We start from the raw sequence: 288,358 nt of genomic DNA, 5'->3' as shown, positions 1-288,358 counted from the left end.
AGATGTTTTGCTGGTGTTCGCTGCTCAGGGCACTGTGCCACGGCCAATCCCTGCCGCAGTGCAAGTGCTCCGAATGTAAAGTGTATCCGTAATTGATTTCCATGATTGGCTTATTTGGTTTACGATCAGTCCCCAGTAAAGTGCACTAAGAGTGCCAGGGCTTGTAAATACAAATGCTGCTAGTGGGCCTGCAGCGCTGGTTGCACCACCCACAGAAGCGGCCTCGTTAGATGTGTCTAGGGTCTGCCATTGCAGAACCTGCGTGCAGTCGGGTACTGCCACGCTGACTGCGCAAGTGCACACACTTGCCAGTCCCTAAACCTTCCTTTAACTTCATATCAGTCACCCCTATGGTAGGCCCACGGGCAGGGTGCATTGTGAGCATAAGGTAGGACAAGCCCTGATGTGTGTGGCATGTCCTAATAGTGAATTACCGCCCTTTTCGTTCTTCACTATTGAAGGGCCGCCTGTTCGCATATGCCAGAATGGGCTGCTGGAATTATTACACGCTATAATCCCGGTAGGCTCAGGGAACAAGGTGGCACGTCAAGTTTAGTATGCCTGAACTCAGAATAATAAGATACTTCCTTTAGTAAGGTTTATTTTAATATCCTGTGTTTGCAAATGCTACTTTTAGAAAGTTCAGCTATACACAAAATTACCAACTACACATTTCTTTTTTACCTCAAAATTGAGCAAAACAAACTGATATCAATCTAGTTTGTAAGGTACCCTTTATTCATACCTTTTTATTTTGTTATTTTTGGTTATTTTCATTTTCATCAATATCTAAGTAAAACACTATACATTTGACACACAAATACAATACAAATCAACATGCATACAATACAATTACACAATACATATACATGCCATATACACTTTATGTCCAATTTTCATCAGCAAACATCAATTATGTGAGGTGTTATTTAATGACACCAGCGACAAGGCTACGTCAAATTGCACTGAATATTCCATCAACAAAAAACTAATGTGGTGAAAGAAATTCAAAGAATTCAAAAAATTCAAAAAGAGGATTTCAAAGGGCCACAAATAAATTCATTGGTCCATTGGACATTCAAAGTCAATCTATTTTAAATATGCCGACGCGTTTCAAACCCTATGACATCAGTTTTCGGGTTCTCTTCAGGGCTCTGTCTTTTGTGTTTGTCTGTGAAATATACATAAAAAACAGCTTTGTTTTAGTTCTCTATCCTTCCTAATAGTTCTCCCCTGAACTGTTTCTTGACGCTCAAATTTACCTGTTCTCCAGCTTTTGCCGGTCCACAGTGTCACTCACTATGTAGTCACTCTTCTAACATACTACCTACAAGACAAGTGGAAAATATCATCACTATTTGTAGGGGTAAATAGCTAGGTGGCCGTAATGTTCAAGCCTCTCATAGACGTAGCTGCACGTGTCATCGGTTTAACGTAGACACTTCTTTCTGTTTTATTCTTTCAGGCTCACACTTTGGTCGTTTATTAATTTTGTGGCCAAACAATCCTGCAAGCCACAAAGAACGTTTTCAGTAACATTTCGCCATTATGTTTCTCTCGCATTCACGCGAAGTAAGGCATACCTGTTTTGTCTGTTTGGCGCTGTGTACTTTGCGCTCCTCGTCTAGTATTTAAAGCCGGATTGAGCGGCTTCCTCCAAGTGGGGCCATTGTATTTTCCAGTTCCTATACGTGAACAAGGTTTTTTTTTTTAAAAACGCGAGTCTAATGTTTCAATATTTGAGTTTTGTACTCGGTTCATTCTTCTTATCTATTCATTCGGCAGACCGGGGACCACTGATTCCGTCTCTGGGTGGGGCAGCCATCTTTTAGTGTGTATTTATGTGGTTCAACAATGTACTAGACTTCATGTTGAAAATGGCGGCCATCTTGGAATGTATTCCACCGCATATACTTTAATGCAGAGGGATGCATTCGTACCACCAGAAGGGACAGTTTGCGCTCATCAGTTTTTATAGTCTTGATATTTCAGACAGGGCATTTAGCCCAGTTAATGCACTGTCGAACTTCAGGATTAAATACGCTTCCTTCTTTAATATTGTTTTTTCTACATCGGCAGGACTTTGTTGTTGGTTGATAGAAAACAATACTGACCTTCTAAAGTCAGTTTCTCCATGTTGTTTATCTATGAAATGATCGACCATCGGTGCGGATAAAACCTTATTCTTAATACGTGATCGATGCTGGGTTATTCGTGTGTTTACTTGCTGATTAGTTTCACCAATGTAGATTTTTGGACACGGGCAACTGATTATGTACACGACATTACGTGTTCGACGATTTGTAAAACCTACATGTTTCCATTTTACATTATTGTGATGGAACTCTTTGCCCTCAATCGTGCTTGCACAGGACACACAGTTTCCGCACTTGTGGTGCCCTTCGATGGGTTTCATGCCCCATTGTGACAATAAGTCACTCTTTGGTTTGGGAAAGGCTATATCGGCCTGCACAACTTGTTGGCCGATGTTCCTATTTTTCTTGTACGCAAATAGAGGACGAGGAAAAAGGCATTCCAAATTTTCTAGAAGATGCCAGTTTCTTAATACCATCTGTCTCAATTTATGGGTATCTGGGCCAAAAGTGGTCACACAGACCAGTCGGTCCAGTTGCTGCTTTTCTTTTTTCTCCAATAAACACTCTCGGGGCGTAAAGCGTGCTCTCTTATAAGAGTGTTTGAGCAGTTTTTGGGGGTATCCTCTGTGTTTCATTTCTCCACAGAACATCACCAGCTGCACCAAAATGACATTTTTGGACGTAGAAATCACATGCACAGACGGGTTTTTAAAATCTTCCCTATTTCAGAAAAAGACAGACAGGAATACAATTTTGCATCATGGGAGCGCACACCCAAGGAACCTAAAGGCTAATTTGCCATATGGCCAATTACTCCGAATAAGGAGAAACTGTACGGAACTAGCGGATTTTGAACAGCAGGCACAGATGTTATACCCATAAATTGAGGTGAACCTCTGCCTGACTAGAAGGACCAAGAGAAGCTGAAGGAAGGAAACCTGTCTCGGACCTGAGGGACTGGCCTGCAGTGGTACCTTGCTGAGAACGGAGAGGAAAAGACTAGAGAGGACTTTGAAGACTTGTGCCTGAAACGATCTCCAAGGGCTTGATCTCAAGCTTGCCCCCTGAACTGAGCCCCAGGACCATTGGGTTCAATTCTGCCTGTGCCCGTCTGCTGTTGGGCCTTAAGTGCTCTTCCCTCGCCGGAGTTGTGACTCGTGTGCCTTCGCCCCCCTAAGGTCGTGACAGCTCGGAGCCTGGTTGCCCCGCCGCCAAGAGCCCCGCTCAAGCTTGAGCCGCTCTCTGCTTCAGTGCCAGGCCGCCCACACTCCTGTCACCTCGCCTGCTACAGTGCGCGTTGTGCGCCTCTCATATTCTCCCGTCGGAATCTGCACGGAGCGCATCTGATAGCTTCGGACGGTCCGTACGTCGCTACGTACCCGACTGTCTCGCTTTGCCCTTCTGCATACCAAGGCTCGTGCCGCACCTCAAGAAGGCCTTCTGTACATTGGTACCGGAGGCCCGGTGCTGCACCTGTCTGCCCGAGAACGCGACCCCCCACACATCAACAGGTACGACCCTGCGTACTAAGAAGTAGTACGCCCCGCAGGCCGGAACGGCGCCTCGCCCCTTGACCTGCTCCATACCCCGGATCGTGCAACCCTCCACCGTCCCGCTCACCTGCCTCGCACCTCAAGGGGGCTTCGAGCCGGATAGATTCTTCGGAGAACCGTCGGCCCCGCCCCCGGGTCCACCCTCACCAGTGGCCGTGTCTGAAACACCTTGGACACTCAACCCAAGGTACACTTGAACTCGATCCCGAGTTCACATTGGATCCAGGGTCCGCAACATTTGTTTTCCCTGTCGTCCGTCATTTATCATCGGGTCGCTTCTCCAGCGCGAAGCGCGCATCGACCCCCAGCGTACCTTGCTGACTAAGAACACTTAAGAACTTTTGCCTAGTTAAATCTGGTGGCCTCAGTCGCTAAACGTTATATGGTCTTGTGATAATCCTGCAACTAAGTATTTTTTTATATAAAGTCTACGTATTTTTGATACAACCTTACGACTGGTGTCCGTCTGTGGTGGGTCATTGGGTTTACTGTATGTGATCATAAATGCTTAACTAACTATCGCCCTTAGGATTAGCCTTGCTTGCTCGCGCCACGCACCTAGAGGGTGAGCAGGGGTTATTCTTACGGAGTAGTTCCCTTGCCCTGTCTAGAGAAGAAGGTCCCTGCTTGTCACAAGTGCATACCTGACCTCCGATTCTAACACTCACAAAGACAATCCAACTAGTTACGCGCACATAAACTGAGTTGCAGAGCTCAGATTGCTGGCATTTTTTAGTAGGCACCAACACAAATTTTACTCTTGAGTCTGAGTTGTGACTTTTGGCAATAAAAGCTTAAGCACTAGGAATGCGAGGTAAAATATCAATGTGTATTTTAACCATCTCCAAACAAGCAAGCGTGCACTGGACAGGAAAGGCGGCCTATATTATCTTTTCAGGCCCCATTCCTGAGAATTTTCTAGTAGTTCAAAGTGGGAGCCAGGCTTAGCACACTTCCTTTGCACCATTTTAATCCATGCTCCCATTCCTGCCTGCAATTATTAGAGCAGTGGTGCCACATGGTTTGTGTCCCCTCCACAGTATAAAAGTGCCTTGCCAAGAAGTTTTCACTGACTCACCTCGACGTAGCCTGTAATCTAGTGCAGCACCAATGTTACTTTCATGCTGCTTGTATAAGTGAACAGTATGACAGCAGCACCCGGAATGGTTAGAGCAATCACATGGAGGCCTGGCGTCTGTGTCTAGGTTCCTTCGGGCTCATTGACACAGCGTTAGTTAGGAAAGCTGAAGTACGAATGTCGGGTTAGCCTTGGCTAAAGAAATGACCAGACTGACATGCACACTTCATCACACTGACAGGCAGGTTGGCTGCCAATTGTCATTCATGCCTGGAGAGGCCCACTTCTCCACCATTTATCTAGTGAGACATTATGAATAGCTATAGCATTTTATTTTAAAATGACATCAAAATGACAAACTTCCAATAAAGGGAAATGGAGACACTTTAAAAAAAAGAATAAACACTATAGCACTTAGAAACCTATAGCGCCATTCAGGGACGTAAGGTCATACTTGACTGGGAAAAAGTCAAAGTTTCATGCTGAACCACAATAAAGCCCTTCTCAGATACCCCTCACGGTAGGCCTTGGTCAAAATGTTACCTTCTGACATACACTTTCTGTCGCTTTTTCAGCCAGGGTCCCTCGATGCTCTTCACCAATCCAGATTCGGTGAGGGTTCACCGGCTTGCTTTTCAGGGAGCTCCCGGTCAAACTCTGGAAGTCAGATCTCCGGAGCTTTTAAGTGGGATGAACTAGCAGGTCAGGCCTGCTCGTGGTTAAAGGAGGCCTGTTTGGCTTTCGTGGTTGAGTGGGTCTCCTTATAAAGCTTTTTTCTAAGTTGCTCCATGCTTCTCCAAACTTCTGGAACTTCTTCCTGAAGTTCCTCTTGAGAGTTGAAAGTGTCCAAAACACAATCCAATGGTCTTGAATCTCCAAGATGATCCTTGAAAGGTTCAGACCACAATTCCCACAAGCACCTGGACAAAATCCTTACAAATCTGGTCTGGGTGAGCTCTGTTATCAATCAATCAATTTTGACTTTATTCGGTTAAAAGAATAATAACCATAAAAGTACATAAAAACAATTCATAATGATACAGTATCAGTGCATAGTGCAAAGCTTTCAATTAAAACATGGATTAAATTTAAGCAAACATGGGGACCCCTTCCCAACAGATGGATATAGTCCGCCTTTAACCTTGTTGACAGGATATGTGGGGTACTTTGGATAGAAATCATGTAGGTCCCATACAGATATGGGGCCGTCTCCTATTTTGGGCGGGTTGGATCGTAGATAGGGGACGATGTTCCTATTTCTAAATTTCACAAGGATCAGGTCCCCACTAATGTCTTTGGTTAAAGACCCTAGCCAGCCCACCCTTCTAACACACAGGATTCCGCCGTCGTGATGGGGTGCAAGTGGTCTATTTTTAGATAGCCAAAATATGCCCTTGTTTAAAAGCTCCTGGCGACTTCCCGAAAGGACAAGAACAAATGGGGCGGCTTCTGGGGGTAAGTGTATGGATGCTACTCTTTTAGGATCCACTCTAACAGCAGTATATTTGGTAAACCAAAGTTTAGGGGAAACTTTAGGGAGAGTTGTAGCATTTTTATTAGGAGGCTGTGAGGAAGTTTTAGGATGTTTCCTTATATTAGTAGGCAAAGGAGCATTGGGGGCAATAAGTGGATCAGGAACATACGAGATTACCTTCTTCGGAGTGGGTGGAGAATTGGCTTTAGTAATTAACTTGTTTGTTGTAGTAATGGCCGGCGGGGCTCTTCCCCCGTTAGAAGAATCTTTAGTGAGTGAAAAAGAGTTAGCTAGGATGGTTTTCTCAATGCCTGTTAATCTATCACCCAGGGCATTAACTTTTTTCACCAATGGTAGTACGATAGAATTTAACAGTAGTTCTAACTGAGACAGTAGGGGGAAATAGGGAGAAGGTACTTGATCTTCATATTTTCTGGCCTCCACCGTAGTTGAGGTGGGGTTAGAGATAGGCGAAGTAGGACCAACGCACAGTTTAGGAGTTTTAAGATGATTCCCACTCTCATTTGTCCCATCATGCTTCCTTTTAGTATTTAGTCCCTGAGATGAAGCGATACCTTGGGTGTTATTTATTAGGGATGGTGAAATTGAGTCACTGGGTTTACTAGTTGGAGTGATAGTACTGATGTTTTTTATGGGGAACGGGGAAGCCAGTGGGGCGTACTTAGTTCCGCATAAGGTGTTTAAATCCTCCCAAAAAGGCATAATCTGCGTACTATCAGGAATCACTAGGGGAGATAGTGTAGTCACTAACGATTGGTGAGACTCCTTCGCATCTTCGCAGAAAGTGGGCGGTGTTCTACTGGTCACGGTAAAATTTAGGACCCCCTGGCCTGAATCGCGTAAAGAGGGAGTTTTCTTGTTAGTCCCCTTACGTGACATAGTTCAGAAAAGTGATATATACACGTGGCAAATGGCTTTCAAAAGGAAGTGCACTGTCTAAAGAGTGTCAATGTTTGGCTCTAACAAAAGTACCTCCTCACTTCGCGGAGCCAAAGGGGCTGCCCCGTTACGTCCTTCTCGGTCCTCTGAGGGCCACAGAGGGCCCGCCCTTTGCCCGGGCTTAGCCCCGGGCGCCTACCCGCGCGCGCACCCGCGACGCGGGGGGTCACGCTGTACTTCTGAGCACCTCCGGGGGTGGGACAGGACGTGCGCGCCTTCCTCAGCGCAAGGGGTGCTGGGGGATGTGGTCCCCGGTCTCCGGCGTCGTCAGGGAAGCAGGAAGCCCGGTATGGGCAGCAGTGACGCAGCGCTGGAGCTGCGGCGATCCAGGACCCCAAGGGAAAGCTCCCAAGTCAGTTCCCCAGTGTAGAAAGGTCCCCCCAGTCCCCCGTGGCTCACGCTGTACTTCTGAGCACCTCCGGGGGCGGGACAGGACGTGCGCGCCTTCCTCGGCGCAAGGGTTGCTGGGGGATGTGGTCCCCGGTCTCCGGCGTCGTCAGGGAAGCAGGAAGCCCGGTATGGGCAGCAGTGATGCAGCGCTGGAGCTGTGGCGATCCAGGACCCCAAGGGAAAGCTCCCAGGTCAGTTCCCCAGTGTAGAAAGGTCCCCCCGCTCCCCGGGGGCTCACGCTGTACTTCTGAGCACCTCCGGGGGCGGGACAGGACGTGCGCGCCTTCCTCGGCGCAAGGGGTGCTGGGGGATGTGGTCCCTGGTCTCCGGCGTCGTCAGGGAAGCAGGAAGCCCGGTATGGGCAGCAGTGACGCAGCGCTGGAGCTGCGGCGATCCAGGACCCCAAGGGAAAGCTCCCAGGTCAGTTCCCCAGTGTAGAAAGGTCCCCCCGCTCCCCCGGGGCTCACGCTGTACTTCTGAGCACCTCCGGGGGAGGGACAGGACGTGTGCGCCTTCCTCGGTGCAAGGGGTGCTGGGGGATGTGGTCTCCGGTCTCCGGCGTCGTCAGGGAAGCAGGAAGCCTGGTATGGGCAGCAGTGACGCAGCGCTGGAGCTGCGGCGTTCCAGGACCCCAAGGGAAAGCTCCCAGGTCAGTTCCCCAGTGTAGAAAGGTCCCCCCGCTCCCCGGGGGCTCACGCTGTACTTCTGAGCACCTCCGGGGGCGGGACAGGACGTGCGCGCCTTCCTCGGCGCAAGGGGTGCTGGGGGATGTGGTCCCTGGTCTCCGGCGTCGTCAGGGAAGCAGGAAGCCCGGTATGGGCAGCAGTGACGCAGCGCTGGAGCTGCGGCGATCCAGGACCCCAAGGGAAAGCTCCCAGGTCAGTTCCCCAGTGTAGAAAGGTCCCCCCGCTCCCCCGGGGCTCACACTGTACTTCTGAGCACCTCCGGGGGAGGGACAGGACGTGTGCGCCTTCCTCGGTGCAAGGGGTGCTGGGGGATGTGGTCTCCGGTCTCCGGCGTCGTCAGGGAAGCAGGAAGCCTGGTATGGGCAGCAGTGACGCAGCGCTGGAGCTGCGGCGATCCAGGACCCCAAGGGAAAGCTCCCAGGTCAGTTCCCCAGTGTATAAAGGTCCCCCCGCTCCCCCGGGGCTCACGCTGTACTTCTGAGCACCTCCGGGGGTGGGACAGGACGTGCGCGCCTTCCTCGGCGCAAGGGGTGCTGGGGGATGTGGTCCCCGGTCTCCGGCGTCGTCAGGGAAGCAGGAAGCCTGGTATGGGCAGCAGTGACGCAGCCCTGGAGCTGCGGCGATCCAGGACCCCAAGGGAAAGCTCCCAGGTCAGTTCCCCGGTGTAGAAAGTTCCCCCCGCTCCCCCGGGGCTCACGCTGTACTTCTGAGCACCTCCAGGGGCGGGACAGGACGTGCCCCTTCCTCGGCGCAAGGGGTGCTGGGGGATGGGGTCCCCGGTCTCCGGCGTCGTCAGGGAAGCAGGAAGCCCGGTATGGGCAGCAGTGACACAGCGCTGGAGCTGCGGCGATCCAGGACCCCAAGGGAAAGCTCCCAGGTCAGTTCCCCAGTGTAGAAAGGTCCCCCTTAACCTGTAGCTTGCAGAGAGTACACTCTTTATTCCTCTTTAAGCAAGGTGCATCCAAAGGGCTGCAGTTCCAGATAATGCAGCAACTGCAGTCAGTCAGAGAGCAGGGCCTGATGGTGCAAATCAAGTTTCCAGCTTGGCAAGACTTCTTCTTTTCCTAGATTCAAGCAGCAGATCTGAGAGGCTCTGCACCAGACACATTTTTTTATTCAGTGTTCTCTGGTATCAAGCAGCTGACCACTCCTGTCCAATGAGGTACAGGGCAACACCCCAGAACATGACCACTTCCTACAAAGTGTAGCATAATTGTGTCCCAGGAAGCACTATTCCTCCAAAGTTCTTTATAGCTGAAATCACAGCAGAAGAGAAAGAACCAGTTAAACCAACATCCATAATAGATCATTTCCATAGCTCTCCTCCCCCTACCATTGTCAAATTCCTTCCTTAAGCCTGCCATCTGAGGGGCTGGTGGGTAAACGGGCCTGGCATCTCCTATTTCCCCTCTGATGCTCCATGCTTTACAAACCCTCCCCCTGCTCTGGCATTCCTTGTTAGAACCAACCAACATCTAAACACATAAGCTTGATAGATATCTGAAAAATAACGTTAATTTTTTTTTTGCTTGCTTAGGTAAGCGTACCAGACACCTTAGAAATCTTGCCGCATGCGTGGTATGATATGCCTACCCAACGCGTGCACACCACAGGTCGCGCTGATTGCCGCGCTGTGTACGCGCATTCTAATATTACTGTAAAAAAAAAACAATAATCTACCCTAAATTTAAATATTCAGGTGCAAATTTACAAGCCCCTTGCGCTACTTTTGCGTCCTTTTTAACATAGGAAAAAATGACACAAAAGTGGTGCAATGGGCTTGTAAATCTGCCCCTTAGTGCCCCGTGAGGCGGCGGACCCTGGGGCTTGGGGGGGCCTTTCAGCCCCCCACACATTTACATATGCTACGGGGGACCGTGAGTCCCCCGCACATATTCACCCCCAAATATATTTTAAAAAATGCCCCGAAGAGTGGCGGTCCCTTGGGTTCGGGGGGCCTTTCAGCCTCCCACACATTTACATATGCAGCGGGGGGCCGTGAACCCCCCTGGACATATACAACCAAAGCCTCAGGGGTGGCAGTCCCTGGGGCTGCGGGGGGGCCCCATGAGCCCCCATACATATATTTTTTTTAAAAGCCCCGGGAGGCGGCGATCCCCAGGGCTGGGGGGCCTTTCTGGGCCCCCCATTATAATAAACTACATTGCCCCCGGGACTTGGCCCCCCGGGGGCTAATTAGTACTAAAGCAACCTTCGTTCTTTTTTTTAAAATTCACTCGATACGTGTATCCTACGCGCATCCCGCGATTTTAAAAAAATAAATTGGGGGGCCTTAGGGGTCCCTGTGGGACCCTCTGAGCAGGCCTAGGGGGTCAGGAGCAAACTTTCCCTCTCAATCTACACACTCAATCTACACACATATACATGTAAATAATAAATCACATTTCTTCCAACATGAATTCAAAACCAAACACACATTTCTATTGCTTAAAATTTAGAACCCTTTCCAACTGACATAACTTTCACCCTACCCCCATTCTGCCTTCTGCCTGTTACCATAGAAAAACCTCATGAAACACTTAACTGAGCACACAGGTCAAAAGTTCATCACACAATGTTGCTAATCAAAACAGCAAGTGTGCTTGACTTTTCAACATATCAGCTTATCTTATGTAACATACCTTTCAATCAGTTTTTGTTAAACAATAAGAATCGTGCTTTTAAAAAACAGAAACATGCACCCTAGTTTTCAGTGTAGAATGTTGTCAAACAACCAATCATTTCTTTACTTTTTTCAAAACTGGATCTTATCCACCATTTTAGAAAAATCTTACTTTTCAAACTGCCATTTCATTTACAGAGACCATCTGAGTACATCCAGACCTCCTTTCAAGATGCTTAGAGTGTGAAATGTGGGACACAGCTCTATTTTCTGGAGCCAAAGGTATGCAGAACAGAATGGAATTCACAAAGACCTAGGTTTACCAAACATAGACATTAAATGAATTGGACAGAGAGGGTTAAAGTGGCACCAATTGATGCCATTGGTTAAATCCTGTTTGCATCTCCAACACCCTGACCTCATAATTGCGCCCTGAGGTGGCAATGACCTAGGCACTTTGACTGGGGTAGGTCTAAAAATGCTTATGAAGGAAACCTTTGGAGAACTGATGTCACTTTTCCCCCAAACTGCCTTTGTCTATTCTAACATATGCCAAAGGCAGAAATGGAACTGGTCCAATCAATTTTGTCCACAGATTGAAAAAGCTAGGAAACATGTGAATAAATCTGTTTCTGCTTTTCTCCGAGACTATAGAATGGGGTCCATATACCACAACAATCTGTGTTTCAATATGCATGGCATCTATAGGAGAGATGGTGTACATTTTACATATGAAGGGAACAGAGTCTTCTTCTTGAACTTTAGACTCTGCATCGGTACTTACTTGTAGGTACTAAAATCTCTCAATAAGCACAAGGGCTCTTTTTAGAGCCACCCAGCATCTAAACACATAAGCCTGATAGATATCTCAAAAATATATTTCTTTTAAAGGCTTGGATATGCGTACCAGACACCTTAGAAATCTGGCAGCATACGTGAGTCGATACGCTTACCCAACGCATGCAAACCAGAGGTCGCGCTGAGCACCGCGCTTGATACGCGTATCCTAATTTTACCCTTAAAAAACTGCCCTTAATTTAAATATTTAGTGCCCCAGGGCTTGCCCCCTATTTGTTTTATATAGAAAAATGGGGAGGGTCTGGTGGCCCCCTTCCTAAGGCTTCTTTTAGCCCCGGGGACCCCATCCCCCAGGATTCTGCCTCGTTTTTTAAAAACTTTTGTCGAGGAGAGGGGCCGCATGGCCCCCCTTCCGGGCATCTTCAAGCCCCAGGGACCCCATCCCACGGCGCTGGCCCTCTTCGTTGGGGACCGTGCTGGTTCCCCGCATCCAGCGGGAGCCAGCAATGCTTTTTTTTGCATGGGGAGCAGCTAACATGCTGCTACCCATGTAGAAAAGCAATAGTCTTTGGTTTTTGGAAGAGAGAGAAGGTTTCTTGCTCTCTTTTCCAAAAAACATAGCAAACTATAGTGTCCCGGGGGTAGGCACCCTGGAACACTGCAGGAGCGGGCCCTGGATGGTGGCAGTCCCCAGGGCCACCACAGGGCTCCAGGACGGGGGCCGCGCAGCCCCCTCCTCACATTTCCAAGTCCCGTGGGATGGTGGTCTCCGGGGCTAAGGGGGTCCATGACAGACCCCCAATTAAAAAATTTAGTACCCCGGGGAGGTGGCGGTCCCCGGGGTGTGTGGAGGGTCTTGAACCCCCACACACAGGTTTTTTAATTTAAAAAAAAAAAAGCCCTGGGGAGTGGCGGTCCCCGGGGCTGGGGGGCCCCTCTGGGTCCCCCGTTATAAATAAATACATTTCCCCTGGGATTTGGCCCCTCCGGGACTAATTAAAAAAAAAGAAGGCTTCGTTTTTTTCCCCCACGTAATACACGTATCCTGCGCGCATCCCGCGATTAAAAAAATGTTTTTAATTGGGGGGCCTTGGGGGTCCTTGTGGGAACCCCTGAGCAAGCCTAGGGGATCAGGGTGTTTCTACCCTGCCCCCTTTGCGTCTTTTGCGCACTTATTTTTCAGTTTTCTTGTGCCTCGGTTCTACCGAGACACAAGATGGCTGCCAACACTTCCTGATTTGGAGTGTTGACAGACAGTTGACAGCCAATTAGCATGAAGCTTGTGCTCTTAATGGTACGCGCATGATCCTCAGACGATACGCGTACCCTACGCACCCATAGATACATCTATTAATTTACTTTTGATATTCTTAGGAACTACTGCACGGATTTACACCATTTAACAAAAAGCGTGATCTATGAACCAAACTCGACCTTTTTGCCGAATTTGGTGTAATTCCGTTCAGCAGTTCGGGCTGTAGCCGCGCTTAAAGGTCCCTATGGAAAATTGCTTGGGGAAAACACGTTTTGGGATCCCCTATTTTCTCGGCCCCCGCTTGATAAATCACCCCGAAACTTCCAGGATAGGAGCGGAGCGGGCCATATTCTTGGAGAATTTCACAATGATTTGTCAACCGGCGCAAAAGTTATTCCAAATAGAATGTTGCAGATTTCCTATGGAAACTAGGTCCTAACTACACGGCCGCCAGTAGGTAATGTGTATATATATAACAAGTTCAGGATGATAACGACTTTTTCAGATGACGCTAATCATCTGAGGAAGATACTCACCAGAAACTGGCATATACTACGATTAGATCCAACAATAGGAAAAGATGTTCCCCCACACCCCCTAATGACTTTTCGCAAACTAAATTCCCTTAAAAACAAATTAGTACAGAGTCATCTCTTGCCTCCCAAACAACAAAAAAGCAGTGGAACTTTGAAAGACATGAAAGGATTCTTCCCCTGCGGCAAATGCAGAGCCTGTGAGAACAGCAAACGGGTATTGTCATATGGATTTCCTGGTATGCAATCTTCTAGATCTATCAACAAGTTCATCACATGTTTGACCCCATATGTTGTGTATTGCTTGACCTGTCCTTGTGGTCTTAAGTATATCGGCAGTACTAACAACAATGTGAAAATGCGAATTTTGGAACACCAACGGGTGATTACTAACAAGGACACAACTTACCCGGTGGCCCGGCATTTTGCCAAAGAGCATCAAAGTAATAGGGGTCTATTACAATACTTTGGCATAGACAATGTTCCTGCCAATCCTAGGGGTGGTGATAGACAGATGAGATTATGCAGACTAGAGTCACGATACATCATTGACATGCAAACAAAAAGCCCACAGGGGGATGAACAGTGGAGAAGAACTCATGGTACATCTAGGCAAATGATGAATATATTGAACCTCATGTACTATTTCTAGCCTGACTCTGATACTCCTTATTTTAATTCCTATTTCACCTTTTTCCTTGCTTTTCCCTATGTCTCCTTCGTCAAGAACTGTCACAAATTTTGATAAGTCATTAAGAACATTCTCAATGATCAATTTGTAAGACGGTTATTTGAAATTGTAATATGCGCGATGCCAATGTTAGCTGGTGCCATGCCAATACACGGCAAGATTATTTGAAACGCCAGCCTTTAGCGGCACATATGCCGATACACGGCGAGATCAGATATGTATTTACTAAATATATGTTTGGGAATACACACTTGAAAAACATGTTTAATGTTAAACATTTAATATGGCCGCCACATTTGCAAGTGCGACTAATGCGATTTTCATACCGTCATCACTGTGAATGAGCATGATACGATGACGTATTTAAAAGTAGCCGCCTTACAGCGTTAGGAGTAAACACTGACGAAGGACTGGCGTCCAAAACGCGTCTGCTCATACTGCTAACGGCCAAATAAAGAAATCTTGCCTTCACCCACGGAGTGCTGTACTTTGTTCTGCAAATTGGACGGAGTTTGGAGCCTTGATTTTAACACGAGTACAATCGTGTAGAAGCACCCGCCTGTGAGTGACCTAAGACTTTGTTGGTACAAAGGGAGGGATAATATATATATATATTGCATGATCATCCCCATTTTGTGTGGACTTATTCTGCTGGCTCTTTGCTTCCGTGCATTGTCGCTATGCTAACGAGACTCCTACAACATGATAAAATTATCATACTCCTAATTGGAATATTTCACTTACCAATAAGTCCCTCGTTTATGGTGAAAAGTGTAACCAGAGCCTCAAACCAAAATGTCACAAGAGGACTGCAGCACCCAATTGAGCCGCTGACTAAAGTGATAGTGCAAACATGACTGCAGCCGTACCATTGTACACTGACAGTGCATATGTATACTGCAAATCTGACCTGTCAAATATAACCCTCTTTGACAGGCCTACACATTGCTTTTAAATACTAGGAAGTCATCCCTAAGCAAGCCTCACTTCCTATAATGAAGGTTTCATGGTATTTAAAAGCAGCACACGTACAAATTTAGCGTTGACCATGTCCTTTCATTGAAAAAGCCCCAAAAGCTATTTTCAATATAGGGAGGCTGGCTGCTCTGGTAAGGTTGCGGCATTGTGTGCCGCCTGATAAAATGAGGGCAGTCTAGGTGGTAGGCCGTCGGTGCCTGGGTTTTGTTGCTCCGCATGCGCTTGATGGCAGCCCTCAACTCCTCGCAGCGCGATGTCTGCTCCTAGGCTCTCAGTCTCTATTGGGTCTAACCTTCTCATCTGCAATCCTTCTAGATATTCCCGATCTCCTCATTATCGTGGTGTGTTGATCTCTTGTACAATCTGGTGCTGTAGTGAGCCAAGACCTCATTGATCTTTGCCTGCGTGTAGTGCCTGACTCCTTCCTTCTCTTCTATTTTCATCAGTGGGGAACCCCTACACACTGGGTTTGCCAGCCATGCTAGGAGAAATCCTGACTTATCCCTTTCTGAATGGGTGTACTCTAAGTACTTCTTGTAGTCAAAACACCTGATCCTCTCTGTCTGCTTCGCCACCTCTTCTTTGGCCTAACGTACTGCCTGGTGGAGCTCTCTGTGGTCTGGTCGCCTACGCTTTAGTCCCCTGAGTGTTGCTTCTTCCCCTTCCATCTCCCTCAGGAGGCTTCGCCTGACCCGTGGTGTGTGATATGCACTGGCCCCTCAAGACCACCTTGAAGGCATCCCTTTCTGCATTTGGTGAGGAGGCTGTCCATACGTTATCTGCAAAATATTGCGTGATTTCTCCCCTGATTTCCTCCCGGAAGGCCTCGTCCTCCAGGATATCTGGGAGGAGCCTCTAGGTGGGAATCATCGATACAGGGTATGCCCATCCCAACAATGGGAACACGGGGTTATAATCTGATGTTGTGCGCGTAAGGTATTCTGCTGCGAGAACTTGACTTTGTTTATCTGCTGTACATAAGAAAGCATCAAGATGTGAGTGCACTCATGGGCCACAGAAAAGTAAGAGTAGTCCCTATATTGGGGGAATAAGGTTTTACCAGCCCCCAGCCCTGTCGCCACATGTTGAATGCTTGAGAGGAGCGCGCTGCCTGGGAGCTTGTGTATGTCGTCTACACTGATAAAGTCTCCCCTCATTAAAGCAGCCCCGGTCAAATGTGGTGTCAGGCAATGGTTCAGTCGGGTAAAGAAAGCTGGCTGTTCTGCATTGGGGTCCCCATATTGCTACATATCGGCCCTCCGGGTCGACTAATGAGTCCACCAATCGGAATAAAACCCCTGCCTGTATCCCTAGCAACACTCCCCTTGCCTATGCCGAATATGTGGTGTAGTATATTTGGCCTTTAATGCGTCCCCCTCCTTCTGTGTGAGTTACGTCTCCTGCAGTAAGGCTATCTGGGCCCGCCTCCTAATGTAAGAGAGGACATTATATCTTTTTGCCATTGTGTGCATACCTCTGATGTTCCTTGTCTTGCATTTGTATTTCTGTAGATCAGCACTGGGTAGTGTCAATATTCTCAACCCCACTCCCACCCGTAGCCCTGCCATTGTCATGCACTCCCCAGTTACTACCGATTGATTCTCTATAGATTGGAACTCAAGGTGTCCCCCCTTATCAACAATAAACAGTTCCCCCAACTACCGCTCCCAAGGACAAGTAGGAAAACACCCCCATCCAAACTACAACTCTGAGTCCACAAGTGACTGCTTGCAGTTCAATCAGTCAAATACGAGGGGGGAGAAAGCCAATCCGCCACTCCCCCAGTCTCCACGGCCACCACTCAGTTCTAAGATATCTGGAGAACCCTGCAGTGTCCTCCCCATGAGAACCCCAGTATACCTTATTGTTGGGTCAGGCGTTTCGCTTGTCCTTCCGGTCCTGTTTGAGGTTAGTGCCGCTTTCAGTCTAGGCGATGTCGTCTACGGTGTCACATCCAGAAGTACCACACTTTGTGCCTCTGATTCACTGGACCCCTTTTCAGAGCCAGAGACTGAAGTTGCATCACTGCCCTTTACCACTCATCAGTGCCACCACCTGCATCACATTTTGGTGCTCCAATTGCGTTTCCCTATTGCGTGGACGCCAGGGTCTCTCTCATGGCAAGTCAATTCGGAAAACATCTCTCCCTTTGTAGTCGCTGTCCGGGCTCTTGCAAGGGTTCTACTCCTTCATATCTCTCCAGCCACTCCAAGAAATCTTGCAGGGTTCTGAAGAATTCTGTTCCACTCTATGTAGTCACTCGCAGCCAGGATGGGTATTGCATTATGTACTTGTAATTCAGCTGGTGCAGCCTTTGTTTCATTTCCCGGAAGGAGCTCCTTTGCCTCTGCACGTCCTTGGATTAATCCAGAACAATGTGCACTGTGGAGTTGTCCACTGTTATGTCTCCTTTGTGGAGTGCTTCAACAAGGATGGCATTCCTATCTCTATAATGGAGGAGCTCCGCTATGACCACTTGGGTCAGGGCTCCTGGGTGGGTTCGCCGGTACTCGGTACGCCCTCTCCTAGGCGAAGAAGCCTGATACGCTACTTCCTCGCGTAGCCATTTTCCCATGTAATCCACCATACTGCAGCCTTCTACTCTTTCAGGCAGACCTACAATGCAGAGGTTATTCCTGTGTGATCATTTTTGGCATCCTCTGCTCGGAAGTCTAGCATATGCACTTTTGTTTCAAGGATTGTCAACTGTTTCTTCATTGCCGCTATGTCTCTGAGAGTTGACCTACATTCATCATCACTCACTCCGCTAACCCTGAGGATGCCCAGGTCTGAGCCCAGTGAGTCAATATTGGCTTCCAGCCGATCACTCGAGGAGGTGATGGCCTGCAGTATGTCCTGGAGTGTGGTATCTCTGGATGCTCTGCTTGTGTTTGAAATTTCCCCTTCTCAAACGCATTCTCTACTGAGGCCTCTTCTCTGTTCATTTTAGATATTTTCCCCATTGTTCCTTCCCAGTCTGTACTGCCCCTGGTGCGCCTTGCCATCATGGGGCGTTGCTGTCCGACATGTGCCCCACAGAGGTTGATCTCCACCTGTGGGTATCACTCGGATGGTTGTGTCAGTGCCTGCTTCTCTCAGGTTATGTAGGCCCAGTTAGTCCCATGCCCACGTCTGTGCTGGCCTCGTGTTCCTCGGGACAGGTCTCCATACCGGGGCCCTACAGTTGCAGTCCAGGCCTGGGTCCAGTTCTCCCAGTGTTTCACATGTATACCGCGCCTTTTCTGCCTCCAGTCTCGTAGTTCACTTGTATCCCCTCCGGCGGGAGCTTGCCAGGTGGGAGTCTCCTGGACAGGAGCAGTTTAATGGTGTCAGTCTTCGTGCCTTGTTGCTGTGTGCCACCTGTCTTTCTAGCTACAAGGGCTCCCGCAGTAGCTAGGCTCAGATTCCAGGACAGAACCTGTTGTGCTCTTTATTCTTCCTTGGCCGTTGTTAATCTTCTATCCTTTCAGGTCCTAATTTCAGTGCTTCTCACCTCTGCGCGAGCCTCATGGCTCTCAGTTGCTGGCAACTCTTGTTCCTGCACTCTCTGTTGGGGAGGTGTCCCACTATCCGCCTTTTGCCCCACAGATCCCCTGCTCAGGCTCCTGTCTTGCCCTTCTATAGGGCCGGAGCAGTCGTGGTAGGCCTCTCTCCCAGCAGTATTGCTCTGCATCCCCTCCCCCTGCTGTAAGTCTGTGGGGCACAGAGTGCAGCTTGCAGTATATGGAGGGGGCGCTCAACTTGTTCCGGGCACCTCGCTGCTGCCCCCCCGCCAGCCTCCCAGTGACCCTTGTGGACTTGGCCCCGGTTCCCCTCTTGGCTGCTGAGTTATGCCTCCCTAAATGCGGTCTGAGAACAGTTCCTCCAGTCCCTGACTGGGACTGCACATACCACTCCCTCATTGCTCCACACTTTACCGTAAGGCCTCAGGGGTAATTACATGGCTCACATTGGCAGGGGTCCCCACTCCTGCCCCAAGTGTCACGCCACCACCCTCTCTGTTGTTGGCTGGCTCACAGGGCTGTGCTCACCTTTTGCAGCAGGCGCTGCTATATTGGGGGATCGCAGGGTAGCAGCCCCAGTACTCCTATCAGCTGTAGGTTTTCCCTGAGCGTGGCCTGCCCTCAATCAGACAGGTCCTCCAGTGGGCTTGTGCACGCCACTTTTTCCTGTCTCCTCACTCCACTGTAAGGCCGATGGGCCCAGTATGCAGTTTGTAGTAGCAGAGGGAGGACTCCTCCCGATCCGGGTGCCCCGTCATTGCCCCCTCTGCCGTCAGCTGGGTCTCGATGTCGAACTCACTGCTTCTCCGTGGGTGCCTCCATCTTGGGGAGCCTCGCGGTCGCAGCTCCGACCCTCCACTCGGCTGCCGATTCACGCTAAGGAGGGCACTTTCACCTCTGTTAGCCCGTGACTCCGGCTCTATGTGCTTGCAAGGGTCCACTGTGGGGCTTTAATCCCATTCCAGCATTCAGGATGTCACCTAATCGAGGTCGGCCGACCGGAGCGCGCAAGCTGTGCTGCTCACTCCATCGGCACCAGGCCATGCCCCCACCATATTTACAAGGATATGGTGCAGCCTTGCATTTCCCCCTGTGCTGGCGCTACACTTATCAGTGTAGCGCTGACGCAGGCACCATTGCACCATAGTGCAAGGGTGTCTGCGTGCAGGGGAAAGATTGGTTATGTACAGGAAGGTCCACCTTCTTCTACATAAACAATCTTTAAATTCCATTTTGTCACTCATATGTGTGCAGCTTAATGTAGCACACATGGAAGTCACAAAATTTCATTTTTTTTTTAAAGATTGTTTATGTGCAGGAAGGCGGACCTTCCTGCACATAAACAATGCAAGGCATTTTTCTTTTTCTATCCACAAGGCAGCACACCTGGAAAAAGCAAAAACGAGGAGAAATAAAGCATTTCTCCTCGTTTCGCCACCTTACACAAGATTTTCCCTGGTCTTAATTTTGGTGCTGCCTCCTTTTTACGCTGCCCTTGTAAATAGGGGGCAGCATTAAAATCAATGGCGTTGCAGTGGAAGGCCCACCGCAATACCCACTGTCTATGCGTGAAAGGGTGCCTTAAATACAAGGCAGCATTAGGCCATATTAAGTGCTTAATGCCCTTATCGTTTTCTCCCCTGAACTCGAATTAACTACATGTACCCTGAAATGCTGGGTTCCTAAATGTGCCTTTTACCCTATTGTAGGAAGAACACATCTGACATTTCTGCCTGCTATGTGCAGATGGACTTGCCCATTCCGGGCACGCCCAAGGTTAAACTTAATATATTTTAAGAAACATTCACTAATAACTTTTAAAATTCACAGACCCAAAGTCCCCTATTATCAACTCTCCAGTTGTATTATTTATACAATTTTGAAAGGCTGTGGTATCACTCATTACTGAAAAATTGTTTTCTGGTACAATAACTTTCTGAAAGCCTCTTTCACTTCATTATTTCTCAGGCTGTAAATGAGAGGATTCAGGGCAGGAATTATGACAATAGGGATGAGAGATATTCCTTTATACTGCTGTTCAGAAGAGCTTGAGTTGGGTAGTATCTCCATGAAAAAAGAACTGCCACAGAAGAGGAAAACTGAGGTGAGGTGGGAAATGCAGGTGGAGGCAGCCCGGCGACGTCCTGCTGTGGTGCGGATCCTGAGGATTGTAGCAACAATGTGGGAGTAGGAAACAACAATAGCAAAAAGGGAGCTTGCAACTACTAAAGCAGATAATCCAAAGCGTACCAAGTCATTTATTAGGATGTCAGTGCAGGACAGCTTCAGGAGCACAGGGAAATCACAACCAAAGTGGTTTATAACATCAGCACCACAAAAAGATAAACGAAATAAACATCCTACATGAATCAGAGAGTGTAGAAAGCCGCCTATATACGATGAAGAAGTCAAGAGCACACAGAGACCTTTCCTCATGATGACTGTATATAGCAGTGGGCTGCATATGGCCACATACCGGTCATAGGCCATCACCGCCAAGAGAAAGAACTCAGTACCGGCACAGGAAGAAAAGAAGTACACTTGAGTAAAACAGGCATAGAAAGAGATTGTTTTTTTCTTTCGAAGGAGATCAGCCAAAATCTTGGGTGAGAAAACATTAGAGAAAGAAAGATCCAAGAAGGAGAGCTGAGCAAGAAAGAAGTACATGGGTGTTTGTAGATGAGAGTAGCACCAAACAATAATCAGGATGCAGCCATTGCCCAGAAATGTGAATATATAAGCTGATAGGAACACAATGAAGAGAATCACTTGCAGGTCTGGATCATCTGTGAGTCCTAACAGGATGAACTCTGTCACACTGCTTTCATTTACTGAATTCATGACTATGGACTATAACTTCAATCTAAGGGAAAGGAAAAATATTTTTTTTCTGTTAAAGTATTCAACATACAATGACCTTATAAAAACATTCACCACATTAAGTATATATGAATCAAGTATTTAATCCCAACAAATTGGACATTTTAAGAATTATTAGTTAACATTCAAATTGACAAAAAAATTTGGGAATATGAAATTAATTACGGAGTTTGCTATTGGGGCATTTAACGGTCTAGTACATGGACTACATGGACTAACATATGTCGTCCAACTCTATTCAGAGTTTAATCATTGTAGAAAACATTTCTAATCATTGGGTTTCAAATCATTGTCCTACAGGCCCTCCCTGTCAGCACATTCATCTCATTTCAGACTCTCAGGAGCCAATGTTGAGTGGAGCACCCATAATCTCAACCATTATTCTCTTTTTTGGCAAACCCAAGAGGGGTGATACTGTTGCCCTAATAATGGATGATTGTCTGTGGTGTAAATGGCACCATCATGAATGAAATGCCTTCAATGACTCTGGCACTTTGGTACAAGCGGCCAGACAGGGTCAATGTTCCAGATGGGGACTGTTTGAAAGGCTGTGTGCCTCACTAATATGGATCCTTGAGTGCCCTGACTGGTAGTTCTTGCTCTGTGCCTACACCTACGTTGAACCTGTCAAAGATTACCCATGCAGAGGAGCAGAATAGAACTTTTGCACACATTTTCAATTGAATTGCAATTGTGTTGAAAATGCCCTATTTTTAAAGGAATTGAGACACATTTAAGAAAGATCACACCAAAAACCAATATGGGGGACTAAATATATGAATTTGTAATATTGAAAGGCAGAAATCACCAAGAAAAAGTAAAACAACAGTCAGAAATCACTGTTCACCTTTGACTGGGGCATTGGTGCAATTCAGGCAGACCATTATGTTGTAGAGGGCGGATACAGCAAGTCGGTCAAAGATTCTTCCTTCTGACTTAGTCGTTTTAATGGAGCTCAAGATCCCCTAACAGGGCAAGGTTGAAGGATATATCCAACAAAGTCTCTTTGAACCCAGAAAACTGGTTAATGAGGTCCCACTAAAACCAGTGGCTTTGGCAGGAAAAGCTCAGCATATGAAAATGCAACTTTCACGGTTGCTAAAGTCCTCTTGTCTAGCAGATACTTCACACCTATTCCCAAGAAATATTCCTACCTTCACAATTAGTCAAATGTTGTAGCTGCACATTTTTCAGTGGTTCAGACCCGAAGTTATATCAAATGTCCTTCTGAAATCAGACACCCTCGACGCTGAATCTTATGAGGGCAGTTCCTCTCTGCCACTTCTAGAGTTTCCAGGAAGTCTGGAACAGCACTTAAGGGGCCAGGACAAACTCCTGGAGCATTCACCAGCAAGGTCCAGTCCAATTCCATTTGGAAGTGGTTCACTGGTCACTCCAGGAAACAATGCCCTTTACAGCTTGTTACGTCCCTGCAACAATCCAGAAGATCCGCCAACAAATCAAATCAGGTGTTTTGTTAACTACTCACCCGCAAGGGTCTCAAGGCGCTGGTGGTGTGGGGGGTGGGGTTTTCGCAGGTTCCAGTCCGTCTGTCGAAGAGCAGGGTTTTGAGGTATCTTGCGAAGATGGGGAGCGATGTTATCTGTCTGAGGAGTAGCGGAAGGTCATTCCAGGCTCTGGCCGCACAGAAGAAGAAGGAGCGGCCTCCCTATCTGGTCTTTTTGGTCCGGGAGACCACGGCGTAGGAGAGCTGGGCTGATCGTAGGGTCCTTTGGGGTGCGTGGAATTTGAGTTGGCTGTTCAGGTATGTCGGTCCGGTGTTGTGGAGGGCCTTGTGAGCATGGGTCAGCATCTTGAAGGTGACTCTAGCTTCGATGGGGAGCCAGTGGAGTGTGCGCAGGTGCTGGGAGATGTAGCAGTGTCTTGGCAGGTTGAGGACCCGTCTTGGGGCGGTGTTTTGGATTTTCTGTTGCTTGCTGGTGAGGTTATTTTTTATTCCGGCATAGAGTACTTTGCAGTAGTCGAGCCTGCTAGTGACCAGGGCGTGAGTGACGGTTTTTCTGTGTTCGAGGGGGATCCATTTGAAGGTCTTACGTAGGAAGCGGAGGGTGTGGACACAGGAGGACGAGACGGAGTTGATCTGGCGGTCCATTTTGAGCTCTGAGTCCAGGATGATTACCAGGTTGCGCGCATGGTCAGTGGGGGTGAGCGGGCTTCCAAGGGTAGGGGGCAACCAGGTGTCGTTCCAGGCATCTGGGTTTGGGTCCATGATAGGTACTTCCGTTTTGTTGGTGTTTAGTTGTAGGCAGCTGTTTTTCATCCATTTGGCGACGGCTTCCATGCCTTCTCAAAAGTTGTGTCTGGTTGCGTTGGGTTTGTTGGATAGGGAGAGGATGAGTTGGGTGTCGTCTGCGTATGACACAATGTTGAGTCTGTAGGTTCTGACGATGGGGGCAAGCGGAGCCATGTAGACGTAGAAGAGCGTAGGGCTGAGGAAGGACTCTTGGGGCACTCCGCAAGTGTTAGGTGTAGGCTCCAAGAGGAAAGGGGGGAGTATGACCCACTGTGTTCTTCCAAAGAAGAAGGAGCAGATCCAGTCGAGGCCCTTTTCTTGGATCCCTATGTCGTGGAGTCTGGCTATTAGGGTGCGGTGAGAGACTATGTCGAACACCACTGAGAGGTCGAGGAGGATGAGGGCTGCTGATTCTCCTTTGTCCAGTAAGGTATGGATGTGGTCTGTTGCGGCGAGGAGGGCAGTTCCCGTACTGGGGGGTTTTCTGAAGCCGGATTGGGAGGAGTCGAGGATGTTGTGCTCTTCGCTGAATGTGGCGAGTTGGCTGTTGATGGCTTTCTCAAAGACTTTCTCTGAGAACGAGAGCAGGGAGACGGGTCTGTAGGTTTTTAGGTCAGTGGGTTCCGCCGAGGGTTTCTTCAGGAGGGGGTTGATCTCAGAGTCTTTCCAGTCGTCAGGGAATGAGGCGGTTGCCAGGGAGCGGTTGATGGTGTCGCAGAGCATGGGTGCAATGGTGTTGGCGGCTCTGTTGAATATGTGGTGAGCGCAGGGGTCCATGGGGGCCCAGGAGTGCATTGACTTCATTGTCTTCAGTCTATCATCAGTGGTGAGGGCTGTTCAGTTGTCGATCACTAGCTTCCAGGTGTCGGGGGTGGTTGGTGAGGGTTCAGTGTGTTGGTTGTCTTCGTCGAAGTTGTTGTAGATGCTCTTGATTTTGTGGTGAAAGAAGGTGCTGAGTTTGTCATAGAGGTCTTGTGAGGGAGGGATGTTGGTGTACTCGCTGGTGGGTTGGGCGAACTCCTTGATGATGCTGAAGAGTTCTTTGCTATTTTGTGCATGAGTGGAGATTCTGTCTTTGAGTGCTTTTTTCCTCTTTTTTCTGATGAGTTGGTGGTGGGCGTTGGTGGCGGCTCTGAATTATTGTGGGCTTCTGTGGATTTGGTGATCCTCCCCTCCTTTTTGAGGTGGCGGCAAGTGCGTCTGGCTCTCGAAGTTTGGTGGAGAACCAACTAGCTTTCTTCGCGTGGGTGTTGTTGTTTTTCTTGAGAGGGGCAATGGTGTTGGTGCTGTCGGAGATCCATCTGTGTAGGGTTCGGGCTGCGTTGTTGGCGTCCTCGTTTGCCATGCTTGGTTGGGGGTAGAGTTGCTGAGTGATGAGGTTAGCTGGTCGTCGGTGATTTTGGTCCAGTTTCTTCATGGGAGCAGGAGCTGGTGTCTGTGGATGATGGGTGTTCTGAAGGTGAAGTGAAGGCTTCGATGGTCAGTCCATGGGAGTTTGGTGGTGTGTCTAAAGGTGATGGAATTTCCTGTTGTGAGAGGGGGCTGAGTGTCCTGCTGAGTGTGTGGGTTCGGTCATGATCCAATGTTGTGGAGGTTGTCCAGGAGGGCTGTAGTGCTGGGGTCCAGTTGGTTGTCGAGGTGGAAGTTGAGGTCTCCCAGTAGGGTGTAGTTGATGGAGGCAATGGCATGTGGGGATATGATGTCCGTGATGGAGTTGCCGAAAAGTCCGCGGGGTCCAGGGGGTCAGTAGATGAGGGTTCCTCTGAGGGTGGAGGTAGGGCTGGCCAGTATCTTGAAGTTAAGGTGTTCCTTCAGGTCTGTGGGCTCATCAGAGAGTGTGCTCAGGCGGAGCGTGGATTTGTGGACAATGGTGATTCTATTACAGGACCAGGGGCTTCGGATTATGCTTCTCCTTTATTTGCTACTCACAGCAGCCAATGAAAACGTTTTGTATGCAAATAAAACTACATTTCCCGTGATGCTTGTTCATACATCACATCCCGTATAGCCCTATAAGAGCCACTGTATCCTGTTTCTCCTCCTCTTTCTTTGTTGCTCACGCAGAAAGTTAAGTGCTCACAAACTATACCATGCTTATTGTCTCATATTGACTGTTTAATTGATTTATAACCCTTATTGTGGGTAGTGCTTGCGCATTTATCGTGTTGGGATATTGTTTAATGTTTTACTGTTTTTAAAGTTTAACTGTCTTGCATTATGAGCGCGATATCGCGCTGTGTTCCGTCAGTGCTTGGCGCTGGGTTACGGAGTGCTCTGACACCAGTGCTCGTATCTCGCTGTGTCTACAGAGCCTGTGTTGAAAGGCTCCTGCTAGGAGCGGTCTAAAAGGTTTGGTGCGCTCCCCACCGGGAAAAGATGGGCGCGAGATCGCGCGGTGTACTGCACGTGCTGGATGCTGGTTGCAGAGTGCTCTCACACCAGCACGGTGTTTCCCGAGCCTCCGGCAATGTTGGAACGCTCCCGCTGGGAGCGGTATGAAAATTGGTGCACTCCCCGCTGGGAGCACCGAATCTCTCTGACGCGGGCGGCCCGTTTGGGCTTTAATTAAATCCCGCTGGCCTCTCAGGGTGCAGCGCTAAATTCTGCAGCATTTTCTATACGCCATCACCGACCAGAGTTCGAATCTCGCCAAAACTGTAAAAGTATCCCCTGGTGGTAAATTTCAACTACGTGCTTTCTAGATAATGATGATTAATGTGGCATAGTGGTTAAGGTCTCTGCCCATGTTCCAAAGGTTCAGGGTTCGAATCTGGGTTTTTCCTGTTTGTATTTCAAAGTTAAATTGTCCTTACATTTACCTTACTATTTAAATTTAAAATTATGTCGAATTTTAGGTCTGATTTTTTTAGGATGAAGGTTGCCACTTTTCGAAACTACACTTTCTATGGTGGGCGCGTTAGCGCTAATTCGTTTGGCCCACTCTGGCCTAGAATAAGGCCACTCCTGCGGAAACGGAGATGACGCTCTGCCACTTGCTTACTGCTTAACTACTTGGGCATACCAGCGATAAGCATAAATGACTTTACCCGGCTGAGCACAGAATTAAAATGCTCCCTCAGAAGCAGAGAAACCGCACTGTCGTTTGCAGCATTAATAGAGTCACTGTGGGACAGTGGTTAAGGTCTAGATTATTTCTCAAAGGTTAGGTGTTCAAATAATGGTGTTTTAATGATTATGATTTTTTTCTGCATTACTCCAGTCACTTCTATGGGGTTGTTCTGTAACTGCACGGTGTCGCGCCTTCACCACCACAGGCTATCCCTAGTAGCTGAGTGCGGTTATGGAGTCATAATGTTCGGGTGTGCGTAGCCCAATTGGGCTACATTTGGGCAGCTTTGGCCTACGCACATCGCACGCGTTCCCTGTTTGCTACGAGATTCATGGTGCCTCGTCCTTTACATGGAGCAGTTTTTTCCTGGTACACCTTCCCAGCTGTAATAATAGGCTGGCCCTTGGAGTGCTCACACGCTCCTGGTATTTCACTATAACTCTGACGCCCTCGGGGCTGGAATATTTTGACTACAGCTTTGCTGAGGAGCCGATACATTATTAATTTTCAATTTTACTGTGCACAGGGTTGTCTCCCCCTCTACTCCTCCATTACGCTGTGCTTTGGACAACAATATTGAATACGGATATCCCTTGACAATGCATGGTTGGGATATATAAGGAGGATGTCACCTATTCGAAAGGAGCGCACAAGTCTCCTAAAATAACTCTCCTGACGCTCCAGTTCTCCACGTCCTTGAGTAGGTCAACCGGGCCCCAGATATGACAGTTCCTGGCTCAGGGTAGCCTTGATTGACGCCCATCATCATTCTTAAGTCACAAATCCTTGGGCATGATTTTTTCCCTATCTCACCAACACGACGGACATTGGGGCCTCCGCGCGCGTTCGACGGGGCTTAGACAAGGCAACACTAGTTTACAGTTAGAGGCGCTGAGGCCTGATGTTCTTGTTACTGTTGAAGTATTGCCAGACGTCAAAACCAGTCTCCTTCTTCTCTACTTGTCACAGAAAGGGTTCTCCCAGACCTGACAGGATGCCAAGACAAAATCCTAGTGATAGTCGGCCACAAAAAGTGATAGGCGTCTGTATGCCGCCATCTGTGCCAGCTCTCCCGAGAGATGTAACTCCTTTCATAAGGATAGACAACTTTGACATCCTGACTGCGCTGGCAATTTGCGACGGATCACCTCTGGGACAGCTTCGTTATTGGTTGCATCTATAATATGTAGACATACTTTGCTTGTGGTCACAACCTCTGGAATTAGGAGGGTCGTTCACGATGCCGGTCCTTTACGGACTGTTTAGGGATTCCTACTAGTTTTACCAATTACTTTCCCATCATATTCCACAATTTCTAACATATAGCATTCAGGAGCGCGTCTAGCTGTCGCTATTTTCCCTTCCCTTCATTCGCGGCTGTTCCAATGATGGACCTGATGATTGATGATATAGTTTTCTTCCAGGCCCCTTCAGCTCTCTAGTGCTCACCAAGTTACTAAATAGATGATTACTCCCCCAAGGGAACAAGGTATCTTCCCATTCATGTTTAGCAGGATATATATATAGGTTTATCTTAACACAGACATAGGCCTTGGCCTCACACCTTTCCCAACGGCAGATTTCCTCTTCAGCTTCCAATTGCCCTCGGGGTTACAATATGTACTGGCCTATTCCAGTTATAACTTCGATACGCTTGTGTCTCTTGGATTAGATTTTCCAGGGTTATCTTGTTCCTACACAGCTCAGCTATATATTTCACGTTCCAAATTAGGGAGCTACAATGAGCCTTTTTGGATGTTATCCATGCAGAGGGCCCCATTTCGGGTGGTTGCCAAAGTAGTGGTACGCTTAGCATTGTCAATCAAACAGTTTTTCCTGCCTTTCAGTCATTCACCATGCGCAATATCTCTGCTGTGAGAGCTATAAACAAGTATAAGAGTACAAGGTCATCTTCCTAGTGGAGTTGGTCAAGGACCCTTGGCATTCTGCCGGAATTCTCAGATTAGGTTATTGCAGAATACAACCCATAGCAAAAGAGGACAGTGATGGACTGGTACTTCTGGTATCCACAGATGGCAATGGGTGGCAGCTTCACCCGAAAGACTTTTAGTAGTTGTAAGCCTTTTCGCGTTCTTGTTTCACAGACCCTTTTAGTGGCAGGACTGATTTGTCAGTTACAGACATTCCAGTTGGAGGTCAGATCCATTGGGCAAAGGCTGTAGGCCTTGTCTCACCACAGTCGTGGGACAGAATTATGTTCCCCTCCATTCTATCCTATTTTCAGAGAATGGGGACGCAAATTTTGCACCAAATAAGCGGAAGCGATATTTGCAATTCTTGCGTGGAAGTCTCCATTTTGTATTTCCAGTACTCCTTGAGACGGTGGCATCCTGCTCAGAGTCCTTTGTGACCCTTTACAATATTCCAGGTTTCTCATGCAGAAGAGCTCATGTAAATTGGGGCAGCTGTCCTTTATAATATACCAAGGAGCTACAGCTCGCAGGCTAGTCATGTGCCTTTAGGTAGCACAGGGTCAGGGTTCGAAACATGTCAATGCAGTAAATACAGTTTCTCCAGGTGGTATATTTCAAACAATGTTTTTTGGTTACGGTTTAAGTTTTTTCTGGCATTAACGGCAAATTGCCGGGTTTTCGGACAAGCTGCTGACTTTCATTTAGCAACCCGGAGTCATTCCATTCATGCACAATACGTTTTGACATCAGAAGGTTGCAGTTGTTGGTACGTACACCGCGCGTCAGCTCTGTGAGTACTGATTTTTCCTACTTTGTGAAGGTTTTATCAGATAATGTACATGGATTTCAGTAGCATTGACTTCACAGCGGCCATTTCGGCCGTTTCTGCGACCCACTCTAAGATTGAGGCAAGTTGTTGAACTTGCGCCGTTTTTTTGTGGTACTTTTTAGTAGCGTAAAACCCTAGACCAGAATAATCCTCTCTGTGGAAGGTTCTCTCGCTTTCCTTATTTGAAAAGTGGCCAAATAATAATATGACGACAAGAACTCAACTATTGCCAGGCTGTGTTACAAGGCCTTTCCACCTCTTGGTGTTCCTACGGCGTGACAAGCTCTCGATATACAGGTATAGTATCTACTCCAGAAAATTTGCACTATAAATAATGTCATGACTACATATGGTCAGGGTCTGTACACATAAAGTTTTCGAAATAATGCAATTTATGTGTGTTTTCCATACCTTAAGGCTTACAAGGGTGATCCTCGGCTTTACTACCTGAGGTGATTACATTACAGACATTTTTTACATATGTGTCTGAGGCTTTTATAGCCGGTGGTTGATGGCAATTATGCCAGGATACGATATTCATAACCAAATGTTTGAGACAGAGTTTGTTTGAGGGACCATACTTCTCAATATTGTTTGATGATTTCCATTGTTCAGGACGTTTCAAATTCTACTGATTGATTTTCTCAGCCTATATTTAAACAGTTTATTATGAACTGGTGGGTGATATATCTGTAGTTGTGTTGGATAAGTGTTAAACTAGCATAATTTGAAGCCTCCGGTCCTGTAATAGAATAAAAAAATAGCTAGCATTCGTGCCAAGAATTTGCTATTCTATTAAGGAGACGGAGGCGAGGATTATCCCACTCGGTTTTATTACAATATTGGTAATAATTACCCACCCGCATGTACTTGATATTCTGTATAAGCAGAAGTTACGGGTTTTCCCTGTCTCATTCCTTTCAGATTTGTGAAAAGAAGACGGAGCAGGTGCACTTCTGGTTTAGAAGACGTAAACTTACCAGTTTGAATATGGTTTTTCCACGTTGGAGGATGATTATTGGGACTCACATTCCTTGTTTTTGGACTGAAATTATTAATGTTATTGACTGTTAAGTTTCGAGCAAAGAAAGAGGAGGAGAAACTGGATACAGTGGCTCTTATAGGGCTATACAGGATGTTATTAATGGACAAGCATCACGGGAAATGTTGTTTTCTTTGCATACAAAACGTTTTTTATTGGATGCGGTGAGTAGCAAATAAAAGAAAGAAAAGCATAATTCTTGCCTCCGTGTCCTTATTAGAATTGAAAATTCTTTGCGCGAATGCTAGCTAATTTTTTATTCCTCCACCCGGGCGGGTGTCCTTCCTGTAGATCTTGCATCTTTTGGGAATGGCGATGCCGATGTCCAGTCCCGAGGTGGTGTTGGCCCAGGTTTCGGTAAAGAATACCACGTCCGGGGTAGTACTGTCAAGGAGGTCCCAGATTTCAGTAGCGTGCTTGTGTAGGGATTGGACGTTGAGAAGGATGCATTGCAGGGTCTTCTGTTTGGTTGTGTTCTAGCGGATGGATTGCGCTGGGTCAGTGATATTGGCGGTGCTGCAGGTGAGCTGGCAGCGGTGACAGCTGAAGGGTCCGTGGGTGGTGATGCTAGCTTGCAGTTGCTGTTGTGGCCTGGGTTGAGAGCGTGTAGTTCCGCTCGGTCGTAGCGTTGGCGGTGCAGAGATCCAGGGTTCCTGGCACTGGTCGCAGTCGGGTCGCAAACGGGCGCTGAGCGGCTTTCCTTTGTCGCCCTGGCTGCCATTAAGTAGGGGTCGGGGAGCGCTGGACAGCTGGGCAGCGGGAGCGGGGAGGGGAGCTCGATTGGGCCGGTTGCACTGGTCATGCTAGGGGGAGGGACCGTGTGGGCGGCAGCAGTGGGGAAAAAATGGGCTGAAAAAGGCAAAAGGAAAAAGACTAAAAGAGAGATAAAAGTGCAAATAAGGCAGCACAAGTGCAAGAAAGAGTGGAGGAAAGACACAGGGGACACAGGAGGATGAAAGAGGGAGATTGAGATGAGGGCAAAAAATGAGTGAAAAAACGGAGGAAAGACACAGAGGGAGAGTGAAGGGGGGATCATGAAATGAGTGGAAAACAAAAGAAAAAGTGCAAGAAAGAGTGGAGGAAAGACACAAATGGATGATGTTGCCACTTTGCTTAATATCCCTACTGATTATAGTTGCTCGAGTGGGTTAAGACCTAAGTCTATCTTCATTCCTCAAGGTGCTCAGTTTGCTTCTATCGATCTATACACCAAAAAAAACACTTGAAGAATTTCATAAATTAGAAGATTTGGAATTGAAAAAACGGATCAGCAGGGATGACAATTTGACTAAAGAGGAGCGGGTAGCGTTACGTTGTTTAAGGTCAGATCAGAGCATTGTAATTCAAGCTACCGATAAAGGAGGCAATATTGTTGTTTTGAACAGGTCTGACTACTGCCAGGAGATAAATAGGCAGTTACAAGATACTTCTTGCTATTCAAGGTTGAGTGGAAATCCCATTAGTCAGGCGTCTAAGTTGATAAATGAAAAACTATATGCATGGAAAGAAGAGGGCTTATTAGATGAAATGATGGGAAAATTACAGAAAATGGAGGTAAGACCCAGAAGGAGAGTGAAGGGAGGAGATAGAAGTGAGGGGGAAAACGAGTGAAAAAGGAAAGAAAAAGCGGAGCAAGAGAATGGAGACAGAGGTCCACCAGGCTTGAGACGCAGGTGGAGTAGGGCCTCGAACACCAACACTTGAGAGTGCAGGGGCTCGGGAGAGGGCCTTACTTAATGGTGGAGCTGCGAGGGAGGTAGAGCAATTTCACTGACAATGAGTGGCCAACAGACCCTTGGAGTCCACTTCTTAGGCCAGGGTACAGGTGGAAGCAGGTTAAGCCCTTCAGGTCTCCTTACAGGTTACAGACAGCAGGTACAGTCCCATTTTAGTCTGTCACAGATCCAGAAAGTGTTCTCAGGAGCAGATGGTGAGGTGCTACTTTTGATCAATTCACTAGTCAGTTGGTGCGGATTACTTGTCGTCGCTCCTTGACCAATAAGAATAAGCTTCCCGTGGGCAAACTTTCCAAATTTTGCACCACATCCTGCTTTCCTAAATTCAACCCATCCCACAATGCACAATTTTCTGAAAAATCCAACATGGTAAAACTTTTTTATCCAAGAAGGTAACTTGCAGCATATCTAGTGATGTTTTGAAGGTAATGAGCAGTTTCCTCCCACTCAACCACTCTAACCTGATTCTGGGACCACCACACTGCTCCCTCGAAACTAAAGTGAGAAAGATACAGTGTGTTTTTGAGTAAAAGACGGCTCTTCTCCAGGCTTCCTTTATCATTTATTGAATAATTGAAGTCCTTTGAATAGTCCTAAACTGCCCTCCTTGGGTCAAGCTGGGTCACATTTCAGAACTCATCAAAGTAGGCTAGCTACAGGCAGGCTAAGGCTAATGAGCCTGCAGATGTGTCAGGCAAGAAAAGTATAACTTTTTACAAGTTATTTTCGAGTATATTTTACTCTGTAGATGTTTCCAAATCAAATACATAAAATTAAAATTTTTACTGTGCTCTTTCTTTCTCTTCATAGCTACAGCTGTAACAGTGAAAATAACATTTGCAGACTATTCACTAAAGGAACATGCAAGCATTAACATCTTGCAAGTTTTACTTTTATATACAAGGCACCCTTCCTTTTGCGTTACTAGTCCTACTAAGGGGCAACTGACTTAATATTTAAACATAGGGCTTCCCTCATGTTCAATCACGTTCAGTTATTTAATCATAGCTCTGAAATTGATGGTGCAGTGAAATGTATTGGACATCTTTCCCTAAAGGGATGTGTGCTACATCAAGGCTGTCACTCAAAGTAGGTAAAGTAGCCCAGTGAATTCTGTGACATCTCTGTATTCCTACATCTCATTTCCTGGAACCCCACCTGTCACAAGAAAAAAAAATCAAGTAGCATCACATTAGGAAATAACTGTACTTGTTGCTCGCAACTGTTAAGCAAAGTGAGTGAAGGTTTCTATCTACCACATAGAAAACACAAGATAATTGTTGTTTTCCATGTGAGCGACAGAGATCCAGACAGACTGTGTGCCTAGTCCAGTCAGTTAGGTAGAAATAAGTGGTTGGTCCTTATTACATATTTTGTCTTAGAAATTAAACACGTGTCTGTCTGATGGCGCAGGATGGAACTATTGCCAGATAAGCTTCCATGAGGAGCTCATGAACTGTATGAATGCATCACTGCACTCATGGATTTCTGCCAAAAAGAGGGTGGTATGATGCTAAGAGGAAGCCACTGAAGTGAGGCTTTTGCAGGTAATCTTAGTGGGGTTCTGCCTGTTCTCTTGGATTTCGGTGCTGTTTAAAAAATTCCTTCAGTCCGAAAACATTCCATACGCTATTTTGTATTCTGCGCGTCTGCATTTGGGATCGGAGGGGAATTTCAGAATCTTCACAACCCCAAATACGGCGTGTGATGGTGTGGACATGTACTCGGATATTTTTGTACTAGAGCATGTGATTCTATGTTTGCTCGTTTTGGTGCATGCAGATATTTCTGTATGTATGCTTATGTCTGTGCGTGTGATGGTGTGTGCATGTACTTGAGTGTTTTTGTACTAGAGCATGGGATTGTATGTGTGCTTGTGCGTGTGGATGCTTCTGTATGCATGCTTGTGTGCGCCCTCAGTTTGCGTATGAGTGTGCACGCACATTTGTGTTTTCTTGTGCATGTCTGTGCGTGTGATGGTGTACGTGTGCATGTACCTGTGTGTACGTTCTTGGGTATTTTTGTTCTGGAGCTTGTGATTGTATGTGTGCTTGTATTTTTAGTAGTTTCTATATGTGTGCATGTGTGTGTGTGCGTCTGTGTGTGTTTGAGAGTGTGAGAGCATTTGCGTGTGCTTTTGCATGTCTGTGCATGTGATGGTGTTTGCGTGTGCATGTACTTGGGTGTTTTTGTACTAGAGCATGGGATTTTATGTGTACTTGTGTTTTTGGATGTCTCTATGTGCTTGTGTGTGTGTGCTTATGTGTGCATATGAGAGTGTGTGCCCACATGTGTGTGTGCTTGTGCATGTCTGTGCATGTGATGGTGTGTGCACACTGGATTTGTTATTCTCTGGCAGCCACTGTTCTGGAAATTGACTCAAACTGCCAGATGCCTGACCTTAACATGGCCACCAGTGTACATTAAGGTCTCCTGCCTGACCTCAAGATGGCTTCCATAGTGGTCCCCTCCACATTGTTTTACTTCCCTGGGACAACAATTGGACATTGATCAGACCTTAAACCTATCCCCTAATCTGCTTAGACATCAGGGCATGGAAAATGTGGAACGTATCCCAGATTGTGGAGAACAAGTGATTTGGCTGATTCCCAGTGGAGCTACCATATGGCTATAGAGGGACTCCCCCCCCGCCATCACCTACCCAGCCGGACCTTGAGCAGATCTTCCCCTCATCTCTACGTCCTATCTTCCTCCTACCCCTTTACCCTATCCCCTTACCCTTCCTTGCACCTTGTCACCTTGTCCCCTATGTTCTTTAATGTGATGTGATGTGATGTGAAAAGCATTTGTAAAGCGCAGCGTACACTGTACGGTTCCTTGGCGCTGGGGAGAGTGACGGTAGCAACAGCCGGAAGGGTATGAGGGGAGCGAAGGAATGGCAAGAGTGAGGGCGAAGAAGGCACAGAGGGAGCAAAGAGGAGAGGGAGGTTAGATATGGTTGTACGCCGAGCGGAAAAGGTGGGTCTTGAGAAGGGATCTATAGTGAGAGTAAGGCGAGGCCGATCTTATGTCAAGGGGAAGGGAGTTCCAGAAATATGGAGCCAGGAATGAAAACCTTAGGCCGCCCCATTTCTTGCGTTTGACTTTGGGAACTTTAAGAAGAGCCAGATGGGCTGAGCGCAGATTGCGGGAGGGGACATATGGGTGAATGAGAGAGGAAATGAACAGAGGACCAAGGCCGGCAAGAGATTTAAAGACGAGGCAGCCTAACTTAAATTTGCAGCGTTCAGAGACAGGAAGCCAATGCAGGGATTTTAGCAGAGGACGGGTGTGGTGGTGCCTCGGTTGAAGGAAAATGAGGCGAGCCGCCTGGTTCTGGACGAGCTGCAAGCGCTTAAGCTGATAGTCAGGGATGCCTACGTACAAGGAATTGGCGTAGTCAATTCTGGAGATGACTAGCGCCAGAAGAGCCAGGGTAAGGGCTTCGGTGGTGACGAAACGCACGATTTTCCTGATTTTGCGGAGTTGGTAGAAGCACGAGGAGACAGTGGCATTTATCTGGGGCTTCACCGAAAGGTCTTTGCTGATGATAACCCCCAGACTTTTTGCCGAATCCGTGGGATGGGGAGGAAGACCCAAGCAGAAGTTGGAGTTCCAGGGGTTTGAGGGGCCGCCGACAAGAACCAATTCGGTCTTGTCGGGGTTTAGTTTCAGGTGGTTTGCTCCCATCCAGTTGCTGATGTGGCAGAGGGTGGCTTGAAAATCAGAAACTGACTGGTCCAAGGAGTCGATGTTAAAGACTAACTGGATGTCATCCGCATAATTAAATGCGGAGACATTTTTATATCGGAGGGACCTAATTAGAGGGGTAAGATATAGGTTGAAAAGGAATGGGGACAAAGAGGATCCCTGAGGCACGCGGCAAGTCAGCCTGACCCTGTCCGCAGAGAACTGGGATAGCCGGACCGCTTGTTGGCGGCTGGTGAGGAACGAGCGAACCCAATCAAGGGCGGTACCCTCAATCCCTGCCTGCCTGACACGGTCGACCAAGATGGCGTGGTCGACCGTGTCAAAGGCGGCCGACAGATCCAAAAGTACCAGGGCCTGGCTGGAGTTGGAATCAGCTCCCTTGCGCAGTTCTTCCATAACAGAAAGTATGACCATCTCTGTCGAGTGGGCAGGTCTAAATCTGGCCTGTTGGGAATCAAGAAAATGGGACTGCCCGATAAAGGAGCTCAGGATGTTAGTAACATGAGTCTCAAGCACCTTTCCAAGGTAAGGGAGGAGGGAGATGGGGCGGAAGTTGCTCATGATAGTGGGATCGGCTATAGGTTTTTTTAGAATAGGTACTACCTCGGCTGTCTTGAAGATGCTAGGGACTAGGCCGGAGGTGATAGAGTGGTTCAGCAGTGCCAGGGGGGGGGGGGGCGGGGCAAGCAGTAAAGGCCTTGCATAAGATCTTAGGGGGGCAGCAGTCAGTGGGAGATCCTGAGGTAACTTTGTTGAGGAGGGCGGGAAAATCCGCCTCCGTAATGGAGGGAATCTGGGTGAGAAGCTGGGGGTTGAGGGGATCAGAACGGGGGTTGGCTGGGGGCACTGAAGAGTCCGATGGGTGCGGTACCGAGATGCTATTTTTGATTTTTGCATTTTTCTCAATGAAGAAGTGGTTGAGGGAGTCACATAGCTTCTGAGAAGGGAGGGGTTTGATGGAGACCCTATCAGGATCGGATAACTCCTCCACAATCGAGAAGATGCGTTTGGTTTTGTTAGCTGACTCCACAATTTTGTTGGAGAAATGCGTGGTTTTCGCTAGCCCAATGGAGGATTTGTACCCTTTGAGAAGGGATAAGAACTCTGCCTTAGCTTCAGGGGCGCAGTTTTTGCACTATCGGTGCTCGGCTTCTCTAAGACCGAGTTTTTGAGCTTTAAGGTCCTCAGAAAACCATTTCTGAGCATCATGAGGGCGTCTGATTTTGATCCGTTTAAAGGGGGTGACCGCATCACTGGCGGATTCGAGCCAGTGGCTTAGATTTAAGGCGTGTGTGTCTAATGACTCGGATTCCGGGGGTAGGGAGGTGCTAAGTAAGTTGATGAATTGACTGGTATCAGCTTTGTTCCAGTTTCGGGCGAAGAAGTTAGTTTTGTGGGGCCTACTGGGACAGGTAAGCGTTTTAAGGGAGAAGGAAATGAGGAAATGGTCGGACCAAGCACACGGCAGTATACGGGGGACCGAGATCGTTAGATTGGAGGTCCAGATCTGGTCCAGTGTGTGGCCTTTGATATGCGTGGCGATGTTAATGTGTTGGCAGCAATTCAGGCTGCACAGCAGATCGGAGAAGGCCGCCGAGCTGGCGCTTTCCTTCTCATCCTGGGGCCAGTAATTAAAGTCTCCAAGGACTAGAATTTTAGAGTTATTGATGACTACCTGGGATAACAAGTTTCCGAACATAGATGGAAAATCGGGCATGGATTGAGGGGGGCGGTATACTAAAACACAGATAAGGGGTGATGCTGAGGAATCCAGTCTGAGTGCAAGGCAGTGAACTTGAGGAATACATGGTAAGGTGAGAGTGGAAAATCTAATAGAGAGCTTGATGATGGCTGCCACACTCCCTCCGGGTTTACCGGGAGTCCTATTGGCCTGAAGGATGTAATAGCCAGATGGAATGGCCGCCAGAATATCAGGGGAGGAGCCATCATGCAGCCAGGTTTCGGTTAGAAACAATATGTCGGGATTATCGGTGTCTAGGAGATGAAAGATTTCCGTCTGATGTTTGGTGAGTGAGCGAGTGTTAAGGTAGCACACTTTAAGCTCGGGGCTGGGGGGCAAGGTCAGAGGGGGGAGGGAGAGATAAGTTGAGGAGAAGTAGAGACTATGCGTGCATCAAGCTCAGGAAAAGAGTTTCGGGTGTGACCCAGGCCCAGATGGTTAAGCTGCAAGTGTACAGTTGGGGCTAAAGGCCATGGGGCGTGCAGGTCGAGTAGGTCCCCAGGGGAGTATTGGATGAGGTGGGCAGAGTGACATGCCCCGTGCCCCGGTCGGTCGCGGACGGGCGCAGACGGGCTTGCCTTAGGCGCGCCCGCTGCGCTCGTCCGCTGCGCGTCCGGGGGATGCACATGATTTATGGGCGAGTGGGGATGTTAGAGGGGGCGTGGCCAGCGAAAGTGGGCGTGTCCTGGGGAGTTCAGGAAATGGCGGCAGAACGTAATTTCAAGCCCGCGGCAGCGATAAGTCCTCTGCGCGGGGGATGCCAGGTGAGAAAAGAAAATAATAAGTGCCCAGGAAGGGGATTAACAAGTATAAAAACACACAATTTCTACACGTTTTTTAAAAATTACAAGCAGTCAATACTCCCGGCTTCCGCCTCAGGAGGTTGCTAGCGAAATTTCGGGCGCTTGTAGTCAGCGCGGGTTTAAGTAGCCTGGTGAGAGGGCGTAGCCAGCGAAAGTGGGCGTGTCCTGGGGAGTTCAGGAAATGGCGGCAGAACGTACTTTCAAGCCCGCGGCAGCGAAAAGTCCGCTGCGCGGGGGATGCCAGGTGAGAAAAGAAAATAATAAGTGCCCAGGGAGGGGATTAACAAGTTTAAAAACACACAATTTCTACTTTTGCTTTTCTTGATACTTATGTTGTTTTTAACTGATGTAAATTGCAACATTATTGTTCCTCATGTAAAGCGCTCTGTTTCCTTCGGGTCTAGCCAGCGCTATATAATAACTCATTAATTTTAATTTGTTCCCATTTAGTACTCTTTCTCTCTTTGTCTACTTCCCTAGCTCCTATCCCCTCTTCCCAGAATCTCTCACCTTGCCTGCTAGTCTGCCTAGCCCCCTGTCATTTGTGCCCTTTGACTAAGAACTCCTTCTCCCCTTGTTGGGGAAAGATCCAATATTTATACTCAGGAGTCCCAGCAAACCAGCTGAGAGAGTCCACTGTGCCAAGGGAGCCACTCACAGCTGAGGTATGTTATGACACCCCTTGCCAAAGCACTCCCTCTACCTTTTTTGGTAAAGGATCCAGTATGTAGGCCTTGGAGTCTCAGAGACCCCTCTGAGAGAGTCCACTGCATAAAGGGAACCTCCCACAACAGAGATAGAGAAGTGATATCACTTCCCCTGGGATCACAGCTTACTGGACTTTGTACGTTGCTTTGACTCGTCTACCGGTCTGTGTCCCCGTCGCCTTTCCCCTCCTCTTTTCCCCTTGCCTGCTTTTCCCCTTACGTATTTGTGCTATTGTTTTATCTAGACCTTACAGGTAACTATGTTGCCATGCTCTAATAACCGTGTAACCTTTGTAACGATGTAACCTTTAACTATGATCTGATGCTCATGTAAAGTGCTCTGATACCTACAGGTCTACCCAGGGCTATATAAAACCTTTAAAATAAAAACAATAAATAATTATTACTGAAAACCTTTTGAAAATGTTCTTGTAGCATTCTTACCTTGAAGCGCATATTCTGTGCAGCCCCCTCAGACTCCACACCACTTTCCCTAGATGCAGAATGGTTCCCACAAACCTGCTTTGATTCCATAAATGTCATGTTTGAGTTGTTCCAATGGAATTCTACCAATATGGCAACAACTTCTCCTACAATACCTTCTAAGAAGGCAGCCTTGGAATGGATATTATATAAGGACAAACAGAAGAATTATCGTGTTCGAACATTTCAATGAAAATTTTGCAGACCGACTTTCTGCACCCTTCAGTCATAGGGTTTAAGATCCACGGGATCAAGAACACTCAACTGGCAGTGTTGGGACCCCTTCTATCCAAGTGGATGAGCAGCTGACAGGTGCTAGCAGTAATAGTGGAACTTGCGGAAGATAAAAGCTTAAGGTCCAGCTACAGACAAATCTCTCCAATATTGTTAGTTGGCAATAATGGTTATGTTCAAGACAAATGAGCATTCACTCCTTTTCAGATACATACAGTTTGACTATAAATGTGGACCAGGAAGGGTACTTTAAAGTGAAACCAATCAATCATTGTTCATGAGCCCTTAACCAACAATGGTGCACTTACATTTTTCTTTGCAACCTTTACTTATTTACATTTCACTAAGGCTAGACAATAATAAACTAAATTGATCCACAATGTCAGAGAAGGAACTGAGATATCCTGAGTCAAGGGCTGGCCGACTCTCTAATTTGAAGGCAGCAGCGAGAGCTGACCTACAAGGGCATCTGAGCTGTGGAGACTCCTGTCCGCACATTGCAGTCCAGTATTGTTCTGTGGTATTGAGTCAAAGTAGACTTTCTGGTTGTACATAATATACAAGAATACTAGTCGAAGGGGGAGAAAAGGCAGGGTGGTAGGGGAGATGGGAAGTGAGGGCAGGCAAGAAGGGCTAGGAGGCCTGTTGGGCTAATGCACACACAGAGCTATACACAGGTATTAAGGCATACAAGACATGTAGCATTGAGCTGGGGATGCAGACGTAACTCCAATCCACTGGGCTAGGCAAGCACAACTATTTTAGTTAGAACAGAGCACTGCAGCCAATATTGTTACTTATACGAACAGTAAACAATATTTCTAAACACCATTACAGTGAGCACCAAGGGCATAGAGCCATCCCAGTCTACCTTGTCTGTCCTGCAGTAGTGTTAGTCTAGGACAGGCTGCTGGGCATCCATGATTAAAAGGGGGTTGTGGTAGATGATTATTAGTAGAAATATTGGGAGGGAACGACGTAGGCCAGAGCCCACCATTGTGTCTGGAAGCCTATACTGTAGTGTAGTTCCTATCATCCCAATAGGCTCTGCGCATTGGAATAATACCTTCAATAGTATAGGCCTAGACCAGACGTTAACTAGGTCTACTACTGTCGATATTAGACTTAAAGTTTTGGGTTTGCCAGCCTTGCTCAGAGTTCACTAGAAACTTTCTCGAATGTTCAGGAAGGAATTAACTTCCCTGATTAGACAAGAAGGGATTTAGTTTCTGACAACCATAGAACATGACAACTTTGCTCTCCCCTAATCAAGAGTATATCTTGAGAGTCGTGTGAACAAAAGGCAATTTATTTTACTCAGTCAGTACGTGCATTCTTAGTCTCATCAGATTGTAGAGAAAAGGAAGAGACGGGGTGTTCAATAAAAGGTGTTATTTATTGATCAGTCTCTTTTCTCATACAAGAGAAATGGATCGATATTATTGCAATACTTATGGTTAAGTAAAGTGCATACCTTAAAAGCAGAAGTATAAAATAATACTGTAAAAACATTGATATGGTTTCTAAGCCATATGAAGGTTTAAAATGATTAAAATAGATCTATACACATATACATTTGACTAAACGTACTCAACTGGTGTTTCTAAATACGCCTACCCCGTGTACCTGACCTAAGCCTAATACGTGGGCGGCAATAGAAAGTTACAGTTTAAGTTAAGTTGGTTTTGCCAAGTGACTGACTAAAGAATTCTCTGTGAGGGGTTATTCAGTTCTGTACCTGGAAGTTAGGATGAATGAGGGATGGTATCTTTCTCTCTGGTCTCGATATTCCAGGCTGCCTGCGAGGGCTACCCGGAAGCGCCGGTGCTGGATCTCTCGGCAGGAGAAAGCAGCGCGTCTCGTTCTCAGCGCGTCAGGAAGGCGGGGCTGCCCCAGCGGGGTCTGCTCTGCTCTGGGCTTCGGCAAGTATGGCTGCTCCGTCTCGTCACCACCGCGTGTGTTTGCATAGGGCAATATCGGTAATATTTATACCTTTAAGGTGCCGAGATTGACGTAAGGATGGACATAGATAAGTCAATAAGGATGTCATACGACTTGGTCGTTAGCGCATTCTTTTGCTGAAGTTCTCGGTGAAATCAAAACAATGGCCGCAGGGTTTTTCCCAGGTTGTCATAGGTTTGGTTTGTTTAGAGAACTCCGTATGCCTTATCAGGGGCTGGAGGAATATCGCTTGTCTAATTAGATCGCAAGCGTTATGACCTAATCAGATAACACGTTCCTGTGCCGTAGTGTGGCTTCGTCAGATAACGGTATCTGCATCATGGGGGTTTGCTGCCTCATGTGCGGACTGCTAGTTAACTTGTTGGTTTGTTAACCAGAATAGGGTCAGGAATAGGGGGATCGATTCAGAACCTATAGGAATACATCACAATACGTAAACCTTTCAGGTAGGGTCACTTTATGTAGTTATATAGTCCATTCCATATGTGTATGACACATGGGTTGGCATCATTGATGCAGTACGCAAACCTTCAGCACCGCAAACGGCATGGCCACCCAAGGGTGCGCATGTATATCCATCTCAGGAATGTCAGCACTGTTATGGAGTAGGACCACGGAGGCCAAGGTTTCAGTTTGTTGTTGGAGTTGTTGCTTGTGAGCCCATACTGCTGCTCCCTAAGGTTAGAGGTCCTGGCTGCTCCAAAGAACATGGTATATGTCACAGTCTTCTTCCAAGCATCTCCACTAGCATCTGTGGGGGAAGCATTTGAGCGCCGATGCGGTGTTCCTGGGATGATTTTACGTCCCGGTCCGACAAGTGTACGGTGAGGAGTCGGGGCGGGCATTGTGATCTGTGGCTTTCGCAAGGGTCTAACAGTATATAAGTTAGAATACCGTGCCGTCGAACTAGTATCGGGGGTCAGAAAACCTTTGCTATGCAATTATGACTTGTGTCTTTCGCGAGGGTCTAAGAGTATACATGTTAAATCGTCATGTCGCCAACCTGAGACCGGGAATCAGTACACCTGTGCTATGCAATGTCTGTGCATACTGATGTGTGCTGTTAAATAAACACGACTGGGAAATTTACCATCAGTGAGGTAACGGGAGATTATAAAAACAAAGCTGCCAATCGAGGGACATGTGCATAGACACAGCCATTGTATAATAGGTTTTTCCAGCATTATCTGATGGGTTTTTAAGTTGAGGCGTTCAACAGATATGCGTGTCTAATCATGGCTTGAATGTCTTGCTGATTGATACAACAATCTACATTAGGGCTGAGTTACCCCCCGCCAGCTGGTATGAGAGGATGTGGCTGGTCGAGGGTAATGGTGCATTTTTATTATGTTCCATCATTTAAAAAGGTTATGATTTATGCGAGGAGATGTTCTTTGTGAGTGTTTTTAATTTGGGCTTTGTTTCAACTCGACAGTTTCCAAAATCAAGATGTCCTACATTGGTGCGGTGACCGATTGTTTGAACCCTGATGAATCTGCCAGAAAAAAGATAAGGCAGTGAAACATGTCAGTGCAGGTAGTGGTATGCGATAGTAAGCTACCAGCCTTTTTATTTCTCCAGCATACACCAGATTTATTAATAAAGATGTTTAATTGGTGTGGCTGTTGATTTTAATCACTTTGTTGGGTTGGTCACAATTAAGGAGTAATTTCTTCCTGTTTAGCACCTTGTTTTCACTTTTTGCTTTTGGACATTATTTTCTTTCTGAAAAGGAATGGCAACCGATGATGAGAAAGTGGCATAGAATTGGTAACATCTGCCAAGTTCCCTGACGGTTGTTCGCCCGTGAGGTGCCTTCCTTTTCACCACACATTTTTTCTACTTTGTGTTCACGTGTGGATGGATGTATTGTCTAAGTGGATAGACATCATTGGTGGTGTCGAGTTGAACAACGTCGGAACCTCCTACTTGTGGGTCACAAAAAGAGTTGTGATGCAGATGGGAAGGCATTAGAGATACTACACCTCACCACAGATAGAGAGGGGGTTAGTTTGGATTTAAATAATATAATTCCAACTCAGTAGATTCTCATGCCTATTAGATTAACACTTACCATCGTTCAGGGTACTGGGATTTGTGTATTGAATTCAGTTGAGTGGAGGGCTTTCCCAGTGTTACCCACATTCCCTCTTGGCCTCTTGTTGTATTCTATATGAATGAACACAGAACTAATGATATATCAAATGGCTCTCCTAACTAGAGAATTTCTTTTGTTCAAAGCAGACCCTCAGTATGAATCCTTCCGGAATGAAGTGAACCCACCACTAGCTAAAACCCTATACCTTAAATTTAGGTATAGAATACTCTTGTTAAAAAGTTGTGTTGCAAGGTGGAACAAAAACAGCGATGATAAATGTACCATGTGTAGTAGAGGTGGGAGGGAGGACATTACGCATGTTCTGTTCTTCTGCCCTGCCTACAAGACCCAAAGGATAAAGTGGATTAAACCTCTTTGTATAAATCTAAGAGTGCGGAGGTTCAGAGAAGCAGAAAGAATCCTATTAACAGACACGCGCCAGGCTCTAGTATTTGGCATTAGCAGGTATCTGCTTGTAGTGTATTTCATAAGGAAAAAAGTGGGAGAAAAAATATGAACTGTTATAACCTTACTGAACATAGCTGGAATCGATTATGTCACTAGGAAATGTTTACATAGTGCTTTTAAAATTTTAACCAACAAAAAAGTATTTTTAACCTATCCTATATCGCGACTAATTTGATTAATCAAGATATATTGTAACACCCGTATTTAGTGTTTACTGATGTATATAATGGTTTTATAAACTCTTTTATGACTATATTTTACTGTACTGCCTATGTACTTTTATGATACTTGTATCGAAATAAAGTTAATTGAATTAAATTGAATGATGTAATATGTGACATCATCAGCAGTGGACTGCGGGCGCGCGAGTTATAGTGAGTCCAACTAACTATAACGTGGGAATTTCAATGGTTTTGTATGAGTAAAATGTTCGGCTAACTATAACTGGTGTGAAATTTCAAAGGTTTTTTAAATGCTAATTGCTAACTATAACGAGTGATAAACTAATGTTTTTTTCAGTGAATTTCAAAGGTTTTTTAAAAGCTAATTCCTAACTATAACGAGTTTGTAACCTATAGTTTTTAAAGTGAATTATTACGTTTTTTTAATAGCTAATTTGTATTGCTATTAATTATTATAATTTTTATAAAATTATTTAAATAATGTATATCTTCAAACATTAATTATTCAATGTATTTTTCCTGTGTTTTTTTTTTTTTTTAACCCCGGAGCGCTCAGGGTACGTGCACCCGTAAACGCACCTGTAAATGTAGCGTAAGTGCTATTCCCGCGAGCGGAAAAAAATATAAGTATGTATTTAAAGTATATATTAATGCAAGACATTCAGTAAGTATTTTTGATGTTAAATAACCGTATTTTAACTTTAAACGCATTTCCGAAAATCTAGCAAAACGTCATTCAGACGCGCCGCGTAAGTGCCCCCCAGAAGCGCCTACGTACGTGCCACGTAAGCGCCCCCGGAAGCGCTCCGGAGCGTGTAGCGTAAAAGCGTCAAGTCATGTGACCTTAAAATAACACTTTTCTTTGGTTCATAACAGGTTTTTTTCCACAAATATTGAAAGTCCCCACCCATATCCCTCACTACCTCTTTGCAATTGCTAAGAGAACACCTCTTGCCTGCTTCTGCATCTAATTTTGGAGAGATGGCTGATTTTCAGAACACTTCCTCTGATTCTGATGAATTCCTGGCTGAGGATCCTCCTACCAGGAAAGTGAAAGAACACTTCATTTGGAAGTTTTTTACCTTCCCCGAAGGAGAAAAAAAGGTGAATGCACCAATGGTATGCTGTAAAATTTGTGGCACCACCTTATCACGGGGTAATCCTAATAAAAAATATAGTTTTGGAAATACCACTTTAATTAGGCATGTGCAGAAAAGACACCCATACAACTTTTACAGAGAGAGTGTCAGGGACCTGGCACGTAATGCACAGAGAGATAGGGCCAGCACCTCGACTGGTGGAGCAACAGCTTCGGGAAGAAAAGGTGGAAGAATGATCCCAAACATTCAGCCGGTCTTTGCACGCATCAAAATTCTATGCATGGACTGCGATGAACTACTCTGTTATGGGGAGCAGAGTATTGAACTGATTGCTCGGAAGAGACAGGAACACCGCTGCCCTCCCCATCCCTAATTTTCCCCCTTTTTTTTGCTCCTGTTGAGCAGTTTTGGAATCCCTGGTTTTGTTTTTCCCCTGAAAAAAAAATTATATAAAATCGTTTTAAAAAAGTATAAAAAAAATATTTAAAAAAGAAGAAAAAAAGTTCTTTTCAGAACTAACTCCAATTCTCCAAAAAGAGCTATATTCTTTACATATTTTGCAATTCTTTTTTCCAGAGAATGTGTACTGAATAAATGAATGAATGAATGAAATGAGTGAATGAAGGGGAGAAAGTGACAGAGCGAACAAGTTACAGAAGAGGAGTGAGAGAAGGTGAGTTGTAAAGAAGAGTGAGTCGAAGTGGAGTGAACGAAGGAGAGTGACAGGGAGTGACGGAAAGAAATGAGTCAAGGTGAAAAAAGGAGATTGATATTGAGGGAAAGAGGGTGGGGGAGGATAAAGTAATGGGAGTGAGAGTAAGGCAAGGGGAGTGAGGGAGAAGGAAGGTGGAGTGAGTGAGAGTGAGTGAGTTGATGACAGTGAGGGTTTGAAAATGAGTGAGGGTGATTGAAGGGAAGTGAGAGTGAGGGGACAGAGGGAGTGAGGGTAAGACAGACGGAGTGAGAAGAGAGGAGTGAAGAAGTGAGAGGACAGAGGGAGTGTGAGAAGGAGTGAGTGAAGTGGAGTAAGGTGAGTAAGGGAAGGGGAATGAGTGAATGAGTGAAGGAAGGGAAGAGAGGGGAAGGGAAGTGAAGAAGGGGGACTGAAAGAAAGTGAGTGTGGGAGGGGAGTGAGGGGAAGGGGAGTAAACATGGGGAATGAGGATAAGTGAGGGAAGCAGAGTAAGAGAACGGGGCTGAGGGAGGGTGAGAGAAGAGCAATGAGGTTGAGGAAAGAGTGGTGGATAAACGCAAGTCAGCATGAGACAATGGGAATGAGGGAGTGAGGAGACATAGGGAATGAAGAAAAGAGTGTGAGAAGGGGACTGAGTGAGGGAGCAAAGAAAGGTAAGTGAGGGAGTGTGGGTGAGTTAAAGGATGTGAACGTGACGGAAGAGGAGTAAGAGAGAGAGGGCACGGAGAGAGTGAGGCTAAGAGAGAGGGAGTGAGGAAAGGGGAGTGAAGAAGTGAGAGGACAGAGGGAGTGAGAGAACGAGTGAATGAAGTGGAGTAAGGTGAGTGAGGGAAGGGGAATGAGTGAGGGAGCGAAGGAAGGGAAAAGAGTGGATGGGAAGTAAAGCAAGGGGGGCTGAAAAAAGTTGAGTGTGGGAGGGGAGTGAGGGAAAGGGGAGTAAACATGGGGAATGAGAATAAATGAGGGAAGTGGAGTAAGGGAACGGGGGTGAGTGAGGGTGAGAGAAGACTAGTGAGGTTAAGGAAAAGAGTGATGAGAAACTAAATGTTGTTTGTCAAACTTACCTTATAAGAAATGTACACTTAATTACATATTTTTACTAAATTTAATATCTGTGGAAGAGGAAAAAAAAAGTTATAATTTTTATAATATATTTCAAAATACAAGAGACAAGGCCGGAGATTAAAAGTCAAACAAGGGTACTAAGAGATAAAGTAGGAGTGAAGGACACAGAAAGGGAAACAAAGGAATGGTGAAGGACAGAGAGAGGGAAAAAGAAATAGAGGGTGAGCAAATTACTAAGAGGATAATGAGGTGGATAGATTCAGTGAGAGAGAGGAAGAGAGGGAGAGAGAAATGAACTGAAGGTGAGTAAGATACTAAGGGAATGTGAGTTAGCAAAACTAAATGAGGAAAGGGGAGTAAGGAAAGGGGAGTGAGTGAGAGAGAAGGTGGAGTGAGTGAGGGTGCATTCACGACAATGAGGGATGGAAGGGGAGTGAGAGTGAGTGAAGGGGTGTGAGAGAGTGAGGGGACAATGGGAGTGAGGGTAACAGAGAGGGAGTGAGGGAAGAGGAGTGAAGAAGTGAGAGGACAGAGGGAGTGAGAGAAGGAGTGAGTAAAGTGGAGTAAGGTGACTGAGAGAAGTGGAATTACTGAGGGAGCAAAGGAAGGAAAGAAGGGGAAGATGAATGAAGCAGAGAAACTGGGAAAAGGTGACTGTAGGAAGACAGTGAGGGTAAGGGGAGTTAAGGATGGGGAATGAGGGTAAGTGAGGGAAGTTGAGTAAGGGAACAGGGGTGAGGGAGGGTGAGAGAAGAGCAGTGAGGTTGAGGAAAGAGGAGTGATAGAGGGTGGATAAAGGCGAGTGAGCGTAAGACAAGGGGAGTGAGTTAGTGAGGACATAGAGGTAGTAAAGGAAGGAGTGAGAGAAGGAGACTAATTAAGGGAGCACAGAAAGATAAACAAGGGAGTGTTTGTGAATTGGAGGGAGTGACTGTGAGGGAAGGGGAAGTGACAAAGTGAGGGGATGGAGGGAGTGAGAGTAAGAGTGAGAGAGTGAGGGAAGGGGAGTGAGGATGTGAGAGGACAGAGGAAGTGAGAGAAGTAGTGAATGAAGTTGAGTAAGGTGACTGAGGGAAGGGGAATTACTGAGGGAGCAAAAGATAGAAAGAAGGGGAAGGGGAGTGAAGTAGAGTGACTGAGAGCTGGTAAGTGGTGGAGGGGAGAGAGGGCAAGGGGAGTGAAGTAAGGGAATGGGGGTGAAGGAGAGTGAGAGAAGGGCAGTGAGGGTGAGTAAAGAGGGGTGATAGAGGGTGGATAAAGGCAAGTGAGCGTGAGACAAGGGGAGTGAGGGAGTGAGGAGACAGAGGGAGTGAAGGAAAGAGTGAGAGAAGGGGACTGAGTTAGGGAGCATAGAAAGGTAAGTGAGGGAGTGTAGGTGACTTATAGGGAGTAAGCGTGACAGAAGAGGAGTGAGAGGGTGAGGGGACAGAGGTAGTGAAGCTAAGAGAAAGGGAATGAGGGAAGGAGAATGAGGATGTGACAGGACAGAGGGAGTGAGAGAAAGAGTGAGTAAAGAGTGAGTGAAGTGGAGTAAGGTGAGTGAGGGAAGGGGAATGAGTGAGTGAGCGAAGGATGGGAATAGAGGGGAAGAGGACTGAAGCATAGGTACTGAGAGAAGGGGAATGGGAGATGAAAGTAAAAGGAAGGGGAGAGAAGGATGGGGAATGAGAGGTAGTGAAGGAACCGGAGTAAGGGAACGGGGTGAGAGAACAGCAGAGAGCGTGAGTAAAGAGGGGTGAAAAAGGGTGGATAAAAGTGAGTGAGGGTAAGACAAGGGGAGTGAGGGAGTGAGTAGATAGAGGGAGTGAAGAAAAGAGTGACAAAAAGGGAGTTATAGGGAGTGAGCGTGACAGAAGAGGTGTCACAATGGTCTTCTCCTCGGGATCAGGGTGATGCTGAAAGAGGTACGGGAAGGGGCAGCAACGGAAGGGATAGCTGAAACGACAAAAGAAAACAAAGGTTAAAGCATCCAATCCTAACTACTCTCATACATTCTCGCTAATGAACCTCTACCTACCACAACAAACAGGAGGTAAACCCTTCCTCTCTAGTTAGCAGATGCTTCTCTACTTTGTGGAGGTTACCTACAAGACAAGCCCAGAATTCGAACCAGTTCACAGATACTCAGGGATAAAATATCATTAACTTCCAAACAAACATAGCCTTTTTTCTCGCTGCCCCAGAAACAATAAAAGATCTCTCTCCAGTAACCCAGTATCCGAAAATGTCACTATAAGGAATGAGGTACTGCAGTATACTGAAGGAAAAGGCTTCTGTTAATCTAAGTCACTGCTAACAGGCCATCCAAGATAAGAACAAAAAGAAAACAAATCAACTATTCCCAGCTGGGCCCAACTAAACGGAACACTATAAAAATAGGTAGAACAAAGCACAAGTTCCAACCTCCTCCGAGGCTTACCGGCGTGTTACTTCCAATGACAAGCTGTACTTAAGCTTTGCAGTCTGGATCCCAGGTCCAACGTTTATGACTGCACTGAGTCCCAAACTAATTCCTTCCCCGCTGCAGCCGCAAGCGGGAAGGGAGCGGTTGCAGAACAACCAATGATCTCCGTCCGCTGTAGCCTGGATCCGATATACTGTGTCTCCGCTGAGAACACAGACTGCCAAAAACCCTTCCACTCCGCAGCCGCAAGCGGGAAAAGAACCAGTACGGAAATAAAATGTAAACGAGCTCTTTCGCCTTCACCGAGCTCCGAACAACGCGTCTCCGCCGAGAACGCGTGAGTCTTTTCCCGCTGCAGCCGCAAACGGGAATGACAGGAACAAAGGACTATTCCTTCCGGAGGTTTGCACGTAGATTCCCTTAACTCAGGAACGCTTTACACCAGAAAAGCGGTCCTTCTCCCAATAATCCAAACAACAGTTCCTTCGTGAGGAACCCATCCAGGAAACTAACAAGGTTCGGATGAGTAATCACATACAGCGCGCCCTGGTGTTGCGCTGGGGTATATCTCCAGAACTCCTCCCACTACCTTTGCATTCTGGTAGTTGTAGTCAGGTAGGCACCATTTGACCAATCATGACAAGAGGAGTGAGAGAGTGAGAGGATGGAGAGAGTGAGGCTAAGAAAAAGAAGTGAGAGAACGGGAGTGAGGATGTGAGAGGACTGTGGGAGTGAGAGAAGGAGTCAGTGAAGTGGAGTAAGGTGAGTGAGGGAATGGGAATGACTGAGGGAGCAAAGGAAGGGAAGAGAGGGGAAGGGAAGTGAAGCACGGGGACCAAAAGAAGGTGAGTGTGGGAGGAGAGTGAGGGGAAGGGGAGTGAACATGGGGAATGTGGATAAGTAAGGAAAGTGGAGTAAGGCAACGGGGGTTAGGATGGGTGAGAGAAGAGTACTGAGGTTAAGGAAAAGAGTGATGAGAAAGTAAATTTTGTTTGTCAAACTTACCTTATAAGTAATGTAAACATAATGACATATGTTTAATACATTTAATATCTGTGGAAAAGGAAAAAAAAACGTATAATTTTTATTATTTATATTTCAAAATGCAAGAGACAAGGCAGGAGATTAAAAGTCATAAAAAAGATACTAAGAGATAAAGTAGGAGTGAAGGACACAGAAAGAGAAACAAAGGAATACTGAAGAACAGAGAGAGGGGGAATAAAATAGAGGTAGAGCCGTACTTACCAGTAACTTGAATTTCCTTCCATAGGATATCATTGCCTGCCTAAAATATACATAAATTAAAAAAATATTTACAAATATATATATATTACAATTTCAATATTTTTAAAAAAAAATGTTTCCAATTTATATTAAAAGTATGTAATGTAATTTAAAAAATTAAATATCTCAAAATAAATACTTTAAAACAATGTAGTAAATCAGTATACAAAAATATAACAATTAATACATTTAAAAATTATCATTTACAAAACCTTTGAAATTCACTGAAAAAAAACATAGGTTTCAGCCACATTATAGTTAGGAACTAGCATTTAAAAAACCTTAGAAATTCCCTGAAAAAAACCATAGGTTTCAGCCACATTATAGTTAGCTGGACATTTCACTCAAACAAAACCATTGAAAGTCCCCCGTTATAGTTAGTTCAGCTAACTATAACTCGTGCTCCCGCAGTGCATTGCTGATGACGTCACATATTACATCACTCATGACATAGTCAGTGACATCACTCATGACATCACTCATGACATCTCAAATGGGTATTTAACTGTATGTTCCACTGCCATCATTACTGCTGGATAGATGAGATCTGTAATTGTTTGTAATTTAATACGTAAGTACCTTTGTCACTGTCTCACTGGGTGTATTAACCTCATGGCTGCTGGAGCAATTCCCCTGCAGTGCTAGGCCATAAGAAAAATGGGTGGGGTCATGACGAGCTCAGCTCGTCATGAGCACCTGAGAGGTATATGCCATGACGAGCTGAGCTTGTCATGAGCACCGAAGGGGTTTATGACTATCCTATTACAGAAAGGTATGTGAGTTTCTCTATGGGTGGAAATCTGAATAAATGCCTGTACATATAGGTCTGTAAGTCCACATGTAACTCACTCAAATTACAAATAACATCTTAGCTTTTAGACTGATAACTCCCTGTCCAATAGCCTACCAACAGTCTATCTTAGGGGAGACTCATAAGTAGTAGAAGATGAGTTTAAAGATTAGGAACATCTTTTGAATGTTAACTCGGCCTTGTAGAAAAATATCATATACACAAAACAGCAGCAGGCCCAATACATGTTTTAAGGCCTGCTTGTCTGGATGCATGACTTGCTAATCCCAGTCCTTTAGTACATATCTGAATGGGTGTCTCAGTCCCTTTGTAGATGTGTCATTAACTATGTATGTCAGTAAGTTGGTATATGGCTGACTCTCTTAGTTTCTCGATGGGTCTATCAATGTGTATGCCAGGGTCTGCCTGGATTACTTACTGGCTGTGTTAGTGAGTTTTGGGGTATGTAACTGCCTCCATCACTGCTGGATACATATGAGCTGTATGCGTATGTGTGTGTGTGTGTGTGTGAATGTTTAACTTCATTTGTCACTGTGTGAATAGGTGTATTTGTGGTTCTTTCCTTTTATTCATATGTATTTGAGTTCCAGTATGATCTATAACTGGACATATGAGTCTGGAAGTGTGCATGTAACTCGATGAAACTTGAAACTGTTATAAACCCCAATGTACACCAATATAGGCCTAGGTAGTTTACTGTGGATGAAATACCAGAAGAGTACTGTCCATACGAGTACATAGAAGTTCTGCTCACATACCAAGAGCATATAAAATGGTTTAAAGGTGCCTTCCCACCCACCACAGAAAAAGTATGACTTGAACTGCTCAGCAGAGATGAAGCGACTTCTGGTTCTGACTGCTTACACACCTCATGGAGAAGTTGACACATTGTCAATAGCAGACTTACGCCCAATACACAAAGAAATATTTAAACTTTATAGAAATCTGACACAGTTCGTTATGAGAACACTTACACTTCAACCCGCACGGTTGACCCCAGCAGGTCAACTACAAGGAACCCCAACTAAATATACCCCACAAACACCGAACACAGTTATGGGAAGAAAGCCCATTTAACATGAGCAAATGCCATTTTGGATAGCATAGAAAATAGCACAATTAAAGGCAGTGTTTCCATACACAGGCCGACAAGAAAAACACAGAATATTGATAATCTGCTTGCCAAGAGGGACACAGGAACAATCAGAGATACTCCATCCCCTACATGATCAATCAATCAATCAGGGAATTGTAAGCATGGTTCTGGTCAGGGTAGCCTCTGTTAGGTTGCCAGGTAGAACACAGCACAGCCCCACTAGTCTCCTGTGGAGAGCTAGCTGCACCAATCTGTGGTTTGCTCTCATGCCGCTTTCATTTGAAAAAGCATAACAGCAAAGCTTGAATTATGCCGGCCCATGGGATCAAAGCAGTGCAGGGGCAAAAAGAAAGCACACTTATGACCAATCACTGTGTGGTCTTATTTTGAAGACTGGGCACACTTTTTCGCCTCATGCACAGCGCCTGTTGCAGCATTGTGCATAAGGAGAATGGAGAAAGCAGTTGCCTTCAGCCTTTCACTCTAGTTTCACATCAAGGACAGCAGGCGGAAAAGAGCACTTGGTGAGTTTGCAGATCCCTCCCCTGAAACCGCGCTTTGCCACACTGTACAGCACCAGTTACAGACATGCTTCATAAACATTTGTATAGGCAAGCATGCCAGTAAGTGTGAGCGCACACACATTTTTGAAGAAATGTAGTCCAGGGTACAGCGCCTCAACTCTTGTGCTTGAGATATGTCATCAGAATACACAAACTGCTGCAAAAAGTTTGGGGATTAAAGGCGAGACCCCCATTTTGCAACTGCTCTCAAATGAAGGCTCTTTCTATCAACTTCAGCAAACTAGACCACATAACCATCTACCTTACAGAGAAGAAGCCACGGAATAACAATACACAGTGAAGGAGGGGCCTGAAAGCGGAAGGGAACTTTACTGGAGAGGGCCGACATAGTGGTACTGTCTGCAGGTTCAGTAACGTCAGCTGCCTTTGGGTAATAAATATTTATCACACCAGGGCCCCATCCTGTCTGCTCTGCAGGGAAAAATGTGACATTCATTTGGGTGGTTTAAGTATCCGTATGGAGTGCTCTTACCACCATGCACAAAACAGATCACTGACAGAATATCGAGGAGCAAAATATCGATCTGCTAAAATATCGAGGAAAAAATATAGAATGCCAGAATATCGAATTCCTATCTACAAACAGGTAAGTACAAAAATATCGGATCCCAAATATCGTTGTAAATAATATAGGGGTATATTATCAAGGGGTTTATCTCCGCTTTTTTGGCTTTAAAAGCCAAGAAAGCGGAGATAAAATTATCTCCCTATTACCAAGCTGTCGCTAACACCAGTTAGTGACAGCTAATAGGAGATAGCGACCATCTTGGGCCCCGCTTTGCATGTCAGTGATATTTATCACTAATGACATGCAAAGTGGGCGTGCCAAGATGTTAGCGACTGGAAACAGTCGCTAACATCGCTATCTCCTATTACCAACTTTTGGAGATATTCGCCCTAAGCGCGAATATCTCCAAAAGCTAACACCTGCCCTGAGCAGTTCTTCACCATGTTATCCAATGGGAGGTGGATAACATGGCTAAGAGCATTTGCTCGATAATGCATGAATATCGCTGACTTTTCAGCGATATTCATGCATTGCGGCCGTTTTTTATCGCATTTGCGATAAACCTTGCTAATAACAAGGGGGCATATTACCAACAACTAGCGATAATTTTTGTCTCTAACTTGTTTAGAGACAAAAATTATCGCCGCACATCGGCGATTTTTATCGCAGATAAACCTTGTTATTAGCAAGGTTTATCGCAAATGCGATAAAAAACGGCCGCAATGCATGAATATCGCTGAAAAGTCAGCGATATTCATGCATTATCGAGCAAATGCTCTTAGCCATGTTATCCACCTCCCATTGGATAACATGGTGAAGAACTGCTCAGGGCAGGTGTTAGCTTTTGGAGATATTCGCGCTTAGGGCGAATATCTCCAAAAGTTGGTAATAGGAGATAGCGATGTTAGCGACTGTTTCCAGTCGCTAACATCTTGGCACGCCCACTTTGCATGTCATTAGTGATAAATATCACTGACATGCAAAGCGGGGCCCAAGATGGTCGCTATCTCCTATTAGCTGTCACTAACTGGTGTTAGCGACAGCTTGGTAATAGGGAGATAATTTTATCTCCGCTTTCTTGGCTTTTAAAGCCAAAAAAGCGGAGATAAACCCCTTGATAATATACCCCTATGTTTATCTGCGATAAAAATCGCCGATGTGCGGCGATAATTTTTGTCTCTAAACAAGTTAGAGACAAAAATTATCGCTAGTTGTTGGTAATATGCCCCATAGTTTGTTAAAATATAGAATTTTTAAACGTCTTAAAAGCAATGTAAAATTAATCAAATAATAAATATAATTAACTAAAACATACTTAAAAATAGTTAAATAACCTTAAAATTAATAAATAATGTAAGTAAAAAACACAAAAGACATGCATTTTTATTTTTTAATACATATATATATTAAGTTAATATTAATAAAAAATATTCAATATTTTTAGCGTAGGATAGCGGGAGGGTAATATTTACTATTCCTACTCCAGTCAGTGCAACAGTAGGGAAAGCGTTGGATAGCGGGAGGGTAAAAATTACTATTCCCACTCCAGTGAGTGCAACAGTAGGCAAAGTGTTGGATACCGTAGGGGTAAACATTACTATTCCCACTCCAGTAAGTGCACAGTAGGGAAAGCGTTGGATAAAAATTACTATTCCGACACCAGTGAGTGCAACAGTAAGAAAAGCGTTGGGTGGCGGGAGGGTAAAAATTACTATTCCCACTACAGTGAGTGCAACAGTAAGGAAAGTGTTGTGTAGCGGGAGGGTAAAAATTACTAGTCCCACTCCAGTGAGTGCAACAGTAGGGAAAGCATTGGCTAGCGGGAGGGTAAAAATTACTATTCCCACTCCAGTGAGTGCAACAGTAGGGAAAGCGTTGAATAACGTAGGGGTAAAAATTACTATTCCCACTCCAGAGAGTGCAACAGTAGGAAAAGTGTAAGATAGCGTAGGGGTAAAAATTACTATTTCCACTCCAGTGAATGCAACAGTAGGGAAAGTAATGATTTAGTATTTAAATAAAAATAAATAAATAAATAAAAATAATAATAAATTAATTAATTATCAATACCAATACAAAATTGATTACAATTAATTACCGATTACAAAATATTTAATAATTAATTAATTATAAATACCAATAAATAGTATTTGTTTTAATAATTACCTATTAATAATTAATTAACAACCAATTCATTTTCAATATCAAAAATTCATAGGTAAATAATAATTAATAATTAATTAACTGTAAATTAATTATCAATAAACAAACGTAATTTGAATAATTACTTAATTACAAATAAATTACTTCCCACTGTATTCCCCTATAAACCCACAACGTGGTCCGAATAATAAATTAGTACAATTAATATAATTATCAATTAATAAAAAGGAATTACCAATTCATAAAAAATCATTACAAATTAATAAAAATGAATTACCAATTAATAATTAACAATAAATTAATTATCAATTCCAATAAATAAAAATAAATAATTACTTAATAACAATTAAATTACTTCCCACCCTATTCCCCTATAAACTCACAACCCGCTACAGAACTAACATGCAAAATTAAATGAAAAATATCGAATAATCCCTCAAAATTTATATTTAATTTACTGTAATTAAATTACTTCCCACCCTATTCCCCTATAGCCCCACAACACGCTATGGAATTGAATTACTCAAAAATTAAATAGCATAAAATTCTTACTTACTTTAAAAAAATTAAATAATACGTTACAAATATAATACATACTTTTAACACATATACTAACACTTAAAACACTATAAAAAATTCAACTTCGATATTATGTAAATCAATATTTCTTAAGTGAATTTCGATATTCGTCACCCCTATATTTTTGCAATTCGATATTCTGTCCGTTCTATATGAAAAACTCGATATTATGTCAATTCAATAGGTTTTTTTTCTCGATATTGTGACTGTTCACCGCACAAAACATTCTTCTAGTTAGGGTAGATGGGGTGGGGTACAGGAGGTGCTCTGTCACCTTTTTTACATAGCTTTGCCACTGTAGGTTCTGATAGAAGCAGGTAGAACCGAAAAATATGAAATGTTTCTATTTAATAAATGGGGGCTATTGATGTTTCATTTCAGCATTGCTATTTAATTGTAAGTTGTTTGGTATCACAGCATCAAACCATATATGTGAACACTTGCTGTATATGGTACCTGCAGGTTCGGCGGCTCCTATACCTCATACTTTTCCACAAAACCCACATTTGGCTAAAATGCTATATAAAATCTATCCGCAGGAGGAAAATATTCTGGGGTCCAGTAAGGAGATGTGTGCATTTTTTATTATTGTTTATATTTAGGATTTAACTGCGGAACCATGTAACATCTATCTCTGAAGTGGCTGCCTGGTAAATATTAATTTCACCATGTACTGTATGTTTTTTTAATTTGTAATTCTGGCTCAGCAGTGTTCTAGACAGTTCATTAACTGGCAGTTGTTGTGGGGCATGGCCTTCTTAGGGGAATTTACCCCAAAACATTGAGCTTTTTCCCCATAATAATTTCAGACTATCTCTACATGACCATAAGAATCTGGGCGCCTTCCCACTGTGCTGCAGAGGAAAGGTGCTTGCACTTTCCTCTTCCGCACTAGTCCAGGGATGCGTGTGCGATGGGTTTAGGTGCTGTATATACCATTATATACAGCAGCAGTTGTAACACTGGCTTGTAGTGGGACTTAGTACTGAGTTTGTCACCGACTGGATAGCCTTTCAGGCATGTATCAGGCCTGCCATTGCAGGCCTTTGGGGTGCCAATTTACCCCTGCATCACTTATGTCTCAGCCAACCCAGAGTGGGTCATCCTATACCAATAGGGCACACCCACTAGGGAAGCCCTAAAGGGTGCAGGAGCGTAGGCTGTAGGCCCGGCGGGTACATATGGATGTTCACTACCCAGATGTTGTCTTAAGTCTGTCTTAAGTTTGTCTTAAGTCTGTCTTAAGTCTGTCTTAACCCCTTCGACGCTCATGACGAGCTGGGCTCGTCATGGCGTAGCCTCCTCGCACGCTCATGACGAGCCCAGCTCGTCATGTAAAGTGCGATATAAAAAATCTCAGCGTACGAGCGGAATTCCGCCCGCACGCATGCGGTTAAGACAAACTTAAGACAAAATCCTAACTTCTGTGAATGCCAAAAGTAGTAAGTGCATTCTGTGAATACCAAAATAGTAGTAAGTTAAGGATTGAGTCTTAAGTTCATTCTGTGAATCGGGCCCATTGTTAGGTTGGTATTATATGCGTCCAGGAGTAAAAAGGTTCCAGTTACTAAAAGCTCGCCATCTTATAGTAGCTACCATAAATCGACAATACTCCAAGTATGGAGTATTCAGTCAAGGTATTATTAGTTATACACGTATTGACCACATTGGTAAAGTCATAAATCGTATGGCAAAAGTTCCAACTAATGTCATCAAAGTAAAAGAACCACTAATAGCCACATCGTCATACACATGGCCCCCATCACATAATATTATCTAACTAAGTTCAGTTCTAGGTTAATAATCCGTTCTAATCGAATTCGTCACTAGTCAAAATAAGAGGACTTACTCAACCATGGATGGTGACATAACCACTATATCAATCTATATCAAATTACGTTGTGCCTCCAACCTCGTTAAATACAAATAAATGTGAGTTTTAAATAAAATAGAAATAAATATCAGAAAAGCCAGGATGGAAATGAGAAGAGCGAAGGAGAGAGGAGAGACTGTGAAGCGAGTATACATAAATATATCTCATCTTGTACTGTATACATAAGGTCTCGTCTATACTGAAAAGAGATGTGAAATGCAGGTCTACCTACATGGTCCATATATTTACATTGAAATTACATATACCATACATAATTGCTCATTCAATCAATATTACAGTAACATATCAATATACATCAAAGCCAAACAATCTTGACCCAAATAATATTCAAATTCATTATCAATATTCAAACCCCGCTCCACAGCCTTCAATTTCATTAACCACAGTACTTCTCGCCACCTCCTCAACATTAATTGCCTTTTTTCCCCTCTGGGGTCAGGTTTAATATGGTCAATACCGTGGAAACTGAATACATCTTGGTCTCTCTTTTCACAGTTTTTAACATTATGCGATGCTATGGGGTAGCGAGTATCTCCAGTTTTAAGAGCTCTAAAATGCTCCATCATTCTGTCCCTTAATCTCCTAATGGTGCTTCCTACATATATCATACTGCAGGAGCACACTATATAATACACTACATATGTTGTGTCACAGTTTATAAACATATCAATAGTGTTATCACCAGAGTCATTGTAGTTGAAAGTAGTCACCTTAGTTTTTGCCCATCTACATGAGCTGTATCTCCCACATTTATGAAATCCCCTGATTTTACTCGTTAGCCAATTGCTCCTCTCTGTTTTCTTCGGGTAGCTCGGACTAATCATATTGGACAGAGTGAGACCTTTGTTAAAAGTCAAACCCGGTTTCTTATTAAGAAAAGGTTGCAAATCATTGTCCATAAGAAGTAAATGCCAGTGTCTCATAACAATAGAGTACAGTTTAGTACTTTCGCGGCAACAGACGACATCCGCACCCTACTGGACAAAGGAGAAACAGTAGCCCTCATCCTCCTCGACCTATCAGCGGCGTTCGACACAGTCTCCCACCACACCCTAATACGCAGACTCTACGACGCAGGAATCCAGGAGAAGGCCTTTGACTGGATCTGCTCCTTCCTCTCCGGCAGGACGCAGTGGGTCAGACTCCCCCCTTTCCTCTCGGACCCCACACCTACCACCTGCGGAGTCCCCGAGGGCTCCTCCCTCAGCCCAACGCTCTTCAACATCTACATGGCTCCACTTGCCCCCATCGTCAGAACCTACGGACTCAACATCGTGTCATACGCAGACGACACCCAGCTCATCCTCTCCCTATCCAACGAGCTCACCCACGCACACAAGGCCCTCCACGGCACCGGACCAGCATACCTGAACAGCCGACTCAAATTCCACGCACCCCAAAGGACCCTACGATCAGCCCAGCTCTCCTACGCCATGGTCCCCCGCACCAGAAAGACCAGATCGGGAGGCCGCTCCTTCTCCTTTCTTGCGGCCAAAGCATGGAACGCCCTTCCGCTCCACCTCAGACAGACAACATCGCTCCCCATCTTCGCAAGAAACCTCAAAACCTGGCTCTTAGGCAGACCCGCTCCTTATTGGAATGGAACCTGCACCCCCCCTACCCCTAGCGCCTTGAGACCCTTACGGCTGAGTAGTTGCGCTTTAACAAACCCCTGATTGATTGATTGATACTTTCAGTGTTATAGTTTGTGATCAGCCGTACTGTCTCCTCCCCTCTTGCAACAGCTTCTTGTCGTTTCATCAATGTTTTACTACGTTTCAGCTTCCAAGCCCTTGTTACTGAGAGGAGCAATTTATCTTTTCTAGAATTCTGATGCCTGATTACATGATGATGTGATGATACTTGGTGAGTTGTTTTTTAGGTCTTATAATAGACTGATGTGAGTTGTTTTGTAGGTCTTATAATAGACTGATGTTAATTGAGGAGTTACTCGAGAAGGGCAAGATGGCGGACTGATGACGCCGCCGAATAGTAGTGGCTAGTGAGAGCTCCCCGTGCCTGCCCGAAAATGGCGTGATTTCTTGATATTCAAATGCCACAGCTAGTCCGGCTCTCCTGAGAGCGCATGAAGAGAAACAGAGAAACAAATTTTAATAACTTACGGAGGCAGCGGCTACATTATGTCTCCGGTGAAACCGGATCGAATTGATGCCCAGCGAAGCCGGTGGCTGAAGGTTAATTAACGGAGGTCTCTCTCAGAGAGCAACGGAGGAGGAGCGGTGATTACGGCTGCGAAGTTATCTGATACCTATTCTAGATTACGAGCAATACGGGCACTAAGAGCACTTCTGAGTCCAACTAAGTGCATAATCTACTTTGCTAAAACCTAAGACGGATGCAGAGGCTGCTACGCGCATACCTGCTGCTTGCCCGGCATCTATTCCCTCGGCTGATCAGCGGCTCGTCCCTCAGCTGGTCTGGTCTCGGGCTGCGTCCTGGATCGCTGGGGAGTGCAGACACTGTACAAGGTGGTGGCTCACAGATGGCTCCAAAAATCCCGCCCAGAACGACGAGGACAAACAAAGTTAACAGCGAGTTGGTACCAGCGGGCGATGGATTAATCGTAACAATCACAGCACAAGTGACCGCGTCCCACGGAAAATCAAAAGAGGGGGGTTTTACTACAGGAATCACTACTACTACAGATATGGCAGGAGGAACCACTTCACCACCAGGTGGGGGGCTGGTCCTCCCACAGCCCCCATAGTACACGGTAAGAAAATCCTGAAGCCTCTGATATTGCTGGTATCTCTGCCCTCATCCTCACCCTCACTTGCTCCAGCTCCTGCAAAAGATTACTAAAATTGACACAACTGGCATGAACAATGCTACCCACGTTAACAATACTAACTACGTTAAATCAACGAAAGGGGGGAAGAGTGTAGTGGAGTCGGAGGGGATCTCAGCCAACATGGCTGTTCACACTGAAGTTACCTCAGAGGGCTTACCGAGGGGGGCCCCACAGAAGAAATAGAAGCAGAAATCACTACAGGAGGTCATTCCATTGACTGTTCCAGGGAAGATCTCTCCCTGGATGGGGGACAGGTTGTCGACTCACCGGTTATTAATGCGGAGGCAACTAAATGTCCGAACGGAAGGCTATACACAGAGGAGGAGGAGGCGGCATCAGAAGGCATAGTAGAGGGTGACATTTCTAGTGATGAATTCGAGGATTTAACAGGGGTCAGTTCCCCTTCAGACACAGCTAAATATCTGTCGAAAAGGAGGGACAGGCTAAGTCCAAGCCTAAGCAAGGGGCAAGAAGGGAAAAACCTTGGGTCTAACAGTAAGTCTAAACCCACCGACAAGGAAAAACCTGCAGGTCAAAAAAAGCCCCCTCAGGAAGTGGATCCAGGCCAAGGGGTTGGTGAAGAGCATGACACTTAGACTCTCTGGTACAAGCCCTTCTGATTCTGATGGCAACGATCCCTCTGCATTATTTTCAGAGGATCAAGCGGGCATAGCAGGTATTGCTCGACCGCCCTCAGCTGGAACAACCGGATCAACGAGTGTACTTAATTTGGTTCGGCCCCAGGACTTAGCATCCGAAGATCCCACCCGGGTCTCCCCAACCATTGAAATTGACCCCAATGGTACTTCCATGGCTAATACCACTATAGCCAAAATTTTCCCTGATATGACAAAACCACCAGCGTCTCTTCCTCTACCAACTTCTATAATTCCTCAATGTACAAAAAGTTCTAACGGATCTCTGGAGCTAGAATCTCATGATTCTCCACTGGACATTATCTTACAGACTCTGACTGGACACAGGAAAGAAGCGCAAGAACACTTCTTACAGCTGCAAGATGATAACACCAAGCTCCAGAGTGCTCTGTTAGAGATTACATCTAAGATGGGGGGGATAACTCAGGAAATGGAGGATTTGCAGCAGCGAGTGGTTCAGGTGGAGGAGGGCTCAGATAGAACTGGTGCTATGGTTAGCCAACATGAATCCCAGCTTCTTGCTCTTCAACTGAAAGTTGAAGATTTGGAGAATCTAATCTAATCTAAGGCTTTTTGATATCCCAGAGGGGGCTGAAGGGGACGACCCGAGGGCATTCATGGTAGGCTTACTTCAGAAAGCCTTTACGGATCTCCCTGATTGGGATTGGGACACCCAACTTTAGAGAGTTCACCGACTACCACTCGTCCAGAGGAACAAGCATAGGAAATTTCCTCGTCCATTCCTTATCCACTTTGGTAACTACTTGCTAAGCCAGGCAGTATCATTAAAAGCTAGGCCAAATGTACAAGTCTCAGAAGGAAATCTATCCTTTTTTGTCAAATCGGATCTTAGTGAAGCTACCATGGACAGGAGGTGGCAACTACATAAACTCATAGATCCGTTTAAGTCTCATGGCGGACAAGCTTTCCTACAGGAGCCTGCCCGCCTCAAGGTTATCAAAGGTGGCCACATTTACTTCTTTACAGATGTAAAGGAAGCTGAGAGCCTTCTAGCTTCATTTTCCTAAACCTATAGAGAACTGAAAATGACTCTGTAACATAATACTTTAGACTCAAGTTTTCACTTATCAATCACTTTCTTTCTCTTTACTCTTCTTTTCTATCATCGAATCACGCATCTTTTCTTTTCTTAGACACACGTAGAGTTTCTTAGTTCGGGTGGGGATAGGGGAGGGACCACTGGCTGCTCCTCAGGTCGGCTGCCACTCTAGCGGCAGCTAGTGTTCAGGGGGGATGCTCCTTCCCGAGAGGGGGGAGGGGTTGGGAGGGGTGGGGGGTTTGGGGGGTGTAGGGGGGGAGGTATTTTATGGATAGAGCAACTCAGGTAGTGGAATTGTGGCATTATTTTAAGAATATTATGTTTTTCATTTCAGCCTTACAGAATGACATGATTTATCAGACTCTTTCTTTTAAATGGCGTGCATAAAATGTCTTGCATGGAATACTGCAGGGTTAAATAGCAAAATTAACAGAAGGTTGGTCCGGGAAGAACTAGCTCTCCATGACCCGAATTTTGTTTTTCTGTCTGAAACACACATAGCCTACAAAGACAGGAAGTTACTTGGTCAATTGGGCTACGATGTGATTGTTTGTTCTACTTTTAATGCCTCAATAAGAGGGGTCACTATTCTAAAAGACAAACGCTTTTAGATTGAGATATGTAGAACCGCTTGTGATAAGAATGGCAGATGGGCTTTAGTGCAAATACTAATTGAAAAATGAAAAATAAAAATGTGTGTGGTCTATGGGTCAAATTTCGACTATCTATTTATCTTTGATCAATTAAACATGGAATGACTACAGTGGGAAGGGGAATTAGTCATTATGGGTGACTTTAACTGTATAATGAATTATCAGATCTATACCACCAGGCACAATTCATTCCAACGTATGCGGAGAACCCGCGCCGCCATATTAGAGTTAGGCCGCATTCATAATATCAAGGATGTGTGGCGCAGTGCTTTCCCCAACGTGCCAGGTTGCACATATTATTCTGCTACCCACAAGCTTTGTTCACGGATTGATATGGTCTGGGCGTCAGATAACCTGTTGAAGGATAGTACTATAGAAATCTGCCCACGAATAAATTCTGACCACAACCCCATCTTATTTTGCTTTGATACCAAATAGAACGGCACAGCGTCCCGAGCCTTTTCTTTTTCCAGGCACTTGTGTAAAAACACTTTATTAATTTCCCAACTTAAATTGCACATTATAGACTTTATTGAGCTCAATCTTAACTCCACCACATGCCTTATCGTGTGGGACGCTTGCAAGGTAAGCATCCGAGGGTTCACGCAGCAGTTTCTGTATCAACAAAATGCTGAGCGTCGCAGGAGATTTAAAATATTGATTAACGATATTCTTACTGTAGAACTGCAACTGTCTGATGCTCTCCGCTTGTGCCCTGAAACTGTGACTGCACTAGGGTTACAACTATGCTGTTTGAGGGCCTGACGGAAAACTATTTTTTGGGAAAAGAGCTGTTTAAACCTACACAACACATGTTTCTTGCAATACGAGAGCGGGGACAAGGTCGGGAAACTGTTGGCTTATAAAATAGCTGACGAAAAAGCTAGCACTTTGATAAAATACATAGGCGGCCCTAATAAAACAATATTTGATCAACCAGCTCAAATTCTGGAGCAATTTGCAATGTTTAATGAAAAGCTGTATACCCCGGAAGCATGCCCCACCTCGGCAGCTATTCAAAAATACCTTGATTATTTTGTAGGAACATCCGAGCCCCTTGAATTGGAACAACTATCTAATAATATCAGTCAACAGGAGATCAGACAGGCGATCTCCTCCTTACCATCCAGAAAAGCCTCAGGTGAAGACGCAATACCAATAGAGATCTATAAATTATGCTCAGATGAATTGATCCCCCTCTTCCACCAAGTTATAAACTATATTGGGGACTACGGGAAAGCCCCTTGCTCTTGGAACAGGGTAAATGTTGTGTTCTTTCTGAAAAAAGGGAAACCACCTGATAATTGTGCCTCTTATCGCCCTATCTCATTAGTCAACGCTGACGCTAAAATATTTGCCAAGGTGCTGGCAATTCGTTTGGCCACGTATATACCAAAATTGTCAATCCGCATCAACACGGCTTTGCAATGGGCAGAGATACCACGGCACACATCAATATGGCAATAACTGCCTTTGACATTGCAGATAAGGAATTCACCCCACTTGGAATGATTTTGCTTGATGCAGAACAAGCCTTTGACCGAGTGGAGTGGGGTACCTTTGGCAGGTGATGACTAAATTTGGCTTCAGCGTTAAATTTTTGAAATGGACCCAATCCCTATATGATAATCCCACAGCTAAAATCAGTTATGCCGGTATCACATCAACTCCATTCTCTATAGCTCTGGGCACCCGACAAGGATGCCCCCTCTCACCGCTACTGTTTGCCCTGTCAATGGAGCCATATCTTTTTGCCTTGCAATCTCAACCCTGTATTTCTCCTTTTAAGTTTGGCCCTCATACATTAAAAATTACGGCTTATGCCGATTATATAGCTATTTATTCAACTGAAATCACAGAAGCATTGAAAGGTATCACGGATGAGGCCAATCGATTTGGAGATATTTCTGGGTACAAATTGAATTTAAATAAAACTCAAATTGTCTCAAATTACAAACCTGTAGCGTCAACTGCAGGAATATGCCAGACTGCAACCTATTTGGGGGTTCAAATCTCGGACAAAATAAAGAACATATTTAAAATAAACTATGAAGCCCTATTCAAAACCACGGGCATATTATTAAAAAAGAGGCACAAGATTCCTTTAAATATTATAGGTAGAATCAATCTGATTCGAATGATTATATTGCCAAAATTTCTATACCTATTTCGCTCTATTCCTTTGGCTCTCAATAATTGTTTCTTTAAAAAACTGGATGGAATATTTAGCAGCTTTATATGGGGGTATCGTAAAGCAAGGCGATCAATGGCTTTGTTTAAAGGGCCTTTGGATGTAGGGGGGCTAAACTTTCTGGACTTTAAGTTATATTTTTGGTCAACTTTTATAGAACGTCTTCAACATCTAATTAATCTGGTGACAGTAGACAATCAATTTTATTTTTTCACCTTTATGTTAGATAGGGACTCAAATATGTTTCTTTGGAGGGTTAATGATCCCAATTACTTCAAAAGGGTCAGGTTCAAGGCCGCTAGGGACTTAGTTAAAATATGGAGGAATATCTTGAATTTCTGCCACATAAAAATAAGAGGTTAATAAGTGCTGGTTATAAATGCTAAAATACCATATGTAATAAAATAGCGGAAAAATGGAGCAAAATGCTTGATAGTAACATTACAACGACGATGATTAACACGTCGTTGCGTAACATTAATAATGCCGTCTCTTCATCAAGTCGAAGACTCCAGCAATTTAGAACAACTTGTATGCTCTATCATACTCCAGAAAGAATTTCCAAATGGGCTGGGAACTCATTAAACAATAACGAGCGAACTAAATGCCCTAAATGCTCGTAAGTAGCAGTGGACTTGGTACACATTCTGTACTCATGCCCAATGCTATCAGAATTCTGGAGAGCCCTGGGTAAGATAATTAATCAAAAACTGAATTGCCTTTTTTCTCTTACAGTCTTTTCTGTTTTACTAGATATCAATACCATTACCACCCCACATAAGGCTATTATTACTATTATGCTGTCCTGCGCCAAACTTACAATTGCACGTGCCTGGATTTACCCAAATCCCCCGACATTCACGGAGTGGTGGGCTTTGTTTAATGTCATTCACGGTATGGAATCTTCTTTAGCCAGACTTGGGGACACGAAGTCAATTATGAGGTTTGAAAAGATCTGGGGATCCCTCAATAATTGATTGTTTTCTGTTTGTCTGAACTTGCCCCCTCGTTTCTTTTGTCTTTTCTTTTGTCTTAATTTTCTTTCTCTTTTCTTACTGGAATACTTCTTACCTGCGATATTTCACGTCATATAAATTTACCATGTATTCTGTTTTGAATTTTAATGATAATGCTTTTTAAGTAATGTTCATTCTGGTTTTGCTATATGACATTTGTGTATGTCATGGTCTTTTTGTAAATGCTTCTCTGAGTTGCAATAAAAAAAAAAGATGTTACACTAATGTGTGGCATCGCTTTGATGTGAACTATTATGTCTCATTAATGTTATTTGGGTTGCAGCCCTGAAGAAGTCTTAAGTCATTGTACTGACGAGACGAAACACGTGTTGGCTGCATTTTGGATATTGAAAAGAATTATGAAGATTATTAAACTTGGATATTGCCAGTAGGAATACTACAACTGGAGGACTGTCTTTCCTTAATTACTACAAGAGTGCTCGGATGAACCCCTTTATTGTTATTTTTAAACTACCTTTGGTGGTTTAAAATTGGATTTGTGGTAGGCGGATCCGTTCCCTCCTTGAGCACCACACCTTGACTTGTGAACTGTACTTACCTGGACTTGCTGTACGCTCTTTTCTTAACTGTTACCTCTTTGTGTATTGTCGTAAGTTATAAGAGCAGCCGCATAGGTCAATATGAACAGAGATAAAGAAGCTGAGCAACTATTTAGTAACATGGTCGCGGGCGGCACTATAGGAGCAGCGTTAGGACCCCCGAAAGATAATAAGAAGGAAGGCCTGAGAGCTAAATTCGTTAAGCTAGAATCCCTCAAGAGAACAGAAATAAATAAGTGGTGGGATGCTGCCACACTGAAACAGTACCTTATGCTAAATAGAATACCACGTGGACTTAGATCCCAAATCATACCAACGTACTGGAACCTGACTTATGTGTAACTTGGGAGAAAGAACTCAATACTAGCTCCAGAAATTTGATTAACATTCTTTTTGAGAATGCTGAAAGGAAGATAGCTAAATTGCTAATAGAAATACAGAAGGTTGAGGATGAAATCAATGAGCTTAACCTTCCTGAGGCAACAATTAAGAATGATACTTTATTAGATGAAAGACTTAATGAGTTGCAAATGGATATTAAAAAGAGAAAAGCGAGGAAATTGAAATGCGACAAAAATGATTACCGCTCTGGTCGTGTATATACGTTTGCAAAACGATTAGACTATTTGATGAAGAAAGGACCTGTAGCTAAACATAAAGGCAGTATCCCTTCCACTAGTGATGCTGATGCATCTTCAAGTAATATATCAAGTAGTGAAAATGAGGATGCGCCAGATCCTACTATGCTCCCAACCCTGGAGAATAATTTTTTAGAAGAGGTTCGGAGATTGAGGAGAGGGAATCGGGATACGGAGAACAGGAATTGCGACTTAAATGTAAAAAAACATGAGAGGGAAGAGAGGGAGGAGAGGGAGGAGGTGAGCAAGGAGTAAGAGTGGGGATGAGACTAAGGTCATGGAAACAGTAATTACGGAAGGGGAATCTAATTTGGAAGATATTGAGATCATTAACCTGTCATCTTGTTAGCTATCAGAGAATATGATAACTTTATTGAAGAAAGGAATGGGGTTCTGATTGGTATATGACAAAGATTGACTTGTATAAATTCATGCGAAGACTAAAACTAAAAAAGTTTTTTGCCAATATACCTGTAACAGCTAAACATGCACAAATAAAACCTATGAGTAACTTAACAATTCAGGAATTAAAAGATACACAGCTGTTACTCTCGCTTACAGAGAAAGAGGATGACCCTGTGACAATTTCGAAATTGCTTGATGAATTTGAGGTAGATCGCTTTCTAAGTGAGGGAAGTGGCTTGAGGGTTAAATCGAAATGGACACCCCAATTAACAACGGGCAGTACCATTGATGCATTCTATAGGGCGGTCAACTTGGACATTGATAGAGAGATTGATAAGAAACATCTGAAACGAATTAGGGTGAAGGAGGATAATTTAACTATTGGTGAAAGAGAGGCCTTGAGAGAACTTATGAACAATAAGATAAGGGTGGGAATATAGTAGTTCAGGATACATGTGATTTTAATAATGAGGTATACTCACAACTGAATAATGTACAATACTATGAGAAGCTGTCCACCAACCCTTTAGAGGCTCTTACAAAGGTTATTAATTCACACCTAAAATATTGGTATGACTTATCCTTATTGGACCATGATGAATATTTGTATTTACTGGTAACAATGCCGAGGGCACCATCTATGTATACATTGCCTTTGGTGCATAAGTGTCGGGACAGGCCCCCTGGAAGGCCCATTGTTTCAGGCATCGATGGGCCAACGGAGCGCCTGTCCCAATACGTGGACACCTTTCTTAGGTTACATGTTCATAATTTACCATCTTTTATAGAAGATACAAAACATGTACTTAACATAATGAATGACATGGTGTGGGAGGACGGTATGATTTTTAGTGACACTAGACGTAGTGTCACTATACACTAATATTGATCACCAATTAGTAATTCAAGCGCTTGATTATTTCTTGAGTCGGAGACCGGCTGAATACTATGAACATACTCAGATGATTCTGAAGATGACAGAAATGGTCCTTAAAAATAGTGTATTCTTGTTTGATGGACACTGGTTCAGGCAACGTCTGGAACTGCGATGGGTTCTAGATTCGCTCCGTCTATTGCCAACCTCTTCATGGGGTGGTTTGAGGAGGAGCGGATCTGGGGCCATGGAGGGCAAAAATGGATACAATACATACACTACTGGGGACGTTTTATAGACGATTGCCTACTAATATGGACTGGATCAGTAGATGAATTTAAAGGGTTCTTTGATTACTTGAATGATAACAATTTTAACTTGAGATTCACCACACATTATGATAGCAAAAGCATTACCTTTTTGGATATTGAACTGTTTGTGGAAGGTAATAAGCTGGATAGTAAAATGTTCAGAAAACCTACTAGTTGTAATTCTGTTCTTCATGCTAGGAGCTGCCATCCTAGCAGTCAGATTAATGCCATACCATATGGTGAGATGGTAAGGGCGAAACAGAATTGGACTAATGAGAAAGACTTTGAATTCAATTTGAGGGATATGTCACGCAGGTTTATGAATTGTGGTTATCAAAGAGAAATAATTAAAGAATCAGTAACAAGGGATTGGAAGCTGAAACGTAGTACAACATTGATGAAACGACAAGAAGCTGTTGCAAGAAGGGAGGAGACAGTACGGCTGATCACGAACTATGAAACTGAAAGTACTAAACTGTATTCTATTCTTATGAGACACTGGCATTTACTTCTTATGGACAATGATTTGCAACCTGTTCTTAATAAGAAACCAGGTTTGACTTATATAAAAGGTCTCACCCTGTCCAATATGATTAGTCCGAGCTACCCGAAGAAAACAGAGAGGAGCAATTGGCTAACGAGTAAAATCAGGGGATTTTATAAATGTGGGAGATGCAGCTCATGTAGATGGGCAAAAACTAAGGTGACTACTTTCAACTACAATGACTCTGGTGATAACACTATTGATATGTTTATAAACTGTGACACAACATATGTAGTGTATGTTATAGTGTGCTACTGCAGTATGATATATGTAGGAAGCACCATTAGGAGATTAAGGGACAGAATGATGGAGCATTTTAGACCTCTTAAAACTGGAGATACTCGCTACCCCATAGCATCGCATATTGTTAAAAACTGTGAAAAGAGAGACCAAGATGTATTCAGTTTCCACGGTATTGACCATATTAAACCTGACCCTTGAGGGGGAAACAGGCAATTAATGTTGAGGAGGCAAGAAGTACTGTGGTTAATGAAATTGAAGTCTGTGGAGCGGGGTTTGAATATTGATAATGAATTTGAATATTATTTGGGTCAAGATTGATTGGCTTTGATGTATATTGATATGTTACTGTAATATTGATTGAATGAGCAACTATGTATGGTATATGTAATTTCAATGTAAATATATGGACCATGTAGGTAGACCTGCATTTCACATCTCTTTTCAGTATAGATGAGACTTTATGTATACATTACAAGATGAGATATATTTATGTATACTCGCTTCACAGGCTCTCCTCTCTCCTTCGCTCTCCTCATTTCCATCCTGGCTTTTCTGATATTTATTTCTATTTATTTAAAACTCACATTTATTTCTATTTAACAAGGTTGGAGGCACAACGTAATTTGATATAGATTGATATAGTGGTTATGTCACCAAAAATGGTTGAGTAAGTCCTCTTATTTTGACTAGTGACGAATTTGATTAGAACGGATTATTAACCTAGAACTGAACTTAGTGAGATAATATTATGTGATGGGGGCCATGTGTATTACGATGTGGCTATTAGTGGTTCTTTTACTTTGATGACATTAGTTGGAACTTTTGCCATTCGATTTATGACTTTACCAATGTGGTTAATACGGGTATAACTAATAATACCTTGACTGACTACTCCATACTTGGAGTTTTGCCGATTTATGGTAGCTACTATAAGATGGCGCGCTCTTAGTAACTGGAACCTTTTTACTCCTGGACGCATATAATACCAACCTAACAATGTGTTTAGATACTTGTGAAGTTACTAAATTGGTGATAATGCAAATGGTATCTTTACAATGAAATAATATGATTACGTGAGATTTAATATGTTACTATTGTGACGTGAAGATTATAATAGTTCGGTACGAGTATATTATAATTTTCAGAATAACGATTTATCTAAGAAGCAGTATGAGTATACTATATTAATTCTAGTAGAGATTGGTTTTTAACCATGATAGATAAATATAACAAACATCAGCGCGTTATCCATTACAAGATGGCGCCCTTGCGCCTCTACGTTAAATAGCCATTACAATATGGCGCCCATGCTGAACGCCGAGATTCCGACGGATGAGTCATGGGGCTTCATTTATGAAAAGTGACGCATCGCTGCGTGAAAACAGGGATGCATCACTTTTCACTGCGCTCTCCCTGCGGCATGATTGATGCATCATATTTATAATATGACGCATCATGTCGCAAGGAGTTACAGATACGTCAGTATTTCTGACGTATCTGTAGGCGCAAAAGTGACTCATTGCTGGAGTGTGTCACAAAAGTGACGCAACTCCAGCAATGCTTCCTTTCACATGGGGAAAGCCCCATGTGAAAGGGCTTGGGTCATTCTTACGCCTGCTGTGAGGCAGGCGCAAGATTTTGACGCAACAGCATCCTGAAAGTGACGCAGTGAAATCTCATAGATTTCACTGCGTCACTATTACGAGGCTTTTTGCGGGTGAACGCCCCCTCTGCATACATTATACCTGACGGAGGTATAATGTAGCGCAGGGGTTTACAAAGTGACGCATCTGCTTAGATGCGCCAATTTGTAAATAGTGTTCATCAGGAGGCATGTTTTACGCCGCCGATGCGTCACAAAAAGTGACGCATCGAAAGCGCAAAACTCACGCAAGGCCTCATAAATGAGGCCCATGGAATTTAGAGGTGAGTGTCGGCAATGGGGGATTAGCCAACATATTTATTTTAATTTAATACTTACGTTGGTCTCTATTACTTTCAGAACACATACACGTGTTATTATTACGAGAACAATTTGAGTGGAGACAGGCGCGGCGAGATTTGTGAATGTTAAGGGGAGAGCAAACTTATACTTTGAGTTCAACAATTATGATACTTTTAGTATGAGAGGACGTAATATGTAAGCTGGATTTAAATTGATCTTTTCTATAATTGCGACACCTGATTACATGATGATGTGATGATACTTCGTACCGTTTTATTTTGGTGAGTTGTTTTTTGTTTTTTAGGTCTTATAGTAGACTGATGTGAGTTGTTTTTTAGGTCTTATAATTGATGTTAATTGAGGAGTTACTCGAGATGGGTGGTAGCTAGACTGTATTAAATTGGTCTATGGTGACTTGTTACAATTGACTGAGAATATGGATATATTATAGAGAAGCCTGATACTGAGTTTTTGTATATATTTTAGATGTAAGGTGACAGAAGTCAATATTATTATCAAATAATACCCTTAAATAAAGACTTTAGGAAGGGATAAAATTGGTAGGTAGTTGATGCCTTGACCTTCTTTTTTCTTACTGGACTTTTACTAACAACAAACTCTAAGTTTACAATTTTTGGCGTTACTACCATTTTGTTATACTTTATATGTCTGCACATGCTCTGGGTGACTACAGCTTGAATTTGGTCGTGGATACTTCTTTCCTGTATACCTTTTGCTTTAATGGCATCTGGTGGTGTGAGGGTGTATCCCTTAAAGTTATGTTAAGTGTTTAAGATGTTACACTAATGTGTGGCATCGCTTTGATGTGAACTATTATGTCTCATTAATGTTATTTGGGTTGCAGCCCTGAAGAAGTCTTAAGTCATTGTACTGACGAGACGAAACACGTGTTGGCTGCATTTTGGATATTGAAAAGAATTATGAAGATTATTAAACTTGGATATTGCCAGTAGGAATACTACAACTGGAGGACTGTCTTTCCTTAATTACTACAAGAGTGCTCGGATGAACCCCTTTATTGTTATGTTTAAACCACCTTTGGTGGTTTAAAATTGGATTCGTGGTAACCGGATCCGTTCCCTCCTTGAGCACCACACCTTGACTTGTGAATTGTACTTACCTGGAATTGCTGTGCGCTCATTACTTAACTGTTACCTCTTTATGTATTGAATTTTCTGAGTAGCTAATAGACTTCCCTTGTTTACATCTGCTTCCTACTTACAACTTGCTACATACCCCACATGCTTCCGGAGGACGCAGATTAAGGGTGGCTGTGACCACGTGTGCCCTAGTATCTTTGAGGAGGGACTGGTTATCTTACATCCTGGGTTATAGGACAGTCTGGGTGAAATAGAGGGTGTAGGGAGGCTGGGGTCACAAAGTTTACAGGGTGTTATCCATTGACCTGCTGAGTACTAGTGGCACTGCATTAGAGTGATAAGTGTGTATGTGTGAAAGAGGCTGGGCTGGGATGGACAGTGTGTTGCACCACATACGAGGGCTCTCTCTCTGTGGGGGCTTAGTTAGAGTGCGAATTGGCACAGTGTGCATACTAATGATAGAATTAAAGCCTGCCTGGCTGATGAGGAGTGGTACCCCAAAACCAGTCCCAGGATGCTTGTTTAGTGTCTCGGGATGACCTGGCCTGCCATTTCAGGCTGGAATGTTCCCATTTAAGCTGAAGCTTTTTCAATAGTATACACATGCTATAGTTGCTGCTTATTTATCTTATGCAACAAACAACCATTGACAGAACAAATAGTCTTGACTTCTTGTAGGCATAATGTTACTTGTATCATATATCTGGATGCAATGACAGAAACAGCAAAATACAAGTCTGGCAGCACAGATTTTTAGCTTAGGTGTTTTAAAAACACGCCCTTAATTACATTGGCCACGCCACTTTGAGAGACCCTCCAGTTGTTTCATCCCACTTAAAGCCCTGTTTTGGCCATATGGATATCTTGAATACTAAAAGGTACTGTGCGTTTATTTTAATGGCAATACGAAAAACACTAAATCAGTAGGTTAAACAGCCTCCTTGTGTCAAAAGAGCTTCCTCGCAAGGTAAAGGTCGTCCCTACCATTAATACCCCACTACTTTGAAGTGTCACAAGTCGCCACTGTTTCTAGGCCCATTACATTGGTGAATTACAGGGCGTCTAGGCGCTGGGGTCAGTCACGAGCACAAGGTCACATGTTGCTGGGCTGATTTGACGCCGGCGCTGGGGGTCGACCCGTGAGTCCCAGTATTTGATGTCACCTAGCCTGGCCGCTGCGCCACAATGCTTACGTATCTGGGGCCTCATTTATGAGGCTGTGCGTCACTTTTACGCCGCCGGTGCGTCACTTTTTGTGACGCACCAGTGGCGTAAAAAATGCACCTTGTTGTGCCATATTTACAAAGTGACGCATCTAGGTAGATGCGTCACTTTGTAAACCCCTGCGCTACATTATACCTGCGCCAGGTATAATGTATGCAAGGGGGGCGTATTGACGCAAGGAAGGGTTGTAAAAGTGACGCAGTGAAATCTATGAGATTTCACTGCGTCACTTTTAGGACGCCGTTGCGTCAAAATCTTGCGCCTGCCTCACAGCAGGCGTAAGACTGACGCAGGCCCTTTGCATGGGGCTTGCCCCATGTAAAAGGACGCATTGCTGGAGTTGCGTCACTTTTGTGACACACTCCAGCAATGCGTCACTTTTGCGCTTACAGATACGTGAGAAATACTGACGTATCTGTAACTCCTTGCGACATGATGCGTCATACATTAAATATGACGCATCAGGAATGTCGCAAGGAGTGCGCACTGAGAAGTGACGCATCGCTGCTTTCACGCAGCGATGCGTCATTTCTCATAAATGAGGCCCCTGATTTTTCAGCCAGGGAAGGAGTCGGAAACAATGTTGTGACTACCCGCAAGCACGTGTCCAGGAACTGGTTCTCTCCTGCCCTTGGACTATTTATCACTTTAAATAAAATAATCACCAAACCTTGTAAGTGAATCAGAATTCTTCAAATTAGAAAAAAAAATGTTGAAATAATTTTATAAAACGGTGTCAGTTGCAATAATGATTTGGAATTGTTAGAATAGACAAATACATCATTTCGTGCAGATTTACCAAGGTTTTCGGCGGCGTACAACAAAAAATGTAGCAGCGATTGTTTTATAAATCTTTGACTACAGTCTAAAAGAGCGTTGACGAAAACGGTATTACATATACACACACACACACACACTCATTTCCCTTATTAAAGGAACATATATAATGACCAGTCCATGATGGACCTGTCGCCTCTGTAAGAAAGACTTTCAGTGCAGCTGTCTGTCATCTTCTCTCACGGTGAGTTCATGGAGAGTTGGGTTATTGTCCTCTGATGGCACAGATCAGGCACTGAAAATAAATGTAGAAACTGTGTGGGGTTTTTTATCTCACCTTTTCTCTGTTGTCAGCTGTGACTTCAGTTGGTGCCCTTTTCTCACCAGTGCTGTGCAGAGAAAGGGAACCCCCCAGCCTGCATAGCTCCTCGAAGCATAGCCTGGAAATCTACTCTTTCACAATTACTGACAGTGGGACCTTCAGGCTACAAAGATGATGGCACCTTCTGCACAACTGCAGTGTTTTCAGGAATGTACACAGAGAACAGAAAGAATATAGACAGTCCTCTGGATATCGGATGATGTCTTCAAGGTGCTGTAAAAGTTATTATTGATTTTTATAGGGACATTAGACCACTGGATGCTGCAACCTTTAACTCGTACAAGCTTGCCTGCTGCCTCATGGATGCTGGGCTAAACTCTACTCTGAACTAGAAACCTCTGCTTCTGAAATATAGAACGAGTCACTACAATATACCCCCTTTGATGCGATATTTATTGTAAGTCTGTAGACATGTCAATGTACTGTCTCTTAAGACCTTAGACTCCAGTGTGTCAGAATTGGGCCCTTTGGGTGCTGGGTGATGAAAGTTCCCAACATTTCATTAAGACACCCAGAGGAATGTGTCATCATCTCCCAGAGGCTGAATAGAATCAACGTTTTTGAAAGGAGAACATTGTGGACATTTATCCCTCAATTTCATATTATTTGAGCCCAACTATAGAATTATGAATGCAAGAGAAACACATAATTAATTTTCATTATATAGTTTTAACTTATTTCACAAATGTATGTATTTAAGTCTTAAGATTATGATGCCGGTGTTCTGACAAATGTACTTAACTGGAAATATTTGAACAGGATATTTCAGATCCAATATAGGTGTAATGGAGAAGGGTGGTACATTACACACGGTTCAAGATAAATATGTGTTGATGCTCAGAATATTTCCAGATAGCCAATTTGATTTTTCACACAAATAGAGAGAATGTAGTGGGAGGAAGCAGACCACCACAGTACCAAGGTGGTAGAGGCCCAGCTTCCAACAGAATGGCAGAAGTTAATCAAAACGAGAATTTTGTCCATTGGTTGGTCACCTGGTAGGGTATCTAGACGTTTGCAGGCCCCGGAGTCTTATTGGAACGGCCAGGTCTTGAGGGCCATTCGGATTTCCGGAAGTGAGGTGAGGGTCCGGAGGTGCGTGGGGAGGATGTTCCAGGTCTTTGCTGCAATATGAGAAAAGGAGCGTCCTCCACTTCTGCTTCGGTAGATGTGTGGAGTATGGCAACTGAAAGGGAGGAGGAGCGTAGTCTTCTCAAAGGTTTGTGGAAGTTCAGGCAGTGCTTAATGAAGGCGGGTCCTTGGTTTTGTAGAGCCTTGTGTACATGGGTCAACAGCTTGAATTGGCATATTCCTGTACGGGGAGCCAGTGGAGTTTTCTGAGGTGGGGTGTGATGTGCGTTCATAAGGGAAGGCTGAAGTTGAGTCTTGCTGTGTCATGAATATATTTTTTCATGAGGCAAAGTATTTGACCAGTCACTATTTCTTTTTACTGTGAACCAGTGTTTTTTGATAGAGATGTGTTCTGAGACCCATACATAGGTGGTCGCAATAATTGAGGCTTGGCGCCCTTTGGAGAAAGATGGAAGACTAGACATGTTCATCATTTGCTTCGTCTAGCCAGCAACTAATATTGTTATAATCCTGACTCCTCACATACATCAACAAACAAGGTACAGCAAACTCAAGGAGATGATGGATGGAGTGCTAAAACTTTTCAGACACTCGCCTCCAGTCACAGATCTTTGGTTGAATCCATCATCATTCTTTAGCTCACTTCACCACCCCAGTTCAGATCAGTCTTGACCCTGTGCCTCATGGAAACAGTCCCGCCCGAACTGCCAGGACAGATCTTCACTCGACTGTAGACAAGCATCCTGGGATCGGTTTCAGGATAACACCCTCATCAGCCAGGCTAACATGAATCCAGTGGCAAAGTGAGCAAGGGACCCATGTCTGGCATACTGTGCCAATTTAGGGAGTACAAAGCAAACACAAGGAGAGGATGGATGGATCACTGAAACTTTTCAGACCTCCAGTCACTACTCCAGTCACAAATCTGGGTTGAATCCATCGTCGTTCTTTAGCACACTTCACCACCCCAGTTCAGACCCAGCTATATGCAAATCAGTCTTAGCCCTGTGCCTCATGGGAACAGTCCAGCCCAAATTGCCAAGTCAGGTCTTTCCTGTACCAGAAACAAGCATCCTGGGACCGGTATCGGGGTAACACCAATCATCAGCCAGGCTAGCTTGAATCCAGTGACAAAGCAAGCAAGGGACCCACATCTGGACATACCCCAGGATGCCAGATGGCCCAACATAATTCCTAACCAACCCAGATCAGATATTGAAGTTCAAAGTATGAGGAACACACTGTGCATGAGACCCAAGATGGCAGCTGTGGCTCTGGCCTCGCTGCCTGGCTTACCTGGAGTGGCGAGCATTGTGGGAGAAAAACAGTGTACCCCAAAGTCTGTACACCCCAAAATGTACCTCAATCAGACTTTCCATATTAACTGTATTGGTGGCTCTATTGAACCTCAGTTTAATGAGGCAATGTGTCCCCGTCCATCAATTGTGTGTCTTTTACTTTCTCACCCTTAGTGCGCCAGGTGTACCCAGACGTGGGTCCCGGGCTTACTCTGCCGCTGGATTCAAGATATCCTGGCTGATGAAGGGTGAAACCCTGAGGTTGGTTTTAGGATGTTTGTTTCCGGTTCCAGGGAGGACCTGGCTTGGCAGTTCGGGCTGGACTGTTCCCATGAGGCACAAGGTCAAGACTGATTTGTATGTGGACAGGTTTAACTGGAGTGGCAGTGGGCCCGATTCACAGAACTAACTTAAGACAAAATCCCAAACTTACTAATTTTGGTGTTCACAGAAGTTAGGTTTTTGTCTTAAGATAGACTTAAGACAGAATACTAACTTAAGTCTGTCTTAAGTCTGTCTTAAGACAAAATCCTAACTTCTGTGAATACCAAGAGTAGTAAGTTTAGGATTTTGTCTTAAGTTCGTTCTGTGAATCGGGCCGATAGTGAGCAAAAGAATGATGGATTTAACCCAGATCTCTTGACTGGGGTGAATGTTGTGATTTGTTCTGCATTCTGTCCATCAATTCTGTGTCTTTTGCTTCCTAGCCCGTAGTGCGCCGGATATGCCCAGACATGGGTCCCGGGCTCGCTGTCCCATTGGATTCAAGTTATCCTGGCTGATGATGGGTGAAACCCTGAGGCCAGTCCTAGGATGCATGTTTCCAGTCCAGGGAGGACCTGGCTTGGCACTTCGGGTTGGACTGTTCGCATGAGGCACAGGGTCAAGACTGATTTGCATATGGCCAGGTCTAAACTGGAGTTGCATGGTGAGCAAAAGAATGATGGATTTAACCCAGATCTCTTGACTGGGAGTGAATGTTTTGATGTGTTCTGCATTCCGTATATCAGTTGTGTGTCTTTTGCTTTCTAACTTTTACTGCACCAGGTATGCCAAGTCATGGGTCCCAGGCTCGCTGTGCCACTGGATTCAAGCTATCCTATCTGATGAGGGATGAAACCCGAGGCCGGTCCTTGGATTCTTTTTTCCGGTCCAGGTGGGACCTGGCTTGGCAGTTCCGGCTGGACTGTTCCCATGAAGCACAAGGTCTAGACTGATTTGCATAGGGCCAGGTCTAAACTGGGGTGGCATGGTGAGCAAAGGAATGATGGATTCCAACCAGATCTCTTGAATGGGGGTGAATGTCTTTATTTGTTCTGCATTCCGTCCATCAATTGTGTGTCTTTTAATTTCTCGCCCTTAGTGCACCGGGTATGCCCAGATATGGGTTCCTGACTAGCTGTGGCACGGGATTCGAGCTATCCTGTGAGATGAGGGGTGAAACCCTGAGGTCGGTCCTAGGATGCTTTTTGCAGGTCCAGTGAGGACCTGGCATGGGAGCTTGGACTGAACTGTTCCCATGAGGCAAAACTGATTTGCATATGGCCAGGTTTAAAGCTGTGGTGGCATGCTGAGCAAAAGAATTATGGATTTAACCGGGATCTCTTGACTGGGGGTGAATGTTTTGATTTGTTCTGCATTCCGTCCATCAATGGTGTGTCTTTTGCTTTCCCACTCTTAGTGTGCCCTTTATGCCCGGACATTGGTCCCGGGCTCGCTGTGCCACTGGATTCAAGCTGTTCTGGCTGATTAGGGGCGAAACCCCAAGTCCAGTCCTAGGATGCTTGTTTCTGGTCCATGGAGGACGTGGCTTGGCAGTTCAGACTGGACTGTTCCCATGAGGCAGAGGGTCAAGACTGATTTGCATATGGCCATGTCTAAACTGGGGTGGCATAGTGAGCAAAAGAATGATGGATTTATCCCAGATCTCCTAACTGGGGTGAAGGTTTTGATTTGTTCTGAATTCCGTCCATCATTTGTGTGTCTTTTGCTTTCTCGTCTGTGTTAAGGCACCTCCTAAAACTACAAAAAATAAGAAATACAATAAGTAAATAGATTGGGCACACTCAATACCTGACTAGTGGATCAATGAAATGTTAAAGAACTTTATGCTAAGAAGGCTCTTAAATGCTATAAAGAATATACAAAATTCAGACATTGTTCTAAGTCAAAGTGGGTAGCAAAATCAAGAAAGAAATGGACAGTTTTCTGGCTCACCCTCAAAATTGAGGGTTTTGTACATTGCTTTAACATATGAAATTATAGAAAGCAAATCAGAACACATGAAAAAACAAACGTCACATTGCCTTAACACCCAAGCACTGCTAACCCACTACATGAACAATTATTACATCTCAGCTTCATTGCGTGCGGCAGAGTTTGCAAAGAAAAAAGGTGGGCAGGGGGAAAAGCAAGATGAGTGATAGAGATGACTTTCTTTTTAAGCAAGATGGTGAACACATTAAAACGTGGCCTATTTAACATATGTAATAAAACCACAATTTTGCACAACATAAAAACTTTGTTCTAAATAATAGCACTTCACCAGTGTATAAAATCAAGTGTAAAAATGTATCCTGCACGTTAATAATGCAAAAATAAATACATTTGTAAAAATCTCTCAAAAATCCCCCTGTGATTATATTATAATCACTAAACACACACAATTGATGAAAGCTAAACTAATCAGGAATTACAACTCATTCTTAGTTCACTTTCTGTTACTTTCTGGTTGACTCCTCCAACAGCCTATAACACAATCCTAGGCATTTTTGATTTCAATTTCTTCTTTTGTCTCATGCTAATAATTTTTTCATCCTTACACCCATATTTTTTAAACAATCACCCAGTAAATGGAGACAAGAGAAACAAGACAAATGCATAAATCATTATTAAAGGGGTTAAAATATGTCTCAATGTTCCCCCTCACAGATTATCAATAGACTCATCAACTGTTTGAAATTGGGTTACTGGTTGACTGGGGTGTGAGCCCTGGTCAGCAGTAACCACAATTAACTTGTGCTCATACCACAGGCTTAAATTAGTGTAAAGAATTTGTGCAACACTTCAAACTGTTAAACAGTGAAAATGCTACACAAAAATATCCCACACCAGGTTAGAAAAAAGCGCCTAAATAAAAAAATAAAACAAGACTGTTAGATTTGGGGGTCTCTAGTTGGCACAGGTAGGTACTTGTGACAAATAGGGACCCTTGCCTCTAGTCAGGGTAAGGGGGTACACTCCTAAAATAACCCCTGCTCACCCCCTTGGTAGCTTGGACCGAGCAAACACGCTTATCTCGGGGGCAGTGTGTAAAGCATTTGTGACCACATACAGTAACCCAGTGACAACACTACAAATGGACACCACACAAGGTTTTATATAAAAAATAGGTATACTTTATATAGATTTAGCACAAGACTATAAACAACAAAAATACACAATACTGTTACTTTAAGATGGTAGTTGTAGCTTAGTTCAGTTCAGTTCTTAAGATGCGACACTTTGCGTCAACGTACCTTACAATGCGTTGCGCTTCCATAACAAGTAATGTTGCAATGATGGGAATGCGACAAAGTTCAGGTGCAAAGAAATAAGGACGTGAAGATCTTCCAGATGCGGCACGCTTCTCCAGGGATGCGAGAAGTTCTCTGTTCGATGCGTGGAATGCAGTGGCGACACCCTTGTTCAGCGATGCGACGGCAACAGTTTCAGCTGCAACACTCTTCTCCCACGTTTGCGTGAAGCTTCCGCACGATGCGACAACCACAGCGGAGACATCCTTATTCAGAAATGCGACTGCAACAGCCCTGACGGCGGCGTGCTTCTCCGGGGATGCGAGGCGCTTTCCTCAATGCGGTGCAATACGACAGTTCCATCGGTGACACCCTTGTTCAGAAGTGCGATGGCAGCAACAGAGACCGTGACACGCTTCTTCTTCGTTACGAGACACTTCTGTCGATGCGGAGCAATACGACAGCTCCAGCGGCGACACCTGTGTTCAGAAGTGTGACGGCAGGCAGCAGCGACGGCAACACGCTTCCTCTTTGTTGCGAGACGCTTCTCTTGATGCGTTGCAGTGCGACAACTCCAGCGGCGACACCCTTGTTCAGAAGTGTGACGGCAGAAGCAGCGACACCCTTCTTCTTTGTTGAGTCGCGCTTCCAGCTCCTTGCGAGATGCAGTACCTCAGAAGGCCCAATACAGCAGCAGGCACTTCCAAAATAACTCTGGGGAGCTGGGGGTTGTAGTCTTTTGTCCCTGAGACTTCAGCAGGAGGCAAGCTCTTTTCCAAGCCCTTGGAGATCCTTCACAAGTTGAAAGTAAAGCACACCAAGTTCTTTCTCCTCTCTTTGGCAGTCATGCATCCCCTAAGCAGCACTTCAGCTTAGGAATAGTCTCTCCTCAGTTTCTTCACGTTCCTCTCCTCAGCAGAGGTTTCTTCTTGTAGTCCAAAAGTGATCTAATCTCTTGGGATCAGGGTCCCAATATTTATACCCCAAAATCCTTTGTTCTTTGAGGGGAAAGGGGCCTTTGTCTAGTACACACCAGTTGTAGAGCACTCAGTTTACAAGACTCCTTCTTTCCTTTCACAGTGCAGGGCAGAAACATCAGACACCCCACAGGAGGTGGAGCCAGCATTGTGGAAGGCAAGCACAGCAGTGGAGCACTTTGTTTACAGGATTCCTTCTCCTCTTTCAGTGTGCAGGGCAGAGACATCAGACACACCACAGGAGGTGGAGCCAGCATTGTGGAGGGAAGGCACAGCCCTATTCACGTCCCAGGTGCAACTCCTCCCTCCCATCTAGAAGCAGATCTCTCTATTCACCACTGGGCTGACCCATCCTGTCTCCTGGAATCCCACAGCCCTGTCACTCACAAACTCCAGACCGAGGAATACACAACCTAGCAGAGGCAGGCTTGAAAGGTTAGGCAAGAAAATACCTACTTTCTAAAAGTGGTATTTTCAAACACAGAATGTTAAAACCAACCTCACTAAAAGATGTATTTTATCATTCTGAGTTCAGGCATACTAAACACAAATGTCTACCATGTTCTCTGAGTCAGTTAGGATTATAAAAATGTAATAATCTAACTGCCCATTCTAGCCTATGGAGAACAGGTAGCCTTGCAAAAGTGAAAAACGAAAGTGGCTGTAATTCACTATTCCTTGTTTTAATGACTTGTATATTGAGTAAACTTTGAAGACCACTGTCCGGCTGGACATGTCACTTGCAATATAGATTGATTCTGTCTATATTTATTCCTCTCGTATTGATTGTATGTTTGGGACTATTGTTGCATGTACAAGGTATGTTCCCCGAGGTCCCTGCTGACTTATTTGGGGCCCCTTGTTGTTGATAAATTAAACTTTGCGCAATCGGTTGATTGCAAGGGCCTTTGCCTTACTTCCACTTCTCCCAAGTGGTCTCTCGCCCCCCACCCTGGTACAAACAGCTGTGTACACTTTGGCTTCCTTCACTGTCTGTCTTCTGTAATGTCTGATTCAGCCCCTCTTTATTCAATTGAATACATAAATAAAATCTGTGCAGGCCCCTCCTTATTTGATGTTCAAGACGAACCTACTGTAACTGGTAATACCAGCCTCTCGGAGGATCTTGAAAAACAAAAGAAAAAACATGCCCGTTTAGAATTAATGACGCTAATGTTGACCCAATATTTGAAATCTAATACCATTCCCCTTGGTTTACAAGTGAGAATTATCCCTGGGGTATTTACCGACAACCCCAAATACATTACTGGGTTCAGTAGCATTGGCACTACTTGTTCCAGGCACTGGCTAGTGCTTGGGATAGAAACTGCGGTTGAGGAACTCAAAAAATTGGATGATATTATTAAAGATCTTGAGAAACAGATCCTTGATGATAAAACGATTGCTGACGCAAAGTCCTTGTTAGATAAAATTGATAAAACTGTGGTGGAATTCCATCGTATTGAGCAAAACAAAAAATCTAATAAAGTGAAGAAAGATATTAAATTCTTCTCACTTGAACGTACCTACCCTTATCTACAGAAAGATTTCTATGCAAACCGCAACTTCAACCCTCATCAACAAACCCCCAGACCGTGGGGTCGTTTCGATAGAAGAAATACGGTGGTGGGTTTCACAGATTCCTCAGCAGAATCCTCTGATAGTTCTGATCCTGGGGAGGGTCAAAGCGGTCAGGCACGTAACCAGACCCATTTTTTAGCCAGAGGCAACTCCGAACCTCCAAAGAGAGGAAGGGTAAAACAACAACAGAGATGGCACAACCCTCCGGGGGAACGCCCGACCAGACACAAATTCTACCAATGGTAAGCCCTGACTCCGCCTCTGACCTCATTCCTATCTTCAATATTTCAGGACATAATCTTTCAACTCATGAATCATCCCTTCTGCGGAAAAGATTATCATTTGTCCCGGCCACCTACCCCAATTTCCTGGACCTCCAGTCCGAGCTGATGGCCTTTTTCCGTAAACTGAGACTACGCTCTTACTTTCAGCTTAATCCTTCTGAGCCCAAAACTGTTGTTACACCCTTCAGACCTCCTTCCACCTTTTCGCCCACCTCCAACATGATCCCGAGGGAGATTATTACTTTGAGAAAGTTATCCTTAAAGAGATTGCGGCCATTGAAAAATCACATCTCTTCATACCATTTAATATTTCGCTTGAAGAGAAAATTGCCATCACCACCCTGAAAAACAATAATGAGCTGATTATTAAGCCAGCCGATAAGGGCGGCGGAATTGTACTACAGGATGTCTGCAATTATAAAGAGGAGCTGCAACGTCAAGTCTCAAACACCGACCACTATTGCAGACTCCCCTGTAACCCCACCAAAGAAATACAGACTCTGATCAGACTCCTTACAACCGAAGCGCTGTCTGATGGCATCATTAGCAAACATGAATATGACTTCCTCAATATCACCAACCCCAGAATCCCGGTTATTTATACATTGCCCAAAATCCACAAAAGACTTGAAAACCCTCCAGGTAGACCGATAGTGTCTGGCTGTGGGTCAGTTCTGGAACCACTGGGTCACGACGTCAATTATTTTCTCAAGGACTTTGTGCCAGTAACTCAATGCTACATCAGAGATAGCATGCATATGATTAATCTCATTGAAAACCATCCATACGATCCCGGTAATGAGACTCTATGTACACTTGACGTGGAGTCTCTTTACACTAACATACCCCAGAGAGACTCCCTACTTGTCATGGAGAACATACTTAACACCCGACCGAGACCCCAAAGGGTACCCACCCTGTTCATTGTACAACTTTTAGAAATTTGTCTCACCCAGAACTTTTTCATGTATGACTCGCAATACTATCAGCAAGTGCGGGGTACATCCATGGGCGCTATTTTTGCCCCAACTCTGGCGATCCTCTATATGGACTGGCTAGAGACTAACACCATCTTGCCCCCCAGCAACCCATTCCATCAAGGGTTGCAGGCATGGAAGCGCTACATAGACGATATTTTTCTGATCTGGGGTGGTTCAGTAGATGAGCTCCATGGACTCCTGCATTGGCTTAACAATAATTGCAATGGCCTTACATTTACCCTAACCCACAATAAGCAGAAAATGTTGTTTCTAGACCTTAATATCCAACACCAAAATGGCACTTTATATACCTCATTATTCCGTAAACCTACGGAAAGAAATACCCTGCTGAGCTATGACAGCTGTCACCCCAGGGCCCTGAGGGATAGCTTGCCATATTCACAATTCCTCAGACTCAGGAGAAATTGCTTCAAAAAGGAAGATTACTCCTGTGAGGCAAATATTCTCTTTGAGAAACTTAGAGCGAGAGGCTATCCGAGGCGTCTTGTAAAAAACTCTATGAAAAGAGCCTGGTACTGCCCCCGTGAAACACTCCTCGAGCCAAAACCAAAACAACCTTCTGACAAATTGGTATGTGTAACCACATTTTCTCCAATTTCAAATCGTGTCAAGCAGTGCATAAAAAAGAACTGGCACATACTGAACTCAGGTCCATTGAATTGGGATACTCCCCTTTTTGCATTTAGGAAGAATAAAAATCTCAAAGACCAGCTAGTAAGGGCTGCATTACCTTCAGCAAAAAATATCACACTTCAAGATCACTGGCAACTACCACCCCTCCGAGGCCATTCTAAATGTGGTACCTGTGTTGTATGCGATTACTCATTAGATGGTAAGGATTTTGTATATAAAGATGTAAGAAATGTTTTGAAAACTTTCACCAATTGCAATAGCTGCAACATCATTTATGCCATTTTTTGTCCTTGCAACTTGATATATGTGGGTCAGACAAAACAAAAAATCAAGCTCAGGATTTCCCAACACCGGAGCCGTATCCGCTGCAAAACTCCCAATGCTCCACTTGTTGAACATTTTATGGACAAGGGACACACTGAAACTGACCTTCGTTGGACGGTGGTCACTCAGGTCATCGTTCCACCCAGGGGTGGTGACCTTACTCGCTTACTAAACCGGGAAGAGCTCAAATGGATTTTGAAAACTGACAGCTTTAATTTGGGACTCAATCTGCAGGATGAATGGACTGCTCTAATTTAGTTTGGGCACTGAATCCGTTCTGTCATTTTATGTAATTCTCTGTGTACTGTTTGTTTTACATTGTCACATGCAATCCACCAAGGTACTCCATTTCGAGCTTAAACACTCTGCCAAGATGGCCGTCGAGTAATTCCCACCTTTATTTCTATGCCCCAGATCGGCCCTTTTTTACACTTTGTATATTCAGCACTCCGCTCTCCCGAGATGGCCGCCGAGTATCGTCCTCTGTTTATTTTTATGCCTCTGCTCGTCACAATGTTCCGGTCTATCAGCACCTTCTATATTAAGAAGTCACTCTCCACACCGAGCATGCCTGGAAAGACACACGCCGACCGACTCACCCGGTAAGATTATCCCGCCTGTACCCTCCTCACTCAATGCCCCCGCCTTAATGCTTCCAGCTTATTCGCTGACACTGTGGGTTTCCTTTTAGGTTCCCCAGGCTCCGACAGACATTATCACGGTCCACGGATTCACCCGCTCGATTGTGGTAAGGATTAGAGTCTTCTCTCTGGAGACTGTTGTAAATATCCTCCTCCTCACTCACGCCCCTAATTGTGGTATTCTTTCCCCGTTTAGAGCGTTTCCACTGCCGAATATTCTTCACTACCTTCCTAACTGCCTGACACGATTGGGTTCACTGGTAAGCTGGACCCTTCCGGCACGAACCTTGTCCCATAGGCTCCTCAATGTATTGAATTGATGTGAATCTAGGAACTAGCATGCCCGCCCGTACCACCTTGTTGGCTCAATCGGTTTTATCCACCTGACCGCAATTTAGTGCCGCTTTCACCACTTATCATGCATGGAAGTTTATGTCTGTTGATTGTTGAAACTAGCATGCCCGCCCGTGCCTTCCCCGCTGGCTCACTTGTTTATATCAACCTGGCCGCAATTCAATGCCACAAGTCACATCTGATCATGAACGGTAATTTAACGTCTTGGCGATTCCAGAAACTAGCATGTCCGTTCGTACCACCATGCGGTTCCACTTTTTACCCACCTGACTGGAACCCATTGCCATACTTGATTGTGCATGCAATTTTACGCTCTAGCACCTGGACACATGATGCCGGCATGTTCAACTGCGCCACCCCGGTACTGCACTTATTCTGAATACCACCAGACTTGGAGTTTAGTGCATCACTTATCACTACAAGTCACTTGTTGTTGTTAACGCTTGCAGGCTCTGTATCTAAAAGTATGTATTTCCTTCCTCCCTTTCTAGGCAATTAGAGGCTAATTATTGTTAAGGCTTTCATTGAAATGTCCTGATGATGGTCCCCGTGATTTACTAGGGGGTCCGAAACGCCGTCGACCAATTTAGCACCTATATACTAAACGTGATTACAATGTGATGTAATGGTGCTATGCTTGAAAACTCTGTACAACTGTATTTATGACAGAAACGTCCTTTTGCCTTAATAGCCCTTCTTCGCTCTGTATATTCACCCTCTGTACCCGTTCTGTTAGTGCTGGGCACAGGCTTGTGTACCACACTGGTTGAATTGTGGAAGGTATTCCTTGTTTTAATGACTTGTATATTGAGTAAACTTTGAAGACCACTGTCCGGCTGGACATGTCACTCGCAATATAGATTGATTCTGTCTATATTTATTCCTCTCATATTGATTGTATGTTTGGGACTATTGTTGCATGTACAAAGTACTTCACTATTAGGACATGCCACACACACCAGGGCATGTCGAAGGTTTAGGGACTGGCAAGTGGGTGCACTTGCCCAGTCAGCATGACAGTACCAGACTGCACGCAGGCTCTGCAATGGCAGACCTTGGACACATTTTACAAGTCTGCTCCTGTGGGTGGTACAACCAGTGCTGCCAGCCCATCAGCATTTGGTTTACAAGCCCTGGGTACTCCTGGTGCACTGTACTAGGGTCTGACAAGTAAACCAAATAGTCAATCATGGAATCACCAATGAATACATTCATGTACAGTGGGGAGCACTTGCACTGTGGCACTGGACAGCAGTGGCACAGTGCCCAACGCATCTATCACCAGCTAAAACACATGAGGCAAGAGCAAAAATAGAAGGGAGACCCACGCCAATGGTGCCAGGTCTAACAAAGACCAAAACAGGAAATATTCAATCAGGAGAACTGGAGTTATACATTTTTGAAGAATAATCTTTTAAGTTGCACCTGCAATGGACAAGGCACCAACCGTGACTTTCTATTCACTCTGTACCAGGTCAAAGTCAAAAGTTCAGGCCGGCCGCGATGAAGCGTGAGTTGGATGCAGTCTCAGATTAGTCCAGCTGAAATGTAACCATCTCAAGTTTTGTGCCAAGAGTCCCATTCAAGTTGGAGAGGGTCTTGAGGACCAAGGACATTGTCACAGGCTGCAGTCAGCATTGAAAGAAGCAGAGTCAGGGTGCTGTGGATTGGCTGAAGCTTTGTGTTGAAGGTCCCACATCAGCTGTCAATGATGCTGTGTGAACAGACAGGCAAGTTATGCGGTGCGAAAGGGCCTGTTCCTTGTTGTGAAGAGCCCAAAAGATAGATTTCAAGATCTTGGGGAGCGCCACCAAGAGTCCAGGACCTGAGAGACACCTCCTGGGGGTCAGGAACCCACTGAAGACAGGTACAGGAGCTATTGGAGAACATTTATGTCACTGAAGCTCCGATCAGAAGGCCAGTCGAGAAGCCCTTCGAATTACTGTGGGATCCTGGGAGAAAGATGAAGTTGCACGTCCAGTTCTTCGTCCCCGGGCCAGAGGGCAGCAGAACAGTACAGCAGGGCAGCAATTCCTTCAGAGCAGCAGGCTAGCAGAGGGGCAGTCCTTGTAGCAGCACAGCAGCCATTCTTCCTGGCAGAATATCCACAGGTTCGGTAGTGTAGTAAAGAGTTTGTGTCTAAGGTCCTTCCTTTATACACAGTTGTACCTTTGAAGTAGGGAGAAGCTTCTAGAGACATGCCTTTGACATACACGGATGCCCTTTCTTCGCTGCCCTGGCTCCAGACTAACTATAAGGGGTATGTGGAGACAGGACACAGCCTATTCAAGTGTAAGTTTAGCTGTGCACAGCTCCCCTCCCATCTTGCCAGTGATGGCCCATCCCAGCACACCTAAACTCCATATTAATTGTGGCTATCTGGGAGGAATGCACAAAGCCCAAGTGTCATGCGAAACTTAAAAGTACAGGTCTTACTTTTTAAACACATTGCACCCAGCCCTCTGGGCTATCCCGGGCCTACTCTAGGAGTGACCTATATATGCGAACGAATGTTTGGGACTGGCAAAATGTTTATTTTGCCAGCTCGAAATGGCAGTGTACACATAGGCTCTGAAAAAGCAGGCCTGAGACACGTTTACCAGGCTACTTAATTGGGTGGCACAATCATGCTGCAGGCCCACAAGTGGAATTTATTTTATAGGCCCGAGCATATGTAGAGCCACGTTATAGGGACTAACAAGTAAATTAAATATGTATATTGAGTATAAGCCAATGTTACCATGTTTCAGGGATAGAGCACAAACATGTAAAGCCAACAAAAATGAATTCAGCAATAATGGAGGAGTGAAGGCAAAAAGTCTGGGGATGAACCTTCAGAAAGGGCTCAGTCCAATACCAACCTTTAAAAAACCCTTTTCTGTTTCTCTAACCTAGGAACCTACTGTTTACCACACACCATGCTCTACTAAATCTTGAGCTTGAGGAGACTTATTAGTAAGGCTCTATACAAATATATTAATAACCCTACTGTAATCTGGTATGAAGGTGCAGCACACTTTTACCTTCAATACCTTGCAAACACTGCCTACCTACACAAGAAGGATATCTAATACTAAGCGGTTTTGCATATTGATGGACCATATTTTAATTGGTCCAGAGTTAATTAAAGTTAGGCCTCTATCTATTATGATCTGTCCAAATCCATGTGTCATACTTTCAAACTAACTCTCCCCTCCATTCCACTCCTATGATGAAATGTAGGAAACACTCAAGCAAGACAACATGATCCATCTCAATGGTGTGGCAAAGTAGAATGGGCAGTCTTATCACACACATAATATATTCCTCTCAGAATTAGTGCTTCACCAATGAGAAAGTCACCATTTACAAGATAACTTTTATATAGGGGTGGAAAGTAAACTCTGCTCCTCCGGTGGAGTTCACAAAGTTTTGCCCACTTTCGCACTCCACTTGGCAGAGTTTTTTCTCATGAACCATTCACAAACAGTAAGTAGGGGAAGGCAGAACTTGTGGAGTTTCACTCCATGGAGCTAAACACCATGAGATTCTGCGGAGTTCTGCAAGAAGCAGAGTTGTGGTACGTCACATTGCTGGTGCTGGTTTCTATTGCCAGGAGCTCATCCTGTGCTGTAAAATCGGCGCAAACGGCACCAAATGGTGTGCAAGAGGGTGCTGCTTCTTTCCGCCACTTGAGTAGATTTTCTACTCGAGCAGCAGCTTTATTACTGTGAGTGACAGCTTTCTCAATGTGAGCAGTAGCAACCTGCCACAACCGCCTGCTTTGAGAAATCTTGCGGGGAGTCAGTCTGGTACTTTGTTATGTGCCCGGTTTAGGCCCATGTAACAAAGCTGCTCATTTTCTTACCATGTCTGCATTTTTGGCACAATAACATTATTACTGTGACCTGTTTTACATATTCGAGTGCATGACAATGTTGGATTCGTTTCTATGAAACTACTTTCTTTACATATCTGGCTTCCCACAACATTACATTGATGCCTCGCACACTGAGTACAAACCCTTTAAGCAAGGTGTACAAATATCATTTTATCTTCATTCACTGGGAGACTGGGCTATCTGCATATCCATAACGCTGCTAATCTATATGCGCATCACAAGGATGCTTTTCATTATAAAAAATAAGCATCTCAGGGGATTAGAAGAGGAGGCAATTCAGCTGACACCAAGGGTCCCTACATGCTGAGAGTTCACCACGCAGAGTTCTGACATCTCTATGAGGGGCATCCAGTTTGTGACCAAGATGGGGTCCTACATTCTTTCCCACTAGGTAATATGGTTGGACAATCCTGTTGGGGGATTCTTGCATCAACATCTGAAAGCATAATACACATACACAGAGTAGGGATTGTATAGTAAGAGTACACCTAATTACTACCTGAGCACTGTGGTGGAATTGTATCTGCTATTTACTCTTTTGGCGCTTGTAATCTCTTTCTTCTGCTTCTCTCTACTGATTATTACAGCATATGTATATTATACAATATAAATATATTGAAAATATCCCACTGTGTATTCTCTGTATAATTCTCTATGAACAAGAATAAATGAGTGACTGAGCGAAAAACGTTCTAGATCACTTACCACGATCCCTGGAGGATAAGGGTTGTCATGCTCAGTTGTTTCCAGAAACCATTCACACCCTGTTTGGGTTACAGGGGCTTGTGGTGGCACTGTGAGTTAGCTGGTCTCTAGGCCAACATATACTGCGGGGGTTCCCGGAATCAACCTGGGCACCTCCCTCAAAGTTCTATGGATTAGTGTGAACTACATGAAAGCTTGATTTTGTCACTTACACTTGCCTACTGACTGTTGGAGAGCTGATCAAGAGGAAACCTCCACCAAACGGTGGTTCTGAATATCCACTCTCCAGCTGAAGCATGGAGTGACCAAAATAGTATGCAAAATCTGCTGGAGGAGCAGGGTGTACTGCCCACGCCTAACAGTGAGTTGGCAATTGTAAAAATCAACTAGACTGTGGCGAGCTGCATGGTGCTGTTCACACTGATTTTACGGCATGGTGCAAGTTCCTTGTACTAAAAATGAACGGGAGATGTGCAAAGTACCACGACTCGTCACCTCAAGTAGCTCCAAAGAAGCTCGCTGAGCTTTTGAGTAACTCTGCAGAACTCCATGGAGTGAAACTCAATGCGGTCAACCCACCCTACCTTTATCACACTCACTTTTTCCCATGCATTCAACTTTTCCAATTGTTGTAAGTTCAAAACGCAGAATACACATTTTCTCTCATGTTCCATTACTTAACCTTGGATGCAAATTTGACAATCTAAGGGGCATATTACCAACGTTAAGCGATATTTATCGCTAACCATGATTAGCAACGAATTTTGTACCGCTAAGCATCGTCAGAAATTATCGCAGATAAACCTTGCTATTATCAAGGTTTATCGCAAATGCGATAAAAAACGGCCGCAATGCATGAATATCGCTGAAAAGTCAGCAATATTCATGCAATACCGAGCTAATGCTCTTAGCCATGTTATCCACCTCCCATTGGATAACATGGCTAAGAACTGCTCAGGGCAGGTGTTAGTTTTTGGAGATATTCGCGCTTAGCGCGAATATCTCCAAAAGTTGGTAATAGGAGATAGCGATGTTAGCGACTGTTTCCAGTCGCTAACATCTTGGCACGCCCACTTTGCATGTCATTAGTGATAAATATCACTGACATGCAAAGTGGGGCCCAAGATGGTCGCTATCTCCTACTAGCGGTCGCTAACTGGTGTTAGCGACAGTTAGGTAATAGGGAGATAATTTTATCTCCGCTTTCTTGGCTTTTAAAGCCAAAAAAGCGGAGATAAACCCCCTTGATAATATGCCCCTAAATTCTTCCTCAGCCTAATCTTCTCTCTTATCTTTCTTTCTTTCGTTTCTCATAATTCTAACTTTCCTCTCATTGCATTCTTTAATAAACTCACACTTGTCATTACTCAAATCACATACAGACCCCTGGTTAATATTTCTAATGTTGAGCTTAATTTGTGCAATTGTATTCACAAATGTATGGTCTTTACGGGAATAGGTGTGGTGCATCGGCCAGGGCAGCTGACTCCAGAACACGGGTGCTTACGGTTGGATGCCCTGCACCAACGGCTGGTTATCCCAGCACCTTGTGACTCTGAGCAATAGCTTGCTTAATCTTCATGACAGAACCCCACGCAGGGACACCTCTCCAGAGGTTGCTGTGTGCTTCACAAATGCTGTAATTTCATTTTCAGGCCCTTATTCACTCGTTCATCTTCAGAAATTGGTAGAAAAATACCCTAATGCATATCTTAAAAACTTTGTTCCAAAATAAACAGTACTATACCACTTTCTTAACTATGCACAAGAATATAAACTTATAAACATTTCTCACAGCTGAACAGGAGGGGTCAGCCAAGTGACTCAACTACCAGGCCACTGTTTGAGCCATGGCTCCCCTGAGGTGCGACAAATGGGAAAGGTCACCATTGGTGCACCAATCTGCGGGCAGGAAGACCAGACTTCACCTTGGTGCACTGTATGCTAGCAATGAGATGTGTCATAGAGAGAGGAAATAGTGAGTGCTATTCTGGGGGAGGTGAGAGCAAACTCATTCCCAGTGAGACTTGAGCTGTAGTGGGAGGCTTGACCCCTATGTATACATATCACTGGCCCACTCACAGCTTTGATTGTGGGATTTGGATAACTAAGCATAGAAGCCAACCTCCCAAAGACAAAATATATCTAGGCTCCCTGGCCTAGTTACAGTTCCTAACAATTCTGGAACCAAGCACTGTAGCACACATCACACAGATGTGAGCTAATAGGGCCTGAGTAGAAGACATTTCTCTGTTATCACTTTCCCCTGACCCACAGCAACTGGACCCCACTTCTGTGCTTCCATAAAGCTTCAATAGCCCTCAAGGAGCCAATAGATCAACCTGGCCTCTCCTCCACCACACTGGTACTTCTTGCATGACCAGCTGCATGTGCTACCCTCCACATGACAAGGGGAAAGCGTGCCGGGGCAAAATAAGACTGACCCTAGCTTTGATGTAAAGAGGAGTCATCAGGAAGGGTGTGAGTAAGAAGATGACTAGTCAATCCAAGATAATCACGTAATCGAATTGTCCATGTCATCCTTGTTCATTAGCGGTGAGAAGCCTATCACTCTGAGCTGTTCACAGGCTTTGTTCGCTACTCCAATTCAATTCAATCTATCTTGAGGATTTTAAATTTGCTGTTCAGATGAGTTCATCTGGTATCCAGGCTGACGTCAGTCCCACTTCAATGCTGGCCATGGCCTTTGAGGTTGTCAACCATCTTGAACATGATCTTCAACTCTTTGTTACCAACAGTATTTTTACAATCTGTCTTGAAGCAGGCAAAATGTTTACCTCTCTTTCAGAAGCCTTTCGCTGACCCCAATGTGTTGTCCAATTTTAGACCTATATCACTTCTCCAAGCACCATCCAAACTGCTTGAAACGTTGATAAATGAGCAGCTCTCATACTATGTAGAAACGTATAGGCTACATCATTCAAGCGAATTGGGTTTTCCCCGGAAGCATAGCATGGAGATGGCATGGCAAGAAGTGTCAGAATATATCAAACTTGCACTGGATCAAAGTGCGAGATCAGTGCTGATTTACTTGTTCTTTTGTAAAATTTTGATATGGTATCTCATGAGACGCTCCTGTCAAAATGACTTTCTGACATAGGGGTTGGGAGCTGGGACATTGATTGGATCAAATCTTTCTTGGGGACTAGAAGACATACAGGTTGGTTGGGCCCTTTTATCTCATGCATTAAGCCCTACTCTTTTGGAGTGCTATAGGACTCTTCTGACAGCCTGATGCTATTCATCATCTATACGGCTCAGCTGGAACCATTGGTTAAATCTCATGGATTTAAGGATGTGTCCTATGCAGATTATACCTAGCTACTTCTCTCTTTTGAGAATTAGTGTGAAGCCGTAGCTGCTCCCTTTCAAGCCTATCTCTAAGTGGTCTTTGACAGATTGCACTCCAGTAATTTGATGTGCGACACAGACAAGGCAGAGATTCTACTGTTTAGGTCTTTTCAGCCCAATTGGTGGCAGAGTTGCTGAGCTGGTACTGCAATCCCTCTTCCTCTCTCTTCTTCTAAGCAAGCTTGTAAACAGCTCTCTCTTGAACTCCGTACCTTAAACTCTGACCTGCTTTTTAGAAAGAATCTCAAAACCTAGCTGTTCACCTCAGGCTATATGCTGTTATTACAGTACTGTTATTCCTTAGCTTTGGGTCACTCTGAACAGTAGCCGCCCAATCTTCAAATCACCTATTCCTTCATTCATCCATTCATCGATTCGTTCATTCGTTCATTCATTCATTCATTCATTCAATTAAAAGCAAGGAAAGATCGATAACCATATTAAGGTGGTAGCACCCCTTTTGGAAAAACTGCAGGAGGCTAGGGAGAGGAAAGAGCTACCCACTCTGACACTGCCACAATCCTACATGAAAAACAACCCTCAAAAGAGGACCTAGAAATTGCAGAAGTAAGCTCTGAAGAAATTCAGATTTAACAAGATCTTCAGAATACTTCTGAGAGGGTATCTAATGCAGAACAATGGAACTTAGAGATGGAGATACTGTCAAAGAGTTTAAAGAAATCGTGACTTGACTGACTACCTTTCCCAAAGATTTAGGGCTATTATATAGCTCAGTGGCTGTTCCCTTATTCTGCCAGGGCACCAGAGTAAATACCTCCATCGCCCTGTGGAGGTCATTAAGAAAGCATTGGCAAGAACGGCCATCACACCGATTCATGTTGATGCAATCCGCTGTTTGGTGCAGGACAGCATCAGCATGACTCAATCCTATACCAAACAGTATTATTTTTTGAAAAATTCTACACAGAAAAAGGGTTGAGGCAATAGGAAATGCACCTGCTTTCACCTGTGGCTTGAAAGTAGTGGGGATGGTGCTTGAGAATCCAAGGAACACAACCCTTTCTATTCCTTCAAGGGCAGAGCCCAAAGATTGCAATGAGCGATAAGGAATCAGCACCCATCCAAAAAGTATTTTCTTAAATGATTTCAAAGGTCCATAACATAAGCCAAAGTATATAGTCTTGTAAAAATAAGTCCGGATTTCAATGAAGTTTGCTTTTTCAAAGTTCTTTATTGTATTGATACAAAGTCAGGAAAAAATCCAAGATCACATGTGGATTCTCTTCTTAGCCGACGCGTTTCGTCTCACACAATGAGACTTCTTCAGGGCTCAAGTATTGGGTGATAGTCAACAGCCAAACACCTTGGTTATGTTTCTTAAATGCTGCAAGATAGACTAAGTTCTTTATATCGTGGTGAAAAATTCGCAAGATTGTAACTCTTACAGGTTCAACTATCCCTGTCTCTAGTCTGTTTCAGCCTGTGATTGCTGTTTTTTCGTGCTTGGTCCTGTTATACAGAGAAAGGCATGGTCGCCAGCTCGGAGATGCTGCCCTTTGTGTGATGCGTTACTCTGAGCTGGCGACCATGCCTTTCTCTGTATAACAGGACCAAGCTGTTGACAATCACCCAATACTTGAGCCCTGAAGAAGTCTCATTGTGTGAGACGAAACGCGTCGGCTAAGAAGAGAATCCACATGTGATCTTGGATTTTTTCCTGACTTAGTATTATTTTTTGATTTTCAAAAAGAAAATCGCAAAAGGGAAATTCCTTTTAGATAACAAACAAGGTAATGCTCTTGTTGACATGGGAGTCATTTCACATGACAGAGGGAACAAAATTATCTTCCTTCACCAGCAGGGTTTACCTGTCAGTGAAAAATAGTAGTTCAAGAACGGAGGGTGATAGGAAGCGATGTTATGCGCATAATGCGAAGAGGGTACAGGCGATGGCCGGTAGACATGCTGTGTCCACGGGAGAAACCGATCTCCGTATATGCTGCAATGTGATGCAGGCATCAGAGGGGATCCGTTTTTTCTAACCCGTTTTTTAGCTAACGCGATGTGTGGAATGTGCAAGGCGTTTTCGGGGTAATTTGAGCATTGCACAGTTGTGCTTTTTGCCTATTGCTTGTGACTCTGTGTAGTCTTGGTAACCGGGAGGGAAAATAGAGTGGGTCATGTTATATTCCCTCTCCGCCTTTCATCCACACACCGGGTACAATGTAGTTACAAGTGAATAATGGCTTGAATGATTAACATATGTTAATATACGACATAAGTAAGGTGCTTTGTCTCTCCCACCTCCATAGCATTCGTAAAGGGAGAAGTGAACAGTCGACTAGTCGCGATTTGTTCTATCATCGTGCTTTTAAAATACAACCTCATTCTGTCTGGCTGGTAGGAGCACCTATGGCCTGCTGAGGGTAATTATCAGAGAGTCAATTGTGTGTGAGAGTAAGACTCGGACTAGATGTTGTATGTTAACCACATTGGTGCGGATTTTATGTATTTACAGTTGCGAAGACATGTGGGTCCACCTGCAGTGGCTTTAATATATATGACGCCCTGATGAAATTGCCTACAAGTTCCCTAGGCAATGAAACATGTCGGCAAGTACAAGTATGAATGGTTGAATAGGTGATAACCATCTCTACTTGTTTTCCTTTTATTATTCCACACACAACACAAGAAATTGAATAAAAGTAGTGTGTCTGTGTTGTGTCATGAGAATTTTAAGGTGTTGATTGACACTATTTTGGTTCTTTTCTCTGTTCACTGCACTTTGTTTTGCACAAATCTTTGTGCAACTGGACACTATTTTCTATTCTAGCTTGATGGTACCGATGATGACAACAGGGCAGTCCTGACGAGTACCAGTGAGGTCCCCGCTTGGTGGTGCGCCCGTGAGGTGCCATCTCGCTTTCACCCACTTTTTTCGGCTTATCACTATATTATTTTTCGTCACGAGAGTAAGTGTGGTATGATTGGTCTCGCAACTGTATTTTACTACTATTTGAGAATCAGGCAATTGTTTGAATTAAGCACAAACCCCAGATATTTTGGCTACCCCAATTAACGATGTAACAAGGGGAGTTATGTTTGCTAAGGAATAGCAACAAACGAAATATTTCAAAAAGAAGGTTGAATTTTGTACATGTGCTTCCACAGTCTAGGTCTTTGTGTTTTTGCAGTGAAAAATAGTAAACAAATGGCTACATATCCCCCATCCTGATTTTACGGGTGGACATGGAGCCAAATCTTTAATGGCCCTTACTCAGACAGACTGTCGGAGAGGTTTGGCTATGGCGCTGATGCAATAGTCACCGCTGTAACCAAACTGAAGGGTCGCCTTTATTTAAATCAGGCAGTATATATACTCTGTTCTTTGTGAATGGAGTGTACATACCAGTAATATTTAAATAAGGCCCTTAGTTGAGGATACAGTAAATTCATTGTGTTGCAACAATCTCTGATTCATTGGTTTTCCAGAAGAAGAAGAGGGCAGAGACATGACGGGATTCTAGCAACATGGCTTGCATCAACAAAACCTGCTGAAAAATTCTTAAATTGCTTTGTCATTGAACGGGGACGTTGGGCACCGGCAGGAAAGTGGATCACCAGTGCCACCTGTTTTATAAAAAACCTAAGTGCACTCCAATCTGTTGGAGTCCAGAAGCTTGGACCCCAGCATTAGAGAGATACAACAGAGATGAATCAATAGTTCCAATTGTAAGACCAAAGAAGCAAAGGACACCTCGTGGGCAAAGAATAAGAGTCAACAGTAGGGGGAGGGGACAAGAACTCTGAACTACACATCTTTGGCACAGACAAATAGAGGGGAAAGTAATTCAGACCGAGCATTGGTGGAATAATAACACAAAGAGATTCATCATATATATATATATACATATATATATATATATATATATATATATATATATATATATATATATATATATATATATATATATATATATATATATATATATATATATATATATATATATATATATATGGATGAGGTGCATAGACCAAGCTTGGATGATTGTTTGACTTAAACAATAAGCCTCAATCATCGCCAACACTCAAACATGCACTGGGGCAAACAGACCTGATATGACCAGCAGATCTGATGATGCACTAAGGAGGATAATACAATAATTGGCTAGCAGAGGCAGAGAATGAAGTGCCCACTCACCCTCTCCTTCTATCTTTTCCCTTTTCCCCCTATTTTTCACCTCTCCAGAATACCTCTTTATCCACTCCTACCAATACCCCTCAACCCTTTTTTACCTTCCACTCTGATCTCCCGGCCCCCTTCAGTACACCACCAGCAGGTGGAGGAGGTTATCGAAGGTGGCGAGGTGATGGACTAGAAAGAAAATTCTTAAATTGCTAGTTTGTTGTAATATTATCGTTGAGGGCAGCATGACAAGGCCACTTACCTTTCCTACATTGGCACAAACACAGTTCTTGGTTGTAATCTGTTTTAATAATAACCTGCACAACATGGACCTGGAATGTTAATGGCCTGGTCAGCAAAATTAAGAAATGGTTGGTGGCACAATAAATACGTATGCATAAGCAAGACTATTTCCTGCTTCAAGAAACCCACATACTGGGAAAATAAATGATTTCCTTTTTTTCACAATTGCTTTGTAGGTGTAGAGGCACATTGGGCACATCACAATAATTGGTTAATTATTGTCTATGCCCAACACAGGCTGAAGCATATGGTCACCTACAAAAAAGGCAACCTACTCCTAAAGGCTGATGTTCTACTCAATGTAATTGGTGGAGATTTTAATGATGTTGGGCTACCTGAAATTGATGGGATGGTCACACACAAGACAACCCTAACAGACACAGCACCTGTAACACAGTTCATTTTGTGCTACTACAATTTGGGCTATGAGTCTCCTCGATATCTGGAGACTGATGAACCATAATGATAGGCAATATTCATTCTTTTACAGCTCCCACAAGGTGATCATCAGATTGAATTATATCTTTGTACCAACAGGAGAGACAGGAGTGAAATTTCTGGTTAAAGGAATACCGGATCATTCTGCATTGTTCTTAGCTATGGTTGGGTCCAGTAGAAACTCGATGTGTGGAAATTAAAAGGTGTTACCAGAACTCAGAATAAATACTAAAATGCATTTTACTCAACCCCCTTTTTCATTGCACTAACAATAGAATCTCTTTCCTTTTAGGTCAGGTCATAAAAGGAAGTGACAGGGTTTCAAATTATTGTTAATTATGATGAGGAAAAGAATTTTCTATGTGCGGATAACATTCTGCTATACGTTGTATGACTCTAAGCATCTAACCCTAAAATATTCCATATGTTTGGGGAATATGAAGCATACTCCAGGTGTAAAATATATTGCTGAAAGTCTACCCTCTACAAATGAAGACCTGGAAGTGGACCTACCTCCAGGAATTGCGATTGCTACAGATGGGATATGTTTAACGGCACACACACAACTGCCCCTAGCATATAATATTAAACGTATATTACAATAATTTTAGGAAGGTGTGCAATAATGGAGATGCCTCCCACTCACATAAATGAGTAAAGCTATTATCACTTTTCTGAAATTACTATACACCATGCAAAACACACCCTGTCCTATCCCTGAATTACAATGTGAAAGGATAGACAGAAATCTGAACTCCCTACTGGTGAATCGTGGCACCACTAGAATTACACTTAAAGTCCGATTTAGGAATCGAGGGAATGGAGGGATAGTACTCCTATACCTTAGGGCATAATAATGGTTTTCTCAGATCATGAATATCAGTGACTGTTGTTCCAAGTGAAAAGTTCAGACTAGAGATGTCAATGTTAATTAGACCATCCCACCTTCCCTATATACATGGTGGGAAGGGAAGGCACTACTTTTGTTAGCATTGAAAACAGTATGCACTGTGTAGGACACTAAGAAAATCTAGAACCAAGACTTCAGGGCAGAACTGGAAATAGGAAATAGAAGAGCTCAGCTAATTAGAGATGAGGAATTAACCAGTGAGATGGTAATTTTTAGGAAGGGGCCACATGCCTTTTGAGGGAAGACTGAGATGAATTGAAGGCGAATTGAGAGCGCCGTACTGATGAAATGAAAACAGTGCAGTATGGAAGTGCTTCCTTATTTAGGCTGAACTGAGAGGAAGAAGCCAGAATGATGAGTATATTCGAGTTGGCTGAATGACTGTAGATGGAAGAGCTTTGTGTGTGGGCATGAGGACCTCAGCTCACACGTTTCTATGGAGATAAACTGAGTATTGAGCATCACTCATCTCAATCTTGTAGATTAGTACTTATGTAGGTTAAATTGCAGAGAAAGAAGCCATCATGCAAGGATTGCTTGCCCTCATGAGTGACCGTAGATGGATGATCTTGCTGGTTAGGCCCCTAGTTCATGCTTTCTCAAAGAGATCATCTGAGCGTTGAACAGCTCTTAGTTCGAACTTGCAGTGTAATCCTTTACTGCAGAGTTTGGGTACATATAGAAGTTGATGTTTGTTGATGTAGGTGACAGAATGTTGAAAAAGAAGAGGGGGCACTGTGAAGAAACTCCAGTCAGGTAACCATCTTGTAAAGGACTTTGGGGAATATTACCAAGGGCCATTATCGCCGCCTTAGCGGGACTTTTTTCCGCTAAAGCGGCGATAATTGTATCGCCCTATTACCTAGCTGTCGCTAACACCAGTTAGCGACAGCTATTAGGAGATAACGATCATCTTGGGGCCCACTTTGCATGTCAGCGATATTTATCGCTAATGACATGCAAAGTGGGCGTGCCAAGATGTTAGCGACTGGAAACAGACGCAAATATCGCTAACTCCAATTATCAACAAAGCCTTACTTTTGGAAATATTCGCGCTAAGCGCGAATATCTCCAAAAGCTAACGCCTGCCCAGAGCAGTTCTTAGCCATGTTATCCAATGGAAGGTGGATAACATGGGTAAGAGCATTGTCACGATAATGCATGAATATCGCTGATTTTTCAGCGATATTCATGCATTTCACAGGATTTTTACCGCTTTTGAGATAAACCTTGATAATATCAAGGTATCTCAGCGGTAAAAATCGTCGGAGCGCGGCGATATAAGTTTAGCCGCTAACCATGCATAGCGATAATTATCGCTATTGCTTGGTAATATGCCCCTTTGTTGGATGCAAAGAGGCAATAGGAAATGTGAAAGTGTATGTAGCAAAGAAGGGTGGAAGTAGTAAGCAAAGCTAAAATATGTCAAGTAGCAGTTGGCATGCTTTTTGTATGGAGTGCAAAGTTGAATGTGAAGTAAACATTTCCTGATGTATTTCTCACGATTGTTCGAAAACTGCCAAATTATTGTCACAAAATGAATCTGAAATAAAATTTGGTTCTGTTGAAACATAACATTCATTGGGGTTTGATTTAACTAAGGTAACATTTAAGGAATATGTTGAGGTACAAGGCATTTAGGAAATAGTTGATGAAATTGACTTGCCTATGTGGATTTCTGAGGGTGAACTACATGCAGCAGGGATAGCACATTGAAGATATGCACTGGTTTGAACAGTTTGATCAGTGATATTATTGTGCATGTGCTACCGTTGCCAATATCAATGAGTTGCTGATGCCGGTGTGCGCATGAAGCTGGTTTGAAGACCAGCATACTACCATAGAGATCTACATATAGGGGTCAGAATCCCTAATGGATTTATAACCGTAGAGGACTGGTTCCATAATAAGAGGATGCATTTTCAAATGAGATTAGCTTTCTTGTTGCTTCAGTGAACCAGGAAGTTGTCATTGCTGTATCCAGAATTATATTTTACTATTTACATGTACAAGCATTATTACAAGTGAATGAACAGTTAAAAAACAATGGTCTGGGCTTGAATAAATAGAAATGCAAAATATTCATAAACCAAGAAGACTATGTGGTAGATTACGATGTCGGTTGGAAAGCATTCCGACCAAATGGGTCTCGTAATGGTTTCTGACCAAATGGAATTCATGGAGCACGACCGACTGATAATGATGGTTCCAGATAACCTTCAGTCGGACTCCCATTGACTTCAATTGGAGCCATTGTTCTGACAGAATATACAGGCTTGCATTGAAGTCATGGATGGCTGGGGAAAATCGTGATTCCTGTGTCGGGCACCCCATGATGCCTGCCACACTGTGCATGGTCTGAAAGGGTGGTCCCTTGAGTACCTCCACGGGCCACATTCGGAAGGCTCTGGGTGAAGGGGGGCCTGACACAGGCCCAAGGTCAGATTCAGACAGCTGATCCATGTCGCATCAACTGATTTTGGAAAGGCAGTCAGGAACACGGTCTGTAAACTACTTGTACAAGTAGGCTTCAAACGACTCGAAAAACTCCAAACCCTTTCAGAACATTGTAATTGGTTGTACAAAAAGATTTCCAAATCGGTCGGAAATACGGGTTCTGAATCGGATTCGGCAGACCCGAATTTTATTCGGAGCCTTTCCGAACAACATCGTAATCAACCTCTAATTGGGGCATACCATTTCACAAGAAGGTGTCAGATGAAAAGTAAGTATGGGTGAAATTTGCGAATTTACGCGAAAGCGAATACGCGGTCCGCGAAATCCGCACATTTTGATGTTTTTGCGTGTTCGCGGGGCTTTTTGCGTGTTCGTGGGGCTTTTTGCGTGTTCGCGGGGCTTTTTGCATGTTCGCGGGATTTTTTCAGCACGGCTACCGCGAGGGCTAGTTGCATGCTCGAGTTGTGCAATTGCATGTTCGCGTCCATTTTTGCGTGCTCGCGGAAAAAAAGTCTTGCGAGCCAGCAAAAAAATCCGCAAGCTTGCGAATTGCGAATTTTTTGACAAAATCGAGCGATTCGCGGAACGCGAATTTGTCAAAAATTCTGAAAATTCCGCGAGCGGAACGGATTTTACGCCCATGCTTAATGAAAAGTCATAGCCAGTTTGTGGGCCTTTTAAAAGCTCTGAGGAAGCTTTTGAAAAAAGGAGCAGTTTGGTCACAGCCAATGGAACAACAGTAGAGATGAATATTGTAAATGCACCTATTGCTCCTGTTACAGTATCATGGCAGTAGAAACGTCCATAGGGTAGAGTATACTATATCTGGAATGTTCAGTTTGCTTTATGGTGGTTCACACAAACAGAAATGCAGTGTTAACCTATGTTTCTCGTGGTGGTGCGGGCTGTGCATAATTTCTGTTGGTACACTGACAGAATATCGACCAAAAAAATATAGATTTAAAAAAAATGTTTTGAAGAAAATGTAGGATAGAAAAATATGGACTCCCTATACTTAAACAGGTAAGTACAAACATATTTTAAAAATATATAGTTTACAATGTTATGGTTGTATTAAATTTGGGGGTGTGGCCGAGCCTTCGACCAAGATGACCACTCGGTGTTGAAGCTCCGGCGTTCAGAGCCCTATAAGCATCAGGAATCTCCTTCACTTGGCGTTTCCCCTTGAGTTCAGCGGTCGTGGCTGCTCCGGAGGACCATTTGCGGGCCTGAGCTGAAAGAACTTCCTGACTGATGCCCCCGCAATGCTCCTGGAACGGGGTGCAGGTGTGAGTGGAGGCACACAGTGACTCGGTCTACCTCGGAGGGATGTATGACGTTTCAACTCATGCTTTTACAATGCATGCCATTACGACGCAGGTTTTACAACGCAAGTCGTTACAACGACTTGCGTTGGGGGGCGCTGGATAGGGAATAGTTTAATTTACTATTTCAACTCCAGTCCCCGTGAATAGTAGGAAAGGTGTTGGATAGTAATTAAACTATTCCTAGCCTAGAGAGCCCCCCAGCGCAATGCCTTGTAATAACTTGCGTTGTGAAAGTTGCATCGTAATGGTAGTGGGTTATAAAAGTTGCGTTGTAAAGGATGTTCCTCGCCTCGGAGGCCCAGTGGTGGGAGGGTTCACGAGCAAGCCTGAGGCCTGAACAGCCGGGCTCCGCCGGGTCCCCTGCTGCCCCACTCTACGCCTCTCCCTACCGCTGCAGTGCTGATGCCACTGTGTGGGGACATGACGGACGGCATCCACACACGGACATGGGCCGGGTGAGTGCCAGGAGCGAGGCACGCAATGCCGGCGGCCTTACCCATGAATTCAAGGCCTGTCCTCGATGCCTGGACTAGTGCCGATCCGTGTCTACCTCTGCGACCCCTCGCCTCATCGCTTCTGCCAGCGCTCCCGCCCACAAATGTGACAGTAGCGGGTGTGAACAGAAAATCTGTGCATCTGAGACCCGTCCTGTGGAGGGTCCGGTGGCAGTGATGTAGTGCTTGTGGGGGCATTATATGCGGCGCACTGTCGGGACTAGGACTGCTGCCTGATCAGATAAGTGGAGCTGCTGCATCTTTTGGTGGCTGCGGAGGGCCCCGTGCCTGACACATGCGGTGGTTCCTTCTCTCTGCCTGCAGCTGTGGGCCCTAGATACGGCATGAGCCTGGGGTCACAGGGCAATGATTATTTGGATGCTCGACAGAGGTGGGGCTCTGTGCTACCTCCGGAGTGTCCATATGGCTGAGCAAAAGTTTGCAGAGTCCAGGCCCACTACTGCCCGGGTGGTGTGTTCATTTCAATCTGCCTTTCTTTCCATGCATGTGGCTTTGGGCCCTGGTGACGGCCTGGGCCTGTGAGCCTTAGGTTTTGGCTGTTTTGCAACTCATCGAGGGTGGGGCATTGAACTGCCACCTGAATGTCTCCGTAGTTGGCCACACGTTTGATGAGACCGGGCCTCTTAACACCACTCCGCCTCCCCTGAAGCATTCAACTCGCCCGACATAAAGTCAAATACATTGCCACATATGCTAATACTATGGGTCGTAGGGACCCCAGGCAGCGGAAGCTCAACTTCGATAAACAAGGTACATCTAATCACCATAATGCCGAAAGAGGGGATGGCTTGGAGCTGCCACAAGGATTGGAGGGTGCCACCGCTATCATGGCAGAGCTCCGGGTTGGATTTCATGCAATTGATTCCAGGTTCGACTCCCTGACCGCCCGCATTGATAAAATGGGGGAACGACTAGAACAACATGACACCAGGTCGGACGAGGCTTAGAAACGCATCTCCTCTCATGAGGATCAATCCGCAGACATACTACGCCATTTAGAGCAGGTGGAAAGCTTTCTGAAATCAGTGGCGATAAAGAACGAGGACTTGGAAGCAAGGTGCCAGAGTAATAACATCCGCATAATGGGTCTAGCGGAATCTACAAAGATGGGGTGACCTGAACTCTTTATCGAGTTTCTGCTGGCTGAACTGTTTGGGGTTGACAACTTTTCCAAGGCATTTATTGTTGAGAGGGCGCATTGATCCCTTTGCCCCTGCCCCTCCAAGAGCTCCTCCACAACCCAATATTACTACCATGCCTAATTATAGGGACTGTGACACGGTGCTCTGCCTCATCCAAGAAAACGCGCCAATCCAATATCAAGGTACTACTCTCTCATTCTATCCAGACCATACAATGGCAGTCCAGGAGGCCCAAAACAAATTAATGGAAGCCAAACTCCAGCTCCGCAAACTGGGTCTGCCCTACGCTATGCTCTATCCAGCTAAGCTCCAAGTGACAGTGGACAACAAGCCAGGCTTCTTTGAGACTGCCACTGATGCTGTATCCTTTTGTAAGCAATTTCAAAATGCGGCCCATATAAGCCTGGCCCGCATTTCAGAACACTCCTCCCCACACAGGCAACTTGCTGCAAGTGCAGAACTGCTGCCCACAGAGTAGCAACAATTAAGATTGTGATGATAGGCCCTGGACTGCCTTAGCTCTATATCGGGTTAGTTGTGGGGATAGCGCAATGTAGAAGTTTTTTTTCTCAAATGGTTGTATGACTTCCTGCATACTTCTATTCTGCAAAATGTCTCCTTTAAATTATGGGCTCTGATCGTCCGAGGTGTTACCTGCCTCCCACTCATGACTCTGTATGGTGTGTCTGTGGGGTTTTTCATTCACAAATGGGGAGGGTGGTTTTTCACAGGATTTGTGAGTCCAGGCGTGGGAGTGTGTGGTGGTTATTACCTTTTCCATTGACATCATTATTTGCATCATTATTCTCTGGTTCTTCAAAGTGTTGCTCTCCCTAAATGTCTTTCTCTGTTTTAGATAGCTTCAGGCTCTTACCCCATAGCTGGACATGGCCCCTGACTTAGCTGTCAAGACCAACATGATCACTTGGAACATTAGAGGACTTATCAAACATAGAAACTGTGAATTAGCGCTGGTGTATCTCCGAAGGCATAATGTCAAGATAGCACTCCTACAAGAGACTCACCTCCCAGTGCAGACCGCCCCTCCATTCGCGTCGTCTTGGGGAGTGAATAGATTCTTTGCTAGTTTTAGTAACTATTCACTTGGGGTATGCATTCTAATTCATCACACTCTTCCATTTACCTCCTTAAAAACTATGATGGCTGATGCACCGGGTAGATATTTGCTGGTGGTGGGCTCAATGATGGGTAAAAAGGTGGCATTTCTCAACATATATGCACCTAACATAAATGACCTTGTTTTTTTTTCAGGAATCTACACACATTATTACACACATAATATGACTTGATTTTCCTTGGGGGAGACTTGAATATATGGTTGAACCCAGAGCTCAACTCCTTGAGCTCTGTACACACTAACAAGCCTCATGTGCACCAGGAGGTAATGGACCTAATCCGATCCCGACACCTGCATGACCTCTGGCTTCTACACCACCCAGCATCCTCCGGAAACACCTTTCATTCAGCACCATACTCCATCCAGACACGCTTAGATTAATGGCTTTACTGACGCACTGGGATGCCACTGGACGAAGGGTATAGACTCGCTGCCGTGTACGCTTTCTGACCATGCGCCAGTGCTCATACACTTGGGCATTTCACATTAGGTTGTATGGGAACAGAGATGGTCCTTTCCTGCCACTGCCCTGCTCGATTACCTTTTTAAGTCCGAGCTTCGAGAAGATATTGAAGAATAGTTTACCTTAAACACTGGGACCAGAGATAAATTTGATACTCTTTGGGATGCCTTTAAGGCTTATATCTGTGGTATCTCTATATCTAAGCAGGCAGGTGTGTTGTGCTCAATACCGAGTAGTCTCGCCAGGGTCGAGAGGGAACTGTCACTGTTAGATACAACCCCAGATGCTCCTGGTACACTAACTAAACCGAATGCACTCCTACTGGAAGTCAACGATCATGCCGATACGGAAGCTACCCTGTTAGGTAAATATCATATAGCCAGCCGATATGGCTAAGGGGAACGCCCCGGAAAAAACACAGGCACGTCTGGTGAGACCCCCTCGTGTAGCAGGGCACATAGTGGTAATAAAAAAAGCTGATGATTCCAAGGCAACCAAGGATTACAACATTCTCATGGAGCCTGTTGGATATTATGGGTCTCGCTATGCTACCAAGCTCCCCAAAGCCTTTACGTACCATTCGACATACTTACAGGAGGTTTCCATGGTGTGGCTTACCATGGGTCAGGATGAGTTTCTCAGTAATCCTTTGATGGTAGAGGAGATTACCACAGTAATAGAGGCCCTGTATGGATCAAAGGCGCCTGCCCTAGACGGTCTTTCTGGAGTATTTTATAAAACGTTTAAGGTCACTCTACCACCCCAGTTACTGGTTGTTGGACCTAGGGAACACCCAAGTCACATAGGGTAGCTTGGCACTAAGTGGGAAGGCCTAACTCCAAGGAACATGTGCTAAGTTTGCGTCACACCCTTGTGGATGGATGTTTTGTTACTCAAAACATCCATCCACTCCAAAATAAGGACACTACACCAATTTGGAAAAATATGAGCTGTTTTATAAAAATACTTTGTTAGCTTTTCTATCTCTTCTGTAGTTCAACAATTTAATACACTGTACATTTTGACTTGTCCACCCCACACATATCCTGTAACAACAGTAGAACTCAGTTCAGTAGCCTCTTAGCCTTTCGATATTTTTTTACAGAGAGTTTACCTAGGATGCACTGTCTTAACGCTCAGAATTAGCACCTCCCACAACAATGGTTTGCCCTCACAAGAGGAGCTTTTCCGGTTACATAAAAGAACAGTTTCAATCATTAATTCTTGTCCCACTCCGGTCTAACATCATGGGAATATCCAGGCAATAGGACCCTGGAATGTTACCTTGGTAACCACCGTGTGACACCTTCCCCACAACAGGTGAGTAACCCCAAGAAATCAAAAGCCAGGTGCAATGCTACAATCAGCTCCTTTATAGCTTGCTCTTATGTTAGTACAAGGTGAAGTCACAGATCTTCCTCCCCTACCACCTCTGAAAGAGAATTCCACATCAGACCTCAACCCCCATCTTCATTAGCCACAGGGGCTCAATTCTCTTCTCCAGCCTTGTGGCGTCTCCCTGCTTCGCTTATTCTCCTGTACTTCTAACCCTGATGACTTTCAGTCACAATCTTCCTCCACTTTGTCAGGGCTATGGTTATAGCTATCTCCGGTATCAGGGGGTGTGAGAGAGCTCCCTTCTGGCCTCACGTTTTATCTCCCAGTCATTCAGCAATCTCCCCCCTTTCCTCCACCTTACTTGGGGCCGATTAAGCCATGTGCGGGATCAGTCCTCCAGCTCTCCGTTCCCGGCGGCTCCTCCCACGGACCCCAGGACAAGCGTACTCACGTCGGCACCGAGGGGAGGCCGGTCTGGGGCTGCCGGTGATCCAGTCACTCGCGCGGTCCCCGCAGCTCCCTCGACGTTCGCGCCACTGCACAGGCGCGGGAGAGCAGTGTCTCGGCAAAGCGCCGCCTCTCCTCCTGTTCCGTCAATCGCTCACCGCTCCTGGGCCTGCGCGGAGATCAGCGCTTCCACGCTCCACACCACTGTCGGCCGCACTTCTGGGCCTGCGCGAGGATCAGCGATTCTTCGCTTTCAACCACTGTCAGCCGCACTTCCCTCGCTCATGCGCCCAGCCCGGCACCACCTCCGCAGACACTCGCCTCCTCTCCAGAGACTCCTCGGGCGGCGCAGGGCGCTTCAACTTGTTCCGGTCTTCTCCTCTGGGAAACCGGTAAGGCGGACTAGTGGGGGGGTTTGCCCCAGTCAGCGGCTAGGATCTAGGAAGGCAGGGGCCAGAGGGTCTCAAGGGGACCAACTGTAGTTACCGAGCCGACTCCCTCGGATGACGAAATCCAACAAGAGGGTTTGGTCAGGGGCTAGGGGGGGAACTTCCTCACGAAGAGGTTGTCTATCTCTCTGATAAACTAACTATTTCTTGCGCGTACTCCTCCCCTCACCACAGCCTCTCTCCTCAAGCTCTCTGGACTACACAAAATGGCTACCTTGCCCCTGTCCTTTTATAGACTGACCACACTGGGTCCAGTAGGGTCCAGAAGATTCTGGAAGGTCTCTATGTTATTCTATGGGGCTTCCTCAGAGGTTGGCAGTTATGGCAGTTAGTAGCCACCATTTTAGGTACCTTCTAGTTTTTAGTCGGGAAGGACACCTAGGCCCAGAGATAAAAGAACACGAGGGCAAAGAACACCTAACCCCTAGGACAACAACGCAAAAATTCAGTGGACATAAAAAGATAAAAAGGGTTTGAGGGGCAAAAAGGGGACAAAATAAATAATTAACTAGGAGGGACTTCCAAAAGGCTGACAGGTCTAACGCCGGTGCATCCACCGAACACCATCGGCAGCAGATCCTTCTCCCACCTCGCTCCAAAGACATGGAACACCCTCCCCATCCACCTACAAAAGGACCTGCTGAACTTCAGGAGACTCCTCAAGACCTGGCTGTTCGACCAGTAGCTGCCCCCACCCCAGTGCTTTGAGACCCTCACAGGTGAGTAGCTTGCTTTACAAATGTCTGATTGATTGAAGTCTATGCAGAGCCTCTGGAGGCTAGAACCCTCCCACCTCTATGGGGAAGGAAGACATCTCCCTCTTGTTGAAACTGGATAAAGACCACACTAGTTGCACCTCTTATCAGCCCATATCCTTAATTAACTTTGATCATAAAATTCTGGCAAAAGTACTATCCACCGACTCTCCCTATTGTTAGATCACATACTGTCCCCGACGAAGTATGGATTTATCTCACATAGGTCTACCGCTCTAAACTTCCGGACCATTTTTTCAGTCCTTAATCGAATTGATCCGAGTGTACCTGCAGCGATAGCCCTTCTCGACGCAGAGAAGGCGTTGGATTCCTTAGAATGGCCAGTTCTACTAACTACGCTCCGTAAGTTGGGGCTCCCAGCTAACTTTATTGCACTGATTGCGCTGTTTTACTCAGCTCCCACGGCTTGTATTCGAGTAAATGGCTCTCTGACCAAACCAAATCCTATTTCCCGAGGTATTCGGTAGGGCTGCCCTTTGTCCCCTCTGCTTTTTATAATCGCCAGGGACCCCCTGGTTCAACACCTACAGGAAAAGCATCTGTTCTGTGACCCCCGGCTTCAGTCCAGTCCCTTATTAATGTTCCTGTAAGCAGATGAGATTTTGTTATTTGTCAGACATCCAAACACCAATCTACAACCCCTCATCGTTGAGGTAAGTAGATTTGGGGCAATGTCTGGAATCAGTATCAACTGGAATAAATCAGAGCTTGCTTGCTTTAATATATCTGAATGTATTATTGTGTTATAGATGGCTTTAAGACGTATTTCATAGAATGTTAAAGGTTTAGGCTCTCCTATAAAATGTCAAAGGGTTTTGTCTCATATTTCCAGCTTAAAAAGAGTGATATTGGTTTGCTGCAGAAAATACAAATTTCAGACAAAGTATCTAAACATAAAAGACAATGGGTTGCTCATGTCTTTGCTTCTCCGCGCTCAGGAAAACGTAATGGGGTAACTACTTTATATCAATCTCTTGCTCAAGATGTTGATTGTGAAGGCAAATCGGTTTCAGTGTCCAGAACCCCAAGGCTCATCTCTCAGCCCAAAGCTCTTCAACATCTACATGAGCCCCCTCGCCAACATCGTCTGCGCACACGACCTCAACATCATCTCCTACGCCGACGACACCCAACTGATCCTCTCCCTGACCAAGGACCCAGTCACCGCCAAATCCAACTTCCAAGAAGGAATGAGGGCCATTGCCGAATGGATGAAGATCAACCGCCTGAAACTGAACACAGACAAGACGGAGGTCCTCATCCTTGGACCATCCCCCTCCGCCTGGAACGACTCCTGGTGGCCCGCCGCCCTGGGCACAGCACAGACTCCCTCTGACCACGCACACAACCTTGGGTTTGTCCTGGACTCATCGCTCACTATGACCAAGCAAGTCAACGCCATCTCCTCCTCCTGATTCAACACCCTCTGCATGCTACGAAAGATCTTCAAATGGATCCCCACAGAAACAAGAAGGACTGTCACCCAAGCCCTCGTCACAATCCGGCTCGACTATGGCAACGCACTCTATGCAAGGACAACGGCCAAGCTACAGAAAAGACTACAACACATACAGAATGCCTCTGCACGCTTCATCCTGGACATCTCCCGCCACAGCCACATCACCACCCACCTGAGAGACCTGCACTGGCTCCCCGTCAACAAGAGGATCACGCTCAAGCTCCTCACCCACGCACACAAAGCGCTCCACAATGCCGGACCCGAATACCTCAACAAACGCCTCTCGTTCTACACCCGACTCGCCAACTCCGCTCAGAAGAACAACAACAGGTGGCAAATCTGTCTCCTACCTCGCTGCCAAGACCTGGAACTCCCTCCCCACCCACCTCCGACAAGACCAAGACCTTCTCACCTTCTCACCTTCAGGAGACACCTCCAGACCTGGCTGTTCGAGCAGTAGCAGCATCCCACCCTCAGCACCATGAAACCCTTGCGGGTGAGTAGTGCGCTCTATAAATGCACTGATTGATTGATTGACTCGTTGATAAAATTCCTTGAACTATTGTTAATCTTTATGCACCTACTAATCCGCATATTTCCTTTTGGCCATGAACATTCATGCCTAAATTGATGACTTATACTGATGATTATTTGATTGTTGGTGGTGATTGTAACATGGTTTTGGATCCCATTATAGACAGGTGGCCCAAAACTAAATGTACACCTTCACAAATACATTCCCAGTTTAAATCGACAATATCCCTACGATCTCTTGTTGATGCGTGGAGATTGTGCACGCCAGCACTTCAAGAGTACACTTTTTTCCCCCTTGTCATTTTTCCCAATCACAAATAGATTACATGTTTATTTATAATGCTCTTGCTCAACATGTTATCTATTCTGATATGCGATCCATATTGATTTCTGATCACGCATCAGTCACATTTGATGTAGAACTCCGTCCAACTATTCAAGGAACTAGACTGTGGAGATTTAAGAATTCTCTTCTGTTAGATCTGCAGTTTACAAGAAATTTGCTAACACATCTTTTAAAAAAAACTGAATCTCCTGATCTGTCTCATCAGATTATTTGGGATGCGTTCAAGGCCACTTCCAGAGATTGTACAATCAGTTTTGTTTGCCAGAAACAGAAATCTGCTTCCAACAAATTCAAAGTACTTAACTCATGTATCAAGCCTCTAGAACACTCTTTTTACAATTCTCACCCAAAACACATTTTAAGTGATCTAGTGGCTGCTAAATTTGAATTTAATGCACTTTCTACAAAAAATGCCAACTCTTTTATACTCAAATCCAGTGCGAAATATATGGGGTCAGAACAAACCAGGTAAACTTCCACAAATCAGAATATACATACAAATGAAGATATACTTTTGGAATATAACAGTTTTATTATGCCCTTTATACCATGGATTCTCTTCATTATTTATCATCCATTCCTTCACATCATGAAATTGATTTTTCTATATTGGAAGAGTATATTCAAATTCAGACTATCTCTTGTGCTATTTGTTTCATTAAATGTGGCAAATCTCCAGGACCTGATGGTTTTACCATTGAATTTTATTCATATTTTTCTTCACTTCTCCTGCCCAAATTACAACAACTTTTTCTCTTTTCACCCAATTTCATTAATTATCTTAGATTTGAAATCTCCGTGAACATTTTTGCTCTTCGTTTGGATAAGGTCTTACCCCAATTAATTGGGAGCGAACAATGTGTGTTTATTGAAGGTAAGCATCTTTCAAATAATATTTGATTATTTTTTAGTGTTATTAGTAAATCAAAATCCAATAATTCTTCTTAAGCAGCTGTTTCTTTAGATGCGGAAACAGCGCTTGACAGAGCTAGTAGGTCTTTTTTTTTCTCTGTGCTTTCCTGGTTTGGTTTTGGTCCAAAATGTATTAACTATGTTTCTCTGTTATACTCTTCTTCTAAATCCTCTATTTTAGTTAATGGCCTTATATCTCGATGTTCCCTCTTTAGAGAGCCATTCGACAATGTTTTCCACTCTCTCCTTTATCATCTATGTTAGACCTGCCAGCTTTTTGGATGGTCTCCCATTATTTTTGTCCCTTTCTGCCTCCCATTTTTTTTCCCACCAACCCCTTTTTGTGTGGCCTTAGGTCTCCGGGTGCCCCACCACTGCTAACCAGTGCTGAGGTACAGGTGCGCCTTCCTAAAATGGTAGGTAGAGTAAGTTCCCAAGTTCCTAAGTTCCTAAGATGGACGCCTGCCTTACCTCAGAGCGCTGGGCCATAGGATTATATTAAAGGGTTCCAGAACCTTCCAGTCCACTCTAGTGACCTGGGCCTAGGCTATATAGGGGAGGATACTGGGTGGCCATTTTGTCATTACTGGGCTGGCTGGAGTGCAGGCTACAGAGTTAGGGGGATGGTATCACTGGCTGATCTGACTACTCCTAGGGGTTGCAAATTGGTTGTGGGTGCTGACCTCCTTCCCTGTTGACCTGACCCTGCCTAAGGGAAGAACTGCGAGATTTACATCCCCATTTGCCCACTCATTAAGAGGTCTGCCCTATTGCCTCAGCTGGTGAGAGTGGATTTACCACAGCCCCAGAGAACTTGAGAAAGGAGGGGAGCTGTGGGTCATTAAGGCAACTTCAACTACTACCCCTGAGGTGAAGCAGGATCTTCATTATTGCTCTTGCTTACTGCTTTGCCCAATTGATGAGAGCAAACCTGGTTGGGAGCACTTATTACCTAATTTCCCCCACAGCTACATCGGGCAGTGCCTCCATATTCCCCCCGTTTTATTTCCTTCTTCGTGTCCTCACTAAGACTCTTTGTGCCGAGGCTGACGTACCACTCCAGTCACTTCGTTGGCCTGAGTGTGGAGATAAACGGAGGGATTTCCCGTCTGCCATGAGGAGAGGCGAGGCAACGCCGGCTCGGAGAGAGACGCTGGGCGGGGTCGCTTAGCAACCGGACTCCAGCCTAGCACATTGCCTCTCTCTCCGACGAGCCGGAGCTACCTGCTGTGACAGATGCAGCTGCGATCATCTGGAAGGCCGAGGTGAATCACAGTTGACTCCCGAGGGTAGCGGGAGTAAGAGCGCTAGGAGGCCCTTGCGTTTCAATACCTCGTGGTTTGACGGAGACCCCCTGCCCGCCGCAAGAGAAGTATTAATACCTGAGTGGGAGAAAAGGGGGAAGATTGAGCCACAAACACGCTCCGAGGATGTTGAGTCACAGGCGCTGAATGAGTGCAGAGGTATTTGGGATCACACAGAGGAGGGTGGAACGGTAGGAGAGAAACTGTACCTAACTTTAGGACTCCTAAATGCATTCTGTGAATACCCAAAGTCTTAAAGTTAGGATTTTTCTCAGTTTAGGAGTCCTAAAGTTGCATCCCAATTATATTAGCATCTAACACTTATTCCTGAAAAAACAGAGGTAGAACATCATTGGAAACTCGATTTGCAAACTACTTTTTCCACTCCTTTTTGGACTAAAATTTGGAACAAAATAAGGAAATCTTCTAGAGCAGCTAATGCAACTCAAATTTGTTTTTATCTATAACCGACTTTGGATAACTCCTGTTACATTAAATACAATTAAATCTTCTGTTCCTTTAAATTGCTGGTCTTGTTCTCAACTCTCAGCAGATCTTAAACACATGTTATTTGAATGTCCTCTTATTTATGAATTTTAGTTAAGGGTTTGGCAACAGATAAATACTATTTTTAACACTCAAGTCCCATTTCATTTTCTAAACTTTTTTTAGGTTGTACTTCCGACCATTGGTACTCTCTGTCCAAAGATTTTTATTTAGTAGATTCACTTCTTGCGGTTGCTTTCCAACAAATTACAAAATCTTGGAAGGATATATCCCGAGTATCTTATCAAGCATCGTGGTATGAAGTTTTTTATAACCACAGACTTCATGGAGCATGTTTATCCAGTTACACTTGTTATTAAAAGAGATCTTTTATGGATACCCATAACTACTTTTTAAAATAGGTCTGCCCATAAATCACATTCCTTGAACTAAAGTTTGGCTCATAGCTTTGGACAGCATCACTTTGAGTAATCTATGCAGTCGCAGCCTGTGCAGGTAAGAGCAGTAGGGCCAGGTGGGGGGATGTCGATGGACGATAACAAGGTAAAATAAATTAAATAATTAATTTTCCCTCATCGCCGTCTGTAGAAATCCACCCCACCTGGCCCCACCGCTCTTACCTGCATGGGCCACGGCTAAAACTATGGATGTTTTTAGAAACCAAGGCCCAGGTTTATTATTTTTTAATGCAAGGCTACTGCCTCCACTAAGAGTTAGGCAGGGCAAGTGGGATGGTGGCAAAATACCATAAAGTAATGAGTAGAAGGGAACAGGTGCCTTTTACCTATGTCGCTGCAGGGAGGTGTACAGGCTCACTCATCTTCATTTCTGCTGTTGTGTACTTAACTCACTCCAGGCCTTCATCGATTTGGTGCTTACTACAACACATTGCATATGTGGTCTACATGTGCTGGGTGGTGGTGTGCCTGTGACTATTACAATACAGGGATATTGCTGTGCTGTAAAGTGAGTGTTTGTTATATGGTAGGCGAATGTGTACCGCTGAGTGATACAATACATGAAGAATGCAGTGCTGTGCAGTTCGTTTAGACCATGAGCATGTGCTGGGTGTATGTGTGCTTGTGAGTGGTACAATACATGAAAGATGGAGCACTGTTCAGGGCACACACATTATGTACATGAGCTGGGTGAATGTGTGCCTCTGATTGATACAACACAGGGATAATGCAGTACTGTGAAGTGTGTTTATGTTAATTGCACATATTGGGTGTATCTGTGCCCATGAGAAGTACAATAAAAGAAGGATGTAGTACTGTGCAGTGCATCCATGCTTTAAGCATGTGCTGGGTGTATCTATGCCTGTGAATGGTGCAATATATAGAAGACTCTTGGTTCCATTGTGGGATAGACTGGGCTGCATGGCGAAACATGAGAAGAGGAGTTAGAGGGATACTCCAGGAGAGATTTGTGTATTGTTGCATTCCTGCAAGCTGGCTGGTACACACTGGAGGAAGGTGAAGCCAGGGTTTCCAGTACATTCTGATGGGTGTTCTTTGAGTCATAGAAAGATCACAAGGAATGGACTCAGCAGATCTCAAGGCCCATGGGAAGAGCAGCAGAACTTACCCAGCTTGGAGGCGCAACGAGAAACCCCGGCCGTTGCATGTAAGTGTGTGAAGAACTCAAGGGCATCCAATCACAGCCCACGGAGGCCGCAGGTGAAACACTTACTGTAAAGAGCTACTGCAACTCTAGGGCCCATGGAGGGAGGGCGTGCTCAGAGACGCCATTCACTATGATCCTGATGGTACAGGTAAACTGATTTTGGGCCAGTTAGTACCAGGTGAATTTACTGGCTAGATTGTGCTGCAACATTGGAACACTTTTGACTTTAAAAACTCTTTTACTTTAATGCAGAGTCGGATTCAGACTCTTGAGACTCAGACTACTAGTGAGGCTTTGCCTGAATATCGCCTATATTGAATAGGAAAAAACCACTACGCTTAGGGAGATGGGCTCCCATTAGTGTTGTGACCAGTTAAACTTGGCCAGTTTGTTCTCATGGTTGTTTGGGTAAGTCTAAGCCTTGCAAGCACATGAAATAGGATGATAAAGTATTTCCCAGAAATTCAGTATCTAGCAGAGTTTGATCCAGCAAGCAGAGATATAGTAACGTCAAATATGTTGCATATGTACTATCCTAGAAGAAGCAAATCTGTCTTCGAAACACTAGAGCCTGACGTCAGAGGAAAGTCATATTCTATTTAATAGCCATATATATAAATACACCGTTTTTCATAAAACCGTTTATTGCTGCTGCTGCGCATATTTTGAATTTTAAACCTTTGTTCAACACCCCCCAGAGAAAATTGAAAAGTGCTACCACTAACAGTCAAGTGCAGAAGGGGTTTTTGGCCCAATTGTTCAGGATCTACAGTAGGTCCAGCCCTGGGATATCAGGATTAAAAGAATGCATCATTTACGGGTCGGCCGAGTAAACCCTGCTTGCCTCATGGTCCTCTGAATGGGATACTAGCAATGTAGCGGTAAATGCAATAGCAGAAGAACAGCAGAAGTCAGCAACCACTCTTGCACATTTCCTTTGCTCTGTGGTAGGCGTTTTAGCCCAAATGACACAAATCAGTGTAATCTTATACTTTGAAGTAATTTTGCATCACAAGAATAAATCAAAATTACTGAAATTACTCGGTGTATATGAAATTTTACCCAAGGATGTGAATATTTCACAACAAATTTGGTTGCAACATTTTCTTTACTAGGAAGCAAGAAGACCATTGTAGCATCCGACTCTTTCAGGGTTGCAAAGCAGAGCAGTTTCACCCCTATTCGGGGAAGGTGGCAGAGTGTAGCATCCTAGCTTAGTGGTAGGCAGCAATAAACATTGTGCAGTCATTTCTTTTTCTAATAAAAAGGAAATGTACTTTACTACACACCCAACACTAAATACTATGCATTACAGTCTTATTTACAGTCAGATAAGATGCAAATACCCAAAGTCTTATTTCTATTTTAACCTGGCTGCCAATGCAACTTTAAGGCCAACCAACAGGGCTCTCCACACTGCAGGGCTTAAGATCAAAAGCTCAAGCTTCAGCTCCACGACAGAATTATGCAAAATTACTCATAACTATTCTTAATGCTAGCTCATCATTTTCTACTATGCTTTTGCAAGAAATGCGTAATTGCACAGTTTTTGACTGAAGGACAAACTCAGTCAACAACACTTCAGTAACTGCTGTTTGTGTTCTGTTGTTAGTGTGCATTTAGAGCACATATATACCGCAAATTGCACCATTTTCAAAAAATGTTTACTGTAAATGGCATTTCGTTACGCTAAATTGCATAATGAAATAATAATAATGATGTCATTATGAACATGGGTATTGTATACATTACCAAAAATCCACAAAGATTCCTCCAATCCCCAGGGAGACCTATTTTATCAGGCTGCGGTTCTATCTTAGAACCGATTGGAGAATATATAGATTTCGTTATAAAAGATTATATCCCTACATAGGAGAGCCATGTAAAAGATACTATGCATATGATATACTTGGTAGAAGGAAAACAGTTTAATGCCTCTACTGATTGGCTAGCTACACTTGACAGCAAAACACACAAGATGATGGATGGAATGTTGCACAATGGCAAAACATTCACCCCCAGTCACAGATCTGGGTTTAATCCATTGTTATTTTGCTCACCAAGCCACCCCAGTTCAGACATGCCCGTATGCAAATCAATCTTGACCCTGTGCCTCATGGGAACAGTCCAGCCCGAACTGCCAAGCCATGTCTTTCCTTGACCAGAATCAATCATCCTAGGACCGGTTTCTGGCTATCAGCCGTCTTCAGCCAGGATAGCTTGACTGCAGTGGCTTAGTGAGCAAGGGACTCAGGTCTAGGCATACCCTTCCCACATAGGGTGAACAGCAAAACACACAAGATGTTGGACGGAATGTTGCACAATGGCAAAACATTCACCCCAGTCACAGATCTGGTTTTAATCCATTGCTATTTTTCTCACCAAGCCACCCCAGTTCAGACATGGCCATATGCAAATCAGTCTTGACCCCGTGCCTCATGGGAACAGTCCAGCCCGAACTGTCAAGCCATGTCTTTCCTGGACCGGAATCCAGCATCCTAGGACCGGTTTCTGGCTACTAGCTGTCTTCAGCCAGGATAGCTTGACTCCAGTGGCTTAGTGAGCAAGGGACCCACCTCTGGGCATACCCTTCCCACATAGGATGAACAGCAAAGCACACACGATGATGGATGGAATGTTGCACAATGGCAAAACATTCACCCCCAGTCACAGATCTGGGTTTAATCCATTGTTATTTTGCTCACCAAGCCACCCCAGTTCAGACATGGCCATATGCAAATCAGTCTTGACCCTGTGCCTCATGGGAACAGTCCAGCCCGAACTGCCAAGCCATGTCTTTCCCGGACCGGAATCAAGCATCCTAGGACTGGTTTCTGGCTATCAGCCATCGTCAGCCAGGATAGCTTGACTCCAGTGGCTTAGTGAGCAAGGGACCCAGATCTGGGCGTACCCTTCCCACATAGGGTGAACAGCAAAGCACACAAGATGATGGACGGAATGTTGCACAATGGCAAAACTTTCACCCCCAGTCACAGATCTGGGTTTAATCCATTGTTATTTTGCTCACCAAGCCCCCCCAGTCAGACATAGCCATATGCAAATCAGTCTTGACCACATGCCTCATGGGAACAGTCCAGCCCGAACTGTCAAGCCATGTCTTTCTTGGATCAGAATCAAGCATCCTAGGACCAGTTTCTGGCTATCAACCGTCTTCAGCCAGGATAGCTTGACTCCAGTGGCTTAGTGAGCAAGGGACCCACATCTGGGCATACCTTTCCCACATAGGGTGAACAGCAAAACACACAAGATGATGGACGGAATGTTGCACAATGGCAAAACATTCACCCCCAGTCACAGATCTGGGTTTAATCCATTGTTATTTTGCTCACCAAGCCACCCCAGTTCAGACATGGCCATATGCAAATCAGTCTTGACCCTGTGCCTCATGGGAACAGTCCAGCCTGAACTGCCAAGCAATGTCTTTCCTGGACCGGAATCAAGCATCCTAGGACCGGTTTCTGGCTATCAGCCATCTTCAGCCAGGATAGCTTGACTCCAGTGGCTTAGTGAGCAAGGGACCCACGTGATATGATATGATATGATAAAAATTTATAATGCGCATAAACAATAACCCGCAGGTATCAAGGCGCCTAACAATACAATCAAAATTGAAACAGACATCCTTACATATAGGCTTCTCGAAAGAAGCGAGTTTTTAGGGCAATGCGGAAATTCTGTAAAGATGGAAGGGATCTCAAATCAAGCAGAAGGTCATTCCACCATTTGGGGGCTAGCGTGGAAAAAGCCCTGCCACCCCATTTAGCTCTTCGTACACGGGGGGCTTTAAGAAGCAATTTCCCGGAGGAACGCAAGCTCCTACCAGGGGTATAGTGGGAAATGATAGACCCGATACCTGTGTCGCTGTTTTTAGCGATGGCTCTGTAGGTCATACATAGGACTTTGAACCGGATTCGGAATTCTACCGTTAACCAATGCAGCGATTTCCTGGCCGCAGTGGCTGAGGAGCGTCTGGGAATATCCAGGACAAATCTGGCTATAGCGTTTTGGACTACCTGCAAGCGCTGTAGGTGGCTCCGGTTTAGCCCAGCATACAGCGCATTACAGTAGTCCAAACGAGAGCCAATCAGTGAAACAGCTATTTGCTTTCTTGCCTGCAAGGAAAGATATTTCCTGATCCTTCGCAGGGTGTGGATCAAGCCCCAACAGGTGGAGACAGTTCTACTCACCTGAATGCCCATATCAAGGGCTAGATCTAACATCACCCCAAGATTCTTAGCAGATGTTGTGGGGGAGGGACATATTCCTAGTGAGTCAGGCCACCAATTGGCTGACCAGATGTTTTCTTTCCCCCCGAACACCAACACCTCAGTCTTCTCCCCATTCAGTTTGGCTACACTTGACATCACATCAGTCTACACGAACATTCCCCAAAATGACAGTATTGCTGCTATAGGGAGACTTTTGGACTCAAGACCCTGACCCCAACAGGCCCCTACTTCATTCATCCTTTCACTACTACGTATCGCTTTACAGTCCAATTACTTTTTACCCAGAGGACTCTATTATCAACAATGCTCCGGTACCAGTATGGGAGCCATTTCTGCACCAAACCTGGCGAACGTATACATGACCTACATAGAACAAACACTTATCCTGAGCAGTGTCAACCCTCAACAAGCCATCATTAAATGTTGGCAAAGATATTTGGACGACATTTTCTTGATCTGGGTAGGAAGTGAAAATGACTTCCAAGATTTTGTATTATACCTGAATACAGTGTAACCACATCTGACTTTCACATCTACCTTGCATAGGTCTACCATAGCCTTTTTAGATTTGAACATCACACATAAGGAAGGCAAAATCTACACCATCCTACATAGGAAACCAACGGAATGACATACTTTGTTATCCCATAAAATTCAGCATCCCAGAGTTCTTAGGGATGGATTACCCTTCGGGCTATTTCTACGCATTCGTAGGAATTGTTCTTTAAAGGACTACATGCGTGAAGCTGAGATTCGGAAATCAAATCTACTATCCAGGGGCTGTGCAAATAGATTGGTTAAAAAATCATTGAAGCGAGCCTGGTATTCCCCACTGGAGGAACTGTTAAGACCCAAAGAAAAGAAACTTCTAGAGAAAATTGTATGTGTGACCACTTTTGGGATGCATACAAATGAAGTAAGGAAACTGATCACAAGAAACTGGGATATAATCAAGAGCTATGACCCAGAAATGGAGATCCCACTCTTTGCATACAAGAGAGACAAGAATCTAAAAGAACATTTGGTCAGATCATCGACTGAATCTACCAGACCAAAGATAAATACACTTCAATCCACATGGGGCCTACCCGAGATCAAGGGCCACCACAAATGTGGAAACTGTGTGGTGTGCCCTTTCACCTCCAACACACACACCTTCGAACATGGGTCTTGGCAGCACACGCTTAACTTTTTTTCAAACTCCAATACTCGAAACGTGATTTACCATATATCGGGCAAACCCAACAGCCCATCAAAGCTCGTATAGGGCAGCATCGCAGCCGTATACGGCGGTCAGTGGAAAATGCCCCGCTGGTCTCCCACTACAAAGACAAAAACCATTCAGCAGATGACATCAGATGGTAAGTCATTGATATTGCCCTGGTGCCAAAAAGAGGGGGTAATATCCTTCAAATCCTACAGATGCCATGGGATAGATAGAATTAATTCTGCTAATCAGGGTCTTAATGCAGCTGAGGAGTGGCGGGGGTTTGTGGAAATTGTGCCTATTTGCCTGTGTAAAAGGTTTAGCGGATCCATCTATTATATGAATCCACCATTGCAAATGTAATCGATAATGTGGAATCACAATTCTTTCACTTATCTAAAACTAAGAGGAAACAGTATAATAATTGTTTTTTTGTCAGGTATACAATTATATCTTAAGCACTGTCATGGAACAGATATATTTCACTAATGTACTGTATGATCTCCTCACCTTCAACACAAGACACCCAGTGAATAGTTCGCTACCCTCCCACCCTGCAACATCTGAAACCATGTTCTCTTATCGCACACCCAGGTTATAACACCAAATTAATGTAAAAATTGCAATATGAAGCACTGTCCATATAGAGCACCTCCAGGATAGACCACTGAATTAATATAAGCCATTTTAGAGTAACATACAATCATGAGAAGTGTTACCATCCCTCTACACTATCTCATTTTACACGTATCTATAGATGCAACATGTATGTAAAATGATGCTCTGCAGGGGCGCCCAGAACCAAACAGGCGACACCTGTTTGATCCACACATGACACCCGGCAACCTATGCCGGACGGTTTATTTAAATTATCCTCACACATGAATACCAAACGTGCAACACATATACTCACAGGACCAAATACAGTCCTTCCTTTATCTTACCTTATTGTGTGTATTACTTTCATTATTCCGTTCATACTCTACTCTTTCAGTGAACGGAAAATCAGTTTTTCACCGTTTTTAGTACACAATCGATGGCAAGCATTAACCACATCCTTCCACAGCCTGGCCCAAGGTAAACAAAGCGCGGATCCGTCATACGTGCCCGCGCGCTGCAGCGGCACACGGCGGTCGCCGTGCACGCTGCTGAATCACCGGCTGAACCCAGATGGAGTGGATGGCTTAAATAGCAGCCGAGTACACTCGGTCGCAGTCACTGCACCAAATCGCAAACTGACAGATCCGGTCCCTTGCCAGAGAAAACATAAAAGGTATGGATGACTAGCAACACTCAGTACGTTTAATACCCGGTCTGGATGCTAAACTTAATCTCAATTAATAGATTTAATTATTGGCAATAGTGGTTTGCCAACAAATATGCAGACAGTAAATTTTGGGCATCTGTTGCTTACACATTACAGCACGCATATAGATCCGCCGTCACTGCCATCGAGCACCCGCAAGAGACTACTTGATAGGTCTTTTAGTACCCATGAACAATTTTTAAACTATTGGGAATATTGCATTGTTTAGGTGACTACCTTCAGGTACACTGAAAGTAACATGGGGCACTAATTTATTAATACAGAAATCACTCGGAAACAAGCATATAGATCAGCGGACACTGCCACCGAGCACCCGCAAGAGACTTCTTGATAGGTCTCTTAGTACCCGTGAACTATCTTTAAACTATTGGGAATATTGACTCGTTTAGGTGACTACCTACACGTACACTGGAAGTAACATGGGGCACTAATTTATTAATATAGAAATCCCTCAGAAACACGCATATAAGTCCGTGGTCACTAAGCACCCGTGAGAGACTACTTGATAGCTCTCTTGGTAAACAACCGTTACGACGCGGTCATAACACCGCAGTACCATTACAACGCGGATTTTAGAACGCAAGTCGTAACCACGACTTGCGCTGGAGGGCGCTCTAGACTGAGGAATAGTGTGATTTACTATTCCACCACCTTCCCTACTGTACGTAGGCTGGAGTTGGAATAGTAAATCATACTATTCCTAAGTCCAGCACCGTACAGTGCAAGTCGTGGTAATGCCTTGCGTTGTAAAAGCTGCGTTGTGATGGTACTGCGGTGTTATGTACCGCGTTGTACCATCATACATCCGCTCTCTTAGTACTGTGAACAATTTTTAACTATTGCGAATATTGCATCGTATAGGTGACTACCTACAGGTACACTGAAAGTATCATTGGGCATTAATCTATTAATACAGAAATCACTCTGAAACACAAGGTCACTGGTACTGGGCACCCATTTTTGGGCCAAGACTTCAACGTACTGCTGATAGTAATCCAACTTTACACTGAATTGGAGCTTCTGTGAACGAAAGGACAGCCATTGCGCATTACACCGGAATTGCTAGATCCACGCCCTCACTAGGGGTAAGTGATCATATCTCCCAACAGATAACAACGTGTGTCATATATCACCCTTACCTCTCTTTCTCTGTCCTTCAATAATCCTACTTTCTCTAATAAGGACTGTATATGTTTTTTTTCTCCAAACAAAACCCGGCTAGGTTACCTAGTGAGTAACTTTTAACTTCACCTACACACGGTTTGCACGCACTCCAACTGTATTGTAGCAATTCTGAAAACAGGTAAATCTGACACCCCCTGAAACCTCTAATTATAGCACCCCAGCAGCAGAGTAGATTCTAAACAAATATATATCTCTCTTCTTCCCAGATGTCCCCCACACCGTTGGTCCTGAAGAGACCCTATATCCTTATTAGGGTCGAAACGCCGTTGACAACTAAGAAAAGCGAACATTTGGAAATAGCACCCTATGACTGTATAGATGTTATGCAATTTGATGAAAGAAAGTGGTCGCTTTTATGAACAAAAAATCTAATTGAAACCTTGCACATAATTTTTTACTAACATTATTCTAATGCTTTGGTTCACAGTTTTCACTTGGGACACATTACACAACTGTACATATTTGTTGCTATATGTATGAAATTATTCACCATAATGAAATTTATTTTTTTGAACAACCATATCAGTATATCTGCAGATCTTTCTATCTGACATCTCACATAACCCCTGTTTTTATACGCGATTTACGCTTTGTCTTTTAAAATAATTATTGAGTATCTATTACACAGGAACCACTGTTTTTTCTTAAAATACTTCATTATCCTGGTTCCGTTGTGAGTAGGGTTTCCTTCTCTTCTTTACGATACTAATAATTGTAGCGCAAAATTCTTAAAATTATAGGAACTAGGCACTTGCCTGGGAACTAGGTAAGGCCCTGTTAATGGCTTTATTATATGGGGAACACTTGATCATCTTGCTGGCCAGCAGAATAATTAACTTGGGCCACTAGTTGGGATGAAAGCCTGACATTTGATCATAGTTAATCCAATAAAATATGGTAATTCTCAAAATGCCATAAGGAGTGTAAAGAAACGGCTGTGGCTATACATTTGAGATGTATTTTACCTTAAGATTTTCAACTTACTGGACCCTTAAAGCCTAAGATGGGAAAACCTGTACTTTGGTGCACCTTTTGCCTGTAATGTGCAATTCAGTTAAGTACCACAGACTTTCTCTAAGCACTACACACCTACACTATGAATGCCTACTCACATTATAAGGCCTACATGCAATCAGCAACAATACTTGAAGAGTCCCCTATGTGACAGGCTACCTGTTCACAGATACCAGGCTGCACAAGATAGTTACCTCACACACAAAAGCTCATAAACACACACACACACAAACATGTATGCTCACTTGTTAACTTTAAACAGGCCAGAGCCTCATGCCCAAGCTGCACAGCAATCTCTCTTATCCTAATGGGTGGACAAAGACAGTTGGCCCTCTCAGTCCATGAACATAGAATTTACCATGAGTAACACTCAATTTGTGAGACTCACTCACTCTAAATGTCCAAAAAGCAGACAATACATGGGAATTAAATAGGTTGAAATCGTTTCCTACAATTTCTTTTTTTAACCTTTACCCTTTATACTAACCCTGGGCGTAGTTCGCGAAGTAGCGCTACGCGAAGCTACGCGAAGTGGACTTCGCACTACGCGAACTTCACGTAGCACTACGGGAGCTGCGTAGTAGCATGTTCGCCCTGTGCAAGATGCGTTTTCAATGATTGCACAGTGCGGACAAGCATCCGGCACTGTGCAAGCATTGAAAACGGCATCTAGCACTGTGCGAGCTGTAGTTTTCTGCTGCTCGAGTAGATTATTACTCGAGCGGCAGCTTTCTCAACGCAAACAGGTAGTTTCTCATTGAGAGCGGTCGCGAGCATGCGCAACCACTCACAATGAGAAACCTGACCTCCTCGCGTTGAGAATCTCGCCGGGATGTCATTTTGCTTGCTCGCGGTCGCGAGCATGACGTTCAGGACCGCGAACAAGCAAAAAATGACCGCTGCACTACGCTACGCTGCACTACGCATGTTCGCACTGTGCTACGTGCAGCTCGCGTAGTGCTAAGTTGCGGAAACTTCGCAAACTCCGCGAGCGTAGCGTAGTGCTTCGCCCAGGGTTACTTTATACCCACCTCTCCTCCAAAGTCAAAGTGTGACAAAAGATATAACTACCACACTGAAGATTACCATTAAATTCAAGGTATTGAGCAAAGTGTGATGGGCAGAAGAACATACATGAAGTCGAATATATACAGTCGAAATGTTTTCATACATTATGACATATGTCCATAAAAGAGCGTAAACATTTCCTATAGAACTAAGCATTACTAATGGCAAACTGGCTTTGGGCTTCAGACATTAAACTGCTTTTAAAAAGCGACATGCAGACCTTTGGTGCTGCAAAATGAAAATATGGGGCTTTGATATTCTCAGGCTTTAGTCAGGCGCTTGCTACTAATCATGTAGAAATTGCCCAATCAATTCATAGTTTAATTTAATGGGGCTCGTTTAGATTTAGTCATCACTATAGAATGTGATTTTAATTAGCAAAAATATTACAAGTGTGCAGTAGTAGAATATAAATTGAACTTAATTACTACAACATTTTAAAGTATGGAACACAGAAAACAACTCATGGCTCAGTTTACTACGAGAACTCCAGTTTGACATTTAGATAACAGCGGAATGTTTCTTCTTGTGAAGAAGAACGCCTTGCATAATTTACATCATGTAACCTGCCTTATCAATTTAGTGGCTTGAATTGTTTAAACAAAACCTCATTTCATTTTTTGCTTTAGAATACACACATACTTTAATAATACATTACCTTGTTATGCTCTAATGATTCTTGTTTAAAGAACTTAGGGGTACGTGCATCAAGCTAATTACCGGTTGCAAACGGGCCGATTTGCAGAATCAGAACCTTTGCGATTGGTAATTAGACTTTTGGGATGCATCAAGCCCAAAGCCATTCGCAAAATAGGTAATCCCAAAATGTGCGACCCAAATGCAATGCAAGAAGAATTCTCAGAATGTGACTTTGCATTAAGGAATCGCGAATTACCATCAACTTCAAGTTGATGGTAATTTGCAATTCCCGAGAAAAATGCAAAAAATTGCATTTTTCTAAGTGACATGTTGCACACAAGCATGCACACACACTTTTTTTTGCATTTAGTACATTTTGTAATGGTTTAACTGTAGTTTTAGTGTTATGTTATGCTATTTTGGCTAGTTTGAACCTTAGGCCTGACTTTCTCTTTTTCAGATCTTGCACATGGGCTACATTTTGACCTGTTGGTTCGAGTTCCATCCCTAAGTATTTGTAAGATGGGGTACTTGAAATGCGGTGGTTTCACAACTTCCCTACAACTGTGGTTTCCCATCTTTCGGAAACATTAGTCTTTTTGCTATCTTAAAGGCTTTTCCAAGTTTATTCTAATCAAAATAGCTTTGAAGATTGTTTAACAAGTGTTGCAGCCCTACTCAAGCATAATACGGCCTACATGAAGTCAACGCCAATATTTGAAGACTCCCTTCAAATATTGGTGCTGACATCATGTAGTCAACTGCATAATCCTTAGTTGATGGCAGTTATCAAAGACGAACATGTTTCTATTCTGTCCTCTCCTTATCAGTGACAAACAGAGCAGATAAAAGCGGCGCTGGCACACAGACTTGCTTGAGGCTATTATTAAATTGTATCTTGTTGGTCAGGGTAACTTCAATTGTATCCAATTATCATAATATAATAGAATCATTTTGTTCAAGTTTTCACTAGGGATTACCAATTTGGCCAATAGAAGGCGTTTAGGAATGCTATCAAAGACTTTTCACAAATCTTTAAAACAGGTGTGAAGCAATGTACCTGTCTTTAGTGTGTTATAAAAAAGATAGGAGAGGGCAATGATATTCTCCATTATGCCACTGTTTGCATTATAGACACATTGGTAGCAGGAAATCATAATGTATTATTGCCCAGTCACAGAAATCTGCTATGATCAATAAAGCATAGTAGTTGATCTCTACATCTAGGATGGCAATACATCTATAGCTAGATGATTTTTATTGATTTACCTTGTTTTATATGGGGTAGATATCAAATCCTTTCAGTAAAGACAAAATTGAAATTGAGTGGCAACAGGTACTAAAAACCACAGCATCTGTTATGGTATTATGCTCCTAAGGGTTCCAGAGGATTTATATCCACATTCTGTGATTGGTGGGTCAATAGTGGCCTTTATTACATATATAAAGCTTCCAGAAAAAGTAGCTATATAATTTTCGTAACATTTGATTACACTAGGTCCCTTGCAGAGTTTGTGCAGGAAGGCCTACTTTTTTCCATTGGTCAATCATTTTGCTTCCCATATAGGTTATTTAAATTGCTTCAGATGAAGTATTACCTTTTCCTTACAACATTAGTTTCTTTATTTTTAGATTGTTGTGCCTGTCCGATGGTTCTTTGCAGTTTCTGTTTTTCATCCTTAGGTTAGGAGTATACCATGAGTTGTAGTTGTGGATGATTTAGCTTTGCTATTTAAGTTATGTGCACAGAGAAAATTGTCCAGTACTTTCAGGGTTTCAGTTCAATGTCTTATTTCACTACAGCTTCCAGTCTCTGTTGCAGTTTAGCGGGAGGCCAGTAGATCTTCAATTTTAGCATTTATCTACTCACCGGGTGCTTTCTCCACTCCTGCAGACCATTCATTGTGCCCTGCTTTTTTTCCCTATAATGTCCGATCTGGTGGTGTTTATTTTTCACTGACAAATAGGTAGATGCACTGCACATTTTTGAGAAGTGTGGCATAGAAGGGCCAGGCAGGGTGTTGATGTAGTGCTTGATTGTCTTGAAGAGCATTCTGCTTCTTTTGGTGACTTCATTGGCAGTGTTGGTATTGTAGTTTGCATTCGCTAATGTGATGATGATTCTGCACGTTCCGTTGCAGTAGGCAATCGAAAATTGAGTATCTGGGACCTGTGAATCCAGTAAATGTTACAGCCTGTACAATGAAATCTGAACCAAAATGATCAAATAGATTAGACCATTTGTATACCTAGTCTAGATGCCATGGACAATCATAGCCTACTGGGCTATCTTCTTGCAGGTCATGGTCAAGAAATGAATTGCCAGGAAAAATATTTTTGATGACAATAAAGGAACATTAGGAAAAAGAAACAAAAACCTCTACAAAGGAATCCTTAGGAAAACAGGGAGGAAAGCTGCTGAACAGAAGTGGCAACAAAGACATTGACACTTCAACAGGACTAGGCATGGGCGGATTTCACGGATCCACGATCCGCGGATTTTGCAGATTTGCAATTGTTGAAACGCAAAATCCGCGGATCTGCGGATTAGCAGATATTTTTCTTTTTTTTCGATTGCGCTCGTGAAAGTCAAGGATGCAAAGGCCTCTATCCAGCATCACAGCTGATTTTCGACGGTAGATTTGGGAAGAAAGCACACCTGCCCAGCCTCGACAATGCTCACGATTGTTTTTGGGCTGATGAATGCATCACTGAATTTGAGCTTCAACTGTCCATCATAGTGGGTAAATGGCGGGAAGACGGTTCACACCGCAAGTGTGTGGGCGGGGTCAAACGGGCGGGGATTCCATGCAAGCACATATGCCTCAGGTGTGTAAAAAAGGTCAGAGACTGATCAGAGCAGCAGCTGAAGAGAAAAAAGCTCCTGGTCACAGGAACAGCCAGGGGATTGCGCTCGTGAAAGTCAAGGATGCAAAGGCCTCTATCCAGCATCACAGCTGATTTTCGACGGTAAATTTGGGAAGAAAGTACACCTGCCCAGCCTCGACAATGCTCACGATTGTTTTTGGGCTGATGAATGCATCACTGAATTTGAGCTTCAACTGTCCATCATAGTGGGTAAATGGCGGGAAGACGGTTCACACCGCAAGTGTGTGGGCGGGGTCAAACGGGCGGGGATTCCGTGCAAGCACATATGCCTCAGGTGTGTAAAAAAGGTCATAGACCGATCAGAGCAGCAGATGAAGAGAAAAAAGCTCCTGGTCACAGGAACAGCCAGGGGATTGCGCTCGTGAAAGTCAAGGATGCAAAGGCCTCTATCCAGCATCTCAGCTGATTTTCGACGGTAAATTTGGGAAGAAATCACACCTGCCCAGCCTCGACAATGCTCACGATTGTTTTTGTTTACAACAAGGGGTGGTGATGGACAGAGTCTCTGAATTAAGCAGAGTACTCTCACCCAGTCAAGAGATCAGGGCTAGATCCAACACCGTTTTTTAGCTCATTGCACCATCCTAGTTTCAGAACCTGGCTGTATGCAAATTAGTCTGTCCCTGGCCCAGTGCATCATGGGAACAGGGCAGACCAGACTACAAAAGCCAATTCTTACACTGGGAAGGAAACAAGCTTCCGGGGACCGGTTTCTGCCATTTCAGGCGTCTTCGGCCCGGCTTGCTTGAATCCTGATGGTGCAATGAGCAAGGGACTCACATCTGAGTATACCCTTCCACGCTTAGGGTGGACAAAATTATTTACAACAAGGGGTGGTGATGGACAGAGTCTCTGAATTAAGCAGAGTACTCTCACCCAGTCAAGAGATCAGGGCTAGATCCAACACCGTTTTTTAGCTCATTGCACCATCCCAGTTTCAGAACCTGGCTGTATGCAAATTAGTCTGTCCCTGGCCCAGTGCATCATGGGAACAGGGCAGACCAGACTACAAAAGCCAATTCTTACACTGGGAAGGAAACAAGCTTCCGGGGACCGGTTTCTGCCATTTCAGGCGTCTTCGGCCCGGCTTGCTTGAATCCTGATGGTGCAATGAGCAAGGGACTCACATCTGAGTATACCCTTCCACGCTTAGGGTGGACAAAATTATTTACAACAAGGGGTGGTGATGGACAGAGTCTCTGAATTAAGCAGAGTACTCTCACCCAGTCAAGAGATCAGGGCTAGATCCAACACCGTTTTTTAGCTCATTGCACCATCTCAGTTTCAGAACCTGGCTGTATGCAAATTAGTCTGTCCCTGGCCCAGTGCATCATGGGAACAGGGCAGACCAGACTACAAAAGCCAATTCTTACACTGGGAAGGAAACAAGCTTCCGGGGACCGGTTTCTGCCATTTCCGGCGTCTTCGGCCCGGCTTGCTTGAATCCTGATGGTGCAATGAGCAAGGGACTCACATCTGAGTATACCCTTCCACGCTTAGGGTGGACAAAATTATTTACAACAAGGGGTGGTGATGGACAGAGTCTCTGAATTAAGCAGAGTACTCTCACCCAGTCAAGAGATCAGGGCTAGATCCAACACCGTTTTTTAGCTCATTGCACCATCCCAGTTTCAGAACCTTGCTGTATGCAAATTAGTCTGTCCCTGGCCCAGTGCATCATGGGAACAGGGCAGACCAGACTACAAAAGCCAATTCTTACACTGGGAAGGAAACAAGCTTCCGGGGACCGGTTTCTGCCATTTCAGGCGTCTTCGGCCCGGCTTGCTTGAATCCTGATGGTGCAATGAGCAAGGGACTCACATCTGAGTATACCCTTCCACGCTTAGGGTGGACAAAATTATTTACAACAAGGGGTGGTGATGGACAGAGTCTCTGAATTAAGCAGAGTACTCTCACCCAGTCAAGAGATCAGGGCTAGATCCAACACCGTTTTTTAGCTCATTGCACCATCCCAGTTTCAGAACCTGGCTGTATGCAAATTAGTCTGTCCCTGGCCCAGTGCATCATGGGAACAGGGCAGACCAGACTACAAAAGCCAATTCTTACACTGGGAAGGAAACAAGCTTCCGGGGACCGATTTCTGCCATTTCAGGCGTCTTCGGCCCGGCTTGCTTGAATCCTGATGGTGCAATGAGCAAGGGACTCACATCTGAGTATACCCTTCCACGCTTAGGGTGGACAAAATTATTTACAACAAGGGGTGGTGATGGACAGAGTCTCTGAATTAAGCAGAGTACTCTCACCCAGTCAAGAGATCAGGGCTAGATCCAACACCGTTTTTTAGCTCATTGCACCATCCCAGTTTCAGAACCTGGCTGTATGCAAATTAGTCTGTCCCTGGCCCAGTGCATCATGGGAACAGGGCAGACCAGACTACAAAAGCCAATTCTTACACTGGGAAGGAAACAAGCTTCGATTGTTTTTGGGCTGATGAATGCGTCACTGAATTTGAGCTTCAACTAGGGCACATGCTTTATTGATATCTGTAGGTGCTTCCTGTTGAGGTTTAATTTTTGTGACAGGACCATCGTGCCAGAATGAACCCTGCCCTTCATATCCTGTAACTATTTTAGGATGGAGCCGGCAAGCTGCCAGCGCCATCCTGAAATAGTTACTAAGTTAGCTTCAACAGGAAGCACTAATAGATAAAATAAAGCAGGTGCTCGAGCACCTGCTTTATTTTATCTATTAGAGCTTCCTGTTGAAGCTAACTTAGTAACTATTTTAGGATGGCGCTGGCAGCTTGCCGGCGCCATCGTAAAATAGTTACAACAGGCCAGGCTTCAACTTTTGCCCCCGGATCCGCCACTCGCGGATTTGCGAATTCTCTGTAAATTCGCTGGAGTTCGCGGATCGCGAATTTACCAAAAATCCGCAAAATCCGCGAGCGGAACGGATTTTGCACTCACCCCTAAACAGGACATGAAGTTACGCAACCAAATGGTGCCAAATAAACTTGCACATAGGACATTTTCTATATGGTAAGCAAACATATTGCTCACATCCACCATCTTTTCTAACATGGGGCGACTTGTTGGAGTCTTCTCATGGACAAAATTAGGTGACCTTAATCGTGTCCTAAAATCACACTAAATGTAACAATAGGAAGTGAATACGCTAGCCTACAAAAGGGTATTAATAAGATCATAATCAAGGGCAACAGTACTAAAGCAAAACAGTATCACCCCAATCTTAATAGAAGGTAAATCACTGGCCTATAATGTGATATAAGTGTTATGGATAGTGACACCAAGTTTTGGGTGACAGGAGGGCACACATATAAATCACTGGCCGAGAATTTGGTCTAGGTGTTATTTAAAGAGGCACCAAGTTGTAGGGGATGTGAGGGCACACATAAAAGTGCTTGAAAACCGTGTCAGGGGAAGCAAGCACTAAATAAATGCAAATCTTTTTTCCCTCTTCTGCCCCTCTAGTATCCGTTTCAATCCACATTACTGAATAACATATCCACTGCTCAAATTACTTTCATATTTCACTAAACCACTAATCCTTAAAATGTTCCGGGGTAGCACTCTACTCACCGAAAAACCTTCAACACCTTGTTAGGGGTAGTAAGCGCTATGTAAATGCAATTACAATATATAGTTTGATCCACTATCCCTATTTGGATATGCCTTTTTCTTTTTTCCTAGCCTCCTCTTCTCCACATTCTTTGTATTGGGCACCATATTGCATTCCATTTTCCTCTATTCATTTTGTAAATACAAAATAATTGCAGTTGAATACTGAAAAATAAGTAAAAACATACTAGGTATGCAACTGGGATATGAAGCTGCTTTCCTTTGATGGGTGATGTGCTGACTGTGAATGAATAACAATCAATACTCAAAGGACAGAATTCTGTCTCCTCAATTTTCAAGCTCCTAAGGGACACATTATCACTAATAGTGAGTCTAAACTAATGCATCAAAAAGGTATATATTATCCAATTTTGGAATTGGCTTGAGCAGATGCAAAGAAAGAGAAATCTGCTTTAGTAGGGTATATATTTTTAACCAGAGAGCAGCAAACCTCTTCAGATGAGCAATCCATGCCTCATGCATGCAATGGGCAGCAGTGTAGACACTGCACAGTCTATGCATAGTGCCTGTCTGAGCAGGAGTAATATATATATTATGATGGCAGCATCATGTGAGTTGTGATCTGATCTGCAGAAGACTCTCTCAGTATTGTACTCTATGTAATTGGTCATTCTCTACATTAGGTCACTGCAGTGTTTTTGCAGTAACGAGCAATGCTGTAATACATTCGGAGATATCAAGGCAGGGTTTTCCCACACCTGAGAAGACAACACCAATGAATGCAATCTAACAACAAGTAAGGAAGGTAAGATAGAGAAACAGCCAATAATGTAAATGAATAACTAAATAAATACATTGGAAAAGACATTTGCTTTGTTTGTAGATATGTGACTCGTGTGATTAACATACGTACATGGTGTTACATTCGTTCCCCATTAATCCATTTGAGAGAAAAAGCACATTAACCATCACAGAAAGCGGTTCTTCCTAGTTGTGAATAGTTCCTACTACTTTTCAGCAGTCTGTAAATCACATTTCATTTTGTAACTGTAATATGATATGAAAATAATTATACTTCCCATTGTGATTCGGTATTTGGAAGGAGTGTCCTACAAAACACCCCTGAAAAAAATACTGAATCTTAAAACCAAAGTGCGATTCAGTAACAAGTTCCCAAATAACAATTTGGGTTTGCATATTTCAAAATACTTCTTTGCGAATCAGGACTTTTGTGACTCCAAAATTGTGTGTACAAGAGGGCCAAAGTTATCACTTGAGAAATGAGTTAGGCAGGAATGTTTCATCACACCCTTCCTGTTTGCTATTTAACTCACAGTACATGGGATTATTTAATCCCATAAAAGGCAGTCTCTGATTTCATTTCGCCTATTTTAAAGAAGGGAGCTTGACTATAATAATTTATTACACTCGATTTCTGACATCACAATACCTGCTTCCCGAACCAGCAGTTGAGTTCAAAGGCAAGACAGGGCATGGAACAGAATTGAAGTAGCTGTTTGAAGCAACACAAACAGAACATTGCTTTTCTGTCTCCTGCTCTATTTTTGGCTTACAATGACAAGCAAAGAAAACATGTTTCTTTTTTGCATTCATTAGATAGATAGAGAAAAGCTCAAAACTGACTTCTATTGAACTGTTTCTAATATCTGTTTGCAACAAAAAACAAACAGATTTTTGATGAGTTTAATTTTGCACTAGAAGTTATATTGTAATTCTTCATGTTGGCAAATATGCTCACTCTTTCATAAGAAAGAGGAATGCAACAACATTTTAAGTGATTTATGGGAAAGGAGAGAGTGTGACCCTCTATTATATGGAGTAAAATACCCTGTAGAGAAAATGATACGGATAATGCAAGTTCCCTCAGAGGTCCATAACCTTATAGAGGAACTTGGCCTTTGGAATGCAGCACACAAGGAAAGAGGAGGTAATGTGGAGAAATAACGATATTGCACCTTGTTACGCTTTTGTGTCAGCTAGGTGCACAATTTTGGAGCAAACTCAGGTTTAGAAAGTCTTCTTAAATCTGGTTTTGCTTCGAAATACATGGTTGGATGCATGGGAATGCTCATGCTACACCCATGATATGCGTACCCACGACAAAGCACTGCTTTACATAGTATTTGTGAAATGATGCAAAGTTTGCATTGTGGCTTTGCGTGGCTTAGTAAATGCCAAACGTTTGTATTGGGGTTATGCCACAAAAGTGAAGCAAACCAAATGGAAAAACTTAGTAAATCCTGACTACATGTGAGATGTAGCATTAGTGTTTCATACAACTTGTCATAGTTAACTAAGGTTTGCAGGCCTTTATAACAGTTAGCAAATGGGGGTACATTGTGTCTCTTTGCACCATAAGAGTACGTGCATAAAAACGTAGGGCCTGAGTACAATGATGGTGGGACCCCTACCGTCAACCCATCGGTGGAAGTCCCACCACCATCATAATGAGGATTCCCACCAGCAACATTAGGCTGGTGGGCAGATGGGTGATGGTTGGAAAGAACGACTGCTGGGGATCCGACTGGCTCAAGGAGCCTATCGGACCATTGGAGGGAACTTCAATCCCTAAAATGGTGGCAGTGACTGCCAGGCACCGCTGTGGGGATTATGATTTCCATTCCCACCGGCTTTTTCATGGCGGTTTACCCACCATGAAAAGGCTGTCAGGAAGGGACAGTGGGGGCCAGTAGTGGACCCCCCTTCCCACCTGGCCCTAAGCTTTGTGATTTGGGGGTACCTCTGGTGTCCCCCTACATATGTGCACCATGTGTCAGGCTCCGCATTTATATATATTCCTGTGACGGGCTGTAAAGGATTTAGGGGCAATGAGTGTGTTAATATTAAGGTTATTGATTTAATTTGTATTTGAACTTTAAATATAAAAATGGATATATATTTTTTAGCTCCATATCTTCCCCAATAGAAGAGACCTTACTTTTGGAAGAGGGAAGGAAAAACTGTTTAATTGCACAACTTATATTGCAAAGCAATTAAACAAGTTTTTCTTTGCTCTTCGGAGAGTGCTGTCTCTTCCATTTGGTAAGTTGTGGTGCTGCCATTGTTCGTGTGTCCCCCCTCATGTTTGACAAGCACTCACGCACTTTTGAGCGTAGAGGCTTTTCTGGCAGTAAGAGACAGAGGCATTCAAGAGTTTAGGGGTGGGTAGATGTATAGTGTGGAAATTGTATTTTTAGAGTTCAGGTTTTGCAGGGGTGTATATGGTAGAAAGGGTGTTTTTAAGATTATGGGGAAGGGTATTGGGTATTGAAGGTGTTTTTAGGGTTTAGCGGTGGTTATGGGTATTGGAGCCCAATGGTGCTTTTAGGGTTGAGGGGTGGGAAAGGATATTGGGTGGTCGTTTTTTTTTAGGGTTTTGGGGTCATTTTTTTTAATACAGGAGTAATCATTTATTAAAATTTTCCAACTCAATTGACAATTTACATAATAAAAATAAAGTAAAATATATTTAAAATAGTATTATTTAGAAAAAAATTTGGCTCACAAAAGATAAAATGTATTTAAACACAACGTTTTAAAAATAATACTATTACATTATTAACTCTGCGTTCTGCTGTTTTGAAACTCCAAACACTAGTAGGTGACAGTGTTACTCTGTGAGTGGAACTCCAGTAAAATACAACATTTAAAACATAGTTTTTTACTTGCATTTACTGTTTTTTTTTCAAATTTTGATATATAATCAACATTACAAATTTAAGTAACCTTGGGGCCTTTTAGGTCGGCCAATCTAGCACTACCATGTGGAGTGCCACAGAGCTCATCTCTAAGCCCGACGCTTTTTAACATTTATGTGTCGGACTTAGCTAGGGTAATTAAGAACTACCAGATGAGTCTTACCACGTATGCCGACGATACGCAACTGGTGCTAGCCATCAATAAAGATGGAGAAGAGGTGGCAGCCAGGTTTCAGGAAGGCATGTTGGCAATTAAGGACTGGATGGCCAGCAACTGTTTAAGGCTGAACTCAGATAAAACTGAGGTGATTATTTTTGGTCAGCTTTTTCCCATCTGGTCATCCATCTGGTGGCCTCCGCTCCTTGGAGTCTTACCATGTCCTGTGAAGAAAGTCCGTAATCTGGGAGTCATCTTCGACGAGAAATTAAATTTCGTCGATCATGCCAATCAAACAATGTCTACTGCTTTTTTTAAACTCAAAATTCTTAAAAAAATAATTCCATTTCTCTCAGAATCTGGAGGGAAAACAGTGGTGAGTGCACTTGTTTTATCAGCCTTGGATTATTGTAACGGCTTATTTCTTAATGCTCAAGCCCGGGTAATTGCCAAGCTCCAGCTTATCCAGAACGCTGCAGCGAGAATGCTTTCCAGGACACCCAAATATAGACCAATTAGACAGGTAATTAGGAGCTACCATTGGCTGACGGTCAAAAACCGGATTAAGTTCAAAACATTGTGTCTCACCTTTAAAGCAATTCAGCAACATGGACCCCAATTCCTCAAACAGAGACTTCTGTTATATCGCCCCAATAGACAACTAAGATCAGTTAATTCTTTCAATCTGCTGGTACCACGAACCAGGACAGCTACTTGGGGAGATAGATCTTTCACCATCGCAGCAGCTAGACTCTGGAACACCCTTCCACTAGCTATAAAATCGACCTCCACGCTGCTACAATTCAGAAAATTACTGAAGACATGGTTGTTTGATCAATAACCTTTTCTATTATTGAAGGCATGATTGGAACTGTAATCGAGTATAATGAGGCACCCATGAGTTTTTAGCGCCAAGACGCCCAAGGGCATATGCTGCGCTTTATAAATTTTAAAAATAAATAAATAAATAAATAAATAAATAACATATAAAAGTAATATTCCTAAAAATCCGAATTAGTGATTTACGTTTTGAAAGTGTGCATGCTAGTCATTTGCATGGCAATGGTATTCCTAATTTAAAATTTTAAAAGTGTGCATGAAGTATGAGTTTTAAAAATGTGCATAGTAAAACCACATGTACATCATACATTCTACTCAATGTGCATTGCATCATCATATGCGCTGAGCAGGGTGATAAAACTAGCAATACAAGTTGCTTCACATATTGTAAAGTAAATGGCTGACAAGGGAGTCATTTAAAGCCATCATTTTTGAAGATCAACAATAAATTGTTTGTCCAAATAGTGACAAATTGAATTACATTCAGGATATTTGTGTATGACAAATTAAGTAATCTAAAGAAACAGGGGTATACAATAAAGTTAACACAAATCTATTAGTTGTACATACAATTACGGGGTAAAGGATATTGTTTATATGCAGGAAGGTGCTCCATCTTGCACAAAAAACAAACCTCCTTACAACCTAGGCACCCTTGCAGCATGGTGAAAGGGTAACTGCGTTGGCACTAGGCAGCCAAGGTGGTGACAGAACAGTGACAAAAGGAGGAATGTGTCGAATTTCTTTAAATATGGTGCATTTCTGCCCTTTTCACATCACAGAGTGCAGCACATAAAGGTTACTTGCTGCGCTGCATGGCTATAAATGTGGCCCTTTGTCTAAAAGAAAGGAGGCCAACCCACTTTTGTGTGCTCCTATTTTTTGTGTGGATGTTCACTGGTGCCTTGGTCATTAACCTGTGCATATTGGCAGTCCTTACCCAGCAATATTCTTGAAGCAGGATTCTAGGGCTATGTGTACAAATAATTTTTACAGTCAGAAATGGGCCAATTCACAGAATCACTCTGTTTGCGAACCTCAAAAATGCTTTTAACACCTTAGGAGCTGCGTACACATACCTCCCCAGTGCTGCGCTGTCCATTATCCAGTGCTGAACTGGACGTCCAACGGTCGCACGCAGCACTGGGGAGGTAGTGCCCGTGACGACCGTTGGCCGAAGGCAGCACTTAAAGGGTTAAATATGTGCAAATAACAACTATGTGATTCGCTAACTCATTACCAAGTCACCATTTGTGTTTGTGATTCAGTATTTGGAAATGGCATGTTAAGAGTGTCCTTTATAAATACAGAATAGCATTGGTATGTATGAATATTTTGAAACAGGAAGATGGTTGTTAACATTAATTTTTCACCGGCACCTCAAAGTAGGTGTTAACTATTCATAAAAGGGGAGATTCTCCCACCCAAGAGGCTTCTTCCCTTCTATGAATTTTTAAACAAATATTTTTGAAGAGCAGACAGCCCTCCCACGCTCCACTGACGACTGTTAATAAATGACACTCAAAAGGTTTTTTAAAATGTGTCTTGTTTTCCTTTAAGAAAAGTGGGCTGCACAATAAAATGCTTTATTAATTTACTTTATTATTCAGAACATGTTGGTTTGTTGACCTCAGCAGGCCACCATCCCTGTGATGTTTGTGATTCCTAATTGGTCACATATTGGGACCTACCTCATTTATATTCATGCGGCAGGTATATTTGCAAATCCATTAGAAATCGCTAATTTGAAAATCTTTATGTTGTACATTAGGAATTGTGATTTCGTAATTCAAAATGTTAAAAAAATCCAAGTCTTAAAAAGAGATTCCTAGCGGTTCGCAAATTGACCTACCTCATGGATACTAATGAGGGAGGTCGCAGTTTGCGGCCCATTAGGAATCACAGCCACCACATGATGGGGTTAGCATACCACCAGGTCTGTGATTGCTTTTAAATAAATGATTATCCTTTAATTCATTGCAGCCCTTTTTCTTCAAAGGAAAATGGGATGCGTTTAAAAAAAGAAAATTAAGCTTTTCAGTGTCAAATTTTAAGAGTCGGCAGGGGTCGTGGGACCATTGACAGCTCTTAAAAAAATACAGATATATATGTATTCACAGAAAAAACCATAGGTTATAGACCATATATAGTTAGGAATTAGCATTTACAAAACCTTGAAAATTCACTGAAAAAACCATAGGTTATAGACCATATATAGTTAGGAATTAGCATTTAGAAAACCTTATTTTACTCACACAAAACCATTGAAATTCCATATATAGTTAGTTGCACTAACTATATATCGCGCACCCGCAATCCACTGCTGATGATGTCACATATTACATCATTCATGACATGGTCAGTGACATCACTGATGACATCACTGATGACATCTCAAATGACATCACTGATGACATCACTGATGACATCTCATTTGACATTACTGATCACATCACTGATGACATCATTCATGTGATGATACAATGAACCTCTTCAGACTCTAATATAACCTTAGATACACTCAGTGTAAACAGACACTCACAGACTGTCACTCATCCATGGAGTTACTCACACACCTAGTCAGTCTTGCAAAGAATCAATCACACCTCGATTTCCTCAACTATATAGTTATACACACCTTACTTATTGGAACATATAATAACACATATTTACTCTGTTATACAATCCCTGATACAAGTTCACAATAATCCATACAGCCACTCACACATTCACTGGCTCTTATGCACAGTTATTTATATATGTCAACTATCACATGTACTGTGTTTTACATATGTACTTACTTTGACATGTAGCACTGAGATATCCATTCACTCACCAATACACTCATGCACACAGTCAACCGCCCATACAGATGTTTCCACATGCACTTTTGAACCCATACATCTAGTGAATCAACTGCTCACACATCTATGCACAGAGTCATACACCTCCCAGACACCCACACACACACTCAGTCTCCCATACAAATACTTGGGCAACTAATCAATAACCCATATAGTTAGTCATATAGCTAATGATCAACACATGCATCAGATTACAAAACAACAGACACAATGATGCACAATTTAAAACAGTTTAGTCACTAACCCATGCACTCAGTGAGACACATTTAATCACTCACTTATACAGTCAGTCATGCACCTACTAAATCCTTCATCCAGACACTTATACATCCACTCATTCTTCAATATGTAAGACATATTTTAACTTTACAGAAGCATACAGTCACTGGATGTTGTCATCAGTGATGTCATCAGTGATGTCATTTGAGATGTCATCAGTGATGTCATCAGTGATGTCACTGACCATGTCATGAATGATGTAATATGTGACATCATCAGCAGTGGATTGCGGGTGCGCGATATATAGTTAGTGCAACTAACTATATATGGAATTTCAATGGTTTTGTGTGAGTAAAATAAGGTTTTCTAAATGCTAATTCCTAACTATATATGGTCTATAACCTATGGTTTTTTCAGTGAATTTTCAAGGTTTTGTAAATGCTAATTCCTAACTATATATGGTCTATAACCTATGGTTTTTTCTGTGAATTTCATTGGTTTTTTAACAGCTAATATCTGTAGCTGTAAAATGTATTCTTCTTTAAATCCAAAAATATATTTTATATGTTTATGAATAATTTTTTTTAAAAATATTTTTTTTTCTTCGTTCCCGCTTCGCGAATCGGGAAGCTTCCCGTTAGCTGACCTTGATGCTGCGAAATAGACCGCGAGCCGGTAAACGTTTCTTTACCGCAAGTGCCGCGTTAGAAAACAACATCGTGACGCCTCCCGTCCGCATGACGTTCCACGTTGTCGCGTGATACGTCATATGACGTGCTACGTTAGCGAACTGGTACGCGAAGCGAGTGCCAAAGCGCAGGTTTCTGGAAGCAAACCGGGAGGCCCTGCAAAGCGCTTAACGTAAACACAGCAAGTCATGTGACTTGGTAATAACACTTTTCATTGGTTCATTTCACTTTTGGTTTCCTAATGATGTAAGACTAGGTCATATAATCTAAAATGAACACTTTTGATTGGTTGAGAACTCTTGTTTTTCCCAAATGATGAAAATCCCTCCTTCTTTCCTCACTCTGACTTTCATCATTGTGAGAGAAAGACCCTTTGTGATCACTGAGCAATGGCTTCTTTAGTAGCTTCAGCTGGTGCTTCCCCACCACCTCCACCACATCCAAGGAAGAGTGGACCACCTGCTCAAGTTGTAATTCAACAAGAAGAAGAAGAAGAGGAACAGGAGGACGAGCACGAAGAGAGGCAGTTTTTGCCTGAGCAGCCCAAGACGTCTCACCGGAAAGAAAACTTCATTTGGCAATTTTTTAAAATTCCCAAAGGTCAGAAAAAAGTAAATGCAAGATACGTAACTTGCCTTATATGTCAAGATAGACTGTCCAGAGGGACCGACAAAAAATACAGTTTCGGAAACTACACAATGCATCGCCATATGACTAGGTGGCATCCTAACAACTACAGTGCTGCACAGTTTCGGAACGACCTAGATAATCTCCCTGTTATGGCCAGAAGATCTGTTGTACCGGAAGTAACGGGACCAGAGGGCAGGGAGATGGTGCCAAATATACAAATGAGATTTGGTGAAGTAAAACACACCTGCGTATTTTGCGATGGATTCATTTCCTACGGAGAAAGAAGCATCACTCTGATCAACAGAGCTATTGACTATCATATGCAAGTTTGTCCGAAACGCCCAAAATAATAAATACTTCTTTTTTTTGTTTTGTTGCTCCTGTTGAGCCCTTTACAATGAATCGTTTTCATTGCCCCCTCCAAGAAAAACCCCAAAAAATATAAAACTGTTCCGAAAAATTCAAAAACAGTAAAAAAATGTTCAGAAAAAAAAAAAAAAAAGTTCTTTTCAGAACTACCTCCCCGTTATTAAAAAATTGGTACAATATTTGGAACTGTGCCAACCTCTATTTCTCTTAGTTCGCTTCCTAGTTCGCTCGCTGGTACGCGAACTGGAAGCGAACCAAAAACAGTAAGTATAAGGGAAGGAAACACACACTTATGTTAAAAGAAAGACAGCTATAGGGGAGTAAACTAGAGATACTATTACCCATAATCCACTACTGATGATGTCACATATTACATCATTCATGACATGCTCAGTGACATCATCAGCAGAGGATTGCGGTTTTTTTGGCAACATGCCTTATCCACGGTTTAATAACGCTGCCTTTTGCTTTATATAAGTTTTCAAATTGTATGAAATATATACCAATAGGTCTTTATGAACCTTTAGGTAGTGCTTTTGTTCATGAGGTCTGGTCGCTTCCATACACATACAGATGTTTCAAAGATGATCAAGAAGTTTATCTGAATGGAGAGGAATGCACTGAGACGCCAGATCATTCACTAATGTGTAGGCACATACAGTTACACGATTCATGCAACAAACACCGACCAAATATGGCTTGCGTGTTGCAAGGCACGCCAGTTCCTGCTATCATCCCCACGTTCAAGTTGTTGGAAAATGGTAGTTATTTGATGCTCAATAATGAAGATTGTTCTGAGTTAATTAAAAGTATTCCTTTTATCGTAACAGTAAGTGAACGGGTTATTTGCTGCAGAAATGTTCTATTTCCTCCCACACATGAACATAGGGAGTTTTCAATCTGGCCACAAATACCAACCTTGGGACACGTTTCAACGGCATGACAAGAATAAGAGCTCTTTTGTCTCAGAGAGAGGTGGCCTTGAGTTCGGCCCGTGAAACTTTCGTACTTCACATAGCGAACACCCGTACACAGGTTTGCCTTTCAATTTCAGCAACATGTTTCCGACTATCTTTAACGCATCCTCCACAAAATCCCTGGCACACTTTTTTAAAGTTGTTACCAGTGGTCTCGTGACTTCATTTGAGAAAATCTTTGGAGTCATCCCTGCTCCCTTTCATTGTATTTTCTGCACTCTGGTTCGTGGATTGGCATTTTTACTTGCATTACCAGCGGACGCTCTTGTGCTTTTTTACATTTTTAAATATGGATGTCCCTCCTATGCAACCTCCGACCCTGCAGCTGCTGACACTGTTCCGCAATCGCATGCTAGAATATTATGGCACAATGCCGTTGGCGATATTAAGCACGGCATATGGATTATCTTTTCGGTTCTCCTACTTCACCTGTGTCCAGCCTGTATTTCACTGCCTGACCTGTGATTTCGATTGGGCCATTGATTTGTGTCTCTGCGGACCGGTTTCTCCTGACGTCTACTTTAATCAGCTGATGACTCCTATCATTACTCACGAGTTGATTTGTCCTGGCGAAAGGATTATGGCTGTGGCATTGATGCATGGACTACTTGGTCCCTGGAATTTACTGGCGGCAGCACAGTCTTTCTTGGAACACAGCTTTCTTGAAAACCCACCGAGCTGTCCTCTGATGGTGATAGAGGATCCGGTGCTGGGAGAGCACGTATGTTCTTTTCCGCTTTTAAATTGGATGGCTGAACTGTTTTCGGATGAAGACGGTGACTTCCTATTGGAGGCTGTTGCAGCTTATTTTGCATACACAGTTATGTCATAGACCTTTTTCATGTTTGATATGCTGAGTACTAGCATTTCATTGACAATTCATTGACTTATTTGTCAAGTTTTTATTATTTACCTTGCCTATTGGCTTAAGACTCGATAAAGTACTTGGCTGTTTTATTTTTCTTTAGCATTGAATTTTCCTAGTTTTTAATGCTTTACCTTGCGGACCGTCCACATATAAACTTGCAATCTGCTCTCATGAGATGGCACTTCTATTATCTTATTCAGTTCGTTTCCGGATCATGAGGAGGTGTCATCTAGGTCCTGGATATCTTTACACCGTGTTAAGTTAGCATGGGCTCATTACCGGTTTAAACGCCATTTTTCCTTTTTTGCAACTTCTGCACACGACACTTAGTTGTTGCTTTAGCTTTCCACCTAGTAGTTCATCGTGGTTTACATGAGAATAATATGTTATTGGTCTACTATCTGCTTTACTTGTTAAACTATATCTGTACAGCGAGTGCTAAAGTTTCAAGAACAACACGATACAGAATTGTTATGAGGTCTGATCTCCACGACTTCATACTCATAACATAAGTGCAACTTCTGCCAATTCTGGGCATGAGGCGGGTTTTATATTGCTTTGCCGAACACACATACACAACAGTTGATGCGGTTCACATGAAGAGAGAGCTGGTGTATGCTGATGTGATTCCTTCAAATCTAAGACACTAAAGTATGGACACGCCCTAAACCAACACAAAGAGACCTTCTTAGCAAATAATATAATATGTGTATTAGGGAGGGTGAGATATAAGCAGCCGCTGGCCGTGGAGGGAGTTACGATGGGGCAGGGAGGCGGGGAGGGGGAGAAGCAGGGTGGAGCCCTCTCTACCTTGCCCCTCCCCCTCCCCGCCTCCCTGCCCCACCGTAACTCCCTCCACGGCCCGCGGCTGCTTATAAGTGTTGCTAACTCTTATTCATTTACAGCATGTTAACATACTGTCACCATTCGCTTTTTATGTACTAGTAACTATGCTGGTAATTTTGCTACTGATAATATGTGTACTTGTATTCTCCACCCTGCTTCTCCCCCTCCCCGCCTCCCTGCCTCACCGTAACTCCCTCCACGGCCCGCGGCTGCTTATAAGTGTTGCTAACTCTTATTCATTTACAGCATGTTAACATACTATCACCATTCACTTTTTATGTACTAGTAACTATGCTGGTAATTTTGCTACTGATAATATGTGTACTTTTATTATCTAAGGTACTACGCCTGAGAAGACGGCATTAGTAAATAAACATTTCAAATACACATCTGTTCTTCTTAACTCCATGTTCTGGTTTCTAAGAAATCTATAACGACCGACTGTTCATGAGTTCCACGTATCCTGAGGTACTATAAGTTCATATTCTGGATTGTCTAAACATTGAGAGTTTGTTATATCCAATGTGACACTGTACCTAGATTGCTAAATAGTTTTTGATTACTAACGTGAGTTTTGGGACACCCTAATTCGCCGAGGTTCCAATCCTCTGTCCACAGTTCTGTGTGAGAACAGAAACCCTGCGACAGGGGCACCCCCGACCCTTGCTGGAGCTTCATCACACTTGCGATACAACTCCAGCAATGCGCCACCTTTACGGCACAGATACATCACGCATCTGTGCTGTTTTTGCCCCATGATGCGCCGCATTGTAAATGCAGCACACCATAGGTGACGGAACAGCGGCACAGAATGACTAACACATCCCTGGTGATGCGCCAGTCATCATAAATCTATCCCTATGCTTCTTATCTTGTTAGAGATGAACCGCCATATGTATCATCAAAGTTATTTGCATTTCCTAAATAGCGAACTTTAAGGAATAAATAGCGATTCTTTACCATTCCTAGTTTGCGATGAGCTATTTGCTAATTAGCCGAATGTAGCCCAATGAAGCCCAATGTAGCCCAATGTAGCCCAAAGATGGCCGCCAGACACACAAAAAAACAAATGTAGCCCAAATATCAGCCAGATGTAGCCCAACTATAGCCCAGTGACAGAATGACCAATCAGCTTCGCAAACCTCCGTTACGCGAAGCGGAGCGCTGTTACAGATATATATCTTTTTTTGAACGTTAATTTCTCAAAATCCACTGGAGCACATATATTGAGACCTAGCAAAGGCACATCGGGCTACCAGTCCCTAATATTTTGCCAAGTTTCGTGCAAATCCATTCAGCCGTTCAATTATTATTTTTATTATTTTTTTTTGCCCCGCGGGGCCCTTTTAAAACCTCCACATCAAACCTAGGGGGTCAGCGAGGATCTACTATGCCCCCTTATAGTTATTTCCCCCTTTGTTTTGACCTCCTCTTGTCTCTCGATCCTACCGAGAGACAAGATGGTGGCCGCTACGGACTGTTTGGAATGTTGACAGACGCCGGAGAACCAATCAGCTTCGCTTCACAAAGCTCCGTTGCGCGAAAAGTCCGCGAACCAGAGCGCTAACCGGTCCGCTATTACAGATATATATCTTTTTTTAAACGTTAATTTCTCAAAATCCACTGGAGCACATATATTGAGACCTACAAAAGGCACATCGGGCTACCAGTCCCTACAATTTTGCCAAGTTTCGTGCAAATCCATTCAGCCGTTCGGGCTAAAAGTGAGGCCAACCGCCCTATGGAAAACTCAATGTTAAAAACACGTTTTGGGACCCCCCTTTTTTCTCGGCCCCCACTGGACGAACCCCCCTCAAATTTTCAAGGGCTGCTCAGAAACAAAATGTGCCATTTTCCTGAAAATTTCAGCCAATTCCGTCCACAAACGCCAAAGTTATTAGACATAGAATTTTCAAAAAACCCATAGAGAAAAAATCCTAACTATATATACCTACTGGCGACCGCCAGTAGGTAATATATATACATATATATATATCCATACTAATATAATAAAGAGAGAGCCCAAACCTTTGAGGCGGGTAATCTCAGGAACCACAGCACCAATCACAACATCCAATACAGCGTTGGAAAGGTCAGTTGCAGCAGAAGGACATAGGCCATGGAGACGCCCACCATATACATTTAAAAGGTATAAGAACCGTGCCAGCAAAGTAGTCCCTTGTGGGCGTGTCTGCATTGTGCTGTGGGCGTGTGCTGGGGGCGTGACAAACGCTGGGGGCGTGTGGTACGTTCAGCCCTTCATGCCATGTCTCATATCGTGTGCTGGGGGCGTGGGCGTGTGCGGGGCGCAGGATTACGAAAAAAAAGCGAGCGTTGTGCCCAATATTTCATTGTTTTTTCTTCTAAGGTTCTGTACATTCCAGCTCCGGGTGTCCACACTGCTCCCTTTAAATACCCCTGCACCCCATAATCATAACCCACCCTTACTCCTTAAAATACCCCAACACGCTTAAACACTAACCCATCTTAACCCTATAAATATACCCTGTACCCCAAAACCCAAACCTAACCCTAAAAATACCCCTGTACTATGTTCAGTGGACCCTCAACTGATCTGCCGATCAGTAAAATTTCTGGACAGCTTTATGAAAAAAAACGAGGCCCATAGCCACCGAATCGACTCTCGTCAAGACCTAAGAACACTGTTTGAATGACAATTTTGTGCTCCAGCAAAGGCCACTGGAACCAGTGACAGTCTTTTGTAACATAGTTTTATCCTCGTTTTTAAATTCTCTTCCCCTCCCCTTGTTACTTATTATTCCTTCCCCATTCATTAAAAGTTGTTTTAATGTTGCAGAATGTTATACATTGTAATGGTTTTAATTAACCGCGCAATAAAGAATTTTTACTTACTTACTTACCCTGTACCCCAAAACCCAAACCTAGCCCTGAACCCTATAGATACCCCGGTACCTCAAAACCCAAACCTACCCCTGAACCCTAAAAATACCCCTGTACCCCAAAACGCAAACCTAGCCCTGAACCCTAAAAATACCTCTGTACCCCAAAACCCAAACCTATCCCTGAACCCTAAAATACCCATGTACCCCAAAACCCACACCTAGCCCTGAACCCTTCAAATACCCATGTGCCCCAAAACACAAACATACCCCTGAACCTTAAAAATACCCCTGTATCCCAAAACCCAAACCTAGCCCTGAACCTTAAAAATAACCCTGTACCCCCAAACCTACCCCTGAACCCTAAAATACCCCTGTACCCCAAAACCCAAACCTAGCCCTGAACCCTAAAAATACCCCTGTACCCCAGAACCCAAACCTAGCCCTGAACCCTTAAAATACCCCTGTACCCCAAAAACCCAAACCTAAACTGAACCCTAAAAATACCCCTATACCCCAAAACCAAAACCTATCCCTGAACCCTAAAAATACCCCATTCCCCCATAACCCAAAACTATATCTGAACCCTTAAAATACCCAAACACCCCAAAACATATACCTCAGTACCCCAAAACATATACCCCTATACCCATACTTACCTTATCCAAACATTAAAAAAAACATGCTTTTACCATTCATGCATTTAGAACGAATTTCGTTGTAAATGTTTGCGTGGTAAAAGCATATAAAATGTAATGCCATGCGTTATAATGTCATTGCGGAGTCATGGTACTTTCGTAATGAAAGTATGCGGAGTGATGGTATGTGGAAAGAAAGTTGCGGAATAATGGGTGCTTACCCTTCCCCAGTAAGTACATTGGTGGCACGGCGGCCCACATCTCCAGCAACATACTCTTATTTTTTCACCACTGATTTGAAAATTGCACAGGTCTCTCTCATTGATGGCCAGCACCGACATACACTTTTAGACACACCTCCAGCCACAAGTTCTAGAATTGCGAACTTTAGAGCTGGGGAGCTACGTTCGAATCTCGGCATCAGCTCAGCATCCTGTGATTCCAGGCAAATTGCTTTCCCTCCCCGTGTCTACCACAAATGAATGTGTTCTTCCGTAATGTAAATTGTGCTCATGCCATGTTGTCGAGTTCGCGTTATATAATATTGCAAGGAAAAATAAAGTAGGGAAACTCAAGTTCACACACTACTGACCGCGCACTCTTAAGTGCATCAGCAGTCCATTGTGAATCGGAGCGTTTCACAGACCTCTCACAGATAAGAAATGCTATCAAAACGAGATCCTTCAAAACAATATACTACTGGCTGGCAGCAATTCATACCCGGACAACGTCGGGACGGGCTGCTAGTATATATATATATATATATATATGCATTTATATATCCCACGCAACTTGCCTCGTTGCAGGGGGAGCTCTATCGTGCTGGTGCCATCAACGGGGTCATAGCAGTCTCCCGTTATTTATTCAACACAAAGTTCCATAAGATTGATGGCACTCCACTCGGGGACGTCTTTCAAAGTATTTTATTTCAACAAGTGAGATCGCCTACGCGTTTCGAACATAGCGTTCTTGATCACGGCATAGATTTCAGACAATTAGTCCCTCTTCCCTTTTCACATTATATACACATGTGACATACATTGCATGCTGGGACTTGTAGTGAAAATGAGTCTATTTCATTACATTTGTTGATCAATTTCATTCATTAATCACTTTTTATCATGATGTTATCGCGCTGTATTTACTATTTATTTATAATTTGTTTATAGAGCGCTGTATTGGTTTGTTGGGCTGAGTGCCCATTATCCACAGCTGTGTGTGTGTACTAATGTTCGTCTCTGTGTGTAAGTTGCCTCTGAGAATAACTTGCCATTTCTATGTGGTGTTGCGGTGGTAGACTTCCTGCGAAGTATATATATATATATATATATATATATATATATATATTCACTGAAAAAACCATAGGTTATAGACCATATATAGTTAGGAATTAGCATTTACAAAACCTTGAAAATTCACTGAAAAAACCATAGGTTATAGACCATATATAGTTAGGAATTAGCATTTAAAAAACCTTATTTTACTCACACAAAACCATTGAAATTCCATATATAGTTAGTTGCACTAACTATATATCGCGCACCCGCAATCCACTGCTGATCATGTCACATATTACATCATTCATGACATGGTCAGTGACATCACTGATGACATCACTGATGACATCTCAAATGACAGTGGAAGTATACGTGTCTGGACGAAGGATTTAGTAGGTGCATGACTGAATGTATGAGTGAGTGATTAAATGTGTCTCACTGAGTGCATGGGTTAGTGACTAAACTGTCTTAATTTGTGCATCATTATGTCTGTTGTTCTGTAAACTGCTGCATGTGTTGATCATTAGCTATACGAGAGGCTATATGTGTTATTAATTGGTTGCCCAAATATTTCTATGGGAGATTGAGTTTGTGTGGGGGTGGCTGGAAGGTGTGTGACTCTATGCATAGATGTGTGAGCAGTTTATTCACTAGGTGTATGAGTTCAAGAGTGCATGTGGAAACAGCTACATGGGCAGTTGACTGTGTGCATGAGTGTATTGATGAGTGAATGGATATCTCAATGCTACATGTCATAGTAAGTACAGATGTAAAACACAGTACATGTGAGAGTTGGCATATATAAATAACTGTGCATGAGAGCCACTGAATGAGTGAGTGGTTGTATCGATCATTGTGAACTTGTATCAGGGATTGTATAAGAGAGTAAATATGTGTTAGTATATGTTTCAATAAGTAAGGTGTGTTTAACTGTATAGTTGAAGAAATGGAGGTGAGATTGTTTCTTTGCATGACTGACTGGGTGTGTGAGTAACTCCATGGATGAGTGGCAGTGTGTGAGTGTCTGTATACACTGAGTGTATCTAAGGTTATATTAGAGTCTGAAGAGATTTATCGTATTAGCACAAGAATGATGTCAAATGAGATGTCATCAGTGATGTCATCAGTGATGTCATTTGAGATGTCATCAGTGATGTCATCAGTGATGTCACTGACCATGTCATGAATGATGTAATATGTGACATGATCAGCAGTGGATTGCGGGTGCGCGATATATAGTTAGTGCAACTAACTATATATGGAATTTCAATGGTTTTGTGTGAGTAAAATAAGGTTTTTTAAATGCTAATTCCTAACTATATATGGTCTATAACCTATGGTTTTTTCAGTGAATTTTCAAGGTTTTGTAAATGCTAATTCCTAACTATATATGGTCTATAACCTATGGTTTTTTCTGTGAATTTCAATGGTTTTTTAATAGCAAATATCATAAGCTGTCGAATGTCAAGTACGTGGTAAGTGAAAACATTTTCGTGTTTATGCACACTGATCTGCTTTGAATGGTGCCCCCCCCCCTCATTTTTATTAGGAGTACTCTCTCTTTGCAGATAGTGAAAGGTAGTTAACGCAGGCCTTTGCCCCCGTTGTAATCCGTCGTGCCTGCTTTTGTCTCCATTTGATTGATTGTTATCCAAGTATTTACTGTTTTAGAATTAGTTCTCTTTGGTTCATTCTCTATTTACAAACAAACACAGAGTCGCAATACTCTGTTTAGTCTTTGCAGATAATGAAAAATCGTGTAAAAAAAAAGAAAAGGAATCGAGCAAAATCAGTAGGCCACTAATGGGATCTCTTTTTGACCTCGCTAAAATAGAAACATTAGGAACAACCCCTCATTACAAATACAAAACTAGTGAGATGAACTGAACTCCACACAATGATGGCTGCAAAACAGCTCGGCTCCGCCACCCACCCCGCCCAAAATAACGATAAAGAACGGCTGCCATGATTGGTTGCGGAATGACCACGACGGAGCTACGAAATGGTGCTGCTCTCATGCTAACCCCAGCTTCAGTCTGAAACATCCAGAAACACTGTAGACTACCAATTCGATCAGTTCCGGTAGCGCCCCAATGTAACCCGGTAGAGAAGAACTAGCCCTCCCCTCTTTGACTGATGGTTCTTGTTGCCTGTCCCTTCTGTTGTCATTTAACAGAACTATTTAGCCTGCTGAAAGGGGTTGTGTTCCGACCGCTGGTTGGTGGAGACATTTTGACTATATTCTGTACCTGCGTTGTCGCGTAATGCGTCATATGACGCGCCGCGTTAGCGCATCCGGAAGTCATCCGGGGCGCGCAGCGCGTAACGTAAGCATAACAAGTCATGTGACTTGTTAATAAAACTTTTCATTGGTTCATTTTACTTTTCTTATTGTAATGATGAAAGGCTTGGTCATATGACCTAAAAATTACGCTTTTCATTACTTCCGAACATAATTTTTTCTTAAATATATGTTATAATGTTCCAGGCTAATGTACTTTCCCGGAAATTTTACAACTGTCCTGCAAGTAAAATATATTCTTTTTTCGAGAAAAAGAGCGTTTCTTCGTCCCATGACGGAGCCGTTGAGCAAAAGAGGGTCGACCTGCTGTCTTAGTCGCCGATACGCCTGAATATGAGATTCTTATCGATCACTTTATGTTGCAGGAATAGAAAACACAACAGCCCTTGACCATTTATCTTTACTGCGTTCCTTCGTATTATACCTTTTACCCTTCATGTAATTGGTCTGCTTTATTTCACTTGCCTTTTAATGATTCTAAAACAGTCACTATTATTAAAAACGTTACCAATGTATATACTACTACCATGTTTTCTTTTAAAAACCTTTATTGTGAAAATTTCATTATACAAATACGAGCCTATAACCACGTGGGCCTGCCACAGAGCAAACTGTAATCGTATATGATGAGTAGACATTTACACTGTAGAGGAACGTAACGGGCGGGCCATTAGGTTGCAAGAACTAAGGTGTCTAACAGTTACGGAATCGGTGGAAGTACATTTTATAATTAAAATACGACAGGGCCAGTTACAATAAAATTATCTAGATATACATTTGCGGGCAAGTACCATGGGTGACGTTAATTCGAACTTTCAATAGTACAGTAATCAATAACACATCAGAACTTAATATCAATAGGGATGTCGAAATATTCAATCAATTCTCGTCCCCGCCCGCCATGTGCTTCAAAACTGCATACGTATCTCGTGATTTCAAGGTTCTGCAACCAGTACACAACAAGGAGTTACGAGTCCCATTTATTCCGGCGCCATTTTGGGCGAGGACGGGCAGGTCCAGGATATAGTCAAAATGTCTCTACCAACCATCGACTATGATGATGTTCATATGCTGTATTTATTAGAGTAACACTCATCTGTCCACATGAAATTAATTTGCCACAATCTAAACATGTCATTTTAATCTTTCCAAAGTTCTTCTAAATATTTGGGACCGTTTCCCTTGCCTCTGAAGCTCTCAGTGCCACTTCTTTGATGAATGTACTAGCAGGTCAGGGGTTCTCCTCCAAATCTCTCTTTTATGCAGCACTATAATTAATTGGTGCCACCTCTCCATATGACGATGCATGGTATAGTTACCACAACTATATTTTTTTCGGTTCCTCTGGAGAGTTCATCGTGGCAGATGAAGCGTGTAACGTACCGGGCATTTACCTTTTTTTGCATGTACAGGAAAGGAAAAAAAAATCGAGCGTCCGAGTTCTAAGGTGTCCCAGGGCCATTTTAGTGGACCAGGCCCAAATCCAAAGAACAGCCATCTCACAGGCTAATGGGGCGACCCACGCCGACTTTCAGCATTGTAGAATGACCACACCAGTACAGCAACTTGCTAGACATCACCTCGGTGCCATCCGGATCTCGGCGCCCCACTGCAGATGAAGTGCCTCTCAACTATGAAACCACCACGGTGACATCCGGATCTTGGCGCGTTGTGCTGCCTTCGGCCTATTCGCACATCGGTCCGCTACTGACGCCATCTCACAGGCTAATGGGGCGACCCACGCCGAGTTTCAGCATTGTAGGATGACCACACCAGTACAGCAACTTGCTAGACATCACCTCGGTGCCATCCGAATCTTGGCATCTCAACGCCTAGTGGTATCTTCCATACAAAAAATATTGTTACGCTGCCTTTGGCCCCATTCGCACATCAGTCCGCAACTTAGACATCACCTCGGTGCCATCCGGATCTTGGCATCTCAGCGCCTTGTGGTGTCAGTCAGAAAATATTGTTGCGCTGCCTTTGGCCCCATTCGCACATCGGTCCGCTACTGACGCCATCTCACAGGCCAACGGGGCGCCCCACGCCGACTTTCAACATTGTAGGATGGCCACAGAAGTGCGACAACTTACTAGACACCACCTCGGTGCCATCCGGATCTTGGCGCGTTGTGCTGCCTTCGGCCTATTCGCACATCGGTCCGCTACTGACGCCATCTCACAGGCCAACGGGGCGCCCCACGCCGACTTTCAGCATTGTTGGATGGCCACACCAGTGCGGCAACTTACTAGACACCACCTAGGTGCCATCCGGATCTTGGCGCGTTGTGCTGCCTTCGGCCTATTCGCACATCGGTCCGCTACTGACGCAAACTCACAGGCCAACGGGGCGCCCCACGCCGACTTTCAGCATTGTAGGATGGCCACACCAGTGCTGCAACTTGCTGGACACCACCTCGGTGCCATCCGGATCTTGGCGCGTTGTATTGCCTTCGGCCTATTCGCACATCGGTCTGCTACTGACGCCGCCTCACGTGCCAACGTATTTTCTCCGCATTTTATACCCTATGCCGCATAACAGGCCATGTGACTTGTTTATAAAACTTTTCATTGGTTCATTTTACTTTTGGTTTCCTAATGATGGAAGGCTTGATCATATGACCTAAAAACAACACTTTTCATTGGATGAAAACTTTTTTTTTTTCCCAAACGATGAAAGCCCCACCTTGTTTCTGGATGTTTCAGACTAAACTGGCGTCAGCATGAGAGCACCACCATCTCGTAGCTCCATCGTGGTCATTCCGCGAGCAATCATGGCAGCCGCTCCCCACCAGAAGCCTGCAGGAGTCGGGGCCCCCAAAACTTTTGATGAATTCTCAAGGCGGAGGGGACGCTTTCGAGAATGGGGTCCAAGACCTAGCAGACAAGCGTCCGATTTCCAAGGTGTCCCAGGGCCATTTCAGTGGACCAGGCCCAAAAAGGAAAGAGCCTGCCGCCATTTTGAGAGTCCTGTGACAGCCGCCTATCGCTGCACCGCAAGAGTGGGCGCAACTCAGCTGAATTGCGGCTTTTGACACAGTGGACCAAAAACGGACGGAATGGCAACTGAAACGGTAAAGGGGCGCCCCACTACAACAGATGACACTCCACCTGGAGAGGCCCGTTCACGCCGCCTCCCCCGGGGCGCCCCACGCCGTTATTCGGAGCAGCATTGTAGGATACCAAAACCAGTGCGGCAACTTACTGGACATCACCTTGGTGCCATCGTTCTGCTGCCTTGGAACTATTCGCACAACAGTTTGCTACTGATGACCCACCCCCCGCGACACCCCACGCCGTTATTTGCTGGGTGGCAACTTACTAGACATCACTTTCGTGTCATCTAGATTTCGGCGCGTTCTGCTGCCTTGGAACTATTCGCACAACAGTTTGCTACTGATGACCCACCCCCCGCGACGCCCCACGCCGGAAATCTGGACGTTGTGCTGCGTTGGGACTATTCGCACAGCCGACCGCTACTTCGTTGTTTTTCCCTAAAAATGTTTATATGTTATTACTATTTTTGTTTTCTTGTATATATCTATAAATTATTAAAGTTTTATAATCTTACTACTTTGTCGGAGTGCTATATATTTTTAATGTGACACATAATTGTAAAAACTTTGATGTACAAAGAGTCATCCCTGGAATCTTCCGCTTCACGCTCGGTCCCCTCCCCAATCACAATACAGGATGGTTTTCAGATAATAGCAACGCTTCTGCTGTGACGGATCTCATCGAGTGTGGGCCTTGATCTACTATAACTCCTTTGAAGAGGGGTGATTCTTTACAGCTGTGGCCATAAACTACATCTGCAGGGCTAGCTGATAGCCTAGGACCGGCCTGGACAATCGGACACAGAGGAAAAGGAGTGTCAGAGGGTGCGGTAGTGAATAGGGCGAAAGGGAGGTGTCGGGCGGGCACAGGGTGTGATTCTCAGGGAAGAGCAGCGCAGATGGGGGGAGGTTTATTACCCATGCATAAGACAGAGAGCGGGGGTGACCACTGCCTGGGTGAGATGCTTGCGAGGGTGGGGAGCCATGCTAAGGATCGACAGCGTGCACAGAGTGGGTCTGGTCAAGGCATCTAAAATGGCTGCCGTGCACGACAAAAGTGTGGCATTTGAAAAAAGACAAGATGGCGCAGACAATGTTTTTCAACACTTCCTGATTTCCTTCGAATCGAACGTTAACAGACGTTGGGGCATATTACCAAAGTTAAGCGATATTTATCCCTAACGATGCATTGCAAAGATTTTTTTACCGTCAGAAATTATCGCAGATAAACCTTGCTATTATCAAGGTTTATCGCAAATACGATAAAAAACGACCGCAATGCATTAATATCGCTGAAAACTCAGCGATATTCATGCATTACCGAGCTAATGCTCTTAGCCATGTTATCCACCTCCCATTGGATAACATGGCTAAGAACTGCTCAGGGCAGCTGTTACTTTTTGGAGATATTCGCGCTTATCTCGAATATTTCCAAAAGTTGATAATAGGAGATAGCGATGTTAGCGACTGTTTCCAGTCGCTAACATCTTGGCATGCCCACTTTGCATGTCATTAGTGATAAATATCACTCACATGCAAAGTGGGGCCCAAGATGGTCGCTATCTCCTACTAGCCGTCGCTAACTGGTGTTAGCAACAGCTAGGTAATACAGATATAATTTTATCTCCGCGAAGCGGAGCGCTGTTACAGATATATATCTTGTTTTTGAACGTTAATTTCTCAAAATGCACTGAAGCACATATATTGAGACCTAGCAAAGGCACATCGGGCTACCAGTCCCTAATATTTTACCAAGTTTCGTGCAAATCCATTCAGCCGTTCGATTATTACTATTATTTATTTTTTTTTGCCCCGCGGGGCCCTTTTAAAACCTCCACATCAAACCTAGGGGGTCAGCGAGGATCTACTATGCCCCCTTATGGTCATTTGCCCCTTTGCTTTGGCCTCCTCTTGTCTCTCGATCCTACCGACAGACAAGATGGCGGCCGCTACGTACTGTTTGGAATGTTTACAGACACCGGAGAGCCAATCAGCTTCGCTTCGCAAAGCTCCGTAACGCGAAAAGTACGCGAAGCGGAGCGCTGTTACAGATATATATCTTTTTTTGAACGTTAATTTCTCAAAATCCACTGGAGCACATATATTGAGACCTAGCAAAGGCACATCGGGCTACCAGTCCCTAATATTTTGCCAAGTTTCGTGCAAATCCATTCAGCCGTTCGATTATTATTATTATTTTTTTTTTTGCCCCGCGGGGCCCTTTTAAAACCTCCACATCAAACCTAGGGGGTCAGCGAGGATCTACTATTCCCCCTTATGGTCATTTGCCCCTTCGCTTTGGCCTCCTCTTGTCTCTCGATCCTACCGAGAGACAAGATGGCGGCCGCTACGGACTGTTTGGAATGTTGACAGACGCCGGAGAACCAATCAGCTTCGCTTCACAAAGCTCCGTTGCGCGAAAAGTACGCGTCCTGGAGCGCTGCCCGGTCCGCTGTTACAGATATATATCTTTTTTTAAACGTTAATTTCTCAAAATCCACTATAGCACATATATTGAGACCTACAAAAGGCACATCGGGCTACCAGTCCCTACAATTTTGCCAAGTTTCGTGCAAATCCATTCAGCCGTTCGGGCTAAAAGTGAGGCCAACCGCCCTATGGAAAACTCAATGTTAAAAACACGTTTTGGGACCCCCCTTTTTTCTCGACCCCCCCTGGACGAACCCCCCCCCCAATTTTCAGGGGCTGCTCAGAAACAAAATGTGCCATTTTCCTGAAAATTTCAGCCAATTCCGTCCACAAACGCCAAAGTTATTAGACATAGAATTTTCAAAAAACCCATAGAGAAAAAATACTAACTATATATACCTACTGGCGACCGCCAGTAGGTAATATATATCCAAACTCTCGTCGGTAACTTTGTTTCAAAACCAGAAATACCAGCGTGGAACCAGCTATAGTGCTATTAACTTTCTTTATTGCCACCAAATCAGTCAACCATGACGCGTTTTGGCCGGTTCACGGTCTTGATCACATGTATATACATATGTATATGCTGTGGTATTTACTGGCGTCCTGCGTGAGCAGTTTCCTTTTTTGACCCGAGATATCGGATTACACACAGCCCACCTTTCCAGCGCAGGACGACTTGGGTTTGCTGCCTGGCAGGCAGCTTGTGACTTCACGGGAAGGTTTGGACACTGTACCGGCCTGGGACTCGACTTGCCTGTGCTGCGACAGGTTAGGACGTATGCGGGGACCCAGGGAAGCCCGAGGACTCTATTTGCACTTGTAATAACACACCCCGTTCTGCAGTGCACCACAGCAGCATGGATTTCCACCATTTGTTCCCCTCACAACATCTACCCAGAAATGATGCATTCTGGGAGCTATAGGACGATAAACACTACAGCTGGTGAGTGCTCACATGATAGGGGAGGTGCTCCCCTTCCAGAGTGGGAGGTCTGCAGAGGTATTTAAAAGCGGAGGCGTGGGATTGCTAAGCAGTGCAGCAGTGGCATCTGAAAAAGACTGTTTTAGTCGAAATGCATAATGCCTTACCTGCTTGTCCAATTAAAGTCTTTTCTGGTAATTTCCCCGTGTGGCCTCTTCCTACAGTTTTGCTGGAGGGTTTGTGGATATATATATATATATATATATACACACAAACATATGTGTGTGTGTCTATATTAACATGTAATGTAATTTATTGTAAAATCTTCTTTTTGCCCCAAAAAATAATTGCAACTAAAATGATAATTAGCTTACATCACAGAATGCAACATATTTAACATTAGTGCTGCTGTGTTTCCCACTGTTACTGCGGTAATCTTGGGTGTATAGGATTTAATGAAAATAGTTTTATTTGTAATTAATTTTCTTAAAATCGCTTATTGCTTTCTATAGGGAGAGCTCTGCCCTGGTGGTGGAAATCTCCACAACCTGGCAGAAAGTTACTAACAGTAACTTTACAGTTGAAAATGCTGTCATAAATTTTCAAATGGAAATTGTGGATTCCATCCATGAGGATCTTTAATTATGGGTGTAGATGTAGATCCCCACAAACATTTGTGAATCAGAAGCTTAGGACCATATTTATGGCATGATAATTATCACTCCTGCACCATGCAACGTGGTGCTAGAGCGAAGCAAACTTTAAGTCAGATTTGTTAAGCTACTCAAAGCCACTTTGCATGGCTTTGAGTGGCTCCAAAAATCTGAAGTAACACAACACAGTGCAAATTGCTGTGTCTTGTTAATCTGTCCTGGGTAGGTGTTCTGTGGGCATTGCGTGGGTGCTGCCACCCAACTCCCACGGTTTTTGATGCATTCCCATTTTATAAGGCCTTGTAAACCTGGGAAAGCACACAAAAAACAGAGGCATAACACGGAGAAATATCTTTATTCCTCCTTGTTACTTCCTCTCTCTGTGTGTGCTGCATTAAAAATATCCTTCATGTAACACAGGCACCCCCTGCACCATGGTGCAAGGGGGCCTGTATTGGTGATAGGCTACCAAAATGGTGCCAGTGCAGGGTAAAAGGTCAGGAAAGCACTGTATGCCTTAAATATGGTGCATTCTGTCCCTCTACTTGTGACGCAGTGCAGCACAGAAAGGTGACTTACTTCACTGCACTGCACCACTATTCCATAAATATGCCCCTTAAACTCTTGGAAATAGGCAGACCTCAAGCAATGTCCGCCCATTCAGGGGTCAGCCCATCATGAAGATAATCAGCTGGTAGAGACCCTTATTAGTTCAAGACATTAAAGTATTCTCGTATAATGTAGTCTTTTAAAATATCATTAAGTTGCCTCTTGTTTCTTGTGGACTCAAACATCAAATGCTGTGATTAGGGTTTTTTAAAATAAGTAAATCACTATGGTTTGCAAATAATACTTGCTCAAGTTTTGAAAACTCCTCTAGCCAATCTAGCTCACAATACTGCTTTGTCTTTTGTTATTTCACAGGCTGACATTGACAACATTATTGTATATGATCATGAATCCTGGGAATGGAAGTTTTGTGACTGAATTCATCCTCTTGGGACTCACCAATGAGCCAGACTTGCAGATGCTGCTCTTCCTGTCAGTCTATGTCTTCACTCTACTGGGTAACATCAGCATCCTGCTGCTTGTTTGGTGCAGCACCCTCCTTCACACGCCCATGTACTTCTTCCTTGCACAGCTTTCCTTTGTGGATATTTCTTTGTCTACTGTTCTCTCTCCTAAAATGCTGGCTGGCTTTCTTATTGGAGAGAGAAGAATCTCTTTCTCTGCTTGCATAGCCCAAACCTACTTATTCAGTGCATGCGCCAGTACTGAATTCTGCCTCTTAGCAGTGATGGCTTATGACCGCTATGTGGCGATAAGTAATCCACTGCTATACACAGTGAAGATGAACAAACACCTTTGTATAAGATTGGCAATAGGATCATACATTGGAGGTTTTTTTCATTCACTGATTCATGCTATTTGCCTTTATCGGTTGTATTTTTGTGGACCTGACATCATAAATCACTTTGCTTGTGATTATCCAGTACTCGTCAATCTATCCTGCACAGACTTTTTTATAAATGATCTCTTACGGTTTGTATTTGCTGGCATCTTAGTGGCAGGTTCTCTCTTTGTTATTGTTGTTTCCTACTTCCAAATAGTCAAAGCCATCCTTAGGATCAGCACCACAGTTGGGAGACGCAGGGCCGCCTCTACCTGCATCTCCCACTTCACATGTGTCTTTCTTTTCTTTGGCAGCTGCTTGATCATGGAGGTAATGCCCAATTCAAAAGATTCAGAAGAGAAGATCAAAGTGGTGGCTGTCATCCATGCTATATTGATTCCTGCTCTGAATCCAGTGATATACAGCCTGCGGAACAATGAGGTGAAAGAAGCTCTGAGAAAGATATTGAACAAGCAAAATGGTTTCCGGTGATGAGCACGGCTAGAACAAGCAAACTATGACAGTGTAGATTCCTGAAATATAAATGACTTAGTTTTGGCACAATCTGCTTATTCATGTGATATTTTTCCTCTGAAATTCTAGTTGACTTCATTGGCATATTACTTTTTTGGAAACACAAAAGGCATGCATTTTTTTCAACGGTGTGTCATTCTAGCTATATCATATTTCCTGTATTCCTTGTTGCAACTTGTCAATATATTTTACCAGACACCTGGACAAGTGTAAGAGTTGGGGATGGCTCCTTCTAATCCCCGAAAATATATACTTTTCAGGCCCTAAAACAAGAATGCATAATAGAGCCATACTACTTATTGAACCTGTTTATTGCGGGTTTGACCATAGCCCTTCATGAGGGAAATGCCCACTCCCCAAAGCTAGGGGAGCTCCACGTACCCAATCTTTTATACTTAGTTGGTGTGTTTCTCCTTAGCCAAATGAAAGTTGGCCTACAAGATCTCATTAACAAATTATCCAACTACTCAGAGAATAACAACATGACTTGAAATCAAAAAATTATGGTAGTGAGTAGCAAGGCTCACAAAAAAGAACAATGGTATCTACAAGATCACCGGCTAAAATTAAAGAAAAGTTACAGATATCTTGGCGTCCTGTTCGATGATACTGGTAGCTTCAGTCAACACAAGCAAGAGTTAAAAATGAAAGTGCAGTGCATTAACCCTGGCATTTTGAACAGTACAGAGATCGCTGGATGGCCCACTTTTTACATCACCTCTAAAGGCAATGGCTGCAAAACTAGTCCCAAGTCTATTCTATGGAAGTGAGACCTTATGAGGCATCTCCAGCTCAGATTAGAATTGAGTTTGGGTTAGTAAACCTAAACTAATCATCAGAAATGGGGCGTATATCAAAACATGCAAGAGAAATAAAACTTATCTGGTTAACCCTCTGAATAAAACCCTCTGGCATGAAATTTCCCAAAAATCTAAATACTATAGCTGGTCTGTACCTAAACACCACCATAGACCACAAGGGGGTTCAAACATTATGCGAAGCAATACTGCCACAAGGGGCCTTAAAAAACGAATACATGGAATAATTAAAAAATCACTGTGGTCAATGATAAAGAGTGTCTGTTGACTAGATAGCACACCTGGACGGTTATAACAAATATAAAGTCCTGGGGGCCTATTTATGAAAAGTGACGCATCGCTGCGGGAAAACAGCGATGCATCACTTTTCATTGCGCTCTCCCTGCGACATGATTGATGCGTCATATTTATAATATGACACATCATGTCGCAAGGAGTTACAGATACGTCAGTATTTCTGACGTATCTGTAGGCACAAAAGTGACGCATTGCTGGAGTGTGTCACAAAAGTGACGCTACTCCAGCAATGCTTCCTTTCACATGGGGAAAGCCCCATGTGAAAGGGTTTGCGTCAGTCTTAGGCCTGCTGTGTGGCAGGCGCAAGATATTGACGCAACAGCATCCTAAAAGTGACGCAGTGAAATCTCATAGATTTCATTGCGTCACTATTACGAGGCTTTTTGCGGGTGAACGCCCCCTCTGCATACATTATACCTGACGCAGGTATAATGTAGCGCAGGGGTTTACAAAGTGACGCATCTGCTTAGATGCGTCACTTTGTAAATAGTGCGCATCAGGAGGCATGTTTTACGCCGCCGATGCGTCACAAAAAGTGACGCATCGGAAGCGCAAAACTCACGTACGGCATCATAAATGAGGCCCCTGAAATTGCAGCTGTATTCCGACGTCAGATGGTCCATGCAGTTAAAGGAGTCAGACCGTTATTAGACACCGCTTTGGCCTTCTGCCCGGAAATGCTCATTCTGCGCCTGGGCTCTGGAACAAAAAACTGTTCATATGATTATTGTGTCATGCAGCAGAGGAGAATGTCCTCCACCTACTCTATCTGTCCGGGCCTCGTGAGAGAAGGGGGTCTTCGCTGAGAGACAATAAAGCATTCATTCTTGCAGACATGATCAAATTGCATATGTTATTCCAATAGACACAATTCTGAATTGTCGTTTTACAAAATGTTTAATCCAAGCGGCACTAACTGAAGGAGGGTGAATCTTGCTAATTTGTTTAGAAGTACTGAATGTGTAAATGTTCTCTGGTTGTAATAGTTTTATGTAATTTGCCTTATTTTACACATAGTTTTTCTGCACAATTGTGTGCTCCTTTGTGTACATATGTCAGAACCTATCATCTGTGTCTACTCTATCATAGAAACTAGAAATGATGCTGGCTTTGTTTTACATTCACATTTTAATAATACAAAACATATGTTGTGTTTTATTCGCTAAGGAGGCTGTTATTCCAGACTCTGTTAATATAGTCCCCTTTAGAGTTAATCACATATAGGTGCTACTGGTAATGCAATTCCTCCCGGTAATTTACATAACTTTCTAACTGCTTGACTGAAGCACTATATATTGTGATGTGCTCATGGTGGGGGGTTAGTAAGTGACATCAATTAAAGTACAAATAGAACATTTTAACACAGTACAGCAAGATCAATACTATTTCAATTGATGTGTTCTTGTTCCTCAATATTTGGCAAACATACCTACATTGTTTCTTATGTATGTATTCATATTCTTAAGTTTGAAAGCTTTATTTGAGATAAAATTGGTAATACAGTAAGGTGACATCAGCAAAACAAAATGCAAAAGGGACATTCATGGGAGAAATAAAACATAGGCAGCTGGTGGCACATTGAAAAAATCAAAGCATTTTTTGAGAAACGGTTTTTGTGGGGGGTAGAGGGGAGGAGAGGGAGGGGAGGGAATGAGAAGCAATGTGTTGGAAGTATAGAAGTACCAAATGAATAACACACAGCTTTAGGTACACGTCTTCTTTATTGGCCATCCACTCTCCTCACTGGAGATTCTTATCAACATTCTATCATAAGCTTCACTATGGACAGTACCAACATGCATAAGATAACGGGGGTGTATGGAATGCACCAACTGGTTGTAACACATCTCCCTTCCTTATAATGAGTATTGACAAGGTATATAGGCAGAACCATTAACAAACTAAAGCTCCCAAGGATATACTGACATGGTCCTGCAAAGGAGGGTTATGGCTGTATTTTTACAATGTGGTCAAAACTCCACCATTGACCATTTTCAAACTGTACAACATTTTTTAACACTTTAACAATCTTACTGGGGGAATAGAACTTGCTGATGTCAGATCCTAACTTGATGTTCCTTCTGGCTTGCGCCATGTCTCCCACTTCCCACTTTTGAGACTTCACACCATGTTTTTTATCATACCACTGTTTGTACATAGCTTGATGTTGCTTGACTTTCTCACCTGCCTCCTCCCAATCTACCTCCCTGACATCACCCCCTTTTAACCAACAGGGGTTAAACTTGGTACTAGGCTCCCTGCCACGTAAAGACACGAAGGGAGAGACCCCAGTAGTTTTATTGGGCGCCGTGTGATAGGCCCACAGACATTCTCTTAAGCAGTTATCAACATCTTGTCCATTGACAACAGCTAGCTGGATATTCTCTTTGATGACCCTGTTAGCTCTCTCTACCATGCCATTAGCTTTGGGACAGTAGAGAGCAGTGGTCTCGTGTTTAATTCCAGAGTTCTCTAGAAAACTCTGCATTTCCTCAGAGGTGAATTGCACCCCGTTGTCAGTGACTAATGTGGAAGGCAACCCTTCTTCACCAAACACTTCTTTCAAAAATTGTACTACTGCTCTGGTGTTGACGTTGTGCACAAATTTTTGTTTTACCCAGTGAGAAGTGTAGTCAACCAGAACTAACATGAATTTTTTTTGTACACCTAGCAAATGCATTGGACCAATGATGTCTAAAGCCAATTTGGTCCAAGGCTTGGTCGGGACGGCTACTGGAGAAAGAGGCGCTTTGTGTATAGTTTTAGACTTGTCACTTTTGGCACAAGCTCCACACTCTTTCACAGCTTCCTCAGCCATACTGTCCATTTTGGGAAACCAGAAATTCATTCTTACTCTAGCTTTGGTGGCACTACGCCCAAGGTGGCCTTCATGCGCCAAGTCGATGACTCTCTTCCGCAATTCCCTGGGTGGAATTATTCTGTTATTCCGGTACACTTTTCCTCCGATGGTACTTAATTCGTTCCGTACTTCCCAGAATTCTTCCAGTACATCCCCCACATCTCTTTTCTTATTCGGCCATCCACCTTTAATCTGCTCCATCAACACCTTGAGTTCTTTGTCATTTCTCATATTGTCTTCCCACTCTTTCTCTGTGATGGCAGGAAAATTCATCATCATTATAGGGCTGTCAAGAGCCTCCTCAGGTCCTTCTTCCTCAGGCAGCGGTGATCTAGAAAGGAAATCAGCAATAGTATTCTCTTTGCCTGGAACATGTTCAACCTTGAAATTATAGTGTTCTAATCCTAGAATCCACCTGCTAATACGTGGGGTACAGTTTTCCAGGCCTCTCACTGAAAATACATATATGAGAGGCTTGTGATCCGTTCGTATTGTGAACCTCATCCCCCATAGAAAAAATTTAAAATGTCTGACCGCCCAAAAACATGCCAGGGCTTCTCGTTCGATTACCGAATAGTTCTTCTCCGGGGAAGAAAGGCTCCTGGACGCATAGGCAATCACTTTTTCTTCACTCCCATCCTTCTGCACTAACGTGGCACCCAACCCATAGTTTGATGCATCAGTTGCCAGAATGTTTTTTTTTGTAGGGTCAAAAGTACCGAGTGCTGGTGAGTTGATTAAATCTTCCTTTAATGCGTTAGCTACAGCCTCTTGTTCTTTACTCCAGACAAAATCCTTGGTTTTTTTTAACATTTCCCTCATTGGTTCACACTTTGTTGCGAAATTTTCCACATACTTCGACATGTATTCCATGAGCCCTAAGAAAGATTTAAGTTCTTCTTTATTTCGTGGACTCGGAGCTTCCTTCACAGCACGAATTAAACTCCCTTTAGGTCTGAAACCTTGTTCTGTAATGGAATGACCCAAGTAATCCACTTGTTTCACCTTGATCTTGCACTTTTCTTTTTTTACAGTAAGCCCTGCATCCATGAGTTTTCTGAACACCTGCCTTAGGACACTATCATGTTCTTCAGAGTCTTTACCACAAACTAAAACGTCATCTTGAAAGCACATGGTGTGCTCTACTCCTTCAAGGATCTTTTGCATGGCTCTTTGGAAAATGGCTGCTGCAGATGCCAGCCCAAACGGCATTCTTTTGAACATGAAAGCTCCGAACGGCGTAATAAACGCCGTGAGTGGCCTAGAATCCGGATGTAATTCTATCTGGTGGTACGCCATGGACAAATCAATGACACTGAAATATTTAGCAGGGCCCATGGTACTTAGCATCTCATTTATAACTGGCAAAGGATATCTCTCCACCCAGATACAGTCATTTAAGCTGCGCAAATCCACACAGAGGCGGATCCCTTCCCCATTGGATTTGGCCGCAAGGACAATAGGGGCCAACCACTCAGAACAACTCACTGGCTGAATTATATCCAAATCACACAGCTTGCGCAACTCATTTTCTAGTGGTTCTTTCAATTTGAGGCGTACGGTGCGCAGACCATGCACCACAGGTTTGGCAGTAGATTTTAGCTTGATCCTATGCTGGAAGTTGTGCAGACAACCTAGCTCCTCCTTGAAAAGTGGCTAGAACTCATCACAAATCTTTTCACTTCCTGGAAAATTTGCAGTAAGCAAGACTTGTTCTGGACTATTGGGGTCTAAAATGATTCCCAACTCTTTCTGGTGAACCCACCCCAACAGATTTGAACCAGACTTGACTACATATATTGTTCCATAAGTTTTCCTATCTTTAAATTGAATCCGCACCTCCTTCATCCCTAGCATGGGTATATTGCCCTTATTGTAACCTGAAGGGGAAATATCAGGGTTCTTAAGGTCAGCCATCTTATTACCCTCCATGGAAACATAATCATCCTTATTAATCAAAGTGAAAGGAGAACAAGAATCAGCAAACATTTCAATACATTGATCGTCAATTAATACATCGCATTTAGGGTAAATGAAATTTACAGTGTCATCAACATCTTTTACTTGCAAAATAAACTTCTCCATTTTCTGTTCAATACATTTTACTTCTCTATTTGTACCCCTTTCAGTTCCTCTTTCATTTTCTTTTGAATGTAACTCGCCATCCCGGCACACCCTGGCAAAATGGCCTCTTCTATTGCATTTCTTGCAAGTGACATACCTGGCAGGGCACTGGAAATATGTGGCGAAATGGTTGTTACTACCGCACCGGTAACACTTAGGGCCCTTCTCTCTGTGTTCTATTTTAGTACTAGTGTTTTCCCTAAACTTTATTTTATAAACATCTAAATTCTCTTCTGAATCACACATGGTAGCTACAACGTCCCTTTCAGGTCTCATCTCTTTGTCACACCTCGCCGTGTGCTCCACTGACTTAGCTATTTCAACAGCTTCCTTCAACCCTGGATTTTTAGCTAACAACTTCTCCTGGATACGTGGATTATTCGTACACCTCACCAATTGATCTCTTATTAGAGAGTCGGTGAGATCACCAAATTCACATAGTTGAGTCAGCCCCCACAAAACTGCAATATAATTTTGAACTGACTCCTGCTTCCCTTGACAACGCTTAAAAAACTTATGGCGCTCCAGGACCACATTGATCCTATCCCCAAAATGTTTCTCTAATTTCTCCATGGTCTGCATAAATACATCCACTTCCCCCACTGCATTACCATCTTGCTCAGGTACAGGTAAATTCTCATATACTTTACGCCCTTGCACACCCAGATTGTGGAGTAATATGTGTTGTTTCCTTATAGAATTAAATCTTTGCCCCCCAATAGCTATAAGGTAGGACTCAAAAAGCTTCACCCATTCCTTCCAACTTATCTCGGGTTCTCCTATGTCATTTAAGAATGGTGGAGGTTGATTCATACTTGCAGCTGCCATGGTTAACTTTACCTCTAGTACTAATGTAAATATGCACTCAGGAATAACTACAATCCAAAGAAATGGTCAAGGTCCCTGAGTAGTTCACAAACTATAGAGGACTTCCAACAGGAGTAATGTTCAGTGAATTTCTGATGCAGCGCTAGCTGTGATCACAATTACATGGACAAGTGCTGGGCGTCTTATGGGTTCTAAACAGCCCCAAACGTGTAACAACTGTGCTTTCTAACAAAAAAAAACAGGCACTTCCACCTATTCCTTAGAAAACATAAGGAAAACGTTTTCTACACGAACCCACAGAAACACTCTGCCACAACCAGATAACAGTGTCAAGAACTGACGGAAACTGAGCGGTGAAATTCCACTGGGCATGCAAAGCTGAGCACTGCTCCCACAGTCACGCTCCTGAACGATCTGCCAGAAAGAAAAGAAAATCGGAAACTGACAGAAAAATGAGCGGTGAAAATACAAACGCTGACGCAGATCTGGAACACTGCTTATCTGTCACGCTCCTGCGCAGGAAGGAAAGGCGGTCGATTTCATGTGGGGCGCTGTGGAACACTGCTTATCTGTCATGCTCCTGCGCAGGAAGGAAAGGCGGTCGATTTCATGTGGGGCGCTGTGGAACACTGCTTATCTGTCACGCTCCTGCGCAGGAAGGAAAAGGCGGTCGATTTCATGTGAGGCGCTGCAGAGCTGAGACACTGCCTTGCCGTCAGATCAACAGGCGCGCCCTCAAATGGAAGATGATGACAGAAATTCAACTGCTGCTTATCTGTAACGCTGCTGCGCAGGCAAGAAAGGCGGCCGATGTCATGTGAGGCGCTGCAGAGCTGAAACACTACCTTGCCGGCAATACTCCAGACGCGCCCTCACTGGAAGACGATGACAGGAACTTTCAACTGCAGCTCCGTGATATATGCGTAGCTCGGGGCAGGAATCGCACACCAGCCATGAGCAAAAGCGGCCAGGCAGGGAACAAACCAGAACCAAAGCGGACCTCCACCAAGCTGTAACGGAGACCACAGGAAGGGATTCTGACCTGTCGACGATGTACAGCTGGAATCGACAACTAGGAAACGAGGTGTCAACCGTCCTGAAATCCGGCACTTCTCATGTAAGGAAACTCCTTCACTTCTTAAGTATTTTCCTCTCTGTAGAGCACCCAAGCCAAACGAGCACAATATAGGACGCTTCCGTGTTGAGAGAGCACTCAAAGGGGAAATGGCCACACTGCCCCCTGCGCAGGTCCGTCGCCAGTGTTGGAAGTATAGAAGTACCAAATGAATAACACACAGCTTTAGGTACACGTCTTCTTTATTGGCCATCCACTCTCCTCACTGGAGATTCTTATCAACATTCTATCATAAGCTTCACTATGGACAGTACCAACATGCATAAGATAACGGGGGTGTATGGAATGCACCAACTGGTTGTAACACAATGCTAATACAGTTAAGAATAAAATAAAGATATGCATGTTAAGTGGTGGCAATAAAGTACAGTAGATGCATAAATACGTAGAAAATATATGGAATAAGAACCTTATCAAAAACACAAGTAAGAAAAGAACTACATTAGTGAAATCTAAAACATGAGACTATAAGCAGGAGTACAACTGTTCAAGGAGGTCTAAAATTGTCACAGGAAAGCGGGGTATAAGGCTTTTTGGCGGATTGATCTAAATATAGGGTAAGAGGCAACCAATAGAGGTCAACATTGCGAGAGGGTTTACAGCTGGATGCGAATGCAACATCCAATCTATGAGAGTGACATAGGAGGTTCCACCAACAAATTATGGAGAGTTTGGTCAAAGATTTCCAATTGGAAGTGATATGTTGGAGTGCAAGAGCCAGCATAAGGTCAAAAAGACCATGGGAATGTGGGGGAAGGTCAAAAGACTCAGACAGGCTACCCAAAAACACCAAAGAAGTAGAGAAAGAGATAGAAAGATTAAAAATACGGGAAATGCGAGACCAGACCTGCGTCCAGAAAAGTCGGACTGAAGGACAGAGAAAGAAAAGATGAAAAAGATCAGCGTTGGGAGCATTACAGGTCCAGCAGTTAGCAGTAGAAGAAGAGAGAAAGCGAGAAAGAGAGAGGGGAGAAAGGTATAATCTGTGATAGAAGAAAAATAGGGATTGAGTGAGAGATGCAGTACGGGAGGTCTTCAAGGATTTAGCCCATAGTTTGTCCCACAGAGAAATCGGCCAAGAGCAAGCAAAGTCCTTTTCCCAAGAGAGTCCCAATTTTGATTTGGGACGGGCGGGATCAGAAGTGGAAAAATAGCGATAAATAAGAGAAGCCTTAGGAATAGTAGAAAGAATAGTAAGTAGAGAGGAAGGGGAAGTGGGTGTAACATCTAAAGATAGAGAGTAGTATCGATCAAGAACGATTTCCATAAGGAGATAGTATTTGTTTGCAAATGAGGAAGGGCATCGAAATTGGGATTGAAATTGAGGAAAGGAACAAGGAGTGGACCCGTCAAAAAGATGGTGAACCCAGATGATACCTTTCGATCTCCATGAAGTCCAAGCAACAGGTCTATTTCGTATGAGGATGAGTGAGTTATACCAATTGGGTGATAATAAAAAGGATGCACGAGAGACCGAGACTGTGGAGACCAAGGGCCTTAAAAGAGAAGAAGTATGTTTGAATAATGGGGGATTAAGGCATGGAGCCTTAGCAGTGAAGCGAATTGCATCTTGAAAAGAGTAAGGAAACAACAATTCACATTCAACAGAGAGCCAAAGGGGAGAAAAAGGGCTTATGTCGAGCGATAGCCAGCGAGAAGCCTGACGAAGAGAGAAGGACTTATGATAAAGTCGAAAGTCTGGAAAATTAACCCCAGCATTAGATTTTGATTTACGAAGGGCTAAGAGAGAAATACGAGCTTTCTTCTGTTTCCAGAGAAACTTAGACAAGACGGAGTCAATACGACGGAAGTAAAGAGCCGGGATATGGATTGGAAGCATAGAGAGTAAGTAAATCAGGATCGGAGCAATCATCATCTTGATCGAGTCGAGACGACCCCACCAGGAAAGAAATAGGGGGTTCCAAGAAGAGAGCAAAGAATCAATTCTAGAGATGACTGCAGACATATTAAGTTGGATAGAAGAGGAAAGAGAGTTAGAGAAGAGAACGCCAAGATATTTAATTTTCTTACTGTTCCAAGCAAAGCCAGTGGAGGCAAAAAAGTGTGGGAGGCAAAATTTAGTTAAAGGGAGAATCTCCGTTTTATCAGAATTTATTTTATATCCGGAAACCAAGGAAAATTTCTCAAATTCAGCTAATAAGGAAGGAACAGAGGTGACTGGATCTGAAATGAATAAAAGTATGTCATCTGCGTAAGCAGATAATTTCAGCTGATGAGGACCGTACGGGAAACCAGAAATAGAAGAATTGTTACGAATAGAAGATATAAAGGGTTCAAGTGCTAAAATAAAAAGAAGGGGGGAAAGAGGGCATCCTTGACGCACTCCACGTTGAAGTGTGAAAGGGGAGGTAAGTTGACCATTGACGAGAACTGAAGCTTTGGGCATAGAGTAAATTAAAGAGATGTAAGAAATAAATTTCGGACCAAAGCCATACCACTTCAGGGATGCTATCAGAAAGGACCAATCAACCCGATCAAAGGCTTTTTCAGCATCAACCGAGATAGCTGCAAGAGGAATAGAAAGGGATGGAGCCTTATTGAGGACATTGAGAAGAAGTCTGGAATTATCTGAGGTAAGACGGCCCTTAACAAAACCACATTGTTCCTTCCCAATGAGATGTGGCAAGAATGGATCAAGACGAAGAGCCAACAATTTCGCAAACATTTTATAATCCACGTTAACTAAAGAGATTGGTTGATAGTTCTTACAGAATTTGGGATCTCGGCCTTCTTTAGGGATGAGGCATATGGTAGCGTCTTGAAAGGAGCCCTGGGCTAGACCAGCTCAACAGAAAGATTGAAAAAGAAAGAGAAGTTTAGGTAAGAGAAGATCGGAAAAATGTAAGTAAAACTCAACTGGAAATCCGTCAGGTCCTGGAGTCTTACCTTTGGATAGAGAAGATAAAGCAGTGGATAACTACGAAAGGGTAAAGTCTGAATCAATGGCCGAGAAATTAAGTTGGGAAGTGTTTGGTTGGGGCAAATTCTCAAAATATGTTTGGAGGAGTTCTGGGGTAGGGGGGTTCTCAGGGGAGTACAAAGACTCATAGAAAGAGTGGAATTGTTCCAGAATTTCTCTATCTGTGTGTAAGAGGGTATTGGTCGGAGAATAGATAGAGTCAATAAGCGTGCGCTCTTTACGTGATTTCAGATAGTTAGCAAGTAATTTACCCGATTTATTATGGCCTCCATAGTACCGTGCACTACCCCGAAGAAGGAAATAAGAGGCGGAATCCGTAGTGAGTTTGTTGAATGCAATTTTCGCTTGAAGAAGTTCAGGGGACATATGATGTGGAGAGGAGGTATAAAATTGATGTTCTAATGACTTAATATGTGCAAGAGCGACGTTACGTTTCTGGATACATTTTTTCTTTTTTTTGGAGACAAAGTCAATAATAAATCCGCGAGCTGTGGCTTTGAAGGAATCCCAAAGAACATGGGGGGGAGTATCAGGAGCAGAGTTAATTTGGAAGAATTCAGAGGTGAAAGAACGAAAGGAGGAAGAGAAGAAAGGATCTATAAGAAGAGAAGAATTAAAACGCCAGCGAGAGGATTTAGGGAGAGGGGGAAGGAGATCGAAATCAGTGATGATAGGGGCATGATCAGAAATGACAATAGGTTCAATAGAGGAAGATAGAAGGGTTTGAGATAAAGAGGGAGAAAGAAAGATATAGTCTAGACGAGAAAAAGAGGCATGGGGAGGAGAGAAAAAGGAAAAATCTACAGTGTCTGGGTGGGCAAGTCTCCATGAATCCACAAGATGAGCCTGTGTAATAGTATCAAGAAACTGTTTGTGAGGTTTGTGAGGGGTAAAACGAACAGAGGATTTACGATCTAAAAAGGGATCAATGATCTGATTACAGTCTCCACCTAGTAGGAAGGAATCATCTTTATGTTGAATGCATTTTGCAGTAATGGAGGGCCAAAAAGAGGAATCAAAACATGTGGGACCATAAACATTTAACAAGGTAATTGGGATGGCATTAATAAGTAACTTAGCAAGAATCCAACGACCCTGATCATCCTTTTCCTCAAGAATTACCTTACATTTGAGACGTTTGTGGATCAAAATGGCAACACCGTTCTTTTTATGAGAGGCCGGAGAAAACAGGACAGTGCCAACCCATAATCTTTTTAGTTTCAAGGATTCAATATCTGAAAGATGGGTTTCTTGAATGAGAACGATATCAGGATTATAGGAGGAGAGGTGGGAAAATACTCTCTGCCGCTTAATGGGATGATTAAATCCATTCACATTCCATGAAACAACTTTGAAAACCAAAACATATTAAACTGTTCAAAATTGAAAAGTGCAAAAACATACTGTACAAGCAATAAGCAAAATATTAAAGAATTAGAAAGAAAGCCAACCATTAAAAGAACAAAAGGAAGAGTAGTGGAAAAGAGAAGAAGAAAAGGAGAAAGGAGAAGGAAGAGGAAAAAGGGAAGGAGGAAGAATAAAGGAAGAGGAAAAGGTTCTGCAAAGGGAAGAGAAGGAAGAAAAGAGAGAATGCATAGAAGACAGTACAAATCCAGAAGGATGACTGCAAAAAACATACCTGAAGGGGAAGAAACACAAAGGGAGATGGGGAAGCGGTGATGCGTAACAAGACGGGTAGACTAGGATCAGAAGCACAAGCGCACCGAAACCTCACAGAATTACAAAGGGTGATACATGGTGAGGGGGCAACCAAGATATATCTGTACAAGGGAAGAAAGAAAAACAATCAATTAGGAGTACATGACATACATGACATACTATTATTACTATGAAACAGAACAAAAATATTGCAGAATTCAAAAACCGAAAAATCAATTGAGAACCAATTGCAACTACATAGATGAAACAAAGATAGAGAGAGAAAAACCGGATTAACAATGGAAAGCAGTGACAAGGAGCAAGAAAGATTAAGAACAGATTACAACAAGGTATAATGGAAAGAAAACAAAGAAAGGAAAAACAGCGAAAGACCGTTTATAGAGAAAAACAATAACAGTTATTCAAGAGATATAACAGCATGCATCAGCCACTATTTGAGGGCGAAGAATCCATTCCATTGTTGTTATGGAGAAGAAGGACATTATGGAGTTCGCCAGGATCTTGAAAAGACCAGGATTTGTTCTGGTGGGTGACTCTGAAGGTACATGGGTGGAACAAGCCATATCGGGATCCAAGAGAGCGTAGAGAGGGACGAAGAGCTAGGAATTCCTTTCGTCTAGCAGCAGTGGCAGTAGAAACATCCTGGGAGATATAAACACGTTGACCTTGACAGGATAATTGTCTTTTGGCTCTAGCTGCAGAAAGAATGGACAACAGGTCTGTGAATCTCAAGAAAAGGATGATGACGCCACGAGGTTTGGTAGAGGTTGACGAGCGTGCCCCCAGTCTATGTGCTCTTTGTATACTGAGGAGTGTAGAAGGTGGCATGTCCAATAGTTTCGGAAGGAAAGATGAAAAGAAAGTGACAGGGTCATCCCCCTCAAGAGTCTCCGGCAAACCATAAATACGGAGGTTGTTCCGTCTATTTCGATTTTCCAAATCCTCGGTGTGGCGCTGTAAAGAAAGAACAGTCTTTTCTAACGAGTCAATGCGTCGTGAGTTGGACTGAACCTCAGGAATCTGCTGTTCTATGGAGGAGAGACGAGTATCCATGACCTCCCACTTGTCCTTTAAGAGTTGCATATCCCTACTTGTTTCCTCAATGAATGGGCGCAACGCACGAATTTCTTCTAGAATTAAATCAATGGATTGCGAAGGAGGAGAATCTGGTGTAGGAGAGTTCTGCTTCAGCCTTTTGGGAGTCGATGCAGAAGGTGATGATTTGTTTGATGGCAGTTGACCTGAAGAGGCGCGTTGAGAAGAGGAAGTCGCCATCTCAACGGACCGTGACCCAAGGTGGTGGAACTCACAGGAGAAACTGCGGGGCTGTGAATACAAATTTGGGCTTGCGCAAATTCACCATAGGAGAAAGTAAGTCAAAAATAGTACTTTCAGAAGTGGTATATGTGGAGGATTATATGCAGTAAAGAGTAGAAAGCCGAGCCACTGGGAACAAGAATGGTCTGGTGACGCTGAGTGCTCCGGTTAGAATGTTCTGCACATCACTGTTGAGAAGCCATTACAAAGTTATCGCAATTATAACTGATAGTTGGAGGGACAGTATTATGGTCGTGTGAGCACTGTATTCTATTGTGCCTGTGTAAAAAAAAAAAACATTCCAGAATATCCGCCAGAGAAGTTCTTTAGTATGGGATGAAAACTGCAATAGCTTACATTAATACCAGGAATATGACCAAGTCGACGGTGACGACAGTACCACCATGCTGACAAGTGTATGCTGGGGCCAACGAACAAGAATACATTCACCAGGATTGAAAAGTGATAAATATGGCCCTTGAAGAAGAAAAAGTGTCATATCCTGAGGTGACAGTAACAGTAGTTATGCTTCAGAAATAGCGTATTCACGCTGTAGAAGCACACATCATAGAGAATATCATGTGGCAAGTCTGTGCGCCATATGGAAATATCAGAGCAGGGCAGGAGGTGGTAGGCAGCATAAAAACAGTGTAGAAGGCAGTAAGTTGTGAAGAACAGAACAGAAACCGCGGCTCGCAATCAGCCGCGATTATCGCAAAATGGCGGTTGCATGACAGACTGCCAGAAACGACTTGAGGTAAAAGAGGGGCATAAATAATCCGGAATTTGCCCCAAAAGCTCACCTCCAAGGCCCAGGTTCAAAGGATAGGTGATGGTATGAGCCGGTGGCAGCAAGAAGTGGAAGGGCAACAAGTCCGCGATGAAACCGGCAGCACTGAGGCGAGTCTCAAAATGGCGGACCTCGGCAGCTCGATGCGCAGAGACGTGATAAAGTCATTAAAGCTGGTGAAGGAAAGTCGGAAAGACACACCTTTTGTTCACGGCATGTTCCGGTTCCGAAATCTGGTGTTTGCAGCAAGAACGGTCCCCCTCACAGCAGGAAAAATATACGGAGGTGTTCCGGCGCGGAGGAGCACTTCACCTAGCCGTCCATCTTGCGCGGCATCCAAGCCACGCCCCTGTGTATTCATATTCTTAACATTAATATATTTCAACAATGCACATTTCTTTATGATTTTGCATCCAGCCAAGCAGTTCATTGTCTCTATCCTCAGAATCTCACAAATTGCTGATGCTTTTGTTTATTCAGATTCCTAATACTACTGTGGGGTTCCCACAGGTTTGGGTTCTGTAGTGCACACATATCTCTTAGATGAAGATATCACATTTATGTTTTAACTTGTTTTCACTGGAATTCTTTTTAGCACATCAATAACTCAAGAACTTTGCAGAAAATACTCTGAAGCTTATTACAAAGAGTAAAGTGATCCAACAAAAAATGCTTGACATAAAAACACATAAAATACCAATCATTTTTACTATTTATCTACAGTTTTCCAGTGTAAACAATGCTGACTAGCATCAGACTCTTTTACACAGAATACTGTGTACTGCGCCTCCCTATCATTTGCCCAAATTCCTTGCATCCACTGCAATGGAAGTGGAGGATGCTCCTGCTCCTACATCATGGAAAAAACCTTGAACAGCCTCCCCACATAGACCAGGCTATTTGATTGAGCCTTCAAGGACCTGCAAGCACCTAGATACTCTTTTGGGTGATTAGCAATACTTTATAAATCCTGATCAATTGGAAAAACTTGACATAGAATAATGGCAGAGATTATGAGCTATGGCTAAGCAGTTTTACTCCAACCTTTTTATATGAATCAGGAACAGTTTTAGCTATGTAATCCAGTACAGGATGAATTCAAAACTAACTACACTAGAAAGCATGCGATATTGCTAATATTTGTTTTAGTAAGAAAACACCTTGGGGGTCATTAGGATGGCGGGCAGACTTTGTCCACCCTCCACCCTATCGGGAAACGGGACCGCGCGCCATAAGGGCGGGGGTCCCGTGGGGGCAATTAAGATGCACCTGCCACAGTGGTGGGCGCATCCTGCATTCCTGTCATTGTGGCGGGGGTGCACTCAGCACCGCCCGCCACAATGCCAGGAAGGCATGTTGTGCACTTCCATGCACAACATGGCAGGCACCGCGCAGTGCTGCCATGTTGTGCATGGAACTGCTGGGGGGTACCACGAGTAACCCCCTTGTGCACCCCCCACCCCTCCAGAGTCCTTGGGGGCCAGCAACGGGCCCCCAATGTCAAACACTGCATGCCTTTCCTTGGGGGCATTGCCGCCAGGGAAAGGCATGTCTCCGCCAGCATAGTAATATGGATGGGGGTGTCTAATAGACACCCCACCATATTGAACCGTAAAAGCGGTGAACGGTCTTTCCGTCTGCCGCTGTCCCCCCCGCCATAGTAATATGGCTGGGGGGATTGGGTGGCAGGCGGGGTCGTATCACGGACAGATCGCCACCGCCATGACTGCGGTGGCTATCTATCCGTGATCCTAATGGGCCCCCTTATGTGCAAAGCATAATCTTCCTTGCAGCTTATATATGCTTCTGCATTGTTCTGCTTATGAAGAATATACTATCCAAATTTTGACGAATTTACAAAAATGTACATATAATACATTTTTTCTGTAAGACATGCTTAGAATTTACTCTAAGGGGACTTCTGAAAGAAGTGCTGTGCAAAGATCAGGAGTTTAAAGTCTATTCAGTCAAAGTATAATTAATCAAAGTAACAAACAAAGTTTATAAAAAAATGTATCACATGTATGAAATGTATTATTATGCATTAATAAATTACCACCACAGCATGTTACAATACCTAAGCGAGTTAAACTCCAGGATATGATTGCTGCATGGACTGTATTTTCCATGAATCAAATACTGCACTGATATGTTTTAATACAAAAAATACTTATATTAAAATGAATTATAAATGCAATGTATAATATAGCACAGAAACACCAAAAGTATACAAAAGCTATAAAGTAACAGGACCCAAACAATATCACAATGTATAACAATGTATTGTTCATAAATCCTTGTAAAGTCAGATTCCTTAAATATATGTTAGATAGTGGCGAAACATCTAAATTCATTCCTCTTTTTGTAAAATTAACTCAGTTACAAGAACTGTGCTAAAAGGATCCAAATGATAACAAGATCCAGAGTGGGGTACATTTATGGACATGCATCACATCATATTTCTTTAGGAAACATGGACTATTAACCCAATACTTGGACCTGGTTTCCTGACCTTTTGTGAAAACAGTCCCTTTCTGGCATGGCACCCATCAGGAGGACTTCTGAGATATGTACATTTGTTCCCCGTTTTGAGATCTTTTCCTTCCAAGGAAATCTACTTGCCATTGTAATTAAAATTACAACTCCAATAGGACCAATATACTTAGCCCTGTTGAATATATATATATATATATATATATATATATATATATATATATATATATATATATATATATATATATATATATATTAGATCAGTCCCTCCAAATGCCAAATCACCTACAATAAATTAAATTGGTGACTTGATGCTGCAGTTTAATCAGGAAGCTGTAAAAATTGTAGTGGGGGATATTAACACCTGAATTCCACTAATCGTAGGTTGTATGTTGTAGAAGCCATCCACATAGCAGCTAGATCTAATTATTGACCAGGTCCTGCCCACCATGTCCAACTTTCAACAGAGGATTAAGTACCTCAAGAATTTACTACAGTGGATAATGATTTATGGTCAGATCTTTATGATGTCAAGGCAGTCCCTAGACCCAACAGTTACCAGGCATTATTTGCAACCTTCTCCAAGGCCCCATTCAGAGACATAAAACTGGAACCCGTTATAACTAAGATTCCAATAGCTACAACCAATAATTTAAGAAATGTAAAATAGGTAGCTATTGCAATGAATGTAAAGAATATGACATTTTTATTTAATCTGTTTGTGAAAAAAACTCTCACATGTCAATTTCACAAATGTTTGCAATGTTAACTTTGTTGCTATATTTTGCGAAATCATGGATTTAGTAAGACCATGTTTTTTGAAGGAACAGAGGAATGGTGGTTCCCCCCGAAAATTCCCCTCCTGGTATAATCAAATCTGTCGCTTAGAAAAATCCAACTTACTAAGAGATTTCAAAAATGGCATAAGACCCCAAATCACCAAGCAAGAAATCAATGTACAATTGCAGTATCCAGAACAAGAAGGGAATGGGAAGATGATCAATGGATGACAATTTCAGAAGCCCTAGAAATGGGGGATCGTAAAACCTTCTGGAAATTAATAGCTATCAACCCCCGCAGCGCCAATCATTTAGACCCAGTGATAAAACCTGAAATATGCGTCACTCATTTTAGGGGCTTATATAAGGGTTTGGACAGCACAATTTTTTTGGGGTGGTGAGGGCATTGACATGCCTATTTTGGTAAGCCCCAACCCCTTTGTATAATAAACAATCCCTGGTGCCTAGTGTGGTTTCTGCCCCTGGGTGGGCAGATTGTGGGCTATTGCCCCCATCTGCCTACCAGGGGGCAAAAAGAAAAGTGGAATTTGGGGGGTGGGGGCATTGGCATGCCCATCGCGGCAGCCACCACCCCTAACTATGCCCTGAAAAATGCTCTGGTGCCTAGTGTGCTTTCTAAAACTTTAGAATTTGGAGGAGCATTGGCATGCCCATCTCAGCCAACTCCCACCCCTAAATAAGCCCTACAAAATCCCTGGTGCCTAGGGTGCTATCAATCAATCAATCAATCAAGAACATTTATAGAGCGTGCTACTCACCCGTGAGGGTCTCAAGGCGCTCAAGGGGGGGGGTGCTGCTACTGCTCGAAGAGCCAGGTCTTGAGGTGTTTCCTGAAGGATGGTCCTGGGTCGTTCGTAGGTGTGAGGGGAGGGAGTTCCATGTTTTTGCTGCTAGGTAGGAGAATGATCTTCCTCCGGTCGTGGTTCTACGAATCCGTGGGATGGTGGCGAGGGCGAGGCTGGCGGAGCGGAGTTGGCGGGTGGAAGTGTAGAACGAGAGGCAGTTGTTGAGGTATTCGGGGCCCACGTGGTGGAGTGCTTTGTGTGCATGGGTGAGGAGCCTGAACGTGATCCTCTTGTTGACGGGGAGCCAGTGCAGGTTTCTCAGGTGGGCGGATATGTGGCTGTTGCGAGAGATGTCGAGGATGAGTCGTGCGGAGACGTTTTGTATGCGTTGTAGTCGATTCTGAAGTTTGGCGGTAGTTCTATAGGGCATTTCCGTATTCCAGTCGACTGGTGACGAGGGCCTGGGTGACGGTCTTTCTGGTTTCGGCGGGGATCCACCTGAATATTTTTCGCAGCATGCGTAGGGTGTTGAAGCAGGAGGACGAGACGGCGTTGACTTGCTTGGTCATCGTGAGGGATGAGTCCAGGATGAACCCCAGGTAGCGTGCATTTTCCGCGGGTGTTGGCGCGGAGCCCAGTGCTGTGGGCCACCAGGAGTCGTCCCAGGCGGAAGGGGATTGTCCGAGGATGAGGACCTCCGTCTCGTCTGAGTTCAACTTCAGGCGACTGAGTTTCATCCATTCTGCGACGTCTTTCATACCTTCCTGGAGGTTGGTTTTGGCGGTGGCTGGTCTTTGGTGAGGGAGAGTATCAGCTGGGTGTCGTCGGCATAGGAGATGATGTTGATGTTGTGTTTGCGTGCGATGGTGGCGAGGGGGCTCATGTAGATGTTGAAGAGGGTTGGGCTGAGCGAGGAGCTCTGGGGTACGCCGCATATGATCTTGGTGGCCTCTGAATGGAAGGGAGGGAGGCGGACTCTCTGGGTTCTGTCGGAGAGGAACGAGGTGATCCAGTTCAGGGCCTTTCCTTGGATCCCAGTGTTGAAGAGGCGGGTTATTAGGGTGCGATGGCATACGGTATTGAAAGCTGCAGAGAGGTCCAGGAGGATGAGGGCGGCTGTTTCTCCGTTGTCCATCAGGGTCCTGATGTCGTCGGTGGCTGCGATGAGGGCAGTCTCGGTGCTGTGGTTGGCTCGAAATCCGCACTGGGACGGGTCGAGCGAGTTGTTTGCCTCGAGGAAAGCAGTCAGCTATTTATTTTTGGAGAGATGGGGCGGAAGTTCTTGAGGTCTTTGGGGTATGCCGTGGGTTTCTTCAGGAGGGTGTTGATTTCTGCGTGCTTCCAGCTCTCGGGGAAGGCGGCTGACGTGAACGAGATGTTTATGATGTCCCGGGGATGGGGTGTGATGATGGTGTCGGCTTTGTTGAAGATATGATGGGGGCATGGGTCAGAGGGGGAGCCGGAGTGAATGGAGTTCATGACGTTGGTTGTGTCTTCAGTGCTGATGGGGGTCCAGGCACTCAGGGTGGATGTGGGGGCCGCTGGATCGATGACTGGAGGAGTCTGGGGTCCAAAGCTGTCGTGTAAATCTGCGATCTTGCGGTGGAAGAACGTGGCAAGAAAGTTGCAGAGTTCTTGTGAAGGTGTGACGTCGTTGTTGGTGGCGCTGGGGTTGGAGAGCTCTTTGACGATGTTGAAGAGTTCCTTGCTGTTGTGGGTGTTGTTGTCTAGTCACTCTTTGAATGGTGTCCGTTTGGTGTTGCGGATCAGTTGGTGGTGTTCGCGGGTGGCGTTCTTGAGGGCTGTCATGTTCTTTGTAGTTCGTTCGTGGCGCCAAGTTTTTTCAAGGGTTCGGCAAGATTTCTTGGATTCTTTGAGGGCTTCTGTGAACCATGGGGTTTTCCTGTTGCTGGTCAGGCCTGGGGGGTTCTTCAGTGGTGCGAGGTCGTCGGCGCAGTTGGTGATCCACTGTACGAGGTTGCGGGCTGCGTCGTTGGTGTCAGTGGTGTTGGCCGGCGGGTTCTGGCTCAGCGATGAGAGGAGTTGGTCTGTGGTGATTTTGCACCAGTGTCTGCGGTGGTGGGATGTGTTCTTTTTAAAGGTGAAGTGGATACATCTGTGGTCGGTCCAGTGTAGTCCGGTGGTGTAGCTGAAGGAGACGTGGTTGCTGGTGGAGAAGATGGGTCAAGCGTGTGGCCGGGGAGGTGGGTGGGGTTGTTCACTAGTTGCTTGAGTCCAAGGTTGGCGAGGTTGTCGAGCAGGGTGGTGGTGTTGTTGTCGCTGTTTTTCTCCAGGTGGAAGTTCAGGTCCCCTAGGAGAATGTATTCTGGTGAGGCTAGGGCGTGCGAGCTAATGAAGTCGGCGATGGTTTCGCTGAATTGTGTGCGTGGTCCTAGGGGTCTGTAGATGAGCGTTCCTCCAAGAGTGGTCTTGGGGTCGGTGTGAATCTGGAAGTGTAGGTGTTCTGCAGCGGAGAGTGTGTCTTCGGTGACGGTCGTGATGTCGATGGTGTTCTTGTGGACGATGGCGATACCTCCTCCGGTTTGGTTGACGCGGTGCTTCCGGGTGATTTTGTAGCCGTCCGGGATGGCTATGGTGATGTCGGGGGCTGAGGAGGCGTTTATCCAGGTTTCCGTGAGGAAGGCAACGTCTGGTTCTGTTGTGTCGATGAGGTCCCACAGTTCGACGGCGTGCTTGTGGACGGAGCGGGTGTTGAGGAGGATGCACTTGAGGTGGTTGTTGTTGTTGCGGTGCTTGGAGGGAGGGGGCGGGTTCGGAGGCAGGTGAATTTGCAGGCTTGACAGGTGAAAGGTCCGTGGGTGCGCTTCGGGGAGGCTCGGTAGCAGGCGGGTGGTCGTCCGGTGTTGAGTGCGTGGAGGGCCTCGGAGTCGTATCTCAGTCGAGTCCTCTGGGTCCGGCGGGGGCCAGGGTTTCTGGCGCTGGGCACGGTCCAGGCGTGGACGGGCGTAGACGGGCTTGCCTTTCGCCCGCTGCGCGCGTCCGCTGCACTTCCGCGCGGTCTCCTCTATATATGGCGAAGTGGGATGGAGGAGCAGCTGGGAGGCGGGAGCGGGGTGGTGAATGGGCGTTGGGGAAGCAGGAACAGTAGGAAAAAAGGGCGGGCCGCCGGGGAGCAGCGGCAAGGAGCAGGGTGGCACAAGCGGGAAAAACAATCACGGGCAGAGCAACAATAGATCTGCCCCCCCAGGGGGGGCAGATGGGGGGCCATTGCACCCATATGCCTCCCAGTGGGGCATGAAGACTGAATATGCCCAAAATAATGGGTGTAGCAAAATCCCTTTCCCAAGGCCCGCTGCCCTCTCCATGGTGCCTAGTGGGTGGATCCCTGATTGGGGATCGTTCTCTTGAGGTGATTCGAAGAAGGGATCCACTAGGGAGGGGTACCAATGGAAAGGGGAAACTCTCCCCTTTGCAATGATACTTCTCCCATCTGCCTCAGTGCTCAGGGGGCTAAGACAGCCCTCTGAGCACCAAGGCAGTGAAAGTGAAACTGAGTTTCAGTTTCTCCGAAATAACGTCAGCGCGAAGGGCGCTCCGATCGTCATTTCAAAGAAACGATCAGAACACCTTCGGGAGCTGGGGAAGATTTTCCCCAGCTCCAGAGGGTTTTTTACACGAAGGAAATCCCTCTGATGCCCACACCAGAGGGGTTTCCTGTGCCATGTGCACTGGCGGCCGTGAGCGGAGCGACGCACATGAGCACTAGTGCGTCGGATGGCTCCCGGCCTTCCAAAGCACCGAAGGGGTTAAGTGAGTGGCACAATAAGAGCTGCAGGCCCACTAATGCGGCAAATGCCAAAATAAAATTGTGATGGATGGAATGGTTGATTTAATCTCAGCCACTGGCAATCACTTGGGTCAGATTTCAAACCATATTCTTTTGCCCACCATACCACCTCAGTTTGGACCCATCTATGTGCAAATCAGTATTTTCCCTGCCCCTAATGAGAACAGTCCAGCTCGAATTTCGAGGCCAGATCCTCCCTTAACTAGAACCCAGGCAACCTAGTAGCATTCAATTTACAAGCTCTGGACATATGGTATACCAATTGACTAGGAAATTATAAATAAATTTAATATGCCAATCAGGTGTAAGTCAATGTGGCCTTGATTTAGGGAGGGGAGAACAAGCACTGATTATCAGTGGTAAAGAGCACAGATTCTTAAGGCCAAAAAAATTAATTCAGAAAAATAGGAGGGGTGAAGGCAAAAGGTTTGGGATTACCCTGAAGAGAGAGCCAAGTCCAACAAATACAGTTAATGCTTCTTTAAAGAAACTGTATACATCAGTGGCTCGACTCCCCTATAACCATGACAGAACAAGAAAGGGCTGTAAAAAGTTTAGCTGTAGGAGAAAGCAGCAGGACCTGATAGAATACCGGTGAAGGTATATAGGCTCTTCTTTCCACTTCTCAAAGTAGAGATGTTGAAGGTAATCTAGCATGCACAGGCGGGGCAACTACCTAAATCATGGTCAGAAGCCACAATTGCCGTCTTTTGTAGAAAAGGTTGGGTCTTACCGCCTGATTTCTTTATTAAACGCCGACAATAAAATCTACTCTAAAATATTGGCCAATCGACTTTCCTCCTTCATTACTTCCCTGGTTTCTGTGAATCAGCACAGCTTTATCCCCCAACGCGGAACTACGGAACATATCAACAAAGTTGTTACATTGTTTGACATTGCCAGTACCGAAAATAGGGAACTAGCTTTAATATTGTTGGATGCTGAAAAAGCATTCAATCGAGTGGAGTGGGGGTATTTATGGCAGTTGATGGATCGAAATGGCTTTGGGCAGAAGTTTTTAACAGCTATACAGGCATTGTATAACGCACCCACTGCAAAGATTTCGGCAATGGGTTACTGTCAGATGTGGTACCTATCGGTACGGGGGGACTTGGGCTGACACCGACCTGGGAGGTCTTCGTTTGGGCTCTCCGTGTACCACAGCCCCATCACAGGCCCAGCGCTGCATTGCTGCAACACCCAACACCCACCAGGCTCTCCACTTCCCTGCTGCCTGCGAGGCGGCGGACCGAGGACTACATCCCCCAGCACCGCTTGCGCCTAGGAAGGCGTGCATCCTGTCCCGCCCCCGGAGGCGCGCTTAAGGTCAGCGCGAGCCCCGGTGGAGCGGGGGACTTGGGCTGACACTGACCTGGGAGGTCTTCGTTTGGGCTCTCCGTGTACCACAGCCCCATCACAGCCCCAGCGCTGCATTGCTGCAACACCCAACACCCACCAGGCTCTCCACTTCCCTGCTGCCTGCGAGGCGGCGGACCGAGGACTACATCCCCCAGCACCGCTTGCGCCTAGGAAGGCGTGCATCCTGTCCCGCCCCCGGAGGCGCGCTTAAGGTCAGCGCGAGCCCCCGCGTCGCGGGATCGCGCCCGGGGCTAAGCCCGGGCAAAGGGCGGGCCCTCTGTGGCCCTCAGAGGCACAAGGATGACGGGACGGGCCACCCCACTTGATCTCATCACAGAAGGAGGTATTGTGCTGCAATTTTATTGACCTTTCTGGCGTATTTACTATCATAAACACTATGTCCATTTGGGAAGAGCTCAACGCCCTGTGTGGCACAAAGTACGTCCCTGATGCTATAACCTCCCCTACTGTGGGCATGTTTTGTGAAAAGTCAAATGGCTCCCCACGGGTCCTTGCTCCTTCCGTAAATAAAGACTACAACCAAGTAAATGCTGCGCCCCTGGGTTCCAACAATAGAGGGAAGCACGACAGCGAAATTGACAATGGGAACAATACAAGCACACAAAATCTGTGCACCAGCGCAATATTATCTCCCGCTAACCCAACAGCATTTATGGAGGACCCGGCTGTGGACAAATTAGAGGACCCTTTCTTGTCTCCCAAATTGACTTTATTGGCTCAAATTGAGCAACTGCTGTTAGCTGTCATCTCTCCCTTGGTCACAAAAATGTTACGATTTAGTGGAAAGGCTGATTAACATTGAGACAGTAATCAGAAAGTATCCTCTTTCATCTAATATAATGGCCACATCCGTCTACCCTAACCTTCCCATCGCCCCCGAAAAGTATAAGTCTGGTAACGGTGTCACTGAAAAACAGCCTCCCTGTACACCTACTCCAACAGGCCCCAAAGTAATCTTAAAACCTGCATCAAAAACTCATACAGTGGCTAGATCCGCTTTGGTAAGAATGCCACGTATCAACCTGACCCCTGAGGCCGCCCCGTATGTGTCTGTCCTCTCCGGGGTCCCTGCCCTCACCCAGGGAACACGCGAATCTGCGCAGGACCTGCTAAATAAGTCCATTTTCTGGCTAAAAAACAATAGACCCTTGCCACCTGAGTTAGATGGTGGTATCTTGAGTGTCAGGAGGGTGGGATGGTTAGGGACGCTGCCCAAAAACATCGCTGGGGACCTGGTACTAATCAAATTCAAAAACAGGAATGTAGCCCCCTTTTTACGATTTTGCCCCCCCAAAGAAAGACAAGGCACCATTCGTATTTTGGATCTGTACGATTTCTACCCGAGCTCCCCACATATTACATAGAACCAACTTTTTAGTCTTTAATGGTTATTGAACTTTGCACCAAAAATTTTATTTTTTAAGACTCCACTATTAAGTGGCCACCCATAAGTTTGAGTTAAACTGATAGGGTAGGCTGTAACTGATAAGTATATTGTTTTAGCGTTGTTTTATTGATAACGAAACCCCTACATATTGATCAGCTGATTTGTTATATTTATTTAATCTTGTTTTAATAATCCTGTAATGATCTTTTATTGTGCCTATGAAATGAAATGTTTACAGTTTTTATTTATGTATTGTTGATGCTTTTATGATTTTTAAACTAAAATCGAATAAAGCTTATCTGATCTGATCTGGTACCTATCACTCGAGGTACACGGCAGGGTTGTCCCTGTTCTCCCTTATTGTTTGCTTTGTACATAAACCCGTTTTTGAAACAGCTGCTACATAATACTCGAATTCTTCCCTTTTTGGTTCATGATTATGAATTTTCTGTTTTTGCATATGCTGACGACATTGCTGTGACCACTGTGCATTCTGCTGGTGCAACGGTTGAAATTGAGAGACTAGCTTCGGAGTTTGGGGCGAAGTCAGGCTATAAGTTAAATGTGTCTAAAACACAAATTTTGTGCTCAAATAGCATCCAGTATAGAGATAACCGAGTAATTAATGAAGTAACATATCTGGGCATACAAATACGTTCTGCTATTAATGAGCTGATGGAGGTAAACTGGAATTCTTTGATTGGAAATATTTAAAACTCTTTGAATGGATGGGGTCGGCTCAATTTTACAATAATAGGACGGTGTAATTATGTCAAAATGAAGATTTTGCCCAGGGTTCTTTATTTATTCCGCTCTATTACCCTGGAAGTAACAAAAGCTAGGCTACAAAACTTACAGTCAATCTGTGGCAAATTTATTTGGCGTCCAGGGAAGCCCAGGTGGGCGATGCGCTATATGACTTTACCTTTTGAGAGAGGGGGTCCAGCAGTCCCGGATTTTGTTTTGTATTATTATGTTTGGTTTTTGTTGAAAATGCGTTGGATGCTTACGGGGAAAGGGTCCAGCAGTATTGCTAACTCGCCCTCTATTTTTGAAATTTTAATGGGTGATATCGCTAGGCAATGTCAGTTAAGTGAAGTTGATAGAAGTTATTATAAGCGCACACGGTTCAAGATCTTAATTACTGCCTTTAATGTATGGAGACAAATCTGTGCATTTATTAAATTGTGGAAAATTTCGTATTATACACCCTTGCATGCAGTGAAGTAGTTACCAGGAGTATGTTTGGATAATACTGTTTCAGCATGGAGGAAGAAGAGTATTACAACCTTAGGTAACTTCTAATCCGAGGAAGGGGCATGCAAATCTTTTGATGAGTTGGTTCTACAGTACGGTATTCCTAGGACACATTTCTTTAAATATTTGCAGATAAGGAATTTTTTACAGCGGGTTAGTTTCATTAGGTTACCCCATCCCTTAGTGGAAAAAATTAGGCGTCAACGTAGAATAGGAGAAGTTTATCAATTACTACTTCCTGAGCATTTGGATGACCTGGAAAAGCACAAGGTTAAATGGAATAGGGATTTGGGGGAGTTTGAAATCAATCTTGAAAAACGTATCGCATTATCTAGGGATGTATTGATGTCTGCAAATCTGAGAGCTCAATTTTTTAAATCTCTGTTTGATTTATACTATACTCCCGCACGTATGGCTAAGTGGGGGACCAAATTTGATGGTAATGTTTCCGGTGTCAAGAGGATGATGCAGACAGTGTACATATTTTTTTTTAATGTGAAAAGCTGTTTAGATTTATAGCAGATATAGTGAATGTTTTATCATTAGTTATGAAAGTAAGGATTACTATTGCTCCCGCAATGATAGTTATTGGGATAACCCTTTATATGAATATAGACAATTTGTTTTCTTTTCTATGATGGTTGCAAGTTAATGCATCGCCTCTGAATGGCTACAGAAAGATCCACCTGTTTTTGAATTGTGGCGGGCAAAAATGTACAATTATTGTAAAATAGAATGGGGTTTGTTTTCTGTGAAAGGGGTGAGGAGTATATGGGGAGTCTTTAGGGAATACCTTGATGAATGAGATTCCACTGGACTTATGTTTATATATTGGATTGATGCTTTTTTTCTTATTATGAATGTCATGGGAATGGAAGTGTACCACTCGTGCTTTGTTTTTGATTTTTGTACTAAACCTGCTGCTCTGAATGAATAAAAAAAAAAAGGAACTGTATACATCACTGTTCAAAATGAAGTGATCTAAAAGTTAGTGTAAGTGTGGGACCATTGAATTAAAAAAACATCTAAGAAATGTAGCTCCTATTTCCTGTCTATGAGCCAAAGGATTAGCAAAATACTATAAATGTGCCCAATTATAATTCTCTCTGTACATCATGTAAGGCTTTGTTTGGGGAAAGAGGGGTAGGTTATTTTTTTTACTTTTGAAAAAGGATTGCAGTAACATATCTATGACAGAAACTACCAATAAAACACCACTGAAAGAATTGTAATGATACTTTAACCTCTTTAGTGAATTAGAAATTGTATGTCTCTTAGCAAGTTATCTAAAGTCTTTAAAGTTACGGCATGCAATCTTTAAGCATTACATTTATCAATGATTACCAATAAGTAATACAAATGTATATCGTAAATGTAGCATAAAGAAAAATCTGAAGAGAATAAGGTGAATGAAACTACAATATAGTGCAAGCAAATACAAAAGCAAAGAGGAAACAAATAAGACTAGACAACATACAGACAATTAAATGCATTATTGGCCATATCAATAGCCAAAACACACAACTGTAGCTTTACTGATGATAGCACCATAGCAAGGATCACAGCGGTGTTTCCTAAACAGACACAACTCCTATTAACTTTGGAAACGTGTATATGCAAACTGTCAAAGGTGCACTTTGCAGGTGACATCAGAAGAGATCTTCAGAAGAAGTAGTGCCATCAAAACAAGATGATTATAGACAAGATAGGCATTAGGATAGTAGATGGAAAGGAAAATTCGTTGAAGACAATTTCATAACTGCATGGTCATAAAGACCATAATTATAATTTAAATATTTTAACCTGGGTTTAACAGCATGTATTTTTTGTATGTAGGTTAATAGTAAATTTAGAAAAATCCTGATGCGTTAAAATTCTAGACCCAAATATTGATCTGTAAGTAAATACATTTTTATTGTATGTTCAGGTAAAACCTTAACAATATTTTACCTAAAAAGAATGAATAAAAACTCTACAAATTAAAAAAATTATAGGTTTTGCATTGTCAGTTTGTTGTGAGTAGATATTCTTAAAACATTATTGGCTGTACATTCTCAATTTCTTGCAAAGAATGGTAAACTTGTTACATCGATAAAATTCATAGTGTATGAAGTTCATTTCTTACTAAGACGTTAGATTTCCGATGTCTGTAGTGCCATTAAAAGTTCAATGTGTGGGCCTGATCTTCAGGATAAGAGATTTAAGACACTTACATAGCCTGTACAATAGTTAGAAATGTAATCAGTTTACAATTCATCTGATTATCTGAAGGGGTCTAGCCCTGTTATTATATCAGCTCTGCAGGTCCTTATTCCTCTGAGGTTTAGATCTATTCTAAGTAAAGTGACTCATGCTGTGTGCAACATAGGGCACGTGCAAAGTATATGAATAAAATCCTCTTTGTTGCTACCAAGGAGTTGGCATGTTAAAGGCTTTATGTACCTAAGTTGTCTGATCCGCACCTTAGGGGAGTTTCACAAAGCGTATGGCCATCAGTTGTCTATCGAGAATGTAATACAGAAGTAAGGTGCCGGTGCAAGGGTCTTGTAGTTGTTAATCACCATCCAGATGTGCTACCTCGAGCTAAAGATGTTTTTGTCAAATAGCAAGGAATGGAAATTTCCTGTTTTATTTACTACTTACTTAATGGTCAAATAAGGTAGGTTGTAGTTCCACAGCTCAGCTGTGCAAGTAGTTAGAAGAGTCGTATAAAGGTATTGATTGTAGGGTGATTTTGTATCCTCATCCAGTTGTGTCCAAAGGGCCTTATTAATTGGGGACTTTGCCGTTTTCAGTTTCAGTCGATACCAAACCTTTATTGTAGTCTACATTCTCCATACTGTTCCCATTAAAATGTCAAATTCGAGTCACACCTGGGCTGGTGAAGTGTCAGATGTATCTGCGAGATGTTTTTAGAGGTTGACACTAATAGTTTTTAAAGGTCTTAGCCGTGTAGAGAAAAATTGGCATACGCTATAGTTAGGAGCATTTTGGCCGCAATCACTGAGAACAAAGGTTTGTAGGATGGCCTCTTCAGTTTTTTTGTCTGAGTCTTAAAGGCGAATGTTAATGCACTAGTTCTCTGTGACAAATAGGTTTTTTGCTCTAGATGGTTTTATCTATTATCCATATAGAACCCGATTTTGATCTGGTAGGAGATTCACGAGAGCCTTCAATCTCAGTGAGGATAGTTTCTGAAGCAGAGTTTCCACCATCTCCTGGCTTACCCTTAGGTGATATGTATGGAGGCCTTATTTTTGTGCCCCCTTTGAATTAAATTAAGTAAGGAGAATTTGCCAATCATTATATACACTTTTTTTTATCTAATCAATACATCTCTTACTCAAGGCATATTCCCAGCATTCCTTAACACAGGTCCAATCCTGCCAACATCAAGGAACCACGACCCATCTTAGCTTCTAACTTCCATTAGCCATAGATATAATAGTTACAAGTCAACTTATCACTTTTATAGCATGTCTACTATTGCCTCCGCCCTATCCGATGTTTCAGCCTGATGTGTAGGTTCAATATGCACAGACATGTCCATGGACAATGGCTGTAGTTCAATATTATTTCCTTGCTGTCAATAGAACTTGTGTTTTTGTTTTCATTTCATGCATGTGTATTGGTTTTGTTTTAGTTTATACTTCTGACCTACAAAGAGCATGAATTAGTCATTTAAATGTGGCAGCAGGGGTAACTGGTGAGACATCCCACATGCCTGCGATAAAGGGGAATTCACAAGGTGGACATAGGCAAATGTTGGCTGTTTCTCAACAAGCGTTCATGTCCTTTCTGAGGTTGCAAGCTGCAGTCATGTGATCTTGAGAAAAATGTTCAACAACTGAAACAAAAAAAAAAGAACTATGAGCATTGCCAGATTCTGGTAAAAGGGAGGAGACGCATGCGTGTTCCTGTTAGCTATGATTTTTTTTCACTAAATAAAAGTTTGATGCATTGCACTATCCACTGTAGTGTGGGATATACGGTCAGAAATGGGTTGTCCAAGATGCCACAAAAGAGAGTCAGAAACTGCATGTCATGGAGGCGATGGTAAACAGGATAGTGGTGATTACAACTATGGAGGACATCAGCTTTCAGTGTTGGCTTCAAAATACAGCAATTGAGCCATCTGAGGTCCAGGACTTGACTTTAGTTCAGAGAGGGCAGCACTATAACGAAGTAGCAGATGCTAGGGCCAGTGTTTGGCTCCATCAGCTGATTTGGCTCATTCACTTGACACGTTAGTCTACAACTGTACCTCCATTCCCTCAACTGTTTTCCCTTGCCCAGTTCCTCAGTTACCCTTCATCCTGCTCCCTGTTCTTTTTATAGATATGTACTGAAGAACCGCTTCAGAGACAGTCCTTAGTTGGCGTAAAAATGGAGCCCAACTTTGAAACCTAAATCGTGTTCTCTCCAGGGCAAGGAGTTTGTCATAATTAACAACTGTCTCAAGAGCCTGCTTGCAAGTCCCCACACAAACATTGACCCCCCCAAAGGTCGAGTTTGCTGGCAATATTAGATTGTGGGGCATCAGGATGTTTTATGGATAAGTCATTTCATAATTTGCACAGTCTTCCCAGAAAAGAAAAGGAAAAACCAGAATGCAGTGTGAGATTTGATGGTAACCAGAGGAAGGTGTCTGTTGGGAAATACCAGATTTGGTGATAGCCCTCGAAAATTGACATATTGAAAGATTTCATTTGATCGAATAGGCTCCCCTATCTTCATGGTGTTTTTTTAGGAACCTATTGGCTCTCAAACATAATACTAGGATCTAATGTAAGGAAAACAATCTATTTCTCTTTTCTATGCGAAAATATGAAGTGTTTTCCATTTCAATGTTTAAGACACATATTTCTTTTAACTTCTGGGGTGTTAAGGACTGATGGCTTGCATTAGAGTTTTGCAGACAGTTCTGTCCGCCTCCAGGGCAAAGCACTCCATCGCCGTGACCGAGTCCCTGTCTAATAATTTCTGAGATGTTTGCCAGGCCCAGTGGCAGGAATGGAGGTTCCGTTCAATGTAATGTAAGTTTGACAGGTGGCTCTGTGAACATGGCTAAGCTGCACAGCAAACTTGGAAAGTTATTTTATTTTCCTAAATGAAAACTCAAAGTGGGATTTTGTTTTGGGGAAAATGTGTTTGCCCACTCTAAATTGCATAGGTGGACACATAGCTAAACATCTAGCTGTCACTAACCAGCTAAAGGCCTCCTTCATTATCTGGAATCAGTTGTTATAGCAGATCAAAAATCGAGAATCTGAGTCCTGTGAACGCAATATTTATACCTTGGAAAGTATGTCTTCATATTTGCACAGCATGTGCCTGGTTCAATGAGATCTGAAGGAAAATGCTAAAAGAGACTAGACCTAGCCAGAACTTCACTGTTAAGGAGGCAATATTTCAATAAAAGCAAATATTATGACAAACAAACATAAAGATCTGTAAAACAATTCTAAGGACAAAAAGTAATAAGTGAGATGTGGAAAAGGTAACTGTGAAGTGTGACAACCAAGTGAGCTAAACGATTTTGCAAGAAACATACCGTGGCCGAGATGTACGATCAATTAAAATAGTGACTCGCAAATAGCAATTTTGTAGGAATCACTATTAGCAAGTCGCAAATGAGTATGTATCGAGAGAACCAATTCCTTAATAGCTATTCCTAAGGAGTATAAACCACAAAGAGAGCAGAACAGGTCACGAAAATGGTGTGTGGCCATACCGGAGACCGCGAAACAATTAGGTGTGTGTGTGAACAGATGTTGTTGTATGTCACAAACTAGAACACTGGCTAGGAAAAAGTCCCATCAGACCACCCTCGTGGTGGCATGTCATCATATGGGGAGTGATGGTCACTCTTACCCCGACCTTGTTGTGTCGGGAAACAAAGCCAAAACTTTAGCTAGTGATAATAAAAAATGAAAATAATAATAATAATCATAAACATGGAGTGCAGTGCTTGAGTGATTGTGCTGGTTAAAATTAACTACCAAGACTCAGGGGACTTTATAGCTGAAGTCTGGGTGTCAAGAGTAAAAAACTTCACTGAGTAGTTATGAGCTGGAACTACTCAAAAATACTGTGTAGAGTGGTCGACATGTTTCAGCCATTAAGGGGGATTTCCCTGGCTTTCTTCAGGACCTATAATATGTAATGCTACTGCAGTTAAAAAAATAATGAACACAAAAATAACATAAAGTGTACATATCTACCAGGAACCTGCGCCAACGACACCCTCGCTCACCAAGGACCCCCACACCGCCAAAACCAACCTCCACAAAGGAAGAAAGCCGTCGCCAACTGGATGAGGAACAGCCGACTGAAGCTGAACTCAGACAAGACGGAGGTCCTCATCCTCGGCTCCACCCCCTTGGCCTGGGACGACTCCTGGTGGCCGTTGGCACTGGGAGCACCCCCTACAACCACCGACCATGTATTAAAACCTAGGGGTCATTCTCGACTCCACGCTCTCCATTATGAAGCAGGTCAACGCCGTCTCCACCTGCTGCTTCAACACCCTCCACATGCTTCGCAGGCTCTTCAAGTAGATCCCCACCGATACTAGAAGGACAGTCACCCAGGCACTAGTCAGCAGTAACCCTGGGTATAATACTACGCTATGCTGATGGAACATGCAAAGTTTGTACTAATTCACACTTCGCAAATTGCACGTAGTACAGTACCATAACTGTGCTTAGTAGTGTGGCAGCTAAATCAACAGCATCCTCAGATGCTTTGAAGAAGCAATTTTTTATGCTTAAAAGCATATAACCAATTCCCAAATGTGAACTTTAACAATGAAAACATTAGGCAATGAGAGAGCTGATGATTTTGGGGTCCCTCCTAACCTAGGGGGAGGACCAAGCAGATGCTTTGAACACAAAGAGCATAAACAAAAAACACATTTTGTTGAACTTGGTGGTCCCATGCTCTTAGGACCACCCCAAGCACAGTTATTGGCAAAAAAAACAATCCCAACCAAAAAGGCCCTGCAAAGCATTATGGGACGAGATTAGCAGAGGGCAGTGAATATTTTAGTATCCAATATCAAAATAATTCTACAAAGAGCTGCAGTTCACCTAGTCGTTACTAGATGTCCTAGACGTTACTAAGGAAATCCTTTGTAAATGCGGTTCTGATTTGTTAATAGAGAATTGCAATTTAAGATTCCCTATTTTACAGATTTACAAATTGCAATGACTACAGATAGGCAATTTCAATGTGCATCCATGTTTCAGACATTCGTACATACTGATTGATTGGCTAGCATTTCTTATGGGCCCGAATTACCAATTCCATCTGTTAAGAAAAGCTAAATCTGGGCCTGTATTTATTGCAGACAAACATATTGCTCAAACCCAATGGACTTTCTAATATGGAGTAATTTGTTGAATTCTTCTCAAGGCCAAAATTATTTGGCACCAATAGTTTGTTAAAATTTTGCTAAATAACCACATTAGACTGTGATGCCATTGGCTTACTACAGGGTAGAAATTAGATTGTATAAAGTGCATAGCACGGTGATCAAACAATACAACCTTAATCAAAAAAGAAGGTAAAGCAGGCCTCAGGACCTTGCTTTAGGTATTAGGTTGTGGGGGACTGGAGGCCAGACATATATTCTTAGCTCCAAGGGCCAGATGTATAAAGTAAAACTGCATGTGCAAATGGTATGGGTCACCAAGGATAAGGATGTTATTTGCAATACCTACAAACAACAATATTTATGATACACTGTACCTTACATACAATAAGAACAAGCAAAGGCAAATCCAATAGCTTTGCCTATGAAAGACATTGACAAAGCCAATAACTCTTGTACATGCAACAGCTATTGGCTTTTGCCAAAGCTTGTATTTATTTACAATATTTATTGTACCTTACATACAATAGAAACATGCAAAGCCAATAGCTTGGGGCAGAGTCAATCTAATATTTACTGATTCACCCACGTCAAGTGCTAAACTGCAGCCAGTTCTTACTTCCTAGCAAAGAAAACTTCACATGCTGAAATATTGGAGTCAGTAGATAAAAGTTAGGAATTACTGACAGAATATTGACCTCAAAAATATCGCCGTCAAAAATATTGGAGGCAGAATATTGATGTCAAGAATATCGAAATACTATCTACATCATGGTAAGTACAAGATTATCTACAAAAAAATATTGCCAAAAATATTGTTGTTAAAAATATAATTTTTTTAATATTGAAAAATAATGTAAAATAAAATAAATAAAACATATATTTAAAATAAACATAGTTAGAAATATGTTTTAAAATTATAAGTAATACATATAGGGGTCGATTCCGATTCAAGAAACAAATTCGTACGACGATTCGTATTCGTGGCTGTTTCCGTATGAATCGTACAAATCCATCTGAATCGCGTGGTACGATCCGTAGGAAAAGAATACGAAAGAATGTGTGTGAACCATATGAAAAGCAAGGGAAAATCCGTACGATACAGGACCCTCACGGTGAACCGTACGAATCGTAAACATGCTGTATGACCCGAAAAGTACGATCCAGACAGGAGAACCACACATTCACATACGCACCGTACCTCTGCAATCATGGGGGTATGCACTTGCCTGACTCCGTGTGAGGCGGCCGCTCCACCCTCCCTCCTGAAACCATAGCGCTGATTGTGGTATTGTAGCGCTGCTCATTTGGCAATATTGTCTCTGCACTTATTAAATCTGCTCACGCTCTGGCCGCGTAGCGCTCAGCTTTGCCCTGCTTTCATTGAAATAACCACGTGAATTGTGCTTATTGATTGTGCACTTACTAGATCTGCACACGCTCTGGCCGCGTAGCGCTCAGCTTTGCCCTGCTTTCATTGAAATAACCACGTGAATTGTGTTTATTGATTGTGCACTTACTAGATCTGCACACGCTCTGGCCGAGTAGCGCTCAGCTTTGCCCTGCTTTCAGTGAGATTTGTACGTGAATTGTGTTAAATACACATTGGTGAGCCTAATTAGCATATTGCATCTAGGAAAGCTGCGCACTGCTTTCACTTATCTGAGACTGCTATTGTGCCCCTGCTCCAGCGCCAGCTCGCATTTGCCGGTCCTGTTGGTGTTTATCTCCCCCTCCATTTTGTTGTGCCTGCAGCCCGCCCCTCCCCCTTCGATCCCGCCTCCCAGATCCCCCTCCCACCCACGAGATACCAGGACCGTCCCAGCTGAAGAACCTCCGTGACTTGCCTGACTCCGTGTGAGGCGGCCGCTCCACCCTCCCTCCTGAAACCATAGCGCTGATTGTGGTATTGTAGCGCTGCTCATTTGGCAATATTGTCTCTGCACTTATTAAATCTGCTCACGCTCTGGCCGCGTAGCGCTCAGCTTTGCCCTGCTTTCATTGAAATAACCACGTGAATTGTGCTTATTGATTGTGCACTTACTAGATCTGCACACGCTCTGGCCGCGTAGCGCTCAGCTTTGCCCTGCTTTCATTGAAATAACCACGTGAATTGTGCTTATTGATTGTGCACTTACTAGATCTGCACACGCTCTGGCCGCGTAGCGCTCAGCTTTGCCCTGCTTTCAGTGAGATTTGTACGTGAATTGTGTTAAATACACATTGGTGAGCCTAATTAGCATATTGCATCTAGGAAAGCTGCGCACTGCTTTCACTTATCTGAGACTGCTATTGTGCCCCTGCTCCAGCGCCAGCTCGCATTTGCCGGTCCTGTTGGTGTTTATCTCCCCCTCCATTTTGTTGTGCCTGCAGCCCGCCCCTCCCCCTTCGATCCCGCCTCCCAGATCCCCCTCCCACGCTCCGCCCCCTCCACTCTCCATTAAATGCCTGATGTCCCAACGCGCAGCGTCCACGCGCTACGTACACGCCGAAGGTGCGCCAAAGGTAAGCCCGTCTACGCCCGTCCGCGCCTGGACCGCGCCCATTGCCAGACCCCCTGTCCCTCGCGCTGCCCAGCCCTCCCGCATTACCTACGATGCCGCCACCCTCCTAGCCCTTGACCCCGGTCGCGCCCCCAACTGCGTCCAAGCCGCTCCTGGACACACCCATGGACCTTTCTCTTGCTACTCCTGCAAATTCATCGGCACCGTCAACATCTCCGCTACGACCACACCACAGATCCCCGACCCCAATCACCTACAATGCATCCTTCTCAACACCCGATCAGTCCACAGACACGCCATTGACCTATGGAATCTACTAGACACCATTTCTCCGGACATCGCCTTCCTTACGGAAACATGGATGAATGCTTCCTCCGCACCAGACATCACCATTGCCATCCCTGAAGACTATAAGATCACCCGCAAAGACCGCACCAGCCACACAGGAGGAGGAATCGCTATCGTCCATAAGAAATCTATCCGCATCTCAACCAGCTCCGACACCAACCTCGCCAACTCCGAACACCTTCACTTCCAGATCCACATCGACCCCAAAACCACACTCAGAGGCACTCTCCTCTACAGACCACCAGGACCCCGCGCAAAATTCAGTGAAGACATCACGGACTTCATCACTCCACACGCGCTCCCCTCCAAAGACTACATCCTTCTGGGAGACCTCAACTTTCACCTTGAAAAGAACAACGACCGCAACACCACCACCCTCTTGGACAACCTCGCCAACCTCGGACTTAAACAACTAGTCACTTCCCCCACCCACATCGCAGGTCACACACTCGACCCCATCTTCACATCCAGCAATCATGTCTCCTTCAGCCACACTACGGATCTCCTCTGGACTGACCACAGCTGCGTTCACTTCACCTACAACAAGCCGAAACCCATCAACCACTCCCAACCTACCCTGCAAAGAAACTGGAACAAAATCACCACGGACCAAATCTCCACATCGCTCCTTCGAAACTCCCCAGCCCTCTCTTCTAACGCCAACGAAGCCGCCGCCAACCTCACCCTATGGTTATCCAACACCGCTGACACCCTAGCTCCACTGAAAAAACGTCAAAGCAAACCTGGCAGCAAGAAAGCCTCATGGTTCAACGATGATCTCAAGAAGTCCAAGAAACTCTGCCGCTCCCTTGAAAAGGCCTGGAAAAAAGACCCAACCACCAGCACCAAGGACGCCTTCAAAAACGTCACCCGCACTCACCACCAACTGATCCGAAAAGCCAAGAAAACAGCATTCAAGGATCGACTTGACGACAACGCCCACAACAGCAAGGAACTTTTCAACATCGTTAAGGAATTTTCCAATCCCTCGGCCAACTCCAACGACATCACCCCCTCTCAAACCCTCTGCGACTCCCTAGCCTCTTTCTTCCACAACAAGATTGCAGACATCCACAACAGCTTTGACAACCAACCCGGAAACCAACCCACCCTACCATCTGCTGACCATCTTCCCCCCGTGAACACCCTTAACGCCTGGAACCCAATCTCCACTGAGGACACCATCCGCCTGATGAATTCCATCCACTCAGGATCCCCCACAGACCCATGCCCTCACCACATCTTCAACAAAGCAGACTCCGTCATAGCACCGCACCTCCGAGACGTCATCAACTGCTCCTTCAACTCCGCCACCTTCCCAGAAGACTGGAAACACGCTGAACTCACCGCCCTTCTGAAAAAACCAACAGCGGACCCCACCGAACTCAAAAATTACCGCCCCATCTCGCTTCTTCCATTCCCGGCCAAAGTCATCGAGAAAGCCGTCAACAACCAGCTCGCCGCCTTCCTCGAAGCCAACAAATCCCTCGACCCCTCACAATATGGCTTCCGAGCAAAACACAGCACTGAGACCGCCCTCATCGCAGCAACAGACGACATTCGAACTCTACTGGACAATGGAGACACAGTCGCCCTCATCCTCCTCGACCTCTCTGCAGCATTCGACACAGTCTGCCACAACACCCTTCTACAACGCCTCAATAACATCGGAATCCAAGGAAAAGCACTTGAATGGATCACCTCGTTCCTCACCGGAAGAACCCAGAGAGTCCGCCTTCCTCCATTCAAGTCCGAGGCCTCTGAAGTCATCTGCGGCGTACCTCAAGGATCATCACTCAGTCCCACCCTCTTCAACGTATACATGAGCCCCCTCGCGGCCATCGCACGCCAACACAACCTCAACATCATCTCTTACGCGGACGACACTCAACTGATCCTTTCTCTCACCAATGACCCCAGCACCGCCAAAACTAACCTACACGAAGGAATGAAAGAAGTTGCTGAATGGATGAAACACAGCCGTCTGAAACTGAACTCAGATAAAACAGAAGTCCTCATCCTAGGTACCTCCCCCTCCGCATGGGACGACTCTTGGTGGCCGGAAGCCCTCGGAAAAGCACCCATCCCGACAGACCACGCACGGAACCTGGGCGTCATCCTGGATTCTTCACTCTCAATGAACAGACAAGTCAGCGCCGTATCCTCTTCCTGCTTCAACATTCTTCGCATGCTCAGAAAAACATTTCGCTGGATCCCCTCCGAAACAAGGAAAACAGTCACCCACGCTCTGGTCACGAGCCGACTGGACTACGGAAACACCCTCTACGCGGGCACTACCGCAAAACTCCAGAAGAAACTCCAACGAATCCAAAACGCCTCAGCCAGGCTCATATTAGACATCCCACGCAACGAACACATCTCTGGTCACCTTAAAGACCTCCACTGGCTACCCGTCAAGAAGAGGATCACTTTCCGACTGCTTACCCACGCACACAAATCACTCTACGACATCGGACCAGATTGCCTCAACTCACGATTGTCCTTCTACACCCCCTCCCGCCAACTACGTTCTTCCAACCAAGCCCTCGCCACTGTACCTCGCATCAACAAGACCACCATGGGAGGCAGATCCTTTTCATACCTGGCTGCTAAAACATGGAACTCACTCCCCGTTTACCTTCGCCTCACCCAGAACCACCTAGCGTTCAGAAAGCAGCTTAAAACGTGGATATTTGACAAGTAATCCTCCTCCCCTTCCTAAGCGCCTTGAAACCCTCTGGGTATGTAGTGCGCTATACAAATTTTATGACTTGACTTGACTTGACTATGCACTGTAACCCTATGCGCTGTACCCCTACGCACCGTACACCGTCGCACCGTACACCCATGCACCGTACACCTATGCACCATACACCTATGCACCGTACCCGATGAACGTACCCCTACGCACCGTAATCCTATGCACCGTACCCCTGCAATCATGGGGTGCACTCGCGTACCCAGGGGGGGGTCAGTTTCATACGCAGTTCAAATCGAAATATGCTTTTACAGACGTTTTAAACACCCGTAGTAAAAGAGTCATACGGAGTGTTGTCGTAACGAATCGTACTTGCTGGTTCGTAAAAAGCTGCTTCAATCCGTACAGACGTAGCGTACTGCGTGTTGCGAATGCGATTTGTAGGTACTTTTAAGTCAAATGGTCTTTCATACGATTCGTACGGAGATCTGCTTTGGGTTCAGATCGTACTTACGGGGACATTGAAGGTGTACGATTCGTACCGCAAAAATGCTCTGTATGGCGATTCGTAGGGGATTTTACCGAATTGGAATCGCCCCCATAATGTAAAAAAAAAAAAACATATACATATAAAATGTAATATATATACTTAATAATATTTATAATTAATTATTATAATAACGTATAAATTATAAATGTATACATACACATACAAAAATAATATAAATAAAAATATCAAAACTATACATAACAAATGAAAAATAAAAAAATATATGCACTATATTAAATAAAACAGTAAATATTGGATAGCGGAGGGGTACAAATTAATATTACCACTCCAGAGAGTATATTACAGTAGGGAAAGTGTTGGATAGCGTAGGGGTTAAAATTACTACTCCAACTCCAGAGAGTGCAACAGTAGAGAAAGTGTTGATTAGCGTAAGGGTAAAAATTACTATTCCAACTCCAGAGGGTGACACAGTAGGGAAAGTGTTGGATAGCCTAGGGGTTAAAATTACTATTCCAACTCCAGAGGGTGCAACAGTAGGGAAAGTGTTGGTTAGCATAGGGGTAAAAATAACTTACTAATAATTAAAATATATATTTTTAAATAAACAATAATTGTATTATTAAATAACAATACATTAATTAACAAAACCAATAAATAATTATTTAAAATAATTACCAATTAATAATTAATTAACAATTAAATTGATGATAAATACAATTAAATTATCATTATTAAAAATGAATTACCAAATAATAATGCAATGCAAAATAATTAATTTTCAAAACCAAAAAACAATAATCATATGTTTTAATAATTAATTAACATTTAATTATTGATAAATACCAATAAAGTGTAATTCATCGAATGTAATAGCTCATTATTAATTATTAATTAACAATAAATGAATGTCCCCAAAAAATATTAATTATTAAACAGTTATTACAAATTTATGAATAATTAAGAGTACATTAATTATCAATACTCAACAATAAAATAAATAATTACTTAATTACAATTAAATTCCTTCCCACCCTATTGCCCTACAACCTCTCAACACACTTCAATAATACAATAATTCACTTAATATAATTACCAATTAATCAATTTATAAAATGAATTACCAATTAATAAAAATGAATTACCAATAATTAATAATTATTTACATAAAATAAATTATCAATACCAATAAATACAAATAAATAAGTACTTAATTACCATTAAATTACTACCCACCCTATTCCCCTATAAACCCACAACCCACCACAGAACTACAACACAAAATGTATTTAAAAATAATTACTAATTCCTAAAAAAATGTAATTAATTTACTTCCCACCCTATTCCCCTATAAACCCACAACTAGCTACAGTACTGAAACGCATATTTTCCTTTAAACAAATATTACTAACTTCTAAAAATGTAATACCCATATTCTAAAACTAGTACAATAATTAACAAAAATATAAACACAAACATATATAATACATAATAAAATACATAACACTAATATTAATATCAATATTAGTAACATCAATATTTTTGCTATCGATATTACTAACTTCGATATTACCAAAAACAATATTCTGGTCGTCGATATGCTTGATTTCGATATTCTGCCTTTTTGATATTTCCAACTTGATATTCTTGTACTTCGAAATAGAAAAATCGATATTTAGACTGTTTACCAAAAGTTAGAAATAATGCTCTAAATCATGGGCAACAATAGCCGTCATAGCACTTTTTTGTTAATAACAGATGGAGTGCGGTTAGAGTGCTGATTTTTCAAGAGAATCAGTCTATTCAATCGCATTATTCAAAGTTCATGCTCTATAAATTATATATTTTTTATGTTATTCTTGCACACAGGTGAACGTTGCTAGTCTATAAGTATTATTGTATGCTATTCTATTTGATTCTATTCTTGACATACATTGAGTGAAATGATATGATTCAACCTTGAAAGAGGCTGATGTGGAACCATTCAGAGCTTAAGGTACTGCATATTGTGTCGACTAAATTCTAGGAGTGCCATTAAGAGGTGAGCATTTGCTGGGGTTTGCTCCACCGAGGAATTTAAGGCCATACCTGTTTGGTGTTCATTTCCATGTTCAAATTGACCACAGACCTCATAGATGGCTCATGCAGATGAAACTGTTGATGTGTTCCATTTCCCTACATGGGATGGACTTCACAGTGGAGATCAGACCGGGGACTGCCCATGCTTATGCAAATAAACTTTCCAGGTTTTCCACTTAGCAAATGAGGACTACCAGGGTGTAGGTTAATTACCTATCACCTTTTGTTTGGAGGGTGCTGTGCGAGAAAGTAATTATTTTCCCATGATCACCCAAATTCTTTGATTGATAGCAGTAGTCACTGACTCTGATTGTGCCCTGGGTTCTGCTTACCTCACCCAGGGCCAGTGCTATAATTATAAGGCACACTAGACCGAGTTCTTCCCAAACGCCCCTGTAAACTCATCAGAAGACCTAAAATTGCACCCTGGTACACTCCTGCTCTGAGAATATTAAAGCTTGACTGCCGCAAACTAGAGAGAGCGTGGAGGAAGGACCATTCTCTGTCTAGGAAAGATGATTATAGGTCCGCAATAAGGCTCTATAAATCAGAGATTAAAATGGCGCAAACCTCCTTCTACAAAGGGAAAATTAGTGCTGCAGCCAACGCGCCTAGGGAAATCTTTAGGATAGCTAAGTCCCTTATTTCACCTCCGGCTGAGCGCCCTACTGCTGAAGGGGCACAAGACCGCTGTAATGAGCTAGCTGCCTTCTTTTCCAAGAAAATTTCGACCATATACTCTTCTTTTAGTAATCCTACGGTCAACGCCCCCTCCGTCCCATCTAAGCCAGCTGATTCTCCGACCCTCTGCAAACTGGATACAATTCCGCTTCTAGATGCCGGCAGCCTGGATAGATTAATCTCCAAAGTTTCTTCCGGGTCTCCCAATGACCCGGCACCCCCCCGGATCCTTGTCAAGGCACTAGATGTTATTCGTCCTGTCATCCTGGAAGCCTTAAACACCTCCATCGTGTCCAGGTTGGTCCCACTGCCCTGGAAGTGCGCCATGGTGAGGGCGCTTCTCACGAAGCCCTCCCTGGACCAGAGCAACTTGTCTAACTATCGCCCCATTTCGCTGCTCCCCTGGTTGAGTAAACTGCTGGAGAGGCACGCCAACAATATCTTAACAGACTATTTGGAGTCCAACTGTCTGTTGCGTGCCTCCCAGACAGGTTTTCGCCCTCAACATGGCACAGAAACCGCTATGTTAGCGGTTACAGAGGAAGCAAGAACGACTTTGGATCGGGGAGGAAAGGTGGCCATTATCCTGTTAGACCTTAGCGCCGCGTTCGACACGGTGAACCATGCCACGCTATTACACCGACTGGCGGGCATGGGCGTGTCGGGCGCGGCTCTAGACTGGCTTACCTCCTTTCTGAGTGAGTGCTTTTTCCAGGTCTTCGAGGGTGAGATAGTCTCTCCCAAACACCCTCTCAGGTGTGGGGTCCCTCAGGGCTCCTCCCTGAGCCCGACCCTCTTTAACGCCTACATGGAACCTCTGGACAGGATAGTCCATCCCTTTGGTGTGCGTATAGTCACCTACGCGGATGACACGCAGCTGGTGGTCTCGCTAGACCACGCAGATGGATCATCCAACACCTTAGGCCCCTATCTAGAGCTGTTGCCAGATGGATGCAAGCCTCCTGTTTGAAGCTTAACGGGGAGAAGACAGACATCATTCTCCTCGGAAATCCCTCCCCGTCTGCTCTTGCACCCGTCTGGCCACCATGTCTTGGCGCTCCTCCTGCCCCCAAGTCCCAGATAAAGAGCCTCGGGATCTGGCTTGACACCGCCCTTGATTTCTCGGTCCAGGCTACTAAGACTGCCGCTACTTGCTTTGGACTAATGAGGATGCTCCGGCGGGTGCTCCCTTTGCTCCCTTTCCAGGCGAGGAGGATCATGGTCCAGGCCCTGATTCTCTCTCGCCTGGATTATGGGAATGCTCTCTACCTGGGAGCACCGGCTTCGGTACTGCAGAGGCTTCAGGTCACACAAAACGCGGCGGCCCGCCTACTGTTCAATCTGTCCCGTCGGCAGTCGGCGAGGAAGGCTCTGAAAGACCTTCACTGGCTCCCAATGGCTGCCAGAGTGCAGTTTAAAGCTTTGTGCATTATGCACAAATCCTTTCACCGTGTAGGCCCAGCGATTCTTCACCCTCTGGTCACGCCTTATGTTCCAGCACGCCCCCTTCGGTCTGGTACCTTGCAGCTGGCCACCTCCTCTAAAATTAACAAAGCCCGTTGGGGTGGCCGCTCTTTTTCCCATTCAGCGACCAGACTTTGGAATGCCCTCCCCTTTGCCATCCGAGGAAATAGCAACCTCCTCTCGTTCAGAAAGGCCTTGAAAACGCATTTGTTTGCTAAATCCTGCTGATCTGCCCTGAGCCTGCGCTAAACCATTTTATCTTCAAGCGCTGCGAGGCCCTAGGGCAGTTATGCGCTATACAAATGCAATTTTTTATTTCATTTCATTCATTTCATTTCATTTCATGTTAATTAGGTTTACTTACAATTGGTACTGACAGCCTAGCTGTAAGTCCCTTTTACGTACTTCTGTGTTGCCTGCTGTCATTTTAAAGGCAGGCATGCCTTTCAGGCTGCTTTTACATAAACAACACTATGAAATTCGACTTTGGAATTAAATGTACTTCCAAAGTCTCAAACGACCTTAGTTTTACATATATGTCCCCCCTAAGTTTTTTCCTTGGTGCCACAGGGGTAAGGTGCTTTGTAGCAATAGGCAGAAACATTATAAAATATGTTTTGTGTCCCCAATGGCTCCCTAGCCTAAGATGGGAATACTGTATTAAAGTTTAACTATTACAAAAATTGGGTTACAAGTCTCTTCAAAGTATCAAAATGAGATTTAGAAAATATAACAACTTGCCACTGTTGGTATTATTATAACTATCATAGAAAAGTTGTTATAGAACTGTGGGGCATATTATCAAGGACGGGCGATACATTATCGCTGCTTTTATCGGCAGGAAACTGCTGATAAACCAGCGATAATGGACTTGATAATATGCTCTATGAATTCCTATCGAAGCCCATGTTAGATGTGAAGACATCTAACATGGGCTTTGATAGGAATTCATAGAGCATATTATCAAGCCCATTATCGCCACTTTATCGGCAGTTTCCTGCCGATAAAAGCGGCGATAATGTATCGCTCGTCCTTGATAATATGCCCCTCTGTTTTCTGTAAGGCAATATCCCTCTCCTGATTGGTCAGCCTCTGACAAGGTTGAGCCACGCTATCTTAATGAGGTGTGAAGTGGCCTGACTGGAGACAAAGGATTTCATGTTGGGAGGAGAACTGCAAGCTGCAGAGCACAAGACAGGATGGGGGTGGAGTGACTAAACTGGGAGGGAGAAAGTCAGTTTAGGGCAGCAAAGGCTCACCCCCACATCCAACACCCCAGCCAGACAGTAGCCCCAGTAACTAGATTAGTAAAAGGGTTTGAATGTAAGTGTTAGGGAATCTTAGCCACACCAATGAGTTGGCTTAGCCAGATCTACCTCTCCCGGATATAATTTCTCTATTTTGGATTTTGTAAGAATAGTGCTTTCTGGGACAGGAGTATGCCACACTTTTGAGGAAGTGATCATACCTGAGGGTGGTATCCTGCATCCCACTTGTCACGGGTGCCCCCCTGCTTGACACCGAAGATCACTGAATATATATGGGAGAGCTGCATGGCAACTCAGATACCCTGTATGAAACAACAAAAAGAAGAAGGACTGCCCTGCTAGAACCCTAATCTTCACCCAGGTTTACCCTGCTGAAAACTCCAGAGCTCAAGAATTCTAGGATTTTATCGAGGCCTCGCGCTGAGCCAAGCCACTGTCATTGACTCGAAACCTGGCCTGGCGAGGAGCTGTGCTCGATACTGAGAGAATAAACTCCAGACAAATGACTTGGGGGCCTACTAGGATGGCGTGCGCCCGCCACCCTGGCAGTGCTGGGACCCGCCGCCAGTGGTGTGGTGGTCCTGCACCGACAATTAGGATGCCACAGCCACGGTGGCATCCCCTATTCCCAGCATTGTGGCGGGCAGTGCTCACAGCACCGCCCAGCACAATGCTGTGAATGCACCTTGTGCATTTGCATGCACAACGTGGCAGCCACCGCGCAGTACCTGCCACGTTAGATACCTTCATGTGCACGCCCCACCCCCCCAACACCATGGGGGCCCGCAAAGAGCCCCCAATGCCAAAGACCGCATGCATCTTTCAGACACCGCCACCATATTGGAGATATTTTCCGCCCGGTTGACGAGTCGACCGGTGGAAAAGCAGCAGACGGTCTTTCCATCCACCGCGGACATCCTAATAGACCCCTAAGTGAGAAAGTAAACATTTGACCGTGGCTTAGTAGATCCGACCAGGGCTCCATTGCAGTCGGCTTCAAACTTTTATATTGTCCTGGTCAAGTGCGACCAGATGTTCCTAGTTGATGATTTGGGCTTTTAAGCACTAGAAAGTAATTATCCTTTAACAAACCATATCTTTGCTTCCCTGCGTTGTGTTTCTGTCACTTTGGAGTAGTTTTATATAAAAAAAAAAAAATTATTGTTATAAATTGGTGTAGGGTTTTTATTGTGTGTTGTTTCTTACTTAATTAATGCTTTCTAGTTTTTAAATGCTTTATACACCTGTCCCCTAAGTTAAGCCTGCCTGCTTCTTTCCAGCTACCAAGGTTTGAGCAATGAAATAATTTGTTGAGATCTTGACCGATTGTTTTATGGTGGTCGCGGCCTTATTACTAGTGGTAAGTCCCTACTTACCACAACTAATAATAAACTTTCCAACAACCCTAAGTTTACCAGTTCTGGTAAATCTTGCAAGATGTCAAAATCCATGGGTGTTTCATGGGAACACCCACACAACGCCCATAGAACGTCCCCCCAGTACAGAGTAACACAGAGTGATGCAACCCAGTAATTTGTGCTGCGTTGCTTTACTCAAGATTCATAGCGCCACTCGGGGTGATGTAACGTGGCATTAAGTAGCGCAAGAGCAAACAACTGGGCTCAGAAATATCCCCCTTAATTTCGACAATGACCCATCACATAGACCACAATACTGCGTCAGATGCTGCGTCAGAAGTGACTGGATCCTACTATCACAATATAAATTACTCCCTCCTAGACTGACACTCTGGGGGGTGGACTTTGTCCGCCCGCCATACCCAAGGGAAACGGGACAACCCGCAATGATTGCGGCAGTCCTGCACCCACAATTAGGATGCGCCCGCCGCAGCCGCGGGCACATGCCCCATTTGTAACATTGCGGTGGGCGGTGCTTCGCCGCAATTCCACAAAAGCAAGTTGTGCATTTCAATGCACAACTTGACAGGCACCGTGAGGTGCCTGCCACGTTCTACATTAAAATGCATGGGGGTACCATAGGAACCCCCTTGTGCACCCCACAAATCCCCAGAATCCCTGGGTGCCCGCTACGGGCCCCCAATGGCAAAAAACGCCTACCTTTCCGGGGCGGCGTTGCCTCCACGGAAAGGCACAACCGCACACATATGCTAATATGGATGGCGTGTCTCCCAGACAACGCCCCCATGTTAGCAGCTTTTCAGCCCGGTTGACTCTTCCACCGGGTGGAAAATCGGCGGATAGTCTTTCCGTCTACCGGGGTCCCCCCTGCCATGGGAATGTAGCGGGGGGGATTTTCAGCGGGCGGAGGATTTTAGTGGATGGATCGTCACACCATACGGACAGTGGTGAACTGCCCACTATCCTAATGACCCCCAATCCATGGAATATGCAGACTCTACTGTGGAAAAGTAAATTTTGCCATGTTCTGTGTCCCTACATGTCCTCCATCTTATGTTATGTGTGCATGATTAATATGCATATGTATTCCCCATGTTCGATTAAAGACGCAATTACAGTTGCGTCCATCTCTAGTATGCCAGTTTCCAGTTCTCGTGAATACTATGAATATCAGGCCTATGTAAAGTTACGTTGCCACGTTTCCCAGTGTGCACGTTATTTCATTGAAAAGTCCCCGTTTCTAGGCCTCAAAAGGGCCCGGACACCAGATTCAGCTCCTGTCTCCTGAACCCTCGCTGAGGAGCGATACAGCCCCCACCTGTATCCTCGACCCTTCACTTACTTCCTGCCTCACAGTGCCCGGCTCAGCCTGGCTCTGCCTGTTAGTCTGCCAAGAGTATGTTATGATTCTAGTTATCAGTCCAGCCCTCCTTCTCTGCATTCCTAAGCTACTGAATCGCATCAATAGTTTCCGTCATTGTCTAGCCTTTACGTCTCCATGTAAGAGAAATACTGTATTTAATGGTCATTTAATATTCCTCAGCACGTACTACATGTAGAATAATGCATGCTCCAGTCTTAGAGTCCGTTAGCCTCTCCCCTCCTGACTCTTAGTTTATATCAACATGTCCTCTAAACATCAGATACTAGATAGGGTTAGGTACATGTCGCCCTGACTCTCCAGACTTCAGTCTCTACTCCTAGCACAGAGTTCATAGCCCCCAGCTTCTCCTAGTAACACGTCATTGTCAGCTTGCGCGCACCATTAGGTTAGAGGTCCCGGCTCCTTAGGTAGCCCCCTCCATGTTTCCGCCCCATTTATGACATATTCTGTTACGTTTACATCACATGTCTATGTACACGCCTCTTGTTACACCTACTTTCACCCTTATCTTTCGCGACTGCTATTGACCACACCCACTGCCCCGCCTACTGTATTCATTGTAATGCAACTGTTTTAATATATATACTTGTGTACTGTTATTAAATGTTACGCCGATCCTGATCCAGCCCCCGGCAGCGCTGCCATCCCATTCCTGTGCAGGTTGTCCTGTTCCTGTCCTTTATGCTGTATTAAACCTGCAAACTCCTACTACCTCGAATCTTGACTCTTATTTATTGAGCTATCTGTTATTTACTATGTCCAGTAAAACCTAGATCCGGTATTATTTATTTATATACCACATAATGGCGCCCGAATAGGGACTTGCCCTTTCCCCACGCGCCGGTGAAGCCACGCCGGCCCCCTGACCCTCTGCAGCCGTGACGGAACCATACCGTGCACGTGCAGATATTTCTGCTTCAAGTATCCCTCAGGCCCACGGAGGAGACGGAGGTGGCGGTCCAGCATCCAGACGAGGCGGTGGAGGAATGCGGCGAGTCCCGACCAGAGCCCAAGCCGAGAGTCCAAGGTCCGAGGTATCCGGAGGCCCACCCGTAACAGAAGTCCGAAGTTCGTCCGTCCGGCGTCGAAGCAGTCCAGTCTAGTCCGAGGCTTTCCGTTCTTGCTGCCCGGTGAGTACCATTGCTGGGGTAGTATCTAGACAGGGTCAATCTAAATTGACTCTGGTCCGTGGGTTGGTGGTACACAGACCCAAAAACGAAGTGTCCACTTCGGTGGATGCGGGTCCTGACGTGTCTCTTTATGAGACCGGTAAGTTTCGTACTGTTTTAGCAGTACATCTAGTTTCTGTTCTAGTCAGTTCTGTTCTCGAGAAATTCATGTATTCTGTTTTCAGTATTCCAGGTAGTATTCTGTTCGAACTGATATTTTAAATGTTCTTCATGTATTTTAATGTCGTGGTATGAATGTGGAGTAATTATCGTGTTCATTGTGTATTGTATTGTGTCTAGATCAACAGTTCAGTCATGCCGTTATTTTCCAGACTACGTCAGTTAAGAACTAGAAAAGGTCTGTTAGAAGAAGCAGTTCCTGTCCCGCCTAGGGACAGTCCAGGTCATTTTATGTATCAGAAGCATGGCATAAGTGCCATATTATATCTAGATTTATGGGTAGAGTATACCAAACAGTTAGAAGAAAAGTATAGATGGCCCGTATCGGGTACATGGGATGGCGAGTGCATCATGCGAGTAGAAGAAGCATTATGGAAAAAGAAAGCCAGACAGTCACAGAAAGATGCCATCGAGTTATGGCGCAAAGAATCTCATAAAAGAACCGAAAAAGAAATCAGAAAGTCAGAATTAAGTAGGGAATCTTTAGAACGAGCCCAAGAAAGGGAACTAATCGAGATAGGTGAACGAGTCAAAACTGAACAGTCAGATAGACAGAGACATGCCCTCATTAAGGGTATGTATCCTCTTCTTGCCGAGGGCTTGCCAAAAGCGACCCCGGAGGCATCCAGTAATTTTCCGCCACCATTAGTTCCGACTAAGCTACGTCACAAACCGACCGCAGCTGATATTTTCATCTCGTCCTACTTGGACGACACAGTTCCAGAATATACAAATCCTGTTCCGCCAGTTCCTGTAAATAATGTAAATCCTGCTCCTCCAGACACCGGAGTACCTGCCACGGTACCCCCGGTTCAGCCCACATTACAATTTCCCACTCTGCCAGCACGAAGAGTATCAGTCGACGATTCCAGCATAGGGGCCGCAGGAGGAGGTCCTCCTGGTACCCCGCCACCACACCAACGTAGAACGTTGGCCGAGTTACATGAATGTGCGTTACAACGTACGCCCAAATTTAAGTCCGTTGCAGATATCCGACGAGCTCTTACTGAATGCCGCTATGATCCGGTTGCAGGTGATGATAGTACAGTAATATATTCCATCCGTGTAAGACGGGTGACCGGGTATTTAGACACCCTACCAGATATGAAAGGAGATCTAGACAGAATATATCGTTTCATCCGTACAGGGGATGATCCAGAAAGTATTGGTGAAGCCATGTCCCAAAGGAAAGCTGAGATCCAGCTCATGATATTAAAGTTTCTGATTAATTGTCTAATAAGAGAACAAGACTACCCGACTAAAGATCCGGCCGAAATGAGAATCCTGACAAGGTGGAGTGATAATATAGCCGAGGGTAAGCACAAGACTATCAGTAGTATAGAGAGTATGTACAAGAGAATTCGTAAAGAAATAATAAAGTTACATGAACAACGTAAAGCAGCACAAGTAAGCGAGAAAGAGAATGACTCTTCTACTGAAGAGGTAGACGACGAGAATCCCACTAGAATAGCGTATGTAGGAAAATCTAGATTTCCAGACCGACATTCACGTCTAGACTACAAGAAAACTGTTCATCATCCGGCGCCAGAACAAGGTTCTCTAGAACAAGTATTTCAAGCTACCGATCACATTCTGAAGTCACGAATCGGTTACAGTGAGTTAAGTACTATGCATGAACAAGAACTAGTCCGATCAGCAGTCCGATGGATTACTGATTCTACCACTTTTCCAGACGAAATAGTGGCACAAATGTTTCTGAAACTGCCCCCAGCCGAGCAACGACTGGTGGGTATGTATATGATCCAACACCTCATTACTCTGTATGAGGGTCAACATTCTGATCCAGGTCCATTACATAATGTCCTGAACGAGTTACTCCAGTATAGATGGAAAGGTTTAGGTACCGATTTAATTAGGGTCATTCTAGAACAGCGCCACAAATATAGAACGTTTCTGAACCCGCATTTTGTTCATGTCTCACCCCCAGAAAGTAAACCCTTTTACATAGATAGACAGAATCCGTTACGAGAAGTACACCCAGTCAGGACAACAGATGGTGAAATGCAACGAGTGTTTGTTTACACTCCGATTACCAAGATGGAACTCTTAGAGATGAAGAAATTAATTCCCTGTCATGACAAAGATCCAGCAGGGTTCCACCGAGAATTAAAAGACATGCTCCGTATGGGAGAATACACGTATCCAGATATAATTAAAATGTTAAAAGTCCTGTTGCCCGCAGGGGTATATGAAAAACTCAAGGAAAAAGAATGGGAGGTGGGAGAGAAAAAGATCGATTGGGCAGTTCTAGAAGCTGAAGATAAGATACGAGTACCAGGTACCGGTCTTGGAGAAAAATGTAAAGAATTACCAGAGCTGTTAATTCAAGTTTTGCCAAGATTATTAGCCACTAAAAAGGAAGACTGGGATGCAATCTCAGCCTGTAAACAGAAACAAGATGAAGACACTAGTGATTTTTATTCTAGATTTGAAAAATGTTTTATCATAAACAGTGGCCTCAAGACGAGTAGCGAGTCATACCCTCATCTTTTTGTTACTAAATTAGTCGAGAATTCAAGTCCACAAGTTAAGAATCGAGTTTTGAAAGTCGAAAGTACCTGGCAAGCTAATACCCCGTCCCAGATGTTACAGATGCTTCAGTATCACCAGAATAGAATCAGAGAAGAGCAAGATCATGAAAGAAAACGTATGAAAGACACGAAAATGAAAGTACTAGTTGCACAATCTGTTCCTCAAGACAGTCAGAAGAGGGGTACGAATCAAGCCAGTCATCCTGCAGTTCCCGTCAAAGGGACCTGCAATTATTGTAAACAGCCAGGTCATTTTATAAACGAGTGTGCAGTTCTAAAACACAATATAGCTACTGGTAAGACTAAAGAAAGACCACGTCCGCCTAGACAAGAACAAGTTTCACAGACTTCTCAGCCACAGAATGCACAACAGACAGTTCCAGCACCGCAGCCTATTGCTGCAACACAGCATGTTACACAGCAGATGTACCAGTATGCACAATCCGAGTATCCAGAGTATCAGCCATATTCATGAAACAGCCTAGAGAGGGAGGTAGGCTTGCCTCTCATCGAGATTCCTGTAGATCAAGAAGGTCCCGATGTTCATAGTCAAGTACTAGGGAAAGACAGAAAGTTTCTGATTGATACAGGGGCAAGTAGGACCACCATTAGTCACGCCGAAGTTCCAGGGGCTCCGCTCTCAGGCTCTAGAAATGTTTCCCTTGGATTTTCAGGAAAGCCTATTGTAAACGAGATATCTAAGCCAGTTACTCTAGAAGTAGGTCCATTGTCCCGCACTACTGATCTGTTACTTACTAAGTCGTGTCCAGAAAATCTGTTAGGCATTAAAACACTGAAAGAATTAGGTGCAGTTATTTGCTGCTCCCCAGAGGGAATACGCCTGTTTTTACGTGACTTCAAGGGTCACTATGTATTACGAGATTTTGATCCGAGATTGTCCAATGTTCCGCAGCATCTATGGGCGCAAGGTCCAACTGATGTAGGTTATATGCAAATCACACCCCATCGTGTGACTCTCAAGCCAGGTGTAGTGTTACCACGAATCAGACAGTACAGATTGCCACCTGAGGCTGTAGCAGCCTTATCCAAAATTATTGACGAGCTCATGGCTCAAGGAGTAGTTGTGGAAACTGACTCCAATGTATGTAATTCTCCGATCATTCCAGTCATGAAACGTACTGATCCAAATGCACCCCCAGTATATCGATTAGTGATTGACCTACGAGAACTTAATAAATGTATTATTCCCCAGTACCCAGTTGTCCCAGATATCTCTTCCCTATTGACAGCCATTGATTCCGAAGCCTCATTTTTTTCAGTCATAGACCTCAAGAACGCGTTTTTCAGTGTCCCCATTCATCCAGACAGCCAGTTTCTTTTCGGATTTTGTTTAAATGGAAGGAGCTATATGTTCACACGAGCTCCTCAAGGTTTCACAGAAAGTCCTAGTATTTACAGTCAAGCACTTAAGAGACAACTAGACAACATTCACATGCCAACTGACACTGCCCTGCTCCAGTATGTCGATGATCTACTGATCACAGCCCGTTCTGAACGTGCTTGCGAGCGAGCATCACTTACAGTCTTGTATTTCCTTGCCGAGATGGGGCACAAGGTGTCCCCTTCGAAGCTTCAATTCTGTGTCCAGCAAGTGATCTACTTAGGCCACTTACTGTCCAAGTGGGGTAGGCAGTTGACACCAGACCGTATCCAGTTAATAGCGAGTCTTCCTCAGCCCAAGACACAGAAGGAGGTACGTGCTTTTATCGGCCTTACTTCTTATTGCAGACAATGGATTCCTCAGTATGCATTTCTAGCTAAACCACTGATACAGTTAACAACGCAGGAGGCAGCCGTATTGACTGTCCTCCCTTGGACATCTGAACATACACTTAGTTTCAATGAGTTAAAGAAAGCTTTATGCCAAGCTCCTGTTCTAGCTACACCGAACTACAGTAAGCCTTTTACACTTTTCGTCACAGAACGCGAAGGTACAGCATTATCTGTTCTCACACAAGATCAAGCAGGACAATACAAGCCCTGTGCTTATTTTTCGAGCACACTAGATCCTGTAGCCCAGGCTCTGCCTGCGTGCCTCAAGTCAGTTGCAGCCACAGCACTAGCTATCAGACAAAGTGATTCCATAGTATTAGGACATTCCTTGACAGTACAAGTTCCACACTCCGTGGAAGTTCTTTTAAACCGAACACAGACTCAGCACTTGACAATTGCACGTTTAACAGGTTATGAATTGACACTGTTCCAGCCACACATAGAAATCAGATGCTGCAACGTTCTAAATCCTGCTACACTGTTACCGTCAGTTAATTCGAATCCTGCCACACACGACTGTGTGGAAGTAGTTAACATTATGACAAAGCCAAGACAAGATCTGACAGATATTCCATTACCAGATCCAGACCTGACACTTTATGTGGATGGTTCATGTATGAGAACAAGTACAGGAGAACTAGTAGCCGCGTATGCAGTGACTACTGACACTGAAGTTATAGAAACACACCGTATTGACACCCTGTCTGCTCAAGCAGCAGAGCTAGTTGCTCTGACACAAGCCTGCATACACGCTAAGAACCTGAAAGTTAATGTTTACACAGATTCACGCTACGCATTTGGAGTTGTACACGACTTCGGAGTGCTCTGGCAGGAGAGAGGTTTCATGACTTCTCATGGAACCAAGATTCAGCATGGTCTCCTTATTCAGGCTCTGTTAGATGCCATACACTTACCGACATCTATTGCTATCATGAAATGCAAAGCACATACGAAAGTTACTGACATTATTTCCCAAGGTAATGATCTAGCAGATCGCACAGCCAAGCTTACAGCACAGACTCCAGACATTCCAGTTAACAAGACACAGACACATACTCCAGATCCGACTACTTGTATGACAGTTAAGGACCCTACTCAAGATGTCATAGATATCCAGTTACATGCTACTCCCGATGAAATCAAGAAATGGTCCGAACAAGGAGGGGTCCAGACAGATCAGGGATGGGTAACGAAGGGTAAAGCCACATGGTTTCTCCCCGACTCCATGGTTCAAGTCATTATCAATACCGCACATAGTCCAGCACATTTAGGAGAAAAAGCTATGTTAGACAGTATCCAGAACATTTGGTTCAACAAGCATTTACGAGCTGCAGCCAAGCAGAAAGTCCGTACCTGTATGATATGTTGCCAGTTTAATCCAGGTAAAAGTGTCCCGGTGGAACAAGGTGGTTTCCAGCCCCCTGACCACCCTTTTGAAGTCCTCCAAATGGATTATATTCAGATGGAGCGATGTCGAGGTTTCAAGTATGTCCTTGTAGTGGTATGCGCTTTGTCCAGGTGGACAGAGGCATATCCAGTCCCAGATTACACAGCCGCGACCACTGCCAAGCAGTTGGTTCGTGAGTTCTTCCCCCGTTATGGACTCCCTAGAGTCGTATATTCTGATAACGGCCAGCCATTCTCATCCGAGTTGATGAAACATGTTTCCCTTTTGTTAGGGTACCAGTGGAAGTTCCATTGTGTACGCCATCCAGAAGCAGCCGGTCTAGTAGAGAGACATAACCAGACCCTGAAAATTCGAATTGCAAAAGTATGTAAAGAGAAAGGTGTGGACTGGCTAGTAGCTCTGCCAGTTGCCCTGTTTTATATGCGCATGGTCGCACACTCCAGATCAGGTCTGTCCCCGTATGAAGTCGTATTCGGCCGCCCCCCTAACATGTGGGGTACACCTAGACCTCGAAGTATTACCGATGTTTCAAGTAATATGCTGACAGATTACCTAGCTTCCTTGATGTCTGCCCTCAACTCTTGTCGTTCACAGGTTGCTGCCGCATTTCCAGACAATACCGAGGTGGCACCGCATGACATCGTTCCTGGATGTTTGGTTCTTGTCAGGAATTTTGATCGTTCAAGTCCGCTGGAGCCTCGCTGGAAGGAACCCCGACAGGTCCTCCTGGCCACCCGTACTGCCGTCAAGCTGGAAGGCAGGAAGGGCTGGGTCCACCTGTCACATGTGAAAAGATTTTTTGGATTGAAGCCTGTTTCAAAGAACATTTCCGAGGATCTTAAGGACTGCCAAAGTACTATTCTTAAGGACTGTCCCGCAAAAGACAATGATATTGAACCCTCCCCGTTAGAGAAAACTCCGCAACAGGAGTATAAGCTCAAATTAAGGTCTAGTAAAATAAGTCAGCCAGTTTGATTGTCTAAGTCCTCCCCTAGGTGAAACGGTTAGACCGGTTTCTGACATGTATATAATAGACCCCCATAGTGAGAGAGTTAGTCAAAACTCAATCCGATGTATCGTTTTTCTAAGTTTCATATTGTTTTTCAGCCTTATGATTACCTGCACAGGTTATGCATTTTATTTGTATTTTCCAGTTTCTCATGTAAATAAGTCTACTAATGCTACAGTAGAGCACACGTTTAGTGATCTGCCTCCTCATGAACTCTCTTATCGTCTCGCTATGCGAAATAATTCTTTTATCCGCATGTTACATTATTCACACCAGACCAACAATGCCACTAATTGTTGGGTGTGTGGTCGACTCCCCCCTTTCCAGACACCGAAGGGAGTTCTGCCACTCTTTCCTTATCCATTTTCACATAATGGTTCGTGTGGAGCATGGTCCACGTTAACGTCATCCTCAACAGATATGTCTTTTCTTAACAGTACATGTTTTCCAGACAAACAAGGTCTTCCCCACAGAACAGGGTTAGATCTAGAAAATGAAGTTTATAATTTAGGTAATTATTCTTCGAATTTCATGGTCCTGAATGTTCAGTCTGATACTACTCCAGACTTACCTGCTATGTCAGTACTACCAGTTAAAGGCGAATTATGTGTCCGAAAGAATGGTTCCGTACATGTAGGCCATAGTGATTGTACTACTATTGTCAAGTATAGTGACAGTGGGAAATCTATTTTCAAAGCTTCACGTCATTCTTATTTTGTTTGTGGTCAGACCGCATATGTTCGTCTGCCCCTCGATTGGGAGGGAACCTGTTACATTGCCTTCCTACTGCCACCAGTTTTTCTAGCCCCACCTGACTACCATAGGAATTCCCACCTAGTACATACTAGACACAAAAGAGACCTCCCGATTGTCGATTATACTGAAACTGCTCTAGAACAATACATAGATATCAATAAAGGTGTCTTCCCTTATTTAGGTACTGTTGTGAATAGTAAACTGATACGTAGATTAACCAGAACCCTTGAAGCAGTAGTGATTGAGACTACTTCTGCTCTAAGTAACTTAACCGAAGAGCAATCCTTTATGAGAATTGTCGTGCTCCAGAATCGTCTCGTCCTTGACGTCATACTGGCCGATAGGGGCGGGGCCTGTAGAGTCATCGGATCTAGTTGCTGCATTTTCATTCCTAATAACGCGCCGTCTGTTTATTCAGCTATAACCAGACTCCATAAAATTGCCCATATGTTACACCAAAATCCAGGCACCTGGACATGGTCCAGTTGGTTCTGGAATATGATTTCCACCTGGGGATGGAAAGTATTGTCATTTCTGGGTATTGCAGTAGCAATCATATTCAGTTGCTGCCTCTGTTTACAATGTGGCCCTGCGATTTGTGGCATTTGTGCTACCTCTTGTATTCCTAGTCCTAAGTCCCATTCTAAATCCCGTTCCAAGAAAATTCGAGACGAGCAAATGATACTGTATGAAATGATAGATGGTATCATGAATATTGATGTTTCCTGATGGAAACGTAGTGACAAGGAGGGAATGTGGAAAAGTAAATTTTGCCATGTTCTGTGTCCCTACGTGTCCTCCATCTTATGTTATGTGTGCATGATTAATATGCATATGTATTCCCCATGTTCGATTAAAGACGCAATTACAGTTGCGTCCATCTCTAGTATGCCAGTTTCCAGTTCTCGTGAATACTATGAATATCAGGCCTATGTAAAGTTACGTTGCCACGTTTCCCAGTGTGCACGTTATTTCATTGAAAAGTCCCCGTTTCTAGGCCTCAAAAGGGCCCGGACACCAGATTCAGCTCCTGTCTCCTGAACCCTCGCTGAGGAGCGATACAGCCCCCACCTGTATCCTCGACCCTTCACTTACTTCCTGCCTCACAGTGCCCGGCTCAGCCTGGCTCTGCCTGTTAGTCTGCCAAGAGTATGTTATGATTCTAGTTATCAGTCCAGCCCTCCTTCTCTGCATTCCTAAGCTACTGAATCGCATCAATAGTTTCCGTCATTGTCTAGCCTTTACGTCTCCATGTAAGAGAAATACTGTATTTAATGGTCATTTAATATTCCTCAGCACGTACTACATGTAGAATAATGCATGCTCCAGTCTTAGAGTCCGTTAGCCTCTCCCCTCCTGACTCTTAGTTTATATCAACATGTCCTCTAAACATCAGATACTAGATAGGGTTAGGTACATGTCGCCCTGACTCTCCAGACTTCAGTCTCTACTCCTAGCACAGAGTTCATAGCCCCCAGCTTCTCCTAGTAACACGTCATTGTCAGCTTGCGCGCACCATTAGGTTAGAGGTCCCGGCTCCTTAGGTAGCCCCCTCCATGTTTCCGCCCCATTTATGACATATTCTGTTACGTTTACTCACATGTCTATGTACACGCCTCTTGTTACACCTACTTTCACCCTTATCTTTCGCGACTGCTATTGACCACACCCACTGCCCCGCCTACTGTATTCATTGTAATGCAACTGTTTTAATATATATACTTGTGTACTGTTATTAAATGTTACGCCGATCCTGATCCAGCCCCCGGCAGCGCTGCCATCCCATTCCTGTGCAGGTTGTCCTGTTCCTGTCCTTTATGCTGTATTAAACCTGCAAACTCCTACTACCTCGAATCTTGACTCTTATTTATTGAGCTATCTGTTATTTACTATGTCCAGTAAAACCTAGATCCGGTATTATTTATTTATATACCACACTACACTGATTCACATTGCATTAATGTCAATCAATTAATCAGCATTTGTGGAGCATACCAATGTCACTCCTAGGACAACTGGGTGCTAGGGAGAGAGGTTTTCATCATTCCAGCTTCCACTGTGACAAGTCTTAAGGAGACTGGCGTAACACCGGAGAAACAATCAGAGAAAGACAAACCAGAGGGCAGAAATACAAGCAAAAAAAGGCAAAACAGATAGCTGGAAAACAAATATAAAAGGCAAAACAGAGCTAGAATTGAGCAGAGGAGACATAAAGCAAGGGCAGAAAATGGACAGAAAAGGGCAAACATAGGCAGAAAAATGAGTAGAAAATAAAAAGCATAGCAGAAGAGAGCAAAACAAGGGGCAGAAAAACGAGTAGAAAAGGCAAAATTGTGGTCAGAAAAATGAGCAGAAATACCAAAATAGAAGGTAGAAAAATTAGCAGGAAAGGCAAAACAGAGCAATAAATGGAAAAATAGAGGGCAGAAAAACAAGTAGAAAGGCAAAGCAAATGGCAGCGAAAAAGAACAGAAAAGGCGCAACAAAGCAGAAGAGGGCAAAACAGAGGGCAGAAGAATGAGCATAAAAGGCAAAACAGAGCAAAAAATGAGCAGAGGAGGCACAAACCGAGGGCAGCAGGTAGACAGACAGCAGAGGGTAGCATACTGTGGGCAAGCTGTGTTTTGTGGTTTCCATTAGTCAGTTGGAACTGCACGTTTGTGGACGACATAAACTTAGGATGGCGCCAGATTAATTCTGTGCACCCCTGTGGGATATGATGTCCTTTGGAAAAGTCAGTTTAGGGCAGCAAAGGCTCACCCCCACATCCAACACCCCAGCCAGACAGTAGCCCCAGTAACTAGATTAGTAAAAGGGTTTGAATGTAAGTGTTAGGGAATCTTAGCCACACCAATGAGTTGGCTTAGCCAGATCTACCTCTCCCGGATATAATTTCTCTATTTTGGATTTTGTAAGAATAGTGCTTTCTGGGACAGGAGTATGCCACACTTTGGAGGAAGTGATCATACCTGAGGGTAGTATCCTGCATCCCACTTGTCACGGGTGCCCCCTGCTTGACACCGAAGATCACTGAATATATATGGGAGAGCTGCATGGCAACTCAGATACCCTGTATGAAACAACAAAAAGAAGAAGGACTGCCCTGCTAGAACCCTAATCTTCACCCAGGTTCACCCTGCTGAAAACTCCAGAGCTCAAGAATTCTAGGATTTTATCGAGGCCTCGCGCTGAGCCAAGGGCCCCCAATGGCAAAAAACACCTACCTTTCCGGGGCGGCGTTGCCTCCACGGAAAGGCACAACCGCACACATATGCTAATATGGATGGCGTGTCTCCCAGACAACGCCCCCATGTTAGCAGCTTTTCAGCCCGGTTGACTCTTCCACCGGGCGGAAAATCGGCGGATAGTCTTTCCGTCTACCGGCGTCCCCCCTGCCATGGGAATGTAGCGGGGGGGATTTTCAGCGGGCGGAGGATTTTAGTGGATGGATCGTCACACCATACGGACAGTGGTGAACTGCCCACTATCCTAATGACCCCCAATCCATGGAATATGCAGACTCTACACTGATTCACATTGCATTCATGTCAATCAATTAATCAGCATTTGTGGAGCATACCAATGTCACTCCTAGGACAACTGGGTGCTAGGGAGAGAGGTTTTCATCATGCAAGCTTCCACTGTGACAAGTCTTAAGGAGACTGGCGTAACACCGGAGAAACAATCAGAGAAAGACAAACCAGAGGGCAGAAATACAAGCAAAAAAAGGCAAAACAGATAGCTGGAAAACAAATATAAAAGGCAAAACAGAGCTAGAATTGAGCAGAGGAGAGATAAAGCAAGGGCAGAAAATGGACAGAAAAGGGCAAACATAGGCAGAAAAATGAGTAGAAAATAAAAAACATAGCAGAAGAGAGCAAAACAAGGGGCAGAAAAACGAGTAGAAAAGGCAAAATTGTGGTCAGAAAAATGAGCGGAAATACCAAAATAGAAGGTAGAAAAATGAGCAGGAAAGGCAAAACAGAGCAATAAATGGAAAAATAGAGGGCAGAAAAACAAGTAGAAAGGCAAAGCAAATGGCAGAGAAAAAGAACAGAAAAGGCGCAACAAAGCAGAAGAGGGCAAAACAGAGGGCAGAAGAATGAGCATAAAAGGCAAAACAGAGCAAGAAATGAGCAGAGGAGGCACAAACCGAGGGCAGCAGGTAGACAGACAGCAGAGGGTAGCATACTGTGGGCAAGCTGTGTTTTGTGGTTTCCATTAGTCAGTTGGAACTGCACGTTTGTGGACGACATAAACTTAGGATGGCGCCAGATTAATTCTGTGCACCCCTGTGGGATATGATGTCCTTTGGAAAAGTCAGTTTAGGGCAGCAAAGGCTCACCCCCACATCCAACACCCCAGCCAGACAGTAGCCCCAGTAACTAGATTAGTAAAAGGGTTTGAATGTAAGTGTTAGGGAATCTTAGCCACACCAATGAGTTGGCTTAGCCAGATCTACCTCTCCCGGATATATTTTCTCTATTTTGGATTTTGTAAGAATAGTGCTTTCTGGGACAGGAGTATGCCACACTTTGGAGGAAGTGATCATACCTGAGGGTGGTATCCTGCATCCCACTTGTCACGGGTGCCCCCCTGCTTGACACCGAAGATAAGTTTAAGTTTAAGTTTAAAATATTTATCAAGCGCAACGTACAACTGGGCGGTTTCTTGGCGCTAAAATAGCAGGCAGCCAGCTGGGCAAGAACAGTCGCTAAGACGTCGACTGGAAAGGCATGCAGGGCTTACGAAAGAAGAGCCTGAGAGAATAAAAAGGTCTTCAGAGCTTTGCGAAAACTGGAATACTGGGTGAGGGACCTAAGATGGAAGGGGAGAGAGTTCCAGAACATGGGGGCGAGAGTGGAAAATTTTGAGCAACCCTGTCTTTTTCTTCCGGTAGCGAGGTACTGCTAAAAGAAGTTGTGCCGAGGAGCGGAGGTCTCTGCCAGGGACATAGGCCTGGATGGCAGAGGATATGAAAAGGGGGGCCAGGCCAGTCCTGGCCTGGAACGCCATGCAGCCTAATTTGAGCAAGGCGCGTTCCCGCACAGGGAGCCAGTGGAGGGTTTTCAGGAGGGGGGAGGTATGGTGGAATTTGGGAAGACCGAAGGCCAGGCGGGCAGCCTGGTTCTGCACTAGTTGCAGTTTACGCAGGCTGTACTGAGGGATGCCATTGAACAAGATGTTCCAGTAGTCCAGGCGGGACAGGACCAGTGCGGACATAATTAGTTTGAGTGCAGAGAAAGAAAAGAAGCGAGAAATAGAGCGGATAGTACGGAGAGTAAGAAAGCAGGAAGAAACCACCGAACCAATCTGGGAGTGCATAGTGAGTTTATCATTTAGCTTGATGCCAAGAGTCTTAACAGAGGAAGCAGGGGTGGGAGGAGAACCAAAGGAGGGGGGCCAAAAGAGAGAATTCCAGGGACTGGAGCAACCACCCGTCACCACAAGTTCCATTTTATCGGGATTGAGTTTCAGGTGGTTGAAATTCATCCAGTCCCTGATGAAAGATAGGATAGATTGGAAATTAGAGATAGAGTCAGGGGTAGAAGACAGATTGAAGATGAGCTAGAGATCATCGGCATAGTTATATACCGTGACCTCCAGCTGCTGTAGGGCAAAGATAAGGGGAGCGATATAAAGATTAAACAGTAAAGGAGAGAGAGAAGAGCCCTGGGGAACACCGCACTGGACCTGGCAGGGGGTAGCTGAAAACTCCCCAAGGTGAACCGGCTGGGTCCGGTCCCTCAAAAAGGATGAAAGCCAGATAAGGGCTGAGCCTCTTATGCCCGCCGCCTTGACACGGGAAAGCAAGATGGAGTGATCCACCGTGTCAAAAGCGGCGGACAAGTCAAGGAGGACCAGCGCCTGAGATCTACCCATGTCCATACCCTCTCTGAGGGTGTCTAATACTGACACCACCACTGACTCTGTCGAGTGCTTGGGCCGAAACCCAGCCTGACACGGAGCCAGCCTCCCATTCTCCTCGGCAAAGGAGCTGAGCACAGATGTAACATGTCGCTCAAGCACCTTCGCCAGAAAGGGGAGAAGGGAGATGGGGCGATAATTGGCCATCACAGAGGGGTCGGCTCCTGGCTTTTTCAAAATGGGGACGATGGAGGCGGCTTTTAGCGATGGAGTGACAACCCCTCGAGCCAGCGAGTCGTTAAGGAAACCCAGAGGAGGCAGAGAACAGACAGTATAAACCTGCCGTAAGATGTGTGCCGGGCATATGTCAGAAGGGGAACCGGATTTAATTTTGGGGAGGAGGGACAGGAAAAGTTCTTCAGAGAGAGGAGGAAAGGAATTGAACAAGGCTGGGGCAGGGGGGGGCAGGGGGTCAACAAAAAAAGGAGAAGGGGGGGGATGTTGGATTTAATTGTCGAAATTTTTTCGACAAAGTAAAGATTCAGCGAATCACAAAGTTTCTGGGAGGGAGGGGTTTTAAGTGAGGTCCTGTCGGAGAAGGCCAGATCGTGAGTAATGGCAAAGATCTCCTTAGGTTGGTTCTCGGCCGCCAGAATTTTGGCCGAGAAATAGGCTTTCTTGGTCTCAGTAATGTTTTGCTTATAGGTCCCTAGGAGATGGACGTAACGGGTCCTGGAGTTGGGGGAGTAGTCCCGTCTCCATTTGCGTTCTGCCCTTCGAACCGTAAGCTTCAGTTCTTTCAGCTCGTTGTTAAACCACCGATTGGCATCTTTAGGGCGTCTAATCGAGGTGCGCCGGAGAGGAGCCAAGCAGTCGCTTCCTTCCATGAGCCATGAGTCAATGGCTTTGGCTTGGGCTGCGGAATCCAGTCCCGATAGAGGGGGAGAGGAGGCCAGGAGTGAGGTTGAGAGATCAGACAGATTGACCTTACCCCAATTACGGGCCCATGAATTTTTGGTGTGGATAGGGGTCTTGGTCAGACAGCGGCTAAGGGAAAACGAAATTAAGAAGTGATCGGACCATGTGCAAGGGACAACAGACAGAGCAGACAGGGAGCAGTTAAGAGACCAGACCTGGTCTAGAATGTGGCCGTGAATGTGCGTAGGGGTGTGAACAAAGGAGGTGAAATTAAGAGAAAGGAGGGTTTCTGAGAATTCCTTTGATGAGGCGCATTCCTTGGGGTCCGAGGTCACTGAATATATATGGGAGAGCTGCATGGCAACTCAGATACCCTGTATGAAACAACAAAAAGAAGAAGGACTGCCCTGCTAGAACCCTAATCTTCACCCAGGTTCACCCTGCTGAAAACTCCAGAGCTCAAGAATTCTAGGATTTTATCGAGGCCTCGCGCTGAGCCAAGGGCCCCCAATGGCAAAAAACGCCTACCTTTCCGGGGCGGCGTTGCCTCCACGGAAAGGCACAACCGCACACATATGCAAATATGGATGGAGTGTCTCCCAGACAACGCTCCCATGTTAGCAGCTTTTCTGCCCGGTTGACTCTTCCACCGGGCGGAAAATCGGCGGATAGTCTTTCCGTCTAACGGGGTCCCCCCTGCCATGGGAATGTAGCGGGGGGGATTTTCAGCGGGCGGAGGATTTTAGTGGATGGATCGTCACACCATACGGACAGTGGTGAACTGCCCACTATCCTAATGACCCCCAATCCATGGAATATGCAGACTCTACACTGATTCACATTGCATTCATGTCAATCATTTAATCAGCATTTGTGGAGCATACCAATGTCACTCCTAGGACAACTGGGTGCTAGGGAGAGAGGTTTTCATCATGCAAGCTTCCACTGTGACAAGTCTTAAGGAGACTGGCGTAACACCGGAGAAACAATCAGAGAAAGACAAACCAGAGGGCAGAAATACAAGCAAAAAAAGGCAAAACAGATAGCTGGAAAACAAATATAAAAGGCAAAACAGAGCTAGAATTGAGCAGAGGAGAGATAAAGCAAGGGCAGAAAATGGACAGAAAAGGGCAACCATAGGCAGAAAAATGAGTAGAAAATAAAAAACATAGCAGAAGAGAGCAAAACAAGGGGCAGAAAAACGAGTAGAAAAGGCAAAATTGTGGTCAGAAAAATGAGCAGAAATACCAAAATAGAAGGTAGAAAAATGAGCAGGAAATGCAAAACAGAGCAATAAATGGAAAAATAGAGGGCAGAAAAACAAGTAGAAAGGCAAAGCAAATGGCAGAGAAAAAGAACAGAAAAGGCGCAACAAAGCAGAAGAGGGCAAAACAGAGGGCAGAAGAATGAGCATAAAAGGCAAAACAGAGCAAGAAATGAGCAGAGGAGGCACAAACTGAGGGCAGCAGGTAGACAGACAGCAGAGGGTAGCATACTGTGGGCAAGCTGTGTTTTGTGGTTTCCATTAGTCAGTTGGAACTGCACGTTTGTGGACGACATAAACTTAGGATGGCGCCAGATTAATTCTGTGCAGCCCTGTGGGATATGATGTCCTTTGGAAAAGTCAGTTTAGGGCAGCAAAGGCTCACCCCCACATCCAACACCCCAGCCAGACAGTAGCCCCAGTAACTAGATTAGTAAAAGGGTTTGAATGTAAGTGTTAGGGAATCTTAGCCACACCAATGAGTTGGCTTAGCCAGATCTACCTCTCCCGGATATAATTTCTCTATTTTGGATTTTGTAAGAATAGTGCTTTCTGGGACAGGAGTATGCCACACTTTGGAGGAAGTGATCATACCTGAGGGTGGTATCCTGCATCCCACTTGTCACGGGTGCCCCCCTGCTTGACACCGAAGATCACTGAATATATATGGGAGAGCTGCATGGCAACTCAGATACCCTGTATGAAACAACAAAAAGAAGAAGGACTGCCCTGCTAGAACCCTAATCTTCACCCAGGTTCACCCTGCTGAAAACTCCAGAGCTCAAGAATTCTAGGATTTTATCGAGGCCTCGCGCTGAGCCAAGGGCCCCCAATGGCAAAAAACACCTACCTTTCCGGGGCGGCGTTGCCTCCACGGAAAGGCACAACCGCACACATATGCTAATATGGATGGCGTGTCTCCCAGACAACGCCCCCATGTTAGCAGCTTTTCAGCCCGGTTGACTCTTCCACCGGGCGGAAAATCGGCGGATAGTCTTTCCGTCTACCGGCGTCCCCCCTGCCATGGGAATGTAGCGGGGGGGATTTTCAGCGGGCGGAGGATTTTAGTGGATGGATCGTCACACCATACGGACAGTGGTGAACTGCCCACTATCCTAATGACCCCCAATCCATGGAATATGCAGACTCTACACTGATTCACATTGCATTCATGTCAATCAATTAATCAGCATTTGTGGAGCATACCAATGTCACTCCTAGGACAACTGGGTGCTAGGGAGAGAGGTTTTCATCATGCAAGCTTCCACTGTGACAAGTCTTAAGGAGACTGGCGTAACACCGGAGAAACAATCAGAGAAAGACAAACCAGAGGGCAGAAATACAAGCAAAAAAAGGCAAAACAGATAGCTGGAAAACAAATATAAAAGGCAAAACAGAGCTAGAATTGAGCAGAGGAGAGATAAAGCAAGGGCAGAAAATGGACAGAAAAGGGCAAACATAGGCAGAAAAATGAGTAGAAAATAAAAAACATAGCAGAAGAGAGCAAAACAAGGGGCAGAAAAACGAGTAGAAAAGGCAAAATTGTGGTCAGAAAAATGAGCGGAAATACCAAAATAGAAGGTAGAAAAATGAGCAGGAAAGGCAAAACAGAGCAATAAATGGAAAAATAGAGGGCAGAAAAACAAGTAGAAAGGCAAAGCAAATGGCAGAGAAAAAGAACAGAAAAGGCGCAACAAAGCAGAAGAGGGCAAAACAGAGGGCAGAAGAATGAGCATAAAAGGCAAAACAGAGCAAGAAATGAGCAGAGGAGGCACAAACCGAGGGCAGCAGGTAGACAGACAGCAGAGGGTAGCATACTGTGGGCAAGCTGTGTTTTGTGGTTTCCATTAGTCAGTTGGAACTGCACGTTTGTGGACGACATAAACTTAGGATGGCGCCAGATTAATTCTGTGCACCCCTGTGGGATATGATGTCCTTTGGAAAAGTCAGTTTAGGGCAGCAAAGGCTCACCCCCACATCCAACACCCCAGCCAGACAGTAGCCCCAGTAACTAGATTAGTAAAAGGGTTTGAATGTAAGTGTTAGGGAATCTTAGCCACACCAATGAGTTGGCTTAGCCAGATCTACCTCTCCCGGATATATTTTCTCTATTTTGGATTTTGTAAGAATAGTGCTTTCTGGGACAGGAGTATGCCACACTTTGGAGGAAGTGATCATACCTGAGGGTGGTATCCTGCATCCCACTTGTCACGGGTGCCCCCCTGCTTGACACCGAAGATAAGTTTAAGTTTAAGTTTAAAATATTTATCAAGCGCAACGTACAACTGGGCGGTTTCTTGGCGCTAAAATAGCAGGCAGCCAGCTGGGCAAGAACAGTCGCTAAGACGTCGACTGGAAAGGCATGCAGGGCTTACGAAAGAAGAGCCTGAGAGAATAAAAAGGTCTTCAGAGCTTTGCGAAAACTGGAATACTGGGTGAGGGACCTAAGATGGAAGGGGAGAGAGTTCCAGAACATGGGGGCGAGAGTGGAAAATTTTGAGCAACCCTGTCTTTTTCTTCCGGTAGCGAGGTACTGCTAAAAGAAGTTGTGCCGAGGAGCGGAGGTCTCTGCCAGGGACATAGGCCTGGATGGCAGAGGATATGAAAAGGGGGGCCAGGCCAGTCCTGGCCTGGAACGCCATGCAGCCTAATTTGAGCAAGGCGCGTTCCCGCACAGGGAGCCAGTGGAGGGTTTTCAGGAGGGGGGAGGTATGGTGGAATTTGGGAAGACCGAAGGCCAGGCGGGCAGCCTGGTTCTGCACTAGTTGCAGTTTACGCAGGCTGTACTGAGGGATGCCATTGAACAAGATGTTCCAGTAGTCCAGGCGGGACAGGACCAGTGCGGACATAATTAGTTTGAGTGCAGAGAAAGAAAAGAAGCGAGAAATAGAGCGGATAGTACGGAGAGTAAGAAAGCAGGAAGAAACCACCGAACCAATCTGGGAGTGCATAGTGAGTTTATCATTTAGCTTGATGCCAAGAGTCTTAACAGAGGAAGCAGGGGTGGGAGGAGAACCAAAGGAGGGGGGCCAAAAGAGAGAATTCCAGGGACTGGAGCAACCACCCGTCACCACAAGTTCCATTTTATCGGGATTGAGTTTCAGGTGGTTGAAATTCATCCAGTCCCTGATGAAAGATAGGATAGATTGGAAATTAGAGATAGAGTCAGGGGTAGAAGACAGATTGAAGATGAGCTAGAGATCATCGGCATAGTTATATACCGTGACCTCCAGCTGCTGTAGGGCAAAGATAAGGGGAGCGATATAAAGATTAAACAGTAAAGGAGAGAGAGAAGAGCCCTGGGGAACACCGCACTGGACCTGGCAGGGGGTAGCTGAAAACTCCCCAAGGTGAACCGGCTGGGTCCGGTCCCTCAAAAAGGATGAAAGCCAGATAAGGGCTGAGCCTCTTATGCCCGCCGCCTTGACACGGGAAAGCAAGATGGAGTGATCCACCGTGTCAAAAGCGGCGGACAAGTCAAGGAGGACCAGCGCCTGAGATCTACCCATGTCCATACCCTCTCTGAGGGTGTCTAATACTGACACCACCACTGACTCTGTCGAGTGCTTGGGCCGAAACCCAGCCTGACACGGAGCCAGCCTCCCATTCTCCTCGGCAAAGGAGCTGAGCACAGATGTAACATGTCGCTCAAGCACCTTCGCCAGAAAGGGGAGAAGGGAGATGGGGCGATAATTGGCCATCACAGAGGGGTCGGCTCCTGGCTTTTTCAAAATGGGGACGATGGAGGCGGCTTTTAGCGATGGAGTGACAACCCCTCGAGCCAGCGAGTCGTTAAGGAAACCCAGAGGAGGCAGAGAACAGACAGTATAAACCTGCCGTAAGATGTGTGCCGGGCATATGTCAGAAGGGGAACCGGATTTAATTTTGGGGAGGAGGGACAGGAAAAGTTCTTCAGAGAGAGGAGGAAAGGAATTGAACAAGGCTGGGGCAGGGGGGGGCAGGGGGTCAACAAAAAAAGGAGAAGGGGGGGGATGTTGGATTTAATTGTCGAAATTTTTTCGACAAAGTAAAGATTCAGCGAATCACAAAGTTTCTGGGAGGGAGGGGTTTTAAGTGAGGTCCTGTCGGAGAAGGCCAGATCGTGAGTAATGGCAAAGATCTCCTTAGGTTGGTTCTCGGCCGCCAGAATTTTGGCCGAGAAATAGGCTTTCTTGGCCTCAGTAATGTTTTGCTTATAGGTCCCTAGGAGATGGACGTAACGGGTCCTGGAGTTGGGGGAGTAGTCCCGTCTCCATTTGCGTTCTGCCCTTCGAACCGTAAGCTTCAGTTCTTTCAGCTCGTTGTTAAACCACCGATTGGCATCTTTAGGGCGTCTAATCGAGGTGCGCCGGAGAGGAGCCAAGCAGTCGCTTCCTTCCATGAGCCATGAGTCAATGGCTTTGGCTTGGGCTGCGGAATCCAGTCCCGATAGAGGGGGAGAGGAGGCCAGGAGTGAGGTTGAGAGATCAGACAGATTGACCTTACCCCAATTACGGGCCCATGAATTTTTGGTGTGGATAGGGGTCTTGGTCAGACAGCGGCTAAGGGAAAACGAAATTAAGAAGTGATCGGACCATGTGCAAGGGACAACAGACAGAGCAGACAGGGAGCAGTTAAGAGACCAGACCTGGTCTAGAATGTGGCCGTGAATGTGCGTAGGGGTGTGAACAAAGGAGGTGAAATTAAGAGAAAGGAGGGTTTCTGAGAATTCCTTTGATGAGGCGCATTCCTTGGGGTCCGAGGTCACTGAATATATATGGGAGAGCTGCATGGCAACTCAGATACCCTGTATGAAACAACAAAAAGAAGAAGGACTGCCCTGCTAGAACCCTAATCTTCACCCAGGTTCACCCTGCTGAAAACTCCAGAGCTCAAGAATTCTAGGATTTTATCGAGGCCTCGCGCTGAGCCAAGGGCCCCCAATGGCAAAAAACGCCTACCTTTCCGGGGCGGCGTTGCCTCCACGGAAAGGCACAACCGCACACATATGCAAATATGGATGGAGTGTCTCCCAGACAACGCTCCCATGTTAGCAGCTTTTCTGCCCGGTTGACTCTTCCACCGGGCGGAAAATCGGCGGATAGTCTTTCCGTCTAACGGGGTCCCCCCTGCCATGGGAATGTAGCGGGGGGGATTTTCAGCGGGCGGAGGATTTTAGTGGATGGATCGTCACACCATACGGACAGTGGTGAACTGCCCACTATCCTAATGACCCCCAATCCATGGAATATGCAGACTCTACACTGATTCACATTGCATTCATGTCAATCATTTAATCAGCATTTGTGGAGCATACCAATGTCACTCCTAGGACAACTGGGTGCTAGGGAGAGAGGTTTTCATCATGCAAGCTTCCACTGTGACAAGTCTTAAGGAGACTGGCGTAACACCGGAGAAACAATCAGAGAAAGACAAACCAGAGGGCAGAAATACAAGCAAAAAAAGGCAAAACAGATAGCTGGAAAACAAATATAAAAGGCAAAACAGAGCTAGAATTGAGCAGAGGAGAGATAAAGCAAGGGCAGAAAATGGACAGAAAAGGGCAACCATAGGCAGAAAAATGAGTAGAAAATAAAAAACATAGCAGAAGAGAGCAAAACAAGGGGCAGAAAAACGAGTAGAAAAGGCAAAATTGTGGTCAGAAAAATGAGCAGAAATACCAAAATAGAAGGTAGAAAAATGAGCAGGAAATGCAAAACAGAGCAATAAATGGAAAAATAGAGGGCAGAAAAACAAGTAGAAAGGCAAAGCAAATGGCAGAGAAAAAGAACAGAAAAGGCGCAACAAAGCAGAAGAGGGCAAAACAGAGGGCAGAAGAATGAGCATAAAAGGCAAAACAGAGCAAGAAATGAGCAGAGGAGGCACAAACTGAGGGCAGCAGGTAGACAGACAGCAGAGGGTAGCATACTGTGGGCAAGCTGTGTTTTGTGGTTTCCATTAGTCAGTTGGAACTGCACGTTTGTGGACGACATAAACTTAGGATGGCGCCAGATTAATTCTGTGCAGCCCTGTGGGATATGATGTCCTTTGGAAAAGTCAGTTTAGGGCAGCAAAGGCTCACCCCCACATCCAACACCCCAGCCAGACAGTAGCCCCAGTAACTAGATTAGTAAAAGGGTTTGAATGTAAGTGTTAGGGAATCTTAGCCACACCAATGAGTTGGCTTAGCCAGATCTACCTCTCCCGGATATAATTTCTCTATTTTGGATTTTGTAAGAATAGTGCTTTCTGGGACAGGAGTATGCCACACTTTGGAGGAAGTGATCATACCTGAGGGTGGTATCCTGCATCCCACTTGTCACGGGTGCCCCCCTGCTTGACACCGAAGATCACTGAATATATATGGGAGAGCTGCATGGCAACTCAGATACCCTGTATGAAACAACAAAAAGAAGAAGGACTGCCCTGCTAGAACCCTAATCTTCACCCAGGTTCACCCTGCTGAAAACTCCAGAGCTCAAGAATTCTAGGATTTTATCGAGGCCTCGCGCTGAGCCAAGGCCCCCAATGGCAAAAAACGCCTACCTTTCCGGGGCGGCGTTGCCTCCACGGAAAGGCACAACCGCACACATATGCTAATATGGATGGCGTGTCTCCCAGACAACGCCCCCATGTTAGCAGCTTTTCAGCCCGGTTGACTCTTCCACCGGGCGGAAAATCGGCGGATAGTCTTTCCGTCTACCGGGGTCCCCCCTGCCATGGGAATGTAGCGGGGGGGATTTTCAGCGGGCGGAGGATTTTAGTGGATGGATCGTCACACCATACGGACAGTGGTGAACTGCCCACTATCCTAATGACCCCCAATCCATGGAATATGCAGACTCTACACTGATTCACATTGCAGTCATGTCAATCATTTAATCAGCATTTGTGGAGCATACCAATGTCACTCCTAGGACAACTGGGTGCTAGGGAGAGAGGTTTTCATCATGCCAGCTTCCACTGTGACAAGTCTTAAGGAGACTGGTGTAACACCGGAGAAACAATCAGAGAAAGACAAACCAGAGGGCAGAAATACAAGCAAAAAAAGGCAAAACAGATAGCTGGAAAACAAATATAAAAGGCAAAACAGAGCTAGAATTGAGCAGAGGAGACATAAAGCAAGGGCAGAAAATGGACAGAAAAGGGCAAACATAGGAAGAAAAATGAGTAGAAAATAAAAAACATAGCAGAAGAGAGCAAAACAAGGGGCAGAAAAACGAGTAGAAAAGGCAAAATTGTGGTCAGAAAAATGAGCAGAAATACCAAAATAGAAGGTAGAAAAATGAGCAGGAAAGGCAAAACAGAGCAATAAATGGAAAAATAGAGGGCAGAAAAACAAGTAGAAAGGCAAAGCAAATGGCAGAGAAAAAGAACAGAAAAGGCGCAACAAAGCAGAAGAGGGCAAAACAGAGGGCAGAAGAATGAGCATAAAAGGCAAAACAGAGCAAGAAATGAGCAGAGGAGGCACAAACCGAGGGCAGCAGGTAGACAGACAGCAGAGGGTAGCATACTGTGGGCAAGCTGTGTATTGTGGTTTCCATTAGTCAGTTGGAACTGCACGTTTGTGGACGACATAAACTTAGGATGGAGCCAGATTAATTCTGTGCACCCCTGTGGGATATGATGTCCTTTGGACCATCCTGCTCACAGTGCCACCGCTAGTCCCACTAAACCTAGGCAGGGAGAAAACAGTTCTGTTTACCACTAAACATGACAACTCTGTTCCCTCAGGAACCATGAAGACAGACCTAGAATTCCCAGCTCAGTCACTCATAGTCTCTTTCACTCAGAGAATTATACAAGGAGTACACAAGGAACATTTTCAATATTTATTGAACCACAGTGATACTTGTATGGAACAAATGTGCTGCGATCAACAATAGACAGACACAGAAGAAAGTTATGAGAAGTGTCAAAACAGAAAATAGAATGAAAAGCTCCACCATTTTGTTGAGACAAATTATGTAGGCATACATACACCATACTACAACTATCTAGCATACTCCTACAATTCAAGCCCTAACTTTGCATCTCTGTGTCAGCAAGGTTGGTGTTTCTTAGAACTAACACAAGTGTCATGAATGCAAATGTGTTTCTAAAGTCGATATAACAATAGGGAAGGCAACTTAATGAAATAACTATGCAGATGTTATTTCTTTCCGGGCCTAATTTGGAAACATGACAGCAGGACAGAGAACTGTCTCAGGGAGAGCAGGCATGAGGGCCTGCCATACATTTGGGATGGATGGATCTTTAGAAGAGGTTTTCTGCTCTCTGGGCACTAATGCACATCCTATGATCTCTAAATCAGATTTCCCTCTTCCTTGTATCTACCAAACCAATGGTGAAATAAATACACTTAATTGATGCACTGTATAATGAGCTGCTATTAGTGATGATCTGTCACTGAGGGTCTTGAGCTGTTAGAAGACAGAATTATGTCCTTTGAGTATTGAGTGATCAACATTCACAGTCAGCATATCACCCATCAGAGGGAAAATGTTTCATCTCCCATTGGCAGACCTATTATGTCTTTATTTCTTTTCTACTTTTAGAATCAAATCTCTTTTTTATTGGCAGAACAGTCATAAAATCAAGTACACAGCATGCCGCCTACAACCCTGGTAGGGCTGGCCGCAAGTCTGGCATTTCTTTAATAGTGCAAAGTGGGAATGTAAGTGCATTGGAGAGTCCCGAAACTGTGTATGCGGGGAATCTGGCATATTAGGCTCACAATTAGTATTGATGTCCTCCAGGATCTTGTACCAAAATCAAGTTAGTTTCGGGCAGTGCCAAAGAAGATGGAGTAGTGTGCCTGGATTGCCACAGCCCCACCGGCATTGGCCATCACATTGGGCATTTCAATGATCTTGTAGGCTGCTTCAGTATGTCCTCTAAGTAAGGGCTGCGCAACAGGCAGACTGCTCCTGGTGGGGCTGCATCACATAAACTCTACATCTTGTAACTGCAACTTAATAAATCCACCTGAAAACACAACAGAAAGATACCACAAAGATATCTTCCCACTCCTTATCTGATAGCAGTTGGCCTAATTCTGCCCCCCAACAGTTCTGCCCGGGGGCTCTGCATTTGTGTGCCACCATCATGTGAAGGTAGATCTCTTAGATCATTTTCCTATCATCTGCCTTAAGGGGCAGCCACTTCTTAAATGTAGTAATCAGTCTACCTGCTTTAGGCCGTGTGTCTGAGCTAAGCACCCAGTGTGTCAGTTGCGTATGAGTAAAATGGTCTATTTCCAGCAAGGCATAGTCCGTTTTGATTTGATCAGATGGTATGAGGCCATTGTGGTCAAAAAGGCATCCTATGCTCTTACACCCACCACTATCCATCACTTGGCAGTGTTTAGGGTCATGCCTGGTGGAAAATCCAGATATGAAAATAGGGATGTCATGGGTGAAGGGAATGTGGTAAGTCATGTGGTAGTCGTTACTTTGTCCCAGATCTGAAGTGTCGGGCGAGTTACAGGGGAGCAATAAAGCTCCCACACCCTATAAAGCTGAGGCAGCCACACCTCCATCCAAATGTGTGACCCTGCTACTGTCTGGTCCGCGAAGACCCAATGTTTCTCCATTAGTGGGTGATTCCACTCCATCAGGTAGCGAAACTGCGTGGCTTAATAGTAACAAGACATGTTGGGTACTGAAAGCCCCCCTTCTTGTTTCAAATGCTGTAGGAGCTGTTTCTGCAGTCTAGGTTTCACTTTCACCCATATAAAACACTAAATCTCCCTTTGAAGAGTATTAATCATGCGAGATGGCAGAGTTAGGGGAAGGGTCTGAAAGATGTACATGGCTCAGGGAGAAGATTCATTTTTACCGCTGCTATTTTGCCCAGCCACAAGAGTGTAAGTCATTGCTACTGTGTCAGGTCCTTACGAATTAGGGCGAGAAGCTTTGATTAATTGGTCTCTGTAGTTTTAAGGAGACTTTTGCTTAGGACTAGACCTAGATATGAGAAATCCTCAGTGACCCATTGAAAGTCAAACTGAGATCACAGTGCATATTCTGTGTGTGGAGTAGTAGTGAGATTTAAGATTTGTGATTCCTGCATGTTTACTCGAAAGCCTGAGGATGCTCCAAACTCCTGGAGTTCAACTAAAATATCCGGGAGAGAGGTTGAAGGTTGGGTGATTGAAAAGATGACATTGTCAGCATAGAGGCTGATCTGGTGACGATCCGCACCAAGGGGAATGCCCCTGGCATTAGGATTGTCTCTTAATCTCGGTGCCAAAGGCTCCATATAAAGTGCAAACAGAAGTAACGAGAGAGGACAGCCATGGATTGTGTCCCGCTCTATAGGAAGGCCGCTAAAGCTTATGCCAATCACCCAGACTGCTGCCCTGGAATGAGCTATGAGTGTAAATGCTTGAAATCCAATAACTGAAGCACGTGCCCATACCAAATTGCTTGAGAGTCGCGAATAGATAGGTCCAGTGTAAGCGTTTTTTCAGCGTCCACTGCCAGTAACCAGGCTTCTTACCGAAATCAGTGTACCTTCTCTATCAGATGGAAAATGCATTTAGTGTTGTCCCAACACTGACGGGTGAGTAATAACCCTGCCTAGTCTTGGTCTATGAGGCCAGGCGTCAGGGGATTAGGACGGTGGGCTAATACACTAGCAAACAGTTTTGCGTCAATGTTCAGAAGCGAAATTGTACGATATGAGCTGCACTGCTTTGGATCTTTTCTCAGGCATAGGGGTAACTGAAATCGAGGCTTGGACTATCAATTCTGTAAGTGTACCTGATTCGGCAAAGGAATTAAATAGGCAAGTGAGTATAGGGGAGAGTTCCAAGCAGAAAGTCCTATAGAATGCTGTGCTGAACCCATCGCTGAGATCACTTCTTTAATGCAGATTGACCCGTTGAGTGCTTCATAGTCCGCTGGGGGAAGGGAGGGTATTGCTGCTGTCTCTAAACATGCTTGTGGGTCTGAAAGACTAGGTGGTTCGCAGGAGCACAATTCAGCATAAGAGGCCTAGAATGCATCTGCAATTGTTTTCACCTCAGCTGCATCCGTCCCAGGGGCCATCTGGATAGATTTAACTGCAATTTGCTTACCATAGAGGCGGTGCATGAGCATGCGGCCTCCTTTGTTAGTTCCTTTGTCGAATTTATGTTTTAGGCACAAACATTGTATGTTCGGCTCTATCCAGATCAAGGATTTTAAGTTGTAGCCGCTCCCTCTTGAGTTGCCTCCAGACCCGGGTGGCCCGATATGTTTATGAACAGATTCCAATTCAAGTACCGAAGTCTCCAGTTCCTTCCGCTTAGCTTTCCTCATCTTATTTTGTGTGCTGCTTTTGCAATAAGATTCCCAATGGGCAACCATTTTTAGTGCTTCCCATATCGAAGACAGGGCAGTGGAACCTGTGTCAATAAGTGATAATTAATCTTGTATAGTTTTTTAGGTTGCCAGTGACTGTAGCATTGTCTCACGGCGGGGCCAGTGAGGCACCCATGTGGGGGTGTAAAAAGTACATAAAGTTAACGTTATATATGTGCATGGTCCGAAAGCGAGCGGGGCTCAATGGTGGAATTGAGCACATGTTCCCATGCAGATGGGGAGCCTAGAAAGTGATCTAATCAATTATATGTTTTATGGGTCGCAAATTATTGTCTAGTTTCACTTGCTAGGGCGTTGGTTAGTCCTGAGTAGTCCAGCTTAGAGTCCATAACTATGTTCAAGGCCCCACCCACCACCAAAGCCACATCTAGGCTATTGATCACTCTGGCCAAGGTTTCTGTTAGAAAGGGCTCCTGCTGCTCGTTTGGGGCGTATATCGATGCCACTGTGAGGTGGAATGCGCCCAACTGCACTCAGAGGGGCAGTAGGTGTCCTTTAATCTTTGCAATAGGACCCAAGACTGTACCGGAGAAATGCTTGGGGAACCTCTGAGTTTGTATTCTTTGTGTATCTTTAGGGAGGAAGTGTTTCTCCTAAAGCAGACATATGTCCCACTGAGCTGGCACCAGCAGGGAAAGCACCGTTGATCTCTTGATACGGTTGTTGAGGGTTACAACATAGAGGGAAATGATCTTTGACAGATCCAGCAAGTGTCACCATGGTCATGCGTGTGGGGACTAAGTCACATATTTGGAGGGAGATCCGCACAACAGCTTGTGTGTGTGGAGGACCTATGGTAATTGGTGTGTCAGAAGTGGGTCCCCAATAAGAAATCATAAACCCCAACAGTGTAACAAAACAAATGGAAATGTTATCCTGTGAGAAATTGGAATAGTCCATCACAGTAGGAAGGCCAGCACAAATGGGGTCACCCAAGGTGGCAAGAGTCATCTAATAGCATCTAGTCTCAATGCCCCCAACCCTACCACTCCAAAGAGACCAATTCACCAGTTATTCTGTGCAATACCTTAGGAAGGAGGATCAGCTTCTTCTCCACCAGTGCCAGAGACAGAGCACAGCACAGGCGATCTCTCCTTGGTGATTGTCCCTGGGCTTTTATTTGTTAATCTCTGGCTGCAGAGCCATCATCGAGGACCACCACCTGCTCATCAAGTGCCTCCACATTTCAGCAAACTTCTCTGAGTTCCATTTGCAAATCTGTCTTCACTGCCTGGAAATCTTCTCACAGGGAAGCAAACAACTCCTCCAGAAATGTGTGCATCACTGGACTCTCAGCTCCCTCTCCTCCACCGGATGTTTTCAGCTCACCTGCAGGCGTTTTTCCCCAGTGCTCTTCAGATGTAACTTGCGGACCGAGCGCTCCTTCACCTTGGCTGATGCCATTCTTGGTCTCCTAATGCCCTGCGGGCAGTAGGGTGGTACAGAGCACTTCCAAATGGCCAGAAGTAAGATTGGGGTACAAGTGTCATGAACAATGGGATTCGAGGATCTGCAGCACAGAGGATGAATTGCTGTAGCATTGATTTGGTTAAAGAGGGTGGTCACTTGTTTTGCAACACATTCATGCATGGCTCTGCAGTTGCTATTAGAAAGTGAATGCCTCTTCCTAATAGTGAGTCGCAATATACTATTTTTTGAGTTGCAATTACTCACAAAATAGTGTAAGTACATGGCCCAGACTACAATTGCATGCCTAATGGGGGTCCTTGCAAGGTAAAATATGTATCTAAAGGCAAAACCCCACAAATAGAGAGCCTTTAGACACATAGATCAGGTGACAATGTTCTAGTATCAATAAACTTATGGTTCCCCCACTGTAACATTAGGTAGGGTTTAGCTAATTTTGTGGTTAGCTTCAATGTTAGGATTTCCGGACAACATTTTTATGACAGCCTGAAGAAGGTGGTTTGGACCTGAAACTACCACCGAAACGCGTTGCTCTTGGTCATGTTTTATTAAATTGTATTAATCATGTTGTTATAAATTGTATGAGATGTAATTTTATATGTTTGGATGCATATAATATGATTTTTAAGTGTTAATGCTGATTTAATTTGACAACTGTGAGAAATTGATTTGTTTATTGAACCTTATAATAAGGAGGTTTTTCCTCTCTTTTTAACAAAAAAACATGTCATTGTTGTTTTTATTTGAATATTGATTTGTGATTCTAGGCCTTACACTGAATGAATTGTTATACATTTGTTACTATCTTCATTCAGCATTTATTCAGTTAATAAAACATTTATAAACTGTTCCTTGGCAATTGCTATGCTTTGTACAGGTGTGAAGAGTGTTAAATGTGTATACCGGTATGCGAATAAGTGAATCCCAAAGGGAAGTTACTTTGACTTAGTGTCATTTCTATGTCCTGTCCCTTTGGTGAGGAGGACCACTCTCCATTTTTTTTAGTATGGTTTAGCTAATTTTAGCCAGAATGGAGAATTTGAAGCAGCTGACACTCTGCTAAATACTAAATGACCCAATTCACAAACTGAGCCATCTGGGGCCCACACCAACCAATTGCCTGCCAGCCTGCCTACTGTCTGCTCCTGGCTGCAGCCTCGCTGGGGTGGAACTTGGTGCCCCAGCATTCCCTTTACCAAAGGAGGATGGGCTAACCTTCCACCCTTGCAGAAGCGGCAGGAGACTCCCAGAAGCAGAGAATTCATAAACTAGGCCTTCTGAGGCCCTCACCAACCACTTTCCTGCCTGCCTGCAGTCCGCTCAGGTTTTCCGTCTCACTGGGTTGGGACTCCATACCCCAGCATTCCCTTCTTCAAAGGACAGGGGCTAACTTCTCAATGCCACAAAAGGTACAGAAGACTCCCGCAGTCTGGGTCTGTAAGAGCTCGGAAGAGGCCAGGCCACCCCCTTGGTTCCTCAGTCTTCTACGTTTTAGGATTGCACATGAATCCTAATGGGATAAGAAGTGCCAAGATGGGATAGAGGAAACTGGGAGGGGATGTGAGCACGGCATACCCTACCCCCATACCCACCTAACTTGATAGTATGATTCAGCATGTCATAACAACAATTAACAATGAAATAGACCATATGGAAGGTTGTCCCTCTCAGCTGCAGCTGGTTTAGGTTCTCTCAATCAATTATCTGCTTTCCCTTGCCACACATCTGGTATGCCAAGATCATTTAACTTTGGCCCCCCTGGTACAGGCAATAAGTGCTATATCTCTGCATTTGAGTTCATGTTCCCTCAATAATCCGCTTCTTCGGAGTGGGGCCAAATGCTCTAAGCATTCAACGAGACCTAAAGGCAACAAAAATGTCCCTCAGTGATACCAGTCCTCAAAGTGCAGAGTTACTGCTTTAGCCTCAACATAGGTTGATCACCCCTTGCCTTTAGTGTGGTGTGTGGTGTGCTGCGAATAAGGTTGGGACGAATATAGGGGGGGAAATGGCCTCTGGGCGGGGAGGTTGGGGCCAAAAGGCACATCTCTAATGTGCATGGAGCTGCAGACAATATTTGCTAGAGTGGATGCCATAGACAACACCTTACTTGTTCTCAAGGAAATAACTGACACTTTAGAGCGAGCATGTTCTCATCCGGAAAAGGCTGTTATGGGAGAGGAAGCTCTCCCAGCTCCTTCAGGTGTATTTGAGAAAAATACCCATGGTCAACTCCCTCATCGCCCTTCAGCCGCCATCACAAATTTCTCTCCAGGTACTTTAAAAGTGGGGATAACCACTCAAATGTACTTACTAATTCTCATACTCAGAAAGGAGCAATAGAACTTACCAAAAGAGCCCAATGTGAAAGGTTGTGGAAAATGGCGATGGGGGAAGCTCAAGTGGAATTACAGCCGGTCAAAGACCTGCAACCAGCTTCTTGCCTACATGTAATCAGCCTCACTGGTGTCTCCCTTTTAAGGAGGAGCCAAAAGGAGACGCAGAATGCATGAAAAGTTACTCAACAAGACTGTGAACTGGCTGGGCCACTATAGAAACTTTCCACCTAGATTGGCCATTAACATTTTGATGATATGGACGGTGGTTTGGATAGGCAATGGGCTGGTATGTAGACAAGGGGATTGTATTTTTATTCATTTTAATACACCACATCTGGCCAAAGGTTGGACCTCAGCATTAGTGTATTTTTTCAAGCCTCAAGCTATCTGGGATCCTACCAGGGTCTTTAATCCATCAGTGACCGGTAGGAGCCCAGTTAGTTGGGCCAGTTCCTTTGCTATCCCTTCATACAATCAATTTGATGCCCTTCCAGATGTAGACTGAGTAGAGAGGAGATTGGTCCTTTCAGGTTGTTGCAGGGGAAGGGGCGAGCTCAAGGGGTACCAGTATAAAAGAGGTGTCAAATGTGGAAGGAGTGTCCTTGAACACATCTAAAAATAGCTTGAGTGTACTCAGGAATTTTGCAGGGTTAGGTTCATTTTTAGCGGATGAGCAGGGGCTGGATTTATGCAAACCAGTATACGATAGTGTGTTTTCAAGAGACCTGGGATGAAGAGGGTATTTCTTTTATGGACAGGTTTACTACCTTTGGGGCTAGTGCTGTGGCTTTTCCACATTATAAAGCTAAGGGGGCCTTTCAAAGTTTGTAAGTTTAAGGTTAATTTAAGAATAGATAACCTTTGATTCTGGAATAATTTTGGGATTCCTTCTATACTTCCCTCATAAGATCAGGGTTTTGATATTTCATATCTATAACTCAACCTCCTCAGTGGTAGTATTGGAAGTTGAGTTAAGAGGATTGTGGGAAAAGACACTGTTAGAGTGGTCTTTCTAACCTATAATGATGTTGGTGGGGTATTTTAACTTACATCCATGCAATGCAAGTACTGCGAATAGGAGGGAACAAGGCCAATGCAAGGTAGCAGAGCAGATCAATTTTAGCAATTCAGGCCAGGAAGACATTTTTTAAGTTTATGGTATCCAAATGTAATCTTGTTCATCTTTACCTAAAGAAGAGTATGATTCCCCTAGGTTAGTCCCTACTTATGAGGACATAGGCAACAACTATTGTTAATATTTGTATGTCTGCATGCTTGATTCCATTTTTGATGGAGTTTAGAAAGGGGTGGAGCATTTATAGTGACCATAACCCAATCACAGCTGAGTTTGGACGGAGAAATTTTATGACCAAGACTACCATCACATATACTCTCTTATACTTAAGGAGCACAGTAGATGCATAAGCTGGTGACAGAGTATTTTAAGGTATGTTTGAATACTGATTCCCCTGATCAATTTATTGTGGACTAATTTCCTAGCATTTCCAAAGAGACTGACGGTAAAAAGCCTTAGGTTCGATAGTCTCTATCTCAAAGGTTCAATAAGATCTGTACGTAGACTTATAAAGAATTAAACGTGTCTCTTAAACAAAAGCCAAGGTCAACAGTAGTAGTAAAGGAGGCATAGAGGATATTTGCGATGGTGTGCAGAAATCAAAATAACGTCTTGAAGAGAGAAGAATGGGAAGAGCTTAAGGTGACCTGTAGCTCTAGTGATAGCTCAGTTTTTTTGGAATGTCATGAATCAGCCATTGTTTAATGGGGTAGCAGTACTGGATGGGACTCAAACTATACCTGTGCAGAAGTGAGTAGCTCCCTTTGGGCATATTTTTGTGATAAATTCCATTTCCATTGCTCCTCCAGTTAGAGGAATCCATTTACAAATGGTGAGGTAAGGTATAGTAAAACTCAGACCTGGGAATGGGCTGGGTCAAGTAGGGTGCCTGGAGAAACTTTTACATCATGTATAGAATTGTGGGTCCTATTTATTACCCAGCAATTGAATGCAGTAGCAAGAGGCAATGTCCCTTTATTATGGAAGCAATCATGTATTGTCCCAATTTCTATTAAAGGAAATCGAGCAGACACAGCGTGCTGTCGTCAAATTATCTAAATAAAAGTGAAAGTGAACGTATTGGGAAGGATCTTGCTGAATCGGCGAGTGGACTGGGCAAATAATATGAAAATCTTGTCAGAAATGTGATACAGTTTCAGACCAGGGCGAGGTACTCTATATAACACAATCTTAACTTTAATCTTTTAGTTAACAAATACACAGTTTCCAAAAGGGAAAGTGTATACCTAGACTTTATGGACCTCAGCACAGCATTTATCGCAGTGGTTAGATCGAAACTGTGGACTCTGCTGAGGGAGATGGGGTGGATGATGCCCTTGTGGATTTATGCTCGATTTGCACATGGTGATTGAAGCCTCTGTAAGATATGGTCCATCGGGGAATGCACTACGCACTTTCAGTTGGGGCTGGGGGTAACAGGGTTGCATATTAGCTCTATTTTATATATCAATCAATTAGATCAGTTTTAGGAGAATATTATATAGATGTATCAATGGTAGGAAACAGAATGGTCCCAGCTTTGCTGCATGCGGATGATTCTGTCCTCATTGTGTGTACAACTAATGGTTTATAGTTATAGTTAGATCAATTTTAGGATTTTAGGGAAAATGAGTGTCTGAAAATTAATGACACTAAATCATACACTAATGTAATTGGGCCAAAAAATACTAAAACTTATATATATAAGTAACGATCATCATATAGGAAATGTGGGCAAGTTTAGTTATTTATGCATCTTGCTGGATCACTAAATTACTTGGGATTCCTTGTTGAGATCACATGTTCAATATTGTAATGGGGTAGCACACAGTATTGATTTTTCTAGGTGGCTAGGTTATAGCACTTAAAGTCCTATGGGCCCGATTCACAGAATGAACTTAAGACAGTGGAAAGGTCACCCAATTATCAACTTGTTAATCTAGAGAACTACAGTCCTGGCCATAATTTTCACGAATAACGAATTCCGGATCTCGATGGATCCATACCCCAGAGTATTTAACTGGTTCTGCAGACCATGCCAATGGTAACTCCACATCAGGCTGAGTCGTAGATTCCGTCAGAGGGATAATGGTGGATTTTCCCAGTTTACAACCAGCCCCGATAGCAAACCAAATTGAATATATTCCCGCAACAGCTGCATATCGAGATGGCTCACGCACGACCAACACCATGTCGTCTGCATATAATGATATGGCAACTGGGCGATAGTTAAAATTCAAGGCAGTTTCTCTGTGCCTCTGCCGTATAACACACGCCAGTGGTCGTACCGTGAGTGCGAAAAGCAATGGGGACAAAAGACAGCCCTGTTGGGTGCCTCGCTCAATATCAAATGGTTCCGACGTCAGACCACGTACACGCACCCAGGCCGACGGCCTCGCATAAAGTAACACAACCCACTTTATAAAAATGTACGGGAACCCAATACACTGTAATACAAAAAACATGTATTTCCACTCGACCGAGTCAAAGGCTTTAGCGGCATTCAGCATCTGTGCCTCTGCCGAAGATGGTCCGCAGGTTGTGTGATGTAGAGCTTTCGGGTATAATAATAAAACCTGACTGGTCCGACAGCACCAGGCATGGCATCAAAGGCTGTAATTTAATGGCAAGAAATTTGGCAAGAATCTTCGCATCAATATTGATCAGTGATAACGGCCTGTATGAATTGCATTTATCAGGAGTTTTATCTTTTTTGAGCAATTTTATAATCAGCACCTGTTGGAGCGAAGGTGGTAGCACACCAGAATCATGCACTTCAGCCTATACCTCCAGAAGGTAAGGGGTAAGTACATCTGCATATGTTTTATAAAATTCAACTGTGAGGCTGTCAGGCCCCAGTGCTTTCTCATTTGGTAGGGCCTTAATCGCGGCCTTAATATCCTCTGCATCAATTGGCTGGCTCAAGTATTCCCTGGGGACGTCCGACAACCATGCGCATGCCACATCCTCCAGAAAGTTCTCCATCTCAGTTGTGTCAGTCCCACTCTAGAAGTATAGAGTTGAGCATAGAAGTCACTGAACTGCTCAGTGATATCTAGTGTGTTATATAGTTCTCCCTCGTGAGAGTCTGTGATCTTGTCAATGTGAGGTTGATCCACGCGATTTCTGATTTTATTAGCCAGATTATGACCTGGTCTCACCTCCTCTACATATCTGTGCGCAGTGTATCTGCGCGAGATATATCTTATCTCAGACTCAGCCAAAGTATCATATTCCAATATGAGCTCATGCATGCAAGAAAGGGCATTGGCTGACGGAGCAGCTGTGTAGCTGCGTTCTGGGTTTTGAAGTGCTTCCCGCCATTCTCTGAGTTTAGTATACATTCTTAAAAAACACACTGGGTCATCTGCAATAGGGCCATATGTGTTTACTATGGACACTAAGGAGCCACCTAGTTTCCCTTGCACCATTGCACAATGCCCCGCCCCATCTATGTTTGTTCGCAGTGGGGTAAATGCAATACCTCACCTGATCAGAATGAGCACACCCCTGGCATATGATGTGTATGAGGAGGCAAGTCTATATCCGGCCCATTTGAGGGCAATACCACATTCTGTGTACCTGGTTAAATGTGTTTCCTACAATAGAGCAATATGTGTGCCATGACGAGATAGATAAGCAAACACCTGACACACTTTCTTTGGGGAGTTCAGCCCTCTTACGTTCCAAGTTAATAATCTGTATCTTTCACCCGTATCCTATACTAACATCTTCAGTCGACCCAGCAGTCAAGTCGGACCAGAGCAGAATTGTTACAGTAATGCCATACATTTCTGATCCACAGTAATCTCCGTCAAATTTCCAATAAACAAAACAAAACATACCCCATCCCTCTACTCCTCCTCCCCCCACCCACTCCAACCTCCTAGTTAGGACGAGTCTGTCTCCCTTCCCCTCTCTATCATTAACCCAATCTTCCATAGAGAACTATACAATAGGATGAACACCCACTGGGGGGAGAGGAACGGCGGCAAACACCCACCAAATGGTGAGGTGGCCAGGCTGTAGCTGTAATTACACCCTTGCACCAATAAACATGAACAGAATCGAAGCCCGGGATACTCAGCATTCAATAACAGCGTAACAATTTTCAAAAGGCACAATTCTTCTGCAGCAGACTCCGAGCTGAGCCTACACCAACTATAACACATTAAACAGTCCCATTTCCAAATATATCCACAAAAGCATAAAAACTACTATTAGTGGTCCGAGTCTTCTGGATTCTGCAAGGCAGACGGGGTGCCGGAGCTGCCCCGGCAAGGCCTATTTTTGCATATATGTTTCGTGAATTTCAAGGCTGACTTAGAGTCAGTAAAAAATGTGCCTGACTATCGTGTGTTATTTTCTGTTTAGCAGTATTCAACATAGCATATGGGACAGAGGCAGTCAAATCTTTTTTACCAGTACAAATTCTCTGCAGTCCACTTGTACAACAGGAGTGTAAGACTCTTGGCTCTGGCCTTCCTCAGTATAGCATCTCTGTCCACATAGTTTAACAGAGACGTGCAATAATCGGACGTGACGGCGCACCTGGTTTGAGCCGGGGACCCAGACATCGGTGCACTCTCTCCACGATCATGACCGCAGACAACACAGGGCCAAATAGTTCGAGCAACAGATTATCAATGAACGCCTCCATTTTTGATATAGCTGTAGATTCTGGCAGGACAATTATGCAAAGATTATTCCGTCTGGAGCGCGCTTCCAAATCCTCATTTTTAGCCTCATGACCTTCAGCACTTTCTCCATATGCAGTATCTGTGTCCGCGATTCCGTCTGCAAGTCCTGCGTGTCCTATGGCCTGTTTTCCAAGACGTCCAGTCTGTGTCCGTGCGTGTCCACCTTTCTTTTTGGCACATCTAAGCTAGACGTAAGTACATCAATCTTACTGTCTATAGTTTTCAAACCTGGGCGCAGTTTCAGCAGAATGTCGTGACGTTCTCCGGGCTCTCAACAGTGTCCAACGTGCTCCGTGTCGGAGCCTGTTCCGCCATGGTCTCCGTTGCGCTCGTGTTACGTTTACTTTCAAATGGGATTTTCGGCTGCTTGGGATCAGGTTTTCCCATAATTGCAGGGCTTACCAGCGATGTCCCTGATTTCAATCGCCCAAAGCCTTCTTCTCGCCCGGTCTGTAAATACGCGGGTCACCGCTATCAGAGTATTAAGCTGCATGAAAGCAAATTGTACTTCAGAGACCCCACGGGGTTGCACCTGTAGCCCAAGGAACCGAGCGCAAGCTATCGAACAAAATACCGGGGAGTGATGTGCGGGCAGTCCACACGGCGGTCTACCCAATGGAGGCCACACAGTAAGCAAGCAGATCAAGTCCTCCTGTGTGCCAAAACTACTGGCCTCACCTGTATGTGCTCCACAAAGCCCCCACTCAGCTCCCCCCTGTCTGGTCATCAAGCTCTCCTGTTCCCAGTGCTGCACGGTATTAGGGTCTGCTCCATGGCCCACTAAAGTACACACTACAAACAGCAGTACAGTCACAAATATAGAGGCCTATAAAGCAGCCCCCGTAGCACGTTGATCCGGCAGCTCGCTATGTCCCAGTACACAGAGCCCAGCACTAGCCCACCACCCAGGCCGGAGGCGCCAGCAGGGCCCCAGGCATTTTGGTCTGTCTAAGCAGTCCAATCTGCCTCCTGGGCAGCACAGGCAGGCCAAACGCCCCGTGGGTGGGGGAGCAGATGTGGCCTTAACACCCCGCCCGGCCATCCCCCCCTCCGGTGCACCCAGACCCCGCTAGGTGATTACCCAGGGGTGCCGGGGCTCAACCGCACAAGCCCGCCCACATCCGACACAGTAAGAGGTGCCCGCCCCACTCACTGCACTGCTGCAGGACTCCCAAGGGGGCAGAATGCCGGCCAGTATCTCCTCCTTGCTGGGTCATCCATGGAACACTTGCAGCTCTTCAACGTCAAGGCCAGCCCTCTAAGATGCTCTTCCACCAGTTGGCCCCTTGACTCATGGTGTATCTTGGTCCCGCCATCGGGGATGTGCTTCAGGATGTTCTCAGCAATTCCACCCTGGCATGCTACACCAGGAAGCTCCAGACCAGCCCACTAGGATCTCGCACAGCGTCCACCCAGCTTCTTAGAGCTCCTCACTTCATCTGCACTCACAGTTCGGTCACAATTTTCTCGGTGCTTGCTCATTTCATCACCTCCCAGTTTGGTGGGTTCCCATCGCCTGACTCACACCAAATTCTCTCTGATAGTGGCTGAGGTAGACCCCACGCGGTTCATTAGGTTTTTATCTGTGCTGGTGTCCTGAAACAGTGGTACTTGCCGGAATAATTAGCCTGGTGTACGGAGCCCCTCAAGAGGCAGCCATTCCGTATTGCACCGTAGCCACGGCCCCTGTAAGTGCCATTTTTAGATAATATTAATGTATGCTGCAATCTGTCTAAGTTCTTATAGTGGGTGTTTTATGCTCAATTACAATTGCTTTTGCAAAACGAAAAAAGATAAACTGATTGACCCAACTGTCTTCAGAATTGGGGGAAAGATAGTGTTGACAGCAAGCAAAATCTAGAGAAAAAGTCAGAAGGGTTGTGCTCTCTGATGTACCATTCTAAAGTGATCACCTCGAAGTTGAACAACTCAACTTTCGATTCATGCCAGGATTTTCATTTTGGGTTAACCAAAACTTATAATCAAAGCATTTATTTCAGTCACAAAGGCATTGCAAGAAATATAGGGCCCGATTTGCTAACAATTTGCATCATGTTTGAAACAACTTTGCGGCATGTCCATGACACAAAATGTTAGTAGATATTTACAAAGTTACACAAGGGGTGATTTGCGCTGCCTTGCATGACTTTGTAGGTTTCAAGGTTTTTATTAACTGTACAATTAATTAAAATCTTTACAGTAAAAAGAGAAGGTACAGAGAACAGTAATTCTAAAAAAAACTTCTTTGCTTGTTTAAAAAAAAAACTGTATGCCTGTGCTAATTAGTAGAATGGTATAAAAAAAAACAAAATGAGAAAGAAGGATACAGCTCCCACAGTCTTAGTCCCATTGATTGGCTTTTCCCAGCCATTGTATGCATTGGGACAAGTCCTTACTTTCTTCCATATGGGGGCGTGCAAGTGGCATTGTCAATGAAACTGCGTGACGAGTGCACTTCAACTCTGATCAGTTGCTTTTGAGGTGAGCCTCCTGAGTGATGAAATACTCTCATTATGGGTTTTTAGTGCTAAACTAATTTGGTGAACGAATTTAGCTAATCTCGCTAGGAACATAGTGTTGGTGGTTGACAAACACAGGGCTGATGCTTCCGAGCATGTTGTTATGCTCCGATTGAGGCAGATCGGGCGCAGCAGTCGCCGGCGTTCATTCTTGAAATGAGGACAGCAACAGAGAAGGTGCAGCCAGGATTCCCTTTTGTACGTGCATAGCCTGCAGGATATGGAGTCCCCTCTTTGGGCCCAAGCGGGGTTGAAATCTGCTATCCCGAGCGTGATCAGCCTCATGGATAGAATTTTGCTTCGGGCCTGTGTTGTGATGGCCTCGCTTAGATATGATTGTGCTTTGCCCACAGTGTAAGAGTTGTTTAGGGGTTCCAAATTGGGGCTACGGCGAAGGGATTTATAATCAAGTTCAAAGGAGATTTCGTTCACTTGTTTGTTAATGGCTCTCTTCCAAACGTTCAGCGGGATGTCCTGCCGCACAAGATTTTCTTCCACTATCTTAAGAGCTTCAGTTGCAATTCCCAGCCTAGTGTGCCATGTCGATGCTGGGTCTTCAAAGATGTATCTCAAGTGGTGTTTTAGGGAGTTAGCCGGGGCCTTTAATATCCTTAGGTACAACTTGATAAGGTCCCCCTGGCCGATCACGTCAGGCCTTGCTAGGCCAAGCTCCAGTCTCAGCCTGGTTCTTCTTGCAGACCTAGATATATGTAACACCGACTTGTAGGCCTTAACTTGGGCAGAGTTGAGAAGTGCGTCCAGCTTCCCAGGAAATGCCAGATGTCCATAGGAGATTGCAGGAAGAAGCTTTGCTCTTAAGGCTATCAGAATTGGGCTAGCGGAAGGGCTGATCAGGTTCTGGCTTAATTGTCTTAGCAAATGTGTTACCTTGTTGGCTTTCGACGTCAGCTGATTAAGGTGGACATTTGCTTTGGCCCGTTCCGAGAACCAGACCCCCAGGTAGTTGTAAGAGGCCACAGAGTGTATTTGAGCATTTCCCAGCTGCCACTGTGCTTGCCGTTTCTGATGGTAGGATCCGAAGATGATGACCTTAGTTTTCCCTTGGTTGACTGTCAGGCTATTGGCGATGTTGAAGCTGTTTAGGGCTGTTAAAGCTCTTTGTAGGCCTATCCTCGTGTGATCCATTATGGCTGTGTCATCAGCGTACTGTAGAACTGGTAGCCTCACTCTTCCTAGTCTGGGGGCTACTAGACTGGCACCTTTTAGGGCCTCACCCAAATCCGCAGTGTATAGATTAAATAGGATGGGGGCCAGCACGCGCCCTTGCTTCAGCCCGTTTGCTGTGGCTATTTTACGAGTGACAGTGTGAGTGCTTGTTTTAACCCGCACCCAGGTGGCCTCATATAGTGACCTAATAGCCTTCAAAAGTTTCGGTGATATCCCCCATTTTTCTAATTTCCACCATAGGCGTTTTCTGTCCACTTTGTCAAATGCTGTGCTGTAGTCCACAAAGCAGCAGAATAGTGGGGGATGGTTCTTCAAGGTTGCCTTGGCTGAAAGATGTGCTAGCGCCAGGACGTTGTCCATTGTAGATGCCTTGGCCCTAAAACCAGTCTGATACGTTGGTATTATATTTGCCTCTTCAGCCCATTTTTCTAGGTCGCTGAGTAGTAGGTGTGCATATGCCTTGGCCTCCAAGTCGAGCAGGGCGATGAGCCTATAGTTCGAAGGCACTGAGCGGTCACCTTTTTTAAAGATGGGAAACAGTATAGAGCCCCTCCAAGTGTCGGGGATTGTAGCGGTCAGGTAGGTGTGGTTAAAGAGCGGAGTTAAGAGTGATGCCCAAAACTCTGGTGCCTGTTTAAAGACCGGCGCTGGAATCCCATTGGGCCCCGGCGCACCATCATTCCTCATCCGCTTGATGGTATTGATGACCTGTCTGGTGTTTGTCCAGGTTGGTGTGGTAACATCAACGTCGATCGGGGAGCTACTACCCCTTGTGTTGTTGCCTGGGCTTGAGATGGCTGCTTCTGGCTGGACGCGGGACTGTTGGACATCCTCAATTAGCTCCGCCTTGTCCGTTGTCAAAGGTTCATGACTGGGGCCTGTTTCGTAAAGCTGTTTCACGTGTTGGATCCAATCTTTTTCAGCTACCCCGTTTTCTCTCGTTGGCCCTCGGTTGCTCAGATGATTGATGAATCTCCAGAGTCGTGCCAGGTTCTTTTGTTTGAGAAGGAAGAAAACTTTTAGCCATTTGTGTTCCATGTCTGTTTTTTTAAGTTCCCATAGCTTCTTCCTTAGGGAGGCCCTCAGTTCAGATGTTGAAGGCCCTACTGTTTGGCAGCCCCCTCTTTTCTTTGTTGCGCGAGCCTTGCGCAGGAGTCGTTTAAGTTCCCGTATTTCCTGAGGGCAGGTGTTCCGGTTCTTGAGAGGCGCTTTTATCATTGTGTTTTGTGGTTTGGGATTTCCAAGTTTGTTTTGTAAATCCGCAATGATTTGCACCCAGCCTGTTGTGGGGGGATCAAATGCAGGCAGACTCTCTTGCTGTGTCTGACCCAGCCATGATTGGGGTTTCCCCTCTGTCTTGTCTGTCCACTTGATTCTCCGCAGGACGGTGTGTGTCTCCTCCCCACTTGACTCCCCAATGGGTTGGTGGAGGGTAGCGGCCGGTATGAGCAGCTGGAATGATGCTCTTAATGGCCTATGGTCACTATCCTGCCGGTTCACAACTTCAAAATCAGTCATTCTATCCGCCAGTACTCCACTTATCAAGATGTAATCAATTCTGGACACATTCCGAAAAGTGGGGCTCCCAGGCACTTGAACGAGATGTTTTCTGTGCATGAGTTGATGTCAGATTGTAGCTGAGGAAAAGGTCGCGCAGGGGAGCCGCCCTTCCCGATCCTCGGGGAAGGGTTTCCAAATTGTCTAGATTTTTTAGGTTGAAGTCCCCTGCTAAGATGACCTGGTGTGTTTTATATTTATTTAGCAAGTCCTCCAGATTTGATGCCAGTGCCTCCAGATGGTCTTTCATTAGAGTCTGTGCGGGGTTAATGTAGCAGTTTAGTACTAGCAGATGGATTGGATCTTTGGTGAGACTCGGGCCCCTTATCTGTAGCGCTTGTAGACCGAGCATGTTCGCGTTGATGGTAGTAGCATCGAGGGCACAATCATGTTTTATGAAAATTGATAGTCCGCCTGCTGGACGACCGAAGATGTTCCTTTTCGTTGCTGGTACTTGGAATTCGTAATATCCGGCCAGAGGGGTGTGGGTCAAGGCCCAGGTTTCTTGGAGACAAATTAGGTCTCCACATTCCAGAAACTGCTTCAGGTTTTCATTGTTGCGGATTTTGCTAATCCCTGCTATATTCCAGGAGATTACTGTTAGATGGGACTTCGCAGTGCTACCGAGCCTGACGTCCCCGCAGGGGGGCAAACTTTTGTTACGGCTAGGAGTGCTGTGTCCTCCTGCTTCCGAGTCCCTTTGCTCAGGGGTGGGAGAGATGTTGTGTATGACTCGTTGGTCATTTTCGCATAGGATTCTGATTCCTGTGGGTGCCCTATGGCCCATCTGGCTTCTGTTTGGGGGACCCAAACTGGTTGTCCCTTTCAGGACAGATCGGGTGGCCTTTCTCCCGCTGTCTGGGACCAGAACGAGTGGATATTTTGGGGGCGATAGAATCTGAACTTCGATGCCCCACTCCGCAAGTAGGGCGGAGTTTTGCTTGATGGCTTGCTGTATTTCTTTAATCTTCAAGCCCACCACGGTGGAGTCTCCGTGTGTGTCCCCTTTCAAACTCACGAATTTCACCCATTCTATATCCCCTGATTGTGTCTTGTCCAGGGTGTCCAGATGTTTGAAAAGGCGTAGGAGGTTGCTCCGGTTCAGGATGTCATGGTGTCCTGTGCTGGAAAATCTTGGAGTAAAAACCACCTCATAGACGGCTGCGAGTGCATTCAAATTTTGGGCCCCACCTCCCTTTTTTGTGGCTGGTTCTACTGGAGTGGGCGCTGACCTATGACTACCTTGGAGGATTGAGGGCGGGCCTCCTTGCGGCCTCTTGTTTTGTTCGTCGTTGATCCTAGTTGAGAGCTGGGGGCTTGTTTGAGGTTGATGCAGAATCGCTCCTGGTGGCATGGATATTGACGGAGTTGGCTGCAAGGGCCATGTTGGCGCTGGTAGGCTTGTTCCGGCCATTGGCTGATTTACCGTGGGGGTAGTTTGCGTTACTGGTGCCTTTTCATCCTTTGAGCTGGGGGGGCTTGATGGTGTGGTTTGTTTGTGTTGCTCTCCCTTTGGTGGGGAGACCTGGAGAGTCCTTTTGCCCCAGTTTTTATCTGTAAATATTGGATACAGCTGAGTTGCTTTTGCTTTTGTCCCCTCCTTCGAAGGTGGGTGCTTGAGCTTCAATAGCTGTGGTTGTCTCACTTTTAGCTTTGAGTTTTTCTGTTTCTTTTTTAGCTTCTTTTTTGCTCTCCTTGACAATGGGGGGTTCTGCGTGTCTGTTATACCTGCCGAATCTTCCGGCCTAGCTGTTCCGGTGTCTTCACTGTCCCTGTGGTTTGGGCTTTGGGCGGTTATGGATTCTGGTGAGCTGCTGACTGACTTTATGGTTGTGTGCTCTACACTTTTGCCGTTGTCAGCAGTGTCATTCTCCCCCGTTGGGGCCCGTGGTGTCTGTGTCGCCTTCGGGGTGTGTCTGTTGTGCTTTTACCACTCTTCTTTGTCGTTCGACGTTGGTGCTGCAGTTCTCCCTTTCGCTATGTCCATTATTTCAGCTAGTACCTCAGGCAGAGAAGCCCACTTCTCGATGAGGTCTGAGCAGCGGCAAGAGCAGGCCCCCCAGTTGGAGAGCTCGTGCTGGGAGATCCTATTAGCCAGGGCCTCCACCTTGAAGCTTATATCTGCTAATCGCCCCGCTATTGCCTGTAGGAGGTCTATCTGAAGTTCCATCTTAGTGGATTGCCACAGGAGAGCTTTGTTGGTGACACTGTTTGTCTCCAGCTGAGATGGGTTGTCTGTACTCGTGTCTGTACTGCTATTGCGAGCTGGATTCTCAGCTTTCGTTTTGTCGGGCCAAGGAGATTCTTTGGGCCACAATGGAATAGGGGTTAGATTGAGAGTTCTTTCGATCTTTTGTTCAAGGTTGTAAAGAAAGGAGCCTGTGAGCTCCCCGGCGGCTGGCAGCACTGGAACAGGAGAATCCGGTTGGAGGAATGTTAAATTAAGATTCTTAAACTCGTGTTCATGATCGTGCTGGAAGATGCTTGAACCCGGATTCTGAGAGGATGGGCCAGAGGCTTTTAACTGGTGGATTTGCACTATTGTGGTTGCGGTAGGGCCACTTACGGTCGGGACTGTGACTATGATCTTGTCGGTCGTGATGTCCTGTGTCTCATCTGTGGACTGGGGGGGAGAACTGGCCCAAAGTTGTCCTGCTGTTAGCCTTGGGTGTGATTGACCATGGGCTATACCGGCCTGTTCCTGGGTGGCCCTGGGTTCCTCGCAGTGGGGGCGTCACAACTTTAGGAGTGCAGTTAAAGTTGGACAATCGTCCACTGTGAGTGAGTGTGCTGTGGTCTTGAACTGGGTCTTGGGTGCCAGAGCTAGTAGTCTCGCTGCAGCCGTGGTTGCTATTTGGGGGATCCCTTTTCTTGAAAAAGTTTGTAATCGTCCCTCTTTGGTCTGCCTCTTGTGGCCTTTCATTTGGGCTGACAGTTAGTGATTTACTCCTTGTCATCCGCGTTGTCTTACTGGTCGGTGAATGAGTCGTGGGGCTTTTTTCCGGGGATGTCGCCTGGCGGCCCTTCCTTTTGGCCCCCATGGCCAATTGTCCTCCTGGTATTTGCCTTGCCGCTGATCAACAGCGTTACTCCGGGGCTTTGCCTTCGCTGCGGTATGGCCTTGCCTTGCCACGATGGAAGAGCAGATGAGGCGGCGTGTGGCGTAGAGGTAGGGGTGACTGCTACTTGCGCCGTGCTCATTCACTCCTTCACTTCTTTGCGCCTTGAGCATGGGGGGGCCGCTTGACTGCAGCCTGCTTCCCCCTCAGTGCCTCGTGAGGCGGTCCGCAGGATGGACTGAGGTGGATACAATGCGGGCAGGAGTGCGACGGCCTTCTAGCCTCCGGACTCTGCCAGGCCGTTACTGCGGCACCCGCTGTGGCTCTTGCTGCGGCAGCTCTCACCTGCTGCTCCAGCTCCAGCTCACGCCTCCTACGAGCAGCTCTCACGCCACTCAATGCTGCCGCTCTTCTGGAAGGAGACGAGGTGAGGTAGGGTAGGGAGGCAGAGGGGGATCACCTCCGCTGCGATGAGACTCAGCTCCGCTCCGTTCACCTCAGCTCCCTCAGACGCTCTGCTCCGCACTGCTCCGGCAGCTCTGGCTGTGGTCAGGTGGCAGGTCGGCAGGCGGGCAGGGCTCCCCCAGTCCTAGGGGCCCACACGCTATGCACCGCGCGCCTCCGGCGCAGCTTCAGCTCCGGTGCAGCCTCTGCTCTGCTGCTGCTGCCCTGCTCTGCTGCTCTGCTCTGGTGCCGCGCACGCGATCGCCACCTAGCGGTCACTGACGGTACTGCCAATAGTTCCAAGGAGTACATCGAATATGACAGGGCCAGAATATTTTCTGTGCCTCCGATCGCATGACTTTGTAAAATAAACGTACAGCAATGCAGTGGACTGTAGCATGCAAGGAAGTGTGAGTGAGTACAAGGTGATGTGGTGCAGGGAGTGACTTGGAGTTTGTTTTCAAATATTTTTATTGGAGAAATTTCATCAGCATATGATACAGTGATGTTGGCATATACAGCGAGTTATATATATCAAATTAGAGATATAGCAAGTGAAGACATAAGTTTTTAGACTTGGCATCTTTTGGCGTCTTTCCCCTGACTTTTTGATTTCTGACCTCCCGATTTTGACTCTGTTTTTGCTGGTGTAATGATTCTGCGCAAGTGCTCCTGTATACAATGTGTATGGATTGGTGTTTCCATGATTGGCATATTTGATCTCTGTGTCAGTCCCTAGTAAAGTGCACTGTGCATGCCAGGGCCTATAAATCAAATGCTGTTACTGGGCTGCAGCACTGCATGGTACCACCCATGCAAAGAGCCCGTAAAGTGTAACTCTGGCCTGCCATTGCAGAGCCTATACGCAACCTGGGGCTGCCATGTCGACTTGGCAAGTGCGCACACTTGCAAGACCCTAAACCTTCCCTTTTCCACACGTGAGTCGCCCCTAAGGTAAGCCCAAGGTACCTCCATGGGCAGGGTGCAGTGTATGTAAAAGGTAGGACATGCTGTGGTGTGTGTGAACTCAGAATGATAAAATACATATTTTAGTGAAGTTGGTTTTAACATTCTGGGTTTGAAAATACCACTTTTAGAAAGTAGGCATTTTATGACCTAACCATCCAGCCTACCTCTGCTAGCTTGTGAATGAGCTGTCTGGTTTGTGAGTGACAGGGGCTGCAGGAGACTCCAGGAGACAGGGTGAGTCAACAGGGCTGAATAGGCACTTCTACACATAGTGTCATTGAGATAGGTGTTGCCTTCACACTGTGTTAAGTTAGCATGAGTTTATTAGAAGTTTAAACACCATTTTTCCTTTCTGCTGCTTCTGCACACGGCACATTTTGTTATTAATGCTTTGAGCCTAGTAGAATATTTAGCTTCACACAAGAATAATATGTTTTCCTATTGTATCAGCTCTGCTTGGTAAGCTATGTCTGAACAGTGAGTGCCGAGGCCTTCAAGGTTATTTCAACACAGTGGTTGTTGTTCGGTCTGATCAGCGCACGTCCTAGACATTACATATATGCAGCTGTGGCCAACTCTGGTCTTGGCGCGTTTAAGAATGCACTGCGCAGAGCATGCACACACACTTGATGAATATTCGCATGCATAGAGCTGGTGTAGAAGATGATGTGATCCCTTTCTACTAAGACCAGAGGTATGGGGTTGCCCTTCTAAAACCCAAAGAGACCTTCTGTAGAAATAATATAATATACTAGCAAGGGAGGGTAAGACTGAGGTGTCATTTAGCCTTCTTCCCTTTAGCATTTTAACATGCTTTCTCCCTTTGGATTTTATGGAATAGTAATTATGCTGATAACCTTGTTGCTTATAATATGTTTGCTTGTATTAGCTAAGATACTGCACCTGAGAATACGGCATTAGAAATAAATATTTCAAACTTGCACGTGTCTTCATTAACTCCTCGTTCTGGACTGGTGTGTTAGTATAACGAAAGAGTGTTCATGTGTTCCACGTTACCTGAGGTGTTCTAAGTCCATTTTCTGGGATCTCTAATCATTGGGGGTATGGAAAAACCATTGAGACACTGATTGCTAGTCTGGTAGGGGATTTTGGATACTGAGGTGAGTTTTGGTACACCCTAATTCACAGAGGTTCTAAGTCTCTATGCACAGTTCTGTGTAGGAGCAGAATCCCTGCGACAATAGATGGGTGGGAGGAGTAGCACCTTGGTCTGAATAGGGAAGGGCTCACCTTCCACAATGCTGGCTCCACCTCCACACCAGACATCACACCGATGCTTGCTCCATGGTTCGCGGGCACCGCTCGTAAAGTTACACAACGCACCGTCCTCATCCTGCACCGCAGCCTTGGCATACCGACGCCGGTGCCATCGACTCCAGTTGTCAGCCGACGACAGCGCTTCAGCGACACTGCTGCTGCACCGTGACCTGCCAGCACCGTGACAAGCACCGCTTTCATCTCACACCGCGACCCTGGTCTCACTGATGCCGCCATCTGATGCCGCCACCGAGCTGCTGCTCGCACCGCGACCTGAGGGCACCGCACTCTGCACTGCTACACTTTGCAAAGCACCTTGCGGTGTTTTATTTAAAGTTAATTCTATGGTCCTGATGAGAGTCCCTAAAAACCTTGGGAATTGAAACGCGTAGACTTCTGGTGCTGCCATAAAAGTTCTACACTAAAAAGAACCCCTGGATTTATAATTGCTTTAGGGATAATTTGTAAAAATATATCAGATGGTCAATTTGTATGTACTGATATAATATATGTTTGGTAATCTAATATTGTGACAAGTTAAATTGGCAGACCCATTTTCACTCCACAGGTTCAATTACATCGTTGGAGTGTATGTATATATTTCTGTACAGTATGGTGGAAGTATGGGAATAAATGTGGATGGTTGATGGTATGAATGGTTGATTGTATGAATATTTATTTATCATATTTGTTCGTGTCCCTTTAATCATCAATAATGGTACCCTTTGTTATTCAAATTATGTGGTAATCGCGTTGTGTGTTATTTGAAAACAAGAAAAAAGCAAATAAAAAGCAAACCGGAAGCTTTCGGATGTTAATAAATTGGACAATCTGAATTAAAATAGATTTTTTGTAATAATTATCAGCATTGGCACTTTTGTTTGTTAAGACACTTTGCAAAGCAGCACCCGACACCTTCTGACGCCAGCGCTCCTGATTCCATCAGAGAGGAGATCAACCTGCAACGGGCGTGACAACGAGAGGTCATCGACGACCTGCATCTCTGAAAGGTAATGTTGTCGGGTCTTCCCAACGCCGCAGCTGACCTGCGACGCCACGGTCAGCCATAACTGTTTGGATTTGTTTGTTCACGACACCGTGATAACCCGGACGGAGCTATCAACCTCAAGGAACTGTGTTTTCAATGTATCTTGGCAAGTTAAAGACATCTTGCAACGCATCTATTTTTTAAAGTACTGTACTGTGAATTTTATCGAATCATATTTGATCTTGTTTAATTATATAAAAATATTGCATATTTTTCTAAACTGGTGTGGTGTCCGTTTATAGTGCTTACACTGTATCACTGTTGGTTATGTGCAAATGCTTTACACATTGCCTCTGAGATAAGCCTGACTGCTCGTGCCAAGCTACCAAGGGGGTGAGCAGGGGTTATTTCAGGAGTGTAACTCCCTTATGCTGACTAGAATGGTGGTTCCTGCCTGGCTCTGGTGCAAACCTTAGCCAACCAGAAATCCCATTTCTAACATAAGTATCTGAAGATATAAGTAAATGTTAGGTCCCTTGCAGCAGAGTTAGGAAGTGAGGGAGAAACATGAAAAAGAAAGGTAGAGAGTCAGGAGGGATAGAAAGAGAAGAGGGGGGAGTTCTGAGACTAGGAATTGCAAAATTGTATATAAGCAATCCAATGAAGAGCATTCACAGCTCAAGGGGGTTTGATCTTTTGTAAGTTCAGGTCTGGTTTTGACCACAGCAAATGTGATGATTTGTTGTTAAAGTCACCATTGTGTAGGGTATTGTCTGCACTTCTAATAAAATACACCCATGCCCACCATGTATGATATGAAATGGTTTTGAAGTTTTTCTAGTTGGAGAGGCTAGTAGTCTTTATGCCTATAGAGAGAAAAATATTGAGCAGGAAGCAGTCCCACCTAGACAGAGATTTGAACAAGGAGCTGTTGGAGTGGATTTGTAACCCTAGTGTAACTATTCTGTGGTTTAGGGACAGCGTGATAAATTCAACGTTATTCAGTGTGGTCTCAATTTACTTCCAAAATGGCCATACATGTTTACAGTAGAATAATTAGTGTTGAAGGTCACCTGAAGGGTGATCATAATGACAGAATACAGCTGATGGCAACGGCTGGAGTTTGTGTAGGGGTCCAGTAAGACCTATAGGCTGTACAAAACGTGCATCATAATATCGGGGGGTTATTTTGTGAGGCAAAAGTGAATTCCTCATTTTATTCCAAGATGTTGAGGAGATGGGTGTCAACATGATATGTAGAACAGGAGTCCTCCCATAACAGTTCAATATGGACAGTTTCAGTTTTTTTTAAGCTTCTGTACATTATGGAGGTGGTGTGAGTTCCTGAATAACAACTTCTAAAGAAAATACAAGCAGTCTATTGCATGTGGGTGTTTGGTGTCCCATAAAGCAACTTTTAATTGTAAAAACAATTATTGAAATCATATGGTTGCAGCCTGAATCTTTGATTTAACATAGCAAAGGAGATAAGATTATCAGGTTAAACAATATCTTTAACATAGAGAATACCAAGGGATGCCCACTCTCTCCAGAATGTTGATGTTTGGATCTGGTCTAATGGCAGTGACAAAACACAGAGAAGCTAATTCTGAACCCTTTTTTTATTAAGAAAACACCTGCTGAGATATTTTATAGCCAGAATTGAGTCTTTAATAATCTGAAAGGAGTGAGGAACGCTAAGCTGTTTAACTGTCGGGGAACTGATAAGTGAAAGAAGTCTTACAAGATTGGATTCAATATCGACCCACGGTGAACAATTGCTAATTTTAGGGTGAAAATACTGTGTAGTTTGCTATGCCAGAAATGCTATTTGATGGTCTTTAAAATTGGGGATGTTCATGCCACCCCTACATTCATTTGATTGGAGTTTCTGCAACGATGCCCTAGCCCTCTTATTCTTCCATGTAAAAGATGATAATATTTCAATGAAGGAATTATGAAAAGATGTGGAAGGGCTGACTGGAAACATCCTTTGGAAAAAATGTATTTGTAGAGCAAGCATCAGCTTCACCTTTTTTGACACAACCCCACCACATGATAAATTTAGGTGACCAATTCCTAATTCTTTTTTTGATTTTGAATAATATGTTTTCCTCTTTATGGACCCTGGTGGCTTCTACTGAGTTTGCAAATTCAACACCAAAGTATCTCAATCTGACCTGCTGCTATTTTAAGTTGGAACTGGTGGCTATGAGTGGTACACAATGCATATTTAATGGGAAATGCCATTTTTTTCTTTCTTTAAGGAGTATCCAGAGAGAGAAGATTACGTCAAGATCAAGTTAAGGCTTTCTGGGATAGCTTATGTTGCCAATTTCTTTGGGCCCCTATTAAAAGCAACACTCTTTACTTTTTCATTAATCATAATGGTGTGTAGTTACGGTTGAATTGAGAGTAGAAAAGTAGGAGGGGCAATGGCAGCCTTGTCTAGTACCCTACGACAAACAAAATGTATTGACTGTTAAGCTTTATGCGTGGTGATGGTTTGTGATAGACTGCCAAGGCCAAGTATATGAAACGGTTACCCAGGTTAAAGTTATCCAATGCTGCCCCGATGAATGTCCAATAGACCTTCTCAAAGTGGACTCTGAAAAGATTGTTATGCCATTTTGCAATGCTTTCACTGTTATGGCAGATTCTGGTTACTCGTTTACTGTGATTAGAAACAAAATATGGGATGAAGTTGTTGGACTGGAGAATGTAAAACTTCTGCCTCCAGATATATCTCCTCTTAATTATGGAGGGTCTTGTGTGGATGTTGTGGGGTATGTGCCTGCAAGGATTGTATTCAAAGGGAAAGAGACTATGGGAAAGGTTTATGTGGCTGTGAGAGGAGATCATCTTCTTGGTTGGAAACATCAATGTGATTTAGGCATAATTTTAAATCCTAATGCCAAGAACCCGGAGGATCAAGTCATGTTGATGGATGAAGTGTGTGAGAATTCACGTGGACGAGTCTTGTTGATTGATAGTATGGATGCTAGTAGTAAGTATTTCAAAGGTTTTCCGGAAGTGTTTTCTGATGCTCTTGCTTGCCTCAAGGGTTTTGAGTATAGGAGTATTCTCAAAAGTTCTGGCAAACCATGTATGTATAAAGTATGGAGAGTGCCAAATTTGATGGTGGAGCCGTTGAGACTTGAGCTTGAAAGATTGCTGAAATTGGGTGTGATTGAGGAGATCGAGGCCTCAGAATGGTTATCTCCGGTGGGATAGTGGTTCTGCTGTGAGAATGTGTGTGGACTTGCGCGGATTGAACAAATGGATCTGAGTAGATCGCCAGCCCCTCCTGAATATATCAGAGTCCATAAGTTTATTGAAGGGGGCTAAGATCATTAGTGTCTTGGACTTGTCGGTTGCGTATCATCAGATTAGACTCCCCAAAGATTCCAGGCTTTTAACATCCTTTGTTACACCTTTGGGAGCATATCAATTTCTGAGAATGCCTTTTGGGCTAGCCTCAGTGCCAGCTTGTTCCCAAAGGATATTGAAAATGATACTAGGAGACCTTCCCAATGTCTTGTTCTTTGAAGACAATATTTTAGCCTATAGAAAAAGTGAAAGTGAAGATGAGGAAGTCTTGAGGTCTGTTTTGAGTACGTTGAAGGAGAAGGGACTCACAGTCAAAAAGGACAAAAGTCTTGTTGGTCTAAAGTCTGTAACTTATCTTGGTCACGTTATTTCGGGTGAGGATGTGCTTGCTGAAAGTATTGTTGGAGCTCCTGCACCTCAAGACAAGGAACAAGTTAGATCCTTTCTGGGAATGGCAGAGTTTTACTCTAAATTTGTGAGAGGATTTGCGAGTGTAGTTGAGCCAATCAGGGTTTTGTTGAAAAAGGGAACACATTTTGTCTGGACACCAGACCGCGAGATGGCTTTCAATTTGGTGAAGTCTGAAATTGGGAAGATGCCAACATTGGGTCACTTTGATACCAAGTTGAAGACTATCCTTACGACTGATGCCAGTCTTAAAGGACTGGAAGCAGTACTTTCCCAAGTAGTGGATGGGGAAGAAAAAGTTGTGCCTTGCCTCCAGAGCCATTTGAAGAGGCTGAAGTCAACTACTCTTGTATTGAGAGGGAGGCGTTAAGTGTGTATTGGACGATACAACATTTTAAGTTTTATTATGGGGGATTCCGTTTACAGGGAAGTCTGACCATCGCCCTTTTGTTTAAATTTTCTCGAGCCATCACAGTGATCACATGACTCCTAAACTAAAGAGATGGATTGAAGGGTTGCAGGAATTTAATTTCCGTGTACACTATATTTCAGGTTTGGATAATAAATCAGCTGACTATCTGTCCAGGTTGCCGGTGGATTCTGAAGAGGTGAGAGAAGAATTTGAGTGTGTTAATTGGTTGATGGAGAATTCACTGTTGGAGGAAGAGTGGTCATCTTGTGCTGCTAATGATAAAGTGTTCATCTCTCTTAGGGAGATTATATCTAAGGGTTGGCCAAATTATAAAGATCAGCTGTGAAGCCATCTTGGACTGTAAAGGATGATTTATCTTTTTGCAATGGGAATTTGATGTGGGGTGACGGGATGGTTCCACCTGATGAACTCAAGAATACGGTAATTATTTAACCCATGAAGGACATTTGGGGAGGAGTCTTACAAAATTACATGTCAGAGAGAGGTACTGGTGGCCAGGGATGGATTGGATGGTAGAGAGTGTTGTCAAAGATTGTCATCTATGTGCCATCAATGATAAGTCTCATGTGACCAATCATCTTCCCCTTTCACCTGTGGAAGTACCGGATACTGTTTGGACCAAGTTGGGGTTGGTTATTATGGGCCATTTTGAATTGATGCCTTCCCATGAGAGGTTTGTGCTTCTTTTAGTGGACTACATCTCAAGGTGGGTGGCTTCCAGGTGCATGTGTACTGTTAATTCCAGATGTTTTTACCTCAAAAGGGATTCCGAAGTTTTTAGTCACTGACAATGGGGTGCAGTTCACCTCGCACGAGATGCATGTTTTTCTTGAAGGTCTAGGTATAATCCATCAGAAGACTGCTTTATATTCTCCACAGGCTAATGGTCTCATGGAGAGGATAAACAGTGTTGTCAAAAGTTGCGCTCAGCGAGCACTAAATTCTGGAGTTTCTTTCAGTAGTGTGTTAAGGAACTTGGTGGGCACACCGAACAGTTCCTAATGCCATTTCTCAAAAATCGCCTTTTGAAGCTTTGAGGGAGAGGTTAGCGACTTCTAAATTAAATCCAGTATGGCTTCCTGAGTGGAAAAGCAATGTGGTGACTGAAGAAATGAGAAGAAGTAAACTTGCTGAGTATCAGCAGAGATACAAATTGCGGTATGATAACAAAATGTCAGTGAGGGAAAGGAAATGGAGTCTAGGTGATAGTGTTTGGGTGAAGAAAACCAAACATGGTCATAAAGGGTTGTCTAATTTTCTTGGCCCTTTTGTCATCACTGCAATTAAAAAAAGTGTTGTGACTTTGGACAATGGTTGTACTTGGAGTATGTCTAGGCTGGTAAAATTTGTTGAAACAAATTATCGTACAGCCAATTGCCATAGTTGTGTTTCTTTGAATAGAGGTGCAAACAATGATAGCTCAACCAGACTCAGACATGTACCTGTGAAATTCAAAGATTATGGGCTAGATGTATCAACATACCCTTTTGCGATTTCCAAATAGCGATTTTTAAGGAAACGCTATTTGGGAATGGCAAAATAGCATGTCTATAGAAATTCGCTATTTTTTAGCGATTTCTTAAAATTCCTTATTTGCGATTAGCAAATTGCTAATCGCAAATAAGGAATAATTTCCCATTCATTTCTATGGGCCAGGAGGCCCATAGGAATGAATGCGAAACTATTCTCAAATTGAGAATAATTTCAAGGGTGCAGGGGTGTCTCAAGGACACCGTGCTGCACCCCTGAAAACGACATGTGTGCGCATATGGCCTACATACATGCCCTAAGGGCATGTATGAGCGTCACATGGCACCTTTACAAATTGCATAAAGTGCATTGTAAAAGAATTCACAAATTACCACCAACTACAAGTTGGCGGTAATGTGCGATTTCTTTGCCAAAATTGCTAAAATGAAATGTTTCATACATAGCATTTAAGAAATCGCAATTTGCGATTTCTTAAATGCTTGCGCAATGTTAAGGAATCGCAAAATTTGCGATTCCTTAATATTGCAAACTTTTTGCATGATACATCTCATTTCCTGTTTTTCTTTTCGCAAACGCTTCTATTTTGCAGCGTTTGCGACAAGAAAAAAGCTTGATACATCTACCCCTATGTCTTGTATTAGAATTTTGGGACTTCCAAATTTTTCTATGTTTTTTTTTATATATATATACATCCATAGTTGCCACTATGTTGTATTCTTTCATGTTCTTTTTATTCTTAATTTTTCTTCCTTATGTTTCATTATTGTGGGAAGGAGTTGCCATTCTTTCAATTCTTTATTAAGTAAAGGGGATGTGTTGTAATTTACTTGCATGCATAGTTTAGAACTTTTAGGTCTCTTGTATGCCTTGGTAATGGAACTGGAATCACATTACCTCGTGGAGTGTGTTCAGGCATTCTGACTGTGGAAAGGCTGAAGAACAGACCTGTTTATATCAGTGGTTGATTTCAAATAAAGCCTAACTTGGATTTCTATTGTGTCTACTGGCTTTTAATAGAATATCACCACAAACATGGTGAAATACCCTGAGACCCTGTCCACTCTATTTAGAGTCCGGCAGACCCTTGCATGCCACCGACAGTGCCCCAACTGCCCCTGCTGTCAAGAACCTTAGAAAAGAGGGCCGAGGGCTGGGGCTGTTGGTGTAAGTACATCAGACCATCAAGCGTAATTAAAGCAGACATTCTGGGGTACTGTTCTTCTGTTCTGGACCGCCAAGGGAGGCCTGGTGATCTTGAACAGAATGTTGTTTTTTAAATGATCCTCACACGCTGGGAGAAAACTCCCACAGTGTCAGGTCTATTAGTTGTGTGTTTTACAAGTACAGACTAACGCTTTGGAACATTGTTTTGAAAAACAAGATAGTGCTGAGCAGTTTCATGAAACAAAAAAAACACTCTTCAGACTTTGAATGTCAGGAGGAGCTGCTGTTGTGTCACCATATTTGTGGTTTATTGTAAATCACAACATGTCTCTCACAAAAGCTATAAAAGAGACCCCAAAATAATTACAGAAAGGACACAAAATTGCTTTTAGTGGACAGAATCAAAAACGTTCAAAGTTGTACTACACAAAAAGGAATTGGAAATCCTTTTAGTCGAGTTTTGACATTAGACATTACTACCAGTCGTGCAGTTGCCTATCCTCCTGCTGTTCCTTCAAGTTCCACTGGAAATTGTAGGTGTTGGTACAGTTGTGAGGCAATTCCAGGTTATTTTAACTCTGTTGCCTGCTTGTAAGTGTGGAGGGGAGATAAAATCATTAGCAACAACTATCTAAAAATAAATATGATTAAGACGGAGGTGATGGAGTTTGGTGGCGGATCGTCCCGGTGGGGCCACACCTAGTGGCCGATAGAGGCTGGCGTATGTCCAACACCATCCTCTAAAGTTAAGAACTTGGATACCATTGTTGATGAGCAGCTAGGCAAATCAGCCCAGATCAACTGTGTAACCTCCACTTGTTTTTATATACAGAAGCTTCTCAGGAAGGTGTTCCCTTTTATTCTGCAGGAGTTAAGGAAAACAGAGGTAGTGGCCTTAGTCTTATCCCGTCTAGACTACTGTAATGCTCTATTCATAGGCATTGACAAGGCACAGAAGACCAAATTACAGTCGATACAAAATGCTGCTGCGTGGATATTATTGAACATCCCAAAAGGTCACCTCACATCTGCTGCCATTAAATCGCTGCATTGGCTTCCAATACAGCAATGTCTGGAATTCAAGGCCCTATGTCTGGTTCATAAGACACTATATGGCGGAGGGGCTGCTGATCTTGGAAAGATTTTCCACTGGTATATTCCCACTAGAAGTCTTAGATCAGCTAATTCTGGTCTCATCTGTGCCATTTAAGTTCGTAGAGCCAGATGGGGTGGAAAGAGTCTATTGCACTGTGCAGTTAGGCTGTGGAACCAACTACCTATCACAGTGAGACTACAACCAAACAGGATTGTGTTTCCAAAGCTAATAAAAACATGGCTGTTCCCCAGGGCCTAATCGGTCGGTATTGCTGCTGCTGGACCTCCCTCTTCTCACCTCAGCACCAAGATGCCTCGGCATTCGAGCACTCTACACATTTTAATCCTATCCCACATTACTCTTACCCATGATGCTAAAGGAACAGAGACTCATGAACCAGATTTTGTACATGTATTATAAAGCCAAGAAAAGTTAGACATACAAACGCCTCAAGACAAGATTGTAAAGGTATGTGGGCACTTATACACAACCAAATTTTCAAGCAAATGTTAGACAGTGAAACATGCACAGAATAACCACTTAAAGAATCAGCACAAAAATATTTATTGCCCCTACATCAAGAGCACCCTTTCATTGGCAGTTCATAAACAAAAAGCATTAGTCTGACCCTAAGCTACTGCTAGCATGACATCCCTACTATTTACTATTTTCCCCACGCAACTCCCCAGAAAGTTGTCAGCACGTGAAGTCTTCCTGGGAAGCACACTCATGTTGAATAGGTTGAGTAGCATAAAGTTACAGAGCTTGTTCTAGGATGGTCCATGATCCCCTCTCTCCTGATATAGTAGAAGCACCCGGACTCTGTCCCAAACCCCAATACAAAAGTCAAAAATCACACCCCCAAACAGATCACGAGACTGCCTCATCTCTTCACCATGACTTACTGCAGGTAACTTTCTATGGAACAACTGTGCTTCCAGGCTCCTGCTCGATGACCTTGGTTCCCAGGTCTTGCAAGTCGAGAAAGAACACCTACTACATTATCCGCACCGCTGCTCAAAGGCATCATCTCCTCCCTATGTCTAGCTCCTGAAACAAAGGCATTATTTTTATTAACATGGACAAATCCTTCCACCTGCAACAGAAACATGAAAAGAGGAAAATTCGACAAGAACATGAATTCTAATAGCAACCTTTAGCATGAGAGCGAACAGGGAGAAACAAAAGATAGGCCTACCCGTTTCGGCCAACATAACAACTGCACACAAGATTTAAAGTACATTCATATACAGGGCATTAATATCAACACCTCCATTAGTTATTAATATACTTTTACATGTTTAAGTTTTTCATCTAAGCACATACAATTAAAGCGGTAATTCTTTGTCTTACATGAAGAAAATACCTAACATTTCACTTACATGTTATTCCAATACACGATCTAATAACTATTTGTGATTATAATGCACCCTTCCAAGTGGAAGAGCAAATCACACTCTATCACTACAGAGAAGTATCCTAGAAGTATTTCTGTTGATGGAACAAGCTTTGGAGGGGTTCTAGGTCATTCATTTCCTGTCTTCTCACACTTCCTTCAGGTTCTCCCTTGTCTCTTAAAAATTCTTAAGAGTGATATTGTATATTCTACTAAGTGTTCCTGGTGAAGAAACAGGGAGGATTCCTTAAGTAGACTATATTACATAGATTCCATATATTAGTTATTTTTTATTTCTAAAGAAGCCAGGTAAAATTATGGGCCAGATGTACTGAAAGAGTTTGCGATCATAAACTGTGAGTTTTGCAAAATCACTGGATTTGTGACATCAAAGTTCCTTTTCGTAAATGTACAAAACCCACTTTAAGAGTCAGAAAAATGGCAGGCCATGAGCATGGACGTGCGCCGCTAGAGCTCCGGCGCTGATCGGGGCAAAATCCTGTTATAATTGCCTTGGAGACCCCTGGGGTGATCAATCGGAGGTTCGGAGGTGTAATCCCAGACCTTGCTGCCTTTGAAATCGACGGGCGAGCGGAGAATCGGCCCACAACACCAAGCTAAAAACGGTGCGGCCCGCAGCGGAGGTGCGACGTCGGACGCCGGGACCCACAGTGAGGGGCGAGGCCGCCCGGCCTACGGCTGAGACCATCGGAAATGCTCGGAGGCTCCGAGCCACGATAACATAGGCGGCGAAGGAGGACTCGGGCGCGATTGGAGACCATCGGAGGACCCCTTGATGGAGGTGGGCGAGCGCTGAGGCAGAGTGCTGTGCGGGCGCCACCGAGGGAACTGCCACGCTGCAGGACACGCGGAAGAAACCGGCCGCGTAGGAGCACTGAGGTGTGGCATCCCGGGGAGCGGGTGGCAGATGCTGAGTAGCGCCACAGAAACGGCCTGGGAGGTGAGGGGGCTCCCCCTCCGTGTTGCTCCCCCTGGCTCTGGACTGTCCCTTGATTTTCCTGCACCGGGAGGTTATCGGGGGCTCTTCCGCTCCACGGATTCCGCGCCTCCCCACAGCGGTGAGCTGAACACTGAGGTTGTACGTGGTCCCGGGGAGGCCTGGTTTCACCAGGGGAGTGTGGCACAGCCGCGGGCCGTGGAGGGAGTTACGGTGGGGCAGGGAGGCGGGGAGGGGGAGGGGCGGGGTGGAGGGTTAATTAATTAATAAAACGAAATTCGTAGCGCGCACAGCATTGCTTTTTGCCATGCAGTGTGCGCTACGAATTTTGTTTTATTAATTAAATTGTGTACTTACCTGCAATGATCCATATGCCTGTTCTTAGCACCCTCCACCCCGCCCCTGCCCCTCCCCGCCTCCCTGCCCCACCGTAACTCCCTCCACGGCCCGCGGCTGGTGTGGCAGCGCTGCCGCAGGAACCCCCCGGAGGGGGGAGGCACATCGGTGGGGCTCGGGCCTTCTTGTACCTGGGCAGAGGGAACCGCCGAGGGGGCTCCCGTATTCCTCCCTGCACATATCCTCAAGGGGTGTGCAGTACGCGGAACATTGCGGCTGCGCGGCACCAGGATAGCCCAAGAGGGTGTGTACGTGTGAAGCCGGAGGACCTACTGTGGTGACCCCCACCCTGCAGACGGTCGGACTAAGTACCCCCACCTGGACTCCATCTAGCGGAGAGCCGCCGAGGTGGAGCCTACCCCGGGACCAGACGCTAGGGGACCCACAGGGCCAATTGCTAGGGACTGTAAACATCGCACCAATGGTCCGTAAGGGGGTGAAGCCGGTGGAAAACTCCGGAGGACTGACGACGGGTGCCACAATGCCGCCAGCCACCGAGAATGGGGCACCGCAGCAGCCCGTGACGGTGCGCCAGGCGGAGGGGCCTCCGATTGATAAGCTGGACATTATCCTGAAGGAAATCAGGGACTCCAGAGCGGTCCTGGAGCAACAGATGGGCACCCTGACAACTAACCTATCCCTACTGAAGGCGGACCATGGTAAATTGGCGGACAGAGTGAAAGAACAGGGCCTGTCCATCGGTGAGATCACGCCAACTGTGGCAGAACACACGGTCTCCATTCAACAACTCCAAATACAGGTGACCTCTCTCATGGACCGGGTGGAGGATGCGGAGGGCCGTAATTGCCGGAATAACATTCGCGTTATAGGCCTTCTGGAGCGATGTGAAGGGCCTCAGGCTGCGGATTTTATGGAACAATGGTTCCGGGAACATGTAGCGGAAGAAGGCCTCTCACCACACTTCTGCGTGGAGAGAGCGCATAGGATCCCGACGGGCAGACCTACTCCTGGACGACCCCCACGCCCAATGATAGTGCGAATTTTGAATTACCGGGATAGAGATGTTCTGTTGCAAAAGGCACGGGAGAAGTCCCTTATCCAGTATGACAATCACAAAATCTCTCTCTATCGGGATTTCACCAACATGGTTCAAAAGCAACGCTCCTCCTACCTGGAGGTGAAGAAGAAACTACAAAAAGCCAACCTCAAGAACGCATTGCTGTTTCTGGCTCGTTTAAAAATCATACATGACAAGAAAACGCACTTCTTCTAGAGTCCTGCGGATGCCGAGGAATGGCTGGAGATGATGGGCATGGATGGGAGCCAGGGACCCACACAAGAACCAGACGTCGAGGGATCGAGGGGAACCCGGGACAGGAGTGGGGCGGAGCCCCCCAAACCGCGATGAGATGGAAGGCGACGAGGACCGTCATAGACACAACAAAAAGAGAACCAACTGGACGATTTGGTGGTTGCAGGCACATTTAGAGAGGACTCCCAGAAGATATTAACAGACAGTACGGTCCATTCGGATTCGGACCACAGTGTACTACTGTTTCCCAATGTCACGCCCGGCACTGCAGATGATGTGATGGACAACTGTGGGGGGAAGACCTGACCGGAAGCAGCTGAATGGCCCACAAACCGTATTTTATTTCCTATTTGTTTTGACTATATGCTGTATTGTTACCAATGAAGGCTCTGAGGAGGGAGGTAGGGGTAACGTATGTGGGTGCCACTGCTACTTAAGAATGTATCCTGTTGTTATAACTGTTTGGACACGGCCACATTTAAGATGTAACTAAGGCACGGGTGACTTGGGATTTCTGTTCCCCTCTGAATATTGGTAACATTGCCCCATGACAGTAGCTGTAGAGCTGGCGGAGCCCGATGGGCTGAAGATAGAGACTGCAATGGTGCTCGACCACCCGCCCGATGGCGAATGCACTGGATATTCAGTCCTTTTAAGATTTGTTCAATTGTTGGGCTCAGCTTGGTTCTTAAGCTGCGCCGTTATTGTTCTTTTTTGTATTTGGGGTGGGGGTGGGTAGTCTCCTGGTGGCGGTTAAATAGGGTTTGAGACGTTAGGCGGCTGAGGTTACAAAACTGGTGGACATATGAATATGGCTGACACAGTGGGGAAGTATAGAATCACGACCTGGAATGTGAGGGGGCTGGGGGCGGTTCAGAAGCGACACAGAATACACGCATTTCTGCTGCGCCACCACGCACTGATTGCGTTTCTCTAAGATTCCCACCTCACGGCCTCGGAAGCTATCAAGATGAGGAAGAAATGGAGGGGTACAATTCTGACTACGACATATTCCGCCTTCTCTAGGGGGGGCGACAATATGGATTAGACATGGCACACCGTTCTTGGAGATGGAAAGGAGGGTGGACGATCAAGGAAGGTACATATTAGTGAGGGGCACGTTAGATAGTACACCTGTAGTACTCGGATGTGTATATGCTTTGAATTTTGATCAAGACAAATTCTTGCAGAAATTATGTCTGGCGTTAGCGGACTGGTCGGACACCCCCTGGATACTAGGGGGAGACTGGAACATGATCATGGATATCGACAGAGACAGATCACACCCTCCCCTACAAGTGGCAGGAGTCTCCAGGCTGACGGAACTGTTTTGCACATGGGCGATTGGATGGGGCTTAAGAGATGCCTGGCGAGTCTCACACCCGGAGAGCAAAGAGTACTCTCATTACTCGCACATACACGCCCTTCACACAAGGATTAACAGGTTTCTGTGTTCCGAAGCCCTGATTGCCAAGATTGATGGTTCCCACCTGGCGCCTGGACCCGTTCCTATTGGAGGATGGCCATATCAGGGCGTCCTTGTGCGAGACACTAGATAAATACTTTATAGAGAACTGGGACACCGCCTCCATGAATTTGGTGGTTTGGGATGCCATGAAGGTAGTGGTACGTGGGGCAGCGATTGGACAATTAGTAGGAGCCCGACAGGAAACCCTTAGGAAACTGCAGGATATAGAGGGTAGATTGAAGAAATTGGAAAGTGAGGTGGGACTAGACCCTACTAAAAGGGAGGAATTCCAGCTAGAGAATATAGAACATGCTGACACACTTGAAACACTGCACGTCATAGACCACAGAGAATACTTACGCCGAGAGCACGCCAAGGCAGACAGGTCGGGAGCGCTGCTGGCTTGTCTGGTTTGGGAGCACCCGGACATCCCGGTGTTATCCAGGATACGGACACAGGACGGACATATAGTGGGTACGCAAACTGAGATCAACCAAGCATTTCATGACCACCTGACTACTATATATGCACAGCCTACAGAAGTTGACCTAGATCAAATTGCTGCCTTTCTGACTGACCTCCCATTCCCTGTCCTGACCGCTGACGCCCAAAGGGAACTCGAAGGTCCCATCACACAACAGGAAATACGGGTGGCCATTAAATCTCTGAACCGCAAAAAGATGCCAAGCATGGATGGACTCCCAGTGGAGTTCTACGGGACATACTCGGACATCTTGGTACCAATATTGGAGAGGGTGTATCGAGTGGCACTAGAAGAAGGCCGTCTGCCTGATTCCACGATGCAGGCATTAGTCGTCTCATTGCCAAAACCCGAGAGGGACAGCCTGGACCTGGCAAATTATAGGCCGTTGTCAATGCTTGCTACGGAATACAAAATACTCAGCAAAGCGATAGCTCTGAGATTGCAGTCACACCTCCCGACCCTGATCCACAGAGACCAATGTGGGTTTCTCCCGGGTAGAAACACCTCTATGAACACGCGTCGGCTGCACGCACTTATGGCGTCCACTCCACAGGACCTGCCTAGGGCGGGTTGCATAGCCTTAGATCTCTGGCAGGCTTTTGATTCCCTAACCTGGTCGTTTATGTTCTCGACCTTAGAGAGGTTTGGACACCCGGCCTCCCTCCTGGCATGGATCAGGTTGCTTTATACCGCTCCCTCGGCAAGGGCACGCACAGGGCGACATATCTCAGATAAGTACGCAATCCACCGTGGCACTAGACAAGGATGCCCACTGTCTCCATTGTTATTCGTGCTAGCCCCGGAACCTTTGGCCATAGCCCTAAGGGCTGGGATGGGGCAAAGAGGAATACCAAGCGGCGGCACTCAGCACCTACTGTCCATTTACGCAGACGATATTTTATTGTTCCTCTGAGACCTGGAGGCAGATCATGCCCCCATATATGAAATCTTTGAGAGATTCTCTGCAGTCTCGGGCCTAACTATAAACCCAGAGAAGTCAAATGGCTTCTACTTCCGAGACACTCCGGACCCGGGTGTAATATCGTTTGGTGCCCACAGTATCCCTTATAGCTCCCGATACATTTAAATATCTGGGGATCCAGGTTTATAGGCAGCAGGAAGATCAGATAGAGGGGAACATTAAGAAAGCTATAACAAGACTTCGAGCCTCTGTGGGGTTTTGGACGACGCTACCACTATCAGTCATGGGCAGAACGCAATCTCCAAAGTGGTAATGCTCCCCGACTGTTATATTTCTTTGTTAATCTTCCAGTGTTTCTGCCACAATCTATCTTCGATGCTCTTAACTCTCTACTAACTACCCTGATCTGGGGGGCAGGGAGGCGAAGAATAGGGCTGCGTAAGTTACAACTAGGGACTAGAGCTGGTGGGATGGGAGCCCCGGACTTTAGAGGCTATTACTATGCTAGCCAACTTCAGTGGCTCTCCTGTTGGACGGCGGGACGGAACCTTCACGAAATAGACTACACGACTGACAGACTGAGATGGGGAGAACTACATGCCCTGCTACTCCCAAGAAGCCGCATCCCTACGGAGTGCCAACGGCTTCTTCGCACAGCTCTGAGGGTCTGGCAAAAGGCCTTAGCATACACGGCCTCGGCGGAGGCGTATGCGACCAACATTCCTTTGCTGGGCATCCCGACGCCACAGGGTAGACTTACGGATAGAGTGCTACGACCATGGCAAGAGAAGGGCGTGGAGGTAGTGGGTGACTTTTTCGGTGACGATCATCTCCTTACTCACGAAGCCTTGTTACAGGCCACGGGTGCCCCCCCGAATGTACCTGCTGCACATCACAGTCACACATTACATACAACACAGATGGGTGCCCCAGCGCCTGCAACCTTCACAGTACCAACTGATACACTTACTGTTTCTCATGGGATCGGGAGGGCATCTGGTGCGATGGCTGTACACAGGAGTTAGGGCTCACGCTGCAGTTTCACTCTCCAGCAAATCTGGGCACAAGACGCAGACCAGGTCCTATCAGGCAAGGACTGGACCACAATATTAGAACATCCTAGATGGGTATCACGTAATGTCAGGTTCAGATTCATACAGGGGATGGTCCTGCATAGAGCGTATCTGACTCCCACTCGGCTACATAAAATGTTCCCGAACTCTCCCCATACTTGTCCGCGCTGTAGTGAGGATGAGGCCGGGCTCCTTCACATGATGTGGTCATGCCCACGACTTCGAGGACAGGGGTGTGCCAGACACTAAGAGCAGTTCCGAACCTCTCGGTGCCGGAAGAGGCACTGTATTGCCTACTGGGGTTGCGCAGAAGGCCCAAAACACTGAATGCTCAACTGAAACTACTAGATCTGGCTCTGCTACTAGCAATCAGGACAATAACTATGAGATGGATATCACATAGACCGCCTGGAACACACCTCTGGCAGACGGAAGTGCTTAAGAGGGGGAGAGCGGAAGGGACGATACTTCGGAGGGAAGAAACACGAGGCCTCCGGAAATTCCCTATATCCCTGGAATGGGAGGCTATGCTCATTACAATGGAGGGGGAAGACCAAACACAAACAGGGGACAATGGGCAGGAGGATTAAATCGGAGACGTCACACGGTGAACAACACTTACAACGCAACTTTTACATCGCAGAACCTTTACAACGCAACCATTACAATGCAAACTATTACAACGCATTGCTCTGGGGGGCGCTCTAGGATAGGGAATAGGTTAATTTACTATCCAATAACCTTCCCTAGTGTCCACGGGGACTGGAGTTGGAATAGTAAATTAAACTATTCACTATCCAGCGCCCAAAAGCACTATGCATTGTAATGGACTGCGTTGTAATACTTACGTTGTAAAGGCATGCGATGTAAATGCATGCGTTGTAATGTCATACATCCAGTCACACTCCAAATGACGCACAACAGAACACCCCAGCCTTATTCACAACAACATTCATCATAAGTCATTATACCCCGCGAGGCAACACACATTAGCGCCTAAGATAACCGGAATGGACCCGATTCTCACTTTTCCTTTTAGACGAATGCCACTATTGGACGGCCAGGAGACGACTAGTATAAGTACGGGAGAAGGTGGGGAAGGTGGGAGGACGGAGGGCTGTTTGATTGATAATATGGTATTTCCTTACGATGTAGAAATTGAGAAACTATGCGACAAAATCTGTGTAACGTTATGCTGTAATTTTCAGATGTCATTGTTGTACGATAAGGAGGTATGCATAGGGGTGAAAATACAAAACCCGGCTGTTGCATTGAGAGCTTTATTGTAATGTTTTCCTTGCAGATAATACAGCTGATAATAAAGTTCTTACAAAAAAAAGAGTCAGAAAAATGTTTCTGACTCATGAGAGTGGGTTTTGCAACCCATACAAGTTCACAGTGTGAAGCGGGAGCTCCATCCGTATTTTGATAAATAATGTGTCCGTGATTTGTGGCTGACACAGTCACAGCTAGTCTGGTAGTGAGTGAGTTTACCCAGTCCCTTGAAAAAGTGCAACTTAGGTAAAATTGTAACTGCTGGAAGAAAACAAACGAATGATAAAGAGTTATGGACTACCAAGTTGATCTCAAAATATATGTAGGTACACTACTGATCACCCTGGTACTCAATCCTGTTAAGCCTGACGAGCTGCATAGTTACCTTAAAGAGCCTTGATCCACTACTTGTGAATCCAACTGATCCTCTGTTACTCAGGTATGTATATCTTTACCAGGAGTGTGTTTATTGACAGATGTACGTAAATATGAATAAAAATGCATACATCCAAAAAACAAAGCGTCAATCACACAGACAGACATTATTTCTCCTTTGTTTTTGATGAAAAAAAGGAAGACAGCATTATTGCAGAATCCTATAAATATAATTCAACATTTCTCAGAATGGAGACTGCTTGGTTTTGTCAGAATTTGAGGGATGAAGCAATATTTTCCATAGATTCCTTTTGAACAGGTTGTTAGCAGTTAGTATGTGTGTTTGGCCAATTGTCAACATTTCCAATTCTCGAAGGACACAAAGCTTCCAACTCATTTGTGTAGCTCCTTCGAGACGTAGTAATCCCTGCGCTAGATATTCATTAGATATAGCTTCGATGATGTATATATTATCACATTTCTAATTCTCCCTGGCAGATGCAAGGAAGCCTAGGAGAAAGTAACGTATGCATGGCATTGAAAATGAAAGACGTATCTTTGCAAGTAGCAGCCATGTTAAGCGCTGCGAGGCCCTAGGGCAGTTATGCGCTATACAAATGCAATTTTTCATTTCATTTCATTTCACCTGAAAAGGACGTCGACAAACACACGGCGCCTAGAGGCTGAATGAGAAAAGCAATGGGGGCAGGATGTCAGATTAGTCCCATGCTCCAGGTGACTGTCTGCATTATGCACTCTATGGTTTTTTTCTATACACTCCACACCATGGTTTGTACATATTGTAACAGATCTTCATTAGGAGACACCCGGCTGGTAGTTCTCACTTCTCCACAAGTGAGACAAAACCTTCAACTGGTGCAATAAAAGAAGACAAGCAGAAGGTAAGCTAAGAGACATATAACATAAGTGTTTGTTTATAATCATCAGTGTAATATGGCTGAACAGAGATGCACCAACTCCCCCGTAATCCATCAGAAGGTACAGCGCAGGCAACGGTATATTATTACTATAGGGGGCAATTTCCTATAAACAGAATCTAAGGACCTCAAACATGTAGGACCAGATTTACAAAGGTTTTGCTTTGGGATTTCATTACATGTTTTAAGGCAGACCAGACGCTAAATTCTTTTTGCCTTTTGCAAAGCAACGCAAGGTGCTATTTGAGTTGCTTTATTAAAAAACTAAGGGGCATATTATCAAGGGGGTTATCTCCGCTTTTTTGGCTTTAAAAGCCAAGAAAGCAGAGATAAAATTATCTCCCTATTACCTAGCTGTCGCTAACACCAGTTAGCGGCAGCTAGTAGGAGATAGCGACCATCTTGGGCCCCACTTTGCATGTCAGTGATATTTATCACTAATGACATGCAAAGTGGGCGTTCCAAGATGTTAGCGACTGGAAACAGTCGCTAACATCGCTATCGCCTATTACCAACTTTTGAAGATATTCGTGCTAAGCGCGAATATCTCCAAAAGCTAACACCTGCCCTGAGCAGTTCTTAGCCATGTTATCCAATGGGAGGTGGATAACATGGCTAAGAGCATTAGCTCGGTAATGCATGAATATCGCTGACTTTTCAGCGATATTCATGAATTGCGGCCGTTTTTAATCGCATTTGCGATAAAGCTTGGTAATACCAAGGTTTATCTGCCGTAAAAATCGCCGCAGCTCAGCGGTAAAATTTTGTCTCTAACCAAGCAATAGCGATAATTATCGCTATTGCTTGGTAATATGCCCCTAAAAGGTAAAACTACATTGCTTTGAGTCAGGGAGGTGTTCCATGAGTGCTGCATGGACATTCCCATGCTGCTACCCATTGATTTTGACACAAACTCATATCTATTAGCAATAGTAGACATGGATATACCTAAATCGTGTGTTAGGGTGGTCTGGTTTTTAAAGCGGTACATGAGCTAGGGCCAGCTCCCATGCAGGAAAGGTTTTCCTGGTACCAACCCACCAGGCAGCTCCGTTGGTCCAGTGCTGCGCTACTCACGGTGCCTAGGTTCAAACGGGCCAGGCTAGGAGGCAGTGCTTTCAGCGTGGCCGGTGCACGGCTGTGGAATGGACTCCCCCAGAGGCTTAGACAGATCAGCGCCCTGCTAGAGTTTCGCAGGAGCCTGAAAACCTGGCTTTTTTCCAAGGCCTAGCTTGAGTCCTTTAGGCTCGGGCAGGTGTGACCTATTCAATCTTGGCCCAGTTGACAGTCTGAAGCGCCAGGATACCCGTGGGGTGACAGTAAGCGCTATACAAGTTTTAAGGTTCTGCTCCTTGGCCCGAAAGGACTTACACTCTCCCCGAACATCTGGCCAGCTTGCATGGGCCCCCCCCTGATCCAAAGGAAGAAGCAAAAGGTCTTGGTGTGTGACTGGACAAAGACCTCTCATTCACCACACAAGCAAAGACAGTTGCTGGGACCTGCTTCGGGCTTCTGAAATCACTGAGGAAAGTCCTGCCCCTCCTACCCCCCAACTCCCAAAAATTGCTAATCCAAGGGCTAATACTCTTGAGGCTGGATTTCAGCAACGTGATCTATCTGGGCGCCCCCGAAGCGACGCTTAACAAGCTCCAGAGAATCCAGAACACGGCGGCGAGGATTCTCACAAACACCCCTGCCAGAGTCTCGGCTAAACCGGCCCTGAAACTCCTCCACTGGCTCCCGATAAGGGAGCGGGTCAAATTCAAAGCCCTGTGCCTGGCCCATAAACTGCTACGAAATCAAGGCCCCCTTGTCCTCAGGAAATCCATCATACCCTACAAACCCACAAGACCCCTTCGCTCGGACACGGAAAACTTCATCATGATCCCCAGATACAAGAAAGCCCGCTCAGGAGGAAGACGTTTCTCGGTCCATACTGCACGTCTCTGGAACTTGCTTCCTCACGACCTACGACTGGAACCGCAATATCTTCGCTTCAGGAAGCTGCTTAAAACTCACCTTTTTCCCCAATGATTCACGCTCGCTGTAACCCTTCTGTCTGCCCCCATCCCTTACGTTCTCCCCTGGCCCACTGAACTTAGGAGATAGGGTCCACCAGCGCTGGGATACCTCCTGGTGACTACGCGCTCTACAAAAATAAATAATAATAATAATAATAATAATAATAATCAATTAATCAATAACAAGGAGAAATATCTTTATTTTTTTCCTCTTTGTCTATAATATTCATTATGCCACACACATAGAAAGAGGATATAGCCTCAAAAGATAGCATTCCTACAGGAAGCTCTTCTTCCTGTACAAAAACAATCCTTACTACAATGCAAACATCCTGGCACTATGACTCAACGGTGCCAGAGTTGGCATAAAACAGCCCACAGTGTGCCAGTGCATAGAGAGAAGGGAACTGGGTAACTCCTTTGAAGATATGGTGCAGTTCTACTCTCTCTAGGTGATGCAACACAGCACAGAACTGTGCTTGTTGTACTCTGTTGTACCACTTTTTTGTAAGTATGCTCCTCATTGAAAGTACAAGTTTGCATTTTAACATCGGAACAACACCTAATGAGTGGAACTCTTAGTGCATAAATAGTTTCCAAAACATCACAATTATGCAGTTAGGTTAGAAATTTACATTGGTGTAAAAAGGGTGGTCGTGATTTAGTCTCGGGATGCAATAATGCAGACCGTAAATCAATAAAGCCCTGTGTTGATCACAACAGAGAGTGGATTATGTTTATGCCACAGTCACCAGTGACCTCACAGACTTTACTGCAATAGAGCATTGCCGCCATCTCATTACCAGTTAGGTAAAGTTCACTGGTAATGTCAACAGGGGCTTGTGCAAGGATAATTAGGTTCTTAATTGGATCGTCTCTGGTAACTGGGCACTGAAAGACCCAACCCCTACTACTTTATTGAATTGCTGCCTTAAAATTTACAAAGATATTCAAGAAGATCAAGTGGCCTACGCTAAGCATAGCTATCAGCAGAAACGTATCTGCAAACCTGGAAATGTTAAGCCACATATTGCTCCTTTTCACACTGTATTGCAGGTGCTACACTTATCGCCTTTTGGAGCACATGCAAAATGTGCCCTAAGAAAGTATTATTTGTAGCAAAGTCGCTTTAAGAACCAGGACATCTGTTCTCATATTTATTATTATTATTATTATTATTATTATTATGCATATTTTTTAGAGTGCATGGCTATCTACAAAAGGTTTTCCAGTGCTGAGCTGATACGGTCAAGCGGTCACTCCAACGTGAGGTCATCAAAAAGAGGAATTTAGGAAGCGTTTGAGGATGGAAACAACCAGGGGGCATATTATCAAGGGGGTTTATCTCCGCTTTTTTGGCTTTAAAAGCCAAGAAAGCGGAGATAAAATGATCTCCCTATTACCTAGCTGTCGCTAACACCAGTTAGCGGCCGCTAGTAGGAGATAGCGACCATCTTGGGCCCCACTTTGCATGTCAGTGATATTTATCACTAATGACATGCAAAGTGGGCGTGCCAAGATGTTAGCGACTGGAAACAGTCGCTAACATCGCTATCTCCTATTACCAACTTTTGGAGGTATTCCGCTAAGCGCGAATATCTCCAAAAACTAACACCTGCCCTGAGCAGTTCTTAGCCATGTTATCCAATGGGAGGTGGATAACATGGCTAAGAGCATTAGCTCGGTAATGCATGAATATCGCTGACTTTTCAGCGATATTCATGCATTGCGGCCGTTTTTTATCGCATTTGCGATAAACCTTGATAATAGCAAGGTTTATCTGCGATAATTTCTGACGATGCTTAGCGGTAAAAAATGTGTTGCTAAGCATCGTTAGCGATAAATATCGCTTAACGTTGGTAATATGCCCCCAGGTTTTTAAGATTTTCCTGAACATCCTGAATGAATCACATTCTTTTATTGATATAGGCAGATTATTCCAGAGTCTTGGCCCAAGTTTAAAAAATGCTCAGCCTCCTTGGCAGGATTTTTTGAGTCTAGGATTGGTTGGAACGTAACAAGCATGCAAGGGATTCCCAAGATACCAATGATCTCCTAAAAAGAGGACCAATGTTTAGCACAATGCTTTGAATTACACATGCTGCTCAATTGATAGCCACTAAAGAGACAAATTGACTGTCGAAGAAAATTTGGGAGTCTGCAACACTTTGAAAGATCTGGAAGTGCTTACGTAGGTATTTTGCTGTTCTTAAATACAGGACCTTTCTGTAGTCCTGCCTAGAAATAACTAGGAACTGGAAAATGGATCTCTGAGCAAAAGTGGGGAGACAGTACATTATCTTTCTTAGCCACTTCAGTATGCCAAAGCAGGTGGGTGCCATCCTGCTAGTCTGGTGACCCATAGTGAGTTTGATGTCCAGCAAAACACCCAAGTTCATTACAGCTCGCACTGGGCTGGGGCGAGTACTTAGGCTTGCTGGCAGCAGGAGGTATCCCCAGGGAATAGAGAGGTTAACCAGCAGCAATACTTCTGAATTGTTTCCATTCAACTTTAAAAAGTTGAGATTCATTCATGAACCATATTTTATCCCTACAGGTGAAGTAATTTGTAGAGTTGTGGGGTCCCCGTCGTGTTACATGTCAGGGCTGAAGTGTTCTATCAGTGCCCTGTCGGACCAAGTACTACATTTGGAGCTCAGTATTTAGATACATTGTCACAGCTGTGTTTACCCATGTAAGGCCTCTTAATCAGTTCTCGGAGCATTCAATGTAAGCTTGGTAAGTTATCTTGTTATTAACTATTATTCATTACTTGTGTCACATGTCTTAGCTATTGCTGTACTTTGCACACATTGACTATCAAGTATTCCTGGAATAGTTGAGCATTAAGGTGAACTCTAGGGGGCAGAGCTATGAGCCCTATGTGCCACAATTGCGCCGCCATTACGCCACTTTGTGATGCAGCGGCAGCGTAAACCACGTGCCACGTTGCACCCTATTTACAACGTGACGCATCTAGGGAGATGCGTCACGTTGTAAAGCCCTGCCCCATATGAAACCTGCGTCAGGTTTCATGCGGGCGTTCCGGTGCAGAGGGGGCGTTCAATCACAGGAACGCCTTGGAAAACCGCCTGAGTGAAATCGACAAGTTTTTACTCAGTCACTTTTCCTACGCTGCTGTGTCAAAACCTTACGCCTGCTTGAAGCACTTGAGAAAGGAGCGGCAAAACAGTGCTGATGGCAATATGGCTTGACATAGAGACCTACAGAAAATGCAAGGTTTTCATGCCTTCCTGAATGGGTTAGGGAGGATCAGTGCCTCGTCAAGCCATGTGTGTGAGGTAGGAGAGTTCAGACCTGGTACTTTTAATTGTGCCAGCCTGGTGCTCAGTGGTTATGTCTCTTCTGTGTCTTTTCCCTTACAAGTGAGGAGATGTTTGTAAAGAGGATGCCCACTGGTTGATCCCTGAGCTGTGCGGGCTTTTTTGTCCCTTCCTCCTCATCACGGATGAGCAGAGGGTGATGCGACAGGGAGCAGGACAACAAGAGAAGGCTGAATTTCGGCTAGTCAATGTCAATGTGCTCCGAGGCATGGTCCTAACTGGGTTGTGGCAGCTGGTGCAGCTTGTGGGGGAATTTGGAGTATCTTGGACTTATGAATTAATTTAAGGAAGTGTACTGGGACCTGTTCAGCATCAATCATTAATCACACACACGCGTACACACACACTTACATACACACACAAACACCTGCTAATCCCAAATAGAGATGGGTAATAGTAAATAAAAAATAAATAAAAAACAGTATTCATTAAAAATGCAAGCAGTTATTGTTGTACATAGCTTACGTGGTAGGAATATCATTTTGCATGTAGATATTAGAAGGTTGCTAAGGTCATATAAAATAAAAATCAAGTTAGGGATAATCTTAAAGGATCCTGCTCTGCCCTGCTGCTTCGATGATAATATCAATAACTTAAATACGGTTTTTCTTGAGTGAATTATTCAGATTGTAATACTTTGCACATTACTGTGTCAATCAATAACTGTATCTTTCCTCTTTTATATGTAAGTGTTTAAGTTTCAAAGTAACACATTTTAAATGTATCCCTGTGTTTTAGATAACAAACAAGATAATCCACATGTGGAGCAAGGTTCATTAAGCTTTCTCTATGGTAAGTATCCCCGCTAGACACCTGAGCACAACCTTTTATTACCTTTATATCTTCACTCTAGTCTTTGCTCTTTATTCTTATTTGTAGGTCTGACATTAGACAGTTACTGTAGCGCCTGGAACTTGATAAAGACTGGAGTACTCACAGGAAGATGGAGTACTCACAGGAAGCTGGGGGTACCCAGTGGTAAACTGCTTTAGGGAAGTGAGATGACAAAACTGTTACCCAGAAACCTCAATTTCAAGAAAGGTCATGGAGCTAACCCCATCTCTTGCAAGACTTAGGAATTTCAAAGTAGTTGTAGTAATTTCCTGTGCTAGACTAGATACATTATCATCTCTCTACTGCCAACCACACATCTGTTGTTGAGGTTTTTAAAACAATCAGCTTTATATGGTTTGAGACAGGTGAAAAGTTGTCTAGTTTACACTGGTTGGGCGTATTGTCTAGGTGGGTGTTTCAATATTTAGAGCAAGATGACCCTGACCCAGGGTAAGATGATACTGACCCATGACTGAGAATCACACTCCCACAATTACCAGACATTCAAGGGGGTCCTTTAGGGGCCATGTCCCAGTCCACCAAGGGCTGCAGCAGGATCCTGTTCAGTCACCCCTCAATGGTCAGTTGGTTCTTCTAGGCAATAAAAGCCCTGCTGAAGGCTTTTCTCTCCTTGATGCTGACATAAGGTTAGCTAAATGACTGTGGAGAGCATTTTCATTCCATATCACTTACACCACAGTCTTCTCCACAAGTACATCCAGCAAGAACTTTCTTCTTCTGCGTCTCCATTAGCTTATAACTGGTTGGTCCTCAGGAGTCAGTTTTATAATACACAGTTGCTACTCATTGGTAACAACATCTATTCAGATGCCAGAATAACTAAAACCTGGCAACATTTTCAGCAGTTCCTATTGAAAATGTCCACTTGCACTTCTACAGGACTAATTTTCAGCCTACCTTCAGCTTATCTTTAGTGTAATATGGATTTTATGTCTATCGTCAATAAAATATATAAATTGGCATTCCATACATTCAGACTATTTATCAATAAGACAGTTAGAATTATCATAAATGTCTTCCTACGTGCAACACAACTGATTGGGCTTAAAGAAAGCAAGCACTGGCCGCAATGAAAACAATTACTAACATATTTGTCTCTATTCTGAGCTTTACGAAGGGCATCGATTGACGTTTGTTTCACCCTATTATGAAGAGTAGCCTTGTTTTATGGAAATGTTTATGATAAATGCTGAGCTACATGTGTAGCTATAAAGCACTCTAGATTTCATGGAAGGACCGTTTTAGAACTGGGGTCTCTAGATGGCAGGGGTACGCACCCTAGTCCAAGTAGGGGCCACCGCTTCCGACAGGGTAGCTTGGCGCAAAGCAGGAAGGCTTAACTTCAGAGGCAATGTGTAAAGTATTTGTGCAACACACACCAATAGTGAAACAATAAAAACACTCACAAGAAGGGACATCGCACTGGTTTTTGTATAAAAATAAAATAATCTTTATCTATATTTCAGGCAAGCTCAACATGAAACATTCCACAGGAATCATGAGCTCTGAACTGGCACTATTTTGCTGGCA

The 288,358-nt window shown here is 44.5% G+C and overlaps 2 protein-coding genes across 2 annotated transcripts; one reads left to right on the top strand and one right to left on the bottom strand.

Annotated features, from left to right (window-relative positions):
- Nucleotides 1-20,520: 20,520 nt before the first annotated feature.
- On the bottom strand, nucleotides 20,521-21,459 carry LOC144760956 (olfactory receptor 5AP2-like). Its single transcript, XM_078646562.1, has one exon. The coding sequence runs from the start codon at nucleotides 21,457-21,459 to the stop codon at nucleotides 20,521-20,523; it is 939 nt and encodes a 312-aa protein (XP_078502688.1).
- A 141,499-nt stretch (nucleotides 21,460-162,958) lies between these two features.
- LOC144760940 (olfactory receptor 5J3-like) lies at nucleotides 162,959-163,888 on the top strand. The gene has a single exon (XM_078646561.1). It carries the CDS (start codon nucleotides 162,959-162,961, stop codon nucleotides 163,886-163,888), a length of 930 nt encoding a protein of 309 aa, XP_078502687.1.
- Nucleotides 163,889-288,358: the final 124,470 nt, after the last annotated feature.

This window comes from Lissotriton helveticus, chromosome 1_1, assembly GCF_964261635.1.
Source record: "Lissotriton helveticus chromosome 1_1, aLisHel1.1, whole genome shotgun sequence".
In the NCBI taxonomy this organism is placed as follows: domain Eukaryota; kingdom Metazoa; phylum Chordata; class Amphibia; order Caudata; family Salamandridae; genus Lissotriton; species Lissotriton helveticus.
The sequence above is the reverse complement of the archived record's forward strand: the minus strand, read 5'-3'. Positions and strand labels throughout refer to the sequence as shown.

Bases quoted from the DNA above. Each gene is read 5' to 3' on its own strand.
- LOC144760956 (XM_078646562.1), bottom strand. From the start codon at position 21,459: ATGAATTCAGTAAATGAAAGCAGTGTGACAGAGTTCATCCTGTTAGGA.
- LOC144760940 (XM_078646561.1), top strand. From the start codon at position 162,959: ATGAATCCTGGGAATGGAAGTTTTGTGACTGAATTCATCCTCTTGGGA.